General features: G+C 40.0%; 4 protein-coding genes across 4 annotated transcripts; 1 reads left to right on the forward strand and 3 right to left on the reverse strand.

Annotated features, from left to right (window-relative positions):
- Positions 1–3803: 3803 nt before the first annotated feature.
- MAP9 (microtubule associated protein 9) lies at positions 3804–19169 on the forward strand (the record flags this gene model as incomplete). The annotated part of the gene is made up of 13 exons (XM_082281973.1): positions 3804–3888; positions 3978–4127; positions 4299–4423; positions 4725–4842; positions 6110–6526; positions 8287–8543; positions 9375–9433; positions 9884–10049; positions 11124–11213; positions 11872–12033; positions 12455–12600; positions 13336–13468; positions 19047–19169. The coding sequence occupies 13 exons, from the start codon at positions 3804–3806 to the stop codon at positions 19167–19169; spliced, it is 2031 nt and encodes a 676-aa protein (XP_082138099.1).
- Positions 19170–87207: 68038 nt separating this feature from the next.
- NPY2R (neuropeptide Y receptor Y2) lies at positions 87208–88365 on the reverse strand (the record flags this gene model as incomplete). The annotated part of the gene is made up of 1 exon (XM_082281510.1): positions 87208–88365. One exon carries the CDS (start codon positions 88363–88365, stop codon positions 87208–87210), a length of 1158 nt encoding a protein of 385 aa, XP_082137636.1.
- A 2542-nt stretch (positions 88366–90907) lies between these two features.
- Positions 90908–221501, reverse strand: RBM46 (RNA binding motif protein 46; the record flags this gene model as incomplete). Its single annotated transcript, XM_082281974.1, has 5 exons — positions 90908–91000; positions 91555–91844; positions 214955–215737; positions 217247–217714; positions 221351–221501. The coding sequence occupies 5 exons, from the start codon at positions 221499–221501 to the stop codon at positions 90908–90910; spliced, it is 1785 nt and encodes a 594-aa protein (XP_082138100.1).
- Positions 221502–238025: 16524 nt separating this feature from the next.
- On the reverse strand, positions 238026–239211 carry LRAT (lecithin retinol acyltransferase; the record flags this gene model as incomplete). The annotated part of the gene is made up of 2 exons (XM_082281730.1): positions 238026–238178; positions 238669–239211. 2 exons carry the CDS (start codon positions 239209–239211, stop codon positions 238026–238028), a joined length of 696 nt encoding a protein of 231 aa, XP_082137856.1.
- Between the last annotated feature and the right edge of the window lie 3859 nt (positions 239212–243070).

Raw genomic sequence — 243070 nt, forward strand, 5'->3', positions numbered from 1 at the left:
CAACAGCAGTAGCTTGAGTAATTTGCACACAAAATGACTCCATTTGACGTTTTCACGTTTGCATTTTCTGACTCCCCTTATAGGAAGTCTAATCTGCTGCCACCAACACAAACAAGCTTTGTCTGTTTGAAAAGTTCATTGCTTGTTACTATAACCAAGCACAACACCGAGACAGCTGTATCTCATTCCTCTGTGTTCCAACGCTTTTCCTTAAAATCACATCAAGTACTATTTACAAAAAAAGGCAGCTTAAAAAAAATAAAGCCTAAAATAACTTCAAAAAGTCAAGGATACTTTTTTTTTTTCTTTTGGGATATCTACCTCCATCTGCTACTTCTAAGTCTAATGCTCTGGAATAAATTAACCAGTCAAGAACACATGTATTCCTAAACTGCCATGTAAGTGATGTAGTTGTGAATTTATTCATCCTAGTTTCTTCTTTCTTTGGCTCCAGTTTTGCAGTCTGTTCCTTCCATATCTATGTTTTTGTATGTATTAATTTTATCAAATTCAACTTTCCTGGCAATATGCCTGAGAAGAACAATCTACTAAGTGAAGTTTCCACACCTTTTTACCCTCACAGCATCTTCTCTAACTACTTACAAATCAGATCAAGATGTAAAAGTGAGAGGTTGAATTTGATGACAACAGGGATTTTCATCTGATGCTCAAAGTTGATTGTATTTCTGGTTCTATTTAAAGACAAGCATAAGAAGAACAGTATATTTTGGCAGCACAGGCATAACCCTGCAAAACACAGTACATTATAACAGACTATTTCATAGGAACTGGGAGGAAAATGTGAGAATAATAATTTTTAATGTTTGTGCTTAAGCATGTCTGTGATGGTGATCCCTAGATAGAAGAGCTCGCTGTTGTTTAGAATTGGAGCTACTTGTTACTCTGCTAAACCAATACATGTGCAAGGTCCAAGAACTGGATGTCTAACGCCCATTGATGTCAAGAACAGGAATAGTCATTTATGAGCCAAGACCCTGGCAACCAATGCAAACATCACTTCTTACAGGAATATATACCAACTTAAGAGAATTTGCCATGGCATTAAATTTCCTTTTAAGTGTAACTTTTGACTTGGGAAGGAGTACCAAAGCAAGCAGAACAACATTTCCCTCCAGTAAGGGGTTTTATATATTTTGACTTAAGGCGACTTATTATATATGATTTTAGAATTTTTAATATATGTGTTATTTGTTCAGAAGAAATCCCAAATCCTGTCTTAAAAACTCTAGACACATTGATAAAATAAACCACTTATGGAAGTTGTTTATAGGCATATAAGCTAGCCATCCAAAAATCTCATCATACTTGACTGCTTTCTGAATATAACATCATTGCTGCAGATGGTAATCACACTGCATCATGATGCTTGTTTTAAAAAGTGCTTTTTTAAAGGTTCTGGGCATGGCAGAGACTCACACACATTCGGTCAGCAGAATAAAATGTTACCTCTAAGTTTATTTTATCCAAATGAATATAATTGCTGGGATCATTGAGAGCCTTATTCTCCATGCTCCATGTCTGCTCAAGAGAAGAAGAGCAACTTCACCTTCAAACATACATTTCCTTGTACAATTTACACTTGTGATGTATTAGTCAGTTACTAATTAAAAAGCAGGTGTTAATGCTCATTTTCATACCATAAAATCTTCTGAGTTTTGCCCTCAATAAACCTCCATGTTTGGGGTTTTGTTTTTTGGGTTTTTTTTCGTTGGTTGGGGCTTTTTTGTGTTTTATTTGTTTGTGGGTTTTTGTTGGTTTTTTGTTTGTTGTGTGGTTTGTGTTTTTTTTAAAGTAAGTCTTTTATACCCAGCACACTAGATTCATATTTAGGCTTAAGTCCCATCCACCTCAGTGGGTCCTGATGGGATTTTTGCCTCAGGTAAGACTAGAAGATGCAGACCTGATGTTCATGTGTTTTGACAAAAACATCTTCACACATTTTGAGTTCTTCAGTGCTGACAATAGTGATATTTTTTTTCCCTGCATCCAACCAACTCAGTGCATTGAATATTTAATAATACAGGTGATATGAGGACCCATTGTCTGACTCATGTAAATAACACAGTAATTTAAGCCGAGTCTTCCTTCTCTACTGTGCATGCAAGGCTAAATGAATACAGTGTCTCTCAAAAAATGCCATAAACATTGGCAGTAACATAAAAGAAACCAGGATAAAGCAGACATTTGGAAAAAAGAACCAATTTTTCAATTTTAGAATATTTTGCTGCCACCTTTTGGAATTTAATAAAATGTGCATCTCAGTGGTTCATAACAGGGATATAATTCAGCCCTCAATAGCAATTGCTAACATTATGACAGAAAGAATATATGCATTTCTTCTTTATTCTTTTCTAGATTCTTAACAAGCATGTCCAGTTTCACCTTTCACCTTCACAGAGAGATGGAATAGCACAGATTCAAATTTAAGACCTTCACATATGAACTGAATACAGGAAAAAAATTGCACGTCAAGCATAACTCTCAACAAATGCCATGATTATTCAGCAGATCAAGTATAAATAAATATGGGTAAACAAAGCAAGGAGCTGCTTACAGATGACACCTAAATATCAATTAATCACTGGCAAATAATTGTTAGTTTAAATCCAAGGTTACTTGTTAGAACTCAGGGCCTCTTTCCCCCCAGGTGTGTTGTGGCCTTTGCATAACTGCACTGCTTTTAAAATATAACTCTACATAAATAAACAAGAGGAAAACAAGTCCTAAGGCTCTGGGCTCTGTCCTACATATTCTGTCCCTGTTTCTGTCAGAGAGATTTTCTTCTGCACAACTTACAAAAATGCAATGCATATTGGGGAAGATTAATATATATTTTTATAACACCAGTATAGAGAACATGTCAGAAGTTCTTTGTTATCACTAAGACAACTGGGGCTCTAGTCTTATTTTAGAAAAGGAGTGATCAGAAGCATTTAAACTGGAGGAAGAATAGAAATGTCTTTACCCGTAAATGGTCCTGGACAGCTTTTCTTTGATGCAAGAGGTTGGTATTCCCAGAGCACCCTGGGATTCAGGTGCCTTCATTGTGGCCCATACAGTGGACAGATGACCTCCAGGACAGCCAGCTCTGCAGGGACGTGTGCTGCTTAGCAAAGTGTCTGCTTGCCAGGGGTCTGGGGCTCACCAAGTGGATTGCACAACCAGCCTTTGGGGACATAAAAATTGGAGCATTAGGAGGTGCAAGCACCAGGCGATTTACTTCTATGTCACTGTAATTTCTTCATGTCTAAAATGTAATTTAAATTAACATACAAGTGCTGTGAGATCTTTGCTCCAGAAAGGACTAAAACGAGTATGTTTCTTATGGAAAGTGCTCACATCCCAAGTGGGAAGGTTTTGGACACTTACCTAACTGCAAGAGTGGGGTCGACGAATGTGTTTCAGCCCTGGTAGGAGTGTCATTAATGTATGGATGCGCCGCTTGTGAGAACAGGGTTATTTGCAGGACAGGGGCATCGATAATAAATCCCGGCAGAGTATGGGCATCGATAATAAATCCCGGCAGAGTATGGGCATCGATAATAAATCCTGCCAGAGCGGCTTTGGCCCGGCTGAGGAGGCGGCGCTGCAGCGACACGCGGCGATTCCCGACTAATGAAGGCCATCGCCGGCGCGGCCGTTGCCGGGCGACGGGCGGCGCGGCCGGGCCCGGCCCGGGGCTCTTTCCCGGCCTTCTCTGCCGGGGCGTTTTTCCCGAGGCTCTTTCCCGGGGCTTGGCGGCGGCCGAGGGTGCTGCGAGGCCGCAACGAGACACCTCCACCATGTCGCGGGGAGGCGCCGCCGACGGCGGGCGGCAGGTGAGCGGCGGCGGCCGGCCCGGGCAGGGACGGGACGAGCAGGGGCAGGGTAAAGCCGGCGCTGGGGAGCAGGGCCTGCGAGCAGGTTTCTGCCCCTGGGAATACGGTAATTCGCTATTACGGGCAACACACCCACAGAAATCCGCGTTGCTTTCAAAATGAAAGCGGGCAAGCAGGCTGCCCTCCGTGAGGACAGCCGGAGCTGCTCTCCTGGGAGCACAGGCTGGGAGCAGCCCGGCTGCCCCGTTCCTGACAGCCGGGCTGAAGGAGCAGCCTGGCCGCCAGCAGGTGCCTCGGGAAGCGCCCAAGGCCCGTGACAAACCACTGCTTCTCGTGGTTTGTGGGTCAAGGCCTGGAATCTGGAGATACTGGTGCATTTCTTAATGTATTTGCAATCTGTAAATAAGCCGAGTGCTCTTCAGAATCATGTAAATATGGTGTGTCCATAATGTCCTGCAGCAGAGTCCGAAATATATGAAGTTCTTCACTGGTTTGGACCTGCCACCTGCTTCAGGCTCCTGTCCTGTGGCAGTGAAGAGCTCGTCCGTGCTCACCTGCTCTCACAGACTCTTGTGCTCTTGCCAGTAGACACATAGAAAAGAGGAGAAGTGTCACATGATGATACACCATAAGTGCCAACAAATGGAAGAGGGATTTTCAAGATATGTTCCTTATGAAGAAAAAATATAAATAAATACGTGGAGATTTGGGGACTTTTTTGATGCAGATGTGTTAGGGGAATGGAGCTAGAATGCAAGCACTATGCTTCACAGTAATTGTCAATTAAATGGGCCTACCTCTGTTGCTTAGTTTTGTTTATGTATGTGTGGGAGGGGAGAATTAGTGCTGAACTTGAACAAATGAATCTTCTCTTTTATGTAAAAGTTATTTGTGAAGCCATTTCAGGATGAGCTACAGGAAGCAATTTTGGATTATGCAACAAGCAAGGAAACAGATGAATATTCAGATGACTTTGAAAGTGATGAAGATGGCATGTTAAATGGTAAAACAAAATTAAATATTTTTCCTTGTGTTCTTCCCTTTCTTAACTCATTACTAGATTGTAGAGAAACCTTATGTGTCAATATGACTTAGTGTTCCAAGATTTCATATTTTAACAACTTCTAAATCACTGAGTCCTCCTCTGCCAAATTAGCAGCAGAATTCCCAATGAAATCAGTGGAAGTGCCAAGCTGTTAGACCACACATAGTCTGTACTGGTTCCTACAATTGTGGTGCCCAGTTCTCCTCCTTAGCCATCTTGGTTACTTGACACTGGGATGAGACAGGAGTGCACAGTACTGTAAATGAAAATGGACATGGGCCGAGAGAAAGCCAATGGTTTTTTTGTCCTGGTTTCCCAGTCTGGACAATCAGTGAATAAGGGCTGCAGGACATGCTGCAGAGTGTGCTTGCCCAGAAGTGTATGTAAACCAGGAATAGGTTTGATCTGACTGTTTTTCTTGGAGCAGGATGCATTTGATGTTTGCTAATGTTTATGTTTGGCCAAATTACAAGATTGGCCTAATGACTTGTCTTCCTGCTGGTATAGCACTAAATGCTAAGGAAAATAGGAGTGTTTAATATGATCATGTATTTTTAAAAGGACTTCCTCTGTGGCCTGTTTTTCATTCACACCTGAAACATCTTTTAACAGTTTGTGGGATGCTTTGATTTCCATTTGTTGACAAGATTTAGGGAAAAAAGCTCTCCAGCAGTAAATGCATTACTTTACTATCGTGACATTCTTTTGTCACCTTTCTCAAACATTTGAACTCTGAATTTAGGTCAATTAGCAATAATAGGCTAGAGGAAGATAAATATTTATGTTAAGCATGTGAACCTTAGCATTGTAGAAGATACTTCCTTTGAGTATCTTCTAGTAGAGTTTAAATGGGGCAGAAGTGAAGGGAAGGGAGGATGGATTCTAATACCAAACCTGCCCAGCTTTGTTGTTGTTGACTTGCTTCCATTTCCTGTGGCACTGAGACATTTTTTTTTAGAAGGGCTTTAAATTGCATGGCAGAAGAGAATTAATGAATGAATTATTTTTTTTTTATTGGGTCCATGAAAAGAGATGACAGGAAAGGAAGTAGAATAAGGCCGTAGTTTGGTGGCTTTGCAGAGATCGGAGGCACAGAAAGAGAAATGCTCAGAAACTAAGGAGGATGTTTTATGAAAAATAGTGTTAGGTTGTAGGTGATACTGCTTCTGTGTCCCGTTTTTTTTCCACCTGTATCAAATGCAAGTTGGTAATATGCTCTTTGCAGGTATTGGGAAAGAACTTGCTGAAAGTAGTTCAGATTCTACAAGCACTGAGAAATCTGTTGCTGGGAGTCTTCTCTTGAATGATGATGCTTCACAAAAAGCAGTGGATTCGGAAAATGAAGCTGCTGATGACTTGAATTTATCCTGTCATGAAAAGAGGCTTCAGCAAATAATGGTTTTAGAAGGTGAAAACATACAGAATGACAGAAAAGATGGTGAAGAAGGATGTTTGGAAGGCCAACATGAGGATAATAACAGAAAATATAATGAAGAGCATTCGGCTGCTGAAGATGTATTGCGTGATAATAGTGAAAGTGATGACTTGCCTATTAATGAGCTACATAAAAAAGAAAATCAAGAGGAAAACCAACCAAAAGCAAAGCCTCGGATGCACAAAAAAGGAAAGGCTTCAGCATCAGGTGAAAAGAAAGTATTTGAATGTTGTTGCTGCTTAGCCATGTTACAATATTTTAGAGCGTTTTAATTAGGGTTATTTTCTGTGTTAACAATCATCTGCTTCTAAAAATACACAAACTCTGTCTGCCAGGGGGTAAACTGAACCAGTGTGGGCCAAGAGTAGGAGGTTCCTGTTTGCCTTTTCCTTTCAGAAGATGACAACCAGCTGTTTAGGTCCTTAAAGTCCAGCTCTCCATCAGTGCATGTGAATGGAAGGTGTGAGAGGACTGCCAAGATGCCTCCCTCAGTGTGTGCATGGCACAGAAGGCTGTGTTGACATCGTGTCCACAGCATCCATGCACCCTTTAATGGAAGGGCCATTAAACTCCTTTTCTATGACCGGGTGAAGCTGTAATGTAACAGAATGTCAGAAAATCAGCTGTAGCCAAACCATTTGTGAGTGGTAGATGTCTCATTATTTCAAGTGAAACTTCAAATGAGCTTTTACTTCGAAGATACTGACACTATACTTTGGAGGTATAGTCAAACACATAAACCCCCCAAACTTGTATTTCAGTATCAGAATAGCTAATTCATTTTTAATATGCAAAGCAGAATTTGGAATTCTGCTAATTGACTATATGTGCCAAAAGACTTTGTATTTTTATCTAATTCCTAATATGAGAGGAGTTTGTCCTGTTTGATGTTCAGATAAGTTTATGGCCGGTCATTACCTGTGATGGAATATGATAACTTTCAAATTGGGAGAGCATGATTAAAGGTATCAGCTTCGTTTTTTCTTTCCACGTGATGGCACCAAAGTGCAGACTTTGCACATTCTCTTGAATGTGCAGACAACTCTTTCCTGGCTGGTGTGCCTGTGTAGTTTTAGACTAGCGGAAAAGAAGCTGAACTACTCCTTTTCTTCAGTGACAGACTGCAGTATTGGTTATAAATTCAGAATTCTTGTCACCTTGAACTTATCTTCATCCCTGTAAATCTAGGTTAAATTTCTTAGATTATGGGCATTAATGTTCCTTTCTTCAGGTAATTTGCAGTTAATTTGTCATCCAAAAATTCTGTTTTTCTGAAGAATTCCATCGGAAATATGTGGAAGACTTATAATTTGGTTTTACTGGGGCATTTTTTGGCTTCTGTCTGAATTGTTTTACAAATTTAGGTCTCTGCATTACTGGCAGTTGAAATCTGATAAAAATGGTTTTTAAGTCTTATTAATAAAGTGTTCCATAAGTAACAATTTCACCACTTAGGCATACATTCAGATTGAGGTGGTGTTTTCTTTAAATTCCCACTGCAGAATTTTTCACTTATTCCCTCATGTGTCCCACACCCCTGAAAAACACCACACAATGAAAGCAGTATTTGTTACCCAAAGTGTTCACTTGTAGACTTCATTAGAAGTTTGCTGGATGTCAGAAGAGCTCTTGCTGTGATTGCAATGACTCTTGCTTTTGGTTTCTGTACTACAGCCATGAAAGGCAGATGGAAAATTTTGCCTTTGTCTTGCTGTCACATTCTCTAACATTAGTTAAAGCTGCAGTTACTACTCCAGTCTGACATGCAAATACAAGTGAATACTGTTCTTATTAGTATATAGTTCTTAGAAGGGGACATACAGAAAATACATTATACCATATAAAATTTAGTAACAACTTTCATAGACTAATGGTTTTTCTAGAAATGCATTCTGTACAGAAATAACAGTACTCAGAAACAATGAAGTTCTTTTTAATGTGTCCTCTCAATCTTTTTCTCCCTTTAGATCAAGATCAGAAGACTGTCAGCACCAGCGACTTGAAACTGGAGGACAGTGGTAGGAAATCCTCTTCTGTGACAGAGCAAATGAGGACCACAGTCTATGAGAAAACAAAGGAATTGGAGCAGCCAACAGCTGACAGTTCAGATGGAATGATGAAAATAGTGGAAGGGCAAATAATAACTGATACAATGCAGGAGATATCAGTGAATGATCAATCTGAGCATGGGAAGGCAAAGAACATGTCAGAGAGCTCTCTCAAGGTATTGCTCATACACAGTTTACCATTGTTGGAACAATGTCCTAGAGGCACAATGGAAGGTTTTGTAAAGTTGGTACCTTAAGTGTGTAGAACGCTGTCTGTAAAGCTGACAATTTAATATCTGGTTTCTAGAGCTGAGGATCTTACAAATTCTGTATAGCTTTAGGAAAGATTTAAGGAATACCTTTTCCACAAATTATTTAAATCAGATAAAGGTACTGAAATGTGTTTTGCAGCCTTAAGAAAGCACCTTTCTCAAAGTGAAAAAGTCAAATCTCTATTGTGAGGATAGCTGAACAGCAGTGAGCAGTGTGTGTTGGCAGAGGATGGAATCCATGGTGTGACCTGAATAATGGATAAGATGCAAAGCACTCTATGCTTTATCCTAAAAAGAAAATATGTAGATACATGTAATTATTAAAGCTAAGTATTCAAAAGACTTAAAAGCATTTATAGAATAACCCAGCTGGGTTCTTTTGACTTCTTATTATTTCTAAACTGTTGACTATGTTTTTACATAATACAAATAAAGGTGCCATTCCAAAATGATACAGGCATTATGAAAGTTTGATTGGTTGGTTGGTTTTGGGTCTTTTTTGTTTTGTTTTGCTTTGTTCTCTCCTTACTTTCTTACCCTGTACTATACCCTCTCTTTATCAGGGTGTCTTTCTTGCCTATTTTTGTAACATCATGAGACCATGGAATATCTTGACTTGGAAGGGATCCATAAGGGTCCAATTCTCAGTGTCCTTGTTAGCTTGTAAAAACCTGTTTCATCCTGATCTGTTGCTTGAGAAACTCTGTAACTTTACTTTTCCTCTGTGTTTCTTAGAAACTAAGTGAAACAAAGGAGAGAGTTCTACAAAACCCAAATGCTTCTTTATCTGACAGGTAAGAGAAGGATGCCAGGTGTTGGTCTGAGCTGCTTAAGATGCCCCAACGATGCTGCTCCACTCTCATTTTCTGTCAGCATTGTCTTCACTGCTGACAGCCTCTGAGCATCTGTGGAAAACAGTTTAGTGCATGTGGGATGTTGTTATGACCCTTGCTCAGGTTTATGTCAGATCAGACTCCCAGACCTTTTGCCAGTGTCTGTGATGAGTGTGTTACTGGGGTCTTTACAGGCTCTAAGCTGTTTTTTAGCTGAAAGTGTAAGTACTTCATAAACTTACAAGAGGTAAGTTCCTTCTCCTTTTCTTTTCCCTAGTCCCCAGCCAAGCACATCTAAAAAAAGAATCACAGTAACTTTTGGTATGCACTGAAACAAGAGGAACACTACTTGGTATCAGCTACAATAAATGGAAAGGTCATTAATGTGTTTGTGTCCTGGTATTTTCCTAGGTCTACATCTTTTGTGCATTTAAAGAAAAAGGGGAAAGCTGTTCCATCAACTTCACCTGTTTCATCTCAGTATCTGGGATCGTTAAAGGTGTTGGAGGATAAATGCATGCTGAAGAAAAGTCCAGAATTGAACAAAGTAGATGATTTAAGGGCAGCTGTTTTTCAGGTAGATTTTTAAAATGAACAAACCAACAAACAAAAATGTGCATATGAAGGTCCTGATAGAGGGGTCAACACCTCATATTTTCTTGAAATCAGTATTTTTTACTATATTCCTTTCATTGGCTTACAGGTTTAGTAATCCTTTTATTCTGTTGGTTATGCCTTTTCCTCATATTATGAACAAAAAGCTCAATGAAAGGGACATAATATTTTTATGTGGTTCATAATTTATTGTGTCAGACTATTTTCAGGTGCACATTTTCCATTATTTCTACTTTATCCTTAATGTAGGTAAGTGTGTGCTTTAGGTTGGGTTTGTTTCCTGATATGTTCTATTCAAATGGCATTCAGGAAAAGTGATAACAAATCCTATACTCTTTCCAGAAGAATAATCTATGTAAATTCCTTGTGGAATCTCACAACAATTATTTTCTGGGTTTCAGCAGATTTTTGCTAATCTCTTTGAGAACAGCGCTCGTTAACAGACACTGTTGATATTGGTATGTGTTCTTAATAGTTTTTATGGCCCTAGAATAAATTTTAGACTCTCAAATCAATATTTATATTGTCTCTATAGTTTTTAAAAGTAAAATAGTCTTCATTTAGGATTTTTATCTTTGAGCTGTGTACCAAATACACAGCTAATTCTTGAAAATTTAAGTCTGATTCTGCAGATGGCTCATAACCTTTTATGGCTGCCTCACTTCTCCCAGTAGGATTTTATTCTCTTTAATTACAGGTATTTGCAAGAGAGACAACAAATGTAAATACCACATGATAAGAATCTTTATTCCATTCTTCTATTTCATTTTGATTAATGCTTGAATTTTTTTGGTGTTTCTAGAAAGATGCTTTTTAAAAGATCTTGAAGCTTTTTTTAGATTTTGTAGCTGTGATTTTAGAACCATAGATTTTTTTGATCACAATGTTCATGTGATAATAGCTAAGTCTTCCACATGGGATGCTTATTTAACTAGCACATGGACGAACTAAGAGTAATTTTCATGGTCATTATATTGGTGCTGCTCTTTACTTACACCTTAAAAGGACTTTAAAAATATTTTAATGATTCTTACAGAACTGGCTGGAAAAGAAAAAGCTCCTTCTACTGGAATTAAAGAGAACTGAAAAGGAGAAAGCTGAAATTCTAAGGAACAATACTGAAAAGGTTTGTTTACATTGTTGTTTAAAAAGAAGTTGACAAACTGTGGTTCTTTGAAGTGTGCTTCCTGCCTAAGTGCATCACTCTGCTGTTGTAAGGTATCTGGTTTCCTCCCAATAGCACGAGGTGATGTGAGACCGTAAGCGGCACGTCCTGCTTGTTATGGTTGTGGTCAACAGTGTCTGTCCAGTGCTTCCCTACACGTTTGCATAAGGTGTGTTAGAAATGTGCTTCCTAGATTAATTTTCAAGTTTGTTTACAAAGACTTTGTGATGCTCAGCTCTTAAGGTGCTAAGCTTTGTTTTGTGCATGAGAACATGAGGCATTTACTCCCTGCCTCAAGATTTGCTTACCTACAGAGGATTGTATTTTGAATAGTATCATTCACATCCTTTGATTTGGCTTTTAGGTATTTGATATGTTTCACTTGTAAGCACTTAACATGTATTTCATATCCTTCTACACGTATTTTGCAGGAGTGGTTAATCTCATTCAATTAAATTAAAAATGGGCATAGAAAAAAACGCTGTATATATTTAATTGTAATACTTGCAATGTTGTCAGCAAATCAATGTCTATTTCTTTTTACTCCATTTAGCAATAAGTTTAAAGCATACTATTTCACTTCGAATTTTATACTGAAATTAATTTATTTCCAATCTAGAAAGAAGCACTTAAAAGAGAAGAATCAATTGCATGTTTTGAAGCCTGGAAAAAAAAGAAGGAGAAAGAAGCAAAGAAGTTAAGTGAAAAAAAGAAGCTTGGTGAACTTGAGGAAAAGACACCAGCAGAACAGAATAAGGAAAAAACAGAAGCAGCACAAGCGGTGATGTGAAATATGTACCTAAATGTGTATTCGAATGTGATTCAGGAGATGGTAAAAACCAATTTTGATTAATCCAGAAAGAGATGGATTTTGAAGAGCTTTTGAAGGAAGCTCTTGTTAGGTTCTTTTCTGTCAGAAATATGTAATTTTTACATTTGCAGACAAACAGGCTTCTCTAATTGGAGCCTATTAACCATGCATAAAATTAACTTCATATAAATACACTAACAATTAACTATTATCTACTGGAATAATAACATTCTTTTTAGGTATAGTGATAACTACTTCTGAGCAATGCTACAAATATTCCAAAATTAGAATGTGTAGAAATTATAAAAAAAAAATAATGTAGAATAGACTAGTGGAGTATTGACAGAAAGGTGAGGTGTTGGATTTCTCATGGATGTGTGGTTGTCTTTAGGCATTCAAAAAATGGAAAGAAAGAAAAGTGGAATTTTTAAGAGAGCAAAGCAGGAAGGAAGAACGGTCTGAAAGAATGAGGAAGAAGATAGAAGAGGACCTAGTTGCAGAGAAGAGGAGAGTCAGTGTATCAGCAGTTGAAAAATGGTACTACTCCACTGTGTTTGCTATATCATAGCTTCCAAAGTGTTGCTTATAAATGTAATTGCTCTTCTGTGAATGCTTGATATGCTTGTAATTGGAAGACAATGGAATGCTTGGGATCAGACTCTTCATTCCCAATGGAGAACAAGTATAAGAGTGAAAACAAGCTGTGCAGCTCCCTTCAGTTTATTTATTTAGTTGCTTTCCTCACCAAAAGGACACTAACTAAGCCCAGGCAGAGATACTGCAGCTGAGAAAATTCATTGAATAGTATTGTGTCTTATGTGGTTATTCTCACGCTCCATTACTAAGCCATAGGAAGGAGGATAAATCTTTAAAGTTTTGTGGAATACAATGTATGAATGCAGATGTAGGAAGAAGGAAATGAGATGTATCTGCTGGAGAAATTCTACATTATTTTTACAAGCCAAGAGTTTTCACAGACAATGTGCAACTTACAGTTACCTACAGAAGTTCAGAAGTTTTTTTTTTTTTTTATGATAATAAATAAGGGAGAAAGAAGTACAGAGAAGGTGATGCCATAATAGATAGAGTAATAGATTCATTTATACCTTGGTGATATATATAAAAATGGACATAGAAGTTTTTAAATACATATTCTCAATCTTTTATTAAAAGTGTAAAATATATTTTTTCACTCAATTTACTTAATTGGTCGCAGATGCAGTATTTAGTCCGTTACATGATGACCCCTTGTTCTTCCCTCTCACTATGCAGGAATAAAAAGAAGGAAGAATATATAAATAAGAAGAAAGTAGAAAAATTCGTGGAGAGAAGAAAGCGACAAATGCAGCAGGCAAAGAAGGAAGAAAAAAGTGAAAAGGCTATGGAGGAGTATGAAAGATGGCTGGTATGTTTGGTTGTTTGGGTTTTTTTTTTTGCATTTTGTCAAAACCAAAAAGTTTAATGTAGTGTGTAACAAGCGTGAGCACTTGAGCATTGTAATTCTCATGAGGTGTTGTGCTGTTATGAGAGAGGCCAGATGGTGGCAACATTACATCACTTGTCCCCCAGAATCTGGGAGCAAAACGTTGCTAAAGCGCAGTGCACTTGATAACTGGCATACATGGAAAATATATTCTCTCTACCTACATGCCATAGATTTTTCAATTTCAGTTAGTCTTCATTTTTTGCCACTCCATATCAGGAGCAACCATCTCTGAAGGGCCAATTAGCCAGAGCGCAAAACCTGCAAAGCCAAACAGCATTGCCAGCTGCAACAGTCAGTGCGTGTACGTTCAAGGAAGTATTGAAAAGGGAGACTTGGATACCTTACAACTGATAAAAGCACTTGTAATGAGGTTCAAGATGATTTCCATTGGCGAGAAAGGGTGGAACTCTGATGCTCAGTTATATTTTTCTCACAGCAGTGTCGCAGTAGTAAGCAGTAAATTAATTCAGTACTCTAGTCCCAACAGTAGGGCAGAGTTTTTCCTTGCTGCAGAAAGACAAACTAGAAGAGAGATCACTAGTATTCTTAGCACATATTGTTTTCTTACAGGTATGTGACTTGCCAGTTAAAGAACCTGTTTTAATTCCCCACCTTGTGACACAGTCTTTCTTCATACTGATTGTCAAGGTTTTTTTAGTTAGAAACCTTCTGCTGTCTCTCTTCATTGTGATTCCTGCATGTCTTGTACATATGGTCTCTTTTGCCATTTATAAGAGTGGGATCTTGCAACTCAGCTGGATTAAGGTCCTTACAGGAATTCCTTTTTTCTGTCAATAGCTTCTTTTTTTTTTTTTTTTTTTTGTGGGAGGGAGAGGCAGATAGATGAGCACTGAGTCAGGCAGCTGTACAGGTGTGGGACAGGTTTAGAAAGGACAATCATCCTTTACTTGGCTAAGTCAGAAATATGCAGTTGCACAAAACAGCAAGAGTCTGCATGTTTTCCATTCTCTCTGTTTCCAAACTTTTTTAGTCTTAGGTTTAGATTTTTCTAAGATGTTTGATGTGGTCCCCTGTTGGAATACCTCTCATTTCTGTAACCATTGGTAAGAGCTGTTTTCTTTGGTCCCCATTGTCAAGTGATTTTCAGCTCAGTTTAGCAAATGATTAATATCTGATGTTAGGTTATTTCTTGCTTGGTCAATATTCCTGATGGCCATGGTAGGGAGTATTATGCTTTGAGCAGTAACTAATGCACTGCCCTGGTATGCTCTGCTTACTGCAGCTATCCTAATCAGCTTAGTTGTACCTAAGCGTGAATGTTACTTCTCACTGTACATTTGTCTTCCTTGCTGTCCTGGACTCTGTATAAAGGTAAAAAAGTATCCCTATGTTTTGGGAGTGAAAGATGCTGCCTAGCACAGGCTCCCCTGTTCAAATCATGTGTAAATTCCTGGGGTCATCCCTTCACTGGGATTATTAATATAAATTTTAGTAGTTGGAGGAATGACCAGATCTAACTGGATATACATGTGCCTACATGAGAAATAAGCAAGTGTAGGATGGTATAGGTACTGAACTGATTGGCAGAGATACCTCTAAAATGATCTCATTTTCAGTGTCTGTGTGCAAGTGTTGACTGCCGTGTCTCATGCCCAATCTTCACATTTTTACTTTCAGAATTTGTGCTGTCTTTTTGCGGCTTACACACCTTTATTTGAGAAAGCATATTGGGAAATGGCTCTGTCATCATTTTTGGCCAGAATATTGTCTCACTCTGTACAGTTAGAGAAAAAATACAAACCAGTAGTGAACTTCAGGAAACACTGAAAAATTGTCATTGTATTACCAAGGGAACTAAGATGACATCTGCCTGCAGGTAGATAGGCATCAGATCTGAGGGCAGAATTTGGAAGCCTTTTAAGGGTATTCTTTCAACTAACAGGATTTTGTTTTGAAGGGAAATAAAATAGGAGTAATATAGTGGAAAGTATTCTAGTATGTTTTCATTAACATTCAGCAGAAATAAATGTGTAAATTCATCCTCAGCTTTCCTGAACCAGGTGTTGACCATAATGCATGGATAAAACAGACATAAAAATCTCCTTGTAGTTCTTCTAAAACAGAAGAAACATTCTGCTCTTGTGTTAATGGAAATTCTGTTGCTTCTGCTTTTAGAGGTCATTGTGTGAATGTTTGATAACATAAGTGCATAGAGAAGATTAATTTTTAAGCCTGAAAATAAATGCCCTGGAAAAGGCTATTGACACTTGTACAGTACTAACATAAAAAGGATAATCTTCAGATGAGATGCTTTAGTGTTGCCTGGAAATTCAAGCTTCTGATTATTTTGTTTCTTTCCTATCATTTATTTCTTGCTGCTCACCAAGAACTCTTGAAGCCAATCTAGCTTGATAAATGATCATTTTTTACTTACTGCATAATACCGGTGTCTGACACTTGTCAGTGACATCCTATTCTGAGGAGTGGAATGGGGAGAAGAATCACATAGAAAGTTTATAATGACAGCTCAGTTTACTTTCCATTATTTCTGAGATCTTAATCTTGGTACCTGTTTACTGTGGATAGAAGTGAGTATCCCAGATAAGTTATGTTGTCCATTTTCTGAGGTAAACATCAACCTACCATGAGCCGATGAGAAGTAAGGCTGCTCTCAAACAGTTCTCAAAGACCAGCAAAGTAATGTTAAAAGCCCTACAAGAAGTTTGACATTTTACCTTGAATTTCAGCATGTGCAATATCTATTTTTGGTAATCTAAAGCTGTTTAAAAACATTAAGAAAGGATGTACTGGATAAGTCTCATTGATTTGTTGCTTTTCTGGGTTAGAAATAGCTGATGTTGGTTATTAATTTCATGTAGGTTAATATGATCTCTCTGAAAATACTTTCTATATTGAAATTTTCATGTCCTGTCCTTGCAATATTTTAAAAATAAGGCTGCTATTGTTACTCCTCTTAAATGTTGTAAGTCTTCTTCAATATATAAAATTAAATTTCTGTGTGGCAGTCATACTGCTAAAGTATACTGCAGTCATACTGCTCTTCTCAGAATTTTATAAGTAAAAAATGTAATAATCTTACTAGGCTATTGAGTAGGAAACTCCCACAGAAATCAAGCCATGCAGCTGAGTTGGTCTAGTGTAAGACAAGCTACAATTATTGATGTAGTCTTTGACTGTTTCTGTTACTCTTCTTCAATTAGTGCAAATAACATTTTCCTTATTATTCCATGGAATATTTATATCAGTTATGTCTCATGAGAATTTGCACTGTATTTAGGACTAGAACATAAAAAGCTTGTGTGTGTAGAGACAGGGAAGAGGCCAGTAGGTCTTCACTTCCACTTCAATCTTTTAAAAAACAGTTAAATTAACTCAAGACTCTTTCCTTTTCACTGGGAGTTATTAATGAAAGTTGAATCTTCAAAGCCAAACATTCAAAACTGAAGCACAGTTAAAAAATCCTAAGCAACTTTTGTTCCCTTCCTGGTATGCTTTATTTTTGGTTTAGTTTTTTCACACATAAATCTGTCGTGCAACATGTATTCACTAGAGAGTGCTTGATAAATGTAAAATATGCACATTTCTTTGTAGCATACAATTTCTCTGATACTTGTTAATGCTGCTGCAATAAGTCTTACTTTTAATGAGTTTTCACTTACCTGTCCTGACGGTGTACAATATAATTCTGTGATTATAGATACAGGAGCATGTATCATATATGTATTCCATTAGAGCATATTCTTCCCAAGCTCATCTGTACTGCTTGACATATCTTGGTGTCTTTTTTGAAAAATACCAGTGATAATGCGGACTCCTTTCCTCTTAGGGTACTAAACAGTTCCTTTCAAGAATTTTAGAATATCTTGAATTTGTTCTAAAGACCCAAAGCCACTAGTTGTGTTCATCTAAGGAAGATCTCTATGGAAGGAGAAAGAAGGCAAAAGTGAAGGATGAGGGGAGTCAGAATGTCACAGTGCTGCAAGCCTTTTTCGTTTCAATTGCTCCATGTGATCCAGAAAGTTACAGTTTGTACAAAGAGATGATATTTTTTATTAGACTGTGATGAACTTTTGTATTGCTTATTTTAGCAAAGGGTATTCCTTCTCCATGCAAACCTTGCTTTACTTTTAATCAGCCTTGTTAGTAACAACATGAAATTATTGTGTGTTTGTTTAGCTAGACCAGATGTTCCTAACTGAATTGGTTCGTCAGATTTATGTTGACAACAAGCTAAAGGGCACAGATTACAATCATATTGATAGGGTTGATATTTCAGTGTGTTGCTTTGGTTTTTAAAGTTTTTGGACACATTAGTAGTTTGACTGCTGTGTATGTGTAAAACAGGAGAAAACTTCTACTCAAACTCCCTTTTTTACAATAATGCTTCCACACCCATTTCCCAGTCTATTCCCTCAGCCACAGTTACCTCACTATTACTCTGCTCACATATGAGTAGCAGGCAAACACTCCCAGCATCTTGGGAATTTGTGGATATACAGAGGGATAGCATCATGAGTTATATGAAAGTAACAGTAAATTATACTCTGGTCTATAATGTCAACCTTGGTTCCACCAAGAGAAAAACTACTTTTAAGTCAGTAAGAAATGTGCACGAGTATGCACCACAAACCTGCAAGTATGATTACAAGGAAAATTTGCACCCATAGAGAGCTCAGCAGTGTACTAAATTGCTAGTTCAGGTGCACCTTTAGATGCTGGTCCTCCTGAGGGTGAAATGGCAGGCATCCTTGCAAAGAAGAATGCTTATTTCCTATAGAATAGAACTGATTAAAAAATAAAAAATAATTATAAATAATTACAACTTAACTTTTGAATGACAGGTCTCTTGAAAATCATTAGTTAATGAGACATAAAAAGAGTGTTGCAAGTATCTTCTTATCCCTCATCATCCTAGTTGGCCCATTGCTGTTTGAAAGAATAGAAAATAGAATTAGAACCTTGCAGTGCTTATAAGTTAGATAGATATTTGTTTAAAATTAAATTATTTATTACCAGTTTGTTCTAGTACATAGGAAGTGTGATTTAATAAGTACAGAAAGTTACAATGATGCATCAATCTTCTCATTATATAAACAAGAATAACATATTTTGCATTGTGATTTAGGTATCCTCTTAAGGACGTTCTTAAGAAGTAATTAATATGAGACTAATTACATACAAGACCAATACAGTGCCTAATCCACTAGGCCTTGTGTTGGGCTTTTTGTTTAGACAGTACACAAACCCTGCCATCCTTGAGACAGTCACCAAAATTGTAAATGACACCCCAATGTGCAGCCTCTTGTGTTGCATTGTGCAATGTCTGTGACTGAACTTCTAAAAGGGATGCACCAAGCTCCAAAAGGCAAATTTCCATTGTATGTTTACTTTTCACTTTACACAAGAAAGGCATAATAATAATTGTAACTTTCCTGTTAGCGGAGTTGTTTGGGGGGCAGGGGGAGTGTTGTGGTTTTGGTTTGGGCTCTTTTTGACACATCTTTTTTATTCTCAGGAAAACAAAATTAGGAGAGAGCACCTTGAGAAGATCCAAAAGAAGTTTCAGGCTGTCCATGGGAATGAAATGAGTCCTCCCTGGAGGCCACCTGGCAAAGTCACATATTCTAGTAATTACTGAGCAGGTTATTGCCTTCCAGACAAACAATGTACAAAGTTCTGTCAATAACCAGTCACTCTTTTGTTACTAGTTGATTTTCACGGAATCCTTTATAGGTGTTACATTCTTTCTTTTTAGTTTATTTTATCTCTGCAATTTAAATAAACCTGTTGCTCATTTTCATTGCTTTAGAAAATGTAATAATTGTTCTAATTCTGTATTTAACTTAGTTTTGCTAAATTCCATGTTATTTCATACCTTTTTGGTGAAAATTTATGTCCAGGATACATAAGGCTAGACTCTGGCATTTTTTTCGTCCGATAAGTAGAAGAATGGTTATTTTTAATTTATTAGACCACACTACTGAGGAGTTAAGTCTTGAAGAAATTATTTGAGGAGGCAGTGGGATGGGGATGATGGGCAAGGAGATGTTGGCTCTCTTGTGGTGGTTGAAGACAAAAGGCTAAGAAGTATGGAAGGAGAATGTAATTTTCATACATTAAGATACAAGATACAGAGAAAATAAGATTATGTTACATTATGAAATATAAATATAGCTCTTTAAATTAAAACTGCATCTAGCAGAAGCAAGATTTCATGGGGCAAAAAATGGTCAACCAGGTGGTGGTACAGAAGAATTAAACTGGAATCCATATAGTGTAAAATGATCTAGGACCAAGTAAGAATGTAGCTGTTAATTCCACTTTAGGTCTTCATATACATTCCATAGATTTCCTGCCATTATAGGAATACAGGAAGCAGCAGTTTTAAAGGCATGTGCACAGAAAATCTTACATCAGAACTGCAAGGACAGAACAGTGGTGTGCTTATAAGGCAGCCTTAGAAACAGAAAATTATTTTTTCAGAATGTAATTTAAAGACTTCTGTGGTTGCTTTTTATGATCAAGTAAATCCTCCCCAAACACATTTTCATCACTACTAATGAGCTAGCTGCTGTAGTAAATTACTAAAATGCCTTCTTTTATTTTCCTTTTTTTTTTTTTGGCTATTTGCCTCACTATTTTGGAAGCAATGGCAAGACTATGTGTTTTTACAGATCTTCAAATCTCTTGTTTGCCTGCTGTCTAAACTAAGCTGTTACTTGTGGTTTTGTTTTCTTATTTGAATTTGCATAATCAGTTCAGATGTGCTCCTCAAATATTTATTCTTTTCAACAAAAGAAAGCAACACCAGCATCACCAACAAAGAAGTAAAAAAAACCCCATAGTCTTTAATTTATTGATATATTTTCTCAAATGAAAATCTTGCTCCTGTTTAGACTGGCAGCCTCCTTCAGAAGTAAAAGAAGCATTTGAGAAGTGGACTTGTCTTTTTCACTAGACTTCTGTCCTCTTCATAAATCTCTGACATAGTCCTTAATTCTGATTTCATGTAACACTGGGGCATCTCCTCAGAAGAGAAAACCACAAGGCAGGCAAACAGATGAATTTCTTTAGTTTCCTGATGTTTCTTGCTTGTGTTTTTACATTTTAGTGAGAGCCACTGAGGTTTTAGAGCAGTTTGTTTTGGCCATAATGGTTTCTATTACCAGAGTGCTGTTGAGGTGAAATTTGTGGCTGGTATGTATGTGCAAGGGAAATCAGAATGGTATCTGTTCTGTCTCAGTGTTCAATATGGTTCTGTTCTTTATTGTTAGTCTGAACTCTACTCTGTGAATTCCCAATTCAGACCTTTTGCAAAGTTTATGACCGGCATAAGCAGGTGCTAGAAAGCAAAAAGCTAAGATACATTTGTTAGAACAGTAGGTAATTACTGTCATTATCTTAGTTCATATCAATAAACAAAAGTAGAGGGAGGCTTGCAAAATGTACAGTATTTATGTTGCATATGGTCTACTGACAGTGTCAAGAAGTATTTGCTAACCTTGAGAATAATGGTGAAGGTTCACCAGCAGTTGTGCTGGATTTGTGTACAGCCAAATCATCTGACAGGTCAGATTTGATCCACTGGGAGGAGTCCTTGCAGATCTAAAACAGCTTCTAGGTGATGAAGTAATTTTATTGCAGGATCAGGTTTGAGTATATTGCCTGGTATTTTACCTTGCATGGTTCAACTTCCAGTTGCCTTTCATGCATCTTGCTCGTGGTAGCCCTGGTACACACTGGGTTTTTTTAGCAGGTCTCTGCCGGTTCTGCGTCTTCCTTTTAGTTCTGTTTCTTCCTCAAAAGATGATTGTACTGGACCTGGATTTTATTCTTTTATTTGTTTCTAGCCTTCTGTCACTGGGCTGCTCCTCCATAAATATGTGGATAGAACTGTGTTTTCCACTGAAGAGTCTGAAGAGAAGCCAGGGACTTTAATGGCACCCATCCTTTGATTATATACAGTCTGCAGGTAATGCACCCTTGATCTCTTCCAGTGGACCCTAATGACAATAGTGACCTTTTTGCCACATCTGTGAGACTCGTGTTTGTACTGAGTCACCTCTGGAGTGCTGAACTTCTGGGTAGGGCAATATTCCTACAGGTTTTTGCTAAGCTCATCTTCTGTCATTTGGGAGGAGGAGGAGATTGGTCAAGAAGGAGAGGGGGCGGGAGAGGGACTGGAGCTTTCAGAAGCACCCTGCGGCCTGAAGTCTGCTCTTGCAGAGTCCCTGGAGTCTGGTTGTGTTCCTAGGACCTTTGTGGTTCTTTCAGGCAGACTACAGCAGTACCCACACAGTGCAGTGTTGCAGTGCATTGCATTACCATAGAAGTTCCCAGTTAAGGGATTCTGCACATTAGCTTTTTGCAAAGATCCAGTAAATCCAGATTTTTATCTGGACTAAGCCAGTCTGTAGCACAGATACTGCAGATAAGTGAATACAGGGCTTTCATAAGCTCCAGGTCTGGCTCTGGCTGTTCCCTTGTGGTAGGTCAGGCATTTTTCCCAGCAGTAGTGGCATCACAGTGACAGTATTGGCATCCAAAGAGAAAGAATCTACTGCTAACAGAAATTTTAAAGAAGCTGTAAAGATGCCCAGCCAGAGCAGCTTCAGTGGCCCACGTAAGAGGTAAAATAACAGATGGCAGCAGGAGAGACGGGGAACTGCATTACCGGCAGAATGCAACAGAATTGCCAATTCAAAAGTGGCACACCCGGATTTTATGAGAAAAAGACTGAATTCCTTCATGCCTTTAGATTGGGGTGGTGGTGTTCATTGTTAGTGCTCTGGGCTTTTAGCGCTTGGAGCCTTGAATTTGGGTTTAGTCTGTGAAGAAACTCCAGCTACAGTATCACGGGAGGATGGCATTTGTATCAGGCACCAGCGTTTACTGTGCAACAGACCTGGAGAGTCTGAGACAAGCCAGCCTGTGAGACGATCATCTGGACCTTTATTTTTGCAGTGTCCAGCTAGAGGAAGCAAGGAAGGTCCCTCTGCTGACAGGCTGTACTTGAGGGCTGCAAATGAAAAGTGTGGTAGAATTAGTGGCAGAGATAGAAAAGAGTTTGTCAGGTGCCTGTTCCTGAACTGAATGCTGCATCCTTTAAGCCTTTATATAACTGTAGAAGGTTTTGACAGAAGACAGAAGTGAGAAGGTGTTGGGAACATCTTTCAGAAGAATGCGGAGTAATTCACGTAAATGCACAACTTTTCAATTAGGAAAACATGCTGAAGTCTGTAGAGAAGGGAAAACAGTTGACATGTACAACTTTTCTAATAAAATTTGGGGGGTTTTATCTAATGTTACACTGTAGAAACTTGAACATGTTACAGCATGACACAAATGTCATAGAAGAATTAGAGCTGAGAAATATAAACATATGTACAGTAATGTATAAGAATGTACATGTATCTGTATAGATCCTATCTGTATGTTTATTCATGACAGAGGGAAAATATTTTGTATCTAATAAAGTATATTATATTTTGTATTTAATAAAGTATACTAGCCTCAATGTTTTCATCAGATCTAAGGATACAAGTCTGTATTTAAAACTTTAATACATGAAAATTAACTGGTCAGTGTCTCTAAGCAAAAGCTATTCTTTCATCATTGTTAACATAAGTAGATAGGAAACTGTATCCCACTGAAGTCGAGCTTCTACAGCACTCCAGCTCTCTGCTCCAGCTCCCTGACACTCTTGCTTGCTGACACACCAGTGCAAACATTCATTTAAGGAACATAGTTTCTAAACCATAACCTAGAAGAAGGTTAGGATCTCTAATTTTTTTCCAAACTATTAAGTTGCTGCATTTGTGCACTAAAGGCTCAGGCTGACGATAAATGATTTTCTGTTTCAAGTCTCTCATTCTGGGTAAGAAAAATGTATGCTGTTTACCATGGTATCTCTTTTTTCTTTTATATCCACAAAATATGAGATCATCTTTCCTGGTCTGTGTATCATGGACTGCTGTGTTTCACTTGGTTAATTATGTATTTAACTGAGTTACTTGACTCAAACTAACAGGGATACTTTTCTGGGCTGTGAACGCTGATGGCAGTCTTGGCTGCCCATCAGACCTGGACTTGCTCCAGTGTGTCTGTATTTTTCTTGCACTGGGGAGCCCAAAACTGAACATGATGCTCCAGATGCAGTCTCACTCCCAGCTGCAGTCTCACACATGCCAAGCAGAGAGGAACAATCCCTTCCATGAGCCTGCTGAGAACACTCTTACTGCTATAGCCCACAATGCCATTGGCATTCCTTGCTGTGAGAGCCCATGGCTGGCTTACGCTCTGCTGCTTCTCCTCTGGCACCCCTAGGTACTTTCCTGCAAAGCTGCTTTTTGACCACTGGGGCTCAGGCTCTGCCGCTGTTGGCATGAGGTTATTTATATGCAGGACTTATTTTGTCTTTGTTGACCTTAAAGGTTCCCACCACCCCCTTCTCCTGCTTCCTTGGAAACACCCTGCTTGGCTCCATGGATTTGGTTATGTCCATGTAACTGAAGTGCTCCTCTCTTCAGTGCTTCAGTGCTTGAGGCTAGACCTCGACAGTAAAAAAAAAAAAAGGCAAAAAAGGACATTAAGCACCTCAGCTGTTTCCATGTCCTGTGTCATTAGGTCACCTGACCCCTGAGGAGCAGGATCACATTTTTCTTCTACTGCCTGTGTACTTCCAGAAGCACCTTCTGTTGCCCTTTGAGTCCCATATGAGCTTTAACTCTTGCTCAGCTTTGGCTTTAGTAAATTCTTCCATGTTCACTCAAGTAATGTCTCTGTTTTGTGCCTGGGTGGCAAACACTCTCCACCATCTCTGTGCTTGCCTACTTTCTGAACTCCAGCAGTTCAGTTCATGAACAGTTCCTGTTCATGCACACTGGCTGCCTGCCACACTTGCTTGATTGCCCACATGTCAAATGGACATCTCTTGTGCTTTGATGGGGATGTCAGTGAAGGTCAACTATAACACTCCTGGGTCCCTTTGCTTCCCAGGGCAGCCTCCTGTGAGGTCCTGCCAAACAGATCCCTGAACAACCCATCATGTTCCTTCCTCAAGGCCAAGGTTGTGGTTCTATTTCCTTGGCTGCTTCTCACCTGATTAAAAGTTTCACATTCTCAGACTCAGCCAGGCGGTCATCAGCTTTCACAGCCCAGACTAGTTCATCCCTGTAACCATCCATTAGCTACGGTTGAGTTCCGAGCACCTCTTAGGGCATTAGCAATTCCACCTTCAGATTTCTAATGACCTGCTGGCTTTTAAAAAACAATTTCTAAGATTTTAATAACATTTATTAGATAGATTTTCCCCTAATGGATAATAAAGTAATTGCAAAATTCTTACCTGATTATTTCAGCCTTGGGCATGGAGAAGACTGCTCTTATTAGCAGATTGCATTCAGGCAGTTGAGCTGTTTTCAACATGGCACATAATTTTAGCACCTACAATCAGAGTGAAAGTTCTACTAAAAGCTCTTAGTACTGCAAGGTATTTTTCTCTTTTACTACTATTTCCTTTATGAATGCTCTTTCTCTGTGATGCTTTTATTTCTGGACAGCTTCAGACTACAAGAATTGAAAGTTTTTCATATAATTTTTCATTTAAGGAAGCAGCAAGAACTCCCATTACATGTTAATCATTTTTCAGGAATAGAAACACAAAATGAATATGTTCGTGTTCATTAATATAAACTGGGCTGTCTGGTGCTTGAGGATAGCAAGGAGGATAACGTTTACCGGCATCGGTAACTTTCAGCACTTAACTATTGTAACGTCCAGGTGGAGCATCAGTATTAACAAAAAAACCCTGGTTAACTTTGATTTTTCTTTGTGCCTTTTAACATGCTGTAATGCACTGAGCACCCATTCCCATGTGCTGCTTTCTAACCAAACAATTAAGGAAAAACAACGGGGAAAAAAATATAGAGAAAGGGAAAATATTTTAGCTGTCCTGTATCTATTTCACTTTCTTGAAGAAGCATCTGGGGAATCATTGCAAATAAATGACACTTTGGGAAAAAACTTTCTTAGCTACCCTGAATTCCTCTATGCTTCTTAGCACATCTAATACTGAAGTATAATGAGGATATGCAGAGGTGATTTAGCACTGAGCCTAGCTGCTGGACTATGTTCTTAGTTGAAATGGGAGCCAGAAAGATTATGTTGCAAAAGATCAGCAAGCAAAATGAATAGAAGTGAGAAAATAGAAGCAAGTAGTACTGTCATTGTTAAATTTATCATTTGTAGAAACATCAGTGGTTATGAACATGCTGCTGGATGGTGCACAAGAAAAATGTAGAGATGACTTGCCACAGAAGGCCCCCCATCCCAGAAAATATGTAAAGAGATTTAGTTAAAAGCACAAGGAGAATGAGGAAGGCAGTATCACTTGCTGAACAGCAGCTGTGGTACAATTGTATCAACAGCTCCTGGCAGTTTGGTTTCACAGTCCACCAGCTACTGTCCTTGCTTGCTATCTTGCCTTCAGCAGGAAAGCCAATGTGCTGATCTTCCCTTTGACTCTTCTGCTGACTATGTGGTTAATCATCCTCTCTCTGGCTTCCTTTCTTCTCATGTACCAAATTCCCTGTCTTTCCTGCCTAAGAGACCAAATAATTCTGTCCATTCTTGCAGTCATACAGCACCTCCAAAAGAGATCAATCTGCTCAAGGAATGAATTTGCCATCAGTATTGCTGTACAATTTAAAGACTTATTATAGCATTAAACCCTAACATCAGCTTGATTCTTATTTTCCCTTCAACAGATGGTAGTGCATCAAGCTGTTAAATTTCACTGCAACAAAATTGACATTCTGTTTAAAGTTTCTATTCCTCATGTGAATCAATAAAATGTAGGAATGCTGCATTGAAGAAATATTCTTTGCAAATGGCTATGCATTTGTAACCTATCCAAAGCAAGGGCTCTTGATAATGACCCCAAATTTTCAAGGGTTTGGATCATGAGGTATCACTAGAAAGAGAGGTTATATGCAAATAAATCAGGACAATTGATGCCAAAAAGCAGGAGCAGAGGAATTTTCCTCTGCTCCTGCTTTTTAGCATCCACATTACAGGAGGAAACAAACGGGATTAATGGCTGAAGACTCAGCACAGCAAGTGCACATTAAGTGTTTCACAAAGACTTCCTACTGATTTCCAACTCAAATATCCTTTACACTCTTCTCTTTGTAATTCACTTTCACAGGTTCTCACACAGAGTTTTTTTCTTAATAATCCTGTGCACTAGTTGGAGCACGCATAAGAAGAAGAATAGGGTTGCTCTCAGTCTGAGCTACATGTAGAAGTACAATTGAAAATGGGAATGGATGCAAAACGTAAGTTGCTTAATAAAATTGAACTAGCAAGACTGTACCACCCAAAAGTACTGCCAACTAGGGAAGGAAGTGAAGTCTGCTAGCCTGCAGCCCATTCTCAGAGCCTCTGCACTGAATGCCTCCGGACCTGGTTCCCAGCTGCCATTTTCTGCACACCTTTGCCAGCAGTTTAGTGCCAAAAAGCTATCAGGTTTGTGGGGCCATGCCGTAGGCCTGCAATGACATCCCAAGCTCTTGCCCTGTCTTGCCACTGATGGGTAAAACAGAGCAAGGACAAGACTGGCCAGTGGGGTTTTGTGCAGATTTCAGTCTTTTATAGAGGCCAAATGTCCCTTTTCTGCCCTGACAATGCCCTGAACAAGCTTCTGCCCACATATGCCAGAGCAGGATTTACTATGAGCAGGATGTATTATAGTCATGGCTGGCAAGTGTCTGCTTTCATCAGTTTAAATATATAATTCCTTTAAAAAATGAATGAGCTGTTGCCACAATAAAACACTCAATGGTCGATAAGTGAGTCTTACTCATCTTTAGCAAAATTGGCAGCTAAGAATAAGCACACACATATTTGTGGCTTTTGTATGAGACCTAGATTGCACTGGAAAACAAAGAAGAATATTTAAGGGAAAAAGCAAGGCTTGTTGTTTTGGCCACACTTAAAATCTTAGCAGCTGAAGGACAGATCTATCTTGCCTTATGAATCCTGAACTCTAGCTCTGTAAAACAAAGATTTTCAGGGGCTAAGCATCTGAACTTCCCAGAGATTTCACTTGTGTTCAGGTCTAGCCAGACCTGGAATAAATTAGAACACATAGTGTGACAGGGTAATCGTTAAAGAGATCCCCCCTATGTCCTGTGGGAAGAGGTTAGTCACGATCCCCTGTGTTAGGCAAATGTGGCTTCTGAACCCTGAGTCACGACTGAATCAGAGGTCAGAAAACACATTCTTAACTCCCACACCTGTATGGTGCCCTGCAGATGTTGCTGGTTCTCTTACAAAGTTTTAGTTGTGCAAAGGTCCTCGTAAAGGCTTCAGCTTCTGCCCCATTAGACTGTGTCACCCCCCCCACCTGTCCATCACACGTACTCCTTGGTTGTTGAGGAGAATGGGAATCTCAACTTATATTTCAGATAATTATAGTGCAATACATTGAAGAGCTACATATAGGCATTGCATAAAGCTCAGCAACCATCTCAGTGTGCCTTGAAAGATGCTCTAAGCCCCAGATTCTGGTAGTGTTGCCAGTAGCTTCTATCACCCACCTTCAGGAGAGCATTAGCACTTAGTGGGCTGCAGATCCGCCAGGGTACAGGAAGGTGACACAGTGTCATGCTCTACTACGTCTCACAACACCAGCTCATGGGAGTTTTCATGGAAGAGAAGTGTGGAGACAAACCTCAAACAGGGCAAGTACAGAAAACCCAAAATTGTTCATTCCAATGGACTGTTAACCAGTGTGATAGACAGACACACACTGAGACTTGAGGGGAAAGCTGAAAAATAGAAAGTACCTGGACATAATTAGAGGAGACTGTTGAACCATCTGACTCTGTGTTTGAGTAAAGTATGTATTAAAAGTGTTTTAGGGGAACAGGCAGCCAGCTACAGCCAAGAAGTCATAGCCTGAACTTCCCCTCCACCTAAACACATGAGAACACACTGCCTTTTACAGACAGTCATTCATGAAGCCAACAAACACAATTCCTTACCACAACTGTAGCACGGACATCAGGGTGCCTCCTGTGACCAGCACCCAACCTGCCTCCAGTGCTGCACATGGGCGAAAGCTTTAGCAAAAAGCCATTACCTTTTCACCTTTTCCGTAGCCTTTAAGTTCCAGATGGAGTAGCAACTTTCAGCCACCTGCTTTTGGAGTTCAGGCTGCTGGATGCCCTGCCACTGCTGTGCCACCAGCTGTGCTCCTGTCTGGCCCTGCTCCCTACATGTCCCCACTCCCACCCTCCACAGCTCTTTTGTCTCTCCCATAGCCTACCAGCCACATAAGATCACAGCACAGACTCGCAAACCGCACACCTTCTGGGGAGCCTTAAAATCATTCACTACGCATTTATAACTGTGCCCTGCCGCAGCTGCCAGTGTGGCTATACCTCCGGGATGGATGGGGATAGGGCAAACAATATGGCAGCAGGGAGAGGTGGCACGGAGCCTGCTGCAAGCAGAGAGGCTTTCTGCTGATAAGCATTACTTCTGCTCAGTTACTTTTTTTCCGGATTCACATCAGACATGTTCAAGTATTTCTTGTGGCCACTGACCCAAACAAACCATTTTTTTGCCTGGCTCTGAACTTTCTGAATACAATTGAAAAAAAAAAAAAAACCTAACAGCCCCAACAAACTACACTACATGTTATTTCACTTCTGTTGTGGTATTCAGGCCTTCAGTCCCTCCTGGGAGCCAAGCCTCTTGTAAATATGATTATGATAAATATTTCACTTGAATGGCATGCGGTCCATTACACAAAACCTTGCGTGACCAGGGACCAGGGCTGACAGAGCAGATAGGGCCAGCAGCTCTCCCAGGCGACTGCTCAAACAGGGCTAAGTGCTGCTGCCTGCTGGTGCTCAGACAGTGAGGAACAAAGCACTTTGGGCAGCTCAGTAAACCCAAATCCCATATTCAATTATGGGTAGAGAATGTCTGTTTTAACTGAAACTCTCGAAATAGCTTAGTTTACTTTTCTAAGTGAGAAAGCTTTGGAAATGCGTTATTTTTGCTGCCTTACAGCCTGGGATAAATGCTGCTCTCCTCCCCTCACTGCCCTTGGGAAGCTGATTTTCAGCTGAGATTCTCTTTGCCAGCTAATGAAGGAGGCTGCATTAAATGGCAGAAGCAACAACAGGACACAGATGGTGCATTACCGTGCCCCTGGAGAGCATCCAGGAGGGATCCCACTCAGCCTCCTCTGTACCCAGTGAGCAGAGAATCTCTCTTTGCCCTGAGGGTCTCCTTTTACCAGCATGATCCCTCAGGGACACCCTGCTCACTCATATTTAGCTCTCGTTCTTGACAGCAGTAACACACAGAGAAGCTAGCATGAATGTTTTACCAAAGGAGCTTTGGTATGGGTAGACCTTGGAAACCTAAACTCCCTTGAGCACAAGTGCACACATATATTTGCCACTGAGTTTGTGTAGGGTATCAGGAACTGCTTGTTTTCTTCATTCATGCTTTATATTGATTTGTTGAAAAAATAGGTGTTGCTGTGGTCTTGCAGCAAAGAAACTTGCTGAAAACAGTAGGGAAACTAGAGACAGATCTTTTATTATTGCACTGAAAATATTCTAGATGTGTGTCCAAAATTCTGACTCCTGCACCTAACAGGCTTGTGGTGCAGTATAACTCATATCTTGTATTAATGTGCCTGGTATCCTTGCTAAAATGCTGGCAAGCACAAAGCTGGTTGAAAAGTGCTTCTCTAAGTGGGAGGGAAGGGTTGTAAGCCAGGCCTATGTGTGATTTACAGAGCAGCACTTGGGAGGTCTGAAGCTGCCTTCAGTGTGCTGCTGAGAAGGCCTGGTGAGGCAGCTGGCACACGGATGCTCAGCATCACCCCAGTGAATCCCTCTGGCCAAGCCCACACGTGCTCTGCCAGCTGCCTCTCCCGAGGGACCCTCATGGCCTGGCAGCAGCACAGATAGGTGAGGTCACCCAGATATGCTTTATGGGGTCATGTGAACACAGAAGAAGCTGGAGGATTCACATATGTGAAGGAGGAACAGAAACTTGGGGAGGAGGGTGTTGCTCGAAAGAAAATTCAGAAGATGGGGAACCTGTGGCAACGTCCTGAGCAGTATCCCAGCTGTGGGAACTGAGGAATAACAGGAGCTTTTCAATTGTATTTTCAGGTGCACTCTAACCCTGAGTTCCACTCCTTGTGCTTGGAGTTTTGTGGTGAGGATCCTGATCACTCCTGACTTGCCTTTGGGCTGTCTACTTCTGGGTGTTGATTGCTGGCTTGGGGCACAGGGATGTTGCCTGATGTGAGTGGTGTGGGAGGCCCACGGAGAGGAGGAAATCTGAATGGGCAATGCCCAGGGAAGTGTGGATAATGCCAGTGCTGCACACAGGGAATGAGAAATGGAGGCTAACAAGAGAGGTTACTAAGGAGTGGGACAGGCAGCACCAGTGAAAAGAATGAAGTAGCAGTCACAGGTCCTTTCTACCCATTCCCATCTGTATTCTTTTTTTTCTGGACATTTGGTCCACATTAGGGCTGGGTATTTGGCCATTGTAATTAGCAACAGCCTTGCATTTCTACATAGGCTTCCCTGAGGGGAAGTGATTTTTTATATATTATTGCAGAAAGGCAATGAGACTCAGATTCCCCCTGAATAAATATAATAATTATTATCACTGTTGTTGTTATTATTTAGTATCTATTCAGTGCACTTTCAGTGTAATTCCTATATTTCAAAAAAGGAAGCACACAAATGGGAAAGGGACAGACAATCCATGGTAAATACCTGGCAAGTGCTAGGAAAGAAATATGGTGCAGTAACTCCTGCAGTAAGCCTTGCCAGAGTGAGTACTTGCCATGAAAATACAAAAGTTACAAATAAATATGTAGCAACAAAAGAAGATTTAATTAAATGAAAATACAGAGGCAGTAAGAGAAAAGCTGAATTCTGGCACCTAAACAAAAGCATGGAGAAAAATTTTTGACAAAAACATTACTGTAATTAAAAGGTGACAGAAAGTGGACTAAACACAGCGAAGAAAAGGTTGGTTGGAGTTATGTTCTCAACAACAAAAAGTCTTGGGGAAAATTAGGATTGCTCATGCTTATGCTTGCTGGAGGAGCTGTAGATAGTGGCTGTAAGTATTTATGTCTGCTCTCCAGAAATAGTATTATTGCAAGATTATTTTGCTAATCGGTATGACATTCCATAATCTGTTTTTGCTAGACATGGTGCAGCAACTGTGATGATATCAGGCAGTTGTAATTTGATTGTGATGTTTAAATGTTCTCAAAAGCATGGCTCTTTGACTGTGTAACAGCAAACTCAGAGCATCTGTGGCGAAATAGTCTTGTGGAAAATGCAGTTCAAACTGCTAAAAGCATGCTTTAAAATTCAAGCTAGTACTTGGCACTGTTAAATTACAATATGGCACCCTGGAAACTGCCTCTGCCACTTGAAAATAGATTCTCACTCGCTGAAGTGTTGTTTAATAGAAATCTTTAATATCAGAAAGGTTAGAAAATTTTCACAGTCAGGGGAAGTTATGTGCATCTGTTTTAAATATTTTGTAAAACATGGCCCAAGAGACAGTGTCCTCTTTTGGAGTGATTTTTTTTTAATCTGGTGTGTACCTTACAAAACAGGGATATCCTGTGAGGAAATGGGAAGCCTCAAGATCTGCACTGGAGATGTGCCCTGGACCTCAGCTCTAAAATGGACCTACATCTTGAGGGGTAAGTTCTGGCTACATCAGTGAAGAGGCCTGAGCAGAGCCCTATGGAAACAAGCATCTCTGCTCCCCTTTTTCCTTCAGCTCTTCAAAGCAACTTGGAAGCTGCACACTGATCTTTAAATGTGTAATCACATCAGTCATAACTGTATGGGCCTTTTCCCCTCTGTGGCTTCTGCATGTAAAGACACTTTGGTATGGGAGAAGATTAGAAATGCTGCTGCGTAGATGTGGGGAACCACACTGAGAATCTGCACTTCTCGAGGTGCCCCTCTCCCTCCTGCCCCACATATTATTATTGGAGTTATTCAGTGGCAAAAAACTGAGCAGGCTGGTTTTCAGGTGCAAATCTCTAAGACTCAGTGCACCTTAGCACATTCCTTTCTGATGTTAGAGGTGTCCATTTAAGCCATGCTTTTCATTTAGAGCAGTTCAAGTAAATTTTCTGCCAGTCTCAGCCAGCATCTTCAGTCAGCTACATTCGTGTTGCTCTTGACTTTGTCATGATCTTCCCTGCCCGTTACCCTCCTGCTGAGCACAGTTACAGGCTGGTAAGGTCACTGGTCCTGGTGCTTAACATGAAATAACAAGTACCTCTTTAAGTATCGCTGCACAACAACTTCTTGGTGCTCTCATTTTCTATGTTAAAGCAGCAGGAAGCTAAGTTAGTGCAAGTCTCAATTCTCTGTGCAGCACAGGTGGATATGTGATGTCACCCTGCAAGGGCACAAAGGTCTGTTCCTGACACCTTCCTACCTGTTACACTGCTTGTTTGACATGAAAGGCACCCAGAGTGTGCAAGTAAAATACTGAAAGTATTTTCAATCTAGGCGAACTGGAGGCAATGCCAAGGGATGCCCCATCCCTGGAAGTGTTCAAGATCAGGTTGGATGAGGCCCTGAGCAACCTGATCTAGAGGTTGGCATCCCAGGTAAGGGTGTGGTGAAACTATATGATCTTTAAGGTCCCTTCCAACACAAGCCATTCTGTGATTCTGTGATTACAAAAATGGAAGAGGGATAATTGTGTCAGATTTTCTGATAAAAAAAGATATTGCTCAAGTATTTCTATGCAGTATAACCAAAAAATTGTATTCCTGGTTTAATTTAATGATTAAATGATCCAGAACAGGAATTTTGTCCAAACATGTCTCTTTCCCTCAGTTCTCTTTTAGGGAGGCTTAGATGTGACTGACTGACTGAATTTCTGGAAGTTATTTATAAACCAGCAGTTCATATTTGGGAGTTTGAGAGTAACTTGCCCTCTGTCAGCTGAAGAAGAAAAGTTCTTCCTTTGTAGCTCATGCTCTATTTGTTCTTAATCAGTCAAAAAAGACCAGATTAAAGGCTTGGAGTACAGTCATTAATTTTATGGAAAGCTGTTCAAACTCCAGTAGTAGAAATTATAAAGAATGAGACTCCCTTCTAGAGAAGGGAGTAAGAATATGAAAAAATGGGGAAGCTCTTTCTACAGGGAAACTTTAAAGTTTTTTACCCTTAAAAATAGTATCTGTTATTAGGGTGATTTGAAGAGGAAAAGAATAAATCAGAAACTGAGATGCTGGGGTCTACCTGTTTAAGTATATTTCATTCAAATGCCAATGCCCATTTTACCACAAAGCTGTCTGTCTATTTGCTGCAGGGTGTTTAAGGCCACCCAGGTCTTTGGACTGATAGAAGGTAACAGTGAGCTTGTGCTTACTGCAAGGAATATTCCCTAATTTTTCTGACTTAATGTTTCTTACTAGTGAATGTCTGGAGCTGGAGAGATTCTTGAATCCCCTTTTAAGTCAGCAGGGAATTGGGGTCTTTAAATTTATCTGCAGATTAAAGCCCACTGCTCTTAGGTTCAGGTCATTTGATATCCCTGGCACCTGCAGATATGCACTCAGCAGTACTGATCAGCACTGACAAGCAATCCACAGAGCAGGCAGCTTCTGGGAGCTTTCACAGGCTATTCACATGGCACAGAATTGTGGAGCTGTGCAGATATTTAGGCTGCCCTCACATTTGTTAGTGCTGTGGTTGGGAAGAGCCACAATGGCTTCTGTCCTGGTTTTGGTGTTCCTGTTTCAATTTTTATTCATTTTCATTGTCTCTTTTCCAAATCCTTTTTTATTGTCAGGAGTTCATATTTCATGGGGGTTTTTTTTGTTGTTTTGGGGGGATTTTTTCAGTCATCAGTCACTGAAATGCCAGGAATATGAATAGTTAATGCTCACATTCATGTTTATCTTGGGCTTGAAGATAATTTTTTTAACTAAGCAAGGAAGATTTTAACTGCAGTCATTTTTCAATCTATTTATAGGAAAGTAGAGATATACTAAGTTATACCTCATCTGCATCTATAATTTTGACTTTAGAAAGACTTGCATTTGCACTAGTATGTGTTAAGCAGGTCATAAATGTTTCCTGGGAGATGGGAAGATTTGAAACATGCTCCAAGCCAAAGAGTCTTTGTCTGTGACAGCCTTTCAGAACACCACATCTCTGAATTTGCCTGCCGAATGGGCTGCAATCATTATTATTGCATCTTTTAGTTATAGAGAGAGACACAATAAGTGAGTCATGACATTAAAATCAATGCCTACCAGTTATACAAAGGCAGCCTTTGGGCAGACCTTGCTCTCTGTAAGGTGTAAGGTGTAGCAGAGTCTAATTTTCTCCTGCAGACAGTGCTGGGGCAGCTGCAGCTCCTACCTCTCCCCCTCTTCCTTCTCTGTCTGGCAGCGGGAGCTTCATGTGTTGCCCGGGGCTCTGCAGAGCTGTAGCAGGGAAGTGGGAGGAGGAGGAGGTCGTAGAGGGGCAGGATCTCAAGGGTTTCCCTGTGGCTGCAGTGCTGCTCCTCATCTACCTTTAGTGACGTGACTGGATGCCCTGTGCCAATGGGCCCCAAGTCGTGGGGCTGCTCCCCAACACACCATGTGAAAAAGTGCCTTTCCTTCCTGCATGGCATACCTGGATGGAGAGGCAAGGTAAAGAGCTCCACCTCACTCTTCTCATTCATGTGGAAACATCTCTATCCTTGTAAATAGAACCATTCTAAATTTTCTGTAGTAAAATGCTGAAAATTAGATTCTCTTTATATTCAGGGTAATAGTGTGATACTTCATGAGTGTCCGAAATTTAATGTGGATTAGTTTTCATTCTCATGTTTAGGGGGAGCACATTATGCACATTGCAATAAAATGTATCCATACAAAAGCAATCAAATTTTGAGTGTTGGGATAAGTAAAAATTGTTCACAGTCCTAGGATGATTGCATAAAATGATGTTCAGTACTGGATTAAATATGAAAGAAAATACTAGATCAGAAATCTTGTAAATGATAATTTATTCTTTCTGTGGAAAAAAACCCCGACCCATTATCAGAAAAATAATAAAACCTGATGCAAGTCTGAAAATTACTGTGTATTCCTTTACTGGATGTAAAACTGACAGAGGAGCAATTTCTAAGCCTCAGATGAATGATCCTTTCTGACCTCCTGAAATGCTTCTCTTCTGAATAAACACTAGAAACTGTAGATAATTTATGAGAATTAGGATATATTGCCCAAGGTGCGCTCATGAGTGATTAAATGATCTCTGTAAACTGATTTGCCATGCATCTGACTTGTGTGTGGGAGTAAGTAAATGGCTCAGTGCACTGATAATGGGACTACATTTTTATTACAAATTCTGTTGAAATTGAAACAGGCTGCATTGGGCCAGATACCAAAGGACTTTAAACAAATTCCAGGCAGAAACCAGGTCTTACCCTAGTACGTGTCCTAACTACTAAGCATCAACATTTTTCTGTTATGCTGCCTAAAACTTTCTTTTTAGTTAATGAGTCTTTTGGCTCCTTTGGCTAGTTAAATGCTGTTCTAAAGGCAGGCAGCTCCAAAAGGACCTCACAGGTCTAAGTAAGGGAATAAAAAAAGGCACACAGTCATCAATATAGATTACTCTGTTAAAGTGAAGTGGCTCTAGAGAAAAAATAATCTGTGCATGTGGGATGCTGAGCTCAAAACTGGCACTTGCAACTCCAGAAGGTGATGCTGACGTTGCTAGTTCTGTGGAACCATAGACAGTGATGTGCCTGCTGAATGCTGGGTGCTGGGAGTATGGTGGGAGTAGGCTGAATTGGCCAGGTTTTCCCTATCAGCATCCCATACTTCAGCTGTGTTTACTTACTGCTAAATAAGCAGACACAACCTTCCAACACTGTTGTTGAACGTTAGGATTTACTAGAGTGGTTGCAAAAATCTGTATTTCCTATAACCTGTAGGTTTCCTTGTATCCAGATGACAATTTGCTTGGCATGATGTCTGTATAAAATCCCTGGGTGAGACACCAGCTTGCCATTGGGTATCATTGTTGGCCTAGGCATCTAATACAGCCTGCAAACCCCACTCTATTAATTATGAGCCTGAACATCAGATGTTATAGTGACTAACTCCTAGGTGCCTGTATTCTTTCTGGCTATATTTCTTCATATTGGCAACATTCAGTGGTATGTGCACTGTCAGTTTTGTTTCCCTCAGTCTTGTATCTTGCAGAGAGGTTTCCAGATACTCATTGGGGTGTTTATTGTGATGGCTGGATGGTTTTACTGTGTTTTTGGTAAAGGGCTGAAACCCTGACTGTGCACTGAGACTGAACTTTTCCCATCTGGACAAACTGTCTTCCATACTACCATAGCTGGACATGGGTTACTTAATTCTGTGCGCATGTAAAACTTAATTCCTCTGGGGTATAGACTGGAGTGAACAGGAGAAGTGGTTTAAAATACATGCTCCTGTGTGTTTTCTGTAGCAATTGGAACAATTAGTTTGTCATATGCCATGTTTGGCATACTTTACAGTCAAAAATATAAAAAGATTAAACTATCCATTAATAAAAAATCAAATTCTTTAAAGTTTTTAAATAGAAATCTGGAAAGATAACACTGATTCCCAAGAAATTAGGATTGAAAATATGTGGTTCATTTAAAGCTACTGTCAAGTGATTTGTTGCTTAATTGACTGTAAAACATTACCTGAGTGTTCTACATTTGGCCTTCAGTAACAAAGCAGAACATGCATACTCTATATTATGCATAGATATAATGTAATAAATAGTTATGCATAATCTATATTATGCATAATCTATTATGCATAACAGACATAACCTGTATTAAGACAATCTGTTATAACTGCGTATCCGGATTATAGATACATCTTTCATTCAATAGAAAACAGTTTCGTATCCTTAACTGAAGCTTCTTAAATGTACTTATGTCCCCCCAGCCTTGTGGTCAGTGCCTCTTGCAGAAAGAGAGCAGAGTGCACACTAAGACTGGGTGAGGCAAAAATATGAGACAAGAGAAAAGAGAAGCAAAGCAGAGGAGAGGGATTTCAGCAGCAGAGCAACACATTCCCGAGGTTTACAGGAAGATATACAAATATCAGCATGTCTGAATCTGTGTATATTTCATATCATTTCCAAGAAATATCTATCCTCATTTATCCAGATATATACAGAGATCTGCAGAACATTAGGTACTCAGGCAACACTCCCTTTCTGGGTAGAGCTTTATCTGACGAATCATAGAATCATGGAATATCCTGAGTCAGAAGGGACCCACAAGGATCATCAGATCCACCTTTTGGCCTTGCACAGGGCAGCCTCAAGAATCACACTGTGTGCTTACTTTGACCAATGACTGTGTTGTTCTCCAGATGTTTTTCAGTACTTCCCAGAATAATCTTCTCCATGATTTTACAAGGCACTGAAGTGAGACTGACAGGTCTGCAGTTACCAGGCTCAACTTTCTTGCCCTTCTTGAAAATTGTGACAGTGTTTGCCAGCACCCAGTCAACAGGCACCTTTCCAGATTCCCAAAACTGTTCAAAAATCATTGAGGGAGGTCTTTCAATGACTCAGCCAGGTCCTTGAGTACCCTGGCATGAATCCAATCAGGCCCCATAGACTCACAGAGATCCAGCTGGAGAAGCAAATCCCACAGGTTCAGGGTTGACTGGGTGTTTACCATTCTTGCAGTCATGGTCTTGCTGCTTGAGGACCCCTTGAGCCTGTCATCAGTATTTATGACTGAGGCAAAGAAAGGATTGAATATCTCTGCTCTGTGTCCCTGTTTCTGAGACAAGCGTCCTCATCAAGTAAAAAGCCAATGTTTTTTCTGGTCTGCCTTTTGCTATCAATATATTTTAAAAATGCTAAGTTAGATATCTGGCCTCTTAAACTTTTCTTTTTCTTTGCCTTCCTTTTGTTCACCATCTGGCCTGAATTTTCATAATTTAACCACCTTTGATTTTAACTCTTAACTCCTGAAGCAGTGATTAAAAAGGCTTTAGGAAATATTATGCTATTTGACATAACCACATTCTTTCGAGATGGAAAACAGAGCTTTCTTCTGCCTTGATACCTAATAGTTTATAAACATGTAATTACCTTAATGTTAGGAAAATATTCTCCTTCAGATGGTTCAGTTGGCACTCAACCATCAATCCATTCTTTGTTTACACTAATTCTTTATACTTGCCTGACACCTTTGTTTCATTTAAAGACAAATCTAGCACCACACTTCCTAAATGCAGAAGGATGATGCAGGGGAGGCATCACTAGCTGTTGGTAAGCATATGTTCTGTGACAAGAATTGTGTTATCTGGTTGCTCAGATCAGTTTTGAGGGATAATCCTAAACAAAGGGTCTTTCATGGTACATTGAGTCTACAGACCTGTATTCCACTTGCACTAGTGGCTAGTACCTGATGTGACAGAGAAAGATTAAAGAGGACAGATTATGGCAGCTAAATTGAAGCATACCCTCCAAATTATTTGCTTGATTTGTAACAGCAATCAGGTTTGTTGCAGCCTGAAGCATGATCTGAAAAAAGATCATGGGGGATCTTACTAGAGAAAAAATTTAGGATTAAATAAAACACAAGTCTACCGTCAGATGTAGCTTTTTCACCTTTTAAAAAAAGTTCATCAGAACTGTTTAGAAAACTACAAATTGCATTTTTGTCATGTGTCCTCTTTTTCTTACACTATGCAGAGCTGTGGTCTGTGTTGTAATATCCAACATATGTAGCAAGTTGAATCATTAAGATTTATTACTGCCGAGTTCTAACATGTGGAGTGTTTTCATTGCTTGAGAAGTTATTTTGGTGGTATCATATCACACAGCTGTGTGATCATAGGAGGTATTAAATTAAATAGGATGTATTCCTTAATTTGTCCAGCAGAGCTTTTAAAACTTTGATGGAGCAGATGACATAATGTTGTCTTTTGATGTCTGGAATAACATTTAAAATTCCAATTTTACATTCATTGCTAGAGATACACAGTGACTGTTGCTCCCTCAAACAGAGATTCAGCGTAACTGTCAGATGTTTGGAACAGTCCAGATTTGTTGTTTGACACTCAACCACAGTAAGGAAAGTAAGTCAGAGATTATATACATTTCTGCCTCATTCCTGTATTACTCAACACACTAATAAAAATGCAAATAGCATGACAAGACCTCTGCAGTCCATAAGATTGAACTTGGTGTGAAGTAAGATATTTTGTTGGTTTTGAGACCAGTTGCTTCAAGGCAGATGGTAACAACAAGATTTTTGTAGTAAATAATAAAGAGAATTTGATTCCATCTTTGCAGACTTGGAAAGACTGCAAGGTGTTATGAAATTTGGATTTGGTGTTTCAAAACACTTGCTAAAGAAATAACAAAGTTGGAAGAGTCAGTGAAAGATGATGTTTGTTATTTGTAAAGTTTGTCTGGTGCATCTGTGATAGAATCTTCTGCTGCAGCATCTCTATGCTAAATTCTTATGCTTGTCTTCTGCAAGCAAAATGCAGGTAAATCAGTTGTTGACAACATTAATACATATGAATATGGTAAATGTGGCTTCTAGGAAGGCAATAGTAATGTCTGCCTAAGAGGATGTTTGTGGCATGGTTACCTGCATACTAATTACTTTCTTACCACAGAAGTTTATCTGCCTCAGAAAAAGGTGAAATAGAGAATTGATTATTTTCTTCAGAGTTGCTCCTTCATCTGCTTAATCACACCTTAATTGTTGCAATGCTGAATTCTGTAAGTCTGAGAATCTATCTGCTAGCTCTCACGAAGGGAGATACAATGGGGAAAGTTCTGCCCCCAAGACCAGGACCAACATCCATCAGAATCAACTGTTCTGTAGCTGAGCTTTGCTTGAGCTGGGCTGTGCCTTGCAGTGTCTAGTCCCTGGTTCCTGCCCCTCGCCTCTCCCAAAAGCCTCTCCCCTCAGCCCCATTTTGGAGGCACTGTTCCCTCTCATACCAACCTGCCCTGTGACAGTCATCACTTGCAGCATGTGTCTGTGATGACTGAGGAGTCCAGTGCAGTGGTGGCCTGTCCACTGCTGTCGTGGTACTTGTGCTAAAACAGCAAAAAATAACAGCCAAAGAATGACACAGATGTCATTGCAACTTAGAGCCTGAAAACAATACCAGAATACACTCAAAAAAAAGCAATTTTTAGGGGCTTGGAAAATGATAAGGAGATGAGTAACAACCAGCATGGATGTACCAGAAACATGTCGTGTCAAAATGATTTAATTTTCTTCTCTGACAGAGTGAATATGGGAGAAGGAATCGGAGTCAAATAATTTGACTTGTACAGATTTTTATGCTCCTTCACTCTATCAAAGAACTAGCAAAATAAGTAGTAGGTAAAACTATCAGGAAATGCAGAACTGGTAAGAAAAATCTACTCTGGAATAGAAAATTAGTGCTTTAATGTCAAATCAAAAGGCAAAAAAAAGTACATCAAACATGATTCAAAGACCTTTCTTGAGTCTAGTACTATTCATTACTTTCATCAGTGATTTCAATGAAGGAATAATGTTTTACCTATGCAGAAGGTATTTATTCAAAAGGCTGTAAACACATTGGAAGACATGATCAGGTTATCAGACTCTTGAAGAATTATCTAACAGATCATTTGAAATGAATGCCAGCTTCATAGGGACAAGACTGCCTGGACAGCAGAATTGCAGGAAAGGATTTAAGCATTATAGAGGTTTGTGAACTAAATATGACTCAATGTGTCATGCTGCTGGAGTGACACACACCAGAGTGGATGCATCATCACAAACAGAGTCTTGAAATAGGAGTCTCCAACTCTTTTTAGCACTGAATTCTGCAGATAAGGAGGGATGTACCTCAAATGTCAGGATCCAGAGTGGTGAGGGAACAGTAACGTCAAAGTTGGTGACGAGAATACTGAGGAGATCCAAGTCTGCGGTTACACCGAACAGTGTAATAAACAGAATTAAATTCCCTGCCACGTGCTGCGGTTAGGGGAAGTAGTAATGGACTCAAGTGATAGCAAGCAGACTTAAGCAAGTCATTAGAAAAAGTAAGAAAAGTACTCTTACACTAATATTGGATGGGAAACAGTGCGATTATGGCATTTCAGTCTGGGAGGTTTGTTTACAAACAGACTCACGCAATAGGCACACAGTGTGATTCTAGGGGCTGTCCTGTGCAGGGCCAGGAGTTGGGCTTTGATGATGCTAATGGGTCCCTTCCAACTCAGGATATTCTGTGATTCTATGATGAATTTTAGGGATGACAATTCTCCCTCTGGGCCAGAAGATAGGTTAACTAATATTGTGGTGTCCATTTCTGCTATTACAATTTCTATGAGGCTTTTCCCATAGTAAAATGCATAGAAATGTTATCTAATTATGTGGACAACTTGTGTGCCAGGTCCACTAATTTGTTCCCTAGGAAAATGGAAACAAACCTGAGGCAGATTGAAAACAATGGACCTAAATATAGGTAAAACATTTTAAGAACCAAGTACAAAAAGGAACTTAGTGCTGGAAACAGATATCATTGTGGCACCTTATTTCTGACAATGCCTGCTTGAAAGCTTAAATTCTGACAGTTATACATGAATTGCTTTGAATATTTAAGCAAACTCCTTTTCCTTTCAAAATATGCACGTATTATATCAAGATCAAACACTTTGCTTAAGTTGATCGTGTTGCTCAGTCCTCACTAATACTAAATCTGTATGCTATACTTTTGTAGAAAAACTGGGTCATTATGAAAAACTGGAGAAACCTCTTTAGATTTCTAAATACTTTCTCATCCAGAGGTGCCACATTCCTGCATCCTACCCTGTGTCCAATGACTAATGCAGTGAAATAATAGCTCACTTTTCAAGTAATAAATAGTTTTTCAAAACAGAGATCTGCTATTTTGGAGACAGCGGGTCAGGTAGTTGGTGACTTACTAACAGTTTCACTGCAGTTATCATTGTCTTTACCTAACATTAAACCCTTCATTTTGGGGGAACTTAAAAAAAAAATTCTAAGGGTAAAAGGAAGGCCTGAATCAGGCAGGCTAAAGCTGTAGGAAGATTTCTACTGAATGAGCAGTGACACCAGTAATATAAATTCACACATTCAAGTGGTATAACATATATTCAGTCAATAGCTGACAGGTGTCGAAGGGTGTTAATGAAGTAACTTGTTCAGTAGAATATTAAGAATATTATGTGTAAATCTAAACTGTATCAATATCACAAGTTGCTTAAATTGCCCTTCCCTTAACATAATGTGAAGAAGAGAAAGAAACATTGCTGCTCAGTATTATCTGATTGTCTTTTGGATGTATATATTTGTTAAGTGTACTAATTTTTACCTATGAACACAGACAATTGTTTGAAGTGAATTTGCATCAAAAAAAAGCAGCAGTCATAAAGGCCAAGGCAAATTGCTAAGGAGGCAAAGCAATCATTCTAGCCTGAGATTTCCATATATGAATGAATAGAACAAAATTGTGAGCAATGTCTTTTCCAGCAATCTACAGTGTACTTGTTCTCAGGTAATCTGAGAATAACCACCAGTTTAAGGTGCATACACAGTAAAGTATGTGCAGCTATATTAGCCTTTTGATTTGTTGATGACTCTCTTTGTATTCTTACTGTATTTATGTGGGCACTTAAAGTCAGTGGTCTGTCTGATCCTGTTCTTTGGGTTTTGGCTACCCAGTGCCATTTGTCATCCTTTCCCCTGTATTTGTACTGAATTCTCCCTGTAAAAGAGCAGAAAGCAAACCTTGGTTTTGTCATGAGCGAGTTCAGACAGAAATGAGGCTTCTTCCACAGAGAATGCTGATGAAAATATTTTCAACAATGTACCAAAATGGTAGATAGAATGGAAAAACTATTTCTGAGGAACTTGCTTTCTTGAAATCGTCAGCCGTGATAGCAGAACTCTCATCGCAAAGCCAGCACTGGCTCATCAGATAGATTCCTTTCCTTCTTAAGATTAGCAAACACCAAATCTTGACTTATAATGAAGGCCCAAACACTATGGCATAACTATCCTAACAAGAAGTGTAGGTATTGGCTAAAGCTGGTTAGATTCCCAGCTGATGTAACCAAGTGTAACACCATGCTGGACTTCAGCTGAACAGCACAGGTTTAAAACCTGAGTACCTTCCCAGAAAATCCCAGTGCCAAATGTTAAACTCTTGCTCATATATGCATACGTTCAGCATCAAGAGGTGATTCAAACATTTTTAATGGTACCAAGGCTGGAAAATTTGGCCATAGACTGTTTTTAGGAAACACTATAGAATTACAGAATCAAAATGCATGGGCGGTTGAACTACTGGCAGTGTGACAGGTGAGCAATAGTTTAGATCATTGTGGTATCACCATGCAATCTTCCAGAGTCACTAAGAGTGTGTAAGTAGCTACTCTGAATTTAAATATCTTCATGGATTGCATTAGAGTTGACAGGCTTATTGACTGTGCTTTGAAAATTAACAGAAGAATTTTTTTGCTTTCCAGTAGAGATGCATCTGTAAAAACTCCTAGATATCTGGTCGTACTAATCAGTTATCCTATGCCTCCCCTCAGTATTTCTAATGTTAGCTAAATACATAATCATAAACACCATTGCAGCCTCTGAAGTTTTCAAAGGGGAAGTGACACAGCTTTCTCCTGTCCTCTTCTACCAAGTTTAATAAGAGTAATTAGAAGTTCCAAAAGTGAAACATTTTTTTCTAGTGGGGTAATGAATATTTCTAGTTGTTTTTTGGGGGGTTATTAAAAATGTTTTTCTTAAATGTTCTCTGGGAAATGTCTTAGTGATTATGAAGCAACTGAGTCACTGTTCTCTCATAATCATATGATTTTTCCATGCTTCATTTCTAAGTTCGTGTGGGGTAAAGTATTTTACTCAGAGAAGTTTCTTGCTTGCAAGTAGTAACTTCTGTGATTTTCATTATTCCTTCTACAGTCAGGATTTATGTTTGAGAAGAGAAACCAGGGTCACCTGCTATTAAGTACTGCAGTAGGAGTCATCAACCATTAATTACTTTAAACTAACATAAATTCTGTCTTTTTGAAGATAGTAACTAGGCAAAACCTGGGATTAATGACACAAGAAAGTGGACTGTGCTTTTTCTCTCTTGGGAGACTACAATGTTTAATGTTGCAAGTATGAATATAAATAGGTGCATGAATACAACAGTAGCAGAGTAGTAAAATAACTTTCTTAAAATTGATGTAAGACAGTGATTTAACCCTTTTGATTATTGGAACACATTTTCATAAAAGTATAGTTACATTAGTGAATTCACATATAATAATTTAATTTTTCTTAAAAACAGACTGAATGCTGGGAGATTCAAAATGGCAAATTCTCATGGGTCTTATCCTCCATGAGTCAGTTATAGAAATACCTCTAGAATTTGTTAGATTTTAGTTAAAAACTCAAGAACTGCTTCTTCTTGTCCCTTCATTTTAAAGGTAATTCTTTGAATTCTGTATTATTTCCTTCCTATGGTTCTAAGTCTTAATATTTTTATTTAAATGGAAAAAAAATCAAACCCTTTATTGCAGATAAATCTGCTCAGACCTATTGATAATTTAACTGTTGGAGCTGACAGTTAATGAGATTTTTATTAGATGACCAGGTGTGGGTTGCAGTGTTACTGAGAAAAAGCTTGTGCTTTCAAACAACGGGTACTTGGCTGCCTTTACTCCCACAGGTACTGGGCAACTTTCTTGGTATATTGCCAAGAAACAAATTGGCATAATACAGATTTCAAGGGAAATTAATATGAAATGGGAACAAGTTTTCACCTAAAGTATTTGTGAACTGAATTTAGGCTGGATAGGTGGACCAACAGTTCTTTGTTACCAGAAAGCTGCTTTTTAAACCCATGAGCTATGTATAGCAAATCAAAGTGGGTTAGCAAGGTGGCAGGTGTGAGTGGAGCAAGAGAGCTTTGGGTCTGCATGTAGAGAGTGGAGCTAGAAATGAAGGCAGTGGCAGAACACAGAGGGGTTTCTGGCCACCCAGAGGAGAGTGGGGCAGCCTGTGAAAGGCCATTGCTCTGACTGATCACATCAGGAGAACTCCCAAAATCAGGAGAACGCCTAAAATGAGAGCAATGTATTCTGCCCAGAGACACGTGGTAAGTGCTTCTGGAGTAATTTTTGTGATGAGGTGAAGTTGTGCTTTTTTCTTGAGGGTTTCTGGCTGTCCAAAGGCTCTTACTGGCAAGCTTCCCTATTCAGCCATGACTTTAAAGTGGAGTGAAATTGCTTAATGGACATCCAGTGAGTAACAGCTGTCACATTTTACTGTCATCCATGTAGTAAATTTGCACAAATTCCCCCAGTTCAGCGTTCAGGACTAGAGCATGACCAAGTTAATGTGAATACAGGCTACTTGGTATCATGTCCTTAAATGGGGTTGGAGGCAGATAAAAAGAGAGCAGGAGTTATACACAGAGCCTGTGTTGGCTGAAGCTTTGTCATAACAATTGTGCATCTGTACAAACTCATCTTTTCCAGCGTGAAGAATCTGACTATACAGAAAGTATTGTCAAGTATACTGAGTAAATAAGCTGAAAAAAGAAACACTTTCTCTAATGACTTTCCCTTTCAGTCATCTTGGATTTCATTTGTAACAATAGCAGATAAAGCTCTTACGGTTTTATATCTTACGGTTTTATATCATGCTTTAAATAACACAAAACCTGCGTCAACTCTATTAACAATACAGGCTGGGTCAAACATATTTGGCACCCTGTTTATAATACTTGAACTGGTAGGAATTTAATTTCTATCATCAGGTCAAATGTTTAGCAGCGGTAATATTTCAGAAGCACCTAATCTTTACTTAGGTTTTTTTATTTTTTGTTCTAATAGGCAAGAGAGCAGAAAACTATTTGCGTGGGAATGACAGAGGATAACTGAGGGTGGTTCTTGATCTTCAGTGAGAAGCTTTTAATCTTTCCCAAAAATGTCTTGTATTGAGACTAAAATCAGACACTGTAGCAATGCTGAGGCAGTGTTTTCAGCTCAGTACATGTGCATAGCTGAACTGCTGTGTGCTCTACTTCTGTCTAGATAGACACACACATTGCACTAAAGTAGGTCCAATGCTGCTGCTAGAGCTCTGCCAGTACAATCTGCTTTGTACTTTCAGGCAAAGTCAGTGGCCCAGTGGTCTCGGGCACAAATTTGTAACAAGAATGAGAAGGTATTTATTGTGAGCTAACCCAACAATGGCTGTTTGAGAACAAGTTTCCTAAGTTTTAGTAGCTCATGTACACCTATGCACATCTTCTGAGGAATGTGAATTTCTACGTAGTGTTAACAGCTGTCTCTGGTCTCTTGTTCTGCCCAAGACTATAACAGGCTGTACGTCATAACGGATTTTACTTTGGCCTTTAGCAAGGTAAGTCAAAGACATAATTCCAAACATGTTAAAGTCAAGGAAGGTGAGATCAATCATTGAAGACATTTTAGAAAGTAAACATGAAACACATTGTTTCAGTTACTCACAGACACTTAATAGTACTAACAGACTCACTGGAGTGCTTAGAGATAAGGTGCTCTGTGGCAGAAATGTGCTACAAATATCTTTCAAGAAAACATGAAAATAAAGATCTTGCTACATAGCAAGACACCTACAATGTAAATCATTGCAGCCGAGTTTCAGTCAGAGCCAGTTTTCATGCTGCTTCCTCTCACATAGGTTTCCACTCTCAAAACATAAAGGAAAGTAACATTTCAGGGTCTTGACAATAAATTGAAGTGGAAAAAAGCCCCATATTCCTCCATTTCAACTGTTTAAAATACAAATGTGGTATGTGATGGCTCATTTCTGCCTACAGATTTGAAAGGGACACAGGAAGAAATCTGAAATAATCTGTGGTCCTGTGGGTATAAAGTAATCCCTCCCACATGCAGAGGTGTGGAATTGGTGAGGGCACCCTCAGGGATGCATCCTGTGCATCATGGTCACATGTGGAATGGCCAGTGCAAGGCTCTACTGACAATAGGGAGCAGGCAGATGGGAATGTGCCATTGAGTGCTTTTATTTCCTGAGCATCTAGGCACTCTGCACATCAGCGATCTGTTTCTTACATCTGAAGATAAATTCCCTTGTAACTGAAATATAAATGTTTGCTTCTGCATGATAAGTACTGAATATATAATCAGCTCAGTGCTTAGAGTCAGCCAGACTGCAAGTACCTTTAAATGGGGCTTAACTGGAGCTGCATATTTACACAAGGAGACCATTTTTTTGTTATACAGACATTCTGGTCTCTTCTATGGCTTGACATTTTATCTAGTGAGAAGAAGTTCCAGCTTGTTACCTCCAGCTGATATTTGGTTTTATGAAGTACTTCTTATTGTCTGGAAGAGTTTTCTTGCATCTCTCAGCATGGCTTATAAAACCTGGCTCATTTTATTCTTTATTTTTCTGGGAGAAAGGTAGTTAAGAAATTTTCAGAGTTTTGGGTGATGAGAAGATATGTAGGTCAGTGAAGGTGAGATGAAAATGAAATGCTTCTTATTTTTAAAATAGAACATGAAACTGGAAATTTGCACTCCTCTATAGACACTTCAGAGGTGGCTTAACTTTTACTGAATAGCACTTAGTCTATGTTCTTTCAGAGCAGGGACACACTCCACTGCTCTCAGCCTACCAGCTAACCTAGTGCTAGGGAACACAGTGTAATGGGGGAGAGTGGGAGCTACCTTCAGTTTATTAGAGAAGCTCTCCCTCTGAGTCACGAGGTGCAGAAAGGACCCTCTTGCTTTCTAAACTGCTTCTCAGAGAGGAGCCTAGGAGTGGCTGGTTCCAATCTTAACTTCATACTGTCAACAATTCAAGTCTAAGAAATTAGAGAGTGTAATTGAACCTTTGTACAGCTTCAGGATTAAGGATGGCAAGTCAGATATATTTATATAAAAATGAATGATTTGTTATGGTAAATAATTAGACACAGAGATCTTTATCAGAATTATTTACTACACAGTACATGAGCTAAAATTACTAGTAAAGTATGATAGGATAGTGCACATTATCAAAGCAATTATATTAAAGCAATTGTAATAGCTTTGTAATTATATTAAATTCTATTAAAGCAATTGTAATAGCAAAAAGAAACAATTATTAAAGTAGAGATTGATGTAACTCACCCATGCCAGCATCTGGGGCCATATCTCTTTTGCTCAGCCTTGAGAAGGAATTTCAAGGGGCGTCCCCAGCCAAAGGAGGAATCTTCATATGCACTCTAAGAAGGGATATGTTAGAAGAACCTAACCATATGAAAATGGACTGGACTTTTATAGTGCAAAGTGTTTGCCAGTCATATGTCTCCAGATCAGCTTAGCAGCTTATCTGCCAAATCTTTGCCTCACTATGAGGATGTTAATTTGGGATTGATGTGTCAGGCTGGTTTTAGCATAATTCAACACCAAAACCATCATTATGCTCCTCTCAGTTCACCTCCAATAGCCTTGTAAATAGGGCATGGTCCAACTTGCTTGCCCACAATCCAGGGCAGTGCATCCTGCTATACACACACCTGACAATAAGGATCCTCTCATAAATTAGCCTTACTGCTGAAGTGTTCCTAATACTGACCCTTCCTCTAAATTCATTCGAATAAAGGAGCAAAGGTCTCAAAAAATGTATAACTTATGAAAATCAATTGGTTGTTCATGTCTGGAAATCCTGCTTGTTTGTAGCACTGCAATGGACATGAGCACAGTACTGTGCAAATCAAAATCTAAGTGTCCTTTTTCAGGGTTTTTAATTCAATATAAAACCCTAGCAACACACGTGTATTTTTAATAGCCTGTTCTTTGCTACAACCTTCCAAGTTAAAGATGAGAACAGTGTGTGGAATTTCAAATGTCTTCCTGAGCAATGAAAGGCTGTGTTTCTGTTTCATGTTCTTTGTTGTTACTTGGTCAGTCTGTTCTGAACTTTTTTCCAACTAGGGAGTGAATGTCAATTGACTTTTCATTTGGTGCAGCAGAACTCTAGGTAATATCATAACTCCCTATAATAACTCCCTGTTGTGTACGGTCCTAGAGTTTTGGAAGTAGACTACTTCACCTTCTGACCTTCCCTCAGAAAGCGAAAAGAATCTTTCTGGACTGTTTCAAGCAAGTTGCTGCAAGGTTTGCTGCTAGAATTTATAATGTGAAACGTAAAGCAACAGCTTTGCATTCATGCTGAAACTGTTTCTCCAAGGGATATTCTGCATTTCAAGTAGTAATCCTTCATTTTTCTCTGTCACTCGAGGTTCACCTGATTTCTTTTCTTTCAAACTGCTCTTAGAGCTCTTCAAGAGCAAAAAGTGAATACAAGAACAATGAACAATTCTAAGTATTTACATTTGTCATAGGTTAGCAAGCATAGTCCCGGAAGGGATGTCCTTGCTAAGGGGCGCTTACAGCTTCCTCTGGGACCTGACAGAACCTATCAGCTGGCCAGTTTGAATATGGACAATTCTTTGAGCCACTTAAAGTTGTGACCGCCTCTGTGATCCACATTTAAGAATAGGCAAACTCCCCCTCCAAGCTCTCTCTCGTTTCCGGTGCTGGCACAGGTGGCTGCGAGCCCCGTGTGGGGGCCAGCGGGCCCGGCCAGGCCCTGCTTGGGCCAGGCTGGGCCGGGCCCCGGCTCCAGGATGCCCCCCCCAGCCGGGCTGTGGGCAGCCGGAGCGGCTCGGAACCATCCCCCCCACCTCCACTGCGGCCAAGATTTCAGCAAAGCGGCACCGCTGTCCGGCAGAGGCCAGGTGACCGACATCGATAAGGCACACAGCTGCAAGGCCAAGGTGAGATTAACCCTTTTATTGCTGTGAAGAGCTGAAAACCTGAGGGAAGAGAGAGGAGATGCTTAAAGCTGAAATTCTGTTGTGAAGCTATGATATATCAGAGTATCCTGTTGTAATTCCATGAAGATATGGGGGGTGGAGTGTTCAACTCGTAAGCAAAAGCACCTGCACTGAGATAGGCAGATGCTGACGCAGCTGTAATTTCATGAGAAGTTTGGACAGGGAGAGATGAACCAGATGAGGACTTTTGCTCCAAATGGGAAAGGAGAAACCTCAGTCCCTAGAGATGCTCCCAGAGATAGTCCTAACGATGAAGATGATGAAGACCCTTTGCTCCCAGGGAAGGAGAAGGACCTCTGTTTTTGTTTCTGAATGGCTCAACCTTAAAATTGTACCCCAAAAACCTTCAAGAGTGGACCCTCGAAAGCAGTTGCAGGAAAAGCTGCAAGTTGGGGGAAGGGACTCACATGCGAGCAGAGAACCAACGCAGGCAGCTGGCTCGTTGTGATAATGTTTTCATGGCACGAGCAAGAAGAGACTTCTCTTTCTAAATGGACTAAACAAGGTTATTATGGAAGTGGTAAACAGACTGAACATCTTAAGGGTTGTCTTTTTACATTGTCAGTGGGAGAAGGGAGGAAGGTGGGGGGAGGAGGAGAGTTCTGAAGGTGGTATAATTTTTTTTTCTTTTTCCCTTCTTTTAGGTCTGTTAATAAATTTCTTTATATTCTTTCAAGTTTGGTGCCTGCTTTGCGTTTCTCCTAATTCTTATCTCACAGATGATAAACAGTAATGAGTATTTTGGACCAAACCACTACACTAAATTGGGTGTTTCCACCCGTTTACAAACCCAACCCGCTACAACATTACATTAATATCTCCTAAAATACACTGCATGTAAATTGCACATTCCTTGTGCAATTCCTTCACATGAGTTAAAGTGTGTTCTTGAAAATTCCTGATCCAGTCTCAGCCATAAGCTCAGAGCACGAGCTCTGGAATTTTTTTGAACAAAATTCTATACTTAGAAAAGTAACTATTTTCTTATTAAAAGCAGCTGATACTACTTATGAATAGGAAGAAAGCAAAGAAAAATGTAGCTATGGATAACCACGTGGAAGGGAAAATTCAGTAGGACTGAGACTGTTGTCTAGATGAAGTCATGCAACCTATATATCTGACCAGAACTGGGTGTGTGTAGGAGTGCAATTGTTTTTGCAGCAGGTGAGGACAGAAACGGAAACACACAGGTCACCCATCTCAGCTGTGACATGGTAGCACAGACCATCTGAAGTGGAGAGCAACTTTGAGGGGTTGTTCAAGCAAGTGAACAAGTCTTTTTTTGATCCAATAATGCTCTATAAAAGCTCTCAATGCACCAACTGAAATGACATTAACAAAAAATACCCCATGCTAGCCATTAATTCTGAGTAAGGACCCAGTGTTGATCATTACTGCTAAAAAATGGTGTCTTTTTCATCAAGAATAAATGTCAGTCACTACTCTTAGAGCCTAGATATTTGTTCTCAATAGTCAAGTTGCTTGGAAGCCATAGTTCTGTTCTGGTACTTCGTTTATAGCTGAAGTAGGGGGAAGAATATTCTTGCCATCTTGAGAAATAGTTTTTTTCTTTCTTTCTTTCCATTTTTCATTTGGCACTTGGTCTGGAATGTCAAATGACTCAAATTTCTTACTATTGCTATGAGACTCAAGCACAAAGGGGATTCCTTATAGACATCATATATACAATACTAGAAGGATACATCATACTGTGCTCCTATCAGGACAGATCTGACATATCAGAATCCCTTTCAGGACTTTTGGTTTGCCCACACTGAAAATAGTGAGCTGAGTGTTGTATGAAGACTGTTATGGATTTGACAAGCTATTTACTTGTCCCCACAAGTTACTGCAAAGCACAAGAAATATCTCTCTTCAAAGAAGATGAAAGTTTAACACCTCTCTTGGTAACCAACTTAGTGCACTATTGATGCTGGAAGGTTTCTGTGTCTTTCTGTCTTCATATTCAATTGTGTATTTACCACAGAAATTCTGGGATGAGCTCGTGTGGCCTGTATTCTGTTAAACTGGATAACTGAATTGTTTTTTTCTGAACTTAATGTTTGAGTCAGACTTAAAAATGGGATCAATCCTAGTAAGGACTGAAATAGTTATGTTCTTTTGCACATTTTCCAGATAATTAATTTTTCAGATTCTTTCATTATGACAGTTAATCACATTGTGAACAACTGCCTGAAGCAATCAGAGGCTTTGAGCATGAAACCAGACAGATAGCAGTTGAAAGTGATATTTTTTCTGCTTAAGTGTTTTTTCACTTTGCTGTGTGCTGCTGCCCATCTTCTCTTTATCTGCTCTGGATTGATATAATTAAACATGCTTACAGTGATGAGTCGATACTGAAACTTCTGTAGGCTCCCATGGAGATCTTGTGGAGAGAGACAACATTTCTCTAGGTACAGTACAACAAAGGTGCTTGTTTTCCTTGGCAGATCTTAAAAAATGGTATTTGTTGATTTGAGATTCACCAAAGGGTTTTATTCTTGATCAACAGAGTGGTAGCTTCACTTAATGCTTCATCACATTCACAGGCAGCTTCACAGTCCGAGAACTTTTGGACACATTTTATCTCATTATCACTAGAAAATGTTGGTAAAACTTAGTCTGTGCTTATGTACCACAGTTGTACTCATTCAAAAGTAAAAAAGAAATTAAGAGCATAAAATAGTTGCAACCACCTGACTGATGCTAGAAGTTAGGATGAAGAAATGCTCTACACTTCACTAAGAAATCGGCTCATAAAAGTTGTCCTCACGCCAGCATCTGCGTGTATAGGAGGAATTGCTCTTCCTGCAGTTGTTCTAATCTGTTCACAGATAAAAACCACAAATGTTGTCACATGGGAAGACTTAACCTTCATTATTAGAAAAGCTGCTGTTTAGAACCTAGACACTGAAGAAAATCTTGTAAAAATGAGGTACTCCTAGTTTGTGCTCCTCTCTGATGCCTCAGGCAATCTCAGACATCGGCAGCTAAACCCCCTGGGATGCCTGTGTAAGCATATAACAAGTCAGGAGAAGGAAGGGAAGGAGCAGCCCATAAAGCCTCTTTCTCGCTCTCTAAGGTCTGCTATGCAGTCCTCTTGACAGGTGCTATGATTAAACCAGTAACCCAGTCTGGCATCTGGTGATAAGAGGGGAGAGTTTAATTTTGTATACTGTAGTAATAATTACAGTTAATATAATTTTCCCAAACGTCCTCAGCTGATGTCAGTTCTTCCCATACTGCTGCAAGTTACTGGAAGTTGATATATGATCAAGATGACCAAGAGAGCTGAAAGGTCATAGCAGCATTGTAATATGCTCCTTTTCATGCTGCTGCTGTCAAATGTGGCCAAGTGTAAAGATTCAAGGGTGTGATCTGCATGTTTAGTACATGTGCAATACTTGTTTTAATGCCCCACTACAAGTAAATACCTTTTTTTTCTCAAAGATTGAGGTACTCGCCTACGGAACTTTTATTTGTTTGGGGTTTTTTTTCCTTATTCTGGAAATATCTGTAACGTCAAGGTGTGTCTTTAAGGAAGAGCTATCTCAAAGCTGTAGTTCACACTGATGCTCAGATGCTCTTCTTTTGTAAGCTGATGTCTTATTCCTTGGACACGCATCAGCCTCAGTTGCAATGCTGAATTGGTTCTAACTGCTGTATCTAAAGACAAGTCATTTATTGAGTGAATTGAGCCCATTTTTACCACATTAAACTGAATCCTAGCTCTGACTGAGCAATCACTGAATTATGTTGATGACATTCTCAATTTCCTCTTTACCACCTGATTTCTTCTAGTTCTTTTTCCATCAAATAGACTTCCATTTTTAGTGTTTTAAGACACATGTGATCTTTTTAATAATTATATTTTTTTTTGGTGTAATATCAGAGGTGTTAGACACACTTATTTGCAAGGTAAAGTGCACCTTGCATTGGTGGCATAAATTTAGCTCCCTTGGGTCACAGGATCTCAAAATGCTGCAATGTTCCAACCCTCAGTATCTTTTCCAGGAAGATGTACATTGAAAATAATATTGTCTTTTTAAAGGAAAAAAAGGCCAGTGGCATCTGATGGTCTGTAGTGGTCTTTTATGAAAAAAAATCCAAACCAAACATGTATTGAATAGTTGGTAAAATGGCTGAAGATTTGAATTACTGGCTAAGATCATTGAAGGTCTCTTAGTGGAAAGAGATGTGATGTACCCTTAATGTCAGGACTTAGGTCTGAAATATCGGAGAATTAATGAACTGCTGTCAGGAGGATCCAGGAATGAATGGAACTTGCCAGTAGCAACCTTCAGGGAAATATTTTACACCTGATGCTAATCATTCATAGGTGCAGAACAGACTGCAGAACAAGCAGGTGGATAAAAGACAAGATTTATTGATCTGTTTTCCCAGTCTTATTGAAGTGAATTATAAAGACACCCAATTATTAATCCCTCTGAATTAACTGGTAGGGAACCTGTTTATAGCTGGACTTTGAGACAGAGATGAAAGCATAAGACCAGGTCTTTAACCTTTGAGGAGACAGTTGTATTTGGTTGCCTGGATTAATTTATGGATTAATCTCTTGTTCAGCTTCCTGTTTTGGTGGCGTCTAGGAAGGCAACTGGCAATTCAGCAACACTGACTAGTGTCAGTGATGTGAGCATTGGACTGCAATGCTCTTAATTGTTTAGACTTCTATGGAATGAGTACAATAAATATATCCATATTAAACAAATCTAGTCTTAGATTCTTCAGGAACTGTCAGATGTATGTCATGGGTCCCATAATTCAAGCACAGTTGGGTTTCCAGTATGAAGAGACTCTGGTGTGAAGTGTGACTTGTCCCTTCAGCAAGAGACAAAAAACCTTGAGAGAGTAACTTCAGAAGACATTAAAATCACATATGAATTACAATGCCAGCAGACTTTAGAGTTATTTCTGTTCTTCAAAGGCAAATTTATTTAACTGCAGAACGAAGGCAGAGTTCAAGCAATGTATTTCCCTTAAGGGTTGGAGACCTGCTAATTCAAGATAAGGCTTTAATGGTATATGTATAATGCAAAACAGTTATAAGGTAAAAGTTGCATATCTCTAATTTTCAGTCCATGCAAGTGATACAGTTTGAGCAGAGACAAAACATATATGGACAAGCTAAGTCTGCTTTGATCAGTAACTGATTGACATTGACTGACACTGATCCATAATGTCATGAACACAAGTCCTTGTAAGCTATTTATAGATTACTTCCTGAGCTTATGCTGTCCAATACATGAAGCAAACACAAAACCCCCAGAATGTTCCCTTTTTCTGCTCCAGTCACCTTAATGGTGTCTTTTACAGGCACATTTTGATGAGGTCCCTTTAAACTGTCATAAAGAGAGTGTGCAGTGGGTGCACTTGCACTCTGCTAGTCCTTCTTGTTTCTGGTGTCAGAAATCTGAGGAAAAAAAGGAAAGCAGATGAGCCTACTACCTAACACTTCCATCTTGTTCAAACCATCACTGGCAGGGTCATCGAAGTCATCTGTTCCCGTGCTGTTTGTTGCAAACAACTGACTGAGCAGCACTGTCACTTGTGCCATTGGTGATGCCATCTTGTATTTACAGCAGACCAGCACCTCTCCAGAAAAGTGGCTTATACCTTGGGGAACAGATGGAAAGGAAATAGTCGTGGCCAGAAAGGAGAAACCAGTATTTATCACTACAGCTTCTGTTAGTGCAGACACTGTCCCTTTATGCAATGAGCAAATGAATCCCAAGCATTCATTTTTCTGGCTGTGGCATCCAGCAAGGTGAGCTTGAATGGACATGCCATTTAGTGCTGCCTCCCACACATCCCAAGGGCCAGCTCTATTTTCCTGCAGGCAGTTCTGGTTTTCTGCCCTTGGCTGGTTGTGTCCCATACAGTGCTCTTGCTGCTGACAGACCCAGGGAAGCTGCTGCCATGATGACCTGTTCTGGGATGTTTTTTCTTCTCCATCTGGAGCCTGCACATTTATGAGCCTGCTGCTGATGTTTGTTGCTGCTTATCACCACCCTAACATTTCCAGTGGGATTCTCCTCTTTCAGTGACACTTGTGCTTCCTTCTGAAGTGGCTTTGTAGTGTATAGATACCCAGGTGGGTTGCATTGGTTGCTCAGCTAACCTCTGCCAAAACAGAACAAATGCATGAGGAATGTAATTAGTTTTCTGCCCAGAAAAATGAGTCTCAAGGCCAGGATCACCTCTGCAGGCTCACGAGGAAAGGCTGCCTTGTAAACAGTCTTCCATCTGCCCCATGCACACATTTGCCACCTTGCTTTGCTCATGCCCTTCACTAACTTCGTCCTTTCACAAATTTGCTCTGTTTTCAGTAATTATGACTAAGGTTGTCTTCCTTCACTCACCTTCCTTTTGTTATCATGGACTAAAGGGTTTTTTCCCTATGCTCTGCAGTCTCCTCTAACATCATTCCCTGAGCACTGCTGTGTATAGAACCAGGGGCAGTCTCAATATCTGTTTGTCATGAAAACACTCAATACCAATCTCTTTTGGTGGTAGCATTATTTGTTGAGAGACTAAATTTGTGAACTTTATTTTTCCATCACAGACAGGATGTTATTTTTACCTTGCACTCCAACTGCTGCATGCTTCACTGCAGTGAATATTTCCAAAGCTAATTAGGTGTTGGAATGGAAAAGCCTTCATCACTTTTCTGAGGAAATGATTTAGTATCTCACTCCTGTTTCTGGCTAGTAAGTCACTGAAGAAAGTTTTGCAAACAGGAGATGTAGTAGACCTTCTGTGCATCACAACATTTTTTACTGAAAGACATAGAATTTAAGATACACTGTAGCATTGTTTTGGGTTAGACTATTTTGTTCTTCTGAGGGGAAAAAAAATAAATGCATTCCTAGAGCCTAGTTCTAGACATGGGTTTTGCAAAGCTGTGTAGAAGTGCTGAGTGCTCTGAGTGCCCACTTCCATCCCAGGCTGAGTTCCTGTCAAAGCTGCCTTGAAAATGCTGTGTGTTCAGCCTGTCCGCGCTGAACAAATTAGCCTGAAGTGCCTTCCTTTTCCCTGGAGGTAAGAACAGACCAAAAAGTGTTTCTGAACAAGTTGCTAATTACTACAATAGTACTCTGGAACAGATGACAACAAGGTGCTTCTGAGAGAGCTGCTTTTTATTTTGAAAAAAATTTGAGGCAGATAAATACATCCCAATTTCTTGGAGTGTTTTTTGATCTGTTTGACTTCAGGCATGTGATTTATTTACAATGAGCACTGAAATATGTTGTGCAGCCATGGTATTCAAAAGAATACCTTTCCTGAGGAGCAGTGCCTTCCTTATTTGTTTTGTAGAAAAATGAAACGTCCCCTTACTTGTGGGAGATCACTGATTTTTCAGTGAGGAAACTCAAAGTGACTGTAGTTCATCTAATGTCACTTTGTAAGAAATACTGATAATGATGGGGACGGAAAACCTTTGAACAAGGAGCGTTGGTTAATGGTTTCACAGTGTGCTTAAATGAACTTTTTCTTCTGTACCTGCTGACGTGAGGCTTCCCACTCTCAAGTGTGAGAAGCAACTATTCTGTATGACAATCACTTAGTGGCTACTTGAGCACCTGCTCTGTTCTTTCACTTTTAACCTCCCACGTTATTGAAACAGGCATTGAGAAAGGAGGAAACATGCATGAATAAGTAAATAGCCTCCCAAACCAAAGCTTTGTGCACATTTGCTAAGTGTAAATGTAGCCGAGATCACCACAAGTGTCCTGCAGGTACATTATTTATCTGCATTTAAGTTTGCACTCTGTTTGGCTTTCCTACCTCCCAGAATCTGCAGGCTGGTTTGACAAGTGTGCAGAGCTGCAAGCACAGCTGGTTGAAATCCCATTTTTCTTGCACTTTTTATTTAAGTAAGGAAATAACATGATACTTTGTTTCACCCACCAACGGAGGGATTTCCCTGCCTTGAAGGAGACTTGCTAGACTTGCGTGTAGTGATTAGATAAACAACTTTATCACCCTGCTTTGATACTTGATTGGTTCCAGGATAAACCTACTCTCTCTTTGGGCAGAACCTACCAGCAAAACTATGGTAGGTACTGAGCCCCATTTTTCTCTTCATTGAAGTGTGCAGTTATACCCATGCATACCCAATCACGCCCAAGAGCCTACAGTGGTAGGATTCAGGGACCAGTTGGCTTTTAGGATATCCTGTTTCTGCAGGATCAAGCAGAATGAAGGTAAGGCAAGAAAATTTAAGTTTAAGGATGCCCTTTTTAAGTACCAAGGAGAATAATATAATGCGCTCAGTTTAGTGAAACTAATTCTGCAAAGCTTTTGGGAAACAGTATGAAACAAAACTGGTTCAAGAGACAGACTCGTTTGATCAGAGAACGGAAGCAGAACGATGGCTGGGCATCCAGCATATTACCTGAGAATAAAATTAAATATATTCATCAGGATAAGATTTTATTCTTTTTCAAAGGTACTTGACATTAGAAAAAACAAACAAACAAAGAGAACAAAAAACAAACAAACAAAACAACAACAACAAAAGCCCAACCGACCACAAACGTGTCTTTCTTGAACCAAGGCAAAACTTGATATTGTTCTTGTCTTCCCCTGGAAATACAAGATTTTCCTTCCTGGAAAGGAAAATCTGTGAAATTATTTACATCAATTTGCTGAAGAGACCAGAGGTACCCTTTAGAATACTCCGATACTATTGAGATAATCTTCAGAACAGTAGCTGATGTGGGAAATCAGGGTCCTGGATGTTATGGTCACATCTGTCGATACTTTTGAGATCATTCGTGGGTTTCTTCTGTTCAGGAAACTTCAGTGATCGCTAAATACAACTTCTTCCCTTCTGCCTCTGACTTCTGCCACACAACAACCAAATTCTAGTGAGAAGACCCAATGGAAACTGATATTAAGTTGTTTGACTGAATCTTTTGAGCTACTTTAATTTAACCATGGAGTATGTGTTTGTTTTAAAATGAATAGCTTTTTCGTTAAAAACAAATTCTCACCCTCAACTGTTTCTTTCAAGTATAAAGAGAGTTGACCCTAGATTTGCTCTTCTGAGTAGTAGTACTTGAAAAGCTACTGAGGCCTTTTTTCTTTCTTTTTCATTCTTCTCTGTGCTTAGAGAAAAAAGTAAATTGACATAAATTTCTTTACTGATTTTTTTGTTCAGAGACCATTTGCAACTGAATATTGTTCTTTCATTTTTGTACGATTATAGATGTTTTTCAAGCACTAGCAAAGTCTGTAAAACTTTCTTCTTACACATTATTCTTCCCCAAGACCTTGGCATATGGACACGTATATATGGTCCAAATTCTGATGGACTTCAAACTAAACTGTGCTTTCAATTGTTTTAGGGAAGTGGACATTTTCATAATCACACTTCGACATTGACCTGGCTTTAATTCAGATGCTAACACATTGTAAACATTAACAACCCATGAGAAAAACGGTCATTTCAGAATATTTATGCATTAATGCCATAAAATATATTAATGGGCTTGGAGGCATTTTTATATTCTGTACAGAAAAAGTCAAGTCTTCACTGTGTTCCTAGTCCACTGAATTTTAAATTTTATATTTAAGAGTAATCAATTTCAGCAATTTATGTTAACCGCTTGGGGGTTTAGAATTATTCTATTTTTTTTTTTTCTTTTTCAAGAACAGCAGCTTTCAATAACTATTGAGACACAGCTTAAGGAGTGAAAGGAATATAGCAATTTCCTTAGATATATCATACAATTTGTGGTGAGTCTTATTTATTCTTCAAGTTTGCTTTAAATTAGTAAGCGATGTTCTTAATATATGGTATGGGGCATGTAAGAAAAGCAGTGGCTGGCCCAAACAGGAGAACGCATATTGCTTTCTAGTACTTTTTTTTTTACTTACTATGTCAGTTTAAGGGTCCTATGGTGATAGTTCCTCTTGCATTAGCACCTGACTTACAAATAATCTGGCTGCCCATTTCCAGAGGGAGCCAGAGCTGTGGGCTCCAAGAGCAGGAGACCATTTCTTTCTCAGCCATGGCGGGGCTTGGCTTTCATTTGACTCTGAGAGGATGCAATTTTCAGCAGAATTAGAGTTCACAGTTCTACCTGATAAAACATAGCTCTCAAGCCCAGCATTTCTCAACCTTTTCAAATTCAAAGGATGCCTTAACATTGCTGAAACAATCAACAGACTATATCAAACACTTCTGCAGCAGTTTCTTTTTGTCAAATCCTGCAATTTTTGGCTAAGTTTTGAGATTTCATTTCATCTTTTATTCCTGTCTTCATCTTGTGTGTGATTGCAGATATGCATATGATGTTGTGTTTGGGGGCTTTTACTTACAGATGTTTTCTAAACTACATTCGGGTGCTTTTCTGAATCACAGAATGTGTCAAAACCCACCATTTTGAAGCCATCAGGAACATAGAACCTGTGTTTTTCGTCATTCCTTCATGCATTATTATAGCTCTATTAATATTTTTGGAAAATCACATTGTTTCTGCACTTCAGGATCCAGCTGTTCCTGGACTCTTTATTAAGGTTTCTAAGTAAGAATTTAGTATTAGTATTGCTAAGAGCACTGAAAAAATGGTCTGTTTTGCTCCTTCAGCACCACTGTGAACTTTTAATGTGTACTAATTTATTTATCTAGGCCATATTCCCTTTAGTGAGGAAAATTAATGGTGAGGTTTTAATTTGGCTGCATTTCCATATTAGGAAATTGAAACGGGAATTAAAGGGTATTACAGGAGGCTACAGAATAGAAACACTGCTGGAATAAATAGCCCCCATCATAAGCACACCAAAGTCTACATGATTTTGAACCCTTACTTAGACCTTGAGGATACCCATCACCTAGTTGTCTTGCAACCCTTCTGAAGAACAGAGGAGGTGCATCAGGAACAGCATTGACAGGAGATCAAGAGAGGTGTCCCTGCCCCTCTACTCAGCCCTATAACTATTACTTTAAGAGATCCTTATAGTAAGCATAAGGCTAGTTATGCTTTGTCTTTGGCATATAAAATAACTCAAAAAGGACAGCTGAAGTAAGGTTTCTATACTATTTCTAATTTCATGCAACAGCTTTTGGCAAGACTCAAAAAGAATGACTTCAGATGAGCATATTTTTCATGACAAAAACAAGGCAATAAAGTGACTGGGCTAAATACATTATTGTCTCTCATCAGTAAGTAAAATGAAAATAGAGAGAACATCTGTGACCACAGAAGAATTCAGATAATAGAAAATTTAACACATTTTACTTTTGAAGACTTGTACTGCATCTAAAGAAATGGGTCTTACTCTTCCAGTTGTCCTGTCTGAATTCATTGTATAATGAAAAAATATATTGTATATTGCATTTCTGTAGAAAAAATTGTTATTATTTTACTGAATGTTAGACTATTTAGCTTCTAAACCAGCTAGATTATGCATCTTGACACAAAGATTGTACTTGAAAACAGGCAGTAGAAAAGCATCAGTTATGAAATATTTCTAATATTTCTAATATTTGGATATTAGATGCAAATAAAAGCCTACTTAGCAAAACAAGACATGAGTAGACTCGACTCTAGTTTATCACTGCTTTGTCATCCCAGCTGAAAAGGATATTTTCATGGTAACCTAATTGCTGGAAAGAAAAGGTGAGCATATGTGTTTAAGTATATTTTGGTCAACATAAATATCATGAGGGGATTTTGAATATCTGCTTTCGATATGAGGGTACAGTGTTGTGCTTATCCAATAATAATTTTTGTTATGAATACTCCTATTACTTACTAGCATTTTGAGTCATAGATCTAGTAGCAGATTCATAGTCAGCAGATGCAAATGTGAAGTGAAAGACTGGATTTTATAGCCTTTACATGTCCCACTGTGTTGTGTGTTCCTTTGTTCTTAGAGTAATGCTGTGATCAGTCCTTGTTTAGACAATCAGTACCTGTCCTGTTGAAACTGGAGCTACAGAAATGGAGAATTTTCTTCATTTTAACACAAATTGCTTCACTGTTCCGTTCCCTATTACTGATAAACCAAGCCAAGGTGAACTTAAAAAATACCATAACTTTATAACAGGCTTCACAATGACTTGAAAATTAGCTAAAAACACTAAGTTCTATCAATTCAAGTATATGAATTAAAGTGATGATGAATTATATTAGATGCAGTTAACAGGTAAACTGTTGAAGCTAACTTGGTTTATCTTTATACTGCTTTAGTAGCATAAAATAAGTTTAGTGTAAATCTGAAAGAATAGTGTGGTCCACCTAATGATTTAAAAATATAATGTACCTTTGAAAAAAAATCCCAGTCTGTTTCTCACACAGAGCTTCTGAGTTTCTGCAGGACCAACAAACGAGATTATCTTTAGGGGAGAGGATATTTGAGTTACATGTGGCAGGTTTAATTTTGTTATGGAGCTAGAGATATTTTTTATATGTGTATATACTCTGGAAGGATGACGGTGTACAGTGTGCCATCTGCTCATTTCTACTCTTTCCATATTTATCACTAGCAGACACTGAGTTTTTCATTTTCCTCAGCTCTGAGTTTCTTCTACGTTTAATTTTTTTTTTCCCTGAGACTTAGGAAAAAACCCACAGACAGAACTGAGTGGTCAGCAAATCCACATACTCAAGTGAACAAAATAGACCAAGTGTAACACTGGTTATTGCTTTTACACACCTCACAAATCTGTCCAGAGGCAATGGCTGAGGAGCCATATACACTTATGTAAATGAACGAGCTTCTTTGCATCGAGATAAGCATTGTAAACCTGTTTTCTGGAGAGTCTTTGTAGCACAGTTGCATCCTTAACTTCTACAACTCAATACCATGTTTGATTCATTATTCAAACTAAGAAAACGTTTTATGAACAGGGTTTGGGGGCTTAAGCATAAAATAAATTCTAAACCAATTCTGTTATTTTATTCTCCTGCCTTTATTTTTGCTGAGTGTCCCAGAGATCTCTGATACAGTTTGTTTCTGTGAATTCCTTGAGTGCCCCTGCACAGGCAGCACAAAGCATTTGTCTGTCACCAGTTACATTTTTCAATAATGCCCTCATTTTACTGTGCTCCGGAGTCAATACCCAAACCAGTCCTCTAAGTATGTTCACCCATGGGTTTCTTATGCTGCCTTTATGGTGTTTCCTGGTCAAACTGTACCTATGTCTTTTTCCAGACATCTGCTGCTGGACTAACCTGAACCAAAGAAGTAAAGCGGGTTTGGAGATTTGGGGGGGATTGGGTTTGTATGGTGGGGTTTTTTTTGGGTTTGTTTGATTGCTTGTTTTTTCAGATTTCTGGACTGATTCATGTTCTCCCAGGCACCATTGCTTCTGAGGACTTCAGTAATTAAGGATGGCCCATTTCTTCACTTTTCTGTAATCTATGAAAAGCCTTTACTTAGGTCTTTGTCTGCATGAATACATTAACTTTCACTACAGTCAGGTTCTTAGTTCCCATTCAACTTACAGTGAATCATCTCTGGGGATGAGCTGTTGCCTGCATTTCAAGTTTGTCCTTCACAAAATGTTCATCTTGAATTAATTACTTTTTTTATAGAAAAATAACATTTGGTATGATCAAGAAAAATTAAATAATTTCACTAGAGTTAAAAAAAATTACCTTGTTTTCCCATTTGCTGTCAGAGATTAAATCCTAGTAACTCTGAGTGATTGTATGACCAAGAGATTGAGCTAGAAGAGATTCTTCTAGAAATATGAATAGCTGAGAAAAGGCAGATAGTAGCAAGCTGTGAGGGAATAATGTGCTGATAATTTGTATTAGCATTAAATGGACCTCTAAATCTCACATGCTTATATAAAGCTGTGAATCTTTCAAGGCTTATGTATCACGATTTGCATAAATTATTAATCATCTTTGGAGAGAAAACAAATACCCAGAGGTGCCAAAATCAACCTATTAAAGCACAATAATAAAGGGGATTGAAACACATAAGTTAACAAACAATTAGAGATAAAGCATTATCAATTTGAATGTTTATGGCTAATAAATGACCCTCTCAACTAATGTACTTCTAATTTGTATAATTTAGTACATGGTATTTGAGATAATTGTACTGTAGGCTGCTAATATTAAAAAGTAGCAATTGGAGACCATGGCATGGGAAGCAGTAGTGTCTGAATTAACCATAAAAGGCATTGTTAACCAATCTGAGATTTTTTTTTCACTGTTAAAAAGTAATGTCACATCAGAACTAGCAGTTAGTATGTCTCTTTGCACAAAGCTATTTGGGGCTGTGGCACCACAGTATTCTGACCACAGCTGACTGCAGTGCAGGCAGAAAATACCACAGCTGAAGAAATAATCTATAATGAAGGGCTTGTTCCACAAACGAATCATTTTCTCATTAGGGAACATGACAATCAAGATTCTTACTAGCTTAATCATCCAGGTTCACCGATGACAAATTCTTCCCTGCAATTTCTCATCCTTTCAAGTACTTGGATTAGTTATTGCTGCAGATCAGTTCTGTAAATTTAAACTCTTCAACTACAAATGTTCACCTCTGGAGAAAGTAAGAATTAGCTTTGAAAGTACTGCTACATAAACTATGCACTTATATTTTCCATGAACAGGGCACAATTAAATTTTAATGATTTGTATGTTAGTTGAAAGTTAGCAGAAATAAAAAGCTGCTAGTTTGAATTTTAATGGAAACTGAAAAATAAATTTAGTCAACATTGCATCTTTATATTGCTGTAACTCAGGCTGGTCCCACGATAATACTTGAATATTTTACAAGACTTCCTGTTTCTAGAAGTCACCAGTAAAGATCCAGGGCATATGCTGAACACAGTGTGATCTTCCTGGACAGCAAAAATATTATACTTGACTCCTTTCTACCCCACGCTGCCAGGAACAAGATTGGAAAAATGACCAATGTTGAACAAAAATACCAGCTCTGGTGTGGGGGATCCCTCACCCCAGGTGGGTTCCTCTTGTCTGGCAGCCCCAGAGCACGGAACTGGGGACAAGCATCCAGGCATGGGGTCACAGCTGGAGTCACTGCATGTGCAGCTCATCATGTTGAATCATGGCTGGAGGCACCAGGGAAAGAGAAAGGAGGCCAAGGGATCCTTGAATTACAAGCATCCTGTAACTGGCTACGGAAGGAGAAAGGAAAACACAGTCAACTGGTAAAGGTCTCTAGTGAATTACCTCTGTCCTTCCAGAAACTGGTACTTTGGCATCATACTGCAGGAGGTTTTATGGATATGCCAGCTCACATCAGCCCCTGCTGGAGCCTAAATACGTTACAGAGATGGTGACCTTTGTTTTCTGTTCTTAGTGTACAAGCCTGATGTATAGATGTCCTTTTGCTTTGCTTTCTGCTACACAGATCTCATTCTTCTCTCCCTGAATATTATGGATAATGTAGAATTAGCTCCATGCCACAAAATGCAAAATAGTAATAATGCAACACAGTGGCTAAAAATCACTTGAAGACAGGCAATCAGCTACTAGCACCAAATCATCCTGAACTGCAGTTTAAATTTTGCCTAAATGTCAGAAAAAATGGGTTCTTTAAAGACTGAGGGGAAGCTACAGCTTTGCCATTTGTTTCAGTCTGAGTATTACCCTGGAGCAAGTCAGGAAACAGGTTGTAATTGGAGCCACTGTTCTTCCATTGATTACTTTCTCTAAGTGCATACTGCAGAGGAGAAGGCAAGAAGAATAAATTAAATATATTGGTTTTGTACAAAAACTAGGGCTGGATTGATCTATGCTGGTTACACGCTTCATGTGTTGGATGGACCCACTCCTCTCAGTATGACATCTCTGGTCAGAGGGACCTCAGCAGCACTGACTTCTTCCCTTTGCTTCTTGAGGAGGAGTGACTGGGGTGTTTGAAAAATAGTTCATGAGGGAAGGGGATTGCTGCTACTCCAAAGCTGGTATATAGGTCATCACTTAGGTTGGAAAAGACCTTTAAGGTCATCAAGTCCAGTAATCTGTAATATGTCTGAGGTTAGACCTCTGTGTCATTTCACAGGGACTTGGCATAGATTTACTCCCTACCAGCATCCCTCTCTGTACCCTGGCCTAAAAACCCAAGGGGATCAAGGCCAGCAGACACTTTTTTTTCCTCTTCATCTGCTTGGACACCACAGGCTATATCTGATCTACCCATGATGAAAGGGAAACAGAGGCTTGCATACCTTTTGTCTGCTGAGCAATTAAGAGCTGAGCAACAAGTTCACTTCAGACAAATAAAGGAAAGGAATAATCTCTTGCATGTGTCCAGACTGACCGTCTGGCTGACCGACTGCTGGCAGTGTGTCACTCCCCAGGCAGCCTGCTGACAACCCAGCACACATCATCCTCATTTTCTGAGTGATTCTTTTTTGTTAGGAAAAGGAAAAGAGCATTTGAAGGCTCCTTGTTGGGCTCACAGCTGGATTTGGGAACCAGACAAGAAGTTACCTGAGGCTGATTGGCAGCCTTTGACATGGCCTCACCTAGTAGGAGAGCTCACATCTCAGACAGCAACAGAAGGAAGAAACAGCAGTATTCTCATGGTGCCATACTTCTGGCTACGCTTGAGATGTGTGCCCTCAGTCTGACACAGGGTAGGAATAAACCACACGCCCTGTGGTCCATGCTGCAGCTGAGCACCACGGGCTCTCCTTACCCCAGCCCATGCCTTCACTGGGAAGTGTTCTTGAGGAAAATAAAGATTGGGACCAAAATAAAGAAACATGAATGTAGCAATGGCTACAGTTATATGGAGTAATAATGAGTAATTCTGTGTTTGTATTCACAGGGATTAATCCGCAACAGTCACAAGAACGTAATTATTTGATGTAAGTGATGACTATTCTTATTAATAATGTTTATATTCTCTCCTCCTAACTATAAAATACAGCATTTGAGTTCCCTTTCTTATCATTATGGTAAAGGAGTTTCCTCTTTTAAAGTTAGTTTCCTTTTCTACCCCTACTTTCCTTTCATAAGGTAAGTAAAAACCTTCCTGAAATCTGATAGCTCTGCTGTTCTGGACAAGAGCAGACAGCCAGTTCTGTCTCCTTGCCAGTTAGTGATTTTCCCATGCTGACAGATGTGCGAGACAGTGATAGATCAGATTAATTCTAATTTCTGAAGTGAGCTGACATTTGAACCCAGCTAATTTAAAATGTTCTTTCTGTGTTTAGTCTGCTCAGGCAATTAAACTGCAAATCTTTCTCTCAGTACTGTCCTTCCAGCTCGTATGGTTGGGTACATGGAGCCAGAGCTAACCACCTGCTTATTAGGGCAAGCAGATGCAGGCACATCGGAAGCTCCTGTGTGTGTGATTCCCTATGTTAATTGCCTGCTCTGCTTTACCACAGCTTTGTAGGATAACTCAACTTGCCCCTTCCTAGGGGATGGCTCCTCCTCAGCTGGTCATCCGGGATCCTGAGGGCCATCACTTTGGGAAGGGTGGTGGAGGGTATGAGGTTTAGCCATCTCTCAAGGCAGTTCTCTGTTTAATCCTATTATTTTCTTGCTTTCCATGACTCACCAGCCTCACAATGTGATTCAAATCAGACTAGCATAAATATTTTTTTAAAACACTCATTTGTCTTTGTTTCCACAGATGTCCTTTCCAAAGCTGCCTTCATTTCTCTCAATTCCTGTCTTTGCTATTTCATCATGAATACACTTGCAGGCCTCTTTCTAGGATATCCACAAGTATCTGCATCAGAAAATGGCTCTTCTTCTGCAGAGCCTCTACAATTTTCATGGTAAATAATGAAAGTCCAAGATTGTTTTCAGTGAAAATTTGATTTTTTTTTTAATAGAAAGCAGGCACAGCCTATAAAAATTGCTTTAATCAAAATCTCAATGTTTCACTGTAGAAGTCATGATGTAACATATTTGAAAAGTACACATAAGCAGGAAGAGAATGCTTTTTCTTTTGACAACACTGGTTTATCATTTCTAGCCTCTTGAAGTCCTTTACACTTTAAATTTACACAATGTGAAAATATTGTAAATTATGCTAATCTTTTCAACCCACATTCTTAATGTTGATAATACTATAATCTTTCAGACACTCAATTGTTTTCACATTTTATCTTCCTCCTAGCTTGATAGGCAAAGAATCCCTTTCCACACTTTCTTTACTTTTGGTCTTTCCCCTATAAAGCATGTACTCTTAACACAATTTTATCCTAGTTCTGCTTCTGTCTAACAAATGCATTTCTACTGTAGCCAGCTCTCATCATCCTTTTGCTTTACTCTCATCTGATTCTCAGAGGAAAATGGAAAGTCTTCCCACGGCTTTTCAAAGCAAAGCCAGACAACTTTTCCTGTTATTCCATATTCTGGTAGAATTCCATATTTCTGGTATTGAAATAAGGTTAGGAGACTACCATTACATATTACTGGACCAATGAAAAACCAAAATGCCACAGAAAGATAGTTACTAATTTTTAATTTTAAAAAGTCGTTTTAGATGTTTTAGAAAGTTTTGCCATTTGCTTTTGAGAACTCGGAAAGGTTTCAGAAGTCTTTGTAATAGAAACTTTTTTCTATTTCCTCAGAAGTTTTCTCTTCTCAGTGGCACCTTCTGCCCAGCCATAGCCATGGCAGTGCCAGCCTGGCTGTTTGCATTGCTACCTCTCCTGATGTCTGTGGAGCAGGAGACTGCAGCCTGTTCCTGTGTACTCGTGTGCCCATCACAGGCCACGTCCGTGTCCTTTAGCCTTCCTGCACAGCCACAGCTCTGTGCAAGGAATTCACCTTCCAATCAATTTGCAATCTGCCATTTTAATCAGTTCTTCCTAGAGGTTATATGCCTTTAATCCAGTTTCATTTATAGCTACTGGTAACTTTGATATTTTAATCAAACATTTTTTCCATTGTATTTTGATTTTATGATTTGAGACTGAAGAATGCTGTTATATCTATTAATAGGGGATTTCTTCAACACCACTTTGGGAAATTTTAGCAGCTCCTGGGGCAGCATTTTGAAACTGTGTGGTCTCATATATTAAATAATAAAAAATTAAAATTAAGTCTTACAGAAAAATCTAATTAAAAATAGGTGTAAACTAACACAATTTTGTTTCTAAAGATGCACCATTTAAATGAGTGTTTTTCCTATCAGAAGCATATAGCATATTGTTTACTACTTTGAAGAAATGGTACCAGTATGTGGCAGGTAATAAACAGCAACATTTACCTTAATAGCAAAATCTTTTTTGCATAAGTTGCATACATTTATTTTTCTCTTTTTTCAGGACACCCTATTATATTTAGCTTTTGTCAAGCTTTGAAGAGAATGTGCCTCACAGTGCTTCATAGCTCACTATAGTGTCATTCTTGAGCAGCACTGTGTAGTGAATCTGTAATGTCTTACAAGGAAATTATTTCAACTCAGTGAATAAATGAAAATCACATGGGATTCATTCCAAACCTGATTTTTTCCTCATCTTGTTTGCTCAGTGTTCTGATTTTTTCCCTTTTCCTTATTCAGATATTTAATTATTTACTCCACAAAACCTTAAAAAAGGAAGGAAAGCCCCCCATCACATCAGATCAAACATTTTTAAATATTGAATAAATGGATAATAAGGTGTATTAGCTGAGACCATGATGTGACAGTACTGTTTAATAAGTCCTTTCAAGAACTGTTTGCTTCATTGTCTTTGATTGTCAGCGCTGAATGGTTACTTCAAGGGTTAGAAAATGCTGAGAACAGAAAGTCCATGGCCAGCCGTACTGCCTTCTGTACAATTTGAATTGATTTTTCCTTTTGTGCTGCTGCAGAAGGTGGGGACTGTTTTCATTTTTCTACAGAAAATTTTTGCTGAGCATTTTTACCAGAAGCAAAACCTCTCTAACGCACTTCATGGGGTTTTTTACTCCCTTACATGCAGGACTGCAGGTAGGTAGGGAGCCCTGCATGACTTGCAAGCTAACAGTGCCAGGATCTTTAACACAGGTGACAGATCTTCCAGACACTGGGCAGAGAAGTCAGAAATTCAGTATGAACTACGCCCGTAACACCAAGCCAGACCATCCCCATACTGATTAAGGTGTATATCAGTGCACTTTAGTGAGTGCTTAGGAACCTCCCACACTCTTGTCTCCTTCTGACCCTTTCTTGCTCAGAATATACGTGGGACTGGAATATTTCAGATCTTTTTCCTAATCTGGTTCAATACACACTGTCAAAGAAGGATTGGAGGGCCTGGGGTACAAACTGTGCTTCAGTGTGCTTTTGAAACAGCTTGGCTGTGGTTTGCTCTAGAATCATGATAAACTATAAAATGTCAGGTCAGTCCTTAAAGAATTAATAAATGGGAGAACAAGTGCTATGTACAGGAGGAGTGACAGAGGCTCCTGATGAAATATGAGGACAGAGATTGCTCATCTGTACTGTATATTGTGCTGCTTGCTTGTATGTTTATATATATAAAAAAGCAACCCAGATTTCTGAGAACAGAGAGTCAGCTTTAGAGAAACTGATGACTGAAGCAGAGAAAGCATTAGCTTTCTCATTAAATGCTAGTTACCGATAACACTTGACTGACCTATATACCTCTTAAACAAGAAAAAGGTATTTCTAGGGTGCCTGGGGAAATTAGCCATGGCTAAATTTTCTTTAGATTTTAGAAATTATGTTAATCATTTTATGCCTACAAGTTTCATAATGTGGTTTGAGCTAGGCAGCTGTTGCTTATGCTGCCGGTCTCACGCAATGCAGCAGAGTTGTTGCCTGAATGAGAGCTTCAGGATCCAGCCATGGCGTAGCAGAATATTAATGAGCTGGCTAGCATCCTGTTTGGTGTGTATGGAAAGTGAATAAACCCCAAAAAAGATGGGAAAGAGCCCATGCTGTGGTACAGAGCCCAGCACTGAGGGAGAAGGAACACTAATCTGTATGGCCTTCCCACTGCCACTGCACACCAAACTCCCTGGTGCGCTCCATAGGGAGGCTTCAGAAGTGATGGATGGATGCAGGGCTTCTGTGCTCACCAGAAGCCCTTTTGGCACCTTCACTCCTGCTCTTTAAGCCCCGCTCTGGCCAGGACTACCTGCTGCTTTCCTTCCCAGAGCATGGACTCAGAGCCAGGCAGGGGAGTGAAGGGTGATGGGGCACAGCTCTGTATTCCATTGAGGGAAGGAGGGTAACACCTGCAAGAAGAAGGCACAAAGGAATTTTACCACACATCTGAAACCTGAATTTTACCTGTATTGTGAAGAAACCTTGAATCAGCTCTGGCTGCACACCTGATAGCTCTATTTAGAAGTGTTCTGTAACCTGCAGTAGGGGTTCTTTGCATTTGTGTGTATACCTCAAGTGCTGGAATAGTCATGCTTATGCCATTCAATTGTCTGAATTATTTTTGAATAACCAACAGTAAATCTGGACAGGCAGCAACTTCAAATACTAGCCTTTAGCCTTGTCACAGAATCACAGAATATTCTGAGATGGAAGAGACCCACAAGGACTATTGATTCCAACTCCTGGCCCTGCACAGGACTCCCCAAGGGTTGCATCCTGTGCCTGAGAGCATTGTCCAGATGCTTCCTGAACTCCATCAGGCTTGGTGCTGTGACCGCTTCCCTGGGGAACCCGTTCCAGTGCCCAATCACCTTCTGGGTGAAAATCCTTTCCCTAATATCAAACCTAAACTTCCTCCGATACAATTTCATGCTGTTCCTTTGGGTTAAAAATGGTTAGATGCCACAAAGTAGGTGACAGTGCCTTAACTGTATCCATGTTGTATAGGCTGCAAGGGCCTCTTCCATCCTTATCAAGGGGAGTGCTAATCTTCTCTCCTTTCATACAACTCTCAAAAAAGGTCATAATTCAAAATGATCAAAACATCCATAATTCATAAGACCAGACATCCAAGTAAGTAAACCTTGTTCTGCTTCAACCACCTACTTCAAACCTGCCTAGAGGTTTGAGCAGATGTGCACACATCCTATGCCTGCACTCCTTCAAACAAAAGTCCTATGGAAGGACACAGAGAAACCTGGATTATGAAAAATGGCATATAATCAGTAGCATGTAGCATCAGTCTGACTGACACGTGCCTACTGTCACTGCTCTTCCTGATCCTGGGGGTGCAGAAGACAAGTTCTATGTTCAGCCATCTGTTGGTGTCATCCCAACACCCTTCAAAAGCATCACAAGCATATTCACAGCAACACTGCTAAATACAGACAGCAGAGGAAAGATTTGGAAGCAGCAGTATTTCCCTGTTAGAGTCTAGTGCCTCAAGTAATGAGATGCATGATGACTGCCTTTTGCTGATAGCTGGGCTATTGCTAGCTTTTATAAGAAATGACTTGCTGATGAAAAGCCAATCAGCAAAATGCTGAATGTATTACTATGTAATTTCATGTGAAAAGAGATAAAAACACCCTGTATCCTTGGATAATAATTAAATATTGATTTTCTAGTAGTTGTTTTATCTTCACCCAAATCATCATTTATTAATGGAGACAGTTCAGCTTCTGGTTTAAATAGGATTTGCTGAAGTTTAGGTCCCTATTTCTCTTACAGTGCAGCTTTAGGTAAGCAAATGGTTGGTAGATCTTTTCATCAGTGGGCACAAGGCAAAGGTATTCCAGACTCTTACAGTGAAGCTCATGACCTTCGTTTGTTGAGGGAGACAGCAAAAAATAATGACAATGATTCAGATGCAAAGAAACCCAAGAAGCATTAGTGTTTCATGCATCACATATTTAAACCTTGAAATCCTTGGCCAGGGAGTATTAAGTGCTTGAATAAGCATAAAAAGCAAGACAGGTTTACTTGGACAAATTTGAATTGAAATACAACAATTTTGTTGCATTCAAGGATTTATTTAATATAGGTTACCAATGTGCAGTGTGTATAGCTCTCCAGAACACAGAGGGTCCCGGGGGGAGTTGTCATCATATGCCTGCTCTGTAACTATTCTCTCCCCATCAATTATTCACCCCTTCTGGCCTTTTGGGGTTAGACAGACCTTTGATTCAATCTTGTCTATTCATTCTGATGCTCTAAAAAATAAACTCCTACATTCTGTAAGTAATTTTCTGTTTGGCCTTCTATACACAAGAGGTACGACCTCTGATACAGGCGACATGATGAAGTAAGAGCTTGCCTTGTTACCTTGCTTGTGTCTCAGCTTGAGAATAAAAATAAGTTACATTGAGTCCATGTTCAGAGTTCATGCTTCTGAGTCAGCTACGAGGGAAACAACGAATTGATGTATAGGGCATCAAGAAGAAAATAATAGTAAAGCAGAGAACCAAGGTTCATCTATCTCCTATATATAAATAAATCAATAAATAAATAAGTAAATTTCATTTTTTAAACTCTCTTAGCTGTTTCAAACTGAAATTGCAGACTTTTGTCTACCAGATTTTAAGGAGAGGCAGGATGCACCATTATTTGACTTCTTACAACATGTAAAATTGCTGCTTTCCACCGCAAGGAAAAGAATTATGAAAGAAAATGAAGTGCTCTTTTTAGCAAATATACTTAAAGTAAAATCCTAAAATGTTCCTTACTAATGAAAACCATCAAGAAATCCCTCCTAGCTACATTAAAATGTGAAAATGCTATTGGAAATAGGTATTTCTCATAAGAACAGACAAGAGGGTTTGGTTTTCCCTAGCCATTTTATTACCTTGACAATCACCAGCTCAGTTGACTCTCTCATCTGCTGCAGTAGAAGTATCTCAAGGTTGCCATCAGTGTCTGCATACATAAGACTCTAAATTATTATGAAAACTCACCAAGAATGTTGTGAAATCATGTCACAATATGGAAACTAGCTCCCAGAATGGTGCTTTTTGTTACAGTAACTTTTGCAATGGATACCTTTCCAGTTCATTACCAAATCTGTCTGGAGACTTGCTTCAAATGGATGTCCAGCTGCTCATGTAATGTCTCACTAAGAGAACCAAAAAGTGTTAGCCTTTGGGGAAGATGGATGTTTGTGACGATTCTGTGATTAGTCTGAGTAAGACGGAGCACTGTCATTCATATGTAACACATCTGTCTGGAAGATCACAGAATCACAGAATGGGTCAGGTTGGAAAGGACCACAGTGGGTCACCTGGTCCAACCTCCCTGCTCAAGCAGGGCCATCCTAGAGCACATGGCACAGGGTTGTGTCCAGATGGTTTTTGAGTATCTCCAGTGAGGGACCTCCACAACCTCTCTGGGCAACCTGTGCCATGTGCTCGGTCACCTGCACAGTGAAGTTCTTCCTCAGGTTCACGTGGAACTTCTGTGCACCAGTTTCTGCCCGTTGCCTCTTGTCCTGTTGTTTGGCACCACTGAGCAGAACCTGGCTCCATTATCTTGACACCCTCCCTTCAGATACAGATAGACAAGGATGAGGTCCCCTCTCAGTTGTCTCTTCTCGACACTGAACAGGCCCAGCTCCCTCAGCCTTTCCTCATAAGAGAGATGCTCCAATCCCTTCCTCATCTTTTTTCCCCTCTGCTGGACCCGCTCCAGGGCTCCATTGTCTCCCTTGAAATGGATACAGCACTCCAGGTGAAGTCTCACCAGGGCTGAGTAGAGGGGTGGGATCACCTCCCTGGCAATTCTCTTTCTAATGCACCAGGATACCATCGGCCTCCTTGGCCACAAGGGCACATTGTTGGTCCATTATCCTCAGAGCTGTTTCCCAACAGGTTGGCCCCCAGCTTCTACTGGTGCAGGGGGTTCCTCTTTCTCAGGTGCAAGACCTTGCCCAGGTGAAGGACCTTGCCTAGGTGAAGGACCCTGCATGTGTCCTGGTTGAACTCGAGATGGTTCTTCTCTTCCCATCTCTCCACCCTGTTGAGGTCCTTCTGAAGGGCTGCACAGCACTCACCGTAGTGATAAAATCCACCAGTTTTGAGGGAGGAGGGATGCCATCCTGGGAGAGATACTTTCTTCTCCTTTTTGGTACACGTAAAGGCCAAGGGCAATTGTCTTACTTTTACAGGAATGTGTGCTGTAAAACACACTCACTGGGCTAACTGCTGCTCCTCTGCAGCATTAGAGAACCAGAACAATTTCAGGAGAATTAAGTGAAAGCACCATATTGCCCAAAAGATGTGTGAGCACAAGCACTCACAAATCAACCAGGCTGTAGTTTTATAGAAAACGGTTACAACAAAAGGAAGAATTCAATTTCAGCAAATGTTTTGATCATGTCTGCACATGGAATAATGAAAGAAACCCAAACAATACAGTCTGCTTCTAACTCACTAGAGTCAATGAATAATATTAAATTACAAAGAGAAAAACTCACACCTACAGGTGGGTTTTTTTCACACTTTTTTGTTTATTTTTTCATCTCGTAAACTCTTACTGATCTTTTACTGCTGTTGACTCATAGTCTGTATGCTTTTCTGAAAAAAATGTCTCAATATCTCTATCTCACTTGAGCCTGTACCTCTTGTAGTTTCCACAGGATCATATGGTTCTGTATCTGACTGCTTACTTTCTGCCATTTCCAATGAAAAAGAGCCCCAGGTCATGGAAAACAAGCAGCACTTCATGAACATCTTTGCTGCTGTTCTTTCTTTCAGAAAAAAAGAAGAAAAAAAAAAGCAAGAAAAAAAGCTTTACCTAAGTTTGACTATTTTCTCTGTTTCTACGGGAACAAGAACAGATGAAGGAGCACCTGCCAGCCATCAGCTGGATTGCTGAAACTCAAGCCAAGGCTTCTGATGAGCTTCAGGGTTTATTTGGACTGTCCAATGGGTTGATAAATTTGAAATGGTTTCATCTTGCAGTGGGGAGAAACAGAGAACTGCATCAGGTTTAAAACCAGTGAAAATATTCTTCCCTGGGATCTCTTCAAATATTGTGACTTCTGGGACAAACTCAGAATAAAATATTTGTTTTTACTAAAAAAAAGAACACAAAGACAAGTAAACCTTCTTGCTCAAGTCATTAAATGCCCTTGAACTTTTTTTCGATATTCATAACCATACTTACAAAATATGGAGATCAGTAGATCTCACCATTATCACAGATCGTCAACTCAAACACAGCACAGTGAAAAGGGCACCTAACAGATATGGGATTAACAGGCCTGGGAAAAGGCTCTTTTTATTACCCACCACTGCTCTAATCCCTGACTCTGTAACCATTTCACACAGTTGTTCTTTTATAAAATTTAACCTCCTGGCTCTAAGACCTCAACTTCTCCTTTCTATCCCCATACTGCATAATCTCAAGCTCTCTTGCAGTAAAATTCCCTGTCTCCTTGTTATCCCATTTTCAGGCATCCCCATTTCAACATCCTCCCTAAGAACTTCCAACCAGCAGTTACTCACCAGCCTTTCTTCCCGTGTGCCCATTGCTGCTGGCAGCTGCTGTGACCACAGCCCTGGCTGCTCTGGCTTGTAGAGCCCCTTTCTCCTCTGTTCTCCCTCCGGCCTCAGGAGGGGTTTCAGATGGAGGACACAAGTTGCATTTACCAATAACCCATCCAAACAAAGCTCCAAAGAGATAAAAGTAGGACAAATGAAAAACTTTGTCATAGTGCTAATGTAGTGAATTTCTTTTTATTGCCTCTGTCTGAAATTGAGCAGGTGAAAGATAGAGTTCTTCAGGCTGGTGCCAGAATGCGATATAAATGGTCTGAGTATGTGCAGTGGAGCTACACTGACCTAATTTATGGGAGCTGAGAATCTGGTCACCAGCTTACATGCCTACTGTTCTGTTTTTGCTTTGCTTTGGAAAACATGGAATGGGAGTGTTTAGCTACATTTTGTGATGGCAAAAAAAAGTGTGTAATACAAATTTCTGCATGAAAGACACTTTTCCTTCTTTTCCAGTGGTTCACTGCCTCATTTCTGGATATATTTACCAGCATCTGACCTTTTTCTCTTCTTTTTTTTTAATATTGTTCCACTCAAATCAAGCATTTCTCAGGGAAAAAAAAAAGAAAAAGGATAGACAAGTCTCAGTGTTAGGCAACTAATAACTTTGTATTAAACACAGCAAATAACTGAGGGTAAAATAAGAGAAGACATCAGGCTTGTCTTTAGTTTTCCATGCAAAAGAATATTTTGGTCTGGTATAATTACACAGAGTTCAGTAGAGCTCCTAAGCATGGATTTACAAACCAATCATGACCTCAAATGGCATGCTGTTCATCTGAATATCTGCCAACGTACATTAGGAGTGAAGTACTCCCGAGTTGCTAGGTGCCACAGTGTTCAGATCCAGCAGGGTCTGCATTAAGTATTTTCAAGATTATAAACAATGGGAACACATCTGTGCCTTAATAGCTTACATCTCCCTTTAACCAGTCCTGCAGTCACATCATAAAAATATACTAGGAACACTGCCTAGGATCACACTTTTAAAATGAGCTGTTTTAAAAATCAATTAAGCTCTGTGTGTTAATAGAAAATGAAAATCCAATGAATTGTTGAACTCTAATAGGCAATTCTCCCAGTGTAGATTTTGTCCTCCTCTAAAGCTGGATGCAGAAATTAGGCTGCTTTTTTGTGTTCAGGGCTGGCTTTCACCTCTTTCCATCTGAAAAGTGTCTAGTGAGAAACTGAAATCTGCATCAGGCAAAGGCTCTTAGCAGTCTCTGAGAGGATAAGTCTTTAAATGTGGCTGTATATGTCTTTCAGGCATAAAAAGATAACCCATAAACTTCAATTTCAAATGCTGCCCTGTGCTGAGCTAGTTTTTTGGGGTTTTTTAAATTGCAAAAGCAATTTCACGGTGTTTTGAAGAAAGCAGTTCCCTGTTTTCTTTCCATGATAGGATGATGCAGAATTTTTTGGAAATGAAAGTCAGCAGCATCCTTCTCGGGGACGAGGTAGGAAGGAAGAATGAGAGTGGTCTTGATTACAAACTTAAGCCAACCAAAGTATTCCTGAATGCTAAAGACTGACCTCTTGAAAGCCAGGAGGGAAGTATCAGTGAAGTGCCCCAGGAAATGGGGTAGACCTAAAAACCTGGCTACATGAAGGGCCTTTACACCTGTGCTTTTCAGAAGGGTTATTGTGTGAGATTCTGAACAGATGCTACAGACAAATATGGTCTCTAAACCACCTGTGGAGATACAGAAAGCAGCACACATTTTTTCCAAGTAACACTGGTAAAAGCTACTCTACATTGACATCCTAAGGTGTAGGCTCCAAAGTAAGGAGTGTGGCAAATTAGGCTTTGCTAGATATTAGTCTTAGGGAGACCTGCAGATAGATGGACAGGGCTCTTGAGGGCCTGATCATTCACACTTGATGATCCTCATGGGTGAACCAGGACTTTATCAAGGACAGTAGAATGTCTGTAAGCTTTCCACCCTGAGAGTGTTCCAGCCTGTCTCTGAGAGCATACATGCTTAATTAGGGCTGCAAATCATCCAGGTAAAATGAAGGCCTGCTACTTAGCCACCTTCAGTCGGAGTGGTAGGATAGCTCCAATAAAACTGCAGTCAGGTGCTGCCAATCCTCCCATGCAGGTGATGTGAACTAAGGGCATGTGTATGTAAAGGCATGAAATGGATTATGGGGAGATTTTCAAAGGAATAAAATGGAGTTGGAAGCATAAATTCAAAACCACCTTCCACTGAAATTTGCCTTTCTCTATCTTTTAGCTCTTTTGGGAACACAAGTTCAGCAGTAAGCACATCAGCTGGCAAGAGTTCAATATAGACACCAAGAATTACATTGGTCCAAAGATTAGAAGGGCACTTCAGTCTGTTTCTACTAGAAAAAGCAGTCCAAATAGTTTACCTCTTTAATCTGTTTTTCACCTCAGCAACTGTGATACTGGGTAGGTGTAACTTCAGTAGAAAAACATTAATATGGTTTCTAATCAGAAATTATGAGCACAAGAACAAAAATATCATCAGTGCTCTGACCTTCCCCATTTTACCTGTTCTTCTTTGGTGAGTCAGCATGTCATTTGCTTCAAACAGGAAGGCTAGCTGTGATAGAGTTGTAGTCCTGTTTGCACTGTTGGCTTCTTCCCACTATTTAAATGTCACTTGTTTAGGATTTGTGAAGACACCAGGCTGTAAACAGCCCATGAAGGATTGTCACTTGCAGATCCCAAGAGGAAAATCTCTTCGGTAGCAAACTGGGTGGGAAGATGGGCAACCAAACGTGAAAGAGGAGGTATTCAAGGACACTGCATAGTTCTGCCAGCATCACACACAAAGGTCTGTGTATTTTGTTTACCAGGAACCTACCCTGTCAGCAGCAGAGCTCACACTATGAGCACCTGTTTCCAGCAGAAGGGACAAGCAACTTCCTGTGTAACAGGACAAAATAGTTAAGGAAAATGCTTTCTTGAGCCAAAGTTCAGTATTTTTCAAGTCACATGACTGCCTCATCCTGCCATCTTGTCCTGTCAAGCACCCAGGCAGGACTTTCTGCTGCTTTATTAATGCTAAATTACTGGGGTTTGCAAAGTCATTTGAAGTAGATTGGGTTTTTATTCAGAAATCAAGATTTAAGCATTATGCAGCCAAATACTCTAATTTCCTTTATAGCAGTACCAAGCTTTCCATACATATATACAATCTCACAGAGAGAGAAAAATTTTCTGGTGTCACCTGTATTATGTCTCAGAGAAGAGGCAAACTGAGCAATAAAAATGATGAATTGGATTTTTTTTTTATGGACTGGAATAGCTATATTCTACCATCGGAAAGCCAGAGAAGCAAGAAATTAGCTGTATCATACATATGCAACAGATGCATATGAGATTACAAAGTGTTCTAGGAGTTTGTCAGGAATAGCTAAATTGTAACCACAAAGTAAGGTTAGAGGAAGTTGCTACTTGCTCTTATAGCCCAAGATAGAAGAAGACATCATGAGAGATACTAGATAGTAGTTTATCAAGAGTAAGACAACACACCATTGGGGTTTCCAGCTAACTTAAGAGTCAGAAAGGCAGCTTCTACTGATGTTGAAAATCAGAATTCATAGCACAGGCACAAGCACTAAGAAGGAAAGGATGATGAACAGGATAGATAAATCAGAAAGCATACTTTCAGGGTATATTGCAGGCTTAGGCTTTTGAATAGCAATTATGGAGAGCATGATTTTTCATTTCAATTTATGTCCTGGTAATCAATTATACACTGAGCTGGATATAAACCCTTTTGCTGCCCCATTAGAAGAAAACAAGCAAATAAAATAAGGATTCCAAACACAATGAGATCTCTTCCTCTCTTTTCTCTACCTTTGATTCCAATTAACTGAGATAACCACAGAATTTTAACTTCAAAGAAAGAAAACTTGCTATGCACAGTGAGACTGCCTTTATTATAGCTTAACCATTCCATAATTTTTAATCCTACTTGTCCTTGCAATCATTCCTCTGGCTTAATATGACTCATGAGAGATCTCAACACTGAAGACCATAAACTGTATATCCCTATTGCTAATTTTCACCTGTCACCTACAGAAGCAGGAATTAATGTTAACTGGAAGTGGTTTCTTGATTCCTGCACATCATACTGGCCTGCACAAGCTCTGTGTGGTTCTGTGCAAGCATCTGCCTCATGCTGTGGTGACAGAGGAGAGGTTTGCTGCTGCACACACCCATCCCACCATGACTGCACCCAGCTCTGTCTTAAAAGTATTTATATTTTGCAAAACCACCTGTCAGCCAGTGTTCTTGTCAGTACTTTAACACTTATCTGTAAAATATTTTTCCCCATGGATCTCCCTGCCAGTTCAGTTCTGGTGTGAGTAGTACAGCTGATGGAGGCATGGAGAAGAAATGCACTGCTGAAGTGGCAGTCTACCACTACTCACTCCACGTATTAATGTGAAGAGACCATCAGCTTTTGGTGCCTCAGGCCACATCAGTGCTAAAGAGAGTGGGAGATATGAGAGCAAGTTTTAATCAGGGCTAAGGATGAGCTCCCTGAGGGAAACTGCCCCAGCCACCCTGTCATCAGCTCAGCCTCACTGCCCTCACTCCCCCTGTGACAGTGCGCAGCTTCCATGTGCTCAGTCCAAGGGTGCCTGTGAACACATACTGCAGCTCTAGTTGAGCTCTGGAAGCTGGGCTACACTGAGCTGGAGAGGCAGCAGACATGTGGCACTTGCACACTTACACTCTCTGGAGTCAGTCACTTTACAGTGCAAGCGGGATGCAGCTCTGCCAAACGTAACATGCGTTGTCCTCACAGCGGCATAAACTGAGATTCGAAGCACTGAAAAACTGAAAAATATTTCCCCAGCTCAGCTGCTGGGAGCAATCCTCAGAATACACTGGGAAAGGCTGCGTCTGCCTCAGCTCCAAACCTCAGGTTTGATTTGGTGAGGAACTGTAGCCATGCTCTGCTGAGACGGGCTTGCCCCCAAGCCAGAGTGCTACGAGAGCAAGGCTAGTTGTTTCACCAGCTTGGCTAACTTACATAAATTAAGAAGTCACAGTACTGCCAACAAACTTTAAAATTCAGTTGACTACAAATAAATTATTTTGGAGGATGCTAATAAATAGGAGAATTGTCCTAAACTTCTCTTTTTCTATGCAAACTTGAAGGGATAGAAATAGTTTGACCCAATAAATGTGTATGCATGGATTCTACTGTTAAAGATATCACATATAGCAGAGTTAGTAGATTATGAGGGTTGTGAAGTGTACAAATAAAAGTCCATGTCATATAAACTCCAGTTGTGCAAATTCAGCTGCAGGCCCAAGAGGAAAACTACAGCCTTTTTCTCTTATGCAGATCAGCAAAAAACAAGAATTAAAATAACATTTCAAGCCAAACTGCACCTCCATCCATTGGATGTGTAATTCCACAGTCTTTAAGTTTTAGAGTTTAAGCTGTCTTCCTTCCACGGCAGGTCTGAGAGGGAAAAGATTTTAATGCAAGCACCAATTTTTTCGTATATCCCTTCTGAAATGAGCTTATGAGGAGCTCATTATTCATCCCATATCCTAGCTAGAATTAATAACACATCCATTCTTTCTGATACCTTATCAGTACAGAGCTGTTCAGCTATACTGCATTCAGGTGAAGTAATGTACACATCCAGGTTTACTTGCTTGAGAACCTGATGTGAGTTTTAAGGCTCAAACAATCACGGGAATTTCTTCTCAAAGCTCCTCAGTTTCCCTGGGCAACACTGTCCCTCGTACATATGTCTTCATTTGTCCTGGTTTCATTTCTACACATTTCTCTTGCTGCCCAGACCAAAGGAAGAACGAAAGTCTATAAATCAATGACATCTTCACTAGCCTTGTTCTTGCTCTCTCTTTATTCCTTCTTGAAGTAGCAGCTCATCCTGTGACTTTCTTGCTTCTCCAGCTTTACCACCTTCAGAATTCCTCAGACACTTTTATTAATTTCCTTTTAAAATGACAGCCAATTCAAGATATGAAAATCACTACTGATTGCATAAATAAGCATTTATACTGCAGTACACAGGTCTTTAGCAAAACCAATCTTGCATGGATTTACATACATCTCATAGCTTTTTAGGGCAAAGAACCTGTAATTTGGCACAAAGTAGTTCCCCTATTGTGGAGTGGCATTTACAATGACAGTACTAGGTAAATAACTCAGGCATCCAAAGACAAAATTCATCCCTTAAGGTCATGATCTAGATTAATGTAAGAAAATCCTGGAGAGAGTTTAGAAACTATGGAGCAAGGAAATGGATTATACTAATCTGTGAATTCAGTGATTTTTTTTGTGGTCTGACAGATAAAATGCAGATCGTATTTTTCATTCAGTTATTACTCTTAGTGTTATCTAACTTATTAGTATGTTGACAAGGTATGTATGTCCTTTACACACTTTATAGAAGGCAGGGTTATACTGACAGACAACTATTTTCCACACACTTATTCTACAAAACAACTTTTGTGCAGCTCTGACGTACAATTTATATATAAATAGATAGGCATATGAAACCCATTTGCTGTCAAAGCTTAGTCCTTTTATTTTAACTGCTTATGGCCTCAAATCTGTTTTTTTTTTCTCAGATTAACAATGATGTACTTTCTGTTCAGTCAGACTGCAGCTCTACGTGGAGATCACAACTCTCCGTGAAGGCTATTTACTCACCAGGCTCAGTGAGAGGGTTCAGCGCTGTCCCCACATACCCATCTTCACTGGCTTCCCATAAAACCCTAGCAAGCTCACTCAGGATTGCTTCTCCACTTGTAGTCCCATGGCTGTGCCCTTAACAGGCAATGTGACTCTAACACTTGCCCAGAAGGAGCACAGCGCTGTGTTCTCCTTCGAGGCAAATGCATGACAGCCTCAGGAAAGTGCATGAGCACAGCTCTTCTGCCTCCAGGCTTGAGCTGCCTGGTGCCCAGCCAGCACTGGGAGAGCACAGAGCTGCAGCTGTACCGATGTAATTATGGACCTTTCAGGACTGCACTGCTGCTGAAGCCTGGAGATGCATTTCTGTCAGTAAAATTTGCAGGGCATCAAAACATGTTCTTCCACAGAGACCAAGAGCTAAGTGCTGACCAGCTAGGATCCTAGATCACATCTGATGGCACCTATGTGGTGGATAGGTCTCATCTTCACAAGCCAACCCCAAATAAGAGTCCAAAGCAAGACCCACCCAGAGACCAGCATGGCACTACTCCCAGTGAGCTCATCCTGCCCATATTGCAGTATCTTTACAGTAGATCTACTTGTGGAGAATGGGGAAGGAGTCCTAACCTAAACTCTGTCTGTATCTGTTCTGATATCCTTGTCCCTGAACCTGGGTGCCATGCTAAGGTCATAACCTCCTTCCCATAAAGCCATGATATTCAGTGTTTAATTATTTTATATACAATACAACAGCTCTAAGAAGACATATTTTGCTGCCTCAGGAGAGGCTGCAGCATGCTGGCTAGTTCACACTGATGAGAACTGAGGTACGTTGGCTCAAATTCTTGCCCTGAATCAGCGATGACATTTCCTTTTGGGTGGCCTGCTGCCTACTAGAAAATTATTTAATGGGTGAATGCTGCTGGTATTCTTTGGCTTTGTGTAAAACCTGTACCTAAGCAATAGGAAAAGAATAGGAAAGAATATAATGCCTTAAAAATATAATTAAAGCACTAATAGGTGAATGGGGAGATCTGGATTCTGGTTCTTATATCAGGCAAAAACAGAGGGTCCCCTGCAGACTCCTTAGTCCAGTGGTTATATATTGCTTATAGGTTAACTTTCCCTTACAGGGAAATGGGGATGAACCCTGAGTTTCCAGATCCTTCTGCCAGATGGGATTTGGGGCAACCCCAAGGGATGCTGCTACATCATTGCTTTTGATGCTGCTACATCATTGCTTTTGATGCCATGTTTTCCTACAAACATGATGGGTACCAGAGCGTGTAGCTGTGCTTATGCAGGAGCCAAGTCCCAGGAGTGACTAAGCCATGCAAGAGGCACAAGTGAGTGCTGGCTCTTCCACATCCCATCTTAAGTGCCCTGGGAAAATCCACACCTTGCAGAGGGACACTGTGTACAGGTTTGTTACCCTAAAGCCGGCACTGACCAAGGCACCGCCTCCACAGGGCAGGGAGGAAAGCAATGCAACAAATCAGTGCACCAGTTCTGGCTCAGTGTGATGGCTGCAGAGAAAGCTCAGAAAGCCATAAAATAAAGATTCCATGAAATAAATGGAAAGATGATTTGTAATTAATTGCTTTTATATGGGATGATATAAAGCAGACTTAAGGTTACAGAGAATTAGCCCGGGAATTGTAGATTTTGCACACACTGTCATGGTTACTTCAAAACTGTCTATATACCACACTCTAACAGGCTTAAAGGAGTTTAAACAGAACTTTTAAATCATTTGTGTTTTAAATAAAGGAGGCTATTTGTAGTAATAATACTTCTGATGAAGGGTTCAGAGTCAAGTGATACATGTGATTGATGTCCATAATAATTGCACACTTCTATAATCCTTCCTCACCCATAAGAGTTTCGAGCTTACATTTTGGATACTATTAATATTCAGACAAAAATAACCTGTGGGCAATATCATGTCCTGAACATGGTGGAGAATTAATCTATTTTTGTAAAACTGTTTAGGAATGATGGATATTTTTCCTGCTCAAGTAAACACTAGCTCATTCTCTAGACCTCCATTTTCTGCTCAAGAAAATCCAAGTCCAAATGATTTCATGGATATTTAAAGGATGGTGACAAATACTGAATACTCTGAATTTCTCCACTTGATAAAAACCTGATACTATTCATTACATAGGAAACATTTCAGCACTGGAGTTTTCTTGGGTTTTAATTTGTAAGAGAAAACACAATGAATTTGGGAACAACAAAAAATGGAAAGAAAAAATGAGGCTGCTGAAATGTAGCTGTCAAACTAGACTCCAAGTGAAAGTATCACACTTGTTTTTATTCTAGATAAGCAACAGGGCAGCTTGAAATAAACACGGATTGAAATTTTCTTCATCTCTTTAATGAGTTCAAAGAGGCTGAACAAAGACATAGAAGAGTTGAACATTGCTGTGTACAACGCAGTAAACAGATTAAAATTTTATACCTGAGCAAAAAAGGAATTTAACTATTAACTACAGCATGCAGAATAACTGATAAGTTATCACATAGACATAGCATACTGTTATTAGGTTACAGTCATTCAGATACTCTTAATTTTTACAAAGGCTAAAGATGGAAAAAGCTCCGAGACAAGATGAGTAAGTGACATAAAACCACAATAAGGAAAAGCACTTTACCATCTAGCAGCCTTTCCAGAGGATCAAAATTATCTGCTGTTTTATTATCCAGGCAGAAGCAGCAACAATGCAAAGCCTGTGGAGTTAATAACACATTAGACATTTAAGCAGGTCCTGAAAATGAAAATATTAGCAGTTTATGAAGTGCTCACAGAAGACCTGAGCCTGCATTCCCTGCCCTCAAATGCCACTTTAAAGCACTGCATTTGTGAGCTGTTCCCAGAGCAGAATGAAAGGCAGGAATCTGCAGGGAATGACTGATCAAGTCACAGGCTCATGATTTTCTCACCAGCATAACAACTGCCAATTCTTAAGGGATAACTTTTTATCCCATTTGATTGGCCAAAACCCACATTTCATTTTATGTAGAAACCTGATCTTTCCTCTCACTGAATCTGGCATTTGGGTGGGTTTGGTTTTTCTTTTTTCTGTTTTCACCACCTAATCTATTTCAAATGCTCTAGTTTGAAATAGTTTAGCACAAGTCAAAAAAAGTGACATATTTCTCTTCTTAATTCCCTTGTCTTTGCAAAAGATGCCTGTGGGAGAGAAGGGGCCTGAAAAGTTTGAGGTTTAACCAGCACAGCTGATTCCCCCACCAGACAAGCTTCTTTAACCTGGCAGACTTCTGCACTCCCTGATCTCCACATCCAACATAAAAACTACCCACACCCACCACCAATATTCCTGTGCTACAAATCAGCCGTTTGCCTTCCTCCAGCCAAACCAGCAAACCCTGCCCTTGTCATTTAGACTTGTCAAGAAGATATGGGAGGGATGGAAGGGTATTTACCCTGTCAGAGACAGCCATAAACAAAGCCTCTCCCTTTTATTTCCATGCAGTTGTACAGTTACATACTCTTGATGTCAATCAACGCCCCTCAAATCATAATACCTGCCTTGACTTTCCTGCTACTGTTCCTTCACCATTTATGAACAACACTATGCATTAAAACTGCATGTACCAAAATGGATTCATCCTTTTGTCCACAACATAGTCATTTCTTCTTTAAAGTCAGACATCTTAGACATTGGTAGGTTGTGTGAAAGAGTCCCCAGGGAACTGAATCCTCTTTGCTTCTAGTTTCTTCCTGGGTTTGAAAGCTGCTGATACTTCGGGGTGGATGGAGTCCAGCCGCTGTTCACACTGGAAGGCCGTGAGGAAGGCCGTCCTGTAGTTGTTATTCATCCAGCCATAGAGAAGGGGGTTAGCAAATGTTGAGCACATGGCAATGACATGAAACACCGTGTAGATCAGTTTGTACTCTTTCAGGTCTAACACCTGACTGTCAATGTCACTGACCAGCTGGAAGGTGTGAAAGGGCAGCCAGCTGACAGCAAACACCACGACGACGCACACCAGCATCTTGGTGGTTTTCCGGCGCCGGTGGTGATAGTGGTCATTCCCCGCCCCAGGGCTAACGTGGTTCTTGAGCTTGGTCCAAATACGGATGTAGGCATAGGAGATGACTGCCAGAGGCAGCACATACTGGATCAGGAGCATGGAGATGCTGTAGATTGTGCCATAGTTGAGCTGCCCCTCCCCTGGCCACTTCTCAGAGCAGACCACAATCTTGAAGTCAGGAATGATCTCAATCAAGGAGTACTCACGGAAGATGGCTAGAGGACTTGCCAGCAGGGCACTGACTGCCCAGGCAACTCCTATAATCAGGAAGCTGATCCGCTTAGAGATTTTGCTTTCCAAGTGGTAGACGATGCAGCGGTGACGATCCAGAGCGATCACAGTCAGTGTAACAGTAGACACATGAACAGCCAGGGCCTGGGCATAAGGCACCAGGTGGCACAAGACTGGGCCCAGTTTCCATTCGCCCAAGAGCGTATAAACCAAAGTGAAGGGCAGGCACAGCGTATTCACCAGCAGGTCGGCCACTGCCAGGTTGGCAATGAAGAAGTTGGTCACTGTGCGCATGCTCTTGAACTTGATGATCACGTGGATCACGAGGGAGTTTCCAATCACCCCCAGCAGGATGATGGAGCAGTAAGCAAAGATGAGAATTATTTGCACTTCAACAAGCGTTGTGCTGTCCTTCAGTTCTGGTTTAGGGTCCAGAGCCAATTCGTTGAGTGGTGTGGTGTACCTTGTCAAGTACAGCTTCGTGAACAGCTCCATTTTCATTTCATCTGTCTGGTTTTCCTCACCTGCTGCTTCCAGGGGCCCCATCCTTGCAGCAGCCTGGTCTAAGCCACAAAGCTGCCCCTGAAACCAAAACAGTACAGGAACAAGTGGAGAAATTGGTCCACATGGGCTAAGACAAGAAGCATCAAGCTAAAGCCACATCTCTTTCCTAACCCACATGCTACATTGCAGGATTAAGAGAAGATCTGTCTTAATATATTTAAATTCTCTTGCCCTTACATTTCGAAGTCTGATCCAGTAATATTATTTAGGCATGACTCCTGCTGAAAATTGGAACAGATTTCAAAAGCATTCCAAAGACAAAGTTTGCCTAAGTAAATGCAGAAGGATTAAGATCCTGCTGGGCAGCATACCATTTTTTTTACAATCCACTACCTAAAACTAGTGCTGATTTAGCACAAGTCTTCCAGTAATATCTATGGGAATTCTACATGGACCAGCACACCCCGGACTGTTATTAGCATAATAATCTTCCAGCTTTTCCTTAATGAAAAGTGTTTCCTTTAAATAGTTACTAAATTCTTACAGGTTTATGCCCTTCCTTAATACCAGTGAACTAATTAATTACTGGGGTCTTTCTTAAAGAAACTTTGATTTAGAACAGTTTTTACCATGATGCAAATAAAAATACCCCTGTAATAGAATTGAAATAACAGCAATTCTTTGAAATGACTGCACAACTTATTCATGCTGAAATCAACTCAAGAAACAATTGAAACACAGTTACATATAATATTTTGTTTCTGTGTGATGTTTCAGAAAACAGAGCTCCTTGGAGACTGCCAATCAGGCATTCATTTCTGACTGCAGTCACAGGGAAGACCAATTCATTCCCCTGCTGATGTCAGTAAGAATTTCACCACTGGCATAAAGATCACGTTTTTTTCTTTTCCTTCCTTACACAGGCTGAGTCAAATTCTGTGCTATCCTAAGACTTCAGTAGGCACAATGTATGAATGGTTTACAATCAGTTGCTGTCTTGGATTTCAGTCCAATGTAAAAAAGTACACATCCCCATGCAAACTGCTCAAAGCATGGGTGGCACGTTATCCAAGAACCGTGAACCTGGGGACTCCTTTCCCTGGCCTGGGAAAATTCTAAGAAATTACCAGTGCCAAGCAAACTTACCAGTAAAACACCACTGTTCACCACTGAGAGGAAAGCCAGCCCTGATTTACTCACACTATTTCCCCATTCATATCTTCCCTAAGGAAAACAAGAGTAGAGAAGAAATGTCACTTTCTTGCTTCAAGTGCTACGCATAGCTTAACCCTTCTCAGATTCAAGTCTGCCTAAAGAAACAGCTACTGATGTGTTTGGATTAACATGGCATTTCAAAAAATTCTTGTTCTTTTTTAATCAGCTCCATTTAATTCCTTCCATCTTCAGAGAAACATTTCAGAGCAACAGAGGTACATTTTTATCCCTACCCAGTAACTATCAGTGAGTGACATCCTTCAGTATGGTTTCCAAACTGAGAAAGGAGGGTTGTCTACCAGCAGGAGACTGAGCCCTTTTTGCTTGCTTCTATCCCACACAATATCCCGAAGAATTTCTCAGGGTCAGCTATTTTTGCAAAAGCAGCAGATCGACTGCATGAACTGAAAGGCTAAACAGGTCAGAATTATGCCATACTGTTTAATCTACATTTACTCAAGAATTAATAGTGTAAGCTGAGATGTGCCAGCTGGTCCTACTAGTGTACCCTGCTGATTTTAGCAATATAATCAGTTTTCAACCACTAGCCTAAGCAATGGATGTCAGGAAGGGATTCCTTATCAATACGCCTTTAGTCCACCAGGTTAAAAATGTAAGAGATCCACCACAATTTACACTTGTCAAGGCTATGCAGAAGTTCAGAACTCTGATGAGCATTTTCCTTTGACCCATACCTACACCCAGGAATTATGCTTCCATATATTATTACAGTAGAGATTTGCTGAGGTCCCAGGACTGTAAGATGCTTCAAAATCTCATAATTTTTTCCAGTGCAAAATAAGAGCATGTCACATCTACACATAGAAGTAGAAAGGTGAGAGGGCTGACAAATCTAGTTTTTTTCCCCTTCCTTGCCATACATCCAGACTGAAAGACACAGCTCAGACAAATAACATAGCATCCCTTTCTTCCCAAAAGTATCTTTACCCATTTCCCTAGTCCCTGACTTTCTGTTAATTCCTACTTGCAACTCCTTTGTTTTAGCGAAGCCTTCTTTTGTTCTGACACTTTTATTTTGTTACTGCCCTGTTCAGGCTGATGAAAGATGCTTTGGTCTTCTAAATAAGACAAAGCTGACGGAGAGAGAAGGGACAACCACGGTTTAAAGCAGAATCAGCTGGTGTGTCAGCAAGCAATGAAATAAACTGGACAAGTTTGACATTGTCAGTGGGACAGCTATGTCGGCAAAATATCAGCTGCTTTCAAAAAATGGGGATAAAACTGAGGTGCCACTCCAGGTGGTGTTTGACAGGACCCTTTCTGGTTTTTTTTGATATAAACTCTCCAGGTGATAGCATTTACTAGTGCACCTTGCATACTGCACCACACTGGGGGCTTTTTTCCAGTTTCATTTTCCCCCAGCAGTCATATCCTCATGGTCAGGCATCAAATTGCGTCTAACTTTCGGCACAGAAAGGCCCAGAGAGGATTTACATCGGTTCTGAGAGCAAGTAAGCAAAAAGGGCGGAATACGTGATTACATTAGCAAGCGGCATTCCCATCAGGACCGCAGTGCCTGCGCTGGAGAAGGGGCTGGGGTTGCCGGAGGCGAAGGTGGCAGCAAACGCGCCTCTGGGATGCTGCCCTCCCGCTCCCCGGCGCCGTCCCCGGAGGGAGACACCCATCCCGCCAGGAGAGCCCCGTTCCCGGGGAGTGATACCCATGCCGGGGGCAGACACCCGTGCCCGGGCGCTGCGGGCATCCCGCCGCCGCCCCGTGCCGGGAGCGCCGCTCCGTCCCCTCTTCCCGTTCTTACCTTCCTCTCGCCCCGGGCAGGCGAGCGAGGCACGGCGGCTGCTGCCTCAGGAGCCGGTGTGCCAGGGCAGGGCAGGGCGGGGCAGGGCAGGGCGGGGCGGGGCGGGGTGGAGAGCTGAGCCCCTCGCTCCGCAGCGGAGCGGCTGCCCCGCTTCCCCCGCCTGGCTCGGTCCCGCCGCCGCCCTCCCCGCGCCGCTCTCCCCTCCCGGCGGCGGGGCCGCAGCGCCGCTCGCCCCGTACAAAGTTTGGAGGTGGCGGCGGCGGCCCCCGCACGCCGGGGACGGGATCGGGCGGGGCGCGGCGCCGGCTCCGCCCGCCGGGCTCCGGGCGCGGGGAAGCGGCTGCGGGCAGCGCTCTCGGGATGTGCTCGTGGGATGTGCCGGCTGCCCCTCGCTCGGCTGGTAACGGCGGCAGCGCTGCCGCCCTCAAGCAGCGATTTGGAGAAAGAGGGAGTCGTGCCGGACCCGAGCCGGTGTACGCGCCGCACACCCGAGCCTGCTTCCTAGCTTTCCCAGTCCCCGAGATGCCTTCTGGGGCAGCATAAAGGGGATGCCTTTGCTCCAAACAACTGCTGAAATCCTTGCCTACAAGCGCCGCAGCTTGCACAGATTTTCTGATCCTCAGATGTGGCTGTTGCCAGAGCAGGTGTAAGGATGAATAAAGCATTTACATACTCTGTCAAGACCAAAATAAAATATTTCATATTTATTTACAAGGCTAGAAAGGTAGAGACAACAGCTGCTGCTTTTATTTGGTTCTATATCAATAACCTTTCAAACCAGCTCTCCTGCCAGCCTGCTTGACTGAGTTCTAGTGCCAGCCAGCATTGCTGTGAGTCTGGTAGGGTCCAGCTTCGTTAATCAATCCATCAATGGGTTCTGCTTAGTATTTTGCTGGGTGTCTCAAGCTTCTCTCTAGATATAACTTCTGAGATTCAAGGGACTGTCTTCTCAGTGCATATCTGGGGGACCTGATTTACCAAAACGTGCTTCAGCCCTGGTTGCAGATCCCAAGAATAGGAACTACGAGACTTTGCTTTCTCTGTGTCTGTAGCACTGATGCTTAAACAATACTCTTCCCAAACCTTACAGAAGCTGCTCTCCAGAACAGGAATACTCCTTTACTTCCTGTCACTTGGGTAAACTTGCATTCATATTTAAGGGAGTTTCAGGGATCAGCAACATTATCTTCCCTTTTCTGTCCTCTTTTTCTTCCAAAGGAGACTCGATACAAAAGCACTTCCCTTGTCAAAGGTAATGCTCCTTGCTTTCATTATAGCTCAATATTATGCCCTTATCAAAAGCAGAGAATGTTAAGGAAGCATCAAGGAGTAACTTCAGTGATTTAGAGCTAGTTTTGAAACTCAAAACATGTCTTGAGAACCCCCTTGGATCTTTACTAATTCAGGCTATCTCTTCAGGAAGGGCCTTGCTCTTAAGTCCTTCAGCACTTCTAAGACTGCTAATGGAATGCCCCTAGCTTATTGCAAAATAGATTTCTTTGATGACTAAATAAAGAGCCAGGAGTTTCAATTCTCCTACCCCTCTTTATTCACTTCCCAAGTCAATCCAATTGTAGGATTTACTTTTTGATCTATTAACAGACCTAAATGCATGCCATGAGTTTTAGTAATTAGAGCACTTGTATAATACATGGCTGTAACAGCCTGCAATCCTTTCCTTTCCTTCTCTGGTAAGTAGTCAGCAATGGCATTCCACTGATCTCAGGGGTGTTGCTGTTGTGCCCTACTCTGCACACTCCTTCTAATTTAATGTATTTTTGCTACTCCTAATGTCTTGGAGGGTGTAATGAAATGCTACAAATCTTTATAATCTGCCCAGATCAGGATTCCATAGCTAAGGGAAGGATGCTCCTGACTTACACTTCCAGACTCCTGGAAGAAGCCAGGAAGAAGTGCAATTTCCTAGAAGCTGTTATGCCATGAGGGTCAGCTTCCCATGCAAGAGAAAGAAGGCGTTATTCCCTGTTACAAGGCAATTCTGTGTTCAGGCACAACTGAAATGTTTAATGGAAATGCATTTCTAATAAAAACCAGCATTTTTTATTGCTCATAAAAGAGTGGAATTTAATGGCCCCATAAACACCGCCTTGAACCAAAAGCCATGAGAACACTAACATCGAGGGCAGGCAGAGTCAAGTCGCAAATGGGCTGTTCAACATGAAATGTGCTGCTGCGTGATCACCTCCAAAGCTACTGGGGGTACTTTGCTTTGTGCGCACTCGAATTTCTGTCCCAAAAGCCGTGATAAGCCATGAGTCATTGAATCACACAACCGTGCGTTGGATGGAACTTCCAAAAATCTTCACGTCCAGCCTTATGCTCAAATCAGGTCTAGATGCAGCAGGTTGTGCCAGGCTACGTCTCTTCTCCAGGAGAGTTGTGATTATCTCTGACTGAGGGATACTGCCCTCACTGGGCAGGCCATCCTGCCAGAAACTCTAACACAATAAGATGTGATTTTTTTGTATCAAGTCAAACTTTCCCCTGTTCCAGCCTGTACCAAATGCATCTTGTCCCAGACCTGTGCTCCTCCTGGTAGTTGTGAACAGCAGTTAGATTTCCACTCAGGCTTGGCTTCTTTGAGGCTGAACAAACTCAGTTCCCTCAACACCACTTTGAATGATATGTAACTCAGCCTCAATCATCTTGGTGTCCCTTTGTTGGACTTACTCCAGTCTACCAATGTCTTTCCAGCACTAGGAGCCCCAAACTGAACCCAGTTGTGACCACAGATGTGGTGTCACAACTGATAAATAGAGGGGAATAGTCATTTCTCAACCTGTTGGCTACACTCTTGCTATGTCTTGATACAGACTGTAAAGTTAGACTGTGCAAACTGACTTGCACTAAATAAATGAGCCACATGAACTTTAAATCTCAGCTTCCTATTTAAGGCAAGTCTATAAATGAGCTTTTGCTGTGAATATGTATACGTACTTAGATGAAATTAGATAACATATCCTAACAGCTTGGGGAAAAAAGCTTGTTGGATTTATGTTGTTTCTGCTGTAAATCCCACTTAGGGAGGTACAGCAGATCAGATATCTGATTTTTGTAGTTTGCCTCTGGCAGTATCTGTTCAACTGTCTTTACTGTTAGACAATTGTCTTGTCAAATTCTGTCCAATATGAAGGTTTTTTTCTGATGGGACAATAAACATTTCTGCCAGCTCCTCCTAAGTTTACCAATTCTCAGGAGCAAACTAAAGGTCTGCATGTAGTGCCCAGACTTGAAGCAGTAATTACTTTTGTTTTAATCACAGAAATAGGAAAGAGTTGACAGTCCTTGTCCATTACATTGTCCAGCATCAGGTTTGCTGAAATGGCAAATAAGGCCTGATGAATATCAACAAGAAAAAACAGCAAGCATCCCATCTCCTGTCCCCAGACATAGTTTTCTTTATTTTATTTACTGTGAGGGTTGAACATAAAAGAAACCGCTGCCCCTTGATCACTGACCTTTAAAAGCAGTGCTGTGCTGTGTGCCACTCACTTGACCCAAACTCTGCCAGTCCTTACTCACACAGATTTTCCTGGAGTGAGTCAGATTTCAGGAATTTAAGTGTTCTACATAGCATGGCAAATCTGTTAAAAATAAAATGGGGAAAAAAACCCTGAAAAATGACCTTGATAAAAAACATTTATCATGAATCTGTTATATGGTACCCATACAGAGATCATATGGTGTAAAATTACGTAGAAAAAGGACTTTTTTTGTTTAAAAGGTCAGAACAAAAGTGTTTAAATACCTTAAGAGTGTATTTTCTACTTATATAGAGCTGTAAACATTTTGCCATACATTTATAAACTGTTATCATTCCCTTTTTGTTTAGATTCAGTCTCACAGGTTCAATTCTACTTTTTTCTCTTTTCCTAATGCAGTAATATAACTGTATGCACAAAAATGTATCATCAACTTGCCTTAGATGCTGAAGGAGGTAAATACAAGTCAGCAGGTAATGAAAGGAATTGGTAGACATGTATAAATACCAGCTTGGAGCTGCTAGCAGCAGTACTTCACAGCCAGTGCTGGTTAAACAAACAGTTTGGTGCATCTCGTTCAAAAATGATTGCACCAAAGGCTCACTTCAACTGGCTGTTTGCTCACAGGCTGTGGCTGAGTTTTCACACAAGGCAAGACTGCAGAGCTGAACGCTGCATTTCAAACACAGCCTTCCCAAACCTCCTAGCGCATTGCACGCACTACCTTCATTCAAAGTCAACGCTGTAAGATCAAGTAGTTCATCTAAGAAATGACAAGTTTAAAGTTGCCCATTTAACACCAACACATGCCTACTTGATTTACATACCTGTGACACAGTCTGTAATTAACTAGACACACAATTTTTCTCTAAGGTCTAGAGCGTCATTCAGTGTTCCCAGTTGGCTGTGCTTAGGCAATGAGCATGTCCTTGATATTTCTTTACATCCTCAGTATATATTTTGCCCTCTTATTCCTTCTCTTTACTGACATGCTATCCTTTCTCTGCAGAGAATATAGAAATTGTCATTTCTTCAGAGGGTTTTCTATGCTCTTTTCATTACTACATCTCAGTCACAAATACTCAACCTTTATTGAGATCTATTTTCTGTCATTTGAATTCAAGGAGCCTTGACAGCGTGAGGGCCAGGAAAACACTAAAGAAGCCCGGATGTCTGGCTGCACCCTCTGGTTCACCGTGGTTTCCACACAAAAAGGTACCAGAGAGCAAGCTCCTCACCTGAGGGAGCTACTCCCTGGCTAGTTGTCAGGCGTGTTGGGGGAGGCAAAGAAGGAGAGAGGGGAACTCCTCATATAGATTCGACACGTACCACCAACCAACGAAAAGGGACAAAGAACAAAGGGCCAAAACCCGCCAGGGTCCAGGGATTTTATACTGAGGGTTGGAAAGGCGGGGATAAGGTATACAGCCAATGGGACAAAGGGAAGGAGGTGGGGTTGAAGCTGAGGGAACCAATGGGAACAACACATGGGAGGGAACAAGAGAAGCAACGAATGGGATGTTGAGGAGTACAGAACTTTCCAGAACTAATGCATAGTTAACCAAGAGAAATGAATATTTATAACTTCATACATAAAACAGGAAGGGGGAAAATATTAACCAATCATGAAGTAATGTGCAAATCGCTAAACCGGGGGATGATGGGCTCTCGCCCTAACCACGCAGTGTGATGTTAAACATCGGTGCCTGCCCACTGCACACTGGTTTTTGCTGTGCTTTCAGGGGTCGGGGTGGCCACAGCCACTTGCACCACCACAGAGACTGGCCAAAGTTTAATACGATTTAAAAGTACCAGGAATAAACCACTTTACTGTATTTTTGTTGCTTGCATTTTAGACATTTTTTCCTTCCTATTTTTCCTTAATTTGATTTCTTTTTAAATAGAGAGATTTCTGAAAACTCCAGAATCTAATGTGAAAATGACACTTCATTAGGGTATTGAAAGCTTGGTGTACAGCTAGTTGTTGCCATTTCTAGAGAGCTTTTAGATGTTCTCAAGGCAAGCATACTCTGTTTATTTTAGAGTACTCATCACAGGGAATTGATTCTCACATACAGCTTAGAGCTTGGATATTGCACACACTTCAGTCCTCAGTTTCTGGTAGCTGGGAAAGCAATGTATCTCTAAAAGCTTTCCAAAAGTGAGTCAACTATATCTGCTTCTTGTATGCTTGCTTGTATGTCAGTTACTTCTAATTCTAGAGATCCTTGGCTGTTACAAGCAGCAATGCCACTTACCCTTTGCTTTGTCTAAAAATTTTTCTTGTAACAATTTTTATAAGTTATGGATGTTCTTAAAACTGAATCAGATGCTCTTCAAGCTCAGTTTTTGACTTGCTGATGAAATCTGTGCAGTGTTGAATGAGTTGTCTTTGGGACAAACAGAACTCAATCTGAAAGATGAAAAACTTTCAAATATGTGCTCCCTCCTCTCCAAGTTATGTATCTCAGAATACAGAAAACTGGTCACAAAACTTATACACATTCTTTCCTCGTAGAGAGTGCATAGAGCACACAGTTGACTACACGTTACTCAGAAATTTATTTTAGTGAGCTTATTTTTCAAAAATATCCATATGTTTTGGAGAGTGTTTTTTGTTATCATATGATACTCTTTTCATGACAAAACCTTTCATGTTGCTCTTAAGCTCAAGGAAACAGGTCATCTTTTGACCTTGCTCAGACAGCCTTCATTAGGATGCAGAAGATTGCTGGTTGGCATCTAGGTCCTGAAGAGGTGCTCCAAAGAATCAATATACATAGAGTAACCTATCAGAAATTTAATTATTTTGATGAATATTGGCATCTATGAATGAAGACAGGCCTCCTGATAATGCTGTCTGACATATAATGCCATGTAAAACACATCGTGTTTGTTGTGAGCATAAACACAAAATGCAATTAAAAGCAGTTTCCAGTGATTCATGAAACCGTGTCATCTTATATAAAGAAATTATTTTTTTCATTTGCTAGGACCCAAGGGAGTATCTTTCTCCCATGTTGGTGAAAATAAATTAATTCTCATAAGGTTTTTGCACACTATTTCAGTAAATTTTCCCACATTTACACAGAATTTACATGCTGTTCTGAACCCGTCACTAGTTTCATCTGGAGTCATTCTGTACCTCTGTGTGACATTTTATGCAATAATGTCTTTTGGTAAAAATACATGGCATTAAATTAATGGATGTCCTTTGTAAATATTTTTTGTCCTTAAGAAATTACTTCAATCGCTGAGGAAGTGGAAAAGGAGCGCTTTCTATACTTGTTATCGCTCATTTTAAAAAGTGAAGTAGTTACTGTCCCATTTGTGCACTCTGTCACAATTTTGGAACTTCTGAAGGACTAAATTCTAGGCTAAGTGCAGCAAACCTGTACAGCCCCCTTCTCAAACTGGAATCATATGACTCAAACACTCACATACAGAAATGCTGAGAAGTTTCAACTGGTTCATCTTCTTCCTTGCTGATACTTTCCATTACAGGTGTCACACTTACCAGTGTAGTGAAACTTCAGTGCCTAATTTTTGACTGACAGCACTGTTTGTGAACAAGTTAAGCTTGTCAGCCTATCTTCATAAGGCTGAAAAGCACTCTAATGCAAAAAGTCTGCCTCCCACTCAGAACTGAACTGGCAGTTTTCTACATGAACTCTGCTTTCCTTTGTTAATTGCCTGTGATTCACACCCACATTTTCCAGAGAGTGATGGCATTTTAATTGCTAGCGGTATTTTAGGATGGAGGAGAGGCAATGGGAAGAGGCTTGGGAAAAAAGTGGGTAGGGGTTTGGCATGTTTGTAAGGCTAACTGTTGTGTGATTGCACACAGCCAGACCAGCAGCCAGAGCACCATCTGTGCACACAGCTGATCCATCCCGCCCGGCTTCAGCACAAAGGAATGTGTCAGCTCCCGCTTTTCCAGAGCAACTGAAAGCCTCCTTCATGCTCCACTGAAATTTTGCTACCATTCCCTGAAGATCTATTCCCTTCACCCTGCACGTCTGGCTGGCACAGCCTTCCTTCAGCAAGAAGCTCTTTCTGCAGTGCTGTTTTTGCAGGTTGGAGTGGGGAAGATTCAGCTGCTCTTCAGCATCACCTCCCTGTCATGCAAGCTGCAGAATGATCATCTCAGGGTCCTGGGGAATGGTAAGACACATATGATCCCCCCAGAAATGCAAAAACATCTCAAGAGGCTGTGTGTGGCTGTCTGTGATGGAGGTGTTCGCATCTGAGATAGTTGTCTTAGACTTCCTTTAATGTCAAGGGAGACCTACTTAGTCTAATTAGTGGAGTTTAAAACTTTATTATGTTTGGTTGGATGAATTGCACCCCAAGCACCATCAGCTGTTTACAAGACCTTCTTGAACCCTAGTGGAAACCTCAGCAACTAGTTCTTTGTATGCTGTAGGTACCTAAACTCCAGTGAAAGGGATTCCACCTGTTGTTAATGGTATCACAAGGATGAGCGAGTAAATTTTCTCCCCATCAGTAATTGGACTGGAATCCAGTGTATGAGTAGTTGTTCCCCAGATCCTCAGTGAAGTTTAAACATGTAGTGTCCATTGATTTCAGGTACACAAACTATACAGGCTTGGAGCCTTAATGCTTTGCAGATTGTCAGATATACCCTCATAGGATGTCTGTGTGATATTCTCTTTCTTGTTCACAGAGGCTTGGAGGGGCTTGTCTGTGTGCAGAAACTGTCCAAAATAGCTCTCTCAGACAAGTTCCAGATACAGACTCCCTTCCTCTTAAATATCTTTTACTGTGTTACAGGCAAAAATTCCTATACGGCAAGACCTAGACTGCCAAAAATACAAAAGAAAACCCAAACCAACAATTGTTTTCATCTGTAAACCCATACTGATATCCATAAAAGTTTTTGTCATATTGGCAATCTTACACATTCACACAGTGCACTAATTCTTCACCTAACAGTGTACATGGTGGCAGGTTTAGATGGATCTGCCATTGCATGAAATTAATATCACGCCTTCCTATCAATAGGTTGCGGTGAAGACCAGAAAAAGCAGATTTCTCTATAGATTCTGCAGCAGAGTTTTGTTGAGTGACTAGAGACCACCCCATTCTGTGAATCTGCACACAATCTGTCTTACCCTGGCTTCTCTATTAGGTACAAAAAATCTAGTTTGCGGCTCTCACCAATTCACCCTCCACCTCTATTCTGAAGTCTTCCCTGTGATTCTGGCTTTCCTCCAGCATTGATTCCTGCCAGTCAGAACACAGGACACTCTCATACATTTCTGTCTTCTTTCATTCCTATAACCTTCCTCCCAGCATGGTGTCACCAACAAACATCTGTACATAGCTGGTTTTGCTATTAACCTCTCCTCCTGAGAGTATCGGATGCACTCTTGTCTCTCCTAATAGCAACTTTTGTTCACCACCAAAACAGAAGAAAATGCTGTTAACATCTGTGTGTGAAAAGAGACATCTTCTTTATCTGTGTCTTCTGTCTCTACTAAATTTGAGAGTGAAATTTAGCCCATTGTTTCTTTATCATCTCGTTTCTCCCCTCAGCAAAGATTAATTACCAAGTAGTTTTGTATGATTTTAATGCTACAGTTCTGTTCTTCACAGTGCAAATGTATGTGGCCTACATAGTGGGAAAGTCGTGAATATAATTAACAGAGGAATTATGATGAACTCCTGTGTAAATTTTGTTAGATTTTCTACCACCTTATGACATTTTAAAGAAATTATACCAATGAAAAAGTCAATAGTTAACTGATCTGCCTTGTCAGAGACAACAGGCAGAAGCACTGAACAAAATTTTTTCTCCATAACATTGTATCTTATGCCATGCACCTAAGTATTAGCATGACTAAGCATGAACCTGCTCCTTGTAGAAATCCTGACATTTCTTCACTTAAACATACCTTATATATCTCCTCCTTACCTTCATTGCACGGAAAACATGTTGTCTTTGTAAAGAAACCTGAGTATCAAATATTCTTTTGCACAGATACTTTACAATACAAGGCAGTAAATCCATGAGCTTGAAAACAGAAGGGCTTCACCACACTCAAACTTCTCTTTAGGCAGAGTAATTCAAGGTTTCAACCCCTTGCTACAGCAGTGGCTCACAGCACCCACAAGCCATCACATCTCCCCTTGTTACCAAATGCAGTAGGCACGTGCATCTCCAGTGCCATCTTTATTTGGACATGTACAATTTATTTTGACTCTTAAGGAAACCTACAATAGTTTTACTATTACGATGTTGTTTTAAAGTACTAATATTTGCTAGTGAGAAATACTTAATCCCTTTTTGTTTAGGCTTCTTTGTGAACTTTTACGCAATGAAGGAGTAAGAATATTCCTAGTTAAAAAATAATATAAATGACACACCCAGTTCTCTGACTTTTTTCTGGTAAACTCAGAAGAACAGTGCAGTAATACTATATCACAAATTTATAGATATGACTGCAGAGCTATAGTGTACTATAATATTAAACATTTTTTTTAAAGTAATCCCCATGCCAAATACAATCGTCAATTTATGGATATAAATAAAAAAAAAATCTGTCTTTCTGTCAAATATATCCATTTATACTGAAGAGTGTTTATATTAGTAAAACTTTAATGTATCAGGAAATTAATAAATAATACCAAGGTTAATGAAGGGGAGAAAAGAAGTTGTATACTTAAAAATCAGGCTTATGTGATTATGCAGCAGTCTTTAGATTATTACTATTTTTCTAATCCCAGGTAAGCTTAATTCTGCTTGAGTAACAGCTTCTGATGTTGTACAAGTGAATCTGCCAGTCCTACACTGGTGAGCTATTAATTGATTCCAAAGCTAATCCACATTTTTTACCCAAAAGTTTATACCATATACATGTGTTATAGTTTAGAAAGTATTGGGATGGTGGTTTAGAAAAGGCCAATTTAAAGTCAGGGCTTGGATTCTGCTATCCACATTTGTTTAAGGAAAGAGGACTTGACTTTGGTGTTAAGCAGTACTTCACTGCAAGCCCTACAGCTTAGAAAAGGCACTGAGTCTGAGGGAAAAGTGCCAAGATCCAGACTCCCTATTGTGGCTGACAGCTACCGTGCTGTCTGCTTTTCATGAACGGCCTCTTCTTCTGCAGAAAACTAGTCAAAAAGGGACCAGTGAAACTAAATGTATGAGGATCTGGGATTGCAGAAGTAGCTCCAGAGGGGCCAACCCAGAAGCTCTGCAAGGGGAAGCCTTTAATTCTTCTGTTTTTCAGATATTCAGGGTCAGGGGACAGAGTTATCCACTCAACACTTACCTGCTCTTTTGGAAACTATGACACTGATTTGTGGCTGTTGTTGAAAATTGGAGCTCTTTACCAGCTAGCTAGCTTGGAGCCTGTAGCAGAGGAGGTTTCCATACTGAGAAGGCTCCTGCAGACACTGGATTTTGTTTTGGTCTATCCAAAGCAGATCTCTTTTAATTTATTGCAAATTTTGTAGCATCTCTTCCCTCAGGCAGTTGTGGTCTAAGCTTTTCCACCCTAGGTAGACATTCAAAGGATGAAGTCAATATAAAAAGAAGCCAGCCCTCTCATCTTCTCGCTGCTCAGAAACAGCTTCTGGCAGCCAACACTTGGATTAGTGCAGGATTTAATACCGTTTCTATATACAAGTGGTGGCTTTCACTGCACTAAGTAAATCCTGTAAGGGGAAATCCTGCTTTGAAGCTTTCTGAAGTTCTACAAGTTACCTTGTATATATCAAAAATATATTTTATTGGGTTTTCAACAAACCCATGATAAGATGCCTGGTAGAAAGCTACTAAAGCAATGAAGCTGCTGTAGGACTGGTGCCTATGATTTGAAAGCTGCCTACAGAGTCTTTGTCACTTTCCAGGATAAAGAGTAAGCAGTAGAGTATCTTAGGGAATTAGTCTTATTTAAGATGTTCATCAGTGACCTGTGAAAGGAAGGGATACAGGAGTATGTCCCAGTTCACAGATGATACTGAGCTCCTGCAGGGAGTCAGATGACACAGTCACACATAGAAATGACCTCTGGAGAGATGATACACAGCTGAGTGAATGCAGAAAGAAGTGGCAGATGAGTTCCTGCCTAGATATATAGTGCATCTAGGGAGAATAATCTAAGCCATGCTTACACAGTGCTGAACTGAAACCTGGCAGCTGGAGCTCAGGAAAGAGACCTGAGGGTCTCTGAACTCATCTGCTCAACATGCAACAGCAGCCAAAAATGCCAACAAAAATTTCGGGTGTTCTCAGAAAAGATGGTGAGAGCAAACCAGAAGATATGAAATCTTGGTGCATTCACATCTTGAACATTCTGTACAGTCCTATTTACACATTTTAAGAAGGACATATAGAAATTCAAGATAATGCAGGGAAAAGCAACTAAGATGTTTAAAGGGATGGAGCAGCTGCCTTTACAGGGAATCAGAGGGCTGGGACTTTTTATGATCTTATTCCTCCCTCAGGCTGAGTGGGATATGGTTAAGGTTTATAAAATCTTGGAGGCAGTGTGTAAAGTAAATACAGAACTGTTGTTTCCCAAGTCTTGTGGTGTCCTCTGGGCACTCACTGAAACTGTTGGAGAGCAGTTTAAAACCTGCAAAAGAAAATCCTATTTTGAATACTGCTACCCGCTCTCCCTTCTGAAATCTGCTGTCACAGAAGGCTGTGGAGCTCCACCGAAACCAGCAAGTTAAAAAGGTGAAAGCAGACAAATTTCACAGCAGCAGATCCATAAAGGGACACTAAAATGAAGAGGTAGGAACATACTCCCTGGCATCTTTGGTGCACTGGAGGGTAGTGGAGGAATATGAGGGGGACGGACTGCAGAGAGACAGGATCATGAGTTGTCTCCAAGCAACATGTCCTATTGCCACTTCTGGAGACGAAATGGATTATTAGTTTGACCCAGAAGGCAATTTTCTATGTTGTCATGAAAATAAGACCCTGTGCTCCTTTGCTAGAGCTTAAACCTGCCACTACAGAGTTATTTCCACCCATTTAATTTTGATTGCATCTCAGTAGGCAGTCAAGGGTGCAGAATTCGTCAGCTGGAACAACTGTGTGGTAATTATCAATGGCAGGGATATTTTTTTGTAGTTTGACCATGGCATTTTTTTCAGTAGAATTAAGGAAAATGCGGGGGTTTTGCAAAAATGAAAGGAGGTGAACAGATGTTTTCAAATAGCTATGGGTCTTCTGTATAAATGTATAGAATTTAAAAATTATGTAAATTCAGTCAAATAAGATGTTGATTGAAGAGAATAAGTAAGGCAGGCACAAAGAGAATTGTTTTTAATGAACATATTTTTAGGGCTTTGTTCTGCTACAATCATTAAAATTTCTGGATGAGAGTCCAGTTTCTGCAGCTGAGTATTTTTCCCAGGTTTTCTGATGGTGTTACTGTTGTACTTTCCGTGGTGAGCAAACAGTTTTTCTCAGGAATGAGGGGTTGCTCGAATAAAGGTATTAAGCTGGGCCTACATAAAGAAAAACCAAAAGTCCTGGAGACTGTATAACCCCTCTGCTAACTCATCCCATTCAGCAGAGGTACCCTGGGACTTTTAAGTTTCCATAAGTATCAAACACTTCCTTCTCCTCATGCAGCCTTTTCAGCTGCAACTTTTTGTCTTCCCCATCCACCTTGCTCCGAACACCCCACACAGCAGAGCGTTTCTTCACTTTTACCTATTTCTTGTCATTCCCTCTCCCAGCTCACAGAAAAGGCTGAAAATGCCAAAGAGCTCTCCACACCCCCTCACCAGAGGGTGGCTTTGTGTTGGAGAAAATACTGAAAAAATATTTATTTTCTATGTTGCTAACCGTTCCAAGGGAGGCTTGAGTACTTATTTATATTCATCAGTTATCACAACCTCTTGAGGCAATTATCAGTTGCAGTTTTGATACCACTTTACTGTATCACAATGCTGAGAGAAGACAAGTGAATCACATCCCCTGGAAATGTGCTGTATTTGAGAAAAAGGTTGAAATAGGTGAGGGGTCTGGTTTTTATTCTTTTTTTTTTTTTTTTTTTACCCCTGGAAAGTAGGAGAGCAAATAGCTTATTGGAGGGGGAAAAATCTCACAGGCTAATTAACTGGCATTTGAATTAATGGATGACAATTTGGTCTTCATGTAATTTACATTCTATATATCCCTACGTATAACAGCAAGAGTAAGGACCAAAATCAGTTATTTTCAGTTATTATTATTATTACTGTTTTTAAGTTTAATCTTCTGTTGCTTGCAGCAGCCTTAACTTGGTCTGTTGTAACCACACACAGGAGAAAAAAAAAATTGCTGTAATTAAGGATGGGAATTTGTTTCTGTTTCAATGTGCTCAAAAATCCACTGCTTATTTCAAGCACTGTGAAATTTAGCAGGTATTTAGAGGGTACATCAGGATGTGTTAGTTGAAATCTGGGATCAAGTGAGCTGGAGATTGTTGAGGAGCAATCACTCAAGGTATGAACGTTTTTGTTTTCTTGTTTGATGGGTTCTTATAATGCATTGCTGGCACTGTCCTTGGACAATCAAATCATAATTCTGATCATGTCTGATTGATTTCAGCTGCTTGATGTTTCCCACTGCTAGCACGGAGGGATCACTACCCAGCATGTAACAAGGAATCAAAATTTGAAAGTCAGTATTCTCTAAAACCAGTTTAAAGACCTCTCCCCCCTCCCACAGCACTCCCTACATCTCGCAGTGAATTCAGCTGGAGCAACTGCAGCTGTTCTCTGTGCCTGTTTTCAGCTTCACGAGGGACTGACTAAAGGCTGCTGAGATGCACAGCTCAACTCCTCCGATCTGCTTTCAGTGCTTTTTCTGCACTGCATGTTCCGGAAATATAACCATAAATCTTCCTCTGTCACGATTCCAAATAAATCATGGCATTGCCATGAAACATAAGAGAGAATACAGTTAAGCTGTCCAGGAGCAAATCCAGAGGCAGAATAGCAGCACCTCAAGTGCTGTAGAAGCCAAAATGTTTATCCCTCACATTCTTTGCTTACAGATACCCCTGGGACCAGCACTGAAAGATACCGATTTTGGTACCCCCCAGAGGAAATTCAGCAACATCCAGTATTTAAATCACCTTTAAAGGCTCAATATCCTTCAGATTCTTGGGTATGACTGACAGTATCCATAGCACTGGCTGCATCCCTTAAGCCATCATTGCAGAGACCTGAGTTAGCTTACTGAAGTCGATTGGGGAACATCTCCCCCTCACACACTTTGTGAGCATTCTCCAGCTTCCTCCCCATCAGTGCTGGCAGAGTGCCTTAGGAAGCTGCCAAGAGCATGTGCTTTTACATCCTTGACAACACTACACGAGGGAGGTAGCTGGCTCTTGGGCTCATAAACCCAGTAGGTCGTACAAGACATCAGCAATTTTCTTACATCTCCCTGTTCCCTATCTGATCTTGATTCAGTCCAGAGTGGAAATCACAGCTTGAATCCTAAGGAATGATCAATAAAACTGTATTATTCTTACAATCAGATGGATTCTCCCTCCTTTTCTCTCTGTGTGAATCCTGAGCCCAAATTTTCTAAGTCTGTCAATATATATATCCATTGCACAGTCAACCTGTGTTCTTTCCTTTGATTTTTTTTGTCTTCTCCTCTACTGAAACTGTCTTTTATCATTCTTGCTTTAACTTCAGATGACTGAAGGAATATACAGGCTTCTTCAAAAAGCATAGGTTTTTTTTACATGAGCCATGACATGATGTACCTGTTTTTGGCTGATCTACTTCTCTTAAAAGGTAATACACTCTGTGCATCTTGTAAAAAGAAAGAAAAGATACATCTAAAATAGCTTTTGTGGATATGGGAAGGAGAGTAAGTAGTTCTATTATAAAGGACCATTAGCCAAGCCAGCTGTGGTTGCTGAGAGTGTTCAGAAGCAAAATCTATAATGTAGATTGAACACATCCACACCCGTGAAATGATTATGTCTTTTTTTTCCAGTTCTTTTTGCTTTTAGGCTGAAAAACTTGAAATAGGGAAAGTTGAAATTTAGACAGAGGCAGAGGCAGCTTTGCCAATTCTTGTAATGTTATTGCAAGTATCACAACTGTTAATGCTTTCTCTTCAAGTTCCAAATGCTACCAGCAACACATTGCAAAGGAATGTACATTTCTGAGTACATTCTGAGTCCTTCTGATCTCGAGCAAAGGTTTGAAGCTGCTTCAGAAATGTAGCCTAAAGAATAAAATAGGAAGTAAATAAAAATGCAAGGCTTAAAGTCTTGTGACTTTTAAACAACTGTGATGTTTTTCCAACTGCATGAATTTTGAAGATGGGATTGGCAATACTGTGCATCATAGACTTAATCCAGTTGAAGAAAGTAGACCTGTTTGGTGTCTACTTAGAACACAGGAAACACTGTCCAGACTAAGAATTACTTTAATCTTTTATGTTCAGGTACTCTTCTGAACAGGACTCCAAAAGAAGTTACTTACCTTGCACAAATGAGCGTGGAATGGCCCCTATTCAATAGCCCAGGAAAACTGCCAATCTACTAATGCTACACTCAGCTGCTTCTGGGCAGGAGTTCTCCCGTGTGCAGTTTGAGAGGCATTAACCATTCAGCTGGGCTGTATCCCAGATTCTTCTTTCAGGATGCCTTTGGCATCAGCTGCAAAATAAACTGCTATGCAGTGCACTGGTCCTCCTTTGGAGGACTCCTGACTGCTCCTCAGGCTATCAGTGGAAGTGAATTCCACTTTGTTCCTGGACACTGAGCACTTGTAAGCCACAGCTTAGGGATAACCCCTTACCCCCTGTTGTAAAACTCTTCCTTTACAAGGGTCATCCTCCCAACTGCCCTGTTTCCATTGAAGACAGTAGTAACTGTAGTTTGTTTCAACAGTGGTGATGCCTACTAATGGAGACAGACACTGAGGCAAATACTGGTAGCAGAGGTTTTCTTCATTTACAGTAGCAGACCTGCCCCAGACTTGCATCTCATCCCTCCTCAAGAAATGTCTATGAACATGGACATTTGAAACAGGCTCAAACTCAGCTCAAGCTACCAGCAGTGAAATAGGTGGGATGTGATTTCGTTATGTTTGTTCTTGTCTTTTGGGAAACATTATGTTTATTGGAGGTTAGGCTTGCCCTTAGGGACTCAGCAAGGCCATTTTTATCTCTTTCATAAACTGAGGTATTTGGCAGTACATTATACTTCTTTGTTATATGGAGGTGATCAATATCTAAATGGAGACAGAAGCAATTCCCCCAGACTGGGCAAGTTATCAGAAGTGCTTATTGCACTTCATGGTGTCTGAGAAGAATGGTTCAAATTAAGATCAAAATTAATCTCAGAAAAATGATAATAGCTTTGTTGATTTTTGCACAAAAGGAAAAACCAAATCAAATAAATTATCAATGTTAAGAGTAACATTGTAATTGCCTCCATACTAATCTGTATTGAGGGTGGAGTGCCCCTGGTTTAACTTTGTCATGCAATTCATTTATTAGGTCTTTCATCACAAAAATGCTTTATGTACCAGGAAAGAAGTCAGGAGACAGTGGTGCCCTTTTGAAAACAAGACTGCACAAAGATGTGATAAAACCCCAAAAGAAACAAGTGATTTCAGGGGAAATCAAGAATGAAATTTGTCTGACAGTACAACTAATAATAAATAAAAAGAAGTTCAAACAACGTAAATGAACCCAGATTTCCTAAACACATACCAGGAAGAGTTTGTTACGTACGGAATCGCCGTGTGTTTGTTCTGTGTGCACTTGGATATGAGAATTATACTGTAGCTGTAAAATAATAGAACTGGTGCTTGAATAACACCTCTCCTCTATTATTCTTTATAATATTCTTTTAAAGTCACTATTCAAGTCCACACTTTTTTTAATATTTTATAGCTATGAAGCAACCTTTGAAGCACTGATATTTCTAATTTATTGAACAGGCACCGAAGTAAAAATTTTGATATTGTATTAGATTGTGTGGAGCACATTAAAGAACAGTTTGTTTGGGCCTTATCCCAAAGGAAATTAAAATTCTTGGTCATCCTGCACAATGTTAACCCTTTTATTTCAGGCCTGTAACAGCAGGGACTACAACTTAACATGTCATTGATCACTGCTGTCAGAGGACCTCACTGCTTACAGAGGACCTCTACATCCCAATAAGAGATGTTAAACTACTTTAAGGGATATGTCAGGATTTCACAAAGCATTTTTATAAATATATGTCCACCTATATAGGCATCACATGCAGAGAACAAAAAATTTCTAATTGATACAAAAACTCAGATTTCATGACGTCAAATGCAGTTAGATAGCTCAATTAACTCACTTTGTTCTGAAAATGTTTCCAAAGCAGAATTCCTCATCTAGACAGAAATGGTCAAGGCTTATGTCTTGACCAGAGCAACAAAAAGCCATTCATCCAACTACAGAGCCAGTGGTTCGGTTGTTCTGACCCAAAAGAGTGAAGATGAGAGAAGGGACAGCTGTGGATTTGTTGACTTGAAGGAAATATGTGCCCAGCCTCTGGCACATGGCTCTGAACGGGTGCCTGAGGAGAGCATTGCAATCCCTACATTTTTATCCCATTCAGTGCTCCTAACAGAGACCAGGGTCAGTTTCTTTTAAGCAAACTGCACTGAGCCACAGGTCGAAAGGTTTGATTGTCCCTCTTTAAAGACTGAGTGATCTGTCTACCCTTGGCAGTCTGCAGTACAGAAAACAACCCTCTGTTGGGGACTTGCAGTTACTCTTCATGGCAGAGAATTTGTGTTCAGGGGTTCAGATTTATAGGCTTTCCAAATGCATGTTAGAGCAGTTTGAAAGTTTATCCTCCCCAGCTGCGCATCCTTTCTCTCTGCAGAGGTAATTGCTCCTGCAGCAGAGACAGTTGAAAGGCTAGCAGGTTGTGTGCTCTGTTCATGACCTGGGGCATTGATTTCAGCTTGCATTATTGACTGGCTGTGCTATGAGCTTAGGGAGCAGAATGCCTTGACTTATCATCCCTGCTGGACATAGCTGCAGCAGTTAAAATGTTTATCAGATCCCAGAGGCCGTAGACAAATCCCACAGGTATTGAAGAGAAAACCCTAAATCCTACCCTGGCAGAATGCTGAGGCTTATTACAAAGCTCTATTTCCCACACTGAGTGTCTCACTCTTTGGAAGGGGTTAGGAGAAAGAGGCAGGTGGCTTCCAGTGTCTCTGTGTCAGGATTGTCAGATAACCCTGGTAACCCCTCCACCTGATAATCAGGAGAGGGCCAGGCACACCCACAAGAAGTGGTCCTGGGAGAAGATAGCCTGAGAAACTTTCAAGCTGGGAGTTGAAAGGCAAAGGAAGCTGAAGTGCTAAAGTTGGCCACTTGGGAAAATGCCTGAAAGGGATTTGGAAAACTCAGTAATGTGCACTGCAAAGCCTAATCTTTAAACAGAGCAGTGACCTGTAGGAACCACACTGTGCATGCAGAAGAAAATCCCAGGAGGCACCAAGTCAACCAAAAGTCAGGAAGAAATTGCCATGACAGACAGTTGATTTCCCAGCATCACCATGGAGCCAAAGAATGCCACAGACTGGAAAACACCGTTTGTGTATTCACTTGAGTGAAGACGAATGCAGCTTCAGCATCTATTCCAGCTCTGCAGGGGAAGGGACTGAACCATTTTTTCCCATGTGCCACGGGGACTAGTTCACCTCAGGAGAGTGCCATTGTGGAAGATGCACATCCCCTCTCTTTTGCCTGAGTAATGTGCAGTCTGAGAACAACTAATCTAAGAGATATTTTGGATATTTAATTGGTAAATACATCTGGATCTCCTTGGCATGCCCAAAGTTTTGTGAGTGCCAGATAGAAAGAGGCCTGGAGGGGCTGTTACGGATGCAAATCAGCAGAATTTAAGCACCTTGGGGGTAAGGAAGCAGTTACTTAAAAATTCTGAAATTTCTATTAGCAATTTAATTTTGAAAGTACACATCTTAATTTGCAAGCAGGATCTAGGTTCCTTGGTGGATTTAGTCTTTTTGATCTGGAGATATTTAAAAATGTATCAGTGAATCAGTGGGAGTCTGGGGCTTTGAAGTCTTTTGTGCCAGTTTCCATCTGTAAGCGTCTGAATACCTAAGTCTGGGCCACAGTAAGTTCTTTGAACCATGCTGAAGTGTGAGGTTTTTCCACAGCCAGAAATGACCTTGCTTGAGCAGAGAGATTTCAGCATGGAGCAGAAAAGTGGAGTTTAGTAACATCAAAAAGTCTCTTTGGGTTGGGCATCCCTATACAGGAAATAAAATAGTAGAAGATACCCAGGAACTGTTAATTATATTCAACCCACTAAGCACAGGCACCATGCAGAGAAAAATAATTTAGGGTTGACAGGTTTTTGTATTCCCATTCTTACACTTACCCCACATGTGGAGTAACTGCTACTGATTTCTGTGGACATTAATGGATCATGAATGGTTGGATTCAGTGACAGACTGTTCTTTCCCTATGCCAATCCCACCTCCTGCTTGCAAAGCTCTCATGTTTTTCGGATGCTTCTGCTAAAGCAGGGGCCAAAGAGTGGGGCAGCAGCAACTGCACCAGGACTAGCCCTTCCCAGCAGAAATGTCACTGTCACAGCTTTTTCTTTGGGGATGACAGCAGCAGAAAGACATTCTCCTGTCTCCGTCTGGCAAACCAGCCCTGCTCCATCCCTTCCCTCTAGCCCAGAGTGTGCAGCAGATCAAGGAGGGCCCAGATGCAGGGAAGCAGCAGGTCCCTTGCATCTTGCAGGCCTGGAGGGTGATTGAGGACAAATGCTGGGATGGGGATGAGTGGGATGTGTGGCTTTTGAGTCTAGGGAAGAGGAAGAGTAGACAGGGATTCCAAGAAGAGGCATGGAGGGGGGGGAGGAAAAAAGTGGCAATGAGGTCTTTCTGCTTTGCCAACTTCCAGTTCCCTGATACCTTGTCTTCATCCACTCAGAGCTCTTCAGACTTCTCTGACCCTTACTTACTGTCATTCTCTTTCTCCAGGAAGCTGAAGTCTCCACTGACCCCTTCCAGTCCCACTCTCACACCTCTGAGGTCACTAGTGATCTCTTTCCATCTACTCAAACCCATTCCTCCTCTCCACACCTCCTGTCCTCCATCATCATCACCACTCTCACCTCCTGTCCTCCATCAACATCCCCACTCCCTCCCATAGAATTGTATTGGCAAAGGAGATTATTCCAGTATTTCTGTCTTTAAAAATTTCACTGCTACCCTTCTTTGTCACAGCGGTCTTACAGAGAAGAAACCCATAATAATGACATCCTGTAAAGTTTTTCATAAGACAAGTGTTTTTTCTGTACGCTGCCTTTGTGATAGTCTTCTGTCCAATACCAGGCTTCAAAGTTAAAATGCAATGTTTTACCCAGTGGTCAGCATGAATAGGGTTAACCATACCCTTGTAATAGCTGGAAGTTCTTTTAAATTACTCATCCTATTTTGATGAAAATCCTGATTAACAAAGTGCCCAACGAAATTTTAGAAATTAATCTATTCCATTTTTTAATACCTATGTTATTCTGGTAAAAGTTAACTTTGCTTTAAATAATTGTCGTTTTTGAGGCAGTGGAAGAGGTTTGGCATGTATTCAGATTCCATCTGATACCCAAGTCAAGATACAGCATTGCATGTGTAAATGATGCTTACACAGAATAAATAAGAAGTGAGTAAGTCAGTGGAAATTGAAATAATAGAGAGAAAAATAGAGAAAATATAGAAATAAAGCAGGAAATAGAACTCTATTGCTGCTTTCCGTTGTAATAGCCTTGCTAGAAATGCATAAATAGATTCCATTTATAAACTCTTAAATCCCCTACTAGAGATTAGAAAGAGCAACAATGTAAAATTCATGGTATTTGTGACTGGCCTTTATCGACAGAGAGTAAACAGCCACAACTTCTAATAGAGCTTCTGCTGCTGGTTTGACATCTCCATGAGAGGCTCATTCTGGAGATTCAAACTGCACAATAAATATGTCACAGAAGCTTAAGCATCTCTTAACATAAAGACATCCTTATACGTTCTCATCTTATTGGTCTCCCAGCTATTCACATTCAGGCTTTGAAGTGTCTGCCTTTATTTCAGCCCTACCATCCCTTTTTTACTTCTTCTGAAGTTGCACAGAAGTTGCTCAGGAGATCAGCACCAGCATCTCTGTGACTGATATGTAAATCAAAAACAAGTGGGAAAATTGTAACGAGCCTTGAGGGAGACAGAGTGCTTCTTTATGGTACTTTCTTGATGCTCAAATTATTTCTAGTTTTCAAGCAATTTCTAAGGCTATCAATTAGGAAGGAATGAGTAACTGAGGTTGTTAGCACTGGAGTAATTCAGACTGCTCTTTCAGCTCTCATTTAAGCTGGTAGTTACTGAAACTCGTTAGTGGCAAAAAGCAGAGCTCTCCTCCTCCCAGTCCGTTTCCATTGAATTATCAGAGAGCACTTCTAGAGTGAACTGACTGTCTTGTCAGAGAGGTGTCTTGTAGAAATTAAAGAGCTTGATGTCTCTAGATGTCAGCTAAATATCCCCTAAATGTATCCTCAGGCATCCTGAGCTTGGTCTGTGGGTGAGCATAAGCAAGGACTCTGAGGTAAGGAGTGCCATACACCTTGTTTATGCTCACCTACAAACAGTTTTCCCAGATGCTGAGATTAATTTCCTCTGTTTTGCTAACAAAGTAGCTGTGGCAAAAGTTTTGTTGGCGAAATAATGAAGTGAAAAAGAAAAATCAACAGCGATTACGCTAATGAACAGTTATATAAAATCCATTCATTAAAAAGCAGGAAATGAAAGGGATTATCACTCGGCAAGAATTTTACACATGGGAAAGGTAATACAGTGGATAGTGGATATTAGACCACTAGATATGCTCTAGTTGAGAGGGAAATCAAAGAAATAAAATTTTTCTCCTTAAAGTGTGCCTATAGCAGAACAAATATTGACTTGGGGCTTAATGAAAGAGGTTTTACTAGTGCCTTTTCTTCCCTAAAAAAATGCCAAAAAACCAAGGGCTGATAGTTTTCCCATCCAGCCATTAATGTGAGAAAATGCCACATGTTCTGTACATATTGCCAGAAGTAGAAGGGAAGGTCTAAGTGGGAGCCCAAGACAGCACTAAGCAGAAATGAAGAAAATAATAAATTTTTTTTTATTTGAATGGTTTAAAGAAATCGAGCTGCAGTCCCAGATTAATATATATATATATATATAGTCATTTAAATCAAGGGAAATACCTTATTAGAAGAACAAAGAGGTGTGCAGGAAAGGTGAAATTTGAATATTCCTTGTTTTACAGGTGCCTGATATTTTTTCATCCCAATTTTATATTTACTTCTTCAGTAGAAAGAACCAAACCAAAGGAAACCTAACCCAGAACTGGAAAAAAAGGGTTATTTGAATATGCCATGAGTTCAGTGCCTGATTGAAATTCAAGCAAACAAAATTAAAAAGCTTGGTCTATTAAGAAGGATTATTTCCAACCACAAAACCTCTCTGTTAGGCACACATTCACCTCAGTAGTAGCCCAGCACTATGTACATAAGTTCCTAATTTAATGCAACAACGGTATGAAAAATTGAAAGCAGTAAAATGCAAAAATTTGAAATGGAGTATTTGTTTGCCCATATTTTCCCAGTTTTGCAATTAAGTTACCCATTGCTGGGGGCCATCCTGACTTTCCTATGGTTGCAGATTCGCCATTACTTCCATGCTTTCAGTCAGTAATTACAGCAAATCCCTATAAACTTTCAAATCATCATTATTACATTCATGAAAAGTATTTGAAAGCAAAAATATGTCAATAGCACTGTTGTGCTGCGATTACTTTTCTTACCAACTTTGAAGCTGGTTCCTGTCTGAAGCCCTGTGTCCAATTAAGTTAGATCATTAAAAAGCAAATTATCTAGATGTTTTACTGTAATAGCCTAACTTTTCTTTGGCCAGACATGAAACACTGAACTTCCAGGATATGAACTTCCCTCAGCAGTGTCTGTTTTGAGAACACTGGGCTGAAGAATGAAAGAAAGGGGGAAGAAGCTATTGGATCAGTACCAGAGTAACAACCCCTTACTGAATGAATCAATGCTTTCTTAGATGCAAGGAGGGAAAAAAAATCTTACCCTAATCTATATTCTGGTATTTGTAAACCTATAAATTATTCATAGCTTAATCTGAGCCTCTTTCTTGTTCTGACAATAAACTTGACAATCTTATCTTAAGAATACTCCTGCTTTGTGAACCCTGTTGTGCAAAACCCCAAGCCATATAAGAGAACACATTTAGTTTAACAGAAGAAAACACTGCACATGCAATTTTACTAAAATACTAGAGATATTTGCATCTTAACTCCCCACAGCTCAGAAAACATTAATGTGTCTTCTCCTGTGGGTCCAGTTAGAAAGAATACAGAAGAGAGACACGTGAGGGTGATCCAATGAGTAAGAAATTGTGCTTCAAAGAGAGTTGGAAGGAACTGATGTCTTTTGCCAAATGGAAAAAGTGAAGATGGGCATTTGTCCTGGTGACATCTCGAGCGTGGGGCATTATCACAACATGAGTTGCTAGAGACTGGGAGGCTGTGGGTGCCCCAACAGAAAGAGTTGGATCTCTCCTTCCTGCGCCTCTTGTAGTGGCCCCCATCAAGTACAAGATATTTGACTAGATGGATACCACCTAGGAAAAGAGGGAATCTTGTGTTCTTACACATTTGGTTTAACAGAGTGCAACTTGCCCTTGAACACCTTGCTTGATTTTATATAATATTACAATCCACGAATTAGGAAGTATTTTAGAAAACCTAATCATTGAAAAAATTGATGCATCATGAAGGCTGAGAGAACAGAGAGTGGACTTTTATCAGCAGTAGAAGGAAAACAATAAGATTATAGACTAAAGGCTTGTGGTTTGTATTTATACATCTGAGACTTGGAGACAAAGTAGAGGCTTTTATCCATAGATTTATAAGACCTCTCTTGCTAAAGAGCTAGATCATTCTTTTTTCTATTGGGCTATTTGAGCTAGAGTTTTGAAACACGCTCCATACATTTTGGGGGGGCGGGGGGCGAGGTGAGACATGAGAAAGTATCCCGTTTAATAGGATCCATATTAATTTTGCAAATAATCAAATACTTTCTGAATTAAACTTTAACTAATGAAAGGAAGAGTATTTCTAGGGTTTTTTGATCAATATACATGTATGAGGAAAGAGGATGTCTAAGAGATCAGAATTTTGCAAAAACTGTCATTTCCCCTGGAAATATGTTTCCATCAAAGCAGCCTGAAAGCTACAAGCAATTTGTACTGTTTTAGAACATATTTTTCAATTGAAATCTAGTATAATAGAAGTAAAATAGAAATACTAGTATATATTAGGAAATAACAGAATAATAATATTTACCTGTTTGTAGACCAACACAGAAAAATATAGTGTACAAGATGGAATGCAAAATGTAAACACTATAAAAATACAGACATATATTTAGTGAAAGTGCTGAGCCCCCTCTAATCAAGGATATTATAGGAAATCCTGCTCTTACAATGCATGGGCAAGTAGAGTCAGGAAATCTTCATACACTGTGTTTCTTCAGTGAGGGAGTGAGACAGCCCAGTGTTCTCAGACAAGAGGCAACAGGCTCTGTGCGTTCGGTGTGCTGCTCTGTGGGAAATGAAAAAACCATGCTTTAAAAGTATGAAATAAATCAAAGGCCAGAGAATTATGTCCCCTTATCCAAGCTGCCAGAAATATTTATGGATCTAAAAATCTCAAGAGCATGAAACAATTCTTACTACGTTAATGTTTATACTGGGAACTTTCCATTAGTAAACATATGACAGGGAATAACCATATCCATCCATCTGCTTAGTGGCTGCCTCAGAAGCTGCTACATGTCAATTATTAATCCTCCTGGGGAAAGAAGACCATTTTTCTTCTGGAGGCCTACTTTTGTGTTTATTTTTTTTTTCTTTTTTCCCTGCTATTTAAAATAATCTTTTTCCTACATCTTTCTTACAAATATTGACTATTATATTTTCTTCTCAGTAATGTGTTCCCTTTTCATGCAGCTTTACCATTTTCTAATAGAATGATCAGGATGGATAAAACAAATCTTTTTCAACTTATTCAAGTCCTTTTGAGACTTTCTTTGCCTTTCTTTGCAATGATGGCTCTTCACCAATAGTTGCTGAGACATTTGAATAGCTATGCTGTTTCTATTTTTATTTATGAGGTAGTGATCTTTCTGGTTTCTAGCATAGCAACAGACAGGAATGCAACAAAGCTATTTATAAAATAAAAATCAGAAGTTTCTAATTTAGATTTAAAAAAAAAAGACAAAACAGTGATAGGTGATCATGGTTGCTGGTACTGTTACTTAAAAGCTAATCAAGCAAGTGATGTTTAACATCAAAGGGAAATTAACTTCAGTGAAGGGGGGTTATTTATTGATGCTAGCCACGTTAGGGAATTGTTGATTTTAGCTGGAATCAAGAAAGGTCACTTAGTTGTTTTGTTGCCTCATGATACTGCTTTTTACAGGATGGTTTCTGCCAGGGTTGTCTTCATTACTAAAGCCACTGTAATAGCATGGGAGAGCAGGTACACAGCATCAAAGTAAATCCTTTCAATAAACACAGGTACTAATTAAACCTACTGATCAGAACTGTCTTGGAGAAAAAGCTAATTTAATCATGCCAATCACTGAATATGACTCATTATGAGCAACTAACTTCTGCGAACAAATGCAGAAACAGACAAAAGTATAAGCTTTAGAAAGTGAATTTGCTTGAATTATTTCAGAAGAAATGAGGAAAATATCAATAATAAGATTACAAATTTTCATTTCAGATTGGCTGTTGAGTCTTTTTCTAAGGGTAGATAGATAGCATTATGTAGGCAGCCTGTACAAAACCTTTGCCTATTCTGTGTGTCAGCGCATGACTCTCAGTGCAATGCTATTATCTACAAGTACTTAGAAAGCCAAGGGAACAAGAATCCTGTCATGCTGGGCAGTGCCCTGCAAATAAACCTACTGCTGGAGACAGTCTCTGTCTCAGAGACACCCTGCTCTCAATAGATTCTTACTTGTTAACAAGACAAAACTGGGCCCAGGAGCATCCACAAGAAGTTCGTGTTCCCACTCTGCCCCAGCCCTGGGGATCCCGGCTGCAGCCAAGTCTGTATTTCAGAACACAGGGAGGAAACATCCTTGCTGAATCCTAAGCACACAGAGAAACTAATGAGCTAGCAAGTGTTGAAGTTTCTTACTTTATGCTATTCTTAATGTACAACATGCATCATTAAAGAAATGTGTAAGTAAGTGGCAGTCTGTTGCAGCTTTCTTATTTAAAGGCAATCAGCACATTTTATTTAAGTAGATAGAATAGATATATTTTAGAAACATATTTCTAAAATATGCATGTTGCATTTTTAATGCCATTATAGTGTGCTTCTGTCCTTTGCAGATCCCAGATTTCTGTTGAAGAAAGGCAAAATTAGGCATATGCCTTGGCTTATTACAAACTGCAATTATTTCAAAGATATTTGAATATTAACAAATTCTTGTTTTTAGGAAAACTATGAATTTGAAGTACCAGAAAATTCCACAAAATATAGCATGTTACATAACAATTGTGTTATGTCATATATCCAGTGGTGTAAATCTCACAAAAGCTTATGCATCTGCTGCTTTGCATTTCTTTCAGGTTCAAAACCCACAGAACCTCTGAATAAAATCCAGGTAAAACCACTGGGCCTCACCTGCTTCCATGTCAAAAACAAAGAAACAAATGCAAGTGCATGACAATTTCAAAGTGCAATCACAAATCAGTTCCCTGATTATCAGTTTCCACTGAAAGATCGGCCAAGAGTTGAGAATCTTTTCAGATACAATCTACATGTCAAGTCTAAAATGAAATCCAAAACCTTGGAGGTTTTTTTCCCAAGGTTTGGACTGACAGCACGTACACTGCTTTGGTGGCTGCTTGGACCTGACAGACTCCTGAACAAAAGGAACTGCTCCCACTGCTCTCTCTGAAGGTGGGGAAAGTGCTGTATTTCTGCTTTTGCTTTTTTATTTTTCATTTTAGTGAGCACGCACAGTAAAACAGGGATCCAAATGCTGATTAAAACTTTTCCTAAATTTTGAAGCTTTGGATCTGTGTTTGTCCTTCCAAATGCTCTGATACATCAGCTAAGTGTTTTCTTAAAAGTAAATGCCCAGGAACACATCATGTACTGAGGGCTTGTGCTGGAAGCAGCTCACTGCCTCATCTGCTTCATGTGCACAGTGCCTGCAGCTCACGGTCTCTGATGAGGAAAACCATGACAGTAACTGTTCAAATACCTTTATTCTTATTACAATTTACATGCTTATTAAGAGATAATTGCATTTTATGACTTGTAACTTCAAAGTTCTTATGCAGTTTTCAGTTTGAAAGATTTACCGAGCAGAAAACCTGAGGAAATAGCAAGGAAAAGTTTTGGGAGGAGAGCCTTGAGATGGTGGATAAGTGTCTGAGAAACTTGGAATTTTTTCACACTGAAAAGCTTTTTTCAGTCTATAGTTTTTCAAGAGTCTGTCCTGTCTACCTGATGGAGGACTGCAGAATGGTGCTTGCATTATATAACACTAAAAAGAACATTTTAGTCCAAATTCAATTGATTTTCTGTCTCTCTTTTGCTGTATCTATCTAAAAGTTATTTGGAGAGGTATTTGAGAGACCTCTTTTGATGCTGCATGCCTCACATAACTCATCTTTGACTCTGGTATGTTTTAATTCCATTTCTAGAAATTAGATAAGCAGAACACTGTACTTTCCTGCTAGGAGTAGATGTTTTATTTGCCATTGCAAAGTCAAAACAACAAATTTGCAAAATAAAAACCATTGTGAATGTTGCATGTTGAATAACATGTTTTGTTTCCAGATAGTGAAACCAAGTTGTTTGTAAACACTTTCCAGTATTGCTGAGGGAAGAGGTGTGGTAAAGAAAAGGCAGGGCTCTGGATGTGAGCTGGAGTTTAAATCCCTGCTTACCATTAACGTCATAGGGGGAATGTTCTCATTGTTCATTCCCAGGTCCATCACTTATGACTTATCATTCAAGATAGGACATAAAATTGTGAAGTGCTAAACTCGAGACAGAATTAGCTGTTTCTTAATATATCTCTTGCTATGTTGGCACTTGGATCCTGGGTTGTGCTGCAGAATAGATCAAAGTGCTTCAGCATGCAGCAAGGTAAAGCAGGTCAGGAATTGTGGCTGGAGGATACAGACATATCCAAGCTTCTGCTTCTGAAAAGTTAAGGTGTATAGTAAAACCTGACTTAGTCACCAACTGAGAAAGCTTTTTTTGCCTTTTTTTTTTTTTTTTTTTTTTTTTTTTTGTGGGGTTTTTAGCTCTATGGAATAAATTTTGAGCTTGTTTTTTGAGCCCAGGAAAGTTACACATAATCTATATGGTTCTGAACACACAGAGTTTAAATTTAAGAACTCTGTCTTCGTGTGAGCTAATGTTGCTCCAGGCAATAGCATTTTTCTCCTCTGATGTTTTCTATTATTGATGTCTTTAGACCAGCTTAACCTAGCTGTGGATAAGTATTAGTTAATGGCAGCAGATTAATTATTATCGTCCACATGTAGGTGCAATAAAAGCATGCAAGTCAGAAGAAAAATATCCTTTCTCTGTGACTCCCACCTGAAATCCTGTTTCTTCTACTGTCAACCACAGTACTCTCTCCTTGATGCTCCTGAACTGCTGCTGCTGAGGGTAAGAAATTCCCACAAATCGTTTCAGTTAGTTAATTCTCCAAAGTAATCACCATGTTGTCAGGAGTTGAACAGTTTAATTATTTATTGTGATAAATCAACAGTATTGCACTATGTTAGAAAGGCAGGAGAAAAGGCTGGCATTGAGTTATCCCTTCAATCCTGTGGAAGTGACGTTCTTGTTTCTGTAGCTTGTCTATTGGAGAAGTGAACAGGAGCCTCAGAGCAGAAATAGCCCCCAGCTTGCTTCTGCTTTCCAGTAGAGAGAACATTCAACATGAATTTCTGTGGATCATGTATATATTATTTCATGGTTACTGTTTAATAGACATCCTGCCCCAAGCAAATGAATGATGCAGCAAGAAGGGAATAATAAATTTTTTAAGTCCCCCTTCTATTCTTCTAGAAATTGTGAGGCCAGAAATGTTCTTGCCCTCATAACATTACTTTTAAGTCAACTCTTGTCTTGAGTGACAGCTCCACAGTCCTGTTTCTGATGCTGTGACTGCACTTCATTTTATCTGTGGAAAACTCTAGACATTTACATGAGGAGGTACCTGACCTGACTTTTAATCCCCTGCAAGTAACTATTGAACATTAAATCAAGAGGCTGAGATTCCACCAAAATTCTGAGACCTGGTAAGATTGAACAGCATTTCTGTTCACCATCACAGGATGGCCATGTAAACATAAGTAATGAAAAGCAAAACTCTGTAAGAGGAACAGTCTTGGGAGCCTTGCTTAGCTGAGGTTTTCATGTTATGACTGCATAAAGCAGTGAGAAGAATAAAAGATCAGAAATCAAGGCAATGCACTTTTACCAGGCTTGTCAAAAGCTCCTTCTCCAAACCACCTCCTTCTAAAAGCAAACTCCTAGACCACAGTGTTTCTTCCCCTCTCTGCAGCTGTCTTCAGCGTGATGTGCCCTGTCGCACTGTGGCTTTTCCCTGCCAGCATGATTTCAAGGGGGGTCACGGCCCAGAGGCCTTGGTGTGCATGTGAATGGTGAGTCACATTTTTACAGCAACTCTAGATATTTGTGCTCAACCACCACCTCTGGTTTCAATGCAGGGGGTGCTTCACAAAAACTTCCAGCAGCCAAAGTTCTCAGCAGAGAGCAATCAGCCAGTTCTGAAACCTAGCCATAGCTCTGTGGCTCCCCAGCGCCGGCCCCTTGTGATCAGCACTGCAGACCATGCTGAACAGAGCTGGCCTGCCCCACTCGAGATGGAGCAGCCCACAGGACTTCTTCTAATAGCAGGGGTTCATGCATACTATGAAAAAACATTGTGAAAGAACATCTGAAAAGCTGCTTTTCAGTGCAATTCTGTTGTCTTTCAGCAGGATATTTTAGGCTTTCAAAACCTTAGAGTGCAGGGGAAGAAGTTCAAGTGCTGTTGTTTGAGGAGAAGAGCATGAGAGCCAGTGCACAGCCCCAAGACACTCTCACTCCTGCTCACAGTGGGTACTGATTCCCCTTCTGCATCAGGACTATCAAGTTCATCACATGTAAAAGGAAGATGTTCCACTGGTACAAGACAAAAGGGCAGCATCCCATTTCTCTCCAACTGTGACTCCCCTCCAGATTTCCTAACAGCAGAGGACAAGACTAGGCTGAAGAGCCCTCCAGAACCATCTACTGTAGAAATTAGATTGACTTTCCTTTGAGGGCAAAGCTCAGACTGTGTTTGCAGATAGGCTCTGGTGAATTACTCTTTACTAATGCTGTCTTGAAAAGTTTGAATTGCTCTGTAATAGTGTCACTGAAAACTGACGTCTTCCCTTTTGCCCGTTTCTCTGACATGCTCTTTAAACTGATTCCAAAGGACTAAAGCCTAGCATATGATCTTCATGCAACACTGTGGAGAAAGAAGAGCACAGCCTTATGGGACAGGGTAATTACTAGAGAAATTTAGGGAATGAAAGCTGTTAAATTACACCTTCCTCTGACTTGGAAGGAAAAGATTTAGGAGTGAGGGAAAGTCAGGAAAGGGAAACATTATTAAATATAATTTAGCAGGAAAATAAAACTGATGGCTGTACCCATACTATTTAGTTATTTAACTTACTGACCAAAAACCAAAGGATGTTACCAATAGAAGTAAATATCATAGTGACTATAATGAGAAGTGTCTCAGCTTCAAATACAAGGAGGAAAAAAATTATAGCAATTTCACAATGACTTAAGGGAGATCGGCACAACTCCAATATCTTTAAAATGTGTTACTGATGATGACAACAAGAGAGAAACCTAAATGAGTTCTTTCACAGACCAATGCACTGAACTGCAGGAATTCATGTTTATGGAGAGCAGCAAGGCTTGTTTCTTCTTTCCTGGTGTTTATTCTCAGATTTGATAGCAGTATTGCCTTCCTACAGCTAACAGAATAGTTGGGGACTGGTGACGCTGTGATGATGACGCCCTGCATTCCAGGATGAACTGAGTGCTGGACACCCCTGGCTGCCTTCCTAGCTACAATGACTCCTCCAAAAGCATGGCCTGACAGAGATGATGGGATGGTGGTTATCCCTCAGATGATTCAGGCGGCTGTGTGCTGATTTCCATGGAAAGTGACATCAAAGTCTTCCTGTGAGTTAGCAGGGAGATTTGGATAGCTATTAGCTACTGGTCTTAGAGCTCCCGACCACAAAATTATACCACCCTAGAGCAAAGTTAGAGAGCTGGAAAAGGAAGCTGGGACTTTACAAGACGTAAAGGCAATCCCACAAAAAGTAATCACCACTCAAGCAGAGCAGTGCTATAAGCAACAATGCACTGCAGAACAGTTGGTGGCCTGTATTGCTCACAAACAAAGACCCAGGATGGGAAAAGTAAGGTTTCAATTTCCCAAGTTCATGCTCTCGCTGTGAAATCTTTGTCAGATCCCAAGGAATGGGATGAAAACATCTGGGGTTAGTCCTCGGACTCAGAGCCAGATTTAACAAGTAGAGAGGGGATAGTAGCAAACCCCTCCTATAAATGGAGGAGCAGAGCAATCTGCTGGATGAAGGGATACAGATCACACAGACTCTGAAAGAGCTAAGGAAATTTTTATATATCTATCAGGAGAAGAGCAGGGAAGCCATCCTGGCATGGATTTTGTGAGCTTGGGATAGTGGCACTGCAATCTGCTTATTAATGGGTGAAAAAAAATCTATTAAGCCCTATAGCCAGGGATATGCTCAATTACTAAATGGCAGGGATCCCAATGGGCAGGATGTGGTGCACTTATGATATATCAATGGATATGTTTTAACAGAATTTGTGGATAATTGCTGAATTAGTGTCATCCCTCAGAAATCAGTGCACAGTAGGAAATGGTATTAGTTTACTGTGGCAGATGGGGATGGCTCATAGGCTAATTACAGTATCTAGTCTGGATAGGACAGCAGCAACAAAAAGTAACAAAGTGCAGGTTTTGAGAGGGCCATCTATTTCTCTGAAACCTTTGATTATGCCAAAAGTCACAAGTGCTACTGTTACGTGCCGTAGCAAACACTGTGTAATTTCAGAACCAGATGTGCAGGTGGTGAATGAAAATAAGGTGTCAAAACCAAAAAAGTTACCTCACAGGTGCCAAACAAACAAGTGTGAAATGATCTTATACAAGATAGTGTCCCACAGCCAGAAATTAATGGGATCACAACATCAGAAATGTTTTTTTCATTGGAAAAGCTGGTGCCTACAAATAAAAAGTTCTCTCCCCTCTATCCCATGTGCCACCCCACAGTGAGGGACAACCTGGAAAATACCAAGACAGGAGAAAGGGACCAGGAAGAATATTGCTTGGCAATGAATCAAGAAATAAAAAGAAGCTTCTGGCACCTGCAAAAATGCTTTGATTGAGCATGCCCAATTATACACTTCTAGACAGGGAAATCCTTTTAAATTAGAAGTGACAATTCTAGATGATATAGTCTTGTGGGGATTGTGGCAGACAACTGGGTGAAAAAGTTTAAAAAAAATCTGTAGGATCTTAGTCCACGGCATTACAATGCTTCATTATACATTACATTCTGATGGATAAACAAATTAAAAGCTTGGGCATTGCAAGAAACTGAAAGAATCAGAGGCCAAAATAACACGACTGTACATCTCTAGTATATATCCTCCAAAATATAGTGAGGACTGAAATTCTTCCATATGGCATTTCTTCCAAAATATTAGCCACAGGGAAAGTGGAATTGTTTACACTGATGGATTTCATGGTAGGACTGCAACTGCTGTGTGCCAAGGAAACTCACAGCATTGATTACTGAAGAAATACCTCTGTCTTCGACATCATAAACCCTTTCCTGAGTTTGAAGGCATGTGCTGCTTCAACCTGACTGCTGGATCAGCTGGCATGGAGGATGGTAATCAATGTCCTCAGGACTGAATATGTGGAATAATATAACATATCAGTAGTGCATGGCTAATTGAAAAGTTTGGTTCACTGACAAGAGACACTTAACTCAGACCATTCATTGGTTTATACTTTTTTCTATATGCTTTATTAACTGGTCTCTTGAGCAAGGCGTGGAATGTTGGGAGAAATGGGTTAAATATAGAAGACTGACAAGAAAGACTGTGAGTCAGTCCAGTGACCTTGCAGCTGGGAGTAACCCTTGATAAGCCTGTGTGAACAGCAGGCCAGTGATCCTCCAGCATGGACCAAGTTTAACAGTGCCTGTGTCTCTGCTTTTGTATTTCTGCCCAGGTGTTGCTTTAGGGATTCCCTGGTTAGCAAGGTAATCAAAATAAATTTACTCTTTGTATTTTATCCATGAGTTTGTGGATGTCCCAGCTGCCTGCCTGCACCAATGTACACAACTCTTATCTTTCATGTTTTCAAGATGACATGAAATTGTCTGCTGAGATTTTTCCATGTCTACTCTCCATCATCTCTCAGTGCAATCAAACCAACTCAATACCCAAGTCACGTCTTTCTAAGGTGGAGTATAAAGCAAGTCATTAATGTTAAACCACTGTCTACAATATGAGATCTTCCACACCTTTAGTTTTAGTGGATTTATTTTTTAGTTAAAATGTGCACTCTGACAAGTAAAACAATTTGGTAAATATCCTTTATAATGCATAAGATACCACAGCAATTTCTTTGCTGTCATGTTCCAGCCCCTTATCACATGAGAAAGTACAAATATATTTGCAGATGCATCGTCAAAGTGGGCAGTGCACAGTTCAAACAAGGGATTCAGGAGAGGCACTGAAATATATGTGAAGACAGAACAGGTGCTTAACTATAAGTTCAACTCAGCATATCCCAACCATCACCATTGCTGTTCTGCCAGTGTGTGCTTTGCTAGACCAAACACTGAAGTCATTTGCTGTTTGGATCCCTCTGAAGTCAACCTGAATTCCTCCCTTGACTTCATGAGACTCAGGTTTTTACCTCCTATATATGATGAAGTCACAGGATCCTACAGCGTGGTAGGGATTTTGCCTGCCATGATTTCACCTACAAGTCCAGAGATTTCCCCTACAATAAAAAATAAGGTCTTCTGACAGTAAATTATGATATCACATGAGGAAGAGTGACAGAACACTCAGTAAATCCAGGTGGAAAGAATACTAATGGCTCAGAAAAATGAAAGGTCAAGAATCTTTATTCAAGTACGAACTGTCATTCCGCTAGTTACTCTTGAATTTTTATATTTGTTTAGCACATGCTTTTTTCTCATGGCTTTGATAAGCGTAGTGTTGTATTAATGTTCCTGTGGTGGCACATGCACGTGCGTGTAGTTGAAGCAATCTCACCAAATAAATGCTCAAAGCAGCTTTCCAATACGGCTTCATGACTTATTCATGAGTCATGCTGTTTGCAAATGAGACCACAAATAACGCACACCAAAGGAACTTTCTTCTGAATCACTACTAGTGGTGCCTAATAACTTAGACAAAAAGCTGCATATAAACATATGTTTTACATTGTAATTGCTTTTGTACCAGAACTATTTCTAGGTGAGTCAGATAATGACTCACCTAGAATACTTCTACTTATATACAAAATACTTATCCCAAGATTTACATTTTGCTGCTATGTGCTCCTGGGGATATATTAGTCACAGTTTTGCTCTAAGGATCTGTTTCTTTCTTCAGAGTCAGACTGTAACTGTGATGTTTTTATGGGAAAGATATTCTTCAAGTTTCCATCCTTCTTCCAAATTCCCATCCAAATTGTTTACAGAATAAAGTTTGACCATGCTTGGGCTTATTTAATGTGTAAAACATATCTGCCAAATACAGAACTATAAATGTAGTGCAAAGAAGTGATAAAGATTTGTTGTCAACTGCTTATGTATAAACCAAGGCATTTCTATTATGGTGACAACTGAGAATTTCTTCTTACAATAACTTTTAAGAAAGTCATATTTCTTCAAACATATGCCCATAACTACAGTCTTTCAGGCAGCATTTGTGTTTCAACTGCATTAAAAGATAAGCTTCGTAAGGAAAGCAAAGACTGGATAAGGATTGTTCTGTAAAAATATAGTAATTTCTTACACATGGAATTGTAAAACTCCTCCTCTGTATAACTCACTTCTTAGCTTCCAGTTCTAGGTTTTGAATAACAGTGAGTGTCAATGTTCTAACCCACCCCAGAAAGCAAGGGGAACTCAGGTCCTTGTTAGCAGATCCCTTGGGGTGGATTAGAGTGAAACGACATTGAATGTTCAGTGTTTATAAATACATACATGGTTGTGTGTGTGTATATATTTTTATATATATATGTGGATGGATTTATTTTAGAGCAATTTGGTTGCAATGGAAAGCAGGTATGTAGCCATTTTGGTTATTATTATCTAAAGTAATACAGCAATATAAAAGCATAAAAATAACACTTAAGAAAATATATCAGGAAAAGGAAGAAAGAGAAAGAGAAAGAGAAAGAGAAAGAGAAAGAGAAAGAGAAAGAGAAAGAGAAAGAGTAGAAAGTTCATAACTTGAATTCCTTGGGCTCATTAGACCTGGGGACATGGAAGCCATGGAAGTTCAGCTGGGCCTCAGCAACATAAGAAGAGGTAAGCATCTGGTGAGGATTCTTGGCCATCTTGTCATGGAGGCATGAAAGGACATGATTAAGAAAATCGGAGACATTAATTACTACACTATTTTCAGAGATGGAAGGTTTTCTTTTAGCCCTCACTGTGCTGAAGTTCACCTCAAGACTAGCCATTGGTCCCGCAGGAGCCAGGAGAGCATCTTTACGCCTATACTTTTGGGGCAGTTAGAGTAAATGCTCTTCCTGATGTTTTTGTTGTACTTGTTTACTTTGAGAAAATAATTGAAATTCATTTAGTCAAAGGCTTGAACATAACTCTCTGGTATACAGAATCAACCTCTTCTTTGCACTTTTTTAAAATCTGACTCAATGCATATTCAATCACTAGTAGAAAGTTAACCATCTCCAACAGAAAAAACTGTGATTGTCTCCTCTTAGCACAACAGTTCCTGGTGATTGCAGAATTTTGCTCATTTCTAAGAAAACTGCATCCAACTCCTTATTTTATAAAAGACGAAATGAAGCTGTAAACCAAGATTTTTCATCTCCTGAGTCCTGTAACTGCTGAGTCTTAGCAAAAACATAGAACCCGCACGAAGGCCTGGCCTCTGATACCTTTTGTGTGAATCTCAATGTAGCCTGAGAACATCTGGCTAACCTGACCACTAGAAGTGAGATAGATCTAAGCTGCTTGGACTAAGTAACTCAGATATACAATTTTGATGTGACTGGTTTTCAAAGCATACACCCAGTAACTGCTGCTGAAGGGAAACTGTCTGTTCTTGAAGACAGTTAGTATGGAATGATATCCCCAGCCCTCATCACCCAAGAAATGTCATGATCAGGGAACAGGCTGGAATAAAGAATAATGATGAAAATGTTGGTTTAAAGTCTAAAGGGAAAGGAATTTAGTACTTGTGGATAATACAGCAGAAACAGATGTGAACCATCATAGACACAGGACTTAAATTTTTTACATCCCATGCTACTTATTAAATGAAACTAATCTTTTAGGTCAAGGCATGGAAAAAAATCTGTTTGAATGATTTTAGTATCATTGGTTAATAGTTTTTCAACATTCTCAAGTATTTTCAGTGTTTACTTTCTGCTGTTCCTATTTTACTTGGCTGTAGATGTTCTTGTTCCCTCTTTGTTTGAAAGGTCAGTGCAATTTATTATTATGATTATTTATCCTTCCAACAAACTAAATCCATGCCTTATGTAAAACCTGCCACTCTAGGCTTATATACTGAGTGACTTTGGGTACAAAAGTGATTCATTTTAAAGTACTATCATGTGATAAAGTCATCCCAGAAGGGAATATTTATTCATGTTTAGCAACAGGAAAGGGAGGAGGCCTTCACAGCATCACATGAATTTATTTGGATTGAAGGAACTCACTTCACCTTTGCCTTTGTGAAATATAATTTCCTCTGTCAACACAGTGGCTGCTTTGGTGCTAGAGATCAACACTGGATAAGCTTTATCTTCCACAAGGGCCTCCAACAACTCCAGCCTCCGAATCCAATTGGATTCAGGATGAATCCAATTTTACGCAGAAACATAGTGCAGTTGTAATAGAACATGAAAATACAGTTTCTTGATTGGCATTTCAGTATATGCCAAGTTAGAGATTAAATGTACATAAACTTTTTCTTTTGATAAAGTCTGGGTTTTGTTGTCAGAAAGTGTAACTCAGCACAGTTGCTTGTTACAGTTTATGGGCTGATTTTCTGCACAAATCCAGATGCATCTTTTAACAGAAATTTAATTAATTCAGCATGACAGAAACAAAGGGCAAATGGTCTTTTTTTTGGCTATTAAATCAATAGGAGAAAACATCCAGAATATAAATATTCAGAACATAGATGTTGTAAATGACATTTTAAAATAACAGGCTTTTGGATTTTGAGATCAACATAGGGCTATCTTTAGAAATAGAGAGCAGGGCAATGCTGCACAGAGCTGCCCTGGCAACACAGCACGTGGCTGATTCCTGTCAGCAGCTGAACACCTTTCAGTGCATCAAGTGGGATGGCTAGTCAGGGAAAAGGAGATTAAACTGGAATGTGATTGAAAGGGACACAATATACAAGACTGTTTTCTCATTCTACTCTTTGTAAATGAGTAATAAATAGTGTATATAGCAAAAATTAGTAACCTAAGCAGGAAAATGATCAAGAACAATTACCTGTTTTCTTCCTAAGTTTTTTCTTCCTTGGTAAAACATTACAACCACAATCCCTGCAACATGACCTTCTGGGGTATCAATTGAAAACACTCAAGGAAACACTATATTATATCTGATGATATAAAACACTTCTGCAAGAAAATACATGCATTCCAAATAAACAGCTGGTCCTCTGCAGTGGAGAGCCTCATGTTCTTGTGGTTTTGCATAAAATCTGCTTTTCTCCTTATTATTGTGCAAATATCTATGATTTTTGTCAATCTACAACTGGTTCAAATATCAAATAGGAACTACAATGACTCTTAAGGGCATGTCTTTCACACCCAAGTTCAACAGACGGAACTGAAGTCATTACTTGCAAGATGTATTGTTTTTCTATCAATCAGAAACATTTCTTGGGTTCATTTGAATACATAAGTAGTAGGAGATAGAAAATTCTATTAAAATAGGCCAGTGAAATTAAGACATTTTAAAAACAATTTACAGTCATGGGTGAAAAATAATCAAAATACTGAAACTTGAGAGAGAAGATATCCATTGAAGGCTATGCAAGAAAAGTCACACTAGTTGGCATCAATCAGCCCATCCTCCCTCTTCCTCCACAATTAAAATAAATTCTGTTTAAACTTTTCCTTCTTTCAGGGTGTATGAAGTAAGATGAGATAAAGATCAATATCCTGAACCTCTCAAAGGTAAAAAAATATTTTTGTGACTCTGGGATTTACATCACTAAAGAAGGAATACAGGTGTGTATGCTAATGTGTGAAGCTAATTATGAAAATTGAATCCAGGAACTTACAGGGCAAGAGGAAAGACACCAAACTCTAGCCCTAATGCCACAGTTTCGGAGTGCATGGTGACTGAAAGATGTACCAGAATCTTGTTCCTGCATTCATAGGTCACTGGTGATGAGGGACAGGCTTGGCTCAATACATGGGCTATATTTAAATTTATTCTGATTTACCTGTGTTAGCTTTAAGATGTAAACATAATTTTAACTTGAAAGATGCCTCACATAACTTGTAACTTGGCTCTTTCCTGTATACTAAGTCAAAGAAGATCTTTTTAAAAGCAGGAAATACATAGTAGATGGTGGCTCCATGAGCAGTTACATTATTATTGAATAATTTTATTAAGGGTCAGGAACATTAGCCCTTGCAACAAATAAGGATTGGTCACATCTAATTCGTCACCTCAAAAACAAACAAGGAAATTATGTTAGCAATTAAAAATTAAAGCTGTCTACAGATAAAATTAAAAGGTAAATTAATGAGCGGGGACTGGTGATTTTTTTCAATATTCTCTCCCTGCAGTAAGTAGGACTTCAGTAATGGTCCTCACCCAAGCATAAAGGCTTTGAAGCATTCATTTTTTCCAGGTCTATTATGTAGATAAGCTATCATTTGCTTCTGTTACACACCTCTAATTTTAATAATCCCAGTTAGGTTGAAAGGCATCACAACCACTGACAGAGGATAGTGCATGTGAATCAGCACACACATTTACTATCTCTGGCATGGCTATTAATTTGCTGGCTGATCATGGCCAGAGTAACCTTATCTTCCCCTGTGTGGATTTTTTCAGCTGTCTTGTGAATAATAAAATAGTTGGGAGCTGCGAATGAAATATTACTCTCTGCATTTTATTACCTGCTATAAGCAGCAGGTCTGTCAAAAACTACAGGGCATTTAAATGCAAGAGAAGTTCTGTTGTTTTGCTGGCTCCTCTAAATGAAGAAGGAATCACAGCAGTAGCTTTCTCTGGAAACATCACAAGCCTGCTCCAACAGATGTCCAGAACCACTGCTTCAGCCCCTTGTGTAGCCCTGGGTTCTGGATGCCCTGGATATTATGTCCTCAGTTGTCTGCCAAACATGGAGTGGATCTTCTCACGGCTGATTCTTCAGGAGTTTGCAGACCAAAAGCCGTGAGCTTTTAGCTCTACCAGCTTTCACAAGACCACTGGGTACAGGTTTTGTAGCACAGGCTTTCCCATCACACACAACTCAGACTAAAAGAGCGTAACATTCTTTGCAGTGAAATTCAGCAAAATATGAGTCAGAGTCACCTCAAACCTCAAGCCAGCAGGATTCATTACAGGCCTTGTGTTTATCCAGGAATAGTTTTAATGTTAGGTCCAAATTTCTATAGCTGCAACCCCACCATCTCTGCCCTCAAACTGAGTTTTAAGTTTAGTTTACAGATAGCTAGTTTTAGGGACACGTGGATCAAGCATACTCACAGCTTGAGACCTCCAGAAATTCAGTTCCAGACATCTTCTATGCAAACAACATCAAACAGAAACAGCAGCTGATCTAGGGGTATCTGTAGCTTGAGGCATAGGAAACATTGCCAGTCTCAGAGGGAGAGGATGTCAGCTGGAGATGTGGATGTGATGAGGGGAGATATGCAAATGTACTCAGAGATTTTAGGTCCATGTGGAAGAGCTCTCTCATGGCTACCTGTATCTCCAGGGTTGCATTCTCAGTTACGGCTGCTCTGGAAAGGTTCTCTTCAGCAACCTAAGTAGTTTTTCCCTGAGGTATGATAAGGGAATAGCAGACAATTTTTGCCTAGCTTTTTTTCCAGGGCAGAAAGCTGTGCATCCTTCTGCCCCTTGCTTTTGAAAAGAAAATAAAAAACCTGGGGGATGAGGCTGGTTTAATGTACTGATCGGACAGGGGCAGCTTTCAGAAAGCAGCAGGCATATGTAGCAGCTGTGTTGGACTGATGTGCAGGCAAGGAGGCACAGCTGTGTTAATCACTGCAAGTGTATATGTGGGCAGGAGGGAGTGCTCCTGCTTTAACCAAAACTCCTGTTCGCAAGGAATTTCAGATCCTGTGACACTGAACCTGTTCCTTCTTCGACTTTGATCAAGAGATTGTTTTTAAAACTGTAAGACAAACCAAGGAACAATGCTGCTCTTAATGCTGGTTTTCTGGTGCTGTGAGGGGAGCCCCTCGTGCCTCCTCTCATTCTTGAGGAGGACAAAATATCCTGCCTTGCTGTACAGTATAAAGCCCAAGTAGCTGGATGACGTGACGAGTTCTCTTGGATTGCTGAGGCAGACAATCCCCAGCAGACTGGGTGCCGAGGTGCTGGGGCACGGGGGCTCAGCAGAGCCTGCAGGGATGCAGATGGAAAAGAACACAGATGCAGTAGGTCTGGATGTAGCCTTAGCTGTAGGAGGTATATCAAATACAGATATCTGGGAGTGGTGTGTTCCTGAATCTGCTGTGAATAGCTCATGATTAAACTTTCTCAGCAATCTTACAGCATCATGTTTTTCCTGTGATTTATTCAGAGCCTGTAAAGAACTCGAAGCTTAATCAGAACTGATTAGTGCCCCTTCTCTCTTGATTGACACTGAAGTCAAAGCAAGGACTCTTCTGTCTCCCGCAAAAATGAGCTTTCATTTTTGAACGAATAAAAGAGAGAACTCCCATTCTCCTCTCTGAAGTCCATTCCAGGAGTATAGAAGGAGTAATACCTTCTGTTCTTGATTTTGTTAGGTTTTTTTAAAGCAGACTATCTCACAGGTGATCTGGGGGTAGGCAGTAGCACCCAGAACACACAAGGAACAGATCTTTGCTACTGGACAAAATGTAGGGCATAAGCCAGCTTTTCCTATAATTGTTTCATGAATAGGCTTGGAGTCCTAATAGATAATGTTAAAGCAGAAAGAGCTGTTTTTATGTCTGCTGACTAAACAGTTTTAGGTAAAAATCATCACAGGGGATGAGAGGAAGGAAGCTAAAAGTATTACTGCATGCTACTAAATTAACGAAAAGAAGAACACACTTATATATGGTACTGATAACAATTTGTAGCAACTATTAAACAGAGGATCTTCCAGTTATAGTGGGAAATCATAGAAAATATTTTGGGTAAGTGCACCCCTTCCTTTTATTGATAAATGAAACTTTAACTTGCAAAAATTATATTAAGTAACTTTTTACAAAAACCACAAAAATTTCAAATAAAGGAGCCAAAGTTGGATTTTGCCTGCAGAACTGGTACTTTAACAAGGCTTGAATAAAATTTTTGCTTTGGTGCACCCACAGTTTCATAAACTTGCATGTTATAAGCAACCATGAAATGCCAGAAATGTACAGATTTGCCAAAACTGGCTTCTATTGTAGGTTACACTACTTTAGATATATTAAACAGAATCCCACAGAGGTAATTAAAAGGTCAATTTATGCCTGTGTCTGGGAGCAAGCAAGTCACAGAGTCAAAATTGTCTCTAGTATGAGAGTACAGTCATTCAACAGAACTGATTTCACTGGGAACAGCAGAGTAACTTGATTCTCGAGTGTACATGAATTTGTATGAGAAATCTAAGACATGACATAGACCTATGGAAATGAAGCAATTTTGTATTGACATAGACACTTCTGTGATTTAAATTCTTAGAGCGATGAGGTAGCCCCTATAAAGGAAAAGCCGTGGTGTACTTTGATAACATTAACTTTCACATCATTTTTACTTGAATCGAGACACTTCTGCTTTGTTGGGTTCAAAGCATGAGCTGAGTGCAGCATGTCCTTTGCTGTCTGAGAGGACCTTGACAGCACAGCTTTCTAGTGAGAACACCCTCAGTGTCACTTTAGTGACACTCGCCCTGATGAGACACCTTCAGTGTCACTTTATTCTGAATCCTGAAAACTTACCATTAATAACTTACAGTATGTAATTGATGTTAATTGTATGACTTAATTAGAGGCTTCTCGTGCAGCGCTTGAACATCATTTGTTTGTTGAAGTGGAAATAAACTGCACATGTGAAATTAATTACATTCTTGCTCCTACTGAAAGCAAAACCATAAACAAAATGAAGAAAAACCAACAAGATATGATGTGGGAAAAGAAATGTAAAAGTTTGTTCTGGGAGATGTACTGGTGTGAGAAGGGTGAGGAAGAAGAAAATCTTTCTGACCGTCCTGTAAGAGGAATGTAAGTGTGCAATCATAAGTCAGCCCTCCAAACCCATTCTGTTTATTGCATGCACTCAACACTGCAACCCACACTGGCTAGTAGGCAAACAACAATACAAAATTCATTTTGATACAACTGTGCCTGTGAGTACCAGACTGTTGTGCTATGCTGCAATTCCATACAAGCTCTCAGGGGCAGCAGCAGTAACAAGCAGGGGTGCCCGAGCAGTCCCCATGAATCTCGTACCCTTGTGTCCCTGCCACACAGATCTGGTAGCACGTGGTGGTGTGACTCCACAACAGTTGCTGCTGCCATGCCAAGTTTCTTGCACATTCCATTGGATCTCCCTTGGTTTTGGAACAACCTAATGTCACATGTGCCTTTTTTACCTTTTTCTCCTGCACGGATGAGACCTAGCAGATTTAGGAGCTACTGCCTGATGTCCCAGACCACTTGTGCTATGGGTTTGTTTGCATATAGGAAGATTGATTTCAGTGAGATTAATGTTGTCTGTATATGATTAGTCTTTAGTCAAGCATAAATCTCACTGAAGAAAACAGGAAATAGAGAAATAAATCCTATATGTCTATACATAAATTTATCATTCCCATCTCCATTTTAGCCTACCTTAGGGATTGAATGGATTTCTGGTGTGTCTTCCTAGAAACCAGCTTTGCATCCTTAAAAAGTGAAATCCCTTTTTTTATTTTATTTTCCAGCCATTGCTTTGCCAGAAAAACAGCAGCTAAACCATAAACATGTTAAGGTTTTGGAGTTATAGTACAGTGAAATGTCAATCCATATAGTTTCAAAATATTATGTGTAGGATTAAAAACAATAACATGGATTCTGATAGATTTCAAAACTAATACAACACTATGAAAACAAGTAAAAAATTCTGAGGAGTTTAGTATTAAAATCTAGTTGATGGTCAGAAATAGTAATACTTGTAAACATTAAACGAGAAAGGTACTTTTTCCACTTCTGGGAGATTTTTCTGATATCAAAGTCAAGTGAGTGGCTAAGCTGAAGTACCCAGAGATATTTTAGATTCCCTTGAGTGCCTAAGACATCTGCAATGAGCTGGCAGGTATGACACACAACATATGGGAGGCCTATGACCTTCTGCAGTGGCAGCTCTGTGCCAGGTAGGATACCCTAGGAATTTAAAGTGCATTGGATACCTGCTTGGGAAGCTATGTCTTGTTCCTTAAATCCTGTATTTTTCTATCAATTCATGTCCCATTAGCTGTGAGTCAGAGGTGTAAGAGGAGAGAGTAATTAGCTGAGAGTTATGGTTTGTCCTTCAGAAGCGCGAGATAGCTCAGGTACATTGTCTGTGGAAGTCTGACAGACACCTAATTTAATTCAGCCTTTGAAAAGTGATAGCAAATATCAACAAAGATGAAATATTACCTGGTTGGCTATGCTAAGGATGTGAAGTCTTGTTACTTGGGTGCACTGAGTATGTGTATTACACATACAGTGACCGAGGCAAACTACTACAGCTTTTTGAAGAGAGGGGGTGAATTGATTCAGTTGCTCACTGGACTGGACTGTTTGTGGGCTAAGGTTTCAAGGCTAATTTGCCACAGGGATATTTTGACCAGAAGAGTGCAAGGTTAGGCTGTACCAACAGAACTGCTTTAATGATCTTAATGTAAAAGTTACATGAATTATTATTTAGCCAACTAAGATGTAGTTGGGGTAACATATGGTTAATAAAATGTTTGCAAAGTAAATGAAATGAGAGTATAGAACAACATGCTTGAGGGGTTAATTCTTTGGTGTGACTTTCCTTGGACTTCTGCTCTTTAGCAACTATTCATTTGAAAAGAATAACCATCTGTTTAATACTTTTTGCTTGTTAATGTTCCTTTAACTGTATCAAACATTAATTTTATGCCTCATATTTTGGGAGGTTTCTTCTGTCCCAGTTGTACAAAGTCACAGTAATAGTTTTCAGGTAGGTGTCCAGATATGCAAAATTAATAGCTGCAATTTCCCCTGGTTCAATACCATTATTATATTTCCCATTTAAAAGGAACTTCAATTTGGTAGAACACTAATTTTAAAACTGGTTAGTGTTCAAATACAGGAGAGGGCTCTTCTAACTAATTTAAGCTTGCAATCTATTTATTTCACTGATATTTTCTAGTCATGATACAAGCACAAAATCATAGAATGGTTTGAGTTGGAAGGAACCTTAAAGATCACCTAGTTGTGACTTGCCACCTCCTGACACGGGGAGGGATGCCACTCACTACATCAGGTTGCTCAAAGCCATATCTAACCTGTCCTGGAACTCTTCCAGGGATGGAGTATCCACAACTTCTCTGGACAGACTGTTCCAGTCCCCAACACTCTCCCAGTAAGGAATTTCTTCCTATTACCTAATCTAAACGTACCCTCTTTCAGTTTAAAACCATTCCCCCTTGTCCTGTCACTATGTGCCCTTGTAAAAAGTCCCTCCACAGCTCTCTCGTAGGTCCCCTTTAGGTGCTGCAAGGCTCCTATAGTTTCTCTGTGGTGCCTTCTCTTCTCCAGGCTGAACAATCCCAGCTCTCTCAGCCTATCTTCATAGGAGAGCTGTTCCAGCTCTCTGACCACCTTCGTGGCCCTCCTCTGGACTTGATCCAACAGGTCCAGGTGCTTCTTATGGTGGGGGCCTCAGAGCTGGATGCAGTATTTCAGGTGGGGTCTCCTGAGAGAAGAGGGGAAGAATCACCTTCCTTGATCATCTGGTCACACTTCTTCTTATACAGCCCAGGATATGATTGGCTTTCTGGGCTGAAAGGTCCCATTGCCAGGTCAAGTAAGCTTCCCATCCACTAATGCCCCAATTCTTATTCCTCAGGGCTGCTTTCACTCACTGACCAGCTTGGAATTGCCCTGAACCAGGTGCAGGACTTAAACCTGGCCTTGTTGAATTTCACGAGGTTCACATAGGGCCACCTCTCAAGCCTGTCCAGGTCCCTCTGTGTGGCATCCCTTTCATCCAGTGTGTCAGCTGTACCACACAGCTGGGTGTTGTCGGCAGGCTTGCTGAAGGTGTGTTTGATCCCACTGTCCTTGTCACCAGCAAGGATGCTGGGCAGCGCTGGTGCCAAGGCCAAGCCCTGGGAAATGCCACTATTCACTGGTCTCCACCTGGACACTGAGCTGTTGACCACAACTCTTTGAGTGCGGCCATCCAGCCAATTCCCTATCCACCAAGGGGTCCAACCATCAAATCCATGTATCTCATACTATTTCTGTAACTATTAGATTGTTGAATAAAATTCTGACCTAGAGGCTGTGAAAGTCAGTGAAGAATCTCACATTACTTCAGTAGGCAGTGGAACACATTGTGATTTACCTAGCACCTATCAGGGCTATTACCCATTATCTGATCTATTGGCTGTGACAGGGGTTTGGCAGTGATGATGTGGGAATGTATCTGTTTTCTTTTTATTTATGAATTGACTCCATCAGAGTTTAAACCTTGACCACATAAAATGAGCTCCGGCAACTGTTTTTCAAGGGTATAAAAACACTCCATAATAACCTTAAAGACCACTGGAATTATGAAGATTTAAAGATAAATTTCTAGATAGTGTCCATTTGCTTGTGATAGACTTGCAATAATGAAGCATAATGACTCTGTAACTACAAAAAACTTCCCTAGGAGTCTTAACTTCTTTCAGGTTTCTCAGTCTTTTCACAAATAGCACTACAGCCATCTCCCAAATTCTGAATGTCTACATTTACTAAGTTTTCATTTTGAAAGAGAACCGCTTCTTGCATTACTCTTCTGAGCTGTTTATCACAATCCAAGCCAGAGCAAACCTTCCACTATAGCAATTTTATTTATTCTTGCAAACTCATACTCTCCTGCTACAATTTTAAATGAAGCATGAGGATTGCTGGGGTTATCATGTCTCTTTCACTGAAATGGCTGCTACCAGAACAGGTTGTAGCTTTTTGAATCATTTTATCTGTAGCACTAATAGCATTAGCTACAGCCATACAGGTCACAAGTCAGCACCTTCCGTGATTTCTCTAGAGCCACTCGATGGTAATGATAGCCACAATAAGTGAGTTACCAAAGTGAGCTAGTATCTTCAAAGCCATCTCAATTCTATCAGGGATGGGGACACTTTTTTAAGGTTTATAAGTTACAATTCAATTTTCGAAGTACAAAATGGAATAAGTCTTCCATTACTGAGAACAAAACCTGACAGTGTGTTCCACAAAATAGCTGACAACTTCCAGCCTAAAAGATAGAAAAATAAAGTTTTAGGCATGTTCAGAACTTATATAAAGAGACTGACAGTCTCCTGGAGTTATAGATAATAACATTGCTACTACAGACAACTTTGAAAATAGCATCATTTAAAGCACTAAGTGCATTCTCCATGACAGTCACACAACACAGACTAGGCATTATAAGAAAAACTAATTGTGAAGGTCATAAGTATTATTGGTCACCACATACATAACTCAAACATTTTCAAAATAGTTCATTCCTTCATATCATTGATTTTGGACATGTGTTTAATAGCCATCAGTTTTCAATACGTGCCAGTATTTAAAGTTTTGTATTTCCCAAGGGTTTTAAATACCTATGTTGGTATGGTTCCTCAGAGAACATTTCATAAAGAAATGGAGTAAAAATTATGCTGAAGACTGCGAATGAATTGTCTGCTGTCTCTGAAGACTAATTCCTCTGAGTTCATTGTGCATATTTTGCACAGTGCTCCTCTGGACCCTAACTTTTCCTGGAATATTAAGTGGGTTACCACTTCTTTTATGGGCAGAAATTCAAGCAAGCATACTAGAGAAAATAAAAGGGGGGGTTGCATCTGTTTGAACTATTATCAGTAATATTACCCAGTAATTTGTTTTCATATCTTTTGTCAGCCTTTTTTTGAAGGGGCCTTCAGTGACACCATGGTAAGGCTCAGGTCTCTTTCTACTAAAACATTTACCTGTAGCATGGATTATGTTCAGGTTGCTTTCGGGTTTTTTAACTCCAAACATGAGTGGGCAAGGCCAGCTTCTCAGGTTCTTTAAAAACCAGTTAGGACCTAGACTTTAAAAGTTTAAGCTTTTCTTATACTTTTTAACTGTTATTTTGTTTCATTGCTATTTGAAGAGAAGGCAATGAATCCTCTCTGTTAAATAGTTAATGTGCAGTAATGGAACATATTCCAAAAGTTTCAAGAGTTCATTCACAGCTAATGGCAGAGAAAGCACAAGCAGAGAGAAATTAATCTGTTAAGATGTAATACTGAGAGAATAAATTATCATTATAGATTATAATATTAAAATAATATATTATTGTAAAACATCCTATCCAAGTTAAGTATCTCATAACTTTACTCCAGCTGAAGCTGCATCCATTCTAATCACAGCAGAGTTATCTGCAATTTGTCAGAGTGAAACAGTTTCACCAGGAAGCAAGTGTAGGAGGTATTTCAGGATGGAGGAAGTGTTGATGTATGACACTGCTATATTTTGCCATAGGCTCTGTCTTACATAAAGGATTGGGAATACCATTTCTGGGTTCAGGTGCTAGTGTTCAGCTCTCCATTGCCCCTAAGACCATGTCATAGGTTAGCAAGCATAGTCCCGGAGGGATGTCCTTGCTAAGGGGTGCTTACAGTTTCCTCTGGGAACTGATAGAACCTATCAGCTGGCCAGTTTGAATATGGACAATTCTCTAAGCCACTTAAAGTTGTGACCACCTCTGTGATCCACATTTAAGAATAGGCAAACTCCCCCTCCAAGCTCTCTCTCGTTTCCGGCGCTGGCACAGGTGGCTGCGGGCCCCGTGTGGGGGCCACCAGGCCTGACCAGGCCCTGCTTGGGCCAGGCTGGGCCGGGCCACGGCCATCCTGGAGCCATGGACCTGTTCCAGCCATGGAACCCCCCCACTGCCTTGCCGTGGGCAGCCGGAGCGGCTCGGCTCTCCCCCCTCTCCACTGCGATAAGAAAAATTCAACATTCCAGCTGCAAAGCTGCAAGGCCAAGGTGAGATTAACCCTTTTACTGCTGTGAAGAGCTGAAAAGCTGAGGGAAGAGAGAGAGAGGAGATGCTTAAAGCTGAAATTCTGTTGTGAAGCTATGATATATCAGAGTATCCTGTTGTAATTTCATGAAGATATGGGGGGTGGAGTGTTCAACTCGTAAGCAAAAGCACCTGCGCCGAGATAGGCAGATGCTGACGCAGCTGTAATTTCATGAGAAGTTTGGACAGGGAGAGATGAACCAGATGAGGACTTTTGCTCCAAATGGGAAAGGAGAAAACCTCAGTTCCTAGAGATGCTCCCAGAGATAGTCCTAACGATGAAGATGATGAAGACCCTTTGCTCCCAGGGAAGGAGAAGGGCCTCTGTTTTTGTTTCTGAACGGCTCAACCTTAAAATTGTACCCCAAAAAACTTCAAGAGTGGACCCTCGAAAGCAGTTGCGGGAAAAGCTGCAAGTCGGGAGTAGGGACTCACATGTGAGCAGAGACTCCTCTTCCTAAATGGACTGAACAATATTTGGAAGTGGGCGGCTGTCTTGTTGTGATAATGTTTTCATGGCACGAGCAAGAAGAGACTTCTCTTTCTAAATGGACTAAACAAGGTTATTATGGAAGTGGTAAACAGACTGAACATCTTAAGGGTTGTCTTTTTACATTGTCAGTGGGAGAAGGGAGGAAGGTGGGGGGAGGAGGAGAGTTCTGAAGGTGGTATAATTTTTTTTTCTTTTAGGTCTGTTAATAAATTTCTTTATATTCTTTCAAGTTTGGTGCCTGCTTTGTGTTTCTCCTAATTCTTATCTCACAGCAGATAAACAGTAATGAGTATTTTGGACCAAACCACTACACTAAATTGGTGTTTCCGCCCGGTTACAAACCGAACCCGCGACAGACCACCATACCTTCCTGCTCTATTTTCAGACTGAACAAGTCAGCCAGGGAGATTACTATAGTGAATCCTGAGTTTTCTTGTCACAGAATCATAGAATGGTTTGGGTTGTAAGGGACCTTAAAGATCATCTGGTTCCAACCTCCCTGCCATGAGCAGGAAGACCTTCCATGAGATCAGGTTGCTCAGAGCCCCATCCAGCCTGGCCTTAAACACTCACAGGGATGGGACATCCACAACTTCTCTAACCAGCCTGTTCCAGTGTCTCCCCACTCTGATAGTAAAAGTTTCTTCATAATATCTAATCTTGACCTACCTTCTTTCAGTTAAAGCCATCCACCCTGGTCCTATTCCTACATGCCCTTGTGAAAAGTCCCTCTCCAGCTTTCTTGTAGGGTACCTTCAGGTGCCTCCTTCTGTGAACCAATTTATTCAAACACCTTTAGCTCAAACAAAAAGATTCTGCAAGTAGTACATATACAACTCAAATGCATATGGTAATTATTTATTACCAAACATGAACAAATGACAACTGAGATTTTATGAGCTACTATGCTAAGCATTAGTATTCTCATCACCTCCAAGAGGACTCCCAAGGGCTTTCTGCTGCTCAGGCAGGTGTCAGTCAGGAGGATGGCCAGGTTCCATTTCTTATGGAATCAAATCATTGACATTGCTGAGTTGCCATCTTCAACAACCTCTCTTTTGCCTCCTTCAGCATTTCATACTGCTCCAATCTACTGTTTTGTTCTGCTGAATTCTTGAGCTACTTGCGGTAACCTCCATACCAACCCTACATGTTTGAAATGTAACCTTTCTTATGGCTCTGCAGAGAGTTACACAGCTTCCTTCTGTCTTAAAAACATCCTTAGATGTCCAAGCCAAGGCTGGGCTCCACTGGGGTGAGGGCCATGAGTGCTTAGATGATTAGGGTGAGTATAGTGAAGGATCTTGCACAGAGCAGGTTACACCCTACAGCACAGATACAATCAGACCTTTAGATTAATTTTTAGAAGAGCCAGAATTTCACCTGTGGAACAGAGAATTGCATCACCATATCTTTGTTCTCACTCCTGACCAAAGGACCTTAACAGCAATACTAAGTATTGGCAATGAAAGACAAAGAACTTAAATGTCTCTGCTTCTAGAAGAACACAGTGTACATTTCTAGTCTTGAATGGTGATACATTCTGAGAAATTTTGACTCCAAGTAAATTTTTTTAATATCCAAATCCAGTTTTAATATCCAATATCTTCTCTTCAGGATGCTTTGTTCATCTGCACATTTAAATAACTTCTGTTTCTTTCATATATTCTGCTGTAGCTAGTGAAAACTGTTTTCTGAAAAGATTAGAAAACAGTTACTGTAATCTCTATGCCTCAGTGCACAAAACAAAAGAAAGAGAATGCAAATTTGAGATGAGGGAAGGACCTAAAAGAAATTATGACATTAGTCTCTTCTGCGGTATTTAGCAGTAATTCACTATTCATCAGTTCTTAGGCTGGATCTGTTCCTGCACTTTTAAAATATGGAGTAGTTTACTAAATAGATTATGTATGAAGACATCTGGAAAAATTGAGATCTTTCTGATGTTTAGGAAAAATGCAGCCTCCATCTTCACAGGTTCTTCTCCAGAAAATTTAATCAGAAGTGTAAGTCACTGCATTTCTTGGAAAAATACGTGGCATGTTTCTGTACATCTGAATGCAGAGTGAAAGCAACATGAGGGTGATCTAGCACAAGTTAGGTCTACTGTGCAGGTAGAGCTAGTACAAACAAATGTATTTATGTGAAGATTCTTCTCCCGAATGGCTCATAGCCTGCTCATCTGTGTTCCCTTCCCTGCCCACCTACAGCTCTGAATTTGTGACAGTTATCCAAGAACACAAGATTTATAACTTTTATTACTATTTTTCAATTCTTGTGTTTATATGCAAGAAAATTCTATGTACATTTTTTGACAGAACTTAAATCTGCAATATACTGCAGAAGTGAGGAACAGGGGCTCTCATTGTTTGTGTTAACCTTTTAAAAAATTAAAATATCAGAACTTTTCTTATGACAAAGTATGAAAGAGGAACACTTTTTGCTGTACAGCACACAGTTCAAACATTTCATCAGTAATGTCCTTCTCTTTCACTGTTAGGTCATGAAACATATTTCAGCATGAATTTTTTATTCGCAAGTTTTTGTTGATCTACTTACTGAAAACCATGCAGCAAAGACTGAGGTAGGGGGAAAGATTTTTCCTCCTTCTTTTCCAAAATGCAGAGAATGTTACTGGTTCTGTAAAAATCCTGTTGGAAACACTGTATTGTTCTGTGGTCCCTAAACTAGACTACATTTTTTCACAAACCCATTCTCAAGGAAATAAAAATCCAATAATTCTTCTTCCATTGTGAATTATTTTTACCTAACATTCTTCCTGCCTGGAATCCTGCTTACCCTACTCTATCATCCCGAAAATAACACAATGACACACATCCCCTCAAACAAAGATCTGAGGATGAACCTTGCCACATGTATTTGTCAGGAATATAAAAGCTCACAGAAAGCTCTCTCTAATTCTGTGTAACAGCAACAAAGCTATTTTCATTAGCCTTATCAAGAATTGGGTTATATCTGTTGTCTTTTCCAGAACCAAAAAAGGAAACATTTCCTAATATAGGCAAATTTTTATCACAAATTATGACTTTCAGTATCCCTCATAGACAAAGGAATAGCTGAGGTAAGACCAAGTGAAGTCTTGGAAAGAAATGCAGACAACTACCCTAGAAACTCCCTCACACATATTTGATAACACTTCAGATTTGATAATGTTTCTGTCTCCTGCCAAGTGCTTAAGTCTTTATATTTTATGGGAGGAAAAAAAAGAGTTTTACTTAATGGCTGTGATATGGTGCTGAGCATCATGGAGCTAAGTAATATAAAATGCATTAGTTGATAAGGATATGTTATTGTGGTTTTGTACCTTCTGGGGAGTTTTCACAATTATTTTCAATAGAGAAAAGGTATGCCCATGCCAGAAACAACTGTATAATTTCTTTCCATCCAGAAAAAAAAAGGACAGAACTGTACAGGCAACTACAGAGCTGTCAATTCTTGAAGAGATCACATAGAGTTCATATCTAGTGGTGGATCCAAGAAGGTTGTTCAGAAATTAGAGAGTGTCCAGCAGAGTGACCAGATAGTAGGCCTTGAGGGAGCTGGTTTTTTTTCGTTTGGAGACAATGTAGATGAGGAAGTGGAGTGGTGTTTCTAGTTGCTTGGGGAAGCATTACAAAGAAAATTGATGTAAACTCTCCTGAAAATCGATTCTAATATTAGCACAGGCCAGAACAATTGACAGTGCCCATAAGTTGCAATTTGAGAGGAGCAGATTGGGTATTAGGAGCATCTTCATTGCAGGACTGGAACAGGCTGTCAATATGGCTTTAAAAATCTGTCCTTAGAAATTTTCAGACAAGGCTAGAAAAAAACCACACCTGACTTTGCCTGGACTGGGTCTAGTCCTGATTCACACTGGAAGCTGGACTCAATGACATGATGCCAGATGTCCCTTCCAACCAACATTTCTATGAGAACAAATATGTTAGAAACGCAATATATGCCTGGTATGCTCCCAAGTTTTTTAAATAGTATCTGGTATGAGTCATAATGTCTTTTACAAGCCTTTGTAGAAATTCTGCTTCAAGCACAAGATGGTGTCCACTCCGGTCAAGGTGAGGAAGCACAGCAAGTTCAGAAGACTGGAATACTTCCAGCTTTGTCTCTAAGGATCTGCTTTAAAAGACCATTCCATTTAAACAGAGACCCATCATAGATGGTATTATATATCATAACTAACCAGCTTGGCTTTTTAGTGGAGAAAAGAAGGGAGCTGTGAAAGGTTTCTGCTCTGTGAGTGTGAGGAGTGACCTCTAAGGAGCAGAGCTCAATATAACTTGGTCTTTCCCTTTCTGATTTATGGCTTTTCTACAGTGAGAGAAATCTACAGTCATTAGCAAGACTGCCATCACTGCTTGCAAAGATCAGTTGCTCTGTTCACTGAACTATGCTTTTTTTAATCCACAGAGGTTATTTTCATTATTAAGAAGAAACTGGCAACTAATGAGTTACCTGTAACATTTCTCCTTCTAAGTTCTAAGAGGTTTTGATATGTGTTTTAAATCAGGTTCCCTGAGCTGTAATGTATTTTCTGTCTCACTGAAAGCCCAACCTTCAACACAGTCAAAACCTAAGCAGAAAGTGTCAAAGAACATGATCATGATTTATTTCCAGCATATCAAGACTTGACAAGTATTAAAAACTTACTAAAATAAGATGACTGTGGTAAGAGCCACCTAACAATACCACATGATCCATTTACAAGTAGAATCTTAAAAGCAGAGGGAAAAAAGGAGAAATTTGCAAATGAAAATATTGGACAGATGGATATATATGGAAATCTCATTTCAGACATTCTTAGTCATAGCAAAACCATGAAATGCAGTCTTTGAGTAGAAAAAGGTTGTCAGAGAAAGTCTCTTTCCATTTTGAGCAGCAAAATTATTTTTGAGGAGAGGAGCAAATTATTCATAGCACGAACAGCACTTTAAAATAAAATAAAATAAAATAAAATAAGACTCTAAAACATGTTTTCACAGTCAAGTAGATAATTTCAGAAATATACCCAAAAAGTAGAAGACCATGACAATTTCTGACAAGTGAATTTCCTTCCTCTGCCCCGCTAGTAATGACATCCATCTTTGTCATCTTCAGTTCACTCCTCCAGCTTGGTCACAGATTAAAAAACATGTTTTCTCACCCTGCCTATCCCTAGTGACACACTCTACCTCCTGACTGATTTTGTTGTTGTTTTTGATACCCATCCACCTTTTTTTATTTAGCAATTGTCACTCTATGTGTAACATACCACACCTGCTCCTCTTAAAAGTTCCTAGACCACTTCTTCTTTTCAAGCACCTTTGCTACTTATTTCGACTTACTGCCTCACTAGCTGTGGTGTTTTCTCACTCCTGAGCTCATGATCACTCCAGCTGCCTTCCCCTCTGCTGAAGCTGACCTGGAACATGCTCTAACACCTTCTCCAGCTCCTGGCCAAACTTCACAGCTGATTATCTTCCCCTACCCTCTTTCTGACTGTCGGTGTCCTGAAGACCACTGGCATCTCAGCTTCCCTGTCCACTCCTCATTGTTCCTTGCTGCTCTTTCAGTGCATATTCCAAAGGGTTCTTTTCCACCAACCAACAGTAATTTCTGTTACAAGCAGCCACTGGGTGCTTGCATGTTCTTTTAAACAATGGTCTTTACTTTCTTTTTATTTTTTTGGTCATAATGTGGCATTGTTTTTTAATTGGTTAATCTAGATTGGAAAAACTAGCCACGGTAACAACAGGGGTAACTTTGCAATGAAAGACACATTTTGCCTCAGCCACCAATTTTATCTCTTGTATTCTGCCACAGAATAATGCTCAGCCAGTGGCTTTCATCCTGTTTTCGTTGTTTGCTCTTTAATATTCTCTGCATCATGAGTAGCATCTCTCAGTTTATTCATTTCTCTAGCTGCATCCTGGCCATAAGCAGAAGCTATGTGCTTATCTGAACTTGATGTAGATAAGAACAGAAAGTCATTCCTCTTCTTAGGAACTGTTTTGTTTTCTGTTCTCCAGTGTATTGATGGGAGCAGTGGCATGCATAGACATCCCCACCCATAGAGCGGGAGACTACTGAGATCCTGCTGTAGATGTATTTGTAGGGTCACATATCTTTCTGTCAACAAGCTGATGATTCTTGGCATGTACCAGCTGCTGTGTACCAGATATCTTTCTAGTGTCCCTCATTAAGAGATATAGGGCCATATGGTCCAGCTGGCAGACACCAGGCTGAATCCTGGATGCAGACTAGTTCTGTCTGCAGCAAGTATATGGAAAGGATGGCAGGTGTGCTGCACCAGAGATACCCTTGATGACAGTAGCAAAAAGTCATTTTTTGGTCTGCAGCCATATGGACGATCCTTTGTAAACACCTTGTTACTCCTGCTGTAGCAGGAATGTCCAGAAGTTTGGTCTCCCTGTAAAAGGAGTAGCCTTCTGTAGCTGTGAACCAGGATATAGGAAAACTTTACATGGCTTCTTGAAGCCAGGATCAGATTTAAACTGGGCCATATCCTGGAAAGAATTGGATTAGTCTTCAGGATGGTGCAGGTAATTTAGTACTTGTTCTTCATTCTGCTACTTCCATGAGGAGTGGGATAGGGAGAGAATTCTTTTGCCCTAGAGACAGAAGGGGTTATCTTGCCTGCAACAGGGAATTTGCAGCTTCAGTTCAAGGCATGTGGTGTACTTTGTGCCACATTCACTTATTGTCCCAGGTGGTGTCTTCAGCCACTGATACAAAGCTCTTGCCATGGCAGACAGGAGGAGGTTCCCTGGGGTTGTGGCAGTGCAGTCACACTGACGTCCATCAAGAAGAGTGTGGCCCTGCAGATGTGCTGGGACTAGCAAGTACAGAATGAGGAAATACCAGCGCACAAAGGAGAAATAGATGAAATAATATTTCAATGAAGAGTAATAAAGACAAACATTATTCCATTTTCTTCTGATTTTTTCATAGGTTTTTATGGTGTGCGTTCTGTTCAGTGGTTTTATGAGCAGTCCTCAAAGACTTTTATAATACTCTTCTTTTTCCAGTGTGGGTGGATCTATTTCCACATTGTTTTGAATGTTTCTTTTTAATCACATGCTGTTTAGCTGTACATGGGGTTTAAGCTCTGTGCAAATCCTTCAGATATACCAGAAAAACTTGTTTGTTTAAAGTGAAAACCCTGAGAATGCTGCAAGGCGGAAATCTCACTGGAATGAGGTATTTGTTTTGGATTTCTTGTAGTCCTGAGGAAAACAGCCCCAGTTCTTGTTAGCAAACAGAAAATGGGGAATGAATGCCCTGGGACTTTTATCTTTCAAACACTAGCATCTCATGTTGATTGTAAAGACACCTTGGACTCCAGAAGAAGGGTAGAGTTGAGAAACAATAGTGAACAGAAGATAGAAGAGAAAAATGAACAGTACAAACTCCTTGTCATTCACTATCAACTTTGCATTTCTACCAAGCAGATAGTACCCTATGGGCACACAGAAGCTGTTTCCAGCACCTTGCATCTGGGCTGGTTCCGGACTAGCCTTGTTCTTGTGGGCCAATTTGAGAGTGGATTCAGGTACTGTGACTGGGAAATTGCCGTTTAAGAAGCCAGGAGATGCTGGGCACAGAGACCACATATAAAAAAATCTTCAGTCATTGGTGTTGGGCTTGCTGAAATAAAAAGAGAGGATGCTGAGATAAAAATTTAATGCAGAAGAACCATGGTTGTTGCCTTCAGTATGGTCAGGATTTAATTTTGTCTGAAATGGTTGTGTGCACATTAGAGAAATAGCACCAAAAAACCCGCACACAGAAACTGAGCTTGCTGTTTGTTGTTAGGATGCTGATATACACCTTAAAGTATAGAAGGGATACAAATCCATTACAAAAATACGCCCAGTAGTTGCTCTTCTCCATCAATTCATTCCTTGGCATGTAACACTCATTTACATGCACACATGGAAATCCTAAGTGGGTAGTGCTGACTACAAAGGGTTAGAGCAGGCTGAAACAAGGTGAGGGAGGAGTGATGCAAGGTACATCATGCCAGAACAACAGTGATGATGATTGCCGGGTTGTCTGTCAATAACTAGCTGCCCTTTTCTCTTGGGGGGCATCCTGATGTATCCTGGACCCTCCCTGGCACACATCTCCCAAGTTTTTCATGGTTAGCTTGTGTCTATTTGGCTTTTCCTTTCCAGTGTTTCCAAAGGTAAGAATGCATGTCTAGCAAAAAAAGTATTTTTTCAGTTTTGTTGCACTTTCTATAATAATATTGCCAATAACTTGATCTTCCCCCAAAATTTCTTCTCTGTGAAGCTGCTTTTTAACTCTTCTAATGTCAGAGATTAAAAATTCTGTAGAGAATGTTTAATCAATATAAAGTTCTTGAATCTTACTGGCTTTTTCTGTGTGAACATCCATGTGTCTTTCATGTATTTTTTTTGAAGAATGAATTATATTATTTTCTGAAGTAATCAAAAGTATCTAAGCCTTAAGCATTCTGATTCTAAAGTCACAGAAGTAGAGCAGCTGATCTATACTTGCCTTTTTCCCTCTTGGCTCTTGCTGTTTGCTGTTAACTGGCAGGTTTTCCAAATCAATTTTGAAAAGAAGATAAGACAGGACCTATTAAAAGATAATATTAAACATCCTGCACTTTAGTTTTCATAGTTTTTCAGGGAGAAGAAAAAGGGATAACTAGATTCCCTTGCTTGAGGCCAGACATGTTTTCCTTTTCCTGGGATTTCTGAAAGAATAGACAATACAGCCTTAATTCTGCACCTCTCTCAATGGACTTGAAATTTTACAGTGATACTGATTGTAAGGAGAGAAAATGAGAAAACAACCTGGTATACTTCAGCAGCTGTCTCATTTCTGATTCCTCTCCTTGAGGAACTTACTCTGTGTTAGCAAGGGGTTATGGGATCTTAATGTTGGTACCTCAAAGATAACATGAGCTATAAAAGATAGGTTAAATTAGACAGGATCAAATTAGCTAGGACCATATCAACAGACCAGGGTAGATTAAATTGTATAAACAAGGAGAGATTACACTAGGAGTACTGGATTAGGTGGACTAGATAGCTCTGAGAGAGCTACTTCTGAGTATTTTGAGGGATATTCAAGAGTTCTTAAAAAGTTAACAAAAAGAAATCCTTCCCTCTGAGTTGCTAAGGTGATTCAGCCATGACAAAGACTAATGAAATTCTGGAATATGCAAGGGGATGCGTTTTCAGTAAAGAGAGGCTGTTAATGAAACTGCAGAAAGGTCCAATGAAACCTCATTGAAAATACGGGTATTAGGAATTTAAAAAAATAACTTGGTCTGGAAAAATAATATGGAGAAGAGGGAAATCCTAAGTCTTGTTTATTAGAAGATAGAATTGCCTTTTGATCACCATAGTAGGGGAAATAAATATCAACCTGCAGAATAATGCATCAGGATCTTTTAAGAAAAAGATATATATGATAGCAACATAGAGGTTGTCTTAGGTCACCTTGGAGACACCTGGAGCCTAAGATTCTCGATATATTTGATTAAAAAAAAAAAAAAACCAGCTTATTTTTCCAAAGTCTCATAGTTTTAAAACATCATATGCTGAAATATCATGAAAAGTTGCTGGAGGAGGGAATCAGCATTTAGCCCAGGTTAAACAGAAGATACTCAACACCTTGCACAGTTAGACACATTATCATGATCTAGGACGAGTCAAAGCTAGGTTATTTTCTTACATTTTGTCTGAATTTCATAGGTTTATTTGGCATTTTGGACATTTTCATCAGTCATACTCTTAAATAAAATAATGTCATTTTTTGTCAATGTACTATAGCTGAACATTTCCCTGCACTAAGTTTCCTTGGTTCAGTGATTTTAATGAATTTTTCTAATGAAGAAAAATTACAGAACAAAGCTGGCAGAAATAAGGTCGATAAATACATTATACCAGCCATGAGTGCTTGCATTTTTTTATCAACCTTGTTATGAGCAAGGGTTAACACACAAATCTCAGTGCACCATGTGCTCACTGAAATCTAAATGAATCATTGGAAGCTGACACTTCCATGGCTGCTGATGTTGGCAGTAATGTACTTTATGTTAGTTTGCTCCTGCTACAGACCTTGATTCACAGACATAAAGAGAGACAAACTGATCTTCCTTCCTTCCTTCCTTCCTTCCTTCCTTCCTTTTCCTTCCTTCCTTCCTTTTCCTTCCTTCCTTCTGAATTCCTTCCTTCCTTCCTTCCTTCCTTCCTTCCTTCCTTCCTTCCTTCCTTCCTTCCTTCCTTCCTTCCTTCCGAATTCCTTCCGAATTCCTTCCTTCCGAATTCCTTCCGAATTCCTTCCTTCCTTCCTTCTTTCCTTCCTTCCTTCCTTCCTTCCTTCCTTCCTTCCTTCCTTCCTTCCTTCCTAATTCCTTCCTTCCAAATTCCTTCCTTCCTTCCTTCCTTCCTTCCTTCCTTCCTTCCTTCCTTCCTTCCTTCCTTCCTTCCTTCCTTCCTTCCTTCCTTCCGAATTCCTTCCTTCCGAATTCCTTCCGAATTCCTTCCTTCCTTCCGAATTCCTTCCTTCCTTCCTTCCGAATTCCTTCCGAATTCCTTCCTTCCTTCCTTCCTTCCTTCCTTCCTTCCTTCCTTCCTTCCTTCCTTCCTTCCTTCCTTCCTTCCTTCCTTCCGAATTCCTTCCGAATTCCTTCCGAATTCCTTCCTTCCTTCCTTCCTTCTGAATTCCTTCCGAATTCCTTCCTTCCAAATTCCTTCTTTCCTTCCTTCCTTCCGAATTCCTTCCTTCCGAATTCCTTCCTTCCGAATTCCTTCCTTCCAAATTCCTTCTTTCCTTCCTTCCTTCCGAATTCCTTCCTTCCGAATTCCTTCCTTCCGAATTCCTTCCGAATTCCTTCCTTCCGAATTCCTTCCTTCCTTCTGAATTCCTTCCGAATTCCTTCCTTCCGAATTCCTTCCTTCCTTCCAAATTCCTTCCTTCCGAATTCCTTCCGAATTCCTTCCTTCCTTCCGAATTCCTTCCTTCCGAATTCCTTCCTTCCTTCCTTTCCTGTAAGTCCAAAAACTGTGGACCAGTGGAAAAATGTTGGCTGGGAAATAGGAGGCATATGGACCACTGCACAGAAAATTAGATCATCAATTTTTAATCCACTGTTAATACAGAGGACCGAATGAACTGTATGTATACACAGAGGACTGAAAGACCATGCATCCAATATTTAGAGTCTCTGGGGTGATACTGAAATGGCTGAATTCTCAGCATCTGAATACCAGATCTCAAAAAAGCACTTAAGCTTTAATTTTTTTTCCTAAAATAATTTAGGCACTGAAATAAAAGTTAGGAGTACAGTTCGGATGTTGTATTGAATCTGGGCCACAGTGTACTTCTTTCCTTTATCCCCAGTATTGCTGAGGGTGACAGGGCAGAAGGCTCTCGCTGAGATCTTTTCCAGTACCATCAAATGCTGGAAGGAACATTGAAAACTACTATAGAAACATTTCCCATTAGTCTCTGTTTGAGGATAAAACTGAGGAAGGACAGACAGGGAAGGATAAAAGAGAAAAATAACAATCACAGGGCTGGTGCCTTTGCAAGCTGAATGTGAGGCACGTATGAAAGGATGCTTGCAATGCCTGTAATCAAACTAAATACAAAATGTCAGAGGAAAAGCTATTTGCTACTCTACAGACTAAAAGAGTTTCTTCTTTTATTCAGGTGTGTGTAATGGCAGTAATAATAATTTGATACACATTATGGCAAGGACTCTGTCTCCATTATTTTCACATCATATCTGCTGCTGAATAAAGAATTTAGCATCCTTATCCTATAGTTCCTGTTGACATTAGACAGAGGACAGGAAATCTGCTTCCCTAGGTTCCCCCTTTCTGGCTGGGGTCCCTTTACCTTGCTGTGAGCACCCCTCTTGATGGAGTGAGAGAGGAACTGCACTTCTGGGATCCAGGACCAAGATTCATTTATTGTCTCTTTCACAAGCACTGGGTAACAACGACTCCTCCATGGAACTGCCTTTTTTTCTTATTTTAAAAAATATTCAACCCTTGCAGGGACCTAGCCCCAAGTTTGTAACTTTTGCTTTAAGGATCTCACGGCTTGCAGAGATTATAACTTCTGTTCTGTTAATCATACGGATATTTGTCATACTGATGTGGCAGACAAGTGTGTGTTCTTTATGCCCCAGTCAGGTAAAGTTTTATCTTCGATTTATGAGAAAGTCATAGAGTAAAGATACATCCTAAATCTATTCCTCAGCTTTATCTTGGCCCAGCATATGGCAGTATACTTTTAGATAGGTTAATCAAAATTCCTCAGGCATTTTAACCTGTCTAATAACAAAATCATTAATCTTGTGTCTGTAAGATACTCTGCAGATCTGTTATCACCCGGCACACATCAGCTATATGACTGCCTGCACTTAGTAAGCAACAACAGTGCATGAATTTTGTTTGCAAGATTTTTTTTCCAGACATATATTCATCTCATCTGATCTATGTTTCTTGCTGAGATTTCCCAGTGCTAGGTATTTCATTGACAATAACTGTAATAAATCTACTTTTTCAGCAGGAAAATTTTAAGTATTAATATTAAAATGCTAAATTATGCTAAAGATTGGGATCAAAGTTATACCTTGAAAAGCAAAATAAAGTTTTATCTTTCTGTCAAGAAAACACGTTCCTATAACCTACTTAATTGGAAATAAGTTACTAAACTGTTAAGTTATGGATTAATTTGCATATACCTTCCCTGGGTATGGGAAGTATGCATAGCTACATACATAGGTGTATGCATAGCTACATAAATGGGTGTATGCATAGGTCCATACATTTTCATATACCTATATAAGGCATTCATGGACATGAGGGTGCAGGTGTGTAGGAGTGGTAGACTCTGGACACATTATCCAACATTTTAAGATGAACAGAAGCAACCCTTCTACCTTGAAAATGTCTTAAAATTTGCATTCTCTAAGCATTGCATCCATCTATCAACCAGTCTGCAAATATTTCATTTTTCCGCAGAATCCAACAGTGTCAGGTTTGGAACTGGCATTTGTGTCTCCCTGCTAAGCTGTGAAGTGTGCACTTTTCCTGACACGGGCCTTCCTGATCACAGAGAGCTGCTCCTTGGGATCAGGAGTGGGGTAACAGCACACACGTGCTCGTAGTTGCTCATATTAAGTCGCTGTTCCCCTCTATTGATTTTAGGCTGACTTCTAAGCCAAGGAGCTGAATGAAGTAATTTTGTAACACTGCCTTAGCTAAAATCCAGCCAGACACAGAATAAAAAAAACAAAAGTTTCTGAGATCAGCCTCATGTGCTAAGCTGTGTCATTTATCTTTCTACTGGCAGAAAGTCTATTACAATGCTGATGGGCAGGGCCAGGTCATCAGTGTTATCAACCCTCACACATCAGGTAGAGATGAGGCTGAGGAACTGTGTTTCTTGTACAGAGGGCTGGCAGGACACTTGATTGAATACAATTACCAAGGAAAAGAGTAAGGTGGCCTTTACACCTCCCCTAACCTAAGACATGCTGTAAGTGCACATCTCAAGACATTTTATAAAATATTGTGGCCCTTTATCACAAACCGCTTATAAAAGCATTTCTAGTGAATTTCAGTCATCATGAATTCTCTAGAAGTCAACAGGCTCTGTCGTATTCAGTTCCTCTGGAAGTCTTTAGTCTTCTATCATATTATGTAGAAAGGGAAGGTTGGAAAACAAATATAATTGAGTTATAATTGTGCACATAAAACCACATTTACACATCCAAGTATATTCCTTTATATATTCAAACATTCTCAATGCATTTCCTTTAAGGCTGTCAGTTGTTCCACAGCCAGCTTGTTAAATTAAACTCAGGTTACAAAGAGAAAGGTAATTATCTTTATCAAAGGGAATTAAATTTAAAAAGGACTGAATCAGACACTCTTAGATTAATGTGGAAATGCAGTAAGTGTTTACAATCTTTGCCCAAAAAAGGACCAAATAAAAAGAGCAGTGTTGCTATCCATCCTTCAAAATATATCTGTAAAAATTGAATTTTGGATTGGTGTGATCTAAAACAGGTTGTATCATATAGTTGCCATCTATCAGCTGCCAAACACCTTCGCAATTTAACCATCATATAGTGATCCTGATGAAATAGCTACCTGGAAAAAAGGATGTCCTTTCACAAAACTCTGCAAGGAACTTCAGTGAAATGATTGTATAGTGCTTTGCTGAGATGAATCTTGCAAACACCAGTTCAAACACACATTTTTTTAAATGCCAAGTAACCAATTTCAATAGTTCCATTTCAAAAGGGTCTGTGTTGCTAAATGCAATTTCATGATTAAATTAAAAAATCAGGAGGGAAATCATCATGGTAGATCAATTATGCATATACAATACAGTATGTATGTCAATGTGTGATTAATTACACGCCAATATAATATAACAAATGTATGGTTAATCACATCACTTACTGTAATCCTTACATTCTTACAATAAATTTAAGACTGTACTTATTTTATTAAGTAAATAATTTTCAGAAACCCTGGCAGAAGAGGCAAATTCTTGTTTTGATTATATTGTAATCAACCTAATGATACTTCCTTTACACATCATTAAGCAATAATTTATGGTGCAGTGCAAACTAACCAGATTAATCCTAAGAATACCAAAACCATTTACCTATTTTGAACATAATGCATATTCCTGTGGCCTGAAGACAGGAACTGAATTTCTAGCTGATGTCTTAAACATAATTTTTAATCCAATTTTGGTTTTTACCTCCCTGTATATTCCCCATACACTTCCTCTTCAATGCAGAATGCCAGAATGGTTGGAATTGGAAGGGACCTCCAGAGATCATCTGGTCCCACTTGCCTTTTGGCTGTGCCCTTCAAACAGCCACCATACAGTTCTAACCATATCTGTAGCACACTTCCAGCATCTATCAATAATTTAGCTATTTCTTATAAACTATTTAGAGATCAAGTCCTAGTACAAAATGGAGCCAAAAATACAGCCTTTTCCTGACTGGAAACACAGTTCTGAGAACATGGGCCCAGGTACAGGGCAGCTGGGCCTTGGGCTCAAGCCAAGGACAGGTGAAAGACCTTTCAATTATCCCAACATGTGAAAACATTCGACATCTGGATCTCAGAAGGATGACAGCCTGGCAGTGGAGCACATCCACTGCATGATCTAAGTAGCCTGCAGTGCAACATTAATATTTTACTGGGGAATTTAACTGAATATTATGCTTAATTGACTCTATGGAAACACACTAGAGTGGTGCTTCATGTACTCTGTTGAGATAAAGGCACTTCCTAGATTCCTAGATTGCCTAGTTTGTGCCTCTGATACGTTAGTTTGGCTAAAATTTTGGCTGATTTTTCCAGAGCGAGCCGTAGAAATACCAGAAATGTATTAACTCATTTAATTTCCCTTTACTATCACTAAAGAGTCCATCTGTTACACTGGCTGATTTTAAATCTCCTGCACCTGGTAAAAGAGCAGAGCTGCTTGATCATGGATGTCTCTGGGTTACACATTTCGTGCTTTCTGTGTCCCCTGGCATCCCCCCAGGGACAGTGCAGTGGAACACTGCTTCCCTAAAGGAAGCTCTGCAGCTGGATATTCGTACCTTTTTCTGATGGAATAATAGTTCCTATTTGTTCAAAATATAATGTTTTGTTTGTTCTGATTATTATGGAAGTGTACTTCAATGGTTTACTCACCCTTTTAATAGGCAAGAATTTAATTTTTTAGCAAGAAAGGAAGTCTGACATTTGCTCAAAATTGAGCATATATTGGTACATGCAATAAAATAAGACTCCACCACCCTCAATTTCTATTCCTGTTTAATCATTCTTTCACAGAGGGAGTGCTGGAGTAGGATTAACTTCCAATAATTATCTGCCAGAGAGAAAACTCACAGACAGGCTGTGCCTCAGAGCATAAACTCAGCATGTAAGATACATCCAATGTAAATATTATTGGGCGAAGTGGTGGAGAAAGCTAAGGGTTGGAACAAACCTAATGTATTTGTTCAATATACCAAAAAATGTAAAACCTCCTTTTCTTTCAGAAAGATAACTGCTTTTAACACAGGACCTCTTCAGAAAGAGCTGAAGAATTTGAGAAACATGGAATAACCATGTCAGTTTTTTCTTAACGGCATGTCAGTATCAAGGCTGTGATTCTTATATTTAGTTGAGCAAGAGTCTTGCATGTAGCACAGCATCAGAAGAGGCAATTTAAGTCATAGTGTTGAAAGAAACAGCTGATATTTGCAATGATGTATTTTTGCTTCTTTTCATGTTTTAAATGTTAAGGAAAAATCTGACCATTGCAACCACACCAAAGGGATTTTTTAGACTGATGTAGCAATCAGTTGTTAATTCCCATTTCACCTTCAGTTCCTCTTGCTTTAATTTCACTCAACACTGCTTGGGGGGAAGAAATGGCTTCTTAATAAACTAACTCTGTGAATCTTTTCTACATATGCTAAGAAAATACTGCTGGTGCTGCTCTGCTTTGTACAAAATATTTAAATACTCCCAAAATAGGAATTTAGACCCAAGCCTTCACGGTCAGTATGTTAACCAGTGGATCAAATATCATTTTGATGCTCTCCTGAAAAACAAAGATTTATAAACTTAAAAGAATTGGCACATCTTTGGTGAGAGAAAGTGAAGCCCAACTAGAAATACCCAGTTGTTCAATGGTTAGGCACTGACCTGAGAGGCAAGAAACTGCACCTAGTCCTTGCTCCAGATGCAGACAGTTCTGTGCCCTGGTAATCACATACATTATTGGCTCAGCACTACAAGCCCAAGGCACAAGCTCTCCAAGGTCAACATTTTAGATGGCACTGATTTAGTGAACAGAGGACTTAATTTTTTATTTAAAACCATAGCACTAGTGCCACCTCTTAGAAATCTAAGTCTTTTGTGTCTTTTTATATATGATATATTTTTCAATGTATTTGCTATTTAAGAGGTCACCTGCCATTTAGTTCCTGGGTTTGTTACTGGTCTGTTTTTTGAGCTTGAGTTAGTAATTCACTTTTTTCAGCCAACAGAATAGATATGATGCCATTTTTCACATTCAACCATTTCTGAAAGCTAAGGTACACCTAGAACTTAAAGATGTTGTTCATAAATTACAAATCCTTAGGGTTTTCCTGAAGCCTGAATTTTCTGAAAGGTGTTTTGAGTAAATGAAGTACAACATAAGCTTCAATTAACACAGAATTGCTACAAAAAAAAACCTTCAGAGAGCAAATATTTTGTACCTGTTCTCTAATCTCCATGATTTTAATCACAAAAAATAGAATACACCAAGCACCATGCCAAACTAATTTGTCTTGAACAAAATAGAAACACATTGCTTCGGGGGAAATGTTCATTTAAATTGTTTCCATTGTACCTGCTACCTCAGGTGCCTCCTACATAATCCAACTTGGTACTTTTGCAATTAAGTCAAGTTCTTTAACACAGCAGCTTTCTTTCTTTTCTCCTCCTGTCAGTCAAACCATATTAAAAAATCTTCTACCCTAAGTCAGGTAGCCTGCTGTAAAGTGCTCACTCTTCTCTTGAAAAATAGACGTAATGTGCAGCCCACTGCTTGATACACTCTGTCATCAAGTCACCTGTGTGGCATAATCCCCACCCTGCTATGTGAGAAAGGCATCATGTATTCAGCTGTCTATCACTTCTTTATGGTCGTTAAACCTTTGATGGAGTCAGTGAGCCAAAATAGAATGTGAAAAATAGATGATCCTTTGAAAGCTTTATGAAAGGGTACCAAGACATGCAGTGGTTTAAAGAAAAGTATAGTGTGTAAGTATGAAAGGAAGAACAGGTATCACAAAAGGGGCATGCTATTTTTACTTTCCATAAAAATAACAACCTGCAATTTTGGTTATATATTAATTCATTAACTTCTCTGCAGTGTAATGGCAAATTTCTTGAAAACTTTATGCAAATGAGTGAACTTGAAACAACTAAACATTGTTATTCTACTAATTCATTTAAGCATTATAGTGTAAGACAGAAAGCTCTGCCTTTCTTATCTGAAGGAGGAAGAGAGCAAAATTCCATCTTGGCTTTCTTCATTCAATTATGCACATATACCCTCTATTGACCACATATATAATTTTATACATCTGTATAAATGCACCCTTTATTCAGATCTATGTCTACAGTTATTGCATACCTTAAAAAATACAAAAATACAAACCCAGTGTCATAACAAAGACTGTCTTTCACTATTTAAGAGGCACAGCACGACCTTTTCATGAAAGTTGTTATTAATGTAACTGAGAGAACTTTGCTTTCCCAGCTCCTAAAGAAAAATCCCCAGAACATGTAATTTCTTAAACATTCAGTTAACTTCTGCCTTAATTAAGAAAAGAGATATTGTGTGCTCCTGGATTTGAGTTTCCAGATGCATATTTTCCATGGCTTTAGCCATCTTTCCCTGCCGCCTTGAGGACTAGAACATTTTCCTTCCTTATAATGAAATCTGAGATTCAGTAATTTCATGACTGCAGAATTTGTCATGAAAGTAGATTAGTTGTGAGGTTGCCAGCAAAACCTTGAGAACTGGCCATAGTGGCACAGCCCAGTGTACTCAGAGTGCACTAATGTACTCTGGCTAATGGACCAGCTGTGGGCCTCCTACATCTTCACAGGCAGACCCAGCAAAACCTTCCCTCCAGCTGATTATCTCACTTGGGTTTTATTCTGGTATCACCCCTCCAGTCAACTTATTAATCAGTGTTTGCTAACCATAGAGCGAGTCTGCAGTAGGAAGCAGGACATTGAGACATGTAGCAGCAACAACTGTAAAAATGCTTGGCGTTGATGTGTCAATCCATGGATATTTGAAATAAGAATTGAGCAGAACATGTTCTCCTGATACTCGCCAAAGGTCAGTATTTTCAGAAGTAGTAACTGTAAGACACTAGAAAATGGAGACATTACACTTCAACTATCTGCAACTATGTTTGGGATTCAGGTAAGATGATAAGAATGAAAAGAAGCATCCTTTATCCTTCCTCCATAAAGACCCAGTTGAAAGGTGATGCCATAGTCATGTTTTTGACTTAAATATCCTTTTACAACAAAACAAATTACACATTGATTAGTGTCCACCAAAATACAAATACCACTTGTGAGACAAGTATAATATACAGATCTCAAAGATGACAGCTACTTTCATCTCAATAGCAGAGTTGAAGCTGACATGGAGAACCCATGAACATGAGCATAATTAAACCTAGGAATGGCCTTTGCCTATGTGTCTTGAAAATCAAGACCAAATTTCTGCAATTCAAGGCAGTAAATAGAGATTATTGGAGATTTGCTTCAAAAACACACTTCTGATTGAACCCTAAAATGCTGTAGGAACTCTGTTTCTCTCCTTGCATAAGGAGCTCAGCAGTTTTTATCCATAACAATTAAAGGAGTATTAGAGAAGGAAATCAAGAGGATGCATTTATTGCTTGCCCTACTGCCTACATTCAAGCAAGTAGTAAGTAACAAGATGATGCCATGATGATTTTTTGCCTTTTCTTTTATACCCCTGTTATGCCTTTTTACAACTTCTGTATTCTTAGTGCCTTTTGCCTACATTCTTGGACTTGTTTGTCCAGGTAGGAGAATAAACATTTTAGAAGCTTCGTAGTTAAGGATCAATATGCCCCAAGGTCCTCTCCAGAACACATTCTGTAAACTACGATAGAACCATCCAGGGGAAGGCTCCTTGGGGAGGGGGGCTCACTTGAGCCTCTCACTGGGGAATCTTTGATAGATATGCTAATTAGTAAGACCTGTAATGTTATACCAGATCTTTGGTGGGGTGTGCATTGTGGTGTGCATTTCAGTGCATTTGAGCTGGACACAGTGCACCTAAGGATCCTTAAAATAAATACCAAGGTAAAATCCCTTTTTCCCTTCTAACCATGTTTGATTCTTGATTTTAAGACCAGGAAAAGACATCAAAGAGAAAAATAGTTTTGAAGGTGGATGACAGATTCTCTAATACATATTTTCCTGCAGTCACCATCATTACAGTGTATGTTTCATTTCCTCATTTTTTGGTATACATGTTTTATTAGGAGATGTGAGCATTTTTCTTCTAAAACTGTGTGAAGACATGCATGGACGAATTCATAATACATCTGGAGTGTCCTTTCACACCGCTATATTATGTCTGTTTGGTCATGCGTGTAATGACCTTGCTGGAAACTGTGTACAGTTTGGTGGCTAAACTGACATGTCCAAAGCAGGCAGAAAAAAAGGAAATAAAGGTATTGAGCTAGAAGAGAAAGTCCCCAGTGTTATACTTTGGAGATGAGAGGAAGCAGACCATGTAACACAGGAAAATGAGAATGTGGAGGCAATTGCACACATGACATCTACTCTAGGTACAGCAGACCCCATTCAAACAAGTAGATTTGCTTGTCATTAGCAGTACATAACAGAAGTATTTTATGTTACTTTTTTTTCCCATTTCTCCAAACATGGTGCAGTTGATATTGTGTGAAAACACAGGCAGCTACACTCTTTCTCAAAACCTTCTCTGTTCAGTGGCAATTAGTTCAGTTCTTTAATTGAAGCAATCATCCTTGATTTATCTAAATCTGAATTAAATATTCAGTCATTAAGAATAGCTCCTTCCTCCAGCAGTGGCTTTCTTCTCATGGAGAGTTTTTGTCACTGGATTTCTCCCACATCAGTCATGACTTGTTGCTCAGCAGAAATCCTACTCTGTAGATGTAACAGCAGCCAAAATATCTGGTTATTTCATTTGTATTATATTCTTTTCAGCCACAAAAAAACCACCCCAGAACTACCTCTTCTCATGCTGCTAATTATATACATACATGCAGAAATGAATAGGCACTGGAGTATGAGGAACACACAGCAAATCAAAACAAAGGAATGGGTCTCGTATTCCTGTCCCTTTGTTATGAGTTTGATATGAAAGTAAGAATTATACGGTCTGATATGTGCTTTGTGAAAGTCATCACTATTGTACATTCATAAAAATACAATTATTGCTTTAGGCTGCCACCAGTTTTAACTCTGTAGTTCTACCATCTCATACAGTTAGAGAGATGGTTACAGATTCACAAATCTAGAAGGTCCATCCACTTTCTTGAAGCCAGGATCTACTATCCTTAGGCCATTTGTTGCACATTTGTCTGCTGACTACTTCTGATGGTGAGGATTCCTCCACCGTCCCAGACTATATACTCCAGGGCTTTGCTCTCCATCTGGCACAAAGGCTTAATGTGTAAGCCAAGTCTTCTCCATCGCAATTAAAGACCAACATGTCTTGTCCTACTCTTAGCAGAGACAGGACTAAAACCTGTTATTAAACCCCACTTATTCTCTTCCTAATTACTGCAGCCCCTCATATACTGAAAGATTGTTTTCACACCCTTTCTCTCTTTTCCTTTCTATTCAGTCACTCCTGACAAAAATACACCCTCTAAGGCACCGACCCTCATCCCTCAAAGATCTTGCCTCGGCTTTGTACAACTAACTCATGTGTTTCTTAAGTTTGGACGTTCAACAAGGAGTACTCTTTTTCTTTTTTTTTTTTAAAAAGCCCACCATGTGCTGAATAGAGTAGGAATCTTTTACTTGCTCCACAGATTATACCCTCAGTTATCCATTACCTTACAGTGTTCGCCTTGCTCACTACGACATGACATTGGTGACCCATAGTTAATGCGAGAGTCAAAGTTTCAGATCTTTTCTCTAGAAAAATGCCATTTCCTTAAAGCAGCAAATGAAACTGCCCTTTCACAGCAAAACTAAAAGTAATGATAAACCTAAAATGACCTCTTCTTAGACCTAAAAATTTGCACATGGAATTTTGTATGCAAAACCAGAGGATACAGTAGAAACATTTGCATGTTTTTATTGGCTTTTGAATGGCAGTATTTCTGACAAAAGCTTGCGCTTGAAGTTTTGCTTTTATAGGACTAGAATATATGTTAAGGCCTTTTTGAAAGCCCAAATTTCAACACCGAAAATCTTGCATAGCAAGTACCAAGTCACAAACTTTGTCATTTCGAAACTGATCCATAAGGAATGAAGCTGACACATGAGGAATGTATGAAGGCAGAGAGAAAAAGGCAGGGAGTTAGAAATGAATAAACGGTTTTCAGTTTGAATGAAGGTCTTACTGAAAGGAAACAAAAATCAGTATTCTGAAGGCTCAGAAAAGGATCATGTACAAGTCTTCAGCTCATCTCTCTTGCGTTAGCAGTTTTCTCTTTTGGAAAGGTCTGCTCATCCTGCTGCCAGAAGGGGCCTTGTAGATACTGCCAAGATGTGCAAATCACACTGAGGCGCTTGAGTAAAAGCGTTCTGACAGCCCCACTGCTTCAGCAAGGGAGCTGAGCAGGGAGATGAATGAGGGGCTCTGCTCTCAATTGCAAGCACACTTTGCTTACAAGCTATGTGCTGTTTACTGATCTGGGCCCAAATAAATTTCCCCATTGGCTCTCTGATGGAAATGATTACCAACTTGCAAAATTTTCTGTTGATTTCACTTCTTTGGCTTTATTACTTTGGTGTAATCCTAGGGTCATCTCAGCAAAAAGTGTGTAGGTCAGTTCCTAGAATCTACATCTATTTTTTCATTCACTTCTAGTGCTTCTAGGAATAAAAGGCCAAAAACAAATTTCAAAGAAATTAAATAAGAAACTTAGTAGTAATTTCTTGTTAGAGAAATTTTATATCATGAAGATTCATGAAGTTATGTTTCTGCAAATGTTTAGTCATTAGAATGATAAGATACAAGTACAGTGCTCTGTTGCAGCTAAAGAAATTTCTGCACACTATACCTCATCCACATAATTTTTTCCTCCCCTTCTAAGTCAATATCAGTTAAAGCTGAGATATAATTATGGAAAAATATGAGATTACACTTCTCTGCATTTACAGCTAACTACATGGAAGAACTTCAGTGGCTGATAGAAACAATTCCTGAGCAATAAATTAATTAATCATATTTCAGAAAAGGAATGTGATTTTTTTTGATGCTTGCAGAAATGGTAAATAAGTAATCCAAGGACTAAAGTCAGAAGATGACAGAGTTGTTTATTTCAGCAGTGACAGCAGCACTGGGAATAAAGTAAATAATTCTAATAAGACCTCTGACTGCAGAATCGCTGTCATAGTGTTCCATAAATATACCATAGCTGTAAAAATACTGAATTTATACTCTGTAAAAATTCCTTATGAATGGTCTCTTCTACTTAAAGTTTTCCCCAGCGTTAGCATCACGCTTTCTTGTGGGCTTTACCAAGAGGCATAAAGCCCTCTAATTCAGTTCGAGCATTACCAAAAATTTGGCACAGTGAAGTTTAAAAATGTGTTCAATTGTCACATTTTCAGGGCTGAGCTGTGCAGAGTCTGAGACAGTGAAATCCCTGATAGCTTTAGGAATACAGGAGAATAGAATTTGAATTTCCAGAAGAAATCCAACTCAGGACAGGCTTTCTGGACTCACTGGGGCAGTCAAATTGCAGGAGCAAGCTGGCAGTCTGTCTTCTGTAAACCTTGGCTGCCAGGCATCCATCAGCCCCAGCTCTGCTCTGTGCTGGCTCTGCTCCCTGTGTCTGCTTGTGCCAGTGGGTGGGTGTTGCAAGCTACAGCCTACAGCCAGGCCCAGATACCCAAAGGCACATGGCCATGTGTGCAAAAACACGTAGCTTGTGATTAATTCTGTCTGTAGTTGAAATAAAGGCAATGGCCAGACTACCAAGGATAAGTGAATTTCCATGGGTCTCACCAAATTCAGTGCAATCAACCACAATGGGAAGCTGTAAGGTCACAATTGCTGAGACTTGATGGTAAGGAGAAGATAAGTTAGCAGCTTAATGGATCTGCCTTCTTCCCAGTTACATCAGTAAGTGTCTTTAAGGGTCTTTAATAACCAAGGCATCTGCTGTAGGTAATCATGGATGGTGCTTTTGAAGAACAATGCCAATCTAGCACTTCTCTGAAAATTGAGGACAAATGCTAAAGCTTTAAGGTGTCTTCTTAATCCACTAAAGAAAGAAGGAAGACTCCTAAGTACTTTCTAGCCAAGGCAGAAATACTAAATCATTAAAGGTCTGTGTTACAAGGTTTTACATGTTATTAGGTTGTAGCAGCTCTGGGCATATAAGACCATATTGTGTACTGTATTGTTGTTTAAATATACATTTTCTTTATCATGTCCATCTGATTCTTCTTCTATATCCATAATAATAGTAGTAATAATAGTAGTAAAAATAATCCTTACATTATTATTAGAAAGAGGATGAGCAACCTATTCATTTGGGATCAAGACATGAATAGTCATGGGAGAGTTTATAAAACATTTCCTGGTGTTATTACACCCACTCAAGCTCTAAGGAAAATGATCATCAATATTTTGTACTGAACACATATCAGTCGCCTTGAGGACTTCACTGTTTAAATTTTTTAACTAAAGAATTGCAAATAATTTAAGATCAAAAGAATTATATTAGCATGTAAATTTTGTCTTTCTGATCAAATTAATAATAGCAAAGATAATTATTCTGCTTATGAAAGAAAGATAATTGACCTGCTTATTAAAGATAATTGCCTCTGAAGAACAGCTAATGCTATATTTATTAAGCAGGGAGAGTAAGCGCACATAAGGATTAGTAGTGTAATAAACCATATATAAAGTGGTTCTGTGAGAAAGTCATGTAAACATGCTGTGTTCATTTGTAAGATTTCACTTTTAAGATTTCCAGATTTTTGTAATTGATGAAACTAGAATGCATATTTGTGTAATAGTTTGAGCATATTTTATTGGATCTTTCACATTTGTACAATATTTTTATTTAATAATAATACTCTTCAATAATTTGTTTTAAAATCTGAGTTGTGTCTTCATCGAGGAAGTTCAATAACCTTCCACTTGATCATCTATTACCGTGCTGAAAGGAAGGAAAACTTTTGAAAAAAATGGCTGACTTAGTAGGTCAGGAAATTCATCCCACTGCCTAAAAACACAGTAATAAAAAAAGAGAAAAACATCTACTAGTGTACACCTTGAAAAAAAGCTTATTATTCTAATGAAAAGGAAGAAAAAATTATCAAGTGTCTGTTCTTCCAAAGCTCGTTTCCAGCCTTGCCAAGCTCACCATCCCCGCTGCAACCCTCTGACCACACATAGCAGACAGAGCTGCTAGGGAGAGTGGCAGCGTAAAATGAGGATAAATGGCTGACATGCAGCCATTCGTGAAATATTGGAAAATGATTTCTTCCAGCAACCATTTACAAAGTACAGGTCTGGAAATGGGCAGAAAGCATGTGCATTTGGGAGAAGTGGAGTTTTGTAAAGCGCTGCCACACAGCTAAGGGCAAAGAGAGCACCTGGTGCTAGGCCTAACAGGGAGCTAACAGGACAGTCACCATCTTGCTCACAGCATGACATGACTGGGCAGCTAAAAACCACAAATTCTGAGGGCTTAAGATGGAGTTGTGTCTGTGGGGACCTTGGCACCGTGCCTGGCCTGTTAAGTACCAGCGAGGGTGAGCTGTGTCTCAGCTCCTGCGCTCAGGCCTCCTCCAACAGCACAGACCTCACCTGGTTTCCATCAGCCTGTCTACGCAGACGAAAGCAACATCCTTCCAAGGTCAGTGGGCAGAGCTCCTGGAGTGCAGCCATTTGTCTGTACAGGTGTACAGCTGCACACAGGGTGTCTTCCAGCAGGAAGCACAGGCCACTGTTAATGGAGCCAAAGTGGCTCCTGAAGGGGAGCTCTGTCTGTAGTGAAGCTCATGCACGGCTCCTTGCACCTTAAGCTGGAGGTGTCTTGCCTCACTGGTCTGTTTAGGGGTTTCCTAAAATGGATTCTCCAGATGTGGCATACCCTGCCACGTAAGGTGCGGACAGCAGAAGGGAACCACTAAGCACAATGCTTTCCCTGGTTTCCAAGCGTCCTGTGACTCTGTCACCCTCTCAGTCCAACACAGTGCAGCTCACCAGGAGAGGAAAGGACAACACCTTACCTGCAGTTTTCTGCTGTCTCATTCCAGCCCTTTAACCCTGTGTCCAAATATCTCCCTGTATTACTTCAAATATAATCTCTTTTACCTTCACAAAACCTTTCTGATCTTCTTCTCACCCAGCCCCACATTCCTCATTTGGTGCTGGGCCTCTGACTACTGCCCCTGAGCACGATCCCATCTCCAACATCTCTTGTTACACTTCAATAAAAGCATTTGCATGCCTTTCCCAATGCTACTTCTCACTTTAGGAAGGCCACAGACACAGCGATGCCATTCTTCCCCTTTAACTCCCTATTTAAATTTTTTCTTTGTCTAGAAGCTAACAAAGCAATTAGCCACAGTTATGCTACAAGCATGCTGGTGGCTGTCAGGATGGCTGATCTGATAACACTTTTACTTATATAATTTTCCTCTTTTTTCTGTCCTCTCTCCCTCAAGCACATCATGCACTGTCAGCTGTTGTAGATTTCAAGCATAAGTCATTTTTTGAAGCCCAGTTTTCTTTAGGTTTTTTTCCGTGCCTAGCACAGTCAGGCCTCTAGTGGTAACCTGCTCTCCTCTACTACTCAAATACAAATTATTCTATTTGGAAAAATGTTTAAAATATGCCTAATATTGAAATAATTAATTCCTTCGCAGTAGCAAGTAATTAGCAGATCTCCTTCTCCTTCCAGATTAGTTATATTATTTCTCAGGAGCCTGATAAGAGATGTTGATGAGGTACAAAAGAAGGTAAACCCATCAGTATTTAACCCACACAACAACATTCTAAGAGAGACTTTGTCAGAGTACCAAATATTTCTATGTTGTGGGAATTTAGTTATGTCTTGCCTGCTTCATGGGAACAGTAACCTAGATACAGAGCATGACACTGATAAACATAACTCAATATTTGGCATGTTCTGAACAACTGTATTTCAGAGGAAATTATTCAAATTTGTTTTTATAGATCATAAGCCTGAAACTAAATTACAGCCATGAATTTTGGCTCAGCAGAGTTCTCTGAACTGTAACAGCAAAGTCTAAGATAAAGTCTGGGGCTTTTAGCCACACAGAAAATAGAATGAAACTTCCCTTTCTTCTTATAACAACAAACCAACCACTGTATGTTTCACCCTACAGTAACATTTTTAATTATAAATGTTATTTTTCCATAGAGTTGGACTAAGTGAAAAAGTGGTCTGGGTTTAAAGGAATTGCTACAGGTTGGGAGCAAATGAGAAACAGTTTTGTTCAGTTATTTTATTCATGTACAAGTAAAAAAACAGATTAAGACTGATTTAATTGGAATATGTCCACTTTATAAAAATTAAATGTGACTGCTTCGCACTTTGTTTCCAACCACTTGAGATTTTTCTGGTGAACATTAAACTCCAATTTTCATGAGCAAATACAACTGGTAACTCTAATTGTAGAAAGCATAGCTTCCTTTTTTTTCATCATCCTTGCAAGGAAAATACCTTCAAGCCTCTCTAGTTGATAAATGAATAATGAATTTAGCTCACTGTGACTCAGCAAAGACACAATATGAAAATCTCAAAAGTAGTACTAAATTTTTAAATCAAACATATCCATAACAGTTGCCCACCTATAGATGCTGTAGATTAGCACTTGAGTCACATACTAATCTTGAGTATTTACAACTTCCCAAGCAAAATAGTAAAAGGAAAAGCTAGATTTGAAATTGTTGTTTTTATCAATCGTTTCTTATTCTCCTGCAGAATTACAGCACCACAGGAAAAAGGGACTACACCACAGAGACACAAACAAGTGCAGAAATCAGTGCTGCTTTGCTTAAAATTTTTGATAGTATCACAAAGGAATTTCCCACATATTTCAGTCTGACACAATCTTATATTTTAATTTCTAAATGCTTGTGGATTTCTGCATACCACTGTACAAACAAAACCCACTATATCCTTAAATGATAATTAAATTACTTTAAAATTTAACACACTTCCTGGATCAATTTCCTAAATTCAGCTGAGCTGCACTCAACACTGAGCTTGCAGGGAAACAGAAGAGAAAAATTATTTTTGTTATCTTCACCTTCATATGTCTCTGCTGGTTGTAAGAGTGTCTTTGAGAGCCCATTCATTTCAAGGTGCTTCAGATTTCATCTGTAACATCTTTGTTTATCTCCATCAATTATACATTTATCAGGCTGAATAAAAAATTCAAAGAAAAATTTTGTTCCACTCTATTAATGAGTTTTCAGCATATCTGATACAAGTTATGTAGTGATAAAAGCTATATAATCATTCAATTAATTATTCTCTTTTCTTCCATAAATGATGCATAAGGTTTTGTTACCAAGAGGAAGGAATAGTCCTCTAGTCATCGAGACATTAAAACTATTAGGCATTCAGGTGAGAAAATGTATACTTAATTAGGATTACTGCTTGAACTAACAAAATACAAGATATTCAAATAGTTGGTATCCACTATAACCCATCTGTAGGTTTTTTTTGTATGATCAAGCCCAAAATAATACTAACTTTTTATTTCTGGCCTTTATTGCTTTTTATCTGGAAAGGTGGTACACCCTGTTTAGATTTAAAATGAAATTGTACATAGTCACTTGTCATCTTTCTCCGCGTTTTTTGCTTTGTTTCACATGGCAGTTCTTAAGGCTGTGAGACTTACACTTGGGAGAGAGTGGTGAGTGAAGGCTGAAACTTCTTAGGGCTGGTTAGCCCATGCCACCCAGACTGGAAAGATACAGTGGCTCTGGTTGCAAAGTAGAAACTGTGCATGCCAGTGAGACTGCAAAGTTGTAATGTAGGCTAGAAATCAATTCTTGTGCTGATATCTACTAACAAAAACTTACCCTCTCTTCAAGAATCCTCCATTTCAGTGTTTTACTACTTTGACACCCCATTTAATAAGTTCTTACGTATCCTTGTCCTGGTGCCTTGCTTAAGGAACCTGAAACAAAACAGCTGGAAAGAAAAATAACTGCCCAGAGTCCTTCCATGAGCACAGAAGTACACTTCATTTTCTATTTCACAAGACACTGCATTGCTTTTGCATGCAGCAGAATCTCATTCTTTTGTACTTCATTATTCATAAATTGGGTAAGCCACACAACCCATGCAAAAGTTAAGTTCTTCCCACATCCAGTAAAAAAACCTCAAAAGCAGATGCTAATGGGATGCTTTAATTTCAGTAAATCATTGGTTTTGTGGAAAGAAAAGTCGTGACTTTCACCTGTCTGCTAATAATTAAAATTAAAACTGAATTGCCACCATTAATTAAAGCTAAGTCCCATATTCCACGTATTTCAAGATAACTATACTGTTACGTTCCTCAAGAATGCACTTTCTTTTCAGAGAAGCAAGAGTTATAATGCTGCCAAATAAATTTCTTCACCTTCCATGGGGAAGTATGTAAACAGTGAAATGGAAAATGTTATATAAAAGGAAATGAATCAGCCAGAAAGAATATATTTTTTTAATTCATCAGCATGAAATTATACTAATTTGGAACCTAATCAAGTCTGTGCTATGAGCACAACTAAGGGTCAACATGGTATCTCCTTCAAGATGGATATATTTTGAATATTTTCAGTTTAAATAATTCATTCCATTCATAGCGTCCAAGGTCAGCATAAAACAACTTTTCTGAGTAATAACTAAGCAGAAACAAATCATATGTTGCAGATTGTTTATATCTTAATCAAAGATATAAACATCTATCCAGATATTTAACAGGTTCTGGAGAACTGATCTGTGTTTGCTCTCGTTAACTCATTTGAAACTCAGAGCAGCCTTAGCCTAGACTAAAAATTAAACTAACATTTCAGAAAGTAACAGATGGGAAAAGGAGAGGTTTAAACACAAAGCTAAATGCCACTGCTGGAAATCGAGCACCACCAGAAAGAACAAAAAGCAATTTATTCAAAGGAATAAGTCCAGCAACTGAATGGCAAGAAACTCATAAATCCTTCAGTACAACATTAAAAATGAAAACATCTGCTTTATTATAATTATTGCAAACACCCAGATTTAGTGCCAGCCATTCTTTTTATGTATAAGGCCATCTTTCTAATCAACACAAACACAGCCCTGCAGATGTGGCATCCACTCCAAAGGTTTTGTGCTGTTTCAAATCTTGCAGAATTTTGATACACTTGAGTTTGTTTGTTAATGAATATTCTGGCTGCTGCTTTTCCTCCAGCTTCTCTCTGTGGCCATGCTTTCATATGGGAGGTTTAATGTCAAATTAAGGTCAAATTTTTAGTCTTACAACAAAGCCAAAGATGGACATTTTGACATATATTTAACAATTGCAATATCATAAAATAAAATTAAAAGTAAAGCACAAAACATAAATTCTAATCTTGCTTACAACTGGCTAAATGGGAGAACATGAAATTGAAAAGATGCATGGAGGAAATAAAAGAAAAACTGGTGATTCAGAGTGAGCCTAATTCATCACAGGCATGTGTAGAATTGACTGCAGTTCTAGCATTTAATTAGGACTCTTGTCCTCAGGAAAACAAATTGAAAAATATACTTAAGCCAATCCTTCAGTAGACAGGAAAATAAATGTAAAAATATCTTTAAAGTTTTTAACATTCAACTTTTATGTATAATTTAATAGGGCAAATAAGGCAATTTACACTGACATTTTGTTATACAAAATATTTTCTTTTAAAGTATTATGCTATTAATATTGTCATTAATTAACATTGTCAAATAAACTTATGATGTAGTTAGCTACCACCAGCCAGCCTCCTATCTTACTGAAATTTCTTTGAACATATCAAAATTAAAATACAGAACACAACTGGGATGATAAACCTTCAAAGGCTTTCCTTAGTCTGGAATATATCAGGAAAAGTACCAGGAGAGCTGCTCATCACCAAAATTCATTCAATACCTTTTACTCCAATCAAAAAAGGATGAGACTATTCTGAAAAAAAATAGCTTTTTTGGGTTTTTTATTTCAAAGAAGGATTTATTTGAAATTGTCCTTGTTTAAACCTATTTGCCTAAAGCAAACTAAATACCTTTTCAGCTGTCCTAAAAATCTCAAGCCCCTCTTCAAATCCTTTCACTGTCTTTCTTTCATCCACTGCATTAGATTTCATCTCTGTGGATGAAATCCTATTCCTTACACACACACACGTCCAGGTGCTCTCTTCAGTGTCAATAATCCACCTTTAACTCGGTCTGGGTGGTTTAATCCTTTCCACAGAACATTTCCTACCAACGTATAAATCTTGCTTATGTCCTTCTCTTACCCTGCATGTGCTGACCATACTCATCCCTTTCTTTCCAGTTTATTATTTCTCTTAAAAAAAACCCTTTCCTTCACTTCTCTCCAAAGAAATGCCAATCTAATAAAACAGTGAAGGTTTATAATAATCACTTTTATTAGAATCACCATTGTTTATATGGTTACACCTACCCTTTACAACTCTTTAGTCCACAAAACTCCTAAGAGCCATGGCTCAGACAGGAGCAATCAGTTGCATTTCTCACACTATGAGGTAGCCTTGGGTACTGCTGATCCAGTCATCCATCAAAGGTCCCAATTCATGTTGGCATCAGCCACAACTTCCTGACCTTGCACAGTGGGTTTACATCGAAGGATCACCTCTCAATTAATGCTTCATACTTTCTATGGCAGAAGCTTGCTGAACCTTTTGACATGGAAAACAGATGCTGGACCTCACTGAAAAGAGTCATTGCATTTTAGGAACGATGTGTTCATACATTCCCACACTCCAAATAATTGGTAAGTCTGTCAGAAGTCTTCAGAAATCAGTCTGACAGGCACATTCTACTTTGTCAATGTACATGAATTTTCCTTACTACTATGCTCCAATTTACTCTTGTGGTATGCAAGGTTCATCAACACCAGCTGCTCTCTACTTATCACAACATTAACAAGGCTCTTTCCAGACTTTGATCCAAAGAGTGGAGGCTGAGCAGCAAATCCATTTATGCAATGAACCAATTTCTGTCTAGTTATCTGTCCTCAGGTCTGCCACCACTGTTCCAGGCACAGCCAGTTGCACGAGAGCAAATGTGCTCAACATCATGTCTTGCCTGATGCCAATACTGGCTCCTGGAGGCAAAAGACCGTATCAATTAATCTGTTTGTTTCAGCAGATGGATTGTGTGGTACTCTATCTTAGTATTCAAAGCAATTTTACTTTGTCTGCTTCACAGTTAACTCAGAAAATGTGTGATGGTGGGTGATTTATTCTTGCATGTGACTGAATAACCTAACCCTTCATTTGAAAGAGGTTTTAGGCTGTTAATAGGGAATATATTTTCTATATAATCAGAAATAACACCTTTTTTCTCCTTCATACTTAGGCTTCAGCTTACAGTGCATTGTGTTTCTTGATTGCATCTTTTGTATGCTGGTCTTTGTGAGACTTCACAGAGGAAACTGCTCTTTCTGTGAGGTGAGTTGCTATTCAATTACCAAAGAACAGTTTTGCTAAATAATATATGCATTTCTTGTTGCATAGCATTTTTTATTCAATAGTTAGTCTACATCAAAACATCACAATCCCTTCTGTTATATTTGTTCTCATACTCAGTGCACATTAGTAACCCTTTCAGTGATAAATATATTCCACAGCCACACACTCCTTGCTCACTCTGGCTGAGATTCTGCTGCCTTTCCTTTTGCGAGCACTGTAGGTAGTGTAGCAGCATGGAGTGTGTAGCACCTACTCAGTTTTCTAGAGGACCTTCATTCTTTCAAGGGTTTGCAGATTTTCCTCCAAAGCTACATCTCATATCCAATATCCCTTGGGAAGCTGCTGCAGGGACTCCCAGAAGTTTTTCCCTTGGTGGAGTCCTTGCTGTCCACTTCACTTCATAGTGTGGTCTCTAAAAGATGTTTATTTCACTATCCATTACATTGAATGTGGGTCAGTTTAAAACAAATTGTTGTAACAACCAGACTGGAATGTGATCAGCATTTAAAGGAGGGGAAAAAAACCCCAAGCAACCCAAACCCACTCCCCTTCATTCCTTCACACCCTCCCTACAACACCAAAACAAAAAAAACCAAAACCCAAAGAACCAAAACCAAACCAAAACCAACAACAAGCATGTAAGAAGATTTGTTGGTACATGGAGCATCTATGCCAGGGGTGAGTGGCAGGTGAGTATGGTGGGAAAATGAAATGTGGCAGATGGCTTGGATGAGGAAGTCCATTTTCATTTATTGAATGAAAGTCCTTGCAGCTGAACAAGATCTGTCCTCGAAAGTATTTCTGTGTCCAGAAAATATGAGGAAAATAATCTGTCTTTGTTATTCTGGCCCCCACACTGACCTTCTAAAATGAGATTTTCAAAATATCACACTTCTAAATGAGAATAAGACGTAGCAGCATAAAAAGGCTTCCTCTGTGACAGCGGGAGAAATGTAATGCATAAGAATTTACGAGTGCAAATTGGCAGTTCAAAGTAAAATATAGCACATATACTTGAATTTCTAGCTTAGGAAAGGTTAAAACCCAAAATACCACCAACTTTTTCTAACAAATAGTTTTCATTTGCTACTCAGAGTGTCTTTTAGGAATTCTTCAGAACTGTCAAACAGTTATCTCCATTGGCAAGTACCTTGCAAACATATCTTCACTACAAACTGGGATCCAAATGACATCTACTTCCCATTTTTGTCAAGTACCCAGACTGGCAAATTCCATAGAGATCAAGGAGGCAGACAATGTTTAAAATTATGTCGTTTCGGTGTGTGCACATATTTTCCTGTTTGGTCCCAACAGACTTCCTACAAATCTCAGTCGTAGAGCATATCTGTTAATGAACCATAGGGTGAAACTCCCCTGCCGGTCTTACAGCTATGAAGCAACAAACCCAGTCTGACACAGTGAATCATAATACTTAGCATCTGAAGAGGTAACTAAAAAGAGAGATGTAAAAGTCAGCACATTTACAGAGATTTCCCCCTCCTGCTTCTCCAACTGCATCAAGAGTGAAATGATTTAGGGTCAAATTCTCACCAGGCAAAGCAGTGTATGCTCAGTGCAGCATGAAACCACCATCCTTATTATCACAGAACCCACTTAGAGTGAAAAAATGAAAAATTTCAGTAAGCACAGCTTTACCAGAAAAAGAAGAACTAATTCTAAGAACATTCATGGCTGAGTGGTGCTACTATAAAGATGGTGCCTCAACAGAAGCAATGCCTCCTTGGATCAGTTCATTGTCTCCCTTATCAGTTACTTCAAATATCTTGTTATTTACTGTCAAATATTACCATTTCTTTTCAGCTAACTAAAAATTAACTTAAGACTACTTCTTGCAACCAGTAAACACACTTATAAATAAAAAGTTTACCAATAAAACTCTCACAAACGTGAAAGTCATCATTATTCTGAGGGTTTACAAAGGAACCACTTTTGCTAATCGATTTTTACTGTACTCTTGGCTATAATGGATTCACTGGCATTTTTTTCCTTCTGGGAACTCTTTGCTCTCAATTCTTCCTGTGCTTCATGGGATCTGTGTGGATGTGAAGAGCATGCACAGCCCCTGGCCGAGTGCTAATGTACACTGGCAGTATTCATGAAGGAAGCAATAAACTATGCCCACCAGCTTCCCCAGAGTCTGTTGCAGAAGTCATCATTTTTTTAATGTCAGCAGAAAATGGTGTTTTGGGCAGAGTAATAAATTCTTCAGTTTTGTGACTTAGGACTGAAACATGCTTTATGAAGACTTTGGTCCACGTTTGAAATTTATACTCCATTTTTTTTCCACTTCAAATTTTCTGAAACTTTGGCATTTGAGAACAAAATTCATCTCCCCTCCTGATCTGATATTAGTCATTCATAATTGGTTGGAGTGCTCTAGAAGGAGCCTGGGCATTGTTGCACCTCTGTCTATGCCAAGGGCTGAAGAGAAGGGTTCTGGCTCTGACATTACCTGGCAAAAGATGACAAGCATCTGACTGCTCCATCACCAGTTTGAAGTGTGCTGGAACATCTTGTTTGTGTCCTTCTCCAGACTGTTGGCTTGCCACCTCACACGCATCAACATTGGGATACCCAGCTGCTGTGCCATCTTGGGCCCCCAAGAGGACTGTCACACACCCCCAAGCTTAGGACCTTCATTTACACTCTCCAAGACCCATGCACTGCTTTCAGACGTGGATTAGCATCTCTGACTTGTACAAGGAAATAAAGCAATGCTCAAGCTCAGACACTGCAAACCCAAGATACCCAGTGAAGGTACCAGGATGTTTCAAAGGATCTGCTTCTTCAAATCCTTTCCTGTCTTGCTATGATCCACATCTTATGGTAAGAATGAGCAGCAGTAATATCCTCATTTCAATGGTTGCTCATTCAGGGGAATGGCCTTGTTAACAACTTATTTTTGCAGAAGATAACTATAATAAAGAAGCAGTGTAATTGAAACAAAAAAAAAAGTGGTGTGATGCTTCCATGATTAAATAAGGTCATATGATTTGGAGTTAATCCATTCTCCCTAGAACACCTTTTCAAAGCTAATAGATTAATTTACATGTCCAGAAGTTTATTTTGCCTTATATGATCTGTGGATGCTGGTGGTTTTATTTGATTGTTAGCTTTTTAAGTGAGAATTTAGGGTATTTAAATAAAACATGATATTTTTTCTAGGAGAAAAATGATTTTACTTTAAAGATTAACCTGAAACACTTTTCTACTCTTCCATTTTCATGAAGGGGTCAGAGAGTCAGGCTCATTTGTAAAGTAATCCTGGACAAAAGAGGAATCCCAGAGGTTAATTCAGTCTTTTCTTAACATCACTGGTAGTTGGACCAAGCCCTGTCCTAGATGAGCCATGGAAGCAGACCCTCACATTCTTGTGCCTCCAACAAAAGCCTTAATACAAGAGAATCAGCATCAGAGTATCACAGCAGTGACTTGAGCATATAGAAATCCTGGATGCAGCTGGAGATATGTATAAGAACAAAAGACACAATATAAATTAGTGACTGTTGTGCAAAGCACCTACGGGGACTTGTCCTTCAGTGAATGCCGTTTCTGTGGTTCATGCAGTGATATTCATAAAATATTCTGAAGGTTATGAAAGGGCCAACATTTTTCCTGTTGTTTTATCTTGCTTTCACATGATTAATTACTGCCTACCTGTTAGAATGTTGGAGTGGCAGCAGCTCCCGAGGGAAGCCAACCTCAACTGGTTGAATAAGCACTTTCCCAGACTGTGGCAAAGTGGAAGCAAATTGTGTCTGCAGCAAAAGTGCCTTCTGACATAGCATCCACTTTCAGACTGAAGAATTTTGCCTGCTTCCTCCTCCTGTGAAGTGTCAGGCTGCCCCCTCAGAAAATGTGGATAGTAATTAGGGCAAAACCTAAGCAGAAATTGTCCTGTGCTGAGTCAATACCACTCCACTCAGGAAACCTTGTAAGCCCCCAGCTGCAGCGCTGGCTCTGTGAGGACGAGAGGGATAAGGTGACCTGTAATCTCCACCTCAGTGCAGTGCTGCAGTTTGCAGGGCTGGATGGCACTGGGCAGCCGTGGTTACACAAGTGTGGGTGTCCCTGTACGTCACCTCAAAGGCTTCTCGCAAGGCTGGCATGAGAGGCTGCCCAGACTCAGATTTCTCCTTATGGGCTCAGCTGCCTGATCTCACATGGGAGAGGAATGTAGCCAGGGCAGTAAAATGACTTATGTTGACATGGTAGTATTGCTAATAATATCTGAACATGTGTGTATGGTTTTCAAGAGAAAAAAGAGAGAGCCTTTGGAGGCCAGACATATTTTACAGGTACTGCTAATTTCCTTCAGAATTACACAGTAATCGCAGTACCTTTTTTATTGCTTTGAAGATACTTATCTTAATACCACTAATTCTTACATAATGATTTTTTTATTGAAAAAGTGTTTGTCTAAGAATCAACATCATGTATTATTAAACACTAAGACTACTCAACTTTTAATTATAATACTGCATTGATTAAATTAACTCATTGATTTTTTTCTCAGTGTTTGTATCTAGAATCTTGGCCCTCTTTGTTGTTATATTTTTATCCAATTATTAAACCACGTGCACGTATACATGTATGTTTACATGTAACAATTAATTGATTAGAATTGCTGCAATTAACAGTCTACAGTGATGGCCCACAGAAAGGAAACAAACATCAGTTCCACATCATGAAAGCAGTCACTTAAAATAACACAATAAACAAAGGACAGGTCAACTGCTGACCAAATTAAGCACCTCAGAATGATCAGTGCAGACAAACCAGTGACATAAACTATCCCTAAAGCAGTCAGGAAGAAGTCAGACAAGCCAGAGCAAAAGCCACTCTTTTGAAACATTTCATAAATATCAACACTCCACTCTCCTAAGAAAAAGAAACAAACAAGAAGACAGCAACAACTGGCTGAACACTGTGTTTTCTAGAAGCAGCTTAATTATATCAACTTTGGATTAATGTTATGAATAACAACATTGACAGTATCAATCATTGCTAGAGTTTCTTTTGTGCATTTTACACCAAGAATAAGCTTTCTAACATTGACCTCAGTGAGAACTTGCTGCTCAAATCCATCTTCCCAGTTAAAAAAATGTGAAGTCAGACATGAGAAGAGGAAAATAAAATGCTTGCAATATCCTCATGTTTCTCCTGGTGGAGAAATGCATTACAGACCCCAGTGGCAGGCAATTTCTGCCTGAGGATTTTTACTGACAGCGAATGCATTTATTGATTACCACCACGTGAAGCTCAACAAAAGATCTAATAACAGACTACTCAACATGTAGCCTGGGGATCTATCTGGATGCTTAAAAATCTAGTACAGGAGTTTGGAAAGGATTTGTCAGGGCTCTTGGCTACTTCTGGCGCTGTGGGACCAAGTTCTGCCATGGTGGCAATGCCTGGCCCTGCCTGCCCCTTCCTGGCTTGGCAGTATTGCTGCCCTCATCTCCCAGCTTGCCTTCCCCTGGCGAGGAGCCCAGCTTTTGCTGCTCCCCTACACAGTTGTGTAGGAGATGATTTTAAAACATCTCTTTTAAATGTCAAAGCACTTTCCCCAGCTGAACATGTTACATAGTAATGGGTTATTTCTTGGCCCTTGGTTCAAGGCCAGACAGTACATTTTATGCTAGCTGTGGGAAAAGGAGCGAGAATTTTTTCGTGCCTTTTTTCCATTCTGTTTTGTTCTGTAAGCAAAGCAATTACAGTCATGCACCAAAAAAGACTTTCCAGCTGTGGAAAGTCCCACAGGAGAAATTTTGAGGAAAAAACTGCCTCTAGAGTATTCTGCTAGAGGGTTCATCTCCGCTCAGTGCACTGCCAATGCAGATAACTGACCCTGCATGGAAAGCACTACAGCACTGAACTGCAGATGTGACAGCTGGAAGGATACAACAACATTTGTGACATTCATATGCCGTCAAACAACTGACCCTCAGGAACCTTACCTGTCTCTGTATCTCCAGTGGAAACATGATACCAGGCCTGGTCACTCCTCAAGGTATATCTCAAGGAGGTCCAAATATATGAGGGAAAAACACATGGTGCTCAAATGGTAGAAAAGTCCTAAAGTTATTTCCAAGAAATCCATTAAATGCTCAAGATGTATTAGCCTTCTGACAGCAGCTAGCCACATCTAGGTGAAATAGAACTGCAGCTGCTAGAATATCAGGACTGTGTGATTTACAAAATGATCTCTGGGATGTCCTAGCCTTGTGTTCAATATTGATTCACTTTCTGTGTCCTGGCCAAAGAGCAGTGCTCAGAGTAACATGTGATGTGCTTTTCTGAAGGCTCCTTATCATGGGACTAGGCCTACTCTTAATTAGGATGTTTTCAGTAGGATTTTCCCAAAGCCTCTGTCAAAATATCTCAGCACTGCTCTCAATAACAATTAGAGATATTTTTCCGTGCATATACAGATATGATATGATATAGATATATATGAACAAATACAGATACATCATCCAAATTTCTGGTGCCTTTATCTTTGGTATAGACTGCAACACCTTGTGATAGTGTTAGATAGGAGTAATTTGCTACTCAACTCTTCACCTTATGCCTGCACCCATGTCCCTCATCTGTGGAACCAGCCATGGACAGCACTACGAGTTTCAAACCACTCAATAAATTCTAGCAGCTCCCATCCCTTCCAAAAACCCAATTTGGCAGAATTATGTTTTCTTCCTCCTCTCCAACTGTGCAATTCACACACACTCACAGACTTGCCTTACCTCAAAACCTCCTGATGTGAAGGCTGGATTCAGTCCAGAAGCAACAGGACAAGAAAGAGTTACTGACCAAAGTGCAATTTTACTCCAAGTTTTCTACATCCCTTAAGTCCACTCTGAAACTATATATCCTCTTATTCAGTAAAGGACAGTGCTAGAGGCAGTGGGATACCAGCAAGAGGAGAGGAAAGGCAGGAGTGGGCAATGGCACGATGGATGCAATGAAACGTCCTAGCTCCCACCTTTCCTTTCTGGCTCCAGACATAGCTTCAAAACCTCTGAGGCAGCAGGAAAAATCGTCCAGCAGTAATTTTCAAGGGAAATACAATTAGTGCATTAAGATTATTTCATGAAATGGTTTCTCTTTCTTCATCACAAGAGTGCCATCTTTGACTGCTACTAAAAAGGACTGTAAACTCCACAAGGGACAGGCTGAAAAACACCACTAAGGGTTACTTGATGGCTGGTTTTCTGCACAGAAGCTCTGCTGCAGTCCCGTGTCTTTGAGTAAAGCATGTGCACCGCTATCAGATGCTTAACCTTTCAGAAATGCTATGGAGAAAGAGGGGCTGCCACTAGGATGTCGGATGTGCAAGCACTTTTCTGCGTCCCAGGGATACAGAGGACATTTTCATTGTTTTTTTCTCCTTTTGGTTTTTTCCCAAACCAAACTGCAGAGTATTTTTAACTCCTTTAATTTGAGCTGGCAGTATGAGCACTTTTTAGTTTACCTAACTTTGACACCAAGTGCCTAAGTCCACATCACTTATTAACAGCAACAAAAGCCTAAGGCAACCTTAGAGACTAAGACATTTAACAAAGAGAATATTACATCAAATCTGTGTTGTCTTAAGGTACATTTGCTCCTGAGTTCACTCCAAAGTTACACCACTGGCTTTCTAGAAGCACTATCAATTTCAAAGAATTAAAATTGTCTAGTGGAAAGAAAGTTTCAAACTTTGTATGGGAGTTCTAAATATTTTAAGGGAAGGCTTCAAGTGACTATGTTCTTACAAAGAACAAAACTCCATTCTAGTGAGACCCCACCTGGAGTGCTGCATCCAGCCCTAGGGTCCCCAGCAAAAGAAGGACATCCACCTGTTGGAGCCAGTCCACAGGAGGCCACCGATTTGGTTAGAGGGATGGAGCACCTCTCCTATGAGAAAAAGCTGGGAGAGTTGGGATTGTTCAGCCTGGAAAAGAGTAGGCTTGGGGTGATCTAACTGCAGCCTTCCAGCACCTGAAGGGAGCCTAGAAGAAAGATGGAGAGAGACTATTTACAAGGGCCTGTAGGGACAGGACAAGGGGGAATCGCTTTAAACTGGAAGAGGGTAGCTTTAGATTAGATATTGGAAAGAAATTCTTTACTGTGAGGGTGGTAAGATATTGGAACCGTTTGCCCAGAGAGAGAAGCTGTGGGTGCCCCATCCTTGGAAGTGTTTAAGTCCAGGTTGGATGTTGCTCTGAGCAACCTGGCCTAGTGAAAGGTGTCCTTGCCCATGGCTAAGGGGTTAGAATGAGACATCCTTGAGGTCTGTTCCAACACAAATCATCCTATGATTCCATGATAATGGCTTTCTTCACACTACAGCTATCAAAACCATGATTATTTTTCTGTTGATAATTCTTTTTCACAGAAATGTTGGAAGAATCATGGACAAAACTGTTTGACGAAGTTCATTTGTAGATACTGTCATTATAAATACCTGCTCATCTGCCCTTTATAGAATGCTGCATACTAACTTTTTCTGGGACTGGCATCTGAATCTGAGCTTTCTTCAGCAGCACTGCAAGATTTTGACATGGCTTTTTGAGTGATCAGTTTATCTTGTAAGAACTTTCAAAGTAAGGTCTATTAAATCAGCTACTCCAACTTATTATGGCTACTTACCACCTCTGATGAAACACCAAAACAGTTGCACTTCAGAGGAGAAAAAAGGAATTCCAGCAGAGAGAACATGAAAGCAGAAGACAAGCTGTCCTCAGATACAGCCATCTGTGATTGGCACAAAACCTTGGTATTTAGTATATTTAATACAGTTGTATTTTAACTTAGAGCATATATTTATATTTACTTAAGCATTAGTAATTTTAAACCACATCTTTTTTTAATCATTATTTAGTATACTTATTTAGCACAAGACACAAAACCTTAGTATTTCTGAGCTACAATGAAAACCATGACACTTTGTTACATATTTCCCATCACTACTAAAGTAAAACATGAGTAACCTTCCTGCAAACTAATGTCAAAGGATCCATCCATCCTTCCATCCATCCATCCATCCATCCATCCATCCATCCATCCATCCACAGGTCCCTGCCAGAGTGAGTTAGCCCTTTCACTGGTCTCATGTTACAAATCCATTAAGTGGAAGGGCTCAGATAAACTAAATGACAGGTAGTTATATAACCTGAAGGGCAAAGAACAGGAACTCCCCACACAGCTGTTTATGACTGGCAACAGTGACTGTAGGAATTCACTGATTCTTACCCTACAGAGCTTTGAGATTCAGAAGAGGAAGAGGAAAAGAGAGTGAGGAGCAGGTTGCATGCCTTGCACACACTGCTGGGTACAAGAGTATACTCAAGTGGTTGCCAGGGAACCATTAGAGTACTGTAGATCCACGTTTTTGCTTGGATTATGATTAGTGTTCACATAAGACCTGTTGCTAAAACAAAGAAAATTATTTGCAGCCAGTGGGAGGCAAAGAAAGGGGCTTGGGCTTTGCCTATACCTTGGACTAAGACTCTAAAGCCCTTTGCTTACTTACAGAATGTCATATTAAAAGGCTTTCTGTAAGACAAGAAATTTGTAAGAGTTAACTTCTGTGGAATTAAAAAATGCTAGAAATAAAATCCTTTTACCAAAGATGGAGACCACTTTTCAATGCAACTGTTGATTAATGACCTGTTTCAATCAAATATTTAGGTCATTCTTGTCTAAACTGCATAAAGATAGGAAAAGACTTATTAAAAGAGCTCTCTGTGTTTCTTGGCAACAGATGGTTTGGTTTGTCAGAGTGAAATGCATTTTCATAGGACCTCTGATGGAGCTTAGCAGGAAGGTGATACACACAAAAGTAATTTTACTTGGCAGTCTGAACTAAAAGGTTGCAGAGTGATGAATTATAACACTAAATATCTATATTTATATAAAATTTATATTATTTGTGTAGTACCTTTTAAAAATAGTAGCACTTCTAGATTTTCTGAAACAGAACCCTAAGAACTTACAGTACCCCTGGAAAGGCAATCCAGTGCTGTACCAAAGTGGTCTACAGGGACTTAGACCTGAAAGGAGTCAACCTTCCCATAGACTGAAAGATACTCTTGGCTTTTTAATTACCTGAAATTCTGGGACAATACAGGACACAAATGCATGCTTCCTCTGTATTTCCTCCTCCCAGTTCTTGAATGAATAAATGGGGAACAATCTTCCAAATGCTGTGAACACAAGAGTTCACTGCCCTTCCCATGCTAATGATACGGTAATTGCATGGTGCAGTATGGCAAAGAGCACAACATGTGATCATGGCTATGAACACTGTGTGAGCACAGACACAACCCTACACATGGCCACAGCAGCAAGTCTTTGAAAATGAATCATTGATTATATAATATATACTCCAAATACGTCACTTTCAGGTACTGGAATATAAATATTCAAGTGGCGTTACAAGGCCTTATGATCTCCCACATCTATCAGTGGCTCATTCCTAGAGCACAGGACTTTGAAAGAAATCAAACCTTTCATTACGGAGGGGAACTCAGCACTAGATGGTCCTTGGGTCTCTCCCAACAATGGACCTTAACAAACAGACATCACACAGTAGGTGGAGAGACAACAGCCAAAACCATGTGTTACACCAGTCTTTCAGATTTTCTAAGTTGTGGCTGGAGATGTTCACCAAATGCAACCTCTGTTGAAGGCTTCCTTTCATCTGACTTTAGGACCTTGCTTTTTAGCTCAGCTAGGCAGTTCTAGCAATAAAAAGCCAAAACCTACAAGCAGCTTCTCTGGTCACTGAAATTTTGGGGTCAGGTCTGTTTTTGAGGTGAATTTGCCTCAGCTGAGTCACTCAAGGGAAGAATTGCCTCCTTGCACACCAGCAAGTCTCTTCCTCATAATAACAACTGAGCTGCCAAAGCTTTTTGTAATCTTAAAGCCACCAGCAGGTTTTTCAGAGGAGATGTCAGACCCCCTGGATTCCAGCAAACCCTCCTCTGTAAGTTTATCTGTGTGCAAAAAGCACAAGAGCGCGGTCCAGTTGAGGGCTGAGGGCACCACAGTGTGACACACAATGCTGCAATTCCTTGGCAGAGCCCTGGCTTGGGGGATTGATTTTGGACTCCTAAGGCAAACTGAATGCAGAAAAAAAATGCATCTGGGGTCAATCCAAATGTTTCTCCCATCAATATTTTGAAGGGATTTTCCCCTTCTTAAACACCTTATCTCAGAGGCACTACCACCGTCACTGATGGACTTGGCCACGGCCAGCAGTGGGTCTGTCTTGGAGCTGGCTGCTCCATTGGACATAGGGGTAGCTTCTAGCAGCTTCTCACAGAAGTCACCTCTTTAGCCCCCCCAGCTACCAAAACCTTGTCACACAAACACAACACAGATACATAAACTTTACATCTGAAACATTTTCACCAAACTTGTGAAAACTAGTCTGACTTGTGCACTAATGCTGATTTTCTATAAACACATTCAAAATATAAATTTTTAAAGTTTAGGGTTTTTCCACTACGTCAGAAAAGATGTTGATGCTTTCTCCCCTAGAGAAACCAAAGTATAATTTGTGTGTTATGTAAATTAATAACAAATTACATAACTAGTAGAAGTAGCTTTATGTTACAGTTTGGAAGGAAGCAGGAAATACTGATACCTCAGGGGAAATGCAAATAAAAAAATGTAATTAGTCATATTCATTTCTGGCCGAAATATTAGATTTTTTATCTATACACTTATTAAAAGTTTTACTAAGTGACAAAAACTAGCAAAGACTTTCTAGTTGTAACCAGGATATAGCAATAATGATGTTTGCCTGTTGCACATCCTACATGCATTTTCTGAAGTGCTGAGGAGACTTTGTGATGAGTCTCAAGTCAGGTCTCAGGAGATGAAGCAACTTTTGAAAATCCAGGATCCATTCTTGAGCCACTCTGTTCTGCAGCATTAGTCTGATTGCTTTGTGATATCTGACGTGGGTGTGTGATCTACTCACAGCAAGGGAACAGAAGGTCTTTCTTAAAAAAAGAAAAAGGGAATATTGTTCAAAACTGCCTTTTTTTCGTGAAGATGCACGGCACTCTACAACTGGCTTCTGTTTGTACTCAGTGCCACTCATGGCTTCTCCAAGAATTTAATCTCATCTGAATGTAAGAAACCATTGCAGAAGTAAACCTTGCTGGCCACCACAGAGAGTTTCAGACATCTCCTGCTAGTGATGTACCAAAGTGCAGGTTGGCTCTGCTTCAGAGCTGATCTCCTGCACACCTTTCTGCACTTCTGCAGACTGCAGCCACCAACACAAGCCCATGGTCTGGCTGCACGGAGCACCTGGGACTTTCTTCTTGTGCTGGAAGATCTTTCAGACACAGTGTAGAGCTACCAAAACCTCTGCGGCCACCAGCAGAGGTGTGACAGTCCTGGACACATGCTGGAGATGTTTCTCAGTCTGTGGGGAGAGCTGGGAATGTTTGTGGCAGAGCTGGCAAACAGCTTACACTCACAGAATATTTTCAGAGTTAATCTCTTTCTGAATCTGGCACTGATAGATTTCTCAATTTTCATGTATTTTCATGTAGATTAAGACAGTCTTAAGCAACTGTTTTAGTCTGTAACAAATGCCATGAAGATAAACTCCCTGTAGGAATACTGGTTGGTAGGATCTGCCCAGCAAATGATCTTTAGTTTTTCCTTACTCAAAGACTACAGGTCCACTTACCTGCTAAGTCTTCATCAGACCTGGATGGTACCACTTTACAGACTTTTATTTGTTTATAGAAACACATGTTGATACATCTTCCCAGCTTCATTTTTCTTCCTATCCTTCTTTCACAGACTTTTTTTCAAACTGAAGCAAATGCACTGAATGCAAAGGCAACCTGTGTAATTGTAATTACTATATTTAGTTATACTATGAAAAAATACACACTTTCAGTGTTTTCATCAATATTAAAAACATACATATGTTTTGCTATTGGAAAGAAGTCAAATATGAATATATTCATGGTGTACTTCAGGGCTAAACATCAAAATGTCTAAGACTAGTCCAGGCATTCAGAAACTGATGCATTATTTCATCTTTATTTTTCAGAAATAAAAACTCAGCCTTAATAAATGCAAAATAATGAGTGCCCCTCCAGAATTTCTTGAAGAGTTCTTGAATAGAATAATCAGATTGAATTTATCTGTTTGAAGAAAGTAAAATTCCCCCCACGTGAGCAGAAGCTAAGGGGGGTTTTCAGTCAGTATTATAGAATTTCCAAACAAACTACCAAGAACTGGTATCCTTACTAAATAACTCTCCAGTTTTTCCATGAACTTGGACCAAAATCCACAGTTAATAGTCACTCTTTCCCCAACCCATACCTCTGGGCAGCAGTACTAAAATGTACTAATTTGAGCTAACTGCTACAGGATTTCATGAAGAAAAGTTATTTTTTCCCTTCTTTTGGTGGGCTATTTTAAGGTGTCAATTCAAATTTTTGGCACTACATCAAATCTTTCTGCAGAAAAGCTGTTTCCATTCTCCACAGGGCTGTTAAATGTAGAAGTAATACACTTAATTCTCCACAAATTGTAATTTTTCCATTATCCTATTACTATAATTTTCCACCATGCTCTTGACAGCCTTCTTGGCTCTGCCTTACCAGAAGAAAGGGGTTTATTCATTTGTTTAGTCTTGATAACTTTTTCACCACAAAGCAGGTGGCAGCCTTTGGTGCACACAGCTTGCTTTGCAGCACAAAAGAGAAGAGCAGTAGCTGTGGCTGCACTGTGAACACATCTATAGTTCACAGCTCTATAAATCATGGGAAGAATAAATCTAATAACTGCAGCAATTATAATAATAGCAATGATGTGTGCAGTGACATTTTACAACGCAGGAAGGTTTTCAGACCAACCTCAACTCCAAGCATCCCTGTGTGATAAAAATTCCCCTGGATGGTCCCTGTCTGAAATGTCCTATGAGGATGAATAAAGACCCGTACTTTTTTTCACAAAGGCTGCCATCTTACTGCAACAAATCCCTCTATCAGCATGTCTCTCTGGAAAATAAAGTGTTGCTAAATGGCATTCACACTTCATAAGCTCAGAAAACTGAGATTGTTAAGTATGCACCAATATAAAGCAATTCACTAGGAAAATACACAATGGAACAAATCTGTTCTCCCAATTTTAGATGCTCCATCTCTCCTTAGTGCCTTACTCCAAGGTCTAAACTGCAGTGGTACTTCAGGTAGTCCCAGTTGGAGCAAGGCGCTCAGGGAAAGTGAAGACTGCTGACCTGAGCTGCACAGGATTTAGGCTGTGTCCAGCAATATTTCCTCTGCAGCACAAGTCATTCTTATTGTGTCAGCTCAGGACATTGGGAAAGCAGAATATTTAGAAATGGGATATCATGTCCAACTTACCATCATAATTGCTTGGGAGGAGAGAGACAACTGCTGTGCTTTTTTTGCTTAGCCAGGAATGAACCTGCCATTTCGGATTTTAAAACTAATTAATCATGGCTCCAATCAGTTTTGATCACTAAGCAAGTCTTTCATTCCATTCCATCCTTTGTATAGCTTTATTAAAAGCAAGAGTCAGATTTTTAAGATCTGTTGGTTGGATGTTTGGTTTTGAGAGCTATTGTCTTCCAGAAACAGCTGTTTCAGAGGTCAACATGTGCTGGCAAAGGCAAGCACAGCAAAACTCCCAGGCAGTGAACTGCAGCATCTGCCCTGGGGAGGTGGCTGCTCTCCTCATGGAGCACGAGATCATTCTATCATTGTTTCATTCAGCTTTCCAGTCTTAGAGAAAGCTTCAAGTTGCTGACTTAAAAGAGGGGATCCCTTGCCAGAAAGCATTGAGAGAGATTAGAGGAGAGACTGGACTCTCAGCAAGGCAGCTTGAAGGATATTTGCTGAACTTCCTACAATCACAGCTAGTCTTGTGCTAGGAGAAGGTTTTAATGTGTTTTCTTGCCCCTGCACATGCACAGGATTCAGAGCAGCTGGCAGGATTAAACACTTACCATTCCTTTCCTGCTGCACCAAGAGTTTTTGCCATCTGTATGTTAATAGCCTTAGCTTTATAACATTCAGTGTTATAATTGTCTCTGGGAGCTGAAAGATGACTGAAACATAAGCATTTATAAAACGAGCATTTTCCAAGTCACTGTGCCACGAAAGAGCCACTTAAGCTCACTGGGGAAAAAAAAGATACCAGTTCAGAACTCCAGGTGAACTCAAAAACAAAGGAGAAAAGAAGATCATACAATTAGGTTGCAAATGTTTCATTCTGTTCTGTTGAATCAGTGCTTCAGTGGGACAAACTGCTCAAAACTGTGCTAGAAAGCCCCAGAAGAAACCCAAATCCACTCCAGACTCAGTTTATACCCATACTAAGCCTGACAAGAGCTTGCCTGAGCAATTAGTGCAGGTGCCTATTAAGCAGGTGGCTGCCTTGTAGGTCCTGCAACGGTGAAAGCCTGTTAGCCTACCTTGAACACCGGCTGTCAGTGGAAATAGCTGCATGGAGAGGCCGACAGCTCCACACAGACTCGCAGGGTGAATGGAAATACTTAAGTTCACCTCATTTGCAGCATGGCACAGCTGAGTTCAAGTCAGTCCTCAACTCTTGAAGCCTTGAAATAACCATGCAAAATTGTAGGGTAGTTATTAACACTGCTGGGAGAAGTAATTCTGTCAGAACCTCTCAACAGGTTCATCTGTTCTTTTCTTGATCTTCTTCCTGCTTTGAGAAGGCTGATGATAAACAGAGGATGATACTCTTTTGCCTACTGAGAGATCCTGTGTGTTGAAGCTGCAACTCAATCATCTGGGAAGCTTTTCAGAAATCTTCAGCACTGCAGCAAAACTTAGCGTGGATTAGCTTCCAGCTGGGAAAATAATAGGTAGAAGTTTTGTGTCTTTATTCATGGGAGAACAAGTACATGGACATTTATATACAAAATGGTATCAATTTCTTCTCTGTGTATAAATAATTGATGATAACTTGATGTAGGGGAAGGTGGTAATGATTTTGAAACTCAGGCCTGTACCTGCAACATGGTATGCCTAAATCTTTTTGCCTCATACATATATTTAGCCTTACTCCTTCAACCCAGAAGAGCAGAGAAATGACTACACTGAGCATTCTTATCTGAAAATTTATTTCTAGGTTGCTGCAGTATTTGCAGCACCTAAAGTCAGAAAGAGAAACAAAAGCTTAGTGTTTAAATTCCATAGCCTGTTACAGTCTGTTTAAATCACTGCAGATCAAAACCCTATGTAGCCACTGTGAATTATGCTGGAAATGAGCAAAACCTGTGATTGTCTTGCTCAGAAATTTAAAGTGATGCCAGTAATAGTTTCACAGTGTTTTGGTTCAAGCTGAGCATGCTTAAAACGAAATTATGCACCTGGTACTCTTACAGCTCAGGCCCAGCAGCCCCCTTGCACAGAGCCCTTTTGGGAATTTTGTGATAATCTCAGGAGTGTGCTCCTTTTCCCAAAGAAAAAGAGCACCATGCCAGGTTCTCAGCACCAAAAGAAAATTTAGTTCCCTGAGTACTCTGCAGGACAAGCTACCCATTTCTGTCAGCTGGGGCTTGGGCAGGTCAGGACTGGGGCAGGGATCTGACAGGAATAACAGCTTACAGCTGAGCAAGGGGGTAGGCAGGACCTGCACTGAGCTGTTGTGTTCCTCAAGGAAAAGAAGCCATAGCAGTGCATTTTCTTATTGCACTTGGGGATTTATGATGGATGTGCACTTTTGAAAGCTCTGTCAGGTAAAGGAATACCATTTTTATGTGACTTTTTTTTCTGAGGTAGCTTTGGCATTCCTTGAAGTATGCTAGTGTACTTTAAGCATCCTTGGTTCTTGCAAGGACTGGGTACAAGGACTGGTGCTCTAGTTCTTCCCTGTATTGTGTACCAGCAGGTCAGTTCTCACAGCCAATGCCAGTGAAGAGCATTTTAACCAATGTTCTGGTCCATGATGTGGATAAAGTGGGGGTTAAATTCTGGCTGCAGAAATCTTGTTGGAGAAGGTGAAAAAAACAACTTATTTGTAGCTGAATGGTTTGAGCACAAAGTACTGGTTGTTTACTTGCTATGTAAACTGAGAAATAGGAATGCCTAAGCTCTGCTTTTTTTTTTCTTTCATGTTTGTAATTTTTTAGCGGTTTTCCCAAGCTATTATTCTTGCACCTGACAGGTTGTACTCTACTGTGGGAGGATTAAGTCTGAAATGTTGTCCCCAGAATATCCCTCTCTGTCAACATCTAGGGTTTTTTCAGTAGGTGCAGAAAACTTCACTGTTGGGAAGGAGACAAAATGGTCCACCCTAATTTTTTTTCTAACTGAGGGAAAAGGAAGTGCCTATGCAAAGGGTGTATGGGGATAGGAGGAAAGTTAGGAGTGAAAAAAAATTCATATTTACATTCTGGGATGAGGAAATGAATGATATTCCCCAACACTCCAGTTGATAGTACCACAGTAGTAGCTGATTAGAAGAGGAAGCATTTATGTTAATGATCTTATTTTGTGATTCAATTTCTTTCAACTTCTACCATCTGTTTTAAAATTCATGTTTCTGTTAGGACGCTAATAAGTACACGTGGTTTAATGCTGCATGCTAGTCACCAGTAGCTCTCTCTGATTTAAATTAAAATTGTATTTTGCCTCAACCTGGTCTGCTAGATCTGGTCCCCATTGGAATTACAGTTTCTGAGAAATGGTGGAGAGTGAAAGATTTACAGCAAGATATGTTTGCATGTCTCTTCTGCTTTATTTGGAAATAGTCTATCTAAAATGAGGCTGAACTTTGTCATGTTTGGAATTGTGTTTTGGGCCAGGGGACTCATTTACAGTAGGCCAGTGTCTGGTTTTCTTCATAAACTGCTGCATGGAAGTTTTCATGATTAAAAGTGGCACTGTTTAGGCATTTCCTTCAGCTAATAAGTGAAAATTTATCTGGCTATAACCAAACACAAGTCTTCCAAAATGGGAAGTTAATTTGTTGGTGAATGTGAAGTCTCTTCCCAAGCAAGGAAGTTTTGAACAGTTTCATGAAACTCTTATCAGAGTGGTGATGGTGAATGCTTTGCATTCAGGTTTTGTACAGAACTTTTAAAACCTAAGACCTTCAATGGCTATGGCACAAAACTAGCATGATGGTGGAAGTTTTCAGCAACATCACACCCCCTCCCTCAAGCCTGAGATTTAACTTTTCACTTAAGACTTTTCTGCAATGAAAGAGCTTGTGTGAATGTGTGTGTGAAGCATTTATTTATGTGCAGCTGTTCAAACTGATGGCACAGAATAGGCAGGGAAGAGGAGCAAATGTGGGGTCCTCAGCTCAGTCACGCAACAGAAACAGAAATTTTTTTTTCTGATAGCCATGTGAGTTGCCATCTCTTTCCTCTAGAGCCTGTAAGAAGCTAAGAACACAGTCAAATGCTCAATTTGGCTGGTTCCTGCAGATCTCTGACTCACCTCTGCTAAAATTAGCTAATCTTCATTTGTAACTTGTTGATCAGTAAACACAGTTAAAAAACCTAGAAGACCAATCAACATCAAGGGAAGGTGGTGATTTTTTTTTTTTTCTTGAAGGAAAACTTGAAAATTAGTGCCATTTACTGGTACCTCTGATAGTGTCACAAGATGGACTGTGGATGAGCAAGCTGTAGTATTTTGTATTTCTCCCTGGTGTCACCTCAGCCTCACTGCTGCTGGGTGATATGTGAAAACATATAAACCCTAAGAAGGGATTTTTGATGCAGGTTTGAATCCCAGGAGACAGTACCTTTGTTTTACAGCAGGTGCTGGCCAGTGTAAAAATGTAAAAGTTAACATTAAACTTGCAGTTTAAACTCTTAGTGACAGACATAATCATTATTAGTTTAACCAAATTTAACAAACTTCAATAAATACATATTTTTAAATTTGAGGTCTTTCAATTAGTTGTTTTCATGTGAAGCCTTTCTCTCTTTGAAGGTGATTATTGATATAATAGTTTTCGCATCTGAAATAAAAGCTGCACTAGCCAGGAGAGTTATAACCGGTTTTCTGCTATAGAAAAATAGACACATCTTCCCAAAACCATGGATTATTTTTCCTAAGTGACCCTTAAGTCAATTTTAACTTAGTTCAGTTCATAGTTGGACATTAATACTAAGCAGCTGAAGAAGATCCCTGGATTTGCATTTTTATGTCTTTTTTAGTACCAAAAAAATTCATCATGACGAAGTTCATTTTGAATGTAGTAACAGAACTTAATCAGAAATAACTGTCTTTAATTCTTAATATTAGAAATCATATACAAGTCTTACATCTTAAAAAAAACTCATTTGCAAAGAGGATTAGATGAGATCTTCCAATTCTCATTCCATTTCATCTGCTTTACTACTAAACTATAAATACTCATTTGAATTATGTCACACTCACCATGCACCTGATCCCAAGAAATGCTGAGTGTCTGGGCCCATGTGGCCTTCCACTGATGTCCTGCTCCAGCATCACTCCTGCTTTCTGAGCTGCCTGCTTTAGCCAGAGCTCTTCTGCCCTCTCTTGTTTTTTATATAACCTCATATTGGTTATATGCAGTAAGTGTTTCTTCTGAGCTGGCCTCCAGCACATTGCAGCTCTTTTGATGTTTGTGCTGGAAAAGGATGCCACAGCTGCAGCAGATTTCACAGGGCGTCAAACCTGTGGGGGCAGGCCTGCACTTAGGTTTCTACTTTGTGTATTCACTCAGGCCTTACATGTGTGCAACTAATTCTGTGTTTCAGGAAGCATTCCTGTGTTTCAGGAGGCATTGTATAACATGAAGGGAGATAAAAGATAAAAATTGCAGGTGTTTGTGTCCTGCTGGCGGTCATGGGTGGGGAGGAGAGAACACTCACATGCACAGAAAAATCTAGGATTTCAACACCAGTACTGAGTGAGTCACGCAATGTAACCACAGCTAAAATTTGTCCACTTGAGGTGTCACCAGCCCCCACCATTTGAGAATATAGAATGTTGGGGAAACTGATGAGAACTCTGCTTTGGCATGTGTCATAGTCAGTTTTCCTGGGCCTGGCAGGAGTAGGCTCTGAGCCACATGTGGCACCTTTGGAGCAGCAGGATGCCCTGGGGGCTTCTGACTGTACAAACACAGGGACACAACGGTCACAGAGTGGGGAAACCAAGGAAGTCATGAAGGAAAGAAGCAGCTGGAAGCTGTTGGCACTGAAAAACAGATCAGCTGATGTACCATTACCCCCGGTCTCCTACGGAGCTTTCACCTAAGAAAGGGGGAGCCATTGCTTGAGATGAGATGGACAGCACTGCTGGAGAAGGTCTGGGGGAGGCCAACTGCTCTTTCTTGGGAACAGACTGGAGGGAGTCATAGGCTTGGTAAGTTGGAAGCAGTGCCCTTGCTGACTGAGGCAGGTTGAGCCCGGGAACTTCCCTGTGCTTGTGTGTCTCTGCTGCTACATTTGACAGATAGCTCTGCTCAGACAACTTGTAAAGACAAACAGAAACAGTCTTGGAAAGGTGGGAGGCAAACTAAATGGATGAAAAATACCCAGCGAGTCCTGTGTTCATCAAACCATGCACTTACTGCAGTACTACAAACTTCTGAGGCACCTCAAATCGCACTAAAATAATATACAGCATGCTTGAAAAAACTTTCTTTTTCTTCTGGTTTTTGAGATGCCCTGAGAGTTCCCCTAAGGCGTATTTACAAGTTTCCTTTGTAACTAGCCTAGTAAGAAAACATTACTTAATTGGTTAGAGAGGGTTTTTTTTAGCTGCAGCAGCCAAAGCTCAAAGCAAACCCCATGACAAAAAGTTTCAACATATTGATAAAAGCTAGTGATGTTGGGGTTTTAATCAATTATGTATGTATTAGGAAATAACAAGGTTAGCCCTTTCTTTTTGTAAAGGGGGAAGGGGGAAAGATTACTGCCTGTGAACTTCAGTGAATAGACAGCTATGTAACTGTCTCAGGAAGAGCACAGAGGAGTAAAACTGGCCGTAATTAAACCCTGGTTGGAAAATGTGAGAAAGTACCAACTCAGAAGAGAAGCTCTGGGAAAAACCCTCATCATAGTAACTGAGCAGTGGTGGTCAGCAAGAGGAAGGTGGCTTGGCTCATGGAGGGAACAGAATTGGGCACTCCACATCTTTCATGTGGAACATTTTTAGAGGTTTCCTGGTCTTCCTAAAAAGAGAAACCTCTACTGTGGCAGCTCTCTGGTGGTGCTTGGTTGAAAAGAGCAAAGAGCTGCTAAATCAAGTCCAAAATATTTCAGCTGTCTCATTTTATCTCCATAGTAAGAGACTGAAATTTTCTTTGAGATGCAAACCAATAGTGATCTATACAGTACCTAATTATGTATCTAATAAAATACATAATTATATTTGTTCGATTGAGCCTTTTGTCAGCATGCTGAGATGCTGATCAGGCATGATTTCAGGAGATGCAAAAAAGACTGAAGAAAAATAATTCTAACCTGTTTAATTCTAGCTTGTGGCTCGGCTGTTGTTCTGTGTTTAAATCATTAAACACTTCACAGACATTTTTTTCTGGTCACATCAAACAGATATTCTTTGATACAGCTCATGAAAGAAGAAACTGGATTTCAGCTATGCCCTCTAAATGAAGACTTGTACAATCATTTCCTACAAATTACAGTGTAGTAAATGCAATTAATATTGTCATGTGACTCAGAAGTGACCTTTCCCAGTCTCCAGCAAACAGGCTTGCTCTCACAAATGTACTGCTCCCAAAAGCTAATGCCTGTGCTGGACATATTAAATTGAAAAATATAATCTGCTTTCGCCTCACCCCAAGCTGCCACCAAGCTATAACAAGTTATTAAAAAAAATGGTGCAGGTCTTTGAGCCTTCAGGATTCAGGTGTACTGCTTGCTGGTGTGTCAACCTGTTGCGGGGACACCCTTGCAGCTCTTTACACTACGTCCTCCACTGGAAACTTCCACACAGACACCAGCACTACAGTGTTGCCAGCTCTGCTGCCCCCGGAGCAGCCAGCTAGGGCTGCAATTTATACCTTTTGGATACATTAGGAGGAGTACACAAATGTGATTTTATATGGTGCCTTGATTTTAAACATCGTGAGACTCATTTTAATTCAAGCCAGATTAAAGTTACAGCACAAAAAAAAATTTTACTTATTAAACTCCTACAGTTCACAGAGGTTTTTGAAGATGCAGGACAGAAAGGAAAGGAAACCACATGCAGTCAAGATGTCATATGAGACAATCTTTAAAAGGTTTCTCTTCCCACAGCCCAGTGAGAAGCAGACTTATTCCACATGCATTGCCAGGACTCCTGCTGTGCTGAACATCCTTTGTCCTTGAGAAGCAACCTTGGGAAGTATCCTGAACGGAGAGCTAAGGGGTGCCCGATGGTTTCCCCTCCCTGTAATTTGTGGCTTGAACTGATGAGAAGGATGCAAGAAAATCCTTTAATCTCACACCTTCCTGCTTTTGTAAATGTTTTACTTCCAAACTTCGTTACCTTCTGAAAATGCTGGTGATGCTGATCATGTCCAGCTATTGCCATCTTCCATCTGGATAACCAATGGATTTTATTTGGTCTTTCTTCTGTGTTTGGTTTTTCTTCTATGTGTCCTCATTCAAGCTAGGTGGGACCTCTGAAGATCTGTAGTCCAACCCTTGCTCCAACATGACCAACATCTAAGTCAAATCAGGCACTAGGGATCTTGTCCAGGGGAGTTTTGAGAATCTGCAAGGATAGATTCGACATGCTCCCCATGCATCCTCTAGCAATGCTTAACCACCTTCACTGGAGGGAAGGGGAAAGAAAGGTTAATTGGAATTTCTCTTGCTCCTCCTATGACCGTTGCTTCTTGTTTTCACTGTGTACCTCTGCGAAGGACCTCCCATCCAGCTCTCCCCATCCTAGTGCTGGTGGCAGCCAGCCCACCAGCCACCTCAGGCTGAGCATGCCCAGCTCCCTCTGTGGCTCCTCGTGCCTGGAGAGCTCCAGCACTCGATCATCACAGTAGCTCCCCACTGAGTCCCCTCTCTTCTCTGAGCATGCACAGACAGAGTGCTGCAGCTACCCAGCAGGATAGCTGGTCTCCCAGTTTATGTTGGAATCCTTTCTCCCACATGCTGAATCCATTTTTTGCATGACCCACATTTTCCTTAGCTGCATCCTACACTGCTGTGTAGGCAAGATTAGTGCCTACGTCTTGCTGAGGATGGACTTGACAGTAGAGAAGTACTTTGGAGTGGTGCTGGGGTGATTTGGGATGAGTGAGCTCTTCCATCCTCTTGTGGCATTCTATGTGTAAATAATATGCATTTGACATAGCATTCTTGTATACACCGGCTGGGATGATTTTCCCTCAGTAGATCAAAAGGCTGTGACTTCATGTCTTTCCTAATGTAGCCAAAATTTGACAAGTTACTGCTGAAGATGCATACTATTTATAGTTTTACTTATTGCCTTACTATTTAGTTCTGAACTCATGGTGACTACTGACAAAAATAACACTGTATTTTTAAATACTCTCCACTAGGCTTCTCCTAATTTTTGTTCTATGGGAATTTTAAAACAGTTGCTTCTTTCTTTTTCAGGAGGAGCAAAAAAACACCAAAGAGCATATTTCTAATCCAATACCTCTTAAAAAAAATTAATAAAAAAATTTCAACATTGAAATATCAGCTTACTGAAGTCAATAGCAGCAATCTTCTTGCTGAGCTTTTTTTACACTCCTTTTCCACTAAAGGAAGAAGGTTGAATCAGTCAGAAATGTGAGTATGTTGCCTGTGGGGAATTCAGTTTAATTCAGTGAAATCCTTCCCTGAGACAGAATAATGTCTTCCCTCCTCTTTCGAACCCATTTTTTAACCTATTTCAATTGCATACATGATCTCAGATTATGCAAGTGTGGTATCAGAGAAACACCTCCACAGTGGCAATATTACTTAGACTGTAGGATGCTTCCCTGTCCCATGGCTGTCACCACCGGGTGAATCCATCAGAATCTTTTCCAATTCCCTTAATGAGTTAGGGGGAAGTGAATGGAGGTAGAGAAATACCACAGGATGGACCCTGCCACAGCAAGCAATCTTACTCCTCTTTCCTTGCCGCTTCCATCTCATGAGTAAACTCCTCCATGCTGTAGCAGTGACCGTCTTCTTCCACAACTGGACGGACTTCAAGCCTGAGGAGAGCAGACTGAGAACTGGGGAAAGGAAAGGAGGTAGGGGTAGGCTTTGTCCCTCAGTGTACAACAGCTTGGATAAATCTTTGGTAATCTATCTACAGCAGACTACACATGCAGAAGGGGAGGTAAATTACTAGGGGCACAGAGCTACAACTCGCCAAGATTACTTACACCTAAAGGTTGAATTGGTACTATCTGTGCTAAAACCTATCAATCAAATCCTTTTGGCTCGGGTAAGTATTCCTGATGAAATTTGAGGGGCAAGAGACACAGGAGATGGTGCTCCTGCTGTAGGGCTATCCCTTGGGAGCGGCTTCCCTCCCCTGACTAGCACAAGCTGGCACTCTAAGCACAATGGTGCCCTGCCCAGCACCCAGGTGTGCCTCATTTTTCACATCCCAGGCTACTGCAACCTTATAGTTCATCTGTCTGAGCCAATTAAGTCTGATATTTAGAATGGGGTTTTTTTGTTTGTTTTCTTGGTCAGATGAATCTCTTAGCCAAAGAGTTAGAATTGTTACTTTTCATATTCATCTTTTAAAGTTCATTTCCGGTGCCTATGTGTTGAGACCCCGGTTCAAAGTAACAGCAGTGTAACGAGTTGCTCCTGCTGGAGAGAAGCCAGGGGAGCTAGTCAAAATGTAGTGAGAACAGATAGAATCTGGCTGTCTTGGTGCCTTGAAAGGCAGTCTTAATTTCTTTTAAAACTGGAAGTTACCAAATCCCTACCTTTTGAGCATTCATTGTACAGTTGTGGGGTTTTGCATATTTACAGTCCTTTATTGTCCCTGGGGTTCCCACTAAGGCAGGCATTTCCATGGAGCTGCCCTTAGATGCCTTGGGGACCTGGCAATGGCAGCATCCACAGACCCTGCTCAGGAGGGCAGCACCCTTCTCTGTGTCCTGGGTTTCATCTGTGTAGGTCAGGATATTGCTGGCTCTGTTCTGCCCCTCAGCTTTCTCCACTAAACTTGCCTTCAACAGAAAAAAAAAAAAAAATTAAAAAAATCTTCAAGCCAAGCCTTGCTTCTTTGCCCTTTTCCTGGATATTTCAGGGTATGGAAATATAAGCATCTGTCTGAGGTTTATTAGGTGTGCACATTTTTCAAAAGCAGATGTTAAACATTTGACATTGAGTTTTGGCTCTGGAGGTGCTCTACCAAATGCAGGCTCTGATCCATCACAGATGAACAAAGCCATGGCAGACTTGAGACCGATTTTGTTGTCCTTTAGAGTTAGTGAATGATAGATGTTCACTTGCAAAAACTGATGAATTAGTTGCAGAACAGAGGCTCTGTTCAGTGAAAATCTATTCTGAAATGTTATCGCAGTGAGTGTCTTTGATTATGATAGTACTTTGTGGAAAAACAAGATTATAAAATAGGCTCACATTCACATGAGAGTCCATTTCTTGAAAGCCTCTAGAATCATTCACTTAGTATCAGGTATTGCAAAGTTGGAGATAAAAGTAGCCAACATTAAAAAAAGAGACTATCTTCCATTTCATAAAGCTGTATGTTAATTGAATAATCAGAGCTTTCATTGTCTCCCTAATTTAAATTACCTTTTGTCATCCTGTCATCATTGGCTGATACGAGTAATGACTGTTACAGATTGCTCTCAGTCTGGTACCTTGCACGTACAAGGATTCATTATGATACCATGTTTCATCTCTCCCATAACTGCAGCTTTTAGTGCTATCGCTGAGCTCAGCTACCTTCAAAGCCTAGCTTCAGCCACTGATCTTTTTTTCCCATGATTTCCATCAGGATTTAGTTTGATAGGGATAGTGTGGTCATATCAGAAATTCAGTTTTATGGTAACAAGGTTTTGAAAGCTGTGCTGATTGAAAAAACTAGAAGATGAGCTTTTCCCCTGTCAGGCTTGCACTGACATTCTTCCCAGTTCAGCACAAGTCCGCACATGGTGTGAAACTTCTAGTTCCAAAAAAAGCCCAGTAGAAATTTCTGGAAGAACCTAACACAGAAGTCAGAAGAAAGCCTGTTTCTGGGGATTTTTTCCCATATTATAGGATAATTACTCAAGGATAGGATCTGATTCAAATAGGACTTGATTAAGAACTGGCTTTAATGTTTTGATGGGATATCTAAGAAATCACTGCCTTTGTTTTGATCTCCAAAATTTTGATGTGTATCTACTAGAAAAAACAGTTGTAGAATTCTCTTTTTCCCTTACTAAATTAGTGCTTACGCAAATATTCATGTTTAGCTTCATAATCTTTTCTCAAACAGTTGTCCCTCTAGAACTACCACCCTTTTGACACTTTTCTCCAAGCTATATGTGAATGTCTTTGTTTTGGATAATTTTTCCTCAGGGGTAATATTTTCATATTTTCAGGTCAAGGCATCATGTTACTGTCTGTCCTGCAATCTTAAATTTTTCTCAGTGATGACTGGAACATTTCCAGGTCAAGGGCAATTTGTAGCCCTAATAATGCATTTCTTTTCTGATTTAGGTCAGGATTTTAGATATGTGTTGCAAATAAATGTACCAAATATTTATTTCTAGTTTGGGTTGGTGTTTGCTTTAAACCTTGTTTACAACCCTTTTGGTTCTCCACTGCTAACTTAGCAGAACAATTACAGAGGCTGATCTATCTTGAAGGCTGGCAAGGGCTTTGCAGGCCCTCTGTTATCTCTTTCAGCAGGGGATCTGGAATTATCCCAACTCTTTGACATTCTGTCTTTCCTGCAGTCAGATATTTGAAACCTCTCTCTCCCTTTCTCTGAACTCCGTGGTGCATCAAGGACTGTCCTTAACCAGGTCCAGGTAGTCTAATGCCTCTGGGCATCAGGAAGCATCAGGCACATCCAAGAAGACTGGAAGCTAAAAAGGAAGGAAAATGCAGAGGCAAAAAGAAGCATGTTTTAATGTGTACTGAATTCTCAATTTGTACATTAAAAATAAAATCCAACTCTGACTAATTGGACATAATGCAGGAATGTATGTGAAATAGCATGGAGATAGAGAGCATTGCTGCTCTCACCTGGGCTAAGCAAGAGACTGGCAGAGGTGTTTACACTGTGGTGGGGACATCTCAGGCAGGTGAAACTCTACAGGGTGGAAGGGAATTCTTCATTGAAGGAAGGGAAATCACCATTAATCCTCCCTTCTTCCATAACCAAGGAAGATCTTGCCCTACTGTCCCAGCCCTGCATCTACTTTTGAAAAACTTCAATTTACTTACAGGCTGATTCTACAGGAACAAAGTTCAGAACATAAAACTAAATGGCCATTTCTTTCTGTAAAAAATTCTTTAAAGTTTGACAGTCCTCCATCAAGCTGGTTCCCCGGAGAAGGGATTTCTGTTGTGCAGCAAGAGCTTTTTGGTGAGAGTGGCTAACCTGAACACTGTGGAAAACTGGGTGTGCCCTGGGTTAGGGAATGCAACCTGGGACTGTTAGCAGTGAACTGGACTTGCATGGTCTGTGTCTTTCTGCTCAAAATCTCACTTCAGAAAGCTGTTCTTCACTTTGGGGATTTTTACCCAATATACCTCTGCCACCTGGAGACCAATTTAACAACGAACATTCATATACTTCCTCTATTCTTTGATTCTAACTCCTTGAAATCCCCTACTTCATTTTCAGTAGAGATTTTGGCTGCCTTCGACCTGAGTTTGTTTTTACGTTCCTCCATTCAGCTCTTGTATCTTCCAGAACTGGCCAGATAAATTGAAAGCTCATCAGGTGCTTAATCAATTGTGTTTTCACACTTAAAATGATTCTACATACACTGTAACTACCACAGTACCTGTTTATAACATACACTAATATAAAATAAATGCAAAGATCACGTGGGACCATTTTTCCACTTGCCAAAGAATTAGAGAAGTGGTAGATGCATTAAACTCTCCATTTGTAAAACAACATCTGTAAAAGATTACTCACCATGAAAAGAACTAGATTACATCTGATGTTTTGCAGAAAATTTGTAAGCTTCCAACAGCACTCTGTTGCAGGCTCTCAAGGATATGAAAAAAACATAACAAGTGGCAGACACAGCAGAACTGGCAGGAGCCCATGTGCTAGTGATGCTGAATTCATATTCAAAGTGATATTCTGGTACCTTATCTCAAAAGCACCCTTAAAGATGGACATAGTCTGTTTGAAATAGTCTGGAAACACATGAGAGAATATTTTGGTGCGAAACAGTGTAACTAAGAGAAGTTGGCACTGATTTAAGTAAAAGAATCAGAATAAATATGCTTGAGGACTGTGCTTGGATTGGAATTTCTTTTTAAAGAAAAAAGCATCAGTTGACAAGGAAAAACTATCAAATAGTTTTCACTTAAATACAGTAGTAGACTGAAGCCTATTGTGAAAGAATAATTAGTGATCAAGGTCAGGCTGGATGGGGTGCTGAGAAACCTCATAGAATTGAAGATGTTCCTGCTCATTTGCAGGGCAGGGTGGACTAGACAACCTTTGAAAGGTCCCTTCTGACCCAAAATATTCAATTAATCTCTGACACAGAAAAATATTTGAGGGGGAAGAAATGTCAAGAAAGGCCCACAAAATTATGAAGTAGCAATCGGGAGAGGAGAATTTAGAGGAAGCCAGTTTGAGATTCAGCCTGGTGAACTGTCTTGGAAATTAGGCCAAAAAGAGAAAACATGCAACATAGTGAAAAAGCTGATTATAGCTCAATTTCAGAAGCTGTAATATATCCAAGTCTTATCTACACTGACTTAGATTGTTTGGGTAGGATATTCTCATTTATAGTCAAACATCTGCTTATCCTAGCATTATGAATCCTAATAATCCAGCAAGTTTTCAAAAGTTATGAAATAGTTATCCATGTAATGCAATTAAAAATGCTTACTGCTACTCTAGATCTTTATCCCTACTCTTCTCCTTTTCTCTGCAATTCCCTCCCATGCAACAGTAATTAAACTGCATTTTTATTTTTTTAGACGAACTGTTAAACTACCAAGAATATGAGTACATTTCATTCAAAGTGGAATTTTAAAAATGTTTCCCAAAAATCATTCATTAAGTTTTTAACACTATACTGACATGAAGTTTCCTTGAGTTACACTGGTTGCCCTCTTCAGGCTGCTAGTACATATATTTTTCCTTTGTTAGATGCCTCTCCTATCTCTTCTAACTCCTGTTTGACAAACAGTACACTAGGATTTGAACACATAAAATAGAAATCTTTTCACTCTGGCTGGCAAAAAAAAAAAAAATAAGGCATTTTAAACTACTGCTGGTTAGCTTGCAATAATGAGGCTGTTAAAGCCTTGGGGGGTGTCTGCACTGAAGGCTTTCACTATCCAGAATTTTCTGACATCTCCCTGTCTCTGAAAACTTAAAGAAGTTTATGAAAACTTAAAGAAGAATAGCTTACAAAAAATGAAGTCATACCTATACAGGAGAGTAGCTTCTTTTCATTATGAAATACTGGTATATCATGGAGCTGAAATGGATTTAACAAGCACAAATTCAGTATGAAATGGAACAACTTACTTTTCTGGCAAAGAATTCTAGGGTAAGAGAGAAAAATTCAGCAGACTCTCTACTGTAGCAGGAATCTTGCCAGCCTTACACCAGCCCTAAAAGCAGCCATGCCTGCTTGACTTTGTCAGGGTTTGTAATATGGGTGAAGAAAACTGGAAGCTGAGCTTCCCAAAGACTGTAGCATTAACCCATTAGCCAGCTGTGTACAGACACATTTGAGAGTTCACTAAATGCCTGCCCTAACTGGTACAATATGCACTACGTCTCCCTTACCCCTAGCATTAGAAGAGCCTAAATAAGAATTGTTTACACAAATGACAATATCTGAGCTCTAAAAGAATTTCTCTTCTGCATTAGGATGAAAATATTTCATATTCTTAGATGTTTTTAATACACATATTTGTCCAGATGACTTTCTCAGGCAGCCAGACATACTGTCCTGTGAATGCCTGTATCCACATTTACCCTGAACTCTCCAGTGAGAGCACCTGGCTTCATTCCTCTCAGAAGCCCGAGACCAGTGTTTCCACCAGCAGCTCAGCCCCTGAGGTCCTGTAAGTTGGAGGCCACGTCCCTCCTTCAGGTGAGTCATATCAAAATCAGGGCAGCAAGCTCTGCTAACACCCAGCTCTCCCCAGTTCAGCTGTGACACAGGACCAGCTTGTGAAGTCTGTTGCACAGGTTCACCGGAGCTAAATAGAGTTGAACTCCACCTGCTTCATAGCTTGCTGGAGTCCCCAGAGTGTAATTCAGAGTTATTCACTAGTTACTTTTCTAATATTAAAGTCTCACATGTGGTGGTGAAAAGAAAAGCAGGAAAATACAGTTGATAGCTATTACCAGTATGCAGAGCTACTGGTACTAATAGGTGGCTTAGAAAATTTCTTCAGCTTAAAGCATGAGTGGATATTAAGAGCTTAGGAAATACCCAGTGTACTTCTATATCGGAGAAATCAAGTATTTTTGCTGTATTGTGTCTGTTTAAAGTTAGGACACCCTGATCCAGTTTATGTTCCAAGATTCAACTCCTTGTGGGCTTTGATGCCTTTCTGGAAGTTGTGTTTTCATCAGCTGTTACTGGGCTTGCTCCAAGGCCGTATGTGAAATGGGGTGATGTGTTTGGAGTGCTGGACAAACTGGGTGAGGTGACTGTTTCCTCTGGCCTTAATCCACCACTTCCATAGCTTAAATTCTTGACTAGGATGAATGGATAAAATAAATATGATTTCAAGGTAGCTGAAAACTTGATAGGGTTTTAAGGAAAAATGTGTAGTGGAAGTTTTATCAAATATTATGCCTTAGTGTTAAAGTTCAGGTAGTTTTGTCTCATGAATGTTGCTTTAGATAGCAGAGGTGAACTTTTGGAGGATGAGGCATTGCCTTTTTTACATTTTTGTCTAGTTTAAAGAAAAAAACAAATCCTTTCATCAGTGTTCCTATGATCATTGTTTTCACCCTAAGACTTTGAAAGCTGCTTACCATCCCTCCATAGAAAGCTAGTGCTACAAACCAGCTCTTAACCATTTTCTCACCTACCTCTATCCCTGGCATAAAACCAGCACATTAAAAACCAAACATTTTGGATTCCATGAACAATTTGACCTTCAGTTTTCTACAAGAAGAAGTAACTGGAATTTGGCATTTACACCTTTTTGTATGGTCCTCCAAATCTGTGTCATCCTGGAGGGATCCTGAGTTTGTTTGCTGTTTTTTACTTGCACCCAAGCTTTTCTTTGCTATTGAACTTTCTGAAGCATCTCCCCCTCACTCAGGACTACTTAATTCCTGGAAGACTGATTGTGATAGCTTCCTGCCTTCAGCCCAGATACACCTTCCCAAGGGGATGCTATTCTTTCTTAATTATGCTGAAGTTGCCAATGTTAAATTAAGTACCTATAAACAACACTGGGATCCTTATCACTTAAGAAAAAATAAAAAAGGGAGAGTAGGGCAGACTCAAAGGTCTCTTCCTTCATGTGTCTGAATCCAACCTCCTACTCTTCCCTAGGAAGGTGCTGGAAATACTAAATTCTGCCTGTGAAAAACTACTGGGAAATGGGAAGAATTGTTCTTCCCCTCCCTTGCTGTCGAATCTGAAGAGCAGAGCAAGTGCGACATCACAATTTGGGACAGAAAGGCCCGGCTGCTGAAGGGACCAGTATTTACATGAATTTGTTTCTCATACACTAGTGAATACTTCCCTCTGCAGGAAGCTTTAAGCTGATAGCAGCCACAACCTCTGGCAGCGTAGAAAAAAATGCTCAAAGCTTGAAGTGGGATCTCTAGGAAGATATTTGTGTTCTTCTAACTCTTGAAATTTCACCCACCTTCAAGCAGTATGTAAGATTTTCTTTCCATTCCCATGAGCAGCTATTTGCATTCTAGAATTCTAAAAATTCCACCTTATTTGACAGTGGTTGCATTGTTAAATGCTTCTCCATGGTCGTTTGCAGCATCTGTATCTTTGGAAAAGGCCTGCCCTATCTGGGTCCCACATGCCTGCTGCCATTCCTGCTACCAGGCGTCATCCTGGTGGAATGAGCAGGGCTTTCATGCCAGCATGAGTTTGGCTCCTGAGGAGGTTAAACGTGTTAGTTATTTTATTACTGATGCAGTCTGTGATGAAGTCATTTTAATCCTGTCTCTTAAAGTTTAGCCACAGACAACTTGGAACAATTTCTAGCCCTGGGGGCTCCTTGCTAGCATGGTGAACAACTGAGTGGTAGAGAAAGGAGCTCTAAATGACTGCTTTAAGCCTTCCCTTTTCCTGGCTGTTTGGGGCCTATCCAGGCTTTAATTGCAGCAAAGCTGCATTTAAGACTGCTTGATCATTACCTGTTTTCTTTCCTCTAGTTGTCCACTAAGCTGGACACTAAATAGTGTGAAGAGATGGTAAACTGATCATTCTTTGTACACAGCAACTGCTGTCAAGAAATTTGCTGAAAGAGAGGGCTTGGAACAACTGACTTCCTGGGGATTGCTTTTACCTCAAGAGCATGCATTAACCCAGTATCTTCCAGGTGACTTGCTCTTTACTACTGTTTCATACTTAAAAGAAATTTTCATTAATTTACTAACTCTTGTTCATGTTGTTCTATAGGATGCTAACTTTGGGTGACAAGTAGTCTTGGTTCCCCCATCACAATTCACTGTTGCTTTCCCATGAAAAATCATGGCAGTAACAATAAAAATATTAGAGGGAGGAGGGGGGAAAAAAGGTAAATAGATGAAAAAAAGTAACTGTAAGAATAAGGACCTCCTTTTCTTATTTAGGGCAAGTTTTTGATGCAGTGGGTCTAGCTCAAAGTAACAAAACCAAATTACTTTTTACCTTATACAGAAGTAATGAAGGAAAAAAAGGGCAACACCATGTTCTGTCACAACATTTTTAGTAGAAATACATGGTGGTTTATTTTCCAAAGGTTAATAAGCTCCAGTGAGAGTTTTATAAGCATGAAAAATATGCTTGCAATTTTGCACACTGATTAGAGATTTCTAATGATGTGTTCTAAATAAACTTCAAAAAGCCTGAATTACAGCAACTGAGTGCTACTGCTGCTTCAGCTGCTTATTCCTTACAGCACTGTTCTTAGCTGCAGAACAAAGACCAATTCTGCCCGAGGGTTGTATTTGGCTGACATCAACCTAGTACTCATTACACTCAAATGCTTGACAATGGTTTAGTACTATCACACAGGTTGGGAATACTGCAAATAATTGCCAAGACACACGCTCATGTTAATAATGATGAGATTTTCTAGTTTGTAGCAAAGCTGGGGGGTGTTTTTGCCTCAAAGACAGGAGGGACAGTTGGAAATCTGAAGAAGGATGTTACAAACCTGAAAAATGCAATCCCCTGGCTTTCCAGTACTGGGCAGTACCTCCTTTTGTTCACAGCTCTTCTTCTGCTATTCATTGTAATATTACGCAATCTTTGTGCACCTTAGCCCACAGCTCCCTTAAGTAGCTAACAATGCGGATCTTACCTTTGCAGAAATGCAAAAACCTAAGTCTTCATCAAGACACTTAAAAAATAAAATTAAGCTTATTTCAGCAGTCTGTAGACTGGAATTCTCAGGCTGCCAGGAAAACACTTTTAAATTACCAACCCCATATCTTATCAGCATTATACTGTATCATTCTACCTCAAACACCAGTTTTTGTCTTGGCCTTAGGAACCAGTCGGTTTAAACATGGATTAAACAAGTTCCCTGTTCCCTTTCTTCATGAGTTTTTTAGGAAATCCTAACCTTTTAACAACTTTCACATGCGACAGAAGCTATGAGCCAACCTGCTGTTTAAGAATTACTTTTCTTTTTTCAAGCGTTCACCCAGCCACTTAATCACCTTCCTTTTGTTCAGCAAAGCACTGCAGCCTCTGGCCAAAGCCTGTTACTAGAGAAAGCAAAGTGAATCCTGCAAAGTAAGTTTGTGAAGGTACCACGTCTAAAATAATGATTTATTTTCTTTTACAGACACCAAATATGAACAGCATAAATTTAATATAAATGGTAATTCACGTACAGAAGTCAAACACATTATTTCAACGTTAGAAATTGCAACGTTTAGAAGAATTATTATGTAGCTAATATCAAATGCAAATAAAATGAAACTGCTACAACTGCACCTAAATTAACAGCAGAAAGGACAATTTAATATGGTGATGAAATACACTGAACCAAAATACATAGTGGACCAACACAGTTGATTGCTTTTAAGAAAAATTATTCAACTTGAAATCTTTCCATTGCATTGTTTTCTGTCTACATAATATTCCTTTCTGACAAACAATTTTCAGATACAACAGGTTACAAACAATACTTGCATAGGTGAGGCCCTTAGACATTTTAACCACTTGGCCCACTCCTTGTCAAAGAACTGAAACTATGTATAAAATCCAAAAATAAGAATGGTCTACTGTATTAGTTTCAGATTTTTAAAAAGGTAAAGTTGTTATTCTTTTGTCATTCAATAAATAAAGCACTTGACTGAGAAACGCCAAATAGTCACAAGAAAAATAAAGATGGCTCACTCAAAATGAATTACATATATCTGATTTTTAAAATCAAAAACTATTTTCAGTTTAATGCTAAACAATGTTTTTTAAGAAGAACATGGTCTGATTATAAAGTGAGCAAGCTGCTGTTCCACACGGCTACCCGAGGCAAGCACAAGTGCTGGTTTCAAGGGAGAGCCTGGATAAAAGTGTTACCGTCTCCAAGAATTAACTAAGATATTGAACCTCAATGTTATGACTACAGCAATGTAGCCTGATGGTACATTGAAATAAAGTCCTTCAAAATACAAGTTCTCCATTGATGTAATGGTATATCATAAGCAAAGATTTTATTGGACATGTTCTTCCTACAAAATTCTGCATCAAGTTAATGGAAGCAAACTGGAGGGATGGTATTTAAGCTTCATATTATGCATGTTTATGTATGAAAAGGCAGAGTTGACAGAATAGTGCTTATTGTTTTGTTGGTGGGTTTTTTTAACATTTGTTTAAGATTTATTACATACAATAGAAGCTGTAAAAATTCTGTGCGAGAATACAAGAGTAGGAATTGTGGCAAATTGTTTCAACACTAAATATAAATTTCTGTTGTATAGACTATTACAGGTAATAAAAATCCTTTAAACAAATTATGTTTTAAAACCCAAATTTAATCAAACTAACCAAAACAATTTAACATTCAATTTCACTAATCTTTAAATTGAAATGCTTAATACACACACTTTGAAGAATTATTCATTGATAAACACAGAATGTGAATTTCCAATAATTATGTATCAGTGGGGTGTTCTTTTTCCTTTCATGACAAGATCCAAAGCAATAAATTCCAAACTTCTCTTCTTCAGGGAAATTCAAATCAAGTAGGGTGTACAGTTGGCTGCAGAAAGAGAGGGGGAGGGGGATGAAGAGACTTTGATTTCAGCAAACATACTGCATTATCCGTTTCAAGATGGACTTAACTATTAGGGAACTTAAGATAATGGTGTAACAAAAGCGTTCATAGTCTTATGCCAATGCTCATTCTTCCCTTTCCTCTGCAGCACTAACTCAAAATAATTAAGAAACTGTTTAGTCAGCTGTTCAAGGAGTTTTTTTTCCTAAGACCCTTATACTTCTAAGAAACCCCATTCTTCAATACTGAACACATTTTCTCATCCTATATATATATATACACAGACACACACTGAACTTCATCATAATAGCCCTTTGTTTCACCTTCACTGAATGCAAAATATTAATGCAGACAATTCTCAAGTGCATATTAGATCACTGTTCCGAGCCATATTAGCTACGTGTATCATACACATCACAGCAGCATAATTCATATTGCATATTTAACACTTTAAATCAGAGTCTGCACTCAACTATGCACCAAGTTCTGCCTGATGTACACTGCATAAACAAAACCCAACTTCACTGTGATCATCAGTGGAGTAGAAAAAACTGTGCTGAATTATATCCTGTTGTGAAGTGACTGACTCTACTGAAGGCAGACAAGTTATTTCACAGATAAATATAGTCCAACACTGTTGTATCTCTCTTACTTACTCTTTTCCAAGTTCACCTATACAGGCCAAGATTTACAAATTTGTGTTCCCTGTCCATAAGCAGCAGCTGAAAAATAACTGAATCTTTGGGAAATATTCTGTGTGCCTGAGATTAGAAGCTTCCAGCAGTTAACACAGAGCATGCATTTAATGCCATTTTCAAACTGCCTTGCAAGCTTTTAAAAACCATTCTCATGCCATTCAAAAAAAAAAAAAAAAGGAGGGAGGCCTCAGAAGTGACAGATACACACTTAAATTCATCCACAATAGCATATTCAAAAAAAAGTCAGAGGAGACAGTAGTCTCTTTCCCATGAAACTGACTAGCCAAAAAATAGTCCAAGTGCCCAGAGGAGTAAGAGCTCCCACTTCTCAACATAAATTTAAACCCAAGCTGGAAAGGCAAATAATTAAAAACAACTGAAAAATGACTCAGAGTCATTTTAGGAGTAAAAACTATAACCTTCCTTTGCGCTGCACAACCGACAAGAACATGAGACTGCATGATCCATCAGCAGGTATTATAGGGCAGTAGAGGTACGGTCTCCTTTGGAAAAAAGCAACAGAGAATCTCTAGAAATCCTTCTTAGAGCTGTGTCTGTGGGGAAAGTACAACTTCTCTAACAAACAGTGCAAACATTGCAGCTAAGACAATGTCTCTGAGAGGGCAAAAAGCCACACTAAACAATCCTGAGAGGCTTACTCACCTTTACTATCCCACCATGCTGCCTTCAGGGACAGCAATGTTATATATGCTTGCTCGGGGGCTGTAAGAAAACCCATTATATGTGTAAGTCACCTGATAAATATTTCAGACTTCTAAATTCATACTGTTAAAAAACTTCTTATACTACCTTCTGAGCCTTTCTAAAAATCACTAAAACCCCCCAATCATCTGTATTTGCTAAACAAAGCCAGCAACTTCTGTGTTTTTTTTCAAAAATCTTAAAATTTGCGGCTGTTGCTTGCTCCAACAGCAACATAACTAATTTTGATAAAGCAAACCACGGCAATGTTTAAGTAAAGAAAATTCCTACAACAACATAAAAACCATCTCACTTGACCTTTAGGTTTAATGTTCAAAATCTAATACAGCAGTCTGCAGAGACGTTTGTTCTGAGACACAGATGCTAAATACAGACTCTTGAACTAGCTTATAAAAGTTTTATCCATGACTTAAAACTGCTACTGCAATTTTAAGATGTTTAAACAAGTGAATTCACAGTAGTAAGACACAATGGCTGCTCCACCTATTTCAGTATTATTTACTATAAAAGTTGTATGTGAAGAACTGGAAGGAAACTGTTATTTATGTGCTATAGTTAGTTATTAAAAGACTTTTTCTTGATTTGGAGACTTATCCATATATTTTGCTTACAAATATTTTAAAATATTCTCTTCTACCTCACAAATTAATTTCATAAATTGCATCTCAGTGAGATGTAACATGAATTAGCAAGTGTGAAAGTGCAAAGAACACCCTCTAGTGGAATACCCATTTCAAACCTGGCAGATCCCTGAAACAGGAAACTTTACTGGAACTTCTCCCATTCTTCCCCATCACCCTGAAGTCAAACTCAGCAGGGAGAGAATTTCCCAGGACTCAGCCTTTGCTATAGAGAGTGTTATCTTAAGGACTAGAAATAGGTTCGGACATGTTCTGGTATTTCCTTAAACCAGTGGAATTCCAACAGCAGCAAATGAAAACAAACCAACCAACCAAAATAATAGTTTCCAAAAAAAGGCTCTGTTTTTCCAGGCTTCAGATGTTTAGTCTTAATAAAAAAAGGGAGGTGGGAGTTCTCCAACAATTCAGAGCGTATCTATGCAATTCCAAATTTTCTTCTGCCTCTACTTTGAAGATACGTGGATGAGCCAGTTTGATTCCATTAGCTACAAACCACTGTTACTGAAGCAAAGGACTTGAATGATAATACCACCTCCTATTTCAGTATTGACTCTGCACTAAGAGTGCTTCTGGAGCACAGGTGGAATATCAAGTGTGTGCTAATTACACAACTATACAGTCTCTGAACTGGAGCTGCCTCACATTTAGTCAACCTCCAGCACGGGCAAGAGCAGGAAGTCTCACATGTTTTTCTAACTGGATGCAACATTTAACAGCCAAGCACCACTTTGCAATTGACATTTAAGGTGTTGTGTAACTTCTGAAGGCACAGACTTATTTGTGCAGAAATGCGATTCAAATTAATGGTAGAGGTATTAATTTTTCTACAGGACATTCTGGTGTTTCCTTATTCTGTTCCTCTATCCCCCCAATCCTCCCTCTGACAACATTCACCTTCTGAAATTTCAACACGTAGCTCCACTCCCTTTTTCACAAATGGGCATCCAGACATGTGATTTTCACACATTTAGCCAAGCCTGAGTGTTTTCACTCCCTTGATCTGTTAGTGATTTATTTAGTAACATTAAAATGTAGCTTATTAATCTTTCCCTGACAAAGTAGTTTTCTGTGTTTTCTAAGAACCATCATTTACAAAATATTCAAGTGACACCAAGTGGTTAGTTGATGTACTGCTGTCTGCTCAGGACTGCTGTGAACCAGTACTATATACACTTGTGTAAAAGCCAAGTATTCTGTAACGCGCGAAAGTAAACACAGAAATGCGTATCCCAAAAAAAAAAAAAAAAAAAAAAAAAACAAACAAACCAGAATGCCTAGAGATTATTAATCAAAGCAGTCCAGTTTTAAAATCCTATCAAAGCAGCCCTTTCTCATTTACTTACCTTAGACTAGTTATATGCTTTAAAAAGAAAAAAAAACACAGCAAAACCCACCCTGTACATCATCAAAATTTAAGTGGCCAAAAAACTAGGTTCCTGTAAGAGAAGTTACTTACCAGAAAGAATTATTCCCTGTGTCATCTTTGCACATTCATGTTTATAGTAAATTGCTTCCAAGAAACACACTCAGACTTTTTTCGAATTACTGCTAGTTATCACAAAACCCCCTAACAGACAAAACCCCAAGCCCCAAAGAAAAACCATGACCCACACATCCATCAGCAGCATCAGCATCATTCAACATGTCAAACCATGCAACACTTCCATGAGAAGGAAGGATTCTGTCACATCTAGCAACTCTTCTTTACCTGCAGATAATTTCTTTCAACATAGAATATATAATAAACTGGAACAGAAACAACTTCTGTAGATTAGATAGGGAAAATAAATTGTACTTTCAGACTCCTTAGGGCTGTGTTTCAGTATCACAACAATGCCAACATCAAAAACAGGGTTTTTAATCAATATGAAAGATGTGTATCTTTCAAAAGTCAACCTTGTATGTTTGCTTCAAATCAGGGTTCTGTATGCTCTTTGCAGGGCCAAATCCTCACAAACCAGTATGCACAGAGGCCATCAAAAGAAAAAAAAAAAAAGTTATTCAAAGATAATAAAACAGCACTACTAGCACTAGGCCACTAGCTGGACAGCTGTCAAAAAACAAACCTGGTATTTGGGAATTCTGTTAAATACCAGTTCACATTAACTGTGATTGTATGGCACAATCAAGTGCTAAAAAGTTTTAGAATACTATTAATTTATATTCACTTTGAAACCTCTTCCCTATAGCACTTGTAATTATAACTGAAGAGATAAAGATCTCAACACATACCTTCTTCACTTTTTAAAAAACTTCTCTGCATTCAGGATTTGCCCACAGCTGTGAATAATCACTCTGAATCTAACTTTCTATAATTGTTCCCTTGATTCTTTCCCAGAGAAGTACAGGAGAGAAAATAACTTTAGGTACCAAAAGAAGCAAACTGGGCAGGTACAAAACTCGCAACAATCTTTACTCTTCAGGAGAGCCTTACACCATTATTTTTAGTTTAGTACCCTTTTTATCCTTTGTGTTCAGGATTACATGGGTTATAAAGGTGTGGCCCTTATTTTCCTAGTGAGAAAAATATGGAAACAGACACTCAACTAGTCAAATGCTGCCCACCAAATGCTGCGTGCACAAAACCAGACAGATACTTAGCCATTTATTATTAAAAATCATTTTGGCCATCTGAAAGCATCACCTTCCGGAGGTGGCCCACTAATGTAAACTAATCACACCACTGGCTGAAGAAGAGACAATGCATAAGGCCTTGTGTTTTGGAAGTTCTTCTTCCTCCAAGACCTTCTGGCCATGCCAAATCCAAACCCAATGAGAAGCAAAAACATAAGCAAGAAGAAAAAGCTTGTTTACATTTTAGTCATGCATTGCAAACAAAAGGCATCATAGTCAAGCCTGAAATAAGGCTGCCATGAACCCATCCAAAGGAGAAATCTCACCACAGCCTACATACATCTCAAGAGACTTCCAGAACAAGAGCTAAGTAGCAGTACAGGGAAGAGAAGAATGGCAACACTATTTTAACAATGTACTGCAATCACTTTTCCAATTCACCAGAATTAGAACAGGCTAGGTAAAAAAACCCAACCAAATAAAAAAAAATCCCAACACCTCCAATTTCATAATATAAAAACTTCCCTTTTCTAGTAGTTGCATTCTAATTTTAAAAAATGGAACATACATAAATGAAGATGCTAGAAAGCAGACAGACTTTCAAATAAATTTTCAGCACCATATTCATCTCACAGATAAACTTAAGTCACTTACATGTCATCTAATGCTTCCTTATACATCATTGCAGTAGATGAACGTAAGCAAAAATGACCCTGGCACTGGGCTGTTTAGATATTTACAGTGTTTCTTCAGTGCTCTCATCTGATGGTCCAGACTCAACTGACACAAGAACCAAGTCTTCTGTAGACTAGCTTATACTTTATACAAAAACACATGTGCACCAAGATATGTACACCAAGAACAATTTGAAACTAACTTTTCTAGCTCCAGTTCTTCATATGTAAACAAAACTGTTTATGCTTACCTAGATGTAAAAGTGTGAATTGTGCTGCCAATTCCTTTGCATCTTCTACTGTTGTACAGAGCTTTTCTGGCATGAAATAACTCTGGGAATCATCTGCAATACTAGAAATAAGCACCTTGTACACCAAGAGTATTTTCCCATCCTGACCTGTGGTTGAATACAAGCAGTATTCTGGTGGTGCCCAACTATTTTTATGGCAAAAATAATCCAGATGCATTACTGCAGAACTGAAGTGGCTCAGCTTTAAAGAATACATGCTAATTGGAGTAAGCTTTATTCCTGGAAAAATGGGGTATGTACTTCTTTCAACTTCAGGGGGGCCTGGACTGTGCTGACCATTAAGACGAACTGAAAGACTTGCTGGTTTTCCCAAGGATTTTTGAGTACCATCTTCTTTGTTAGGAAACCCTAAGAGATTTTCAGAACTGGGACTTATCTGACCATTAAAATGTTGCTTCCAAGAACTTTCTTTGTTAACTGGCTTTGCCAGTGTTACCTCAATACTGGCTCCATCAATGCACTTTCCATTCATTACAGACATAGCAGCAACTGCATCTTCACGGTGGAAAAAATGAACAAAAGCATAGTCCCTCAACTTCTTTACACGTTCAACTACTCCTGGCTTGAACTTGTTGAATTCAGCTTTAATTTTGTCCTCTGTAGTAGATATCATTAAATTTCTCACATACAATACTTTAACTCTCTGCATAGTTTCTTCATCAACTACTTTCTCAGGATCTGCCCAGTCTACTTGAATAGTATGACCCCAGGGCTGGAACGTTCCTACAGCAAAGAAGCATAATGTAAATAAGAAACAGGCACAGTAAACCAGAATCATTCTTATCACCTTCCTCTAAAAAAAGCAAATGTGATGCATACCACAAGAAACTGGGTTTTGTTGCCTGCATCTACTTAAGTTACTTGAAATTTTTAAAGTAAATGAGACTCTGCAAAAATGACAAGTGTTCTGTTACCTTTGGGTTCATTAAGCACCATAAGCTGTCAAAACAAAGACTTTGCAACATGCATATACACACACAAAAGGAGATCTAAAGTAATGTACTTAACTAGCTACTAAACAGAGCCTCTTCAAAAATATTGCCTCTTTAGAAAGTATGGGCAACACCTGGAAATAGTAATCTAAGCGTATATCTGTAACACAAACCTTACTCTATGTTGCACCAGACACCAGAACCCAAATTAAAAGAAAAAAACGAAACCAAACCTGTTTTGTTACTCATGTCAACCTATCATTCTGAATATCATACCGGTTTATTTTCCATTCAGTGATCTGGAGGTATTTCTCCCACCACTTTGCATATATACATATATATATACACCCCAATATGTTGAATGTATTACATATTATTACAAGTACTGTATTGATATTTATTATATTATTATACATTTGATAATTTGCATTTTGTATATACGTTTGCATATTATATATTTGTGTATATATCAAACACATACTACATAACCCTTAGGTAACACACTGTCAGCTATTAACACAAGACTTGCCTACATCTTAGCCTTAATAGTTTTGGCATTCATTTCAGCAAAGCTAATGCTGTATTATCTTCTTGAATGACTTTGCTTCTTCAACTATATTGTTTCATTTCCTGTGTAGTTCATTTCCCTTCCTTTCTCTTCTAGAATTTCCCTTTTTAACTGTACCTTTACCTATTCCCTCCTTTTTCAGTCAATTTAATCCCTTCTACTTTCCCTCCTTCAGAGTGTATAAAATAAGGCACAATGAAAAAATGATCTTCTACTTGTTAAACTCTGAAAATTATTTTCTACTAAAACATTCAAGACCTACTTTTTAGTATTTTTAAAATATGAAAAATTCACATACTTCATAGTGATGAAAATAACGTCACTCATGACGCCACCAGAAACTCAGGGCACATTGAAGGCATTATCCTTTCTAAACTCACCTTTGAGAGAATTTGTGCACAGAGCCTCGTGCATGTAAATGAAAACTGAATGTGTGCCCATGCAAATACATATTGGTGTAAATCACAATAGCTAAATTACATAAAACTGATGTCTACTTTTTTAATTGTCAGAACTACTTAAATTATAGCTTCTTAAAGAAAAAGTTTAACAAAACCCTCCTCAACAACAAAACATAAAAAATCGCCCTTAGCCAAAAGGTAATACTGCAGTTTTGAAACTCACAAAACACCTTAAAGAATGGAAAACAGGAATGATCCACCATCTCATCCCCCCACAATATGGAAATAGATACTTCCCATAAAAGCTCAGTTTAATTACAAACAGTTTTACCTGGGATTAGTCGTCTTCTAGCCATTGCAGCTGCTCTGTGAGATTCATATTCTACAAAGGCAAAGCCACGATTTTTAGATTTGTCAGTGGCATTTGGATAAACAATGACATCCACCACTCCTTCTGTAACTTTTTTCATTTCATTCAGTATTTCTTCTTTCTTCTTATCTTTAGGAATTGCTCCAATAAACAGTCTGCAGTTGTCCAAGCTTACACAGACACCAATAAACTTCCCTGGACGAATTTCATAATTATTAAGAATCTTGATGGCCAGCTGGGCTTCCTCTTTAGTGGTGTACATCACAAAAGCATAGCCTCGGTTCTCACCAGTGAATTCCATCATCAGTCTGAGCTCATAGATCTTCCCAGCTCTCTCGAAAACAGGAACTAGTTCATCTTCATACATATCGCGAGGAATCTTACCCACAAAAACTTCACATCCACGAGGTGGTGGAGGACCTTCCCAACCTTAAAATAAATTTTCCAACAGCAATCTTAGTACAAATGCCACATAGGCACATTTCTCCCACACCCAGTTCAAATGTGGGAGTTGTTTATTTATTTTTGGTCTCAACTGAAAACTAGCACATTCTCTTCTATTATGTCTTATTTCTTTTACGTTTAAATAAAAACAAAATGCCAGAAACACACAGTTTGTATTTCTTTCAGTTCCATTTTCTGGGCTTTTTTCAATGGAATCTGTATGACAACACACTGAACCTGTTTATCAAAAACGCTAACAGGTTTACCAAGAGTCTCTATTTCGATAATTTTTTGCCCCTTACAATTTTATTTCAGTTATTAATAAAACTGATATACCTAAGAACAATACCTCAGTAAGAACTTCAGTTTTATTTTCTACTGCAACACTTTAAAGATACAAAATGTTTCTCTGCACTTCTTGCCCATATTTTTATAAATTTTGGTAAGGGTCCCCAGTGCAGCACTTTTTTTTTCTTCCTTGACATCAATCAAAAAGTCCAAACATTTTGCTTCCACCTCCACTCATCCAATAAAATAAGACTCCCTAAGGAAGGCAGGATACAGAGCCAAACTTTCTCCAATAGGCAAAAAGATTGAACACTTTTACTCTAAAAACAGACCAGTTTTCACAGGCAGTAGTGGATGGTAGGAAAAAAAAAAGTAAATAAAAAACCACAGAACAAGTCAGTCTTTGGCTGACATCTGAAAGCTACAAGAACATCTATGCTTCTCTCCTTAAGCCAAGGACATTCAGACATTGCTTTATATCTCTGCCATATACACTGAAAGATATGTTCAATAGATAATGCAAAAATGTATTTATGCATTTAATATTATGGAGTTGTGATCTTCAAATATGGCACTCCATTTCCCCAAAATAATAAAAAAATAATTTAAAAAAAGTTCGTTTGGCTTTCAGGTAGAAGGTTCAAAGGCAGACACTCAAATCATAACTAAAAGCCTTTTCTAAAGTTTTTGAGAAGAAAGGTTTTCTCTAAGAGGAAAAACAAGGAGTACAAAGATGGTAGAAAAAACCAACACAAAACTTAGTAAGTACTAGCATGAAATGACAAAGCATAATGAGGCAAGGTGAAAAAATAATTACTCTTGACAAGTTTAGACAAAAAGATGATTAAATAATGTACTTTGATTTGAAGTTCAGAATAAATTATATTTGGATGATTTTGTAATTAACACTTTTTCCTTCATGTTTGTATTGCCAAAGAGCCTGTAATTTACATGGGAAAAAATTAACAGAATTGAGACGTTTTTGCCTTCTCACAGAGTAACTTTTCATCTGTAAGTGTACACTAACTGTACAGAAAGAACTACATGGCACACAGGGAAGCTACCAAGGCATCAGAATTGACACACATTTGGAGTCACACTGCCATGACTTACCTAGGAAAAAGCCTGGTTCTGTTCCTCACAGCATTCCACATCTTTATCATTTTCACCTTTGTAAACATTTCTGACCACTTCAGCTGAGGTCTGACTGGACATGGCAGCTAACACCATTTGCAGACCAAGCACTGCCATCACTCACATTGTGCCAGTCCCTTCCCACATAAAAACAATAAACCAACTGTACCACATTTAGGAGCTCCAAAGACAAAAGCAACTGCACACCTCAGTCAAGAAAAAAATGTGTAGGGAAGTAATGAAATTAAGTAACAATTTTTATTTCTTTACTAACTAGACAAACTTTTACCACCCTCCTCAGTCTGGTAACTCATTGAACAGTGATTCTCAGTAAGTAAAAGCCATTTACCATACAAAAAGCCCCCCTTCTAACTTTGAAGCTGCATACTAACTCAGCAGTACAGTGCATTACTGCCAACTGCAATTAACCTCTTGACTCCTGACCTAAATAAAACTGCTCTGTGCCACATATGCCAATGAGGGACACATACTTAGCAGAGCAAAGACGGAAAGTTAGTCAAAAGCATTCCACAAGTAGCTGACCAGAGAGTTTCCTTGACTTGGTACTTGATTCATCGCCGGACGATAGAAAACGGGACTCCTGTTTTTGGAGCAGTTCAATCAACATTAGTCATAATCCTCCACTGTTAGCATCCATGCCATCTTAAACTTCCATGTAATTCTAATGACTCACATGCCTAGTGACATCACTGGGCCTACTGCTTAGATGGCAGCAGATACAAAACTATGAAAACTCACTTCTGTCTTTTTATATTAAACACTCTACAGATACATTTTTCACAAGTGGCATAAACTGAATAAGAACTGCACTGATGTCAGGTAAAAACCTGTAACTTTTTAGGGCAATTTTCAGCCACATCTGCTGAGAATAGAGCTGACAGTGAGACTATCCTTTGACAGCAACAAAAGCTTATTGAAATCACATCCTAAATCAGCAAAATTCACAGTGAAACCCTTCATTTATAAAGATATTGTAATTTCTTACAAGCCTTCTCAAACATAAAGTCTCATCTGGCCTAGAGCCATTTATAGCAACTTAGGGTAATTTGGTAATTTCCAACCAAAAAAACCTATGAAAATACATGAAGATTTGAAGGAAAAATATGTAACTAATGTCAGTGAACGGACTGATGGAAGAGATACTTTTTCAAACACATCTAGTTTCCGAAAATATTAATAAAACTAGCTTTGCCAAACAAACACAATACTGTCTAATGTTCTAATTAAAAGACATCGTTATTATGTAAAAGATGTATAATAATTTAAGAACTGACTGAAGTCAGCAATGCCCTGCAGTTCTTTTTCCAGCGCCATTTTCAAAATAGTTTCACAGGGCTTCCTTTTGCTATTTTATATAGGCTTAGTAAAGATATAGACAAGATTTTAAACAGAAAAATTTCCAGAGAAATAATTTTGATGCAGCTCGAACTTAAACTACATATAGCAATGAGCAAATAGAGTTCATGCTTCTGAGCATAACTTACAAAGACATGGGATCACAGGCCACATGTGAGAATGAACTGAAAGAGCAGCACAAAGAATTCTCCTCTTTTCTGCTTGTCTAAGTGCATGATCTGATTCAGAAGCAAGAGTTACTGTACTCTATGTCATACAACCAGGCCTAGTAGAAAAATTCTTGTACACTGCTGATGCCAACATCACTGGAAAAATTATTCAAAATAAAATAAATGTTTCATCCTCAACTCTGAAAACAAAATGAGTTAATCTTCACTGGTGCTCCCTCAGAGAACAAATGTTCATTAAAAAAAAAATGTTTTGGCCAACGCAAGTGGTAAGCAGTCAGAGAAGACATTAACTAGGTTATGCCTCTATCACCAACTTTTTTTTCCCTTCTGTGCCACTAAATGTTTTGAAGCGTGTTCTCAGTCATATAGAACACACTCGGCATTTTGAGCTCCACATTTGTTCTGCTACCTGTCAATTTTAGCTGGTTTTAAAGCTGTGACTTTTGAAATCCACCAAAAGCAAATGTTCAACATAGTCTAGCTCAAAAGATCTTAAATTGCTGGAAACTGTAAAACACACCAGGGCCCTCCCCATACGTGTTGTGCTTCTTACACTCTTTCCTTAACCTTTTACTACTGTCACTGTCAAGATACACAACATGAGGCTACACCAATTTTCAGTGTCAAAAGAAATCTCAAAAGAAATGCTTACCTGGTGGAGGACCACCAAATTTTCTTTGCCCGTTTTGCTGCACCATGCTGTATCCAGTCTTCTCCATTAGGGCAAGTAAAGCAGCCCCATTTTGAGCACCACTTCGGATTTTGCCGCATCCATTTGCTGCCGCTTTATTCTCCTCACACATATCTGCAACAGCTTCAACAGAATATGGCAAATATTCCAATTCAGCAAATTCTAAGTTGTTATGTGCATGCAGAAGCTACCAAAATACAGAAAAAACATTTAGGCTATATTTGCCTATTTACTGCAACTTTATTTAGCGTAAGGCTTCAGTCCTACATCCAACCATTATCACCTCTGTACTCGCTTTCACAACATTTGTTCCATAGCTGGGATAATCTTGAACTTTACCCAGCAGCTACATAATCTATATACAAACTCTCCTAAGTGCTATCACAGCTATCACAACATAAACAGCACAACTATTTTTAAGAATGCTGTCCTTCAAGTAGAAGAATGAATTCTTTCATAAACCATGTGATCACAGCTGTGTAAGGGATCAATAAGCTACTTGAGGTGACAAGTTCCATTTTCTCATTACTACATTTTATAAAAATACCAATTATTTCAAAACTGTATTTTAGAACTAAAATACTTGAGGAACACCTGAAGTCCATGCCCGGTTAGTAGAAAGAATTCAAAGAACTCATGAACATAAATAACTTAATTAATACCAATATATAATAAAATTGGGCAGAACTGTCTGGCAAAACTAAGGATGTGAAATAATCCCGCCTCTAGGATTCCTATTTTCATGGCTTTATCTATTTTCACAGTTTCAAAAACTAAGCAGGTTTATCAATATGGTTGTTGCTGCCCTATCTCCTATTTCTCTGGCATGCCAAGATCTCACCCAACAGCTTAAGTTTCTGTGACCCACATGATGGAAAACCACACCACTTAGCAATTACCAATTTTATTAGTCAAGCCCCTAAAAAATCTCAAGTCAGATGTTTCTTTCATTACCTCCAATTTATTTATTCCTTTCCCAACATTTTCTGCCTACTGTTTGTGATACTTAGACAAGCAATCTTTTTCATCACTCCAGTCCTTTGTCCAAATGTCATTTCCAGGTGCTACATCACTTCTTCAAAAGAAATGCTGCCCAAAAAATCACCACCAGAAAAATAAGGTACCACTGTTTGTTTTTCAGTGCCCCTTTTACTTTCAGCTTTCTTCGTCTTCAGGATCACACTCCAAAAGACAATGTCCCGAACCATCAGCAGTTTACTTTTTACAAGAAAAACACTTAAAAACAGCTTAAAGTTTACACAAATGTTTCTTGACAATCCACTATTATTTGCTGAACAAAACTGAAGTTCTTAAAAATATTATAGACTTAATTTATGGAGTGATGAAGTGCCTGTTCCCCTACTACACTTACGGATGTTATGCAATGATACTACTATCCAGAGATGGGGCTGCAGCTTCTGCCACTCCTGCCCCAGCTTTGTCATTTCTAATGTGCTTTGCATCACTGTAATCACTATTTCTAAGCGCATTTTTTTCACAACAGCCTTCACATGACATTCTAACAGACTCCAAAAATCCTTTCATTAGAATAGTGTCACCAGTGATTTTTTTCCAACCCTAGGAAAAAAAAAGATTTTTGGTGGGGAGATATCTTTTTTGTCTTTTCACCAAGTAGGTATTCATTTTAGGGCAGGAATCCATGCAAGCAACCACTCTCAAGAAGCTTAAATTAAATCTGTCACTGGACACTAAAAAACCAAATAGTGAAAAAAACTCCTGGTTTCATCAAAATGAGATTCCAGAAAAGCAGCAGGGTAGGGCACAAAAAAAAAATCCCCGACAGGCATCAGCAGAAACAGCATGGCTCCTCTCTGCTACAAACGGTGTCCCATCTCCTTTCAGCAAGTGAATTACTGGGTTTCACAGCGTATAAGCTGCACAGAGATTCCGTAATTAGGAAATCTTTTGGCAGCTTCAGGCCTAACAAGTGATGGAGAAAACAACGAAGCTGGAGCAAGGAAGAGGCAAATTTATTTTCCCTTTGTCTCGGTGAGTTCTAACACCAGGGCGGGAACGTCGTTATCTGCAAGTGCAGCAAGCGGGCACCGGACTGGGACCGGACTGGCACCGCGGGAGCTCGAAGGGGCGAAGCGGCCCTGAGGAGCTACAAATACCCATGCAGGAAGCAAGCCAAACTCGGGCACACCCCAGGGCACAAACGCCACGCACGGGAGGAGGCGCGACTGCATGTGGGGCGGTGAGGGAAGAGAAAAAACCCAACACCCCCGGCATCTCCCTCCACTACTCCCGCCGACTCGCACGTCAAGGCCCCTTCTCCACACCACTCTGTCCCCTCATCAAGCTGCCTCCGCCTTCCCCCCACGGCACGGCAAGGACCCGAACCCACCGCTATCCCCAGGCAGACGAGGCCACGGCATGACTCCCCGCTGTCCCGGGAGCCGACCGCCACAGAGCGCAGCCCGGCCGCCGGCGGTCTCAGCGCCTCATGCGCCCGGCCCCGCGGCCACAGCTTTCCCTCGCTCTTGCCCCGCCCGGCCAATCAGCGGGCGCGGAGGGCGGGCACGGATACAATTGACAGGCCGCGCCAGCCAATCGCGGCGAGGTGAGCGTGCCCGGCACGCGAGCGCTCTTTAAAGCCGGTGACGGTTGGGCGAAGGGACGTGTCTGGCGCGCGCGCCGCAGCCGCTGCTGGAGCCGTTGGGACGGCGCGTGCTGCTCCCGCCCTTCGGGCGGGCACGCGGCGCCGCCTCAGCGCCCCTGCGTTCCAGTCCCCCTCCGTTCCTGAGGGGTGCCAGCTCTTCACCTCAGCGTTACCGTTTGCAGAACCTGGCTGGTATATTTTTTTGTGTCCTAGGCTTTTCTCTTTCCCGAAATGGCGTATTTGGGGCCTTTAGGATGTGCTCTGGTATGCACTTGTGCTTTAAGTAATTTTTAGTGTTGTGCAGGTCCATGTTGACCAGTAATAGCAAAGTGAAATATCACTGAATCAATTAGGTTGGAAAAGACCTCTGAAAAAGTCGAATCCAACCTACAACCCAACACCATCATGTCAGCTAGACTGGGGCACTAGGTGCCACATCCCATCTCACACAGGGATGGTGACTTGATCATCTCCCTGGGCAGTCCATTCCAATATTTAATCACCCCTTCTGTGAAGAAATCCTTCCGCCGTCCAACCTAAACCTCCCCTGGGTGCAGCTCAAGGCTGTGTCCTCTTGGCCTGTCGCTGGTTGCTTGGGGGGAGATCTGTCTGGTTTCAGTCCCTGACAGCTCAGTTAATATTTCCTTCACAGACACTTGCCAAGCCAGTTGGGTTGGGGGCCCTGCAGTTCTGTCACTGTTCCTGAACTCCCATCACAACTCCTTAGGGCTCATGCAGTCAGGCACGCATCCAATGTACCAGGGTTAATACGGGGTGTGGGACTAGCTTGCAAGTTCCTCAAGTAGTTACCAAAATGTTGTCGCCCATTTTCCCCATCTAGTAAATTAAAGTCTTTCAAAACCAATATACTTTCACCAAAAATATCTCCCCTTCCCTTTGCCTAAGGTTTACATCCTCAACACCACTTACTAATAAGGCAGAGAATCCCTGAAATTTTAACTTCAGGACATGCAAATTCATCTTTATTATGAATATGTTCCAGAGCTTTTAGCAATCTCATTTTAAATCTGTACTGCCACAGAATTGCTACATCATTATATTTGACATTTGGCCATTTGAGTTTGCTTATTTTTCAAAGAGAATGCATATTGTGCTTTTGTTAATAATGGCATGTTACACTCATCATGTTATTTATAGATGGTATGTCTCCATGTAAAACCTCTGAATTGCCAACATACCAAAGCTATTGCCTTCAAGATTAAATTTCACCACCTCTTCATTTCAGGTACCTGTTAGGTTTTTGTTTGGTTATTTCCTCCCCCCACCCCATCTAAATCAGCCACAAAGGTCTCATAGGAATCAGTTTGGGGTGTATTAAGTCAAAGTTTGTGACATTTTGATGGCAGCTGTGTGTCCCTGTTACCTTACAGACTGCTCACTCCCTGGCCAAAAACTCCCTGTATCTCAGTTGTTATTGCTGGTGGGAAATACTGGAGGAATGCAGGCAATCTTTTAGATGGAAAAAAAAACCCCACCCAAACGCAAACCCACAATTCCTCAGCATTTTCTTTTTATTTCGTGTAAGTGACACTGGATAGGTTGCCATGTACAGCCATTTCCAGAGTAAAAATGACTGTGCTGCTCCAGCAGAAGGCCCCGAGGAAAACATACAAATTTGCAATCAGGTTTTTCACTTAATGGCACGAATAAAAGAGAATATAAAAATAAAAGTATTCAATGTTTATTTCTCTTATTAAACATCAAAAGCGAACATAGGAGCTAAAGACCCCTGCCTTTCTAAAAGAGATTAATTATCCTTTTCTTCCTTTGTTCCCCATGTGCTAATTGGGTATCAGTACACCCTCGCCCCAGGTGCTAGCTGCTTTTTTTTGACAATCTGACTGTTCACTATAATTAGGCTTTACTAAGAACAACTGTTTATAACCTGTATTTTTCTTGGATTTTGCTGTGACTCATAATAAAGTCTGATCTGAGCATTTGAATTCTTTTTTTCTGATGAAGACATGATTTACAGGGGAATGCAATAATTTTTATTAAATTAGGAACTATATCAGATAATTTCAGGTCTTCTGAAGAGATTTTAAACACCTGAAAGTTTTATTCACTTGTTTTTAATGAATTTTTATGAAAGGATGGGAAAAAAGAACCAGGCCCAAAACATGTTTTGGTATTTATCACAGCATTTATTTCTTTATTGCTCTATTGAATCAGTACCTTGGGACATAGCTGTTTAGCTTTCAAACCTGATAAATAGAAACTTATTTTAGGATTGTTTTACAAGAATTACAGCATAATTTACCAAAAGGCATTTGGCACCAATTCTGGCTAGAAAATTACTTTTAATTGCAAATAATATACTATTTGCTCCAAAGCTTTATGCAGCTTCTATTAACACTGAGTTAGTTTCCTCACTAATGTCTAGTTGAAACTCTCACAAATCTGATGGATGAGGAATGAGGGCAGAGTATTGCCAAGATTATGACGTAGATTCCTTTGGCTAGATTTGAAAATGTGAAAGAGGTCTTTTACTTACACATTTTATTTTATAGCACTGCACCAGACAGTGCTTTTCCTTCTAAGTTATTTTAGGTAGCTGTAACACAGAAGTCCTTGATATTTCACTTCTGTTTTATTGGAATACTAGCAAGTCTCAGCATACATATTCCTGGCATGGGCTATTGCTGCAGTTGTAATGTACTTTAATAGAAGCATTAGCTTTTTTTTTGTTAGTGTAAATTTTACTATGGCCTGGAGCACGAAAAGAGGGTATGTAGTATTTCTGTGCACTCTGAGAGGTTTGATAAGTAGGTAGTAGAAATACTTTAAAAGGAAGCAGACATCCTTTGAAGTTTAGACAAAGGTCTCTGTAGAAAACCTAGACATAATATGATTATAAATCTAATTATAGTAAGCTGTCTGGAAAGAGTTCATTTCAGTCAATCAGTCCATTTTATTTTGAGTTTCATTTTATCAGGCACTGCAATGCTTGTTTATTAGGATCCTCCTAACAAGGCATGCTAGTGCCTAAAGGGTCTTTTTTCTTGAAAAGCATAGTTTGTTCTCATTCAGCTTTGTGCCTTAAAAATTATATATATATTTCTGCCTTTTTAAATTATAAAATTACAAGATCTAATACTGCTGAAATGAGCATTTGGAGGAACAGAATATTAACTGTAGAAAATACAGTGTTCCTTTTCTGGTAGACCACTTTGAGACACATGCCACATGATTTTAACATGCAGATATGCAATGAAGATGAAAAAATGGATCCTAGAGCAAGTTCTGTCTTCACTTCGATGAGTACAAATGTCAGCAATTGCACTGATGTAAATTGAATTAAATCAACTTTAAGCCAGTATTGCCAAGCGTGATGTAAAATGTGCATTAACAAAATGTATAAAATCTCTTTTCTTGTTTTTCCCCTCATTACCACCAGAACTATTGCTTTCTGCTCTCTCTAAAAACCTGGGCCCTTCATGACAAAGCCGTACATTTTATCTGGCAATACAGCTAAACCTGAGAGGGAAGGAGCAGATGGGAACTGCTGGGAAAAGTAACACCACAAAGGGTTGGTGGAAAAAGTGGTGACTATCAGGAAAGAGAAGTGAGGAAAGGACAGGGAGGAGGGAAGGGGCAAGGGAGATGGAGAATCCTGTCCTACAGCACTGCAGTCTTTTGATGTTCCACCATCACAGAATGCTTTCCAGTCTGCTTTTTAGGCAGATGTTTCAAAAGCATTCTGACACAGACGTATGTCCTCCTCACCTCTGTGGAGGAGGAATTGAAGAGGATTGGCGAGAAAATGGCTACTGCTGCAACAACCTTGAAAGCAGAATTTTCTTCCCAGAAACACAAAGAGCTACCTACGAAACAGGCTTCCTTCCTCACATCACTAGTGTCTCAGTCCTCACCGAAAGGCTTGCAAAGATCAGACAAAGTTCCTGCTCAGTTTTTTATTTCTCTGCAAATGTTTTTTTAAGTGTTTTTCTGTATCTAGCTATTGTGTTTCCTAGAAAGCCTAGTGACACAACCAAAACTGTGGTGAAAAACTAAACTAAGAATCACTAACTACATCATGAGTAACTATATACAAAATCAGCGTTATGCAGCTTAACTGTTCCTTCCTGATTTCTGGTCAGATATTACAGTAGTGAAACAGGAATTCAAAATCAAAATTTCTAGACCTACTGAGGGTTACATCGACTTAGTAAATATCTGACATATTCTTTATATGCGAGTTAACGTCACAATTTGTTGGAGACAGTGCATTTTCCTGACTCTTAAGAGAGCCACTAGGTGGGAGTATGTTATCTTAAAAGGCGCTTGGTCAGCCGCTGCAGTTGTCATTTTGAAGGAGCTCCGCTCCCCTTTTCCCGGCAGCCGGGACATGCTGCAACTCTCTTCACACCACGTGGAGTTGGTGGTGATGGAGTTGGGATTTTTCGACGCTCGTCTCCACACGGGACACTGGGGAGGCGCTGCCTGCCTCGCTGCACCTCCGGCCCAGGAGGACATGAGCTGGGGCAAGCAAAGGCAAAGACTTACAGAATCATAGAGTATCCTGAGTTGGAAGGCACCCACAAGATCATTGATTCCAGCTCCTGGCCCTGCACAGGACCACCCCAAGAGTCACATCGTGCCTGAGAGCATTGTCCAAATGCTTCTGGAACTCTGGGCTTGGTGCTGTGACCACTTCCCTGGGGAGCCTGTTCCAGTGCCCAGCCACCCTCTGGGGGAAGAACCTTTTCCTAATATCCAAATTAAACCTCCCTGACACAACTTCAGGCCGTTCCCTTGGGTCCTGTCACTGGGCACCACAGAGATCGGTGTCTGCCCCTCCTCGTCCACTCACTAGGAAGCTATAGATCACAATGAGGTCTTCCCTCAGTCTCTTCTCTAGGCCAAACTAAGTGACCTCAGCTGCTCCTCATATGACTTCCCCTCCAGACCCTTCACCATCTTCCTGGCCCTTCTTTGAACACTCTCTAATAATACTACAAGTGCCACACTTCAGAAAGGCTATCTCTTATCCAAACAAGGTGCACAAGCTAATTACATAGAAAGCCCTGAGGACCCAGGTTAAAATAGATTCAGAGGATCACCTTGCTAACATAAAAGCTAATAATAACAATAACAATAATAATAATAATAGTTGTAGTAGTAGTAGTAGTAGTAGTAGTAGTAGTAGTAGTAGTGCCTAGTTAAAATATATTAAAAGCCAGGCATTTGCCAGAGAGAGAAATGGTAGGTGATAAAGAAAGGGTCTTTTGAGGAATTAGGCTATAGGGGAAAAAAAAGTTGTAGTAATATTCAACACAAAAGTGATAGATCAGTTTTCAAAATAAGATATTTCTTTTTTTAGAGGAACAGAGCCTCACATTAGTCTTAAACTGAGGATACAGTAAAAGGCATTTTAGCACAGATGAGTAAATGCCAAGTAACAGCTGAAGAATATGTGTGTTCAACTCTAAAGATCCAGGATGATAATGTTGGACTAAGAAGTGTATTGTGTAGTAAATTTTGGAGGGCAGCCATGGTACTAGAAAGATGGTGCCAAATGAGCTGTTTCCCAAAGTACAAATTTATGGAAACAGCAAAAACTCTGATTTTCACATCAGGAATATCTGAGCTGTAAGACTGTAAGTGGAAAAAAAAGTGATGCAAATGATTATTCATTGTTCCCTGTAGTACAAGAAGGGGAGGGGCAGCTAATGTAAAGAAAAAAAATTTAAAAAGTGCTTTTTCATATATCATAATTTATCTTGCCATAGAGCCTTTCTAAGGTCAGGCTGATAAACCAAAAATGGAGTAAGTTCACACAGGGTAAGAGTATTAAACATGATGAAATTAATTCAAGCTTTAAAGCTGTAAGTTTGCAAATTGTAAACTTTTGAGAACATATCAAGAATCTATCTGTACCTGTACCCTGTCCCCAAGTGCTCACTGTTGCTCATTGGTGGAGAATGATACTTTGCTAAACTGACTTTTAGATATTGCCAAGGTCATTCCCTGTTTCCTCTGATGGTAAAAATTTGGCCCTCATCTATGAGCTCAAGGTGCTCAAAGATAGTGAAGTTGTTAACGGTGTCTGGTTGTCTTGCTGCAGCTCTGGACTGAGAGTCCAGTTTTCCTAAATAATAATGGGAGTAACTTTGTTCATAGAAAAAAAATCTCAGAAGCCAGCTGAAGGATGCATTGCCTAGACCAACAAAAAACTTCGTAGAAACAATGGTGGCAGTGCAACACGATCTGTAGATAGCTGCCTAAAAAGATTTGAAAAACCACACAGAAAAAAAAAGCTGCAAAGTTTTTGATGTGTAGGATTCTTCATAATTCTGTGTAAAGTTCATTGTTACTGGGGGTTCATTTCAGAACATCATTATTAAATTTTCACAGCTACAAGATTTTGGAGAGGTCAGGGAATTGGTGGCAATGTTTCATATTTAATTTTGCTCTCTATGAATACAGTAACAAAGCTCCTGTTGGTTTTAGCTGGAAGAAACATAACCCAGTGATGCTGTTGTAATAAAGAAGACTGAAGTACTACTTAATGATAGATCTAATTGTATAACTTTTAACTGTGCAGTCCTAATTAAGCAACTTTTTTTATAAGGAACTTCTCTTACGATTTTTTTTTTAATTAGGGTCAAATGATTTTTCGTATGAATAGATATCTTGCTTACACCCCATGTTCCCTTTGTGCTCAGTTGTACACAGAGCTCACAGTTAATGTCACAAATCCACTGTCTTTCCCATAAGAACGGCCTCTTTTTGCAACCACAAATTTGTATTTAATTTCAGGATTTAGTACTGTCTGTTAGAGAGCTTTTAATGCAAACATTCCCCAAAAGGAAAAATGCAAACTAGAAAATTACTGAGGGAAAGTAACTTCTGTAACTGGTTTGGGTGGATATTTTCAGCTTGCTAGTAAAAATCTCTTTGCAAGTCATAAAAACCTCATTATAATTTTGAAACACACTTTATAACTATGCATCAGCTCTACTGCCTGTGCAGTTCTCAATGCTTTAACACAGTTACTGGAGATGCTCAAAGACATCAGAAATAGAAACGCTCTGTTCCTTGTTGGAATTTCAGTTCATCAGCCAAGCAGAATTACTGCTTTTTCTGGGCAAGTTTTTGAAAAGACATTATTCTCAGCCTACACCCTGTCTGTCAATACATGATGAAACTGTCATTCTAAAATAGTTACTTGTAGACTGGAGTGGTTCTTGCTTGCATACAGTGCAACCAAACCTACTTGTTGCTGGAAATTGGGAGTAGTAACTAAAAAAAGAGTACAAACTGCTGTCTTTACCATGCAATCATCCATGATAAATGGCTGATGTACTGGATGAAGAAATGTTATTTTTACCTATTTGTCAAGGCCACGTCCTAGTTTATTACACATTTGTATTTACAGAGGCACTGAGGTTTGTCTGCATCCCAAGGTTGATGAAAAGCTGAAGAATGGGATGTGGTAACATGACTGTGGATATCACAGGCTACATCTTCATGTATACTTCAGGGCATTGCAACCTTACACACTTGACAGTCTGAGATGATTTGCAGCCCTGAGACCTTCAGGTTCCTCTTCCAAAGTTTAGGAAGAATGAGATACTTTGGAAGGGACTCCTGAGATACTGTCAGAACTGCAAGCTGTATAAAGTCACCCATTAATAAAATGAGGCTTGTGATGGAATTTAAACAGTCTGGAGTGTATCTGCATGATTCAGATCTCTTGCTTCAGGTGAGCAGGTATGACTGCAATACAGGACAGGGTCATGAAATGCTATCTCTTCAGGTTCCAAAAGAGGCAGAGCTGGGATAGATGGTGCTGAGCTGAACAGCTGCCTCCCCCTAGGCCTAAATGCACTGCTCCATTTTTCACAGCCATGCTGTTTCTGGTTCTGGAGGCAACCAAGTCATCCTTGGCTCTAGGCTACTTACACAGTGCATTATCACATCATTTAGACACTAAATGAAGTGGTTGAAACCAGGTGCCTCCCTTCTCCTGAATATTCACTTGGAGCTACCTACAATTCAGTCTGCAAATATAAATAGCCAATGTTACTCTGTTTAATATCTAACTCTGATATTTCCAGCAGGAGTGCGGGAAACTCCTCATTATCTTCACATCCACATTTCCTCACTTTTTTTTACTAACTTTTTACCTACTGTGTAGGAGTAGCAGACCCACCCCTCCCCCTCTGTTTATGTGCAGTGCTAAATGGAAATGTTCAGGTACTTTCTGCAAAACTGCAAGGATCATGGATGCAAATCTGACTTAGGTCTCAGACTATGCACAAACAGAAGATAAGGTGGCTTGGCAAGTTTAGCAGAGCATAACCCTTCATTTGAATGTATTCTTAATTATATACTATAGTATGCCGCCTTAGCCTCACAGAACTCTTGTTCTCACAGGCAGAGAAGATGCCTTCTGGGGAGGAACCATGCATTTTATTTATTGGGTATGTCCAATGCAAGAAACCTACAACCTTATGCAAATATTAACCAAGCCTTGGAGGTAGCCAGAAATCAGAGAGATTACTATTGTCATGGTTATAGAAATGGGAAAGAGTTAAAAAGGAGACACTGTAGCCAATAGTTTGGGATGTACAGCAGGTTATCTGCTTTAACTAAAAGCATTTGTTATAATGAAAGCAACAGTGCAGTAACCAAACAGACCTCTGATCAAAAATAATAGTCTCTCCCTTATTTCTACCTGAAAATTTTATTAACTACTTCAATTTGTGTTGTGTCGAAGTTGGACATTGTGACAATCTTAGCAGTTTCTGACTGCTCCTAGAGATCTATTTCCCATTCTGAACATCACTGGGGCCCATAGACCATGAGAAGTGACACCCTCCTTTGGAGATCCCAAATAGAGCCTGTTCCAACATAGAGTGGACAGAGAGCCATTCTGCCCTCCTAACTCAAAGTCAAAGGTGTTGCCTGACTTGATAAAAAAAAAAATCAATAATCACTGTCCTAACCATGAGACTAAAAATAGAACAGGTCAAGGGTAGCCACCTCATAGCCTTATCCAAAGTCTTGTGAACTTCTGCAGGATGGACTGAGAGGGTCCTAGGAATAGGTCTCCCAAATCCCCAGAAATGCTCTAACCATCACATTTTTTCACTCTTTATGAATTGGTATTGCTGTTTCCATTCAAAGTGCTGCTTAGTTAGGAAGGGGTTCAAGGTTTTGGGTAACAAAGGGGGATGTCTACCTTAAAATTCTGGCCAGGGTAATCAGCTAAACAAGGTCGCAAAATAGGTTTGCACATTTGTACATGGTCATCCATGTTTGCATGGATGCTGTTTGCATGATTCCAGTTGCAGCACCTGGCAACTGGTGCTCTCTGGGAGCATGCCTTGCGTCAAGGCAGGCCAGGGAGTGCTACTCATAGGCCATTAGAGGTGAAGCAGTGGGGTAGTTCAGCTATATACGAGTCACAGTGTACCACCACATAGTCAGAAGATGGACCACCACCCATTTTATTTACTAGGTTAGACTACTGCCAGTGGCATTGATGGCATACTTCAATTTAGGGGAACACAAGTTAATCCTTTTAATCTCTGTGCTAACATGCAACCCTATTGCAAGCCGCCTAAACTCCAGCTGGGGACAGGAAGGCAGACACAACACTGTGCCCTGCATACCCAATGAAGCAGCATCTGAGTCTTCAGGCACACACTTCTGCATTCACTGACTGTTCCTTCACCACACTTAATATGCCCTGCCCTTGCAAGTAAAATAAACCTACATTACCTGCCTGTCACACTACCACTGCTTTGTTTAGACCAAGCATCAAGTTGTAGGTGTTGTGGTGTAGTTGTAGGGGACTGTGCAGCTGATTTGTTTCAAATCACACTATCACCAACAGTTTTGCAGTTCAGAGATACACAACACAGAAGAAGCAACTTCTGAAACAAAGCCACGTGGCTAAACAAAGTTCTCTTATAAACAGGGGGAAGATGAAAAAGCTACAGAAAGTCTTACAGAAAGTTTTCTACCCTGTGAGACACAGAAACAGTAAATCCAAGTCCCCAGTTTTGTGACAGACAGAACTGTGGTACTGCAATCAATGTAATTCTGACTTAAGCCTGCTAAAGATCTCCCCCTTCTCCCACAGTCTCTGAGCACTCAGGACCATATCCTAAATGTTCTCTTGACTTCAGAACTGAAGCTACATCACAAAACACACCAGAATAATTTTTTTAAAGAAATTATGCCACAAAGAGCCTTCAAATATTTTTAGTGTTCCATTCCTACAGCAGAGAAGATTGTTTCTTCTACCAGCACAATGCTCTGAAAGATTTTTGTAAGGCTGACAAGAGACTGGAATGCACTACAGCAAAGACTCTCAAACTACCAAGATTTTCTATCTTCACTTCCCATCGGAAAGCTCATTCATGACAGTTAAGTACTCAGATGAATCAGGTCTGAAGCTATTACAAAGCATAATGAGGAAATCCTCTGAGCCACCCAAGAACTTTTTCTATTTTCAGTGGATAGGATAAAGGAGATGCTAACTAATGACTAACACGGTTCTTTATCATCCAGTGGTGTGTGATGCTTTATTTAATGTGAGAACATGCAATAAATAATACAGCACCATATCATTTTTAGAGATCACAGTTCTAATGTTTCTCGCTGCTGAAGTTTGCATTCTAAGACCTGTCTGGACTATGTCAAGTCACACACAAGTTTAATCCCCTCTTCCCCACCCGCTCAGACTTTAACAAGTATTGCTATAATTTTGTTTTCAATAAAACTCTCAACAGTATTTATACGTAGCATTGTCCTTCAGCACAGGAGAATGCAAAGTGAAATCAAGCAGCAGATGACTGTTCACCATAAAATGAGTAATCATTTATGTTCCACGCTAAAATAAATGCAAACAGAAAACCAGAAAGCACACTGTTCTAATGTCTTCATTGACTTCAACTTACCTCTTTTTTATTTCTTTTAAACAAGGGTTTTCTAAAAACATTTTGAGCCTTACTCATTTTGTTTTCCTTGGAAAGCCTGAAGTGAAACATCTATCCTTTAAACTTGATGTCTTCATTACTTGCGTTTTCCAGCGGCATAGGAGTGATGGTTACACTCCTTCATTACGTATTCTGGTTTAACCACACAGCTTCTCAAAACAGCCCCCGCTAAAATGAGCTGTGGCTCTGGATTTACACTCCCCATCACCATCACTTACGGTTACCGATGAACAATTTCACTTCTAAGCACACACATTTCCCCAACAGCTGAACTGCTCCAGTTTTCTGTGTTTTTCTTATTATAACTAGCTCCTTCATTTCAATGGCATCACAGTTGAGCTCAAGAAATGCAATGCTCCAGCTAGTGCTTATTTTTACTCAAGCAATTACAGAAAAAAGTTGACACTGACATTTACCAAAATATTTCAGAGCACAAACACCACCCGCTGAGCTGAACATGAAAATTCATGCCTGCTAGTCTTGTTTTTCTCCTCAGAGTATGACTGATTAGACTCATGCCTGATTTTAACGAAATTTCCAGATCTTTGCTAAAATTATATTTGGTAGGAAAAATGTCTAAACATGTAGCTGAATTTCTGTTCCTGTTACATTATTACTTGTCTTTGATGAAAGGATACAGCAACACATTCTAGACCATTTCATAGCATTTCATAAGTTTAAAACTTTATATGCTGAAGGAAAATTCTCTACTAATGAAATTCTCTACTAATGAAAGCCTGCAAGGAACTGCTTTCATTTCTTTCGTAGACACCTATGAAAATCCTAAATTAGTCAGTCTGGATGCTTCTTGCTCAAAAGCATTAGGCAGCACAGGAGCACTGGTCCTTTGATACTGAAGCTAGAGCAGGAACATTTCTCTGCCTTCCAACAGTCCCACTTGTGATTTGGTTACTGGTCATGACCCCGTTGTTTATTGTATATGTGAATTGTAAGAATTACTGGAATTCTTGTAAATCCCAATTAAATAAAGGGTAAAAGAAAAGCCCACCTGTAATCACACACCATGTAACTGCATGTTAATGGCCTGTTCTGTATCCTACTGGGATATCTTAAGAGTAATGCTACAGCATTATACTCAATTTCAAGAGGCCATAGACATTTTAAAATGAATAAAAATTATTTATATAATTACAGTAATGACTACAGCTCATGCCTTATTCACAGCAAGTAAAAAAACCATGCTGGAGTTTATGTAAATATTACTAATGCATACACTATGAAAAAGTAACTCATGTTAATTAAAAAACACCTTAATTTCAAAAGTTTAACAGAAACAGTTACACTGAGCATTGCAATCTTTCAAAGCAGAATAGAAGCTGTTTACAAGGATCCAGCAGTAATTGATATCCAGCTGCTTGGAGCTGGGCTGCCAATTGAACATGTAGTGAAAGTTGGGCTGAAATCCCCTCTTATTTGATGGCAGCAGGAGTCATGCTGCTCTTTCCTATGAGCTGGAATTTCGCCCCAGTCTTTACATTCTTCGTCGGTCATGGTGGAGCAGCCGGAAGATGATGATTAGAGAGCAGTCAAGTAGACTCACAGTTCTAAAAATCCAATCTTCAAGCATCTGTAAGGTCTAGGGGAAGGAGGAGGGGGTTTATAGCACAGTTAAAAGGAGTCACTCTAAAAATGGGCAAGTGGCCATTTCAGTAACAGAGCTGATGGCAGGACACTGCACACCACTACTAGAAGTAAATCTGAGGTTGAGTCCTTGGTGAAAACACTGTCATACTGGCCTTTGGCTAGAAAGGAAGGCAAGCACAGCATGTGAACAAGGAAGTGCATGTATGCACACAAGGCTGAACAATTCCAGGAGCATAACAATTTATCTGCATACCTAAAAGACCTTGCTAAGAAAAAAAAATACAAAGTTTTTTAGCATTTAAACAATTGCCTACATGAACGTGATTCAAATCCAACTTTACACATTCTTGATAAACTGAAAGGCCTCAGCATTGAAGATAAAACATTTCTAGCACCAGCTACTGGCTTGAAAGTGAATACTTACAAGAGATGAGTATAGGAAGACACACTGTCTTTCACTGAGAAAGTGTTTTAAGGCAATATCCAAAATCACAATATAGCCACCACAGAAACTGCTCCAATGTTCCCTGATTCTTTATGGTACCTACACAGGTTCCACTGCTGAGGGACAGTAAGAACTAAATTGGTGTCTGTCCTCCTCCTCCCTGCCATGTGCCCTGGAATGCCAGAAATGTCCAACATCTGTACATCACTAGTTGACATAATGCAAGCTAATTTCTTCCTGTAGCTCCTAAATCCCTCTGTAGCCATTTTTATTAGCCATATTAGCCACTATCACTGGCAAGGAAATTGGTGAGGATTGCTGTCTTTCCTTACCACTAATCCAATTAAAAAGTTGTTCAATACAGTAGTAAATGTTTAGACAATTAATACAAGTGACAGATTTCTGAACGTGTCCCAGAAGGGAACCGACTTTAACTGGTCTGGCCAGATGTGCTCCTGCAGCACACAGCCCAGGGTTGGTTTTTCTTCTTTGCTCTCAACAAAGAGCCAATTTACTTGCATTTCCACCCAGGAGTATTTTAGGAATGGAGACAGTAATTTCTGAATATACACTATATATATAAAAGGAAGAGGTAAGCAGTTCTCCATTTCCATCACTTTGTAGAACTCCATCATCCATTTTTATTAATGGTTATGGCACTCAGGTAGGCAGCTAAGAAACTGAAGAACATGAAGGTTGTTATTAGAATCATTACTGGCTAAAGACAAGGAGCAGAACTGCATCGCAACCCTACTTTTTTCATTATTTAAAGATGTGTTAAAATATACCAAGATTTTCAGGAAATCTGTTATTTGGCTTACATAGTAAGCTATGCCTTGTGCACTGTGTTCTAGACTAAGTTGTATTTTAAAATGGTGCACAAAATTAAGAAACTTTACATGATGCCAGTGAGTAATCTGTGCTTTCATAAATACAGTAGTATACATTTTATATACAGATCCTGGATGGAAGCCTCCAGGAGGGCTGTTAGCCAGCCATCCACAGAAGGAAAGGAATGAAGATGGTGGGGAGCGTGGTGGAGGGTGCCACACCTAGGCAGACTATTGACGCTAGTCCCACAAGCACGGATGCGAGCACGCTCCTCTGGTCCCGAATAATCATCTTCACAGTCTCACAGAACTGGGAAAAAAAAAAAAAGAAAAAGTGCAAAAGATGAGATTTAAATAGGAAAGCTTTGACTACAGAGCTGGCGATGCCTACTCTCGGGACAGAGCAGCAGTTGCTGCCCCAGCTCTCACAGGGACTCCCCGGAGAGAGGGCGAGAGGGAAGAGCCGGGCTGGCACCGCATCACGCCCAGCATCAGCCCCGGTACTGCCTGTGGCTCCGGCTGGAACCTGTAACTTCAGAGCATTCTAGTAGCGTATTCATTGTTCTACTAATTCAGCTTCGCTTTCCTCGCCGCTTGAAGCCAGCTGAGGCCGGGCCCGCCGCCGTCCCGAGCAGCTCCGCGCCGGCGGCACTGCCCGCTGCGGGAAGAGCGGCGTCAGCGGCGGCCGGGCCGGCGGGCGGTACCGGCACCCCCGCCCGGGGCCCGCGGCAGCGCCCGGCCCAGCTCCGGCGAGCGGGGTCGCCGGGGGAAGGGCAGCGCCGCCGCAGGCCGGGCCGTACCTTGTCGGTCTGGAAGCTGACCGGGGCTCCGTATCGGCAGTGGGTGACGAAGTGTTCGCAGTTGTTCCAGAGCAGGCTGTAGGCCGTGGTGCCCACCAGCTCCTCCGCCCGGTGGGCCGCCTCCTCGCTGCCCAGCACCTGGTCCTCGAAGAGCCGGTCCATGTGGTTGACCAGGATGCTGCCGCCGTAAGCGAAGTCCTCCACCGTGTCCACCCGGACGCTGGCCGTCCTGGCGATGACGCCCAGGATGAGCCGCTTGTTGGTCACCACCTGTTGGATCTGCCGACGGTCGCCGGTGATGGTGGGCAGGATGTCGGGCATCAAGTGAGCGACGCGGTTCTCGCCCAGGTAAATGCCGAAGTGGATGAAGAGCGTGCGGGGCACCTCCAGCAGGTCTCCTCGCTTGAAGCAGCTGGTGTCGTAGTAGCTGGGTGCAGGCGGTGGCGTTTCCCCGCCGGAGCCCGCGGGCAACGGCCGGATGTGGACGAGGAGCAGCAGCTTCTCCAGCAGCAGCGAGGCCGCCTGCGGCACCGGGTTCTTCATGGTCGGCGGGGGAAACCCTCGGTGCCTCCGAGCAGCTCCTAGCCCCCGGCACCGCTTTTCTAAGATACCGGCGGGGCGGGGCTGGGCGGGCACCCGGGCCGGCCCACCGGGTGAGGGGCGTACGGGGAGCGCCCGCCCCGAGGACCGGCCGGGCTTCACTGGGGGTGCGGCGGCACCCTGAGCAGAGCCAGTGACCCCCAGTCTGGCCGTGGCGTCTGCCCGGCCCTCGGGATGGCGCGGTGCCCGCAGCCTGGAGCCGGGAGCCGCCCGCAGCTCTGCCCCGTCTACCGCCGGCGCTGCCCAGGTAGAAGTACACGGAAAAGTGTGTGTAAAGCTCTTCGCTCGCCCCGGGGAGAGCAGAGAAGGGCTTCCGGGGCCACAGCCGCTTCGTGCACCTTCCCCCGCCGGCGGGACCTCTGAGGGGCGCCGGGTACCCGCGCCGGCAGTCGCGATGGGCAAGCGGGGATCGGATCGGGGGGTGGCCGGGCGGGCTGCCACGGCGCTCGCACGGCGGCGGGACAGGAGGGGGAGCGTCTGTCTTCCCTGAAAGAAAACAGGTCTCCGAGGGAGAGCGGCAAGTCACATTTATAAATTAATTCGCCCCAAAAGTCCGCCAGCTAAGAAAGAGTGGGAAACGGCAGAGCGGCATTCCCGTGCGTTCAGTTTCATGCTAATCCATTATGTAAATGCTAAATCCTGGCAACGGATCCCACAAAAGAGCAGCCCTGTCAGGTCAACAATGCCGCCCCGATCGGGCTCGGAACTTCCAGTAACCAAGCAGGTTCCCGCCCCCTTGGGGGCGGCGGGATGATGGATGGGACAGACATTCATCTTACCTGGAAGATGACAGGGCGCGGAGAGTGGCAGGGGAGGTGGCCGTGGCTGCAGCCTTTCACCGAATCCCCGCCGCGCCCCGGGCCCGCTGCCATGGATCTTTGTTCGTGGCGCAGCCGCTCCGGCCCGGCGCTGGCTCTCCGGCTGTAGCGGGGAGCTTTCGCCTCTGAGAAACGCGGAACGGGCGGAGGGAGGGGGAAGGAGGAAGGGATATGCGTGTAAGAATGCTGGAGAAGTTTGTTGGAGCATCTTCCTTTAAACTCGGGCAAACACCGCAACCACAGGATGCCAAATACGAAACGGGGAAACGGAAAGAGGAGCGCTGGTGTGTAACAGCTTGGCAGCTCTCTACAGGCAAATCGCGTTGAAACAGTAGGTTATTTTTCTCTCCTCAGTCACTTTAAACGCTGTGGAACACGAATGAGATCTCTAGACCACCCCAGAGCTGTAGAATCCCTTTGGTCACACCAGCAAAAAAAGAGAAAACGTTCACTATCCGTTTTCTTTCCATTAACAAACAGCTCTGCTATTCGGAAGGCAAAGGGGATGTGAAGGACCCAGCAGGTAAGAGCCTTCTACCACCACAGATACTGAACCAAGGTTCAGGATCTTGTAAACATGAAAACTTATTGATGAAGCAAAAGCACGTTTCCCCACTTCCTCAGTAAAAAAATATTTCAGGGGAGGGGGTTACCTCATTACTTGTCAACAAAAATGATGGCTGGTGCCCTCCCATTTCCTCCTGCTTGGAGCAGAGAGCACCTTCCTGGGAAGCTAAGACTATCCTCATCTTGCTTCATCTGCAAAGAAAGGGGCCCACCATAACCTCTTGTTCAGTTGCTGATTACAGGCCAGAGCGCCAGCACTACTTAACAGAGTGATCAGGCCTTTGGGATTTTCTCTGGAGTCTCAGCCAAATTTTTATGCAACAGAAGCTAACACCTCTCAAGCATACTTCAAATCACATCACTTAAAAAGAGTGATACACCTTATAGATGTAGCTTATGATGCTGGTACAGGAACCCCATGGATTAGCCACCAGCCACACAATTATGTAATTAAACCAGCACATTTTCAAATACAGATGCTAAAAAATATAGTTGTAAGGTTTGAAGCTTTTTCTCTTAGTAAATAAAAATGGGCGGAGGAGAAGGACGAACTTCTAATTTTTAACTAGTGCATTTTTTTAATGGACAAGGGAAAAAAAAAATTTAAAACACCTCATCCTGATAAAGGGCATCACCTGTTTGATGATGGTCAAAGCAGCTGGTCCAGAGCTGGAGCCACAGAAGGTTGTCAAACTCCACAGAAAATCCTGGCATGGAAAGGTTCCTGTCTCCCTCCAGTGTGGATAAGCACCGTTTCTGCCCTGTGCTGCCATCTCAAGATTCCCCCTCTCCCCCCTCCCTAAAGCTGTCTAGCTAGGGATGGTCGTTGCTGAAATAGGTGGTAGATGCTTCAGTCCTACACCGTTCAGGTTTCTCTTTCCTGGCCAAAGGAAGGTAGAGGAATTCGGCTGAACTCCCTGGCAGATAAAGACACTTCCCAATGGGATCTTTCACGTGGAGGCATCCTTTGTTTGCTTTCTTCATGCCAGTGAGCTTTCATCCCAAAATCACCAGGGTTCATTTCAAGTAAATCCAGAAAGAAAACAAGGATGAAACTGAAGAAGAGGGACTGCCAGGAGAAGGAGATTCAGTCTTACCACATGGGAGGGTTTCAAAATAGTAAGGTGAAAGGTGCGACATTTCTGCAGTGTAACTTCCTCATACCTGAGGCACTGAAGAGCTTCCTCTCTCCCTCCTTCCCCCCACAACCACTCACTCCCTCGCTCTCAAGCCCAGAAACCCCAGTGAACAAGCCCAAAAGGCATTACAGAGCAGACAGGTCTGTGGAATCCACCCAGGTAATGCTTCGCCACTACCTTTCAACTGTTGTGAGCATTACTGTGTGTAAAGCACTTAACACAAAGTAATTCCTGAATGAAACTATTCAGATTCTTGAAAAGCAACCTGCAACCCAACATTTTTGGCTTTAAAACGCAAGGGGTTGCACTTCTATTATTGTCAAACTTCCAGAGTGCAACCACAATGTAAGGTATTCTTACCATAATTTTTCATCCGAAAGGGGGAAGAAAACATGTATTTTGGTGGAAAAACATCTCCACTGGAGATGGCAAAACTAAAAATACACATTGTTGGTGCATCAAGCACTGGCACAGCCTCTTGGGTGACTTTTGTATAATAGCTTTTGTACCTTCAGTACACAAATTTAAGTGGGAAAATCACTTTGGAGTATTAAATATAAACCCAAAAATATTGAGGAAGTACTTGTTTGGACTGCTAACTGTTGTGGAATAATTTAATGATAAAACCCATGCTTTATTTTTGAAAGTTAAGCTGAGATGCAGTAAGAAAGCTGTGAGAGGTAAGAATGCAGCCTTTGTTTAGTAGTGCAGATGACCCACAGTACAAAAACTTCAGTAAGAGGTGTAAGGCAGTTTCCATTACACTGAAACTCCTGTATTAGAAGGAACCTTATTTTATGCACTAGACATTACTATTTCCATCCTGCTCTCACAGCTAACACAGTAGGGAAAAGGCAGGAAAGGTGGGAATTGGACGGGTAAGTTCTTGCCTATATGAGGAACAGACCTGGTTTAACAAGCAGGCAAAATGAATTTTTTACTGACTGAAGTTAAAGCAATGCTGACTGCATACATGCTTGCCTTTGTGTACAACTTGTATTTAACCAAACCTTTCTCAATTACTTATGCTTTACTTTTAGATCATTTGGGACTGCTGAAACAAGCATAGTTTCCTGAATTCAAAACATGTTAAGACATTCAAGGAGAATAAAGCCTTTGGAGAGGGATTTTTGGAGGGTATAATTTGCAAGAAGAGTATCTGAAAGGTAATGCCATTTGGTTTAAGCTGGTGTGCTGAAAGAAATAATGGACAGAAAATAGATTTGTGAAGGATGGTTTCACAGCATCCAAAAGGGCTATTCCAGAGATAAAAAAGAA

This window comes from Coloeus monedula, assembly GCF_965178545.1.
Source record: "Coloeus monedula genome assembly, chromosome: 5".
NCBI classification, from domain to species: Eukaryota; Metazoa; Chordata; class Aves; order Passeriformes; family Corvidae; genus Coloeus; species Coloeus monedula.